At 34.8% G+C, this 281,634-nt stretch overlaps 34 protein-coding genes and 2 long non-coding RNA genes across 84 annotated transcripts in view; 17 read left to right on the top strand and 19 right to left on the bottom strand.

Annotated features, from left to right (window-relative positions):
• The window catches only part of LOC124427754 (muscle calcium channel subunit alpha-1), a 48,890-nt gene extending 38,365 nt beyond the window's left edge, over positions 1-10,525 (bottom strand). For 2 of the 10 annotated variants that reach the window (XR_006943016.1, XR_006943015.1), the window contains exon 1: positions 7,307-9,459. The gene's annotated coding sequence lies outside the window, so the exon portion shown is untranslated. Of the gene's footprint in view, positions 1-7,306 lie in introns of all 10 variants that reach the window. The other 8 variants (XM_046971062.1, XM_046971063.1, XM_046971067.1 and 5 more) reach the window with 7 other exon arrangements.
• A 686-nt stretch (positions 10,526-11,211) lies between these two features.
• LOC124427759 (RNA-binding protein squid-like) lies at positions 11,212-15,454 on the top strand. Its single transcript, XM_046971083.1, has 2 exons — positions 11,212-12,061; positions 12,585-15,454. Exons 1-2 carry the CDS (start codon positions 11,699-11,701, stop codon positions 13,089-13,091), a joined length of 870 nt encoding a protein of 289 aa, XP_046827039.1. The 5' UTR covers positions 11,212-11,698; the 3' UTR covers positions 13,092-15,454.
• A 224-nt stretch (positions 15,455-15,678) lies between these two features.
• LOC124427762 (E3 ubiquitin-protein ligase SIAH1B-like) lies at positions 15,679-21,757 on the top strand. The gene is made up of 5 exons (XM_046971086.1): positions 15,679-16,474; positions 17,610-17,758; positions 18,072-18,311; positions 18,405-18,597; positions 18,703-21,757. The coding sequence occupies exons 1-5, from the start codon at positions 16,221-16,223 to the stop codon at positions 18,878-18,880; spliced, it is 1,014 nt and encodes a 337-aa protein (XP_046827042.1). The 5' UTR covers positions 15,679-16,220; the 3' UTR covers positions 18,881-21,757.
• LOC124427764 lies at positions 17,297-17,724 on the bottom strand. The gene is made up of 2 exons (XR_006943017.1): positions 17,583-17,724; positions 17,297-17,516 (listed from the first exon to the last, which is right to left on the bottom strand). It is a non-coding gene; the product is annotated as an uncharacterized LOC124427764 (long non-coding RNA).
• On the bottom strand, positions 21,752-23,624 carry LOC124427761 (peritrophin-1-like). The gene is made up of 2 exons (XM_046971085.1): positions 23,473-23,624; positions 21,752-23,351 (listed from the first exon to the last, which is right to left on the bottom strand). Exons 1-2 carry the CDS (start codon positions 23,477-23,479, stop codon positions 22,654-22,656), a joined length of 705 nt encoding a protein of 234 aa, XP_046827041.1. The 5' UTR covers positions 23,480-23,624; the 3' UTR covers positions 21,752-22,653.
• Positions 23,625-24,156: 532 nt separating this feature from the next.
• LOC124427763 (dynein light chain Tctex-type protein 2B-like) lies at positions 24,157-48,328 on the bottom strand. Its single transcript, XM_046971087.1, has 3 exons — positions 48,090-48,328; positions 47,752-47,963; positions 24,157-36,261 (listed from the first exon to the last, which is right to left on the bottom strand). The coding sequence occupies exons 1-2, from the start codon at positions 48,326-48,328 to the stop codon at positions 47,798-47,800; spliced, it is 405 nt and encodes a 134-aa protein (XP_046827043.1). The 3' UTR covers positions 24,157-36,261; positions 47,752-47,797.
• On the bottom strand, positions 24,157-54,407 carry LOC124427758 (zwei Ig domain protein zig-8-like). 5 transcript variants are annotated; one of them, XM_046971077.1, is made up of 8 exons: positions 53,775-54,407; positions 53,410-53,630; positions 53,117-53,321; positions 52,874-53,024; positions 52,640-52,788; positions 52,371-52,467; positions 48,374-48,457; positions 48,149-48,286 (listed from the first exon to the last, which is right to left on the bottom strand). In XM_046971077.1, exons 1-7 carry the CDS (start codon positions 53,860-53,862, stop codon positions 48,376-48,378), a joined length of 993 nt encoding a protein of 330 aa, XP_046827033.1. In that variant the 5' UTR covers positions 53,863-54,407; the 3' UTR covers positions 48,149-48,286; positions 48,374-48,375. The 5 variants fall into 5 exon arrangements, with proteins under 5 accessions (XP_046827037.1, XP_046827038.1, XP_046827034.1 ...); XM_046971081.1 differs by lacking the exons at positions 48,149-48,286; positions 48,374-48,457 and adding an exon at positions 24,157-27,936 and having other exon boundaries at positions 53,775-54,406; XM_046971082.1 differs by lacking the exons at positions 48,149-48,286; positions 48,374-48,457 and adding an exon at positions 38,886-39,605 and having other exon boundaries at positions 53,775-54,406.
• A 390-nt stretch (positions 54,408-54,797) lies between these two features.
• Positions 54,798-58,028, bottom strand: LOC124427756 (molybdenum cofactor biosynthesis protein 1). Of its 2 annotated transcripts, none has more exons than XM_046971074.1 (7): positions 57,591-58,028; positions 57,364-57,478; positions 57,114-57,281; positions 56,798-57,024; positions 56,482-56,706; positions 56,173-56,407; positions 54,798-55,838 (listed from the first exon to the last, which is right to left on the bottom strand). In XM_046971074.1, the coding sequence occupies exons 1-7, from the start codon at positions 57,672-57,674 to the stop codon at positions 55,222-55,224; spliced, it is 1,671 nt and encodes a 556-aa protein (XP_046827030.1). In that variant the 5' UTR covers positions 57,675-58,028; the 3' UTR covers positions 54,798-55,221. The 2 variants fall into 2 exon arrangements, with proteins under 2 accessions (XP_046827030.1, XP_046827031.1); XM_046971075.1 differs by lacking the exon at positions 54,798-55,838 and adding an exon at positions 55,968-56,084 and having other exon boundaries at positions 57,591-58,027.
• Positions 58,029-59,675: 1,647 nt separating this feature from the next.
• LOC124427246 (ATP synthase mitochondrial F1 complex assembly factor 1) lies at positions 59,676-60,832 on the top strand. The gene is made up of 2 exons (XM_046969885.1): positions 59,676-59,996; positions 60,184-60,832. The coding sequence occupies exons 1-2, from the start codon at positions 59,759-59,761 to the stop codon at positions 60,789-60,791; spliced, it is 846 nt and encodes a 281-aa protein (XP_046825841.1). The 5' UTR covers positions 59,676-59,758; the 3' UTR covers positions 60,792-60,832.
• A 9,009-nt stretch (positions 60,833-69,841) lies between these two features.
• Positions 69,842-123,227, top strand: LOC124427235 (cGMP-gated cation channel alpha-1). 10 transcript variants are annotated; one of them, XM_046969853.1, is made up of 15 exons: positions 69,870-70,995; positions 73,616-73,649; positions 78,718-79,742; positions 91,617-91,921; positions 92,190-92,428; positions 92,529-92,743; positions 92,884-93,139; positions 93,332-93,586; positions 93,755-93,885; positions 115,782-115,922; positions 117,222-117,374; positions 118,259-118,408; positions 121,399-121,566; positions 122,267-122,665; positions 122,959-123,227. In XM_046969853.1, exons 3-15 carry the CDS (start codon positions 79,343-79,345, stop codon positions 123,225-123,227), a joined length of 3,081 nt encoding a protein of 1,026 aa, XP_046825809.1. In that variant the 5' UTR covers positions 69,870-70,995; positions 73,616-73,649; positions 78,718-79,342. The 10 variants fall into 10 exon arrangements, with proteins under 10 accessions (XP_046825810.1, XP_046825809.1, XP_046825808.1 ...); XM_046969852.1 differs by lacking the exon at positions 73,616-73,649 and adding an exon at positions 71,595-71,780; XM_046969850.1 differs by lacking the exon at positions 73,616-73,649 and adding an exon at positions 71,422-71,780.
• A 36-nt stretch (positions 123,228-123,263) lies between these two features.
• On the top strand, positions 123,264-129,411 carry LOC124427245. 2 transcript variants are annotated; one of them, XR_006942923.1, is made up of 3 exons: positions 123,264-123,418; positions 123,486-124,989; positions 129,273-129,411. XR_006942923.1 is itself a non-coding variant. In XM_046969884.1 (2 exons), exons 1-2 carry the CDS (start codon positions 123,264-123,266, stop codon positions 124,372-124,374), a joined length of 1,044 nt encoding a protein of 347 aa, XP_046825840.1. In that variant the 3' UTR covers positions 124,375-126,173. The 2 variants fall into 2 exon arrangements, 1 of the variants encoding a protein (XP_046825840.1); XM_046969884.1 differs by lacking the exon at positions 129,273-129,411 and having other exon boundaries at positions 123,486-126,173.
• A 4,710-nt stretch (positions 129,412-134,121) lies between these two features.
• LOC124427244 (elongation factor 1-alpha) lies at positions 134,122-139,410 on the top strand. 3 transcript variants are annotated; one of them, XM_046969879.1, is made up of 5 exons: positions 134,122-134,240; positions 136,123-136,302; positions 136,581-137,189; positions 137,426-137,701; positions 137,809-139,410. In XM_046969879.1, the coding sequence occupies exons 2-5, from the start codon at positions 136,159-136,161 to the stop codon at positions 138,166-138,168; spliced, it is 1,389 nt and encodes a 462-aa protein (XP_046825835.1). In that variant the 5' UTR covers positions 134,122-134,240; positions 136,123-136,158; the 3' UTR covers positions 138,169-139,410. The 3 variants fall into 3 exon arrangements, with proteins under 3 accessions (XP_046825835.1, XP_046825837.1, XP_046825836.1); XM_046969881.1 differs by having other exon boundaries at positions 134,139-134,163; XM_046969880.1 differs by lacking the exon at positions 134,122-134,240 and adding an exon at positions 134,762-134,913.
• Positions 139,411-139,544: 134 nt separating this feature from the next.
• Positions 139,545-147,038, top strand: LOC124427239 (gustatory receptor for sugar taste 64f-like). Its single transcript, XM_046969868.1, has 11 exons — positions 139,545-142,649; positions 144,391-144,552; positions 144,637-144,879; positions 144,947-145,181; positions 145,326-145,461; positions 145,543-145,739; positions 145,827-145,918; positions 145,978-146,198; positions 146,304-146,472; positions 146,617-146,706; positions 146,847-147,038. Exons 2-11 carry the CDS (start codon positions 144,523-144,525, stop codon positions 146,910-146,912), a joined length of 1,479 nt encoding a protein of 492 aa, XP_046825824.1. The 5' UTR covers positions 139,545-142,649; positions 144,391-144,522; the 3' UTR covers positions 146,913-147,038.
• On the bottom strand, positions 146,144-150,547 carry LOC124427241 (gustatory receptor 5a for trehalose-like). 4 transcript variants are annotated; one of them, XM_046969869.1, is made up of 12 exons: positions 150,143-150,547; positions 149,280-149,347; positions 149,035-149,182; positions 148,834-148,949; positions 148,559-148,756; positions 148,331-148,440; positions 148,033-148,203; positions 147,816-147,970; positions 147,564-147,726; positions 147,365-147,454; positions 147,172-147,264; positions 146,144-146,459 (listed from the first exon to the last, which is right to left on the bottom strand). In XM_046969869.1, the coding sequence occupies exons 1-12, from the start codon at positions 150,241-150,243 to the stop codon at positions 146,412-146,414; spliced, it is 1,461 nt and encodes a 486-aa protein (XP_046825825.1). In that variant the 5' UTR covers positions 150,244-150,547; the 3' UTR covers positions 146,144-146,411. The 4 variants fall into 4 exon arrangements, with proteins under 4 accessions (XP_046825825.1, XP_046825826.1, XP_046825827.1 ...); XM_046969870.1 differs by having other exon boundaries at positions 149,280-149,590; positions 150,143-150,247; XM_046969871.1 differs by lacking the exon at positions 147,172-147,264.
• A 147-nt stretch (positions 150,548-150,694) lies between these two features.
• On the bottom strand, positions 150,695-163,854 carry LOC124427247 (cAMP-dependent protein kinase inhibitor beta-like). 3 transcript variants are annotated; one of them, XM_046969887.1, is made up of 4 exons: positions 163,758-163,854; positions 156,260-156,383; positions 154,283-154,483; positions 150,695-154,188 (listed from the first exon to the last, which is right to left on the bottom strand). In XM_046969887.1, the coding sequence occupies exons 1-4, from the start codon at positions 163,812-163,814 to the stop codon at positions 154,121-154,123; spliced, it is 450 nt and encodes a 149-aa protein (XP_046825843.1). In that variant the 5' UTR covers positions 163,815-163,854; the 3' UTR covers positions 150,695-154,120. The 3 variants fall into 3 exon arrangements, with proteins under 3 accessions (XP_046825843.1, XP_046825842.1, XP_046825844.1); XM_046969886.1 differs by lacking the exon at positions 163,758-163,854 and adding an exon at positions 159,827-160,090; XM_046969888.1 differs by lacking the exon at positions 163,758-163,854 and adding an exon at positions 159,564-159,820.
• Positions 158,670-170,218, top strand: LOC124427238 (nose resistant to fluoxetine protein 6-like). Of its 4 annotated transcripts, none has more exons than XM_046969866.1 (13): positions 158,670-159,548; positions 166,017-166,146; positions 166,416-166,571; positions 167,038-167,258; positions 167,402-167,610; positions 167,714-167,969; positions 168,226-168,386; positions 168,462-168,630; positions 168,727-168,920; positions 168,999-169,128; positions 169,204-169,396; positions 169,471-169,616; positions 169,746-170,218. In XM_046969866.1, exons 1-13 carry the CDS (start codon positions 159,486-159,488, stop codon positions 169,890-169,892), a joined length of 2,175 nt encoding a protein of 724 aa, XP_046825822.1. In that variant the 5' UTR covers positions 158,670-159,485; the 3' UTR covers positions 169,893-170,218. The 4 variants fall into 4 exon arrangements, with proteins under 4 accessions (XP_046825822.1, XP_046825823.1, XP_046825820.1 ...); XM_046969864.1 differs by lacking the exon at positions 158,670-159,548 and adding an exon at positions 163,785-164,076 and having other exon boundaries at positions 166,033-166,146; XM_046969867.1 differs by lacking the exon at positions 166,017-166,146 and having other exon boundaries at positions 158,674-159,548.
• A 58-nt stretch (positions 170,219-170,276) lies between these two features.
• On the bottom strand, positions 170,277-174,664 carry LOC124427242 (probable serine incorporator). Of its 6 annotated transcripts, none has more exons than XM_046969873.1 (11): positions 174,523-174,664; positions 173,961-174,125; positions 173,708-173,892; positions 173,407-173,616; positions 173,238-173,322; positions 172,960-173,143; positions 172,679-172,876; positions 172,382-172,420; positions 171,725-171,884; positions 171,454-171,638; positions 170,277-170,723 (listed from the first exon to the last, which is right to left on the bottom strand). In XM_046969873.1, the coding sequence occupies exons 1-10, from the start codon at positions 174,547-174,549 to the stop codon at positions 171,500-171,502; spliced, it is 1,392 nt and encodes a 463-aa protein (XP_046825829.1). In that variant the 5' UTR covers positions 174,550-174,664; the 3' UTR covers positions 170,277-170,723; positions 171,454-171,499. The 6 variants fall into 6 exon arrangements, with proteins under 6 accessions (XP_046825829.1, XP_046825830.1, XP_046825831.1 ...); XM_046969874.1 differs by having other exon boundaries at positions 171,725-171,872; XM_046969875.1 differs by having other exon boundaries at positions 171,725-171,869.
• A 31-nt stretch (positions 174,665-174,695) lies between these two features.
• On the top strand, positions 174,696-181,557 carry LOC124427237 (extended synaptotagmin-1). 5 transcript variants are annotated; one of them, XM_046969860.1, is made up of 17 exons: positions 174,696-174,827; positions 175,177-175,574; positions 175,661-175,801; positions 175,912-175,988; positions 176,056-176,122; positions 176,203-176,348; positions 176,467-176,587; positions 176,655-176,825; positions 178,066-178,163; positions 179,341-179,389; positions 179,457-179,546; positions 179,618-179,704; positions 179,848-180,006; positions 180,104-180,256; positions 180,346-180,469; positions 180,565-180,856; positions 180,947-181,557. In XM_046969860.1, exons 2-17 carry the CDS (start codon positions 175,242-175,244, stop codon positions 181,272-181,274), a joined length of 2,436 nt encoding a protein of 811 aa, XP_046825816.1. In that variant the 5' UTR covers positions 174,696-174,827; positions 175,177-175,241; the 3' UTR covers positions 181,275-181,557. The 5 variants fall into 5 exon arrangements, with proteins under 5 accessions (XP_046825816.1, XP_046825818.1, XP_046825814.1 ...); XM_046969862.1 differs by lacking the exon at positions 178,066-178,163 and adding an exon at positions 178,597-178,688 and having other exon boundaries at positions 174,806-174,923; XM_046969858.1 differs by having other exon boundaries at positions 174,806-174,923.
• A 727-nt stretch (positions 181,558-182,284) lies between these two features.
• Positions 182,285-185,608, top strand: LOC124427475 (EF-hand domain-containing family member C2). Of its 2 annotated transcripts, XM_046970438.1 has the most exons (13): positions 182,285-182,390; positions 182,478-182,636; positions 182,715-182,865; positions 182,983-183,206; positions 183,280-183,525; positions 183,609-183,835; positions 183,924-184,115; positions 184,193-184,335; positions 184,406-184,602; positions 184,682-184,938; positions 185,016-185,195; positions 185,262-185,364; positions 185,456-185,608. In XM_046970438.1, the coding sequence occupies exons 1-13, from the start codon at positions 182,337-182,339 to the stop codon at positions 185,606-185,608; spliced, it is 2,286 nt and encodes a 761-aa protein (XP_046826394.1). In that variant the 5' UTR covers positions 182,285-182,336. The 2 variants fall into 2 exon arrangements, with proteins under 2 accessions (XP_046826394.1, XP_046826395.1); XM_046970439.1 differs by lacking the exons at positions 182,285-182,390; positions 182,478-182,636 and having other exon boundaries at positions 182,668-182,873; positions 185,262-185,608.
• A 2-nt stretch (positions 185,609-185,610) lies between these two features.
• Positions 185,611-195,768, bottom strand: LOC124427476 (protein Wnt-11b-2-like). 2 transcript variants are annotated; one of them, XM_046970440.1, is made up of 5 exons: positions 195,283-195,768; positions 189,642-189,883; positions 188,653-189,005; positions 188,260-188,531; positions 185,611-186,232 (listed from the first exon to the last, which is right to left on the bottom strand). In XM_046970440.1, exons 1-5 carry the CDS (start codon positions 195,366-195,368, stop codon positions 186,058-186,060), a joined length of 1,128 nt encoding a protein of 375 aa, XP_046826396.1. In that variant the 5' UTR covers positions 195,369-195,768; the 3' UTR covers positions 185,611-186,057. The 2 variants fall into 2 exon arrangements, with proteins under 2 accessions (XP_046826396.1, XP_046826397.1); XM_046970441.1 differs by lacking the exon at positions 195,283-195,768 and adding an exon at positions 191,426-191,819.
• Positions 195,769-198,545: 2,777 nt separating this feature from the next.
• Positions 198,546-201,354, bottom strand: LOC124427317 (arylsulfatase B-like). The gene is made up of 8 exons (XM_046970085.1): positions 200,974-201,354; positions 200,711-200,870; positions 200,357-200,592; positions 199,932-200,199; positions 199,695-199,852; positions 199,316-199,607; positions 198,962-199,239; positions 198,546-198,812 (listed from the first exon to the last, which is right to left on the bottom strand). Exons 1-8 carry the CDS (start codon positions 201,139-201,141, stop codon positions 198,609-198,611), a joined length of 1,764 nt encoding a protein of 587 aa, XP_046826041.1. The 5' UTR covers positions 201,142-201,354; the 3' UTR covers positions 198,546-198,608.
• Positions 201,355-202,190: 836 nt separating this feature from the next.
• On the bottom strand, positions 202,191-205,598 carry LOC124427294 (arylsulfatase B-like). Its single transcript, XM_046970034.1, has 8 exons — positions 205,145-205,598; positions 204,378-204,537; positions 204,009-204,235; positions 203,624-203,864; positions 203,379-203,536; positions 203,026-203,317; positions 202,630-202,943; positions 202,191-202,539 (listed from the first exon to the last, which is right to left on the bottom strand). The coding sequence occupies exons 1-8, from the start codon at positions 205,265-205,267 to the stop codon at positions 202,285-202,287; spliced, it is 1,770 nt and encodes a 589-aa protein (XP_046825990.1). The 5' UTR covers positions 205,268-205,598; the 3' UTR covers positions 202,191-202,284.
• An 812-nt stretch (positions 205,599-206,410) lies between these two features.
• On the bottom strand, positions 206,411-207,684 carry LOC124427297 (isopentenyl-diphosphate Delta-isomerase 1). The gene is made up of 2 exons (XM_046970037.1): positions 207,078-207,684; positions 206,411-206,950 (listed from the first exon to the last, which is right to left on the bottom strand). The coding sequence occupies exons 1-2, from the start codon at positions 207,342-207,344 to the stop codon at positions 206,489-206,491; spliced, it is 729 nt and encodes a 242-aa protein (XP_046825993.1). The 5' UTR covers positions 207,345-207,684; the 3' UTR covers positions 206,411-206,488.
• A 514-nt stretch (positions 207,685-208,198) lies between these two features.
• On the top strand, positions 208,199-210,255 carry LOC124427296 (protein CLP1 homolog). The gene is made up of 3 exons (XM_046970036.1): positions 208,199-208,693; positions 208,868-209,925; positions 210,009-210,255. The coding sequence occupies exons 1-3, from the start codon at positions 208,595-208,597 to the stop codon at positions 210,118-210,120; spliced, it is 1,269 nt and encodes a 422-aa protein (XP_046825992.1). The 5' UTR covers positions 208,199-208,594; the 3' UTR covers positions 210,121-210,255.
• Positions 210,256-212,100: 1,845 nt separating this feature from the next.
• LOC124427299 (ras-related protein Rab-8A) lies at positions 212,101-215,581 on the bottom strand. Of its 2 annotated transcripts, XM_046970038.1 has the most exons (5): positions 215,128-215,581; positions 214,580-214,640; positions 214,138-214,483; positions 213,407-213,409; positions 212,101-212,952 (listed from the first exon to the last, which is right to left on the bottom strand). In XM_046970038.1, the coding sequence occupies exons 1-5, from the start codon at positions 215,249-215,251 to the stop codon at positions 212,854-212,856; spliced, it is 633 nt and encodes a 210-aa protein (XP_046825994.1). In that variant the 5' UTR covers positions 215,252-215,581; the 3' UTR covers positions 212,101-212,853. The 2 variants fall into 2 exon arrangements, with proteins under 2 accessions (XP_046825994.1, XP_046825995.1); XM_046970039.1 differs by lacking the exon at positions 213,407-213,409.
• A 159-nt stretch (positions 215,582-215,740) lies between these two features.
• On the top strand, positions 215,741-217,646 carry LOC124427300. The gene is made up of 2 exons (XR_006942949.1): positions 215,741-216,002; positions 217,545-217,646. It is a non-coding gene; the product is annotated as an uncharacterized LOC124427300 (long non-coding RNA).
• LOC124427295 (transmembrane protein 181) lies at positions 216,049-220,680 on the bottom strand. Of its 3 annotated transcripts, none has more exons than XR_006942947.1 (14): positions 220,225-220,680; positions 219,696-219,853; positions 219,489-219,592; positions 219,265-219,414; positions 219,056-219,158; positions 218,842-218,995; positions 218,670-218,750; positions 218,506-218,605; positions 218,279-218,406; positions 218,041-218,190; positions 217,856-217,958; positions 217,534-217,764; positions 217,168-217,438; positions 216,049-217,097 (listed from the first exon to the last, which is right to left on the bottom strand). XR_006942947.1 is itself a non-coding variant. In XM_046970035.1 (13 exons), exons 2-13 carry the CDS (start codon positions 219,839-219,841, stop codon positions 217,305-217,307), a joined length of 1,584 nt encoding a protein of 527 aa, XP_046825991.1. In that variant the 5' UTR covers positions 219,842-219,853; positions 220,225-220,680; the 3' UTR covers positions 216,049-217,304. The 3 variants fall into 3 exon arrangements, 1 of the variants encoding a protein (XP_046825991.1); XR_006942948.1 differs by having other exon boundaries at positions 217,179-217,438; XM_046970035.1 differs by having other exon boundaries at positions 216,049-217,438.
• Positions 220,681-220,863: 183 nt separating this feature from the next.
• Positions 220,864-223,607, bottom strand: LOC124427412 (pre-mRNA-processing factor 17). Its single transcript, XM_046970312.1, has 8 exons — positions 223,186-223,607; positions 222,873-223,089; positions 222,460-222,786; positions 222,171-222,385; positions 221,795-222,058; positions 221,585-221,718; positions 221,279-221,500; positions 220,864-221,181 (listed from the first exon to the last, which is right to left on the bottom strand). The coding sequence occupies exons 1-8, from the start codon at positions 223,489-223,491 to the stop codon at positions 221,004-221,006; spliced, it is 1,863 nt and encodes a 620-aa protein (XP_046826268.1). The 5' UTR covers positions 223,492-223,607; the 3' UTR covers positions 220,864-221,003.
• A 3,254-nt stretch (positions 223,608-226,861) lies between these two features.
• On the top strand, positions 226,862-230,044 carry LOC124427413 (endocuticle structural glycoprotein SgAbd-4-like). The gene is made up of 2 exons (XM_046970314.1): positions 226,862-227,177; positions 228,922-230,044. The coding sequence occupies exons 1-2, from the start codon at positions 227,166-227,168 to the stop codon at positions 229,411-229,413; spliced, it is 504 nt and encodes a 167-aa protein (XP_046826270.1). The 5' UTR covers positions 226,862-227,165; the 3' UTR covers positions 229,414-230,044.
• A 423-nt stretch (positions 230,045-230,467) lies between these two features.
• Positions 230,468-232,004, bottom strand: LOC124427415 (endocuticle structural glycoprotein SgAbd-8-like). The gene is made up of 2 exons (XM_046970316.1): positions 231,864-232,004; positions 230,468-231,221 (listed from the first exon to the last, which is right to left on the bottom strand). The coding sequence occupies exons 1-2, from the start codon at positions 231,873-231,875 to the stop codon at positions 230,838-230,840; spliced, it is 396 nt and encodes a 131-aa protein (XP_046826272.1). The 5' UTR covers positions 231,876-232,004; the 3' UTR covers positions 230,468-230,837.
• Positions 232,005-238,570: 6,566 nt separating this feature from the next.
• LOC124427414 (endocuticle structural glycoprotein SgAbd-2-like) lies at positions 238,571-240,335 on the top strand. The gene is made up of 2 exons (XM_046970315.1): positions 238,571-238,698; positions 239,055-240,335. The coding sequence occupies exons 1-2, from the start codon at positions 238,687-238,689 to the stop codon at positions 239,454-239,456; spliced, it is 414 nt and encodes a 137-aa protein (XP_046826271.1). The 5' UTR covers positions 238,571-238,686; the 3' UTR covers positions 239,457-240,335.
• An 8,446-nt stretch (positions 240,336-248,781) lies between these two features.
• On the top strand, positions 248,782-250,929 carry LOC124427477 (endocuticle structural glycoprotein SgAbd-4-like). The gene is made up of 2 exons (XM_046970442.1): positions 248,782-248,955; positions 250,023-250,929. Exons 1-2 carry the CDS (start codon positions 248,797-248,799, stop codon positions 250,407-250,409), a joined length of 546 nt encoding a protein of 181 aa, XP_046826398.1. The 5' UTR covers positions 248,782-248,796; the 3' UTR covers positions 250,410-250,929.
• A 2,768-nt stretch (positions 250,930-253,697) lies between these two features.
• LOC124427359 (endocuticle structural glycoprotein SgAbd-8-like) lies at positions 253,698-254,771 on the bottom strand. The gene is made up of 2 exons (XM_046970195.1): positions 254,642-254,771; positions 253,698-254,175 (listed from the first exon to the last, which is right to left on the bottom strand). Exon 2 carries the CDS (start codon positions 254,166-254,168, stop codon positions 253,770-253,772), a length of 399 nt encoding a protein of 132 aa, XP_046826151.1. The 5' UTR covers positions 254,169-254,175; positions 254,642-254,771; the 3' UTR covers positions 253,698-253,769.
• Positions 254,772-257,361: 2,590 nt separating this feature from the next.
• Positions 257,362-263,762, bottom strand: LOC124427274 (endocuticle structural glycoprotein SgAbd-1-like). The gene is made up of 4 exons (XM_046969955.1): positions 263,608-263,762; positions 259,678-259,811; positions 258,465-258,742; positions 257,362-257,921 (listed from the first exon to the last, which is right to left on the bottom strand). The coding sequence occupies exons 1-4, from the start codon at positions 263,620-263,622 to the stop codon at positions 257,917-257,919; spliced, it is 432 nt and encodes a 143-aa protein (XP_046825911.1). The 5' UTR covers positions 263,623-263,762; the 3' UTR covers positions 257,362-257,916.
• Positions 263,763-272,482: 8,720 nt separating this feature from the next.
• Positions 272,483-274,174, top strand: LOC124427272 (dTTP/UTP pyrophosphatase). The gene is made up of 5 exons (XM_046969953.1): positions 272,483-272,754; positions 272,887-273,128; positions 273,532-273,678; positions 273,755-273,837; positions 274,152-274,174. Exons 1-5 carry the CDS (start codon positions 272,665-272,667, stop codon positions 274,157-274,159), a joined length of 570 nt encoding a protein of 189 aa, XP_046825909.1. The 5' UTR covers positions 272,483-272,664; the 3' UTR covers positions 274,160-274,174.
• A 195-nt stretch (positions 274,175-274,369) lies between these two features.
• LOC124427273 (mitochondrial fission 1 protein) lies at positions 274,370-276,422 on the top strand. The gene is made up of 4 exons (XM_046969954.1): positions 274,370-274,555; positions 275,020-275,229; positions 275,311-275,416; positions 276,115-276,422. Exons 1-4 carry the CDS (start codon positions 274,511-274,513, stop codon positions 276,204-276,206), a joined length of 453 nt encoding a protein of 150 aa, XP_046825910.1. The 5' UTR covers positions 274,370-274,510; the 3' UTR covers positions 276,207-276,422.
• The last annotated feature ends 5,212 nt before the right edge of the window (positions 276,423-281,634 follow it).

Genomic DNA, 281,634 nt, shown 5'->3' with positions numbered 1-281,634 from the left:
ACGGATAGATAGAGATGGAGGGAAAGAGAGAGAGAGAGAGAGAGAGCGGGTATAAGGAGGTGAAAAAAAAAGATGTAAAAATATTTCAAATCCTGGGTCACGAAGACTAATCGAGACCTTTGCAATACTGCAGAATGAGCGTTTTGCTCGTTGAAGAGACACTTGAAGGCGCACGCTTTCATTGTCTCCTATCGTTACGAGTGGAAGATGACCTTAAAAGTTAAAACGATGATGACGATACAATGACAAGGACAATGATCACACTCTTTCCAGATCGAGGAAGACTGACAAAAAAAAAGTTTCAACTCCTTTGACGTTGAATCGTGAGAGTGATTTTAACGATAGCGCGAGTCAAAGAAATTATCGATTCTTTCGAATACGACGGGGACATGTAAATATCTTTTCATTCTCTAAACGAGCCGAGGAGAAGGAGGGAGCGAGGCTTTCTCGAGGATCTGTGTAGTGAAACAAACACCCTCGAAATATCGGTCGTAAAAAAAAGTCAAACAGGGGAAAAGGAGAAACGGTATGAATAAATACGCAAAACTATTAAAGTAAAGGTCGTAAAGATAAATCGCGTCACCTTACGCGTTAGTATATATACATATTACATTGTACAACGTACATGGAGGATTTTACTTCGACTCGATATAAAGACTAGGCACGATGACCTATTTGTGGCCGATGAGATGCGATTGAAAAATCCCCAAAGTATTTGCGTACATGGATAATGTCGTAGATTCGTAGATACACATGTGTGTGTGTGTGTGTGTGTGTGTAGATACATATAGGTGAAAAGTAAAGAAGGGTCTCCGGCTTTTTTCTCCTCCACTTCCGACAGGGATTCGGATAAATTGGCGAAAAACGTCAGCCGCATTATCCGAGTTACGAGTACCGTTGCTCGGCTCTCCGTCACCCCATCGAACATCCCCTAACTTTCTCTTCTATTCTGTTTGTTTCTGTCTTTCGTCTTCTTTTCCGATCTCTTTCTTTCTTCGCTAATCCTTCGACTTTCTTTTCTTTTCTTCCCTCGTGACTCTCAAACAATCTCTCCGTTACCAATGGAGGATGATTCTTCGACCTTTTCGCCTTCCAACCCCTTCTACCCCTCCCATCTACTTTATTTCATCTACCTTATTCCACCATTATCCCTCGGCTTGGAAACGATAACACAGCGCTTGTGGTAGAAAAACCGGTTCACCCTTTTACGAAGCTTCGGAGCTTTTCGAAAGGCCAAACGAAAAGCACAATACCGCTTGGCTCAATCGTTTAACTATTTTAAATCTACCAAGTAGTTATACTTTGGGGAGAGCCACGTGGGACATGTGTGCGAGAATTGTCTGATCTTCTCTCTCTCTCTCTCTCTCTCTCTCTCTCTCTTTTCCTCCCTTTATCCCACACCGCCCTAGTAAGGGCGGTTGTCAACCCTCTCTAACCATCGCGGTCGACCTACTTTCGTACGAGTATCTCGAACGATAAGAAAGCAACTTTCGTCATTCTGCCGCTACGAACGTCGCTGATATCGTAAAGGTCAATTCGTTCGGCGCCTTTTCTCGATTTCCCTTCTTCTTTTTTTTCCCTCTTCTTCTTCTTCTACTTCTTTCACAAATACGACGCACATCACGGTGAGACGATGCAGTAGCGGAGAAAAGGGGAGGCATTTATTCGACAAGTTTTCCAATATATTCGGAAAGCGAGAGTCCAATGGAAAGTTTCGAAAACCGGCTTAGTAGAACGAGACGATGGCAAATTATTATCGGCTCGATCATTTTTGTCTTCTGATAGAGATAGAACGAAAGAAAGAGGGAAAGAGAAAGAACCTGCCTTTCGACTACCGTAGATCGATATCTTTACGATGAAATCTCGAAAGGCTCACGGAAACAGGCTGTCATGGAACCAAAGGAAATGCTATTTCCTTGGTGTTAAAACAGCAAAGCAGATACTCGAGAACGAGTATTGGTATTCGAGGCATTCTGAGATCGGAATATGGACGTTAAATCGATGACAACGTCGGACGGATTCTAATAAACAATAAAGCGATGAGACAGACCGTTAGAATTCTTTCTCTTTTTTTTTTTTTTTGTCTTCTCTATTTTTCTTCCTTCTACTTCTGCTAATAATTCAATAAAGAAGAAACCAAAGTATTGCTTCGTTTTCATGGAAAATGCACCGGCGGAAAGAGGATTTTCTGTAGCAAACGTTGAAAGATTTATCAATCTTTTCAATTTGGGATAAAGATATTCCTCCACGAAGGAAGCGTAGTCCTCGAAAGTGAATCAAAGAAAGAGACATTACGAATCGAGACTACGAATTTAAACGTACTTAAGATAGGATTAAATAAATTACATCGGAAAAAGCGATACGATAATGGGAGGAGTCTTATCGTTTTCCTCTCCTTGTTTCTTTTTTCCTTTTCTTTTTCTTTTTTTTTCTCTATACCTTTCTGAGGCGAGAGAATGCGAGAAAAAAAAAGAGACTTTTATAGAATGCAACGTCGACGAATCGTTTTTTCTTTACTAGCAAACAATTTTCTTTATGAACGTACACCTATCTCTCTATATCTTACGTATATAAATTCAACTTATTCGAAAGAAACAATGGAGATGTATTTCTATGCGAATGTATGCGAGGATAACGTAGGAATAAAAATGATAGAGATAAGAATACTTTTTCCGGAGGAGGATATGGAAAAAGTACGTATGCACTTATGAGAAGACCGGATGTGGAACACCAAGCGAACGGTTAATCCAAAAAACTTTTATTTAGAAAAGATCGTCCGGAAGAAAGGAAAAGATGAAGAAAGAGGGAGCAAAAAGAAAACATAAGAAAGCTCCAACGTTTCTCGCGAAGTTTTCCTTTAGTCCCTAAACCGTTTTAACTCGACTTTTGGTTAAAAGTATCGCTCCTTTCAGCCGATGAATAGTTGCACATTCGCCGCTACTTTTTACGGGATTCTTAACATCAAGAGAAACGATAAATTTTCATTACCTTTTAAAAAGTATTAGTCCCTCGTCCAACCTGAAGCTACAAAACTGACTTTGTTACAAAAGCGCGTATTGACTTACTCTTCGACCTACTCTATCATTTCAAAACTTGACAACGACTCGGAGAAACGATTATCTCGAACGCGGATGTAGAATTCAGTCTAGCGTGTCTCGACTTGTATTGGTTCTACTGCCTGAAAGCTTTCCTCCGATGGCAGTCCCACATATCCATTTTTTTTTCGCAGCTCGAATCGAAACTCGATGCATTGTTTCGCGATGTACCGACTTTTTCCATTATATTCTTGCCGTTTCTTTCTTTTTTTTTCCTCTTTTGTTTCTTTCTTCTCTACATTCGTTTAAAGCTCCCCCCCCCCCTACACACACACACACTATATACGATATATGTATATAGAATAGATTATAGGTAGAGATATTTAACAAAACACAGTATCAGGTTGAGAAACGTCGAGGAATAGCAACGAGTTCTTGCAATTTGGCTTTGCCTTTCTCAAAAGTCACGGCAGTAGAGCGATCCAACGAGGAATCCTATTTGCAAGAGAGCAACGAGAGTTCGCTGGCGCCATGTCTATTATTTTGCTCGAATTCGAGGTCAGCACATTATTTCGCTTTTATCAGAGGCGTGAGAGCTGGCCTGTAACGCCGTAAATCGCATCGTCTCTCATCGAAATCTTCGGCCAAAACGAACGAACGAAGGTATTTAAGTGAATTACAGATTTACGGGATATTTATCGTACAACATTGTACGATATGCGTATGATTCGCATCTTGATTTTGCATGCCGATACTAATATATATTGATTTTAGTCAATTGGTATGATTGACGTTGAAATTACCGAACAGTAAACGAACGTTTTAAACATGTATCGCATTTCGAGCGAATCGTTTGACGAACGAATATTCATTTAGAATATTGGATTAATTGGAGAGATTTTTATATTTAATTAACTAGGATTGCTTTCTAACTGGGACACCTTTTGAAAATATACTTTCGAAACAACCGATAAACGTTATAATCACTTAACTCGAGACCTGTATAAAATAACATGAAATATTTGAAGAGACAACATTTGTATAAACGTGTATGATATAGGTATGTGTTTCTCATCAGCCCCATTGTAACATAACGTTCTGCTACGCTGCAAGATCGAAAATGAAGCCCGAACCCCCGAGGGATGAAATGTCAAAGAGCGCACTTATAAATACACCGAAATCGTGCGCTTATTTATAATACCCTCGAACGAAAGTCAAGAGAATCGATCTATCCTTCCGATCGTCGGCGTGTATATACGAAAAGGAATGAGGCGCGCATAAGATATCGCGATTTTTCATAGATAACGGGGCTCTCCCGGTTTTGCATCTATACATAAATATCTACGTATACAGTACATACCGCGTGTACAAGGGCTAAAGCCGAGAGAGCAAGGATGCACGTTAATTCAACGTGTTTTGTACGATAAAAGATATTGATCGGTAAGTTTCCATCCATGAGGCAGGAGGAGGAGGAGGAGGAGGAGGAGGAGGAGGAGGAGGAGGAGAAGGAGGAGGTGGAGGGAGATGAGTCGAAGTCGGTCGTACGGAGCGCTTGGACATAAAAATCTCTTCTTGCACGGCAATAAGTTTCCTCGGAGTTTGCTCGACGTTCTACTAGCCGATAGAACGACTTTTCGTTTCTTCGAGGTTACCTCGATGACGATAAGAAAAAACGACACCATTTTAAGGCAAATCAAAGTCGATTTGCAACGTGTATCTCCCTCTCTCTCTAGTCTATCCGATCACCGGTCGTTTTACTTCGCACGACTAGTTTCGTCGATATCGAATATCATTAGCCTGAATATCGCGCAAACACGCTCGACCGAACCTAAGCTTTTGTTTCTTGAACGTATGAAGGAGGTAGAAATGGCTCGGATAATGCATATGTGCGAGGGGAAGAGAGAGAAACGAGCAGTTTTTTCGTTGGATCTAACCAAGTGCCAAGCACGGCTGAAAATATTGTATTATTGTGGATTCGACGGGTGGCCAAAGGGAAAGAAATAGGCTGGTTTTTACGAAGCGAACAGTTGCCAGTATCGACCTAAAATTAGCTAGCTATCGCCAGAGTCGACTAGAATGATTTAACGAAATTCGATCAAAAGTTACATTTTCTTTTATTTCTAAAAGAATAGAGAAAGTAATACGTACGAACGTCGTCGGCATCAACGTTTCACGACGTCGAGAGAGGACTTTTGTTAAAGTTCATCGCACGTATTACCCGGTAAATCCCGCGCATTCCGTCCCGCAAATCCTTCGTTCTTGGCAAAGCTGTTGGATGAACGAATACGTTAAGCGACTTTTCGGAGCGGTCGAAAGCCTTACGATGAAATACGGACCAAAGCAGCCTCCTACATAGTTTATCTTTTTACGTTTTTTCTCTCTCTCTCGCACACATATCTATTTATCCGTTCTTTTCTCGATACATACTCTCTCTCTCTCTCTCTCTCTCTCTCTGTCGAAACCCGTTGGCTTTTCTACGAGCTCCCGTATATTTATTTTATCGCGATCCACATTCGCATACGCACGAATAGGAAGAAGCAACGAAGGAAGAAAAAGACGTTCGTTAAATTTATCGTAGAACGTGCACGAGAAGAAAGCCGAACGGGAAGGTAAAGTTGCCAGAAGAGTAACACAGAGTTCGGTTTGGGCCTCGGTATTCATCTTCTTGGGCCGTACGAGGACGGAATTAGGTCGAACACCCACCCTCCGAATCCCTTGTTTCCGTCGAGCTCTTCGCGTTATCTGTTTTATCGCGTTGCACGTGCTCGAATCAATAATTTCGGTCGAGAATCCGTAACGAAGAATAAAATTTTGGATAAAGGCACGCCTTTAATGTCTCACGCATGCAAAAGGAATACGTAGCTGATAAAAAAAAAAAAAAAGAAAAAAAAACAAAAAATGCGGTGTTTGCTTTGTATCACCAAATGTAATCTCCGTATTAACTCTTTGTCGAGCGACTAGATTAATCTGATCGAACGGTAGATACAAATTTGCTTTCATATATTTATAATGAATATTACCAAAATAATCTGCGTACATAAACATTTTACATAAACGATCCCCATCCTACATCCGCGATGCAATAAATAATCATATTTTCCTTTCTCTCTCACTCTCTCTCTCTCTCTCTATTTCTCACCGTCTAAAATTTTGTCTCGAAAGCATTGCACCGTTTACTGGGTCGCGTTTTGCGCGTCGAGTATAGTAAAATGACGTACGTACTATATAAGTACCAGAAGTCGTGCGTTATCCAGGACGGAAAATACGCGCGCCATTTTAATAACTGCCACTTCGAGAGAGACCTATGTGCGTTCGCGAGTAAGCGAGCTTGTGTATGCGTACATGTGTATTAACGAGAATCCGCATAGAAAAGCAAATTTCATATTTTTCTTCTACTCGTTTTCGCGTGAAATCTCGCGAGTCCGGTTGATCGACCTCGATGCTAAAATTACTTTAGTAGCGTTCGGTATTATCATTAAATAGATATCTATCTGGCAATCGGGTTGACCGTCGGCGGCACAGCTGCTCCGCGCTATTACTCGAATTTATTATATCCTACATTTTTTATAACGGTAGCAAGAAAACCGAGAAGAGAATAATGGAAAGTGCAAAGAGTGCAAGTAGGTGCCAATTTATTTACGATATCCCAATGAAAGAGGAAATTGTTCGTACCTATGCTCTCTGACGTGCAAGGCTCTCGTCAATAAAGAGGTTCGTGTTAAAGAGCGACTTTAATATGTAGAGTAAAGTTGAAAGAGTGCTTAAAAAAAGGTCGCCTTGCATCGATACATTAATACTTTGGCTGATACGTTAAGAATATTTGAAAAACGATTTACAATTTCCTGATATACGATGATCCGCGTTCATCTTGTCGAAGACGTCTTCGAGCTCGAACGGAGCGATTCCAAGAAAAGTTGGCAAATGTTCATCGAGGACCGCTCGATGAATCATCTGGATTATAGCCATTGGAATTTCGGGTAGTAAAGTCCGATACTACGAATTTATTATGCGGGGACGAGGGGGAGGGAACGAAACACGCTTGATTCTCCTCACGAGTATCTAGGAGAAAAGTTTTTCTCGCAGGGTTAGTAGAAAGATGAAAAAAAGAAACGGAGAGAGGAGCGACTTTTTTTCTCTCTCTCTCTCTCTCTCTCTCTCGCTCACTCACAGAGTCCGTTGACCGAAGCGTACACGTTCGCTCGCTAGCTTCTTGAAAAAAATAACGTCGTCGTCGTCGTCGTTGCCTCTAGTACCCTCTTAAAAGAACTTACCGCATATCTTTGGAAGAGAGAACCGTCGGTAGTAGAGACGATAGTGTGCGTATCACGTGAGCCGGGCGTATCCGCTCCTCATATCCGTCTTAAACGCGATGTCGTTCGCGCTCGATTCGCGTCCTCTCTTCTAATACTAGGATAGAAGATGACTTTTTATCCTCTTCGTTTTTCTCTCACGAGAAGAAAGAGCGTCGTCGAAGAAAAATAAAGACGTTTCGAGCGTGTAACCGGAACTTGCCTTCTTTTCTACTTTTTCTCGTGTTTCACGTAAGCTCTCGCACCGACGAATTCTTTCTTCTTAAGGACGTACCACCATCGTCATCACCAACACCACCATCATCATCATCATCATCATCATCACAAACGGCACGCCAAAGATAACGTAGCACTAGCACCAGTAGCGAGCAACGTCACGATCGTCGTCGCTACTCTCTATCTATCTCTTGTTCTCGCTCTCTCGTGTAAACTTATAAATAGATATCTGGGTACGTTCGATTATATTTATATATATGTACCAACGTATACGTGAGCAGTACGCGTATACATATATATATATATATATATATATATATATATATATATATATGTATGTATATATATATACACGCGTGAAAAGAGAAACGAGAGAAGAGGTGGCGACGAAGACAGCTTGGAAGTTGGACGTGTTCGCGGCACTACAGGGTAGTTTATCGCACCGTGTTCACTCCTCTTGTTCTTTCGGTCGTTTGGTTTGTCGGTCTGTCGGTCGGTCGGTCTGTCGGTCGGTCGGTCGGTCGATTGGTCGGCCGGTACGATCCTAAATCGGTTGGCGCGCGAGCTCGATCGTTTCCGTGAAGAGAGGCTCGTTAATGGTGCGCGAATTTACCTCTCCCTATTCTTTCCCTTCGAGCGCGCCTCCTTCCGGATCCGCCGTGGACGCGCACGAGGGCGGATTGCAGAACTATGTCGAGGTAGTATTATCGTACGCGGTCCGTGTTTCTTCGTAAATCCATTCTTTTCTTATCTCTATCTCTAGTTCTCTCCGACGCACACGTCAACGTCCCTTTACTTGTCTCTCTGTCGGCCAGTGCACCCTACGAATATGTACGTCTTTTTCTTCCTCTCTCTCTCTCTCTCAGTTTGTCTCTCTCCCTCTCCCTCTCTTTCTCTTTCAAAAGGAAGTACTTTCGGTGGCGGGCAGAGAAAGAAATGCCGCAAAAAGAAAAGAGAGACTTGGAAAGCTTAGCGAGCTTCTCTCTCTCTCTCGCTCGCTCGCTCGCTCGCTCGCTCTCTCTCTCTCTCTCTCTCTCTCTCTCTCTCTTTCTTTCTCTTTCTATCTCGTTTGACGAAAAGATCGTTGTTAGATCTAAAACGAAAGACACGCACTAATCCCGAAGAGACGACGATTAAGACGACGACGACGACGACGACGACGACGACGACGACAACGACAACGACAACGACAACGACAACGACGACGACGACGACGGCGGCACACGACACGCTCGAGTCGACGATACGTCGCCGGCTCGACGCCAGCGACGCCTGGCGTCGCGACGCCCCACCCCCACCACCGAGTCGACGCACCGTCTTTTCTTCCTCCTCCTCCTCCTCCTCCTCCTCCGTCTCTCTTCGGCCAACACCATCCGCGCCTTTCCCTTTTCACGCACGCGCGCGCCTAACAAAGAGACAAAACAGGGTGGAGAAGGTAAATGTCTTTTTACCGATATACCCATCTATCTCACCATGGACGAAGATCCAGTCTCGAAAAAATCAATGGGACCAATTTTTGTCATATTTTTCTTAGTTTTATTTTATCAGCCACTCATCATCGTTATTGATATTATTTAAGAAATACGTAAATACTTGATTTTCTATGGTCCCGTTCACTCGTCGACTACGAGTTTCGAATAATTTTAAAGCTAAGGAAATATCTGTCGCATTATTGCGAGAGAGCTCGTAGCGATCATTAGCGCGAGTACAAAGAACATTGTACCCTGGGGAAATTAAAATAACGTAAGTGGAGACCTTACGAATGTACGCGTACGTTTGTACGGTCGCGCGTAGAAATACGGCCCACTCTCTCTCACCTTCTTCTTTATTACGTACATAAAATATATGTTAATTCGTGAGAATGACATGTCGATATGGAAGCTAGTATAAATAGAAAGTGAAAAATTTGTTGTACAATCGACGTTTATGTTAAAAAAATATTTGCCCTTTCGACCTTGATTAATGATATTATAATAAAAGCGCGAATGCGGTACACGATGATTTTGTACAAAAGTTTAGTATTAAAAGTGTTGTTCCCCGTTGTTCTTCAAGGTTTCTCTCTATTCCAGCGTGTGATCGGCGAAAGAAAAGAAAGAAGAATATACGACTAAATATACGACGCAAAGCGCCATGATCACGAATTGGCAGAGTGAAAATGACCCTTTGGCATAATGCGTAAAGCGTCGTATTTCGCGGGCGTCTGTGTTTTGCGCGTATGTATTATCTACGTCCTATCCTGAGAAAGAAGGCGCTTCTTATGCTCAAATATATAGGTCAGAGTCAGACCGTGCGCGTCACGCGTCACATTTAACCGCACGATGCATTCCCTATCCTTAATTTACGCCCTTATTTTAGATGATCGCATCGTTTTAAATTCACTCGACGCAATCCTCCTTTCTTAGATTCTTAATAGTAGGTTAAACGCTATGCGATTGACTCATGTTCCATCGATTAGACTTTTATTCTAATAATAATATCTTATAAGAATAATCGATATCAAAGGAGAATAGTAGTATACCATATTCCTTTCGATTTAATTTCGAAAAGGAATATAATTCTCCCATGTGAGCGCGTATTATTATCGTCGATTTGAAAAAATTCGAATTGACTCGTCGAGAAGGACTCCTGGCGCCATCGAACGAGTTTCTTCTCGATTAGAGAACGAAGTAATACGACGAAACGTATGGATAAAATAAAAGATAAAAAGAAAGATGAGAAAAAGGTGAAAAGACGTATATAAGAAACGTATGCGCGTATGCAGGTTGATTAATAGGGATATCGCGATTCTACAGATCGTTTTTCGTTATCTGCTTTTAAAATTCTCTTCTCGCGGGCAAGTTTTTCGTCCAAGCAGTCATATGCCTTGCCTATAATTAACGGCACGCCTGTTTACTCGTAGAACCTTATGCTATTCTTAAACTCTTCCACTAAAGAAAGGATAAGCTAGGGTTACCGAAGAGCTGAGTTTTATTTATATAATCTTGGCCTGACTGTATTTATATATTTAACACGTGTACTCTCTCTCTCTCTCTCTCTCTCTCTCTCTCTCTCTCTCTCTCTCTCTCGTGATTTCGCCAAGTACGGACAAATACGTATCTCGATTCTTCGATCGGATATTATCAATGGGCGTGATGTCGTTGTCAAAAGTAATTCGAATAACGGCTCAGCGTAAATTCCCTCTGGTAAATGAGAATATCGTAAATATAAATAAATAAAATGATTCATATATTCTCGAACCTTGTAAGAAAGAACAAGGGATAATGGCGTTAACGTCCAATGTAAGACAACGATATCGTAATAAAGCGAAGGCGAATGATTTTAAACGCGCGTTTTCTCTTTGAAGACGAGATGACAGTAGACGACGCGACGCTAGACGATGCGACGCGACGCGAAGCGAGAATAAAGAGAACTCGATGCGTCCTACGCGAACAAAGGCGCTCGCACATTGGTCGAACCTGCTTGGACCGATGTACGGTTTTCTCTCTCTCTCTCTCTCAAGGTCTTACGAAAATCCATCCTCATTAGTAAGCGCAAAGAGGGTGGATAAAAGAACCGACTCGACGACAACGTCGACGAGAATGGTAATAAGAAGAGCGTTTATTTATTTGTTTATTTATTTATTTATTTATTTAGAGAGAGAGAGAGAGAGAGAGAGAGAGAAAAAGAGAAGAGTCATATGTAGGTGTATGCGTGTGGCTACGCGCGAGCACACATACCTTCGTCCTCCCGCTCGGTCGGGACCACGTTTCCACGAGTGACGCGAAAATTTTCTATAATTAATCCTGAAACGAGGAGCGGAAGCAGTGCTCGGTATTTCCGGCGAGCGTCCGTAGTATTAACCATTGGTAAGAGAGAAGATGGCGGCGACCGAACGGAAGGAGCCAATAAGGTAGCTCGACGATAGCGTAGAAAGGGATCGGAAACTGTCGTTGCTTCTCTTTCTTTCGGTCCGTAAAGCCGGCACCAGCCACCGGTTCACCGTACGAACCGACTGTGACGCGTGCCAAGCCATTCTCTCGAATAATTCGCGTGCTTCATACGTTGCCGATTCGTCTTTCCCCGCTCGAAGGAATATCACGATCGGTTTTACCGCGTATCTCGTGCCAGCAATTTTTCGAGTAAGCTCGCGCGTAGACGATGGCGGCGGTTGAGTGTTACCAAAAGCAAGCTCAGGCCGAGAGCACCGGACAACAGACACAGGGCCAACAGCAGCAGCAACAGCAGCAGCAGAAGCAACAAGAGCAACAGCAACATCAGCCAACCGCAGGAATTCCTGGAAAGGATGACGAGCGTAAACTCTTCATCGGTGGGCTCTCTCGAAATACTACCAACAAGGAATTGCTCGATCATTTTGGAAAATTTGGCGAAATCGAAAGCATTACCATCAAAATCGATTCATACACAGGCCTCTCGCGAGGCTTTGCTTTCATAGTTTTCACCAATCCAAAAACCATCGACAAGCTTCTTGCGTCGGGCGAGCATTACATCAACGAACGTAAGGTCGGTATTTCAATCACCTAGTACCGTCGAATTCTACGTAAAGGTCGCACGATGTAGCGAGCTACGTTTGCGAGATTTTTTTCTTTCCTCTCTCTCTCTCTCTCTCTCTCTCTCTCTCTCCCCTCCCTCTTTCTCTCTCTCTCTCTCTCGCTCTCTCTCTCTCGCTCTCTCTCTCTCTCGCTCTCGCTCTCTCTCGCTCTCTCTCTCTCTCTCTCTCTCTCTCTCTCTCTCTCTCTCTCTCTCTCTCTCTCTCTCTCTCTCTCCTTACCGTGTTTCTCCTTCCAACGCTATATCGCGAATTTTTCTTTACGCGCGTCCGACCTATTTAAAAGTACTACCAAGCCAGTAGTTTCCTTTCACAAGTACAATTCGTTTCTATTTTTATTTCTTTCGAAATAACTCTCCTTGGTTCCTTTGTCGAAATATTGACTGTTCGCGATGCGCGCGTTATCTTTCAAACTATCCTTCGAATAGAAGACGTCTCGTGTCGGTAGATAAAAATGTTCCTTTTATTGTTCCAAAGGTGGATCCAAAACGAGTCAGCAAGAAGCCTCAACATGGGAAAATATTCGTTGGTGGTCTTACGCCTGATATTACAGACGAGGATATTAAATCCTACTTCAGTCAATATGGGACTATCGTCGAATTGCAAGCGCCATTCGACAAGGTAAAGAATCAAAGAAAAGGATTTTGTTTCATAACGTTCGATTCTAAGGAAGTTGTATATAAATTATTGAAAACTCCTAAACAAACGATAAATGGCAAAGAAGTAGACGTGAAGAAGGTCAAAATGAGTCCGGATCCAAGAACGCAAGGATTTTGGGGACCCGGCTATGGTTATGGGTATGCTGGTGGTTACGGTTACATTCCCGAGTATTATAACGGTTATCAAGGTGGATACGATGACATGTATGGGAATTATGACTATTCGGGATATGACGGATATGAAAATATGGGATATTCGGCCCAAGGTAAGCCACGAGGAAACGGACAGGGACCACGTCAATTTCAGAGACATCAACCGTACTAAATGCAGGGTATAAATTCGTTTATACGCTCAAGAATGGTGAAAATACAAGAATATAGTAGGAGGTAGACCAACTTTATCTAATTACAGTCAGAGACTGAAACGAGGGGATTTGGATGGGACAAGGTATTATAAATACCTGACACCGTCTCCCTTAAATTTCCTAAACTTCATACGTCGCGTCTGTATAATACTAGATACCTTTGTGTACATTTGTTAAAAAAAATTCTCCCACTGGTTTGGAGTTATGATGTTACGAATTTAAAAGAATCATGTCAGTTTCTGTATAATGCACATTTTGCCTCCTATTACGAGAAATAATCTTTAAAGTAAAATTAAGTAATGATGTTGTGCATTTTCTTAAACGAGGACAGGGCCATCGACAATGATGTCTATAATATAATTTTACTCGACTTGAATGATATAAACTTTCAAAGGAAATATTTGCAGAAAGACTCGTTTATGATATACGCCCCGAACGATAACGATACTATATAGTATATCGAGTATTGATTGTTATAAAAGGATTTCTTAGATCCCTAATGGAGAAATCTCAAGTGGAGTGAAATTCGTAATTTAATCCTGTCTCCTTGTTACTACTCATTTCTCATACTAACTAACCCGTGTATCTAATAATTTAATGCTAGCTATATTCTATAGCTATTCTTTGGCTATTCTATAGCTATTCTATAGCTATTCTTTAGAATTTTAGGTTGCATTATTCGTGTATTCTTTACTATGTGCTTGGTGTTATTTTCATTTAAAGAAGAAAAACAAGAACAATGTATAGTTTGCATTTGGTTTTTTTTTTTTTCTTCTTCCCCCATCGGTATGCAGTTTTAATTCGGATTAATTTCAATTTACAGCAAATTGCCATTTATGGACCAAAATTTTGCTCCCATTGAAACATACTTCTTCCTTGTAAGATTATATTCTATATGCATTATCTATTATCATATAATTGTTTATAATCTAAAGATAAGTCTTGTAACTTATATGAATCTTAAATATGCTGCACGTATGTGTATACGTATGTGCATATGCAGGTACACATAAGTATATACTGATATAGAGATTAGGATTTAAAAAAAAAAAAAGAAAAAAAAGAAAAAAAAGAAAAAAAACGAGAAAAAAAAAAGAAAAAAAAAAACATTTGAAAAATGTATAATTAAAATATGAACGTCCTGGGTATTATACATAAGGAATACTTGCGCGACGTTAAATTACGAACGATATTTGTGATTCGTATTTAACGAAAATTGTCATTAAAACAATACAAACATTATGAAAGAAAAGAAAAGAAAAGAAACAAAAATACCACTTGCTTTATATATCAACGACCTATTGAAATTTCAATAGATTATTTCTACGAGGATACACTTACACATGCATGTATACATGCATACAACATACATACAACATACGTACATACATACATATATACACACGCATATGTATATATATATATGTATATATATATATATATATGTATACATGTATGTAAATTTGCTTTTCTTCAATTGTAACACAACATTGTAGTATAGTTTAGACGTCGCGTTTGTACTCATTATGGCGTAAATGTCACACGAATACGGCGAAAACATTACATCTAAGCGCGTAACGCAAAAGCAAAATTTGGTTAAGACACTGGAGTAACAGAATGTTTCAAAATACATGAATGACTGGAAGGTACGAAAAAATGTAGGCTACATTGACATTTCTTTCGCATTTGTATCGAGAGTAGCAGTTCCTGTTTGATATTACAAACTATAAAGACTGCTCTTCATATCGCGAAAAGACTGTTAACACGTAGCGTATCGTTCGACGTGATATAATATCTAGAGAATTCGATAACCGGTACTACCCGTGCGATTTTTTGACCGCTAAATTCAAGTCATTAACGATTATTGTAAAAAAGCGTTGCTAATGATACAGTGAGACTACGTTTAGATACATCGAAATTATGTCGTTTACAAGGCTGAAAAAGCTTTATACATTCGAAAGACATTCAAAGGTTACAAAAGTATCAACGGTTTGGCTTAAATGTAACGTAACGATACGGCGATCCGATCAAATTTAATACAAAATTGTTTCCACCAATTCTCTGAGATTTTAAGCCAAACCAATTATGCTTTTGAAATTAAATCTGTATACTATGTATACCATATTTGCTGCGTGTGAAAAAAAAAAGAATATATATATAAAAGGAAAAAAAAAAAAAAAGAAAAAGAAAAAAAAGAAAAAAGTGTGAAATTAAAGGAAATAACATGAATATTTTGTTACGATTAATTAATATTCGCCTGTTTCACCCATGACACAGTGTATATTTTAATTATAGCAAGAAATAAAATGCCTATTACTTAAAAGACTTTTTTTCAATTACTTAAAAGACGTCGGTCGATCATTCGGTACGAGTCAATCGAAATATAACACATTGTCGCTTTCGGTTGTTTAATTTCTCTCTCTTTTTTTTCCTTTTCTCTTTTCTTTTATTTATTTATTTATTTATTTATTTTTTTTTTTTTTTTCTTTTCTTTTTATACCATACCACAACATAGTAGACGTGATAACATATTTCATACTACTTTTAATTCGAAAGAATAATATTCGCGACAATAGACTTTTCAAAATATTATTTCAGCTACCATTTTAGTCTATGCAAAATCGTTAACATACGAAACAACGAAGTTGTTGGACCTGACGCGCGATTGGCCATTTATATCTTTCGAATTTGACCAATCGTCGTGTTCGATAACCGAATGTGTTTTTGATACGAGAAGCGTTCGAAAAAACGATGCCAAATGCTCCACTAGTGATCGCATGAAAGTCGAATGCGCATTCGTCGACGATTGTAAGAAAGAATATATCGGATAGGTTGTGAACTAGGATTAAACGTTAGAATGGCAGCTGCATGGGTGTAATCGCAGACAGCTGCAGTGTCGTCGTATCGCTTCGCATTACATTGTACGGAGGTGCCCGAAGGGAGTACGAATAAAAAGCGAGCTGTTACACTATGTCTCACATAGGACTGGTACAATTAATAGAGCGGATTATGCTGAATCGTCGGCCGCGGGATTTTGTCATGTAGCCTCCCGCGGACGAAATAACCACACGCTTGTTTATACACCATCGATGTACCGGAGGATATCGAAAGCGTTTGTTGCAAAAGCTCCGGAGTTGGGTCGCATGAAGTCGATACCACCGCCGTTACAACAGCAACAACCTTTGTCGTCGCTGTCACCACCGTTGTCGTCTATTTCCTCATCTTCGTCGGCGTCGTCGTCGTCGTCGTCGTCGCCGTCGTCGTCGTCGTCGTCGTCGTCGTCGCCGTCGTCGTCGTCGTCGTCGTCGTCGTCGTCGCCGTCGTCGTCGTCGTCGTCGTCGTCGTCGTCGTCGTCGTCGTCGCCGACATTCTCATCGTTTTTCCAAAGTGCTTTTTATCGTATTTTGATGTCACAATCCTGATCATGCAGTAGCTCTTGTATTTTTTAAAACAACGATTCAAAATTTTTCTACAATCTCTATCTCGGTAAGTTGAACACGTTTTCTTCTAGTTGGCAATCGCGACTACATGTGGAATTTTCCACAAACAGTCATACATGTTCATCATACTGTATCTTGTTTATGTGTTGAGAGTTTTGCCTACATATTACGACACTGCATTGCTCCGTGTATGTATGCTCGTCCGTGACTCTACTCGTGCGTACGAATAATCGGCCGTAAATGGAATTGGCTCGTCGCACGGGAAACATAATACATTAAAATACTCTCACTTCATAGTGAGAAATTGATGGTTATACCGGTGACAATGAATTTACTCGTCACAAATAAGATTAACGAAGGGTCTGTTGTAATTGTTTTGTCTTCATAGCCTAAAACATTTCATTTACAATATTCTTTGTCGTACTTTTAGTGATATAGTGTTATCGTGGATAAAACGCATATTATATAATGAAGTAAATATTGTGTTATACGATTAATGTGTCTATCGGAGATCTATTATGCATTAAACGTCAATCGAAAAAAACATGTTTATTCAAGGCAAATTTACTTTTATTTGATTATATTAGTATGTTGTGTTTTGTTTAGATATGATGAAATAATGTATTTTATCACATTACATTATAATCTTCCTTTATAAACATAAGTTTGTACACACACACATATATATATATATACGTATATGTATATGTATATGTATATGTATATATATATATATATATATATATATATATATATATATATATATATTATCATACACATATATGTACATTAAGAAATTTCTTTAATTTGTATTAAATAATAACTAATTAAGTTCCAGATATGGAGTGGATAAGTGCCAGGAGATTGCACCAAGTCTGAAAGACGCCATTGGTATTGAAAAACTATTGTATTTGTGTTATCAAACTGTTTGCCTTGGTACTTAACCTAGGAGAAAAACATGTCACAGTTAAATATAAGTACAGGAAAAAAAGGGAGGGGTGTTGCCAGTACCTCAGCTTCATCTGTATCGGCGTTAAGCAGTTCGACTGATTTAGCAAGCCTATTTGAATGCCCTGTTTGTTTTGACTATGTGCTACCACCCATCTTGCAGTGTCAAAGTGGACACCTCGTTTGTAGTAACTGTCGACCAAAACTTACCTGTTGCCCTACTTGTAGAGGCCCATTAGGTGTGTAAAATATATATCCCTATTATATACATGATTGCAAATGTTCAACCTATTATCTAACATGATATGGAATTACCAGACTTTAATCTTATCTTGTTTTTTGTTTTCTTATCTAAGGAGAATAAGATTGCATTAAACCTTTGAAAATGTTTTTCATATTATTTCACAATTATTTAGTTGTAAGTGGAGAAACATAAGAACGTTAATTAAGAATTTCGAATAACTGAGAGAAAAATTGACAATATCTATGTCAAAGACTTTTTATATTTATTTATTGTGTATCATTTATCGTATTGGTTTTCTTTTAAATTAGGTAATATTCGCAATCTGGCTATGGAAAAGGTAGCTAGTAATGTAATGTTTCCTTGCAAATACTCTATTAGTGGGTGCACAGTGTCTTTGGTGCATACCGAAAAGCCAGATCACGAGGATGCGTGTGAATTCCGTCCATATAGTTGTCCTTGCCCAGGTGCATCGTGTAAGTGGCAGGGATCTCTTGAACAAGTGATGCCACATCTTGTTACGAGTCATAAAAGCATTACTACTCTTCAAGGTAAGCTTTAAAAAGATTCTCACGCCTACAATTAAATATACATAAACGTATGAATTGCCTTTTTTTTTTTTTTTTTTTTTTTTTCTTTGATAGGAGAAGACATAGTTTTTCTGGCAACTGATATTAATCTTCCCGGAGCTGTGGATTGGGTAATGATGCAATCTTGTTATGGTCATCATTTCATGTTGGTACTTGAGAAGCAAGAAAAATATGACGGGCATCAACAATTTTTTGCGATCGTTCAATTGATTGGTTCGAGAAAGCAAGCAGAAAATTTTGCTTACAGGTAAACACTTCATTTTCATTTTTTTTTCTTTTCTTTTTCTCTCTTTTTTTTTTTTTTTTATAATTTTAAATCATTATATGTCGTTATGTGAATGATTTTCAATAGGCTAGAACTAAATGGACATAAGAGACGCCTTACGTGGGAAGCTATGCCACGTTCTATACATGAAGGTGTCTCGTCTGCTATTTTAAATTCAGATTGCCTTGTATTTGACACATCTGTTGCTAATTTTTTTGCGGATAATGGAAATCTAGGAATTAATGTTACAATTTCTATGGCATGAGGAAAGCCAGAAAAAACAGTTTAAAACCATTCAGACATATCGTGCAGTCTTTAAATTACACTCCTAAACTGACACGAAAGATTGCCTGGTATGCATACATAATTTCTTTCATGTTACCACAGATGAATATTAGCAATATAGATGTTAGAAAATATTGAAAATGGATTGACAAAGTGCTACATTCACACACTTGGTTACAGAACATCCGTTTACATAGAAGCTTTAAAGTATACTTGTATGTGATATTAATAATACATGTGAATATAAGATAAACAACTATTTGGTTGAAGCAGCTAAAAAAAGCCAATTTATAGAAAGTACCTGACATTCATTACACGATGCTTTCTCTTAGTCATTTCTTATCAAATTTTTATTTATATAATATTCCCTAGTGAATTTTATATTAATTTAAATGTTAAGAGCACTTCACGAATATCATCATTTAATACGATTTACCTAACAAACTTGTCTATATCTTTATATCTAATCCATTTAAACATATTTATCCACCCCCTCCCCTCTCTCTCTCTCTCTCTCTCTCTCTCTCTCTCTGCATACATCACGTACTGCTAACGAAAAGTGACGTTAAATTCTTCCGAGATAATCGTTTGTTAGAACTTTAACAGGTTTATTTTTTGCCTTTTGTATTATATTCAATTTTCAATCAACTTTCTTTCCAAAATTTTCAACTTTTTATAAACGTTATCTTGTATTACTTGAGACAATTGTATACATATATTTAGATTTTAGTGTATAAAGACATGGAAAAGTTCAGTCTCACAGGTATCATTTTATATGCTGTAAGTTAATTATAAAATTGTAAATTAGACAATATTTTCGAACATGTGTATATTGTCCATGATATCAAGCAAGATAAATTCACAGGGAATGAATATCTTATTAAATATATTATTTGCAGTTTAAAAGAGGAAAATGTAAAGTTTTGACAATTTCATATAATCAAATCATTTTATATGCAGACATTTTTCCTGAATGTTGTCATGCTTGACGAAAAACTCTGTGGTCATGAAGTGAACCTAGTACTGCATACAAAAACACGTGTTATACCACACGTATATGTATATATATGTACAAGTGTGTAGATATATATATATATGTATGTTTTATATTATTAATTATTGGGAGTCATATATAGTGTCGCGATTGATAAATTTTTGATTTCTATGCATCGTATGATTCACACCCTTACGGTAATGATAAGAAGGAAAACATTATAGCATGTACCAATTGAACGACAATATAAACATTGTTCGTTTCTTGGTACATAATTAAACTAAATAAATTAAAGAATAATGTGAAATCATAGTCAAAGTATAAGAATAAGTTTGGAAAAATCGATAAACATTTTTCATCGGAATAGATTTTGTAATTAGACATCGTAATAATATTTATTCTTTTTCATTTTCTTTATTATTATATTATATCGTAGTGTGATGATGATTTTTTTTTCCTTTTTTTAATTATATGTAAAATTTATGGGAATCGCATAAATCTCAATTTGATATATATATATATATATATATATATATATATATATATATATATATATATATATATGTATATATATATTAGTGTGATCAAATTAATGGTTTGTTTGAATTAAACATCACATTATAGATAATTAGTTTTAATCAGTTTGCAAGAATGGATATTATGATAAATTGAGATTTCAAACGATAGGAATCTTTTTGTTTATAGAGATAATCCAGACTGAAATATGACTACAATGTAAATATTAGGATAAGTAAAATATAATCAACAATTATATATTACTTTATTGTAATTTTGGTTTGCATCTTAAGTGGGTTCGATAAAATATTTCCTAATTTTGAAATTCTTCTAGATCTGTTTGATTAAACGTATGAAAGAAAAAAAATTCTTATTAGAATAACAATTATTATTCATTGAAATTAATTATACATAATTTCATACTCTGTAATATAAGACGATTAAGCAGGAGAAATGTTCCCATTGCTCTATCTGATTGTGTGTGTGTGCGTGCGTGCGTGCGTGCGTGTGTGCGTAATTGTTATATATACATATATATAACAATTATAAATATTTAAATTGTAGGTAAAGAAAAAATGTTACTGTAAATAAAGTAAAACTTCTTATGTGATACAATAATTAATAATGTAAATTATGCTGATACACATATCGACAGTTGAAAAACAATGCCTCTCACGTTCAGCTTTTATCGATTAAAAATTGATTTCAATCCAAAGAAGGCTCGAAAATTCTACGGATTGAAAGGAATGAGTTAATGGAAGAAAAATTGTATATACGAGGTAATATTTTTTAACGGTTGATATCTACGATATTGCAAAAAACGGGAACCAACTGCACATTATGTACACATACGAGATTACGTGCATATATGCTTATATGGTTATATTTACATTTATACATGTACGCATTAGGTAAGCAGTTAATTTTAATAGAGATAAAGAGGAAATACACTTTTGGCGGTTATTCCCAAAATTGATATTGAACTTTCATGTTAATTGTTGCTCTGCCATTGTACATACAAGGAAATACTTATTTTACCTGTAATATTTCAAACAATCGAAAGTAAAAGTTCCATAACATAGGATTGATATAAAACGTCTGTCAATGAATTATTGATCATTTTGGTAATAGCACAAATTGATATAAATATCATGTAAAATTATTAATTACACAATATTATTGATAAATATAAGCGTGACGAACGTAATTCCCTTTCGGTATGGATTAATAAACATGACGCATGTACAGAAACATAACTCGCGTTAAACAAAAATATATTATTAAGGGATATGTATATAAATTATTAAAATACGCTTTAGGGCTAATAAAATAGCGTTTAAATTCTTACTATAATAATTTATTTTTTAGCAAACATTCTTTGCGAATTATAATAGTATCGTTCAGTGAAGGTATCGCAAAAGTTACACGTTCAATTTAATCTTTATTTAATTTGTTTCTTTTCTTTTTCTTTTTGTTTTCCTTTCTTTTATTATTATTATTATTATTATTATCATTATCATCATCATTATTATTATTATTATTATTATTATTATTATTACTATTATTATTATGATCATTATCGTTATTTTTCTTTTTTTCGTATACGCATTTTTCTTACTATCATTTGTGTGCAGTCTTAGCTATAAATGTATATTATTTAATTTTACTAAAAGTATCTGAAGCATTAATAGAACCTTCGGACATTTTAATATAATTTTTATTTAAGATCTTTTCTTTATTTACTCATTTACTTTTGACATACCTTTACTTTATAAGTTATTTAACACTCTAATGCCTTGGAATGTTAGAAATGTGTAATAATTTTTAAATACATGTACCTTCGCAAAATACGTTTATCATCGGTATTCCTTAATAGCGCAGTCCACTTTCCTCCTTCAAAGCGAATCGCTTTATTAAATTAGCGCGTAATTTCATCTCTCTTTTCTTTCTTTTTTTTTTTTTTTTTTTCCATTTGATTATAAATTTCAAATTGATTTCAACAATTAAAATAATCGGCTTTAAGTAAATGTAGAATAGTTCATAGAAGGGAATAGAACGAATTAGTAACTATGATGCCTGTACAATATTTATTCATATCGAAAATATTGTATTAAATCAAACGTTGTAAGAGCGAACGTGGAACATTTAATAAGTTATATGAGAAATAATCGACGAATAAAACATTAAATACAGAATATGCCTTATTCTAAGATGTACAAGTTGGACAAATATGTCGCTTCTAATTACACCTTACAATTTGCCTGATTAGCTGGCAAACACTTCTTTTCTTCTTTGCTCCATTCTGAGCCGTTTCCGCAATACAATTTCACCGTATCCAATTCGTTACAAACATAAACGGATTGGCAGGACACAGGATCGGCGACATATAACTCGTTTACATCTCTGAAATCCTTGCAAATATCTGTGAGTAAGCATACGCCAGACTTATCGCATACATGTTCTATCGGATTGAAACTTTCTCCTATATCGCATCTTTCGAGATGACCTTGTCCTTTACCATCACACCTGTAGTACAAGTGGCAGCGTTTTTCGTGTGGGATCAATGCGTTATTTGGGGCATTAAGGCAGCTTGTAGGGGTCGGAATCGGCGGCGTTTGCGTCGGCGGAAATTGTGTCGGTGGCGTCTGCGTCGATGGAGTTACAGATCCGGCACAACCGGCTCTTGACGGGTAATCGCAAACTTGTAAGACTTTGTTAAAGTGCAATCTTCGTGTTCTGTCCATGAGTGGGCACAACATTTCAATCTTTTCCCCGGCTAAGCATTTGTAAAATTTTTCGCAATTAACATGTGCCAAATGCACCGTTCGATCTACGGGATCCTCATCTGGACAGGTCGTTGGAACCGGCAGTATTGGTGTGTCTCCAGGGTAATAGGCCGTAACCGTGACAGCCGCAAACGCGACTATTATCGCAATCTCTCCTGTTTGAATATTCATATATTAGATCTAACTGAGCCCGTGGTAAACTAATATTTCTATCTATTCTATGCTTCTCTATAGTATTGATAGTAAAATAAGGAAATGTAAATAGCTACAACTTGCCTTTCATGATGAAAAACGAACGTTGATTTACTTCTTCCTATGTATTTGCTCTTGGTGCTTAATTAATCGTTAACTGGTAATATAAAGGGACAAAGCGACTTTTATAATCGTGTGCGAACCCTCTTATCATTTTTGATGTTTTATATCTTATATGTTCTTATCTAATCTGGAGGTAATTTTATCATTACAGACTTTAACATTTTTCTATGGGCCCAAAGGTTACAATTAGAATCTAAATATTGAACTAAAATAATTAGTAGAAAATACGAACGGTAAATATGAACATTTCATCGAAGTTATATCCTTTTACGTCTAAATTATTAATACGAAACTTTTTCTATTCTCATAATGAGTCCTTTTGTTTTACCCTATCTATTTCTGACGAAGGTTTTATGTATAAGACGTTCGCCAAGATATTTCATTTATTCTAATTTTTATAATTACGCACAGTTCATATAATATCGAATTATCTGTTCCGATATTTTTCGATTATTTTTGTTTTTTGTTTCTTTTTTTTTGTTCTTTTTTGTTTCATTTCCATTCCGCGTATTCGTATTATTATCATCGTGTGCACTTTGATAAACGAAGTTTGTCAAATTAATAAAAAAAAATCTATTCTATTAAGAATATTAAACGAAAAAAAAGAGGAAAAGGGAAATTATGCAACTTTGGAAACGTACGAAGTCATGCGATCATCGAGAGCCATGTACTTTGAACACCATTAATGAATACGACAATAATTGATGAATCGTGCTAGCTACGTCATGTTCGTAGCGTAGAGTATGACGAATCACTTAAACTCGTTGGACAAAAGTTGATTTCAGAGATAACGTATATTGTTGGTTCCATAAAAAATTCGATGAGTGGTAGTAATGCGTTCGAAGGAAATCTTTCATCGGATTAGTCGGCATAATAAGCAGGCATTTAAACATACATAAGAATTGATTGCAATATACAATATATAATAATAATTCTATATATATATATATATATATATATATTTATATATGTATATATGTATGTATAAGAAGCTGATCTAGACCATAATGTTTTATGCAATGCTTCGTTGATTAAGGAAAAATTAAATTTTTCAGAGATAAAGAATTGGTTTCGTATATCGTAAATAACAATTTGTTTAAAATCTTTCGGATGTAAGATTTATCGAATTCCTGATAAATCGATCGATTTAGAGTGTTATTTGATCACCACGTGACACGCTTTTTTAAATTCCGCCTTATCATACCGAATATTATTCTCTTGACATATTGGGTTTATACAATTTCTGGAACAATTGATTTCCTTTTCAATATCAATCAATCAGAAATTCTACGAAATAATATCGGCTTCTTTAAAATCAGCTATTTTATCTCGGTTAAGACGAATTATTGTTTTCAAGTCTTTCGAAATGACGTTTATTTCGATTGCGTCGTATTCGAAAATAAAATACTTTTTATTGGTTTGTTGCCAGGTTATCGTTTGATATATTAGGCATTGTTATCGTTCAAAATGATATATCTCTTTAATCGCTTTAATGGTAAAGTATCAATGATTTACAAATCGAAAATAATATACTTAGGGCAATGAAATCATGATTAATAAATTTATAACGAACATTGACAATTTCATTGTAAACAAAATATTTCTCTTCTATATATCATATTTATCGCATAAAATATGAAGAGATCGCTATTAGGATTACTCCTAACTACATCGTATGTGTATGTGCGTAGGTGCGCGCGTAAAAAAGGGCAAAACTTGGGAAAGAAAAAGAAAAAGGTAGAAAGAAGAAAATTTGTGTCGTTCCATGATTACGAAAGATATAAGATATTTGTAAATCGAATATCCATCGATAGTTTTCTTTGTGGCGTTTATAATGATGAATGGATTTGAAGGTAATCTTGGAGACAAATCAACAATCACGCAAAAATCAATTTCCTCCTTATCGATAAATCATCCTTTTTGAAACTTCTCAAGAGATGGGAAGGCCAACATACTCGAGATTGTTCCACCATAAGGAGACTTGGGTTAATCTTCCAGGGCAACTCTTCGAGTTGCGAGCTTATACCATAATCCTTGGATTTTGTCGATACTTTGACCGTGGCTGCCGCTAGAATGTACATCGAAAAGGGACGAACAAAAAAAAAAAAAAAGAACAGATTGTAGTTGAAACTTAAGCCGTATCGTTCTTTCGGCTTCTCCTATTTTTTCCTAATCGAACTTTGACTTCATTATTTGATATTAATCAAGTTTTATCTTTACAGCATAGAAACCAATCTTTCCCGTCTATTTGTTAAACTACCTAAAAAGATTAAATCATATTGAAATATCGAATTTCATAGGTGACTATTTAAGAACAAACTTTGAGAGCTTTTATTATCCTGTTGATGCAAGCCGGTGCTCGAAAATTGCGTTTGGATCGACGAACGCACGCACTCACGCACTCGTATGCGTTGTTGATTACTTATTAATGAGAGAATTCAAAACTGGACCATATGATTTTTCAATGATATATTTGAGTTTAATTTCATCTCTCAATAAGGGAAAGTAATATAACTCGGCAAGATTATATTTTTTTATTCCATCGTATTTTCACGTTTATTACTTTCGATGTATACGTAGAGTGCTCGGACGAAAAATTCACTCGAATTACACATCGAGTATAGCGTGAGCGGACGATTTAATCGACGATTAATTTGGAATGGAAACGAGGAAAACTGGTCCAAGCGGAAATTGAAAAAAATGAATGGCATCGGTTGGTATCTAACAACGTCTGCCAAGTTGTAAAGCCGATTCCTCCCTTTGTTCGCGAACCAGTCACGCAGAAAGAAACGTCGATATTTTACGTATGCGTATATATCGTATATAAGAAAATGTAGAATACCGTCTCTCCGTCTAGGATAAATAGCCTTTTAGTCGATCTTAAAATGATCGATAGGTAAAGTTAATGAAATTCTAGGAAGGAAAGGGGGTTGGCGCGAGAAATGTATTACAAGTCCGTTCGAATTGTAAAGGGAACCTAGAAGAAGAAGAAGAGGAAGAAGGAGGAAAAAAAGAAACGTTATCTTTCCGGTGGGGAGCAGAACGGGGAACAGAACGGACAGCACAACAGAGACGTTGACAATTTCAAGAGAAAACTTCCCCGAAAGCGTAGCTATCTCAGCTCGTTACTTCACGTTTCCGGTGCGAAGGCGGTGCGACGCGGCAAGTTTAAGAAAGCTCGCGCCTCCCGTCTTGTACTCAACTTCCGCGATATAATTTTCTCTTGCTTTAACAGAACTCGGACCGTGCTTCACGAGTTTTGTCAGATAAAGTAGCCGAGATAACCGACTGGGAACGCGTACAAGACAATTCTTGGCAGTAGCCAAGTGCCCATTCCCTTTTCCTATCCTATTTCTTCCCCTTACTTTTTGACTATTTATTTAACGCATTTAACGCGTTATTCTATGTGTCCCGTTGAATATAAGGGAAGAGATAATTCTGTTAAATAGAAGCACGTATATACACACACACACATATATATATATATATATATATATATATATATACATATATACATATACATGTATACATGTACATGTATACATATACATGTATACATATAAGGGGCACTGAGAAACGTGCATCGTGATCGGCATTGTTAAAGCTAATTAACGAATACCTTACGATCAAACAAGGGCCGAGTTTCTCGCGGGAAAGCAAGAAAATTATGCCTTCGACGTAGCTGAAAGTAGTAAGGAGGGGTCTAAGTGGAACCGAGCAAACGAACGAACCTAAGAGAAAGAAATACGAGAATTCTCGCTCTCGATTCTTCTCGTAGATGCTAGATAACTTTTCTCGACTACGCTCCTATCTTCTTTCACGCTGATCCCGACGACGAATGGGGTCGAAGCCGAAGTTTTTCGAGTTCGAACAGGCAACTTGCTACCGAGCCCCGTAACCGTGGTGGATTCCCTTTAGGTCTTCGCGAGAATTCAAAGTAACCGGACCTTTTTCATTCTGCGTTTTAATTAAACCCAGACGATACCAGGGAGCCCCTTGTTCTATTCGTTCAATGACCATTTCACTTCGTAACATGACATTCCCTTTTTTCTCTCAACGTTTAAAAAGAATTTCTTTCGAATTCGACATTTTAAATCGTTAACGCGTTAAACGAGGCTCGTATTATTTCAAATTCCTTGAAAAAAGAATTCTACAATCGTTTTAATTCGCCGATATAAAAGCTAATGATGAAAATTCTAATCCATCTCGAGGAGCTTCGTCGAGTTAAAGATACGTAGAAGAAGAGGAAAGAAGAAAAAAAAATATACACGTATACGTATATAAAAATACTCTTTTCGTTTTCCGTTTTTTCTCTTTCCTATCTACCTATCTATCCGTCTATCTCTCTGTCTTTTCAACCTCGGTCGTTTTCTTTCTTCTTTTGGCTCTTTTCCTTAACCCGGAACGTCGAGAAGTGGCGGCTCGCTAAGTCCAGATGGAAGAAAAATATTATTCGCTTGAATCCTTTTATCGGAAGATCTATTTTTCAGAGTTAATATCCTTCGGTCGGAGGGTTGTGGGTGGGCTCCGAGACGTGAAAGATCGTGAAAAGTGTGGGAAAAGTGAGCGGGGTAGGAGATAGGGGTGGAATCGATGTGGGAGAAAGACATTGCCAAGAGTGCGGAAGAAACGTAATGTCTATCTCTTAGACGTAACCTTCTGTGTCTGTATCTCTCTCTCTCTCTCTCTCTCTCTGTGTATGTGTGTAGACGTGAGCTCGAACGCGCTCAAAGATTATAAGCAATTACGAGGATAAGTCGCTGAGTTTTCGTTTCATTGCTCCTAAGAACGATTAAACGATCAATCATGAACGTTTAAACAAACTTTCGTTTTTTATAAGGCGTATAAGAGAACGCGTTCGTATTTAACCTATTGTTATCCCTCGTGAAAGCTATTTTACAAATCAATAGTTAACTTTAATAGCGTTATCGATCGTGTAATGTTTTTATAAAGAAATACACGTTGAAGAGTAAAAGTCTTTAATTCGTTCGAATAATTAAACAATCGGAGTGATTCTTTGCGAAAAATTTCATCGAAAGGCGTGAATTAAATTAGTAAAACGATAAGAACGATGAGAGAGAGAGAGAGGGGAGGGGGTCGGGGGAAGGAAACTATCGAGAGTGAGAAAGACGAGTAGAGGAAAAGAGAGAAGAGAAAAAGGTAAGGACTTTCAGATATTAAACTTTGGATGGTGTTATTCAACGCCTCTTTACTCGCTGGGGCAACGGCGAGTCTTGATACTTTTTCCCCTTGGCTTTATCCTGGCGCGTTTAAAAGTCAACGAAAAGGAAACGAAAGGGGAGAGATGAAAAAAAGATAGTAAAAGTGAGGAAAATCCTTTTTTGCTGGTAGACATGAATATGTACCGACAACATCGACCTTTGTCGTAAAGTCCATTGCCTACTTTCCCCTAATTTCTTGCTTTTGCGGTTTTTTTTTTTATATATATATATATATATATTATTTTTTCCCTTTTATTCTTTTATTTGTTTCCTTTCTTTTTCCCTCTTCTCTTTTTGTTCTTCTCGTCTGACGATTACTTTCTTCTGTCCCTTGGGAAGAAGGGACGAGGTTTCTGCTTCGAGGTATAACGAAAATCGGAATCCACCGTGTTACTTAAACCTGCACGTCTCTGGTGAAAAAAATAATAATAAAGGAAGGAAAAAAGAAAAAACAGGTTCGCTGATTCATCCCGTTTCGTGAATTAAGAATTTGACGATCTCTGCCCTATCTCGCTAGCCTCTTCGACAAAAGTGAAAGAAAATTGATCAGAGAAAACAGCGGCTGTTTTGTCTCGGCTACGAGCTGTCGCAGTGCCAATGCCGAAAGCTTCCACGAGAAATCCGATAAAGTCCGACCAGTGACAATTCCCATGACCGTCTCTTGAATTTTCCATGTCAATGTTCTGCATTCTGCAACCCCCGGCCAGCCCTGAACTTGCCTCGCGAAAATAGTCATACGATGGATACGAGATATTTTTTTATTCTTTCTATTCCTCTCCCTCTGCTTTTTTTTTTCATTTTTATATATCTCTCTCTCCCTCTCTTTTTTTATCGTCAGTCATGGAATTTTCAGCATACACGGAGACCAACGATTTCCGGAAGAGCGCTCTCTAATAACGAGATTTCCTTTTGCTGAAACCAATAACACCGCGTCCTCTGACCTGTAATTAAAGTTTAATTAGAAATGCGGGTATATCGTCCCGCGCGTTCTACACAAACGATTCCAAAAGCGTTCCTACTCATCCAGGAAACCTACTCCTAGTAGCACCCTTTTAGCGGTCTTCTGAGCACCACCAAGATCCGATTTTCGTCTTCGTTTAATAGTCGCCTAAACGTGCAAATCTGTTCATATTACGTGGTACATGATCGTTAAAGCCTCGAGAGTACTTAACGCGTGGTATAAACTATAGTTTCTCCAAGTTGTTCCGCTAAGGACTTGAAACTGTGACGAAGAGGACGAGAGAGAGAGAGAGAGAGAGAGAGAGAAAGTGGGTGAGCTGGGCTGAGGAGAGTAGGGAGAGAGTGAGAACGAGCGCGGTAAAATCTTATCATCGATATCCTTCGGGATTTCAAGTGCCAGGTAAACAGACTCGTATTTGAGATTTCCCATGCGGGGTTGACAGAGAGAGAGAAAGACGAAACGATAGCGAAAGAGAGCGAGAACGGATAAGAGTTGACGACAAGGAGGAGAGAATATGTGTATATACGTTTGAGAAAGAGAGAAAGCAGAGATGCTTGAGTGAATCGTATTCGTAGCTGGCTGAAAACGAATAAAACCAAACGAATGTCCCTCAAGAGTTCTTCGTTGGTAGAACTTTTGTTCGTAATGTTCAAAGTCCGAATCAAGCTCGAAATTACATCCACCGCGTTTCTTGTTACTACTACTACTTCTTCTTCTTCTTCTTCTTCTTCTTCTTCTTCTTCTTCCTCATCTCTCGCTCGATTCATTTGCTATAGATTAGCCGTCGACGTTATCCGCGCACGATCCGAAGGATAACGAAATAATTTTGGCAATGTTTTCTTTGAAAATGTTCGTTTAAAGCGATGGTGGTTGTACGGGAAGTTAACGAATGAAACGAAACGTGTATACAACTGTGACTAATCTACCAACAGGTTATCGAACATACGCTCGCAAAATATCCGATTTGTTTCGAACGACGATACCATTGATTAAAAGCTCGACGCGTTCTCTCTCTCTCTCTGTCTCGCTCTCCCGCGTTAATTTTCGCCGGAACTCGACTTGTATTTTTTAACAAGCAATATGGGAACCGTAATTCTGAAAAATTGCAGTCCATTTCCAGTCACGCATACCGCTGATTGAAAATAGATTGTTAACGAGTTTAATCGGTAAGCGAATTGTTGAATGTCGCTGCCACTAACTATCGAGTCACTTTTGTTTCATTTTTATTATTGATCATTGTTTTTATCGTAAAAAAAAATCACTATTGTACGTTCGAGCGTGCAAACTATCTACACTTTTTTCCGTTCTTTTGTCTTTTTTTTTTCCCCTTCGCATCAGCATTCCGACGGTTCGTTCTGTCCAAATTAATGGGGTTAATCGGACAAAGTAAAGATCGGTTCGCATGTTTACCGAGTGCATTGAAAATAACGTCGCGATTTATTCGAGTAAAGTCTTTTTAAGGCTATAACCCATCGAATCGACGATAATCTAACGGTATTAGGGAAAGTATTAACCTCGCAAATATGGTGTCCCAGAGAATCAAATACGCGATGGCGCATCTTTCGCGAAAGCAACACACTAGATTATTGGCACGTCCAAATTGGAGAAGACTTCGTAGAACGGACATGAACATAGTGGTAAGCTAAGGTTTGACGAATGTCATCGTTCACGAAACGATTACGAGGATGCAAGAATGTAAAATCGATCGATCAAACAGGTAGATCCAAATGCTATTTCTCGCGCGGCACTAAAGAGTAAGGCCTCGAAGCGCATCAAGATCATGGCCCGGCCAAAATATGTAACTAAGAAATACGACGTTCAGTAAGCGCGAAGCCGTTTAACTCGTCGCTTTTAAAGCCGACCCGGCAGCCTCTTACCTACGGCACTATCTTATAAAATGTATTTTTCATACAGAAGAGACTATCCACCACCGTACCAACGAGTTCATCCAAAGACACTCGCGGCGAAGTGTACCAGTCGTATTCGGGTTCTGGCAGTGCCGAAAATGCGGTGGGTTCGTACTTGGAATTTAAAATGCCGTGGCCCGTGCTCGCGCCCGTTCTATCTCATTATTCTCGCGGAGAATCCTCCTGGCAACGGAGAACGGCCTCGGCGTAATGTATAAATATATACGCATATATATATGTATACGTATGTATGTACGTATATATATATATGTGTGTGTGTGTAAGCGAGCGAGCGGACGCGCGCGTAGAAGTAAACGCTCTTACACAGAAACGCGAAATAAAATCCAATCGCGCTAGGGATCTAAGAACCGTGCAAAATCTCCGGCTTCGTTTTCCCACGAGCCAAGCTGCGCCAAAGCACTTTTCTAAAACTTATATAATCGAGATACGTAATCGAAGTACACGCGTCTAGATATCTATGTATTTATGCACACAATATATCCGAGATAGAAAATATAAAATTCGTATTTACGATATCACGTTGGATATTTCGGGAGAATTCAATCCATTAAACGATAAGTGCTGCTACGAGCGAAAACGTTCGTTTAATTTTATTTTTTTTTTTTTTTTTCTTTTTTTTTTCGATGAGAAAGCTTTCGACGTTCGTTTACTTTCGGTGATTCCTTGAAGCGACTGATGTTCGAGAACGATCGCATCGAACGATCGCTTTCGAATGAACTCATCAACGAAACGAAATTTATTCGTTAGATCGAATAAGAATCTTTTAACGATCGAATGGACCCGGGGACAGTATTCCGTCGCTAGGGAGACGGTAGTAGTAAAAGCCTGCACAAGTTTCCACTTTGCTCTCGTTCGCCCGTGGAAAAAGACTCGGAGTGATCGGACACGTTCCGTAGGAAAGAAGAATCGCACCATCTTTCGATCTCGACGTCGATCTCGATTTCACGAGAGGTCGAACCTAATCGGATTGTCCTCCGAACACTTGCCACTCGCGAGAGAGTAGTCCCGTATAAAGTCGGATTTAGATTCCTGAGTAACCTTTTACTCGACATTCGTACGTACATATACGGTATACGTAAATGTACACTCGCACATTCAGTTTACTCTTTGCAACGGTGTAAAACGAGTTACCCTTTCTTTGGCTTTTACCTTCTCCGTTTTCCTTTTCTCTCCTTTTATCAAAAGGGTTGCGTCATTTCCTTTGAATCTACGGTTCTTTGGATCGCTTGCTTCCGTCAAAGATAAAGGATGGGACCGATGTGATAATGAATCATTGCTCCTTCTCCCTCTCTCCCTCCCTCCCTCCCTCCCTCCCTTCCTCTGTTTCGAAAGATAGAATGAGAATTTGCCGTTTTGCGCGTTTCTACGTCGCTTTGATTTTCTCGACGACTGCCAATAGTTCCCGCGGCATCTTCCAAATTTGGTTCCTCGCAACCTGAATGTACTCGCTAATGACGACCAAAATTGCATCAAATTTTAGAAAGTTGAACGGCTCGTTGAACGACGAATCTCTTTTGTTTTTTGGAATTTCTCATTTTGTCGGCCGACAAAATGACGCACAGACTCGTTTTGAATATGAAATCTCTTTTTCAGCGTTGTAGAGCTTAGGATTCCCAAGCCTAGGAAACCACCTCCGAGGGACCACGATTGGAAACGACACAAAGAGATCATAGAGAAATTGGCGAAACCAAAAGTCATTCACAAGCCGAGACACGTAATGAGCACTTTTAACGAAAGCAATTTTAATCGCGAACAGGCTGTATCGCGATAGCTGACTAATATTATCCGAAATTATGCCAACGTATTGCGATACATCCTGGATAAACGTATCCGGCTAAATGAAATTTCGCTATCGAGATCAAGAGGAAAAGAAACGAAGATAGAGATTCGACACGTAATTGTAGGTCCCGAAGAAGAGATGGCGACCGGTCAGGATGAGGCGAATAAAAAAATTGGCTGTACCGGTGAGCCGTGAGATTCCGTTTGCCAGAGATCCCTTTTCGGTAGCACGACCCGCTCTAAGGTACAAGATCACCGAGCGTATAAAGGAGCTCGCCTATCGAAAAACCGAATTGGAATTTATTACGCCACGGAAACTAGGCGTAGTTTCGCGAGGAGCCTTGAAAGCAATTGGTATATCTATCATATGTATCATATAACCAGTCCGTCCTATTCAAAGAATCTTCTTTAGCTTTCGTCGATTAGGCACAAGAATTTTACTGCTCTATGCGGGAGATAATCACTGTTTCGTTACATTTTTTTCTCTTTTATATTTTTCTCTTTTTTTCTTTCTTTCTAACTTTTTCTTTTTTTTTTTTTTGCCTTCTTTTTCTCCCCCCTTCTATTAGCGCGCAGCCTCGACCGCGGCGAAGTCAAGAATTTTTTTCCTAACCAGTTTCCCGTACAAGCGTCGAAGGCCGCGTTTTCTCGGAACACGGCATGTGGGTCAGCCTTCATTTTCGCTCGGTTCATTCGAACTAAAAGATTGGTTTAAACACTTCTCGTCCGGAGGAAAAACGATTCCATTGACGCAAATACGCCGGTACGCCGTCGGGCTCGTGCCATTTTTTCTGGGCACAAAGACCGGAACGTTATCAAAGCGTTTACGGCTTGTAACTTAACGTATTTTCTGATACGAGATTCTGATCTTCGAGGTATTCGGTACGATAAAATTGAAATCGCATTAGAGGCTTTCGAAGAATAAAACGATAACATCGGCGGAATTCGTTTAATATCGCGATAACGTTTAGCCGTTTGATACTTCATATTTGGCCACGTCATATTACGAAATTCAATTTGAAATAGCCGATATTCGTCACGTACGGAAAACGAGAAATTATTTTACGAGAGAGGGAGAGAGAGAGAGAGAGAGAGAGAGAGCGCGAGACTGGTATTAAGAAGAGTAGCGTTCGCGTACGAAGCAATTTCACAGCTATTAGCTACCTTACACCATCTTCCTTTCCCCAAATACAAGGTGAGCCTGATTAAACGTGTCTTATTCTATTGGCCAAGGAGGATGCCGTCGTTCTATTCGTCGAGCTATTCACAGTACAGCCGGCATTGAATTCATTTTCTTTCGAGTCATTTGTCGGGGATGCTTTAAAAGGGCGCATTAGTGCGACAGAATGCATGCTCCTTAATTTCGCAGCTTCCCCGAGGACGTTAATCCTGGCGAAGCCCGCGGTACGTCCCGCTGGAATGGAAACGGATCTCAGGGAGGACGCCTTCACCGTCTCTCCGGCCGCTTTGAAAGCGAGATGCTCGAGACGATTGAAAAAGCTCGCAAGGCCGAAGAATTACAAGCATAAGGGATATTGATTGCCTCTTATAGTGTACTACTATTTTTACTGTCCCGTCCTGTAACTGTCTCACCAGAGAAACTAGATCCTCTCTTTTTCTCTATTCGCCTTACGTATCAATTTAATGTTTCTGATGTTCGTTAGTCCGACACGCCGAAGAGGTTTAATAATAAATTCATCTAATTACGAGAAGAATCCGTAAATTAATTCGTAATTACTAAGACCTGCGTCTACTCGACTTCATACGATCGGACCCTTTATCGTATACATAGATTCTAATTAGTAGACATCTCTTCTCTTAGAATACTTTTCGGATCTGTGCATAATACTTGGAGAACCTTTACGAAAAAACGGATTATATCGAGCGGATTAAAAATTGCACATTCCTTTTTCTCCAATTCCTTTCATCGTACATACCGCGACTATTCGCTAAACTCGCTTTTCGTACGAACAAACTCAATTAATTAAATTCTCGTACGAGCGATCGCGCGGATCTTGCTTCTTCTTGTTCCATCTCTTAGAAATTCATCCTAAGCAATGACTAACCCCTTCGAGAAGTTTCAGTTTCAATCATTTTAATTTCTAACTGCTAACAAGGCTCCAGTTATCAAAAATATTGAGAGTTCCCGGAGAGTTTGCGAAGAGACAAAAGCCAATTTTAAAGAGTCGAATCTCCGTTGACTTTGCTGTTTCCGAGGCTCGAATCCGAACTGAACTTTATTATTATACAATGAGTTATGAATTCTTCCAACGAGTAAGGCTAAAGTTAGTAACGAAGACGGACGGTAAGTTCTTGATCTTTCTTCTTAGCTCGGTTAAATGATAGAAGTAGTAACAGTATTGGACGAAATAAAATGAGTAGGACGGCAGGACTCTATAGCAACAGACGCTGTTTATAACGGATCAATGTTTCTCAGTATGCCAAGTCTAACGACTTTGCTACGTGTCACGTAACATTGCCGATAGAAATTTCATCGAAAAGAGATTGCGACTTTTATTTTCTATTTACCGAGTAAGAAATATTTAGTGTCTAATTTTGACAAAAAAATTTGCAAAGCTGCCCCTTACATAATTATTCTCTTGTTTGTTTTCTTTAATAGAAACCATTGACCTAGTGACTTGCGGCATCATTGTTAAGCTCGACCAACGATTATTGATCATGCCCTTTCAATCAAATTTACGGTACACAATGAAATATTTTCTATTTAGCGTGGCGCTTGATTAAATGAAATCTTCATTATATACTAGGCGAAATATTCACGAGTTTCTCTTTTTTTAATAAGCGTACGTACGATATTTAAAATATTGACAGAGAGAGAGAGAGAGAGAGAGAGAGAGAGCTGATCGTAAAATTTATATTATCTCGATTCGAATGCACTGGGCATATGTAAAATTACCGAGTGACGCAGTTAGAATTCATTGTGCATTTTATATCGTGTTCATTGATTTTAATTAGCAATTTAACGAAACTCGAAACACAATCATTTTGTAACGACGTCGCGCGAAATAGAAGTCGTTTCAAATTCTATTTACTGAGCGATACTGTCGATATAATTGCATATACTTTTTTTCCCCCCCCCATACCCAAAGATCCTCGAGAGAAAAGGCAAAGTACGAGTGGCGAAAAAGATACATAAATCTTTACCTTGAATTAATTGCCTGAAATATTTGAATTTATGGCGTGCCAATTCCATAATAAATTCTATACGTCAAATGGATTTCTGACGATCATGCCATATGTCGTGCGACGTCATAATACGCGTTAGTACAACTCGGTCGTTGTTTGACGTTGGACTTTGGAGAGATGGAATTGCAAGGAAAACGCATGTATGCGCGCATAAGGATGACAGAATGTGTGTAATACGGAGAGTAGACCAAGCGGGTTAGAGAGAGAGAGAGAGAGAGAGGAAGGATTCGAAGGTAGGAGCACAAGCAGAGCCTTCGCAAATACTCTCTCGCGTAGCGACCTCTCGCCGAATGGAATATAAATGGAAAGGGTCGACTAAGCTTTCGCGAATTCCTCTTGCAATTCCGTCCACGTCCGAACACTCCTACGCTCTGCTGTCGCCGGCGAACAGAGAAATCTACCTACCTATCTCTACCTATGCCTCCTCCCGGATCTTCCCTTTCGTCTTTTGTTCCTTTCTTTCGTTCCATCTTATTTAAACTTTCTCGCTTATATCTCGCTTTGGCCGTATCAATCGCTAATATTATATCATGATAAAATTAAGATAAAGAGCGAAAATTCAACGATATTAGGCCATCGTCATCGTCGTAGCATATTTTCGTTCGATCCCATCTTCTTGTTTGTACAATCGACCTTCAGATAACGTTAAAAGAATCACGTTTATGTATAGAATTATATCGAAATCTCATTGACCTAAATTTCACAGCTACTCGACTACTACAGTTAATCAGTTATCGCGTAAAAAGTAGAAGAATATATGGGCTAGCGATAGTTCTTCTTGCTATTCGCCTCACGAATGAGTTTTTGCTTCGGAAAGCTTTTTAACTAGACGAATCGACGAGCGTAACGAAGCCCCCAAAAGCGAGACGACGATGCCGAGTCTTTTATTTTTTTCTCCGTCCGCCCACCCACCCTCATTCTCTTTGCTCGGTGTTTCAACAACAACAGACCGTCCGACTTTTGCACGTGTTCTATAATTTCGGAATAGCTCGAAAGCATTGTTGTCATTTCGCTTTACGCATGAACGTGCTCGGTGCCGTAGGCTTCTATCGTTTCAAGAAAAGCAACCCATAAATTGTGCAGTCAAATCCAACGATCGAGTTGATGCTTGGAGTCAGTGGGAGATCGATCGCTTCAAAAAACATCTCGATGATTTACAATCGAAATAAATAATCATTTCTTCGAGATTGTTACGTAAACGTGCCGTTTCAATACTGAATTACATTTTATTCGTAACCGAAGACGAAAAGAGTTCCCCTCGGAACACAATTAATTTTGTCGCGAGGAGTTCGTTTAACGGTATATACGCATTACGAGAACAACGTGCAATTTTCGGGAAAGTTACGTCGCTAACGAATACGTGTGCGATGTTCGATCGTACGATCGCGTCTCAACTCCGTTCACCGATGTGTTATAAAGCTCTGAAAGGTTACGGCTCGAAATCCGAGCGAACGAGAGTCGAGTTTCTCGTTATTGGAAATTGGAAAATCGCCTCTGATGCTCCTTCTCCGTTCGATCCTTTGCGGTCTTTGAAATCTTTCGCGCTTGCTTTTCTACGCCTCGTATCTTTTGAAAAGATACCAAAAATAATATGTATTTCCTTATCGTTTCACCTTATCGTTACACGTTTCTACCTTAAAGTTTAATCTACATCTTTTCTTTAAGTGTAATAATTCCGATCGATGTAAACAAGAAGGAATTTAATTAATTCGTAATCGTTAATGAGTATGATTATCGTTTATTATATCGTTCTACCGTCCAATCGACTCGCAACGAGTATATAATAATCAATTGATATGATCGATCGATCGATTGATCGATCGATCGATCTAAAAATAAAAATGTCCTAAATGTCGAAACACGTCGTAAATGCTATATCCCTAACTGGATGACTAAACAAAATAAAAAACAAAAAAAGAAAAACAAAAAAAAAACTAGGAGAAATAGTGAGCGTCGATATAACTCGGATTACTTTCGACGATTAATCGTTCGCGAGAAAAAGCATCGTTATGAAAAATTGCCAGTCGACTAATATAGTTCGTCAGATCGCAAGCTCCTGGATTAAGGAAATCTTCTTCCTTTGCTTTTTTCTTTTTTTTTTCCTTCTTTCCTTTTTTCCTCTCTCTCTCTCTCTCTCTCTCTCTCTCTCCCTTTTTTTCGAAATAAAACTCGAAAGTATAGCTCGTCGGATTATCGCAGGATTAGCCGAACTAAATTCGTAGCATGAAACGCTCGCGATCTTTTTCAAGGAGATTCGTGCTAGAAGGAATCGGAGAAAGATATCGTTTGGCGAGCGCGTTATAGCGATCAGAATAAAGGTGAAAACTTTTTGTTACACGTTTATGGCTTCTAAGGGTTTTCTTCGAATAGCCGAGAAATGCCACGTTGCTCGAACATGCTACTTTCTACTATATAGGGGCTGAGGGATTTAAATGAGAACGTCAAAATATCTTGCTTACTCCTGAAAACTAAGAGAACGTATAAAAGAATCGAACGATTCTCGAAGCGAAGATACTGCATTATTTATTCTCTATGTTGATCTAATCTATCGTTAATATCGTACGCTCCTTTTCTATTTTTCTTTTTCCCCCTTTATTTGCGCGCGTACGTGTTTATAAAGTATTTTGAAGAGATCTTACGAGCTAACGCAATATCTATACAATCTCGAAAACTTATAGTCCAAAGTTGAAGCGCGATTTCATATGAATTCAGCGAAAACGAATCCGAGGTGCTATCTCAACGCTTTCATATTTATTCCAAGTATACGTATGAGCTTTCGCACATTGAAGAGATCCTTGTCACCTTCTTTAACGTCGACGTTTTCTCCACTTCTTTCCTCTCTCTCTCTCTCTCTCTCTCTCCTCTCTTTGTGCGCATCTTCAAAGTTTGCGCCGTTATCGTCGCTCTCTGATGAAACGTGGAACGATGATGTAGTTTACAAGGGCGCACTCGTGCAATACCTATGCCTCGTGCTATATCGTGTCTGTCAGAAATAGGCTAGAACAATGGAGACGATGTAAAGACCAAAGAAAAAAGAAAAAGAAAGAACAAAAATAATGATATGCATCAAAATCAAGCGAAGAGGTCTCTTTGGAATACATACTCTCGTGTACGCGTTACGTATCTAAGAGCAGAAGGTACATAAATATATCAAGGTACTTTACAGAAGCGATCGTTAGATCGGTTTATGTACGTGCAAGATATATACATCGTAGAATATGTTCCGAAACCTAAGTGTCAATCATTTCTATCTTCTCTAATACGTAACCGAACTATAGGGAGCTTTATCAGAGACATGTAGTTCAAAGTTGGCAAGTTTTACAGTCCAACGAACTCAGCTTATAGCTTTTAGAATAGTATAAATCGGACGATAAGAAAAATTCGACCTTAGAGAACCGTAATCAATATTAGAATAATCGATTGCTGCATTTCGCTATCGTCGAATTGCAAAATGCTTTCTATGGAATCGTATGCTTTCGCAAATACGCACATGTGTCGACTTTTTTCGATCGATCTGTCTCGTTTAAAGAAGAAAAAAAAACACACACACAAAAAAAAAAGAAAAAAACAGAAAGAGAGAGAAAGAGAAAGGAAAAAGGATATAGAACTATGCTCACGTTGAAAGATACTATATCGGTCAAAGGTTTCACTTATAAACGACGACACGTAATTTCGCTAATATTATAGATATATAGTGACGCGGGCGAGTTTTCTATCATGCGAAAAGATTCGACGACACATATCAATCGAATTAACGAATAAAACTATAAACGAAAAGTTCAAACCTATGAATTTTCGAGTGAAATTTCGTTTGATAAAGTTTCCATTACAAGTTTTCACGATGAAAAAGGCGTATTAAAATTTATGAAAGTAAGCCGATTATTTCGAATGTTTAAATCGATATTTATATTTTGACGGGTTCGCACCGAGTGGCTTATTTAATCCGAACCATCGTCGGAAATTTCCATGAATCATTAGATACTCTCTCTAGTAATAACTCGTTACTCGAGCTTTCATTACGAAAGCCTGCCAGCCTCCCACGTTGGATCATCCGGCTATCCGTGAAATTAGCTGACCGATATAGCTTTTCTATCCCTTTAATAATCCTTTACGATCGTATGACAGTTTGCCATGAGCCTCTCTTTCTCTTTTTTTACTTTCTTTTCCTTTCGCACTTCTCCGCCGGCCCCCCGCCCCCCCACTCCATTTTCAACTGGCGATTTATGGCGCTGACATTGTTCAGAACTTTTGCCATCAGAACCTTTACTTGTTTCCTCGCGTTATACACCTACGTTCACGAGCTCTACGTACCACGTGTGCTCCCATACATATGCACATAATTTGTCCACGCGATACTGCAACTTTTTCTCTCTCTCTCTCTCTCTGGCGCGCGCACACACACACGCAGAAGATACGCATTTCAGCCCGATTCTCACTTTGTGTACGTATACAGTGTCGTATTTGTGTTGAGAAAAATTTAAGGGACATGATACAGCACAGTAACCCAAGGCAGAATTATTAGAAAACGGCCGACTGCAACGCGGAACGTAATTTTCTATTCGAATGGAGCCGAGAAATAAGAGAGATTTGATCGTTTTCAAAGCGAACACTTGGTTCCACCTCTTTCCTCCCGTCACCATCTCTACTACACTTTATTAGCAGCCTTTTTGTTCCCTCGTCGAGCCGAGCGACACTCCCTCGCGACTTTATGATTCCCATCGATATTCCTTGTCACTTCGTCGTCGATCGTCAATCATGGCTGCCCGTTTCATACCGTCCATTCTCTTTTTCCGTTTTGCTCTAAATACATAGATACATCGTACCCTTTTAATTACCAAAGAGTCAAGATTTTTCTTCTACTCGATGGATTATTATTCACTCGTTACCAATCGAATCGATCGTTGCTAATGATCAATTATTTTGCTAATTTCGAGATAGTACAATTTAGCATGTATACGATCTCGTTGATTCGAATAGGGGATAGACCGAGGAAATTTAACAGAGGGCCAATGTCCCGTGCAAAGGATTAACGACGCACCATTTGACGTGAAAAATATTACGGACACCTAAGGGTGCGCGAGTGAGCCAGCTTAGCCAGCCAACCAGACAGCCTGCTAAATTCCGCGGCTGAAAGTTTCGCGCGATCGCACGGGAACGGCTCTCTAATAACTTTAATATCCAATTTCAGATATTGCGCCGAAAGTTTATTCCAAAGGTACGACGACGAATACTTGAGAGAGGAAAGGAGGAAGAGGAAGCTCGGGTTTAAGAGCCGAGAGAAACGAACGAAGTATAAAAGAAAGTATTAAAGGGCGAGAATGTCGTTTCCAAATCGATAGGCTAAAAATCCGTTGGAAAATGGAGACAAAAACGAGGAGAGGGGGGAGGGGGTAGGAAGAGAAAAAGACGGTAGATTAAGCTCGATAGTGACGTCGAACAGATGGTAAATTATTAACACGACATCGACGTTCCATAAGAGCCGTATCTAATTAATGACGACGAAATATTCATAGAGACGAGTAGTCGTAGCAGTGCGATACGATAATTAATTTCAACACTTTGTGGCGTGACAGTTTGAGCTGAAGCATTTTCCATCGCAGGCAATTATAGCACTCGTCAAGGAGAGTAGGAGATATCCCGAGGTTAATTGGAAAAAATGGCGGAAGCTTTGTAGCGACTTCGAGGCTAGGGAACGAAATCGGACAGCTCGTAGAAAAGGGCGGAAGACGAGTTAAGGACGAAGGACTCGGCCGTACTCCTCGGTTAACCGGACGTGTGTAGTACGTGCCGTAACTCCCACCTCTCTTCGCTTTTCAATTTGTCCCTCACGAAATGCCGCCATTTGTCTTTATTTTCCCTTAAGCCGAGCCTCCTCCGACTTATCGTTATCGGACATGGCACGCGAGCTCGGTTTCCTCAGGAAACCACATTCCCTTCCGCGCGGATTCAATCTCACGAAACAATCTGCTTTCGCTTCCCGACGCTTACGGAGTTAGAAAATGGAGAGGGAGAAAAGGGCGGAATGCATAATTCCTTGTACCGTCTTTCCGTTGTCAAGTTCGCGAGTTCGCTTCATTAAAATATATCCTCAGTTTCGTTGGTCCAAACAAGAGAAGTATCGAGTTTCCTCATCTCGATATGTATTTATCTAATCTCGAATGGAACGTGAAACAATGAGTTCCAAGCGTAACGATCAATGAAAAATTCGTTTCGTTGAGCATACCCGGAAAGCATATTTCGTATTACATTGTTAGCACGTCTTCTAGAATTTCCAGTAAACGCGTATGCAAATCCCTTTTCGTAAGCTTCTTTCGAAAATGTTTGCGCTAACTAGTGCGAGAGTATGAAGGTTTTACTCGATGAAAACGGCCAAATTAGTTGGAATATATGGATAGAAATTGAAGAAGTCGCAGTTGGAAATTTATCGTAGAGAAAACCTCTATCATCGAAGTTCCGAACTCGCCATTTAGCGGCTACCGTAAATACATATCGACGACGACGACGACGATGATGATGATGATGATGATGATGATGATGATGATGGTAGCGAATGCGCGAGAAAGCCGCGACCCTTGAAAAGCAAGCTTGCTACTCCTGTTTGCCGTTCGCTGAAAGGACGCTGCGCTCTCGGTCTGTCTGCTGGCGCGTTTCAGAAACGCCCCCGACTACGCTATCGAGAAAATTTAATCGTGATGCTGGCCGCGGTAATACGAGTTAATGGATAATAATCTAATATAGGCTCGCGCGCGGTACAGACTTTCGCGAACCATGGCTGGTTACGCGATTGGAGTTTCAAGTGCTACCTGCTTTACAGAGAGCTTCGAGTGTGTTTGCCAGCGGAAGAGGAGAGGCTGAAAGAGGAGAGAGGAGAAAGAGGAAGATATATATATATATAGAGAGAGAGAGAGAGAGAGAGAGAACCATCGGTACGACACGCATCGGCTTGGATCCATCCTCCACCGATCGTGCTTTATTTACAAGCTCGCTTACAAATAGAGCACCGTTAAAAGATATCGATCCTCGTTCTGCAGTCTTTCGATCCTCATTCGCTTCTCGCTTCGTCGAGCTTTCTGAGAGCTTTCTATCGATACGATATCGATGCGATCCATAAATTAAAACGTTATTCCTCTCTCGAACTTTGTCGATATCATCGTCGCCACCGCCATCGCTAGAATAGTTTTCTCTTAGATTATGAAATATATAAAAAAGGAGTTTCGACTCTTTGGCCTAGCCTTTAACTTAGTGTAATCTAGTGTGAACGTTACACTACGATTTTTAGTATTCCAACGTAAGATATTAGAGAATTCTTAACATAAGGTATCTTTTTTTTTTCGCGCGAATAAAAACTAGGACAAAATCATAGGAACTCCGTGCAGATTGTACGGAATGCAGTTTTTTTTTCGCGAAAAAGAACGCGAATTTGCGGGTAAAACGGTCGAGCCAGGGAAATGCATAAATCTGAGTGAAAAAAAGGTGGTGGCTTTAAAGTTCCCAATCTGACAAAGACGAATCACGTTGTCTGTACGCGCGAAATCGGAATACACGGGAATACCGCGACAAGGCAGACCGTCATAAGCATGAGTGATCGCCGAGGGACGTGCCGTTCATTCCGGAAGCCCGTCTTATTCTCGACAACTGAAACCATTCTCATCCCCCTTTTCTTGCGTATATTCCCTTGATAGTTTCGCATCGCAAACTAAAACTATTTGTTCTCGCGTAGACGAGCTCATCGCCGACGGAAGAGAACACGCCTTCTCCTCGATCGCGTGTTTCTTAATATATACGTACGAGTTTCGTATCAACCCCTAGTAATCCTAGGTATGGCCAGTTTTAGCCATTTTCACGGTTTTCTTCTTCTAGCCAGCTATAGAAAGAAATATCTATTTACGATAAGCCGACAATATTTTTCGAAAGATCTTTTAACGAATAAAATTTAATTACAATCTCTAGGCCCTAGTTCACGCCCTAGTTCACGCTCGTGTACCGATTATACGGAGGAAAAAGGAAAAACGGGAAAAAGAATAGAAAAAAAGAAAAAAGAAAAAAAGCTTTTTCGGTGTCTGCATCGAAAAATTTCCGTAAAGCTGTGCACGGCCGTATTCCATTTTCAATGCTGCGGTATCAGAGATAATTTACATGGAAATGAGGATCGGCATTGATTTTACGTCGAATCCAGTAACGGAAACTTAGCCGGTGATAGATTGTGCCGTTACCTGACGTCGGTGACGCTTTCTTACGAAGAAGACGAAGAGGATGTTCTTCGATATGCGTTCTCAATCGATTTTGGGTCGCGGCTAGAAACGATTCGAGAATTCTACGAAATGCGGCCAATCTATGTTTCATTTCTTATTCTCTTATCGGATCGCTTGCACTCGCAATCTATAGAGATTAAAAGGGCATTAATAAATTCGATCGTACGATAGATTTTATCCGTAATAATATAATAGATTATATACTTCTATCGTTTACGGATATTATTTTACATCGTAAAACTATCTGTTGTTATTAACGTAATGCAGATCTTACAATAAAACTAATTATGGATTGTCTAAATCTATGATAACGTACGGCTTCTTATTATTTCGTCTTTCAAATGGGTAATATCCTTTTAACTAGAAAAAACTGGGTCTTCATCAAAATAACGATAAAATATCGAATAGATAAAAATCGTTCAAGTACATATTACGGATTTCCTCTTGTTGTCCAATCAGAAACATTGAAAGTGATGCGATAAAACTTTGACGGTGTAAATGATGATACGTAATAAAGATTAACTGAAAACTGGCTCGTGATTTTTAATAAGTCATTCAAAGTACATATAAGTATTTTCGTTAGTTGAGCTTTGTCTTTCTGAGAACTCACGTAGAATAGCAAGGAATTTAATCAACGATACTTAACCTACAACGTCGACGGTAAACGTATTACCGTTTCGGGAAACTCGTACAGATAACGTACGGTAATTGGTAAGAACGTACAGTGATGGGAGAATCAGTTGGGGAAGAGAAAGACGAGGGGAGAGAGAGAGAGAGAGAGAGAGAGAGAGAGAGAGAGAGAGAGAGAGAGAGAGAGAGAGTAAACCATTGTTTCCCAGCCGTTTTCGAAGCTTTGAAGAAAGTTCGAGCGTAGAATCGTAAGCAAAGGAGGAACTTTCTCTATGAACAACTCAACGATCGAGCCCGTAAATATTTGGGTTGGCGGCGTACCCTGCGATTTCCTGGCGGGCATCACGAAGAACATGGCAGATAGTAGGATGGCTTTTGCCCATATTGTCACCGCATGGTACGACGTCGAAATTGCACCATTAATTTTACGAGCGAGCCGCCACGCATTTTCCTCTAATTTTCAGCCGGGTCATTAAGGCGCGGCTTATATTTCTTGTAATCGTATTATCGAAAAATCTATGACCCCGTGTAGAATCAATGATAGTGCTGATATTATCGCCGGCACAATCTCCGTTAATTTGTCTGACCGTTCAAGCGGACTCCCAAGCTTTGCTTTTATCAACGCGATCGAAATGCGTCCAACATTGGTTGCTCTTTCTCTCTCTCTCTCTCTCTCTCTCTCTCTCTCTCTCTCTCTCTCTCTCTTTCTCTGCTCTTTACGAAATGATACACGATTTGATCGTTGTTTCCTACTTTTACAACTTGCACTTCCTATCTATTTTTTTTCCATTGATTTTATTTTTACGTTATAAAAAAGAGAGAAAGAGAGAGAGAGAGAGAGAGAGACAGAGAGAACATGAAACGTTCGCGAAATAACGTCGAGTCGTACGGAGATAGATTAAAATTCAGTTCGACCAGTTTTGATGCATCGTCCATCAAAACGATTGCGTATATATAGTCGGCCGCACGTTCTATCGAGATTATATATTTCGTGCGTTTGACTCGACATCTGATTTCCGTTTCTTATTGACGGCGATTGTTATTTCAAAACATTTTTCCACTCGAATACCCGGCTTATAAATCGCTATATTTTATCGATAAACAATTTTACTTTATTCCGAGAAACTATCGATGTAACTATGCTAAAAGAAGAAACTTGTACTTTTAGAGCTGTTATCGGTATTATCTCGAGATTTCGTACCGTTCTTTTTCGTACTCTTACTCATCTACGAGAGTCGTTTTAAGTAATCTTCAACCGTGCCAAAAAAAAAAGAAAAGAAAAAACAAAAAAATATTATTCGTTCAATGAAGTATAATTTTCTCGTTGCCCGGTCTCATATTCTTTTCATCTCGTATCATCTCTTCTCGTCACTTTTTGTCGAAGAAAGTTAAAAACTCTTAGGTAACTCGAAATAATATTCCAAGATTCTTGGATAAACGTACGTGCGAGGAAAGTAAAGGAAAGGAAAAGAGGTCTCTTTTTTTCTTGGTTTTTCTTTCCTTTTTTTTTTTTTTTTTTTTTTTTTTTTTTTCAATAGCTTTCATCGAATCGTTATCATTTTTAGCGTAATAGAGATCAGCTCGTTTCTCGTCTACCTCATAGCAGCCACGTTTCCATTATTCTTCGGTCTAGCATGTCGTGTCCCGATAACTCCGATGAATATCTATAAAAATATCGGGCGTGTTTCCAAAACTTTAAATCGCCGACTATTATTCCGACGAGGAGAAGACGAGCCAAAGTTGAAAGTTTTTCGATAAATCATTCGTCGAAGAGTCCGAAAGGAAGGTATATGGCTCGGTCACGTCGCCAACGGCGTTTGGTGCTAGTACGGAAAGTTACGAAACTAATAAATATTAATATTAGATAGTTACTTCATAGGTATAATCGATCGGGACTTCAACGGGGGGTTCATTGTATTTCAAACATAAAGGAATAATGTCATATGAAATATCGCAAAGTAAAGAGAGCAACGTACGAAATAGTTTTCGAGAGTAACTTTTAAACGTTCGGACCTCAACGATTTTACGAACACGAATTTCAAGAGTGAAAGTACGTAGCGTCTCTTGTCGATCTTGTTCGCGTAATAACAGGAAAATATGTGTATTAGGGTCGCGCTCGTATGGAGAAGAGGATAAAAGGACACCTGCTCTACGTTGCTCGGTAACACCAGAAGGTCTCTACGGGTCGTCGCTAAGGTTGAAGCTGGAGAAATACGCAGAGAGGAATAGAGGAACAGACACACACACACACACACACACACAGAGAGAGAGAGAGAGAGAGAGAGAGAGAGACAGGGAATTTCGTTTTCATTCGTAGTAAAGACCGAACACGCAGCACCACGCGTATATGTGAGAATTTTCGAAAACGTAGTACGAGTAATTGTCACGTTCCACATCCCAGAGGCACTGAAAGGCGGAATGTACGCTTTGCCCCATACGTTGTATGATAGTCACTTGTACCACTATTTTACATCTGCGAAGAGAGAACGGAGAAACGAAATGTATATATAAGTATACGTAAACTAGAAACTAACGACGTCTTTTCGTCTCCTTTAGAGTCTTTTCGGCTCCTCTATTCATATTTATTCGTATTTTATACCTATCGTAATCTCTCTTGTTGATCGCTTTGAAGACATCGTTGGAAATCTCCATAGATAACTTGGAGGCATTATCCGACTGATAGAACGAGAAGAGTGATAATTTATTTTCCATTACGGTAGAAACGATATTGTCGACCGTCTCGACGCAGAAAGATCTGAAGGGTTCCAGGCGATACGTGTTTTGATATTTTGGTATCTGTTTGTATACAAAACAAGAAACATTTCGATTGCTTCCCATCTTGTTATTTCATTCTCGTTCTCGATGACCTTCGTCGATACTCACCTTTAATCGATTTCCGCGCAAATGAAATAAGAAACGGCTTGTAGTGGGCACGATCGACAATCTTGACAATGTTTTCTTCTTGTCCTGTAGACGTCGTACAAGAGAGCATTTTAGTCAGGTACTAAATCATTGATCGACTAAGAAGAATCGAATGTTATTATTGGCATTTTAGCGAGAGAGAGAGAGAGAGAGAGAGAAAATAGTCAAAAGTCGCAAGCGGTGCCGATGTATCTTTACAAGATGCCTATCTCTTTTAACGTGCGTTCCTCTTTAATTTCATAAGCCTTTATAAGCTTTTATAAGCTTTAGACAAAGATCTCTTGTTACGAAACATTCTATGTTTAAGTACACGTAAATATTTACATTTTATACGTTAAAAGTATAATGTATTTCAATATCTATTATAAAAACCGTATGTACATAACCTAAGCTGACAATATTATTACTGATTTATAATCGTCATGATAAATTCCCAATCCATCCTCAACGTTGACCAAGGATTGCTTCGAAGATAATCGAATGTTTCGTTTGCTGGCGATTGTGGTCATATTAATCGTCAAATTCTAAACGAATTTGCTAAACGTCTAAAAACGATTTTTTATGGGAATAGAGAAGAACGACTTGAAGAGAGCAAGAAAGCAAAATTAGCTCTGAATCGTACGATTTTTTAACGACTCGTTACCGTTTCGTCGTTGGTACAAATTAGAAATTATTCAATTAAAAATTATTCAAACAAGCAAATTCATTTGCTTCATCAAAAAGCATTAGTTTACAATTTTGAAATATTCTCTTTGAATTCAACAGCACAAATTCTCGACTTTTTAATCGCCTTGTCATAACAAGTAGTCGCTTTGAAAAGTTTGTTTCGGTAAGGATAAAGAGAGTAGCGCTAAAAGACTGAGAGTTTGTACTCGCAGCTCATAGTCGACGACGTCGGAAGAAACTTTTTTCAACCATGGATCTCTATAAAGTACTTTACCTGGAAAATGAGATTCTTTATATTACGAAAGAAAATCGTACGGAAATAAAAATTAATCGGTCGTTATAATTCATTTTAAAGATATAAAGAAGTCTTTCATATTGGCAAAGTAAAATCGTTATCGCATTAGAGAAATTCAATGAGTCCAACGAGCGCAAAGAAATCTCGAGACTAGTCGATAAACAATCCATAAGATTTCCCGGGTATTTCTATTTCTACTTCCATAAGTAAGTTGGGCGAACGTGTCGTCGAACTCGTCGACTAACTCGATAAAACTCTCGTTCGGTACAGTCATCTCTAACCAGCCACCATCGGACCCCTTCCTTTTCTTTCCCACGGTTAGAAAATTCGTAAAGTACTTTACAAAAAGTTTTGTCTTTCTCGCACTCGATTGAATTGTACCGACGATGATAACCATTTTCTTTTTTCCTTTCTTTTCCTTTCTCTTCCTTTCTTTTCTTTGCTTAATCCCGAACGCGGATAGTTGTACGTCTCGAGGAAGTTGATAAAAAAATCATTTCGCGATCGACCCTTTTAAGGAAAAGGAGATATATTAAAAGAATATTAAAAGTTTTTAACAATCGCTTTTATACGCACCGAAGTTCGACTTGTCTTTGGCTAATGAAAAGTATTAAGACGAAGAGAAAAAATTGCATCTATCTTGTGCACGTAATTTTTCGGCCATTTTCACGATTATTACATTTATAGCGTACGAGTCTGACATTTTTAAAGCCAGCGAAATGTCACGTACGTGCTTTCCATGTACTTTAGGATAATTCACAGGGTCAGATAAAATGAAAGGATAGACGAGGTTATAGTTTAATTTATCTGCGAAATAGAGTGAATTGCAATCACGTAACGTCGAGAATAAAAATACTTTTTTTTCTCTCTCTCTCTCTCTCTCTCTCACGCTTATAGCCTTTTTGTGTTGTCGGATTTATTATACGAAGATATATAAAGTTCCGAGAGAAAATATCGAGCATTTTTTGCTATTGGGTTAGAGTATTATGTTCATGTTTACATGTAAAAATAAGCAGAAGAAAACGTGTAGTCGAGAAGAAAGCGAAAAAATACCGGACTGTCGGAGCTCGCGCGAATGTAGGGTAACCATGATTTTAAAGTATTGTCGAAAACGTCTCATACCTACTTGGCTCGTGCCATTTCATTCACGTACACACTTTTATTACATCCACGGATCTATTCCCTGTCGTGTCCTTCTCAACCTTTACTGGGTGAAGCTTCGCCAAACGCGCGAAACTCCTCGATAAAGGAGGCATTTGCGTGTATAGTGCATTCCTTGTATAATTCAATTGGATTTTCCTTATTCCATGCGTGATTCCATCCTGCGTTCTCCTTTCTCTCTCTCTCTCTCTCTCTCTCTCTCTCTCTCTCTCTCTCTCTCTCCGTTTGTCAAAACTTTTTATAACGAACATAAAGAGATCGCAGAAAAAAGAAAACGAACAAGTGCTTTGCTTTTTTGTACTTTCGCATAAAAATGTTCCCCATGATAAAGGTGAAGGTGCAGGAGAGTGTGGGCGGTTTTTGCATTCCTTAAAACTGCACGGTCTAATGATTACCGGAGTACAGAAAGAGCAGATATGAATTATGCATCAACGGTTAGGCGAAAGCACGTTGAGAGCCAAAGGCCAAAGTATTAAGCGTTTTTCCATGGGGAATATTTTTAAGCGTCGTACAATGACGTTGATACACTATCGATCATCTAGCTTACACGGTCAACTCCCTCATAGAGAACACAACGTGACCGCATGTCTTTGGTGTTCCGCTAATTATAGGCAGATCGCACAGAATCCATTAATGGAGGGTCAACATGTCATTAACTAAAGAGGAAACTGCAGTAAGCGTTGATAAGTATCATCTCATAACGCTTAAGGTATCTGACGAAAATTCGTAAAATAATAGAATTTGATCGAAGGTATTCGTAGTAAAGTAAATAAAATAGAATAATGATAAAGGATACAAAATATAGTCTGTTAAATTTAAAGAATACTTTGCGTAGCGTCCTCAAAGTTTGACTGATAGAGGAGAAAGTCTCCGATGAGATTCCTTGCACAAGGAACAAGGAGAATCTCATGAATTTACATAGCCGATGTGTCTGAGTTTCCGTTTCGTGGTGAGCATCTAACAGATGCTTCTGTGTGATTTGCATAAAATGAGGCCAGTACTGGGTACATCCGTACCGGCTCTGGTGGGACGTCTGTGGACACAGGAAGGGACAGAAAGAGGGAGCGTGGCGGGAGAGGAGGAGGTAGATGAAGATCGAGAGAAAGAGGAGAGAGGATAGGAGAAAACGAACGCATATTATGACCCCGAGTCTGTCCTTTCCCCTTTCATTATTGAAAACGTGACCCCAATTCGTCGATGATAATGCTATTATCGACAGAAGGAAAGGCCCTTGTAATTAGGTAACTATAAGATGAACTTGCAAATTCATTCAAGTTTCGAGAGACTCGTAAGAATCGTTGAACTCTCTGCGAAATAGACGTGACGTGATGGCACTTTCCTTCTCGATTCGACGACTTTCCAAAATGTATTTTAATATTATAATTTCAAAGAAATTTATTAGGCCGTAGCAATGATACATTCCAGGATCGACATGCAATGATATAGATCGACGTTAATCTACAGCGATGAGTTTTGAGACGATGAACAACACGAAGATCATATGGGATAAGATGATGTATGTGTGTGTGTGTGTGTGTGTGTGTGCGTGCGTGCGTGTGTCAGCTGTGTTCCTATATGGCAGCGGTCAGTGGAGTGGATTACATGGTATTTTCTAAATCGATAGAAAAGTGAATTTTTTACATATTAGGTACACATCGAAGTTCGCGATCACAGTTCCATCCGCGCACCATCCTCTTAGCTATATATATATATATATATACTTATATATATATATATATATATATATATATATATATATATATATATATATATATATATATTACAGGAACACGTCTCGTTCGTTCGATATATAAGATCACTGGAAGCATCGCTCACCGAAATATAACGATCGGTAGTACGATCGTGAGGAATAAGACTATCCTTCTGTTGACACTATCGCTGCCTCCATGCTGCATCGCCGCGGGATGTTCTCCTGCGAACAGATTTCAAGCTAAGCGCTTACCAATATCAGCGACGACATAGAAACGTTTCAAATACGGATATACATCTCTCTCTCTCTCTTTAGAACTACGAATATCGTAACATTTATCTACGTAATCCAAAATAGAGGAAATTCTTTGTACTCAAAGAGAAATCCATCTCACCGTTCAACACGTGAACCACCACGCTAGCTGGAGCAGCCTTATTTGAGAAGCACGTGTAATTGCCGCTGTCGTTGAGTAACGCGCGCGTTATTACCAGCATGCTTTTGGTAAAACTCTTGCCCTTTTCGGTTTCCAAAGAAACGCCACCCCTATCGACCGTAAGAATTTGATATAGTCACTTTGTAATAGCGAGCGTTTCCTCTTGATACAATCTATCTCCTTTGTCTGACGCACCTTGGACTATCAAAGTCGATGACCGAACCCGCGTGATACCAAGTCACGTTACTCGGTGGTACATCCTGCATGTCGACGGTACAAGTCAAACTAATTTTACTTCCCTTCTTCACGTATACCTCTTCGGAGCCAAGGATTTTTGCTTGTACGTCTTGCGCATCGAGAAACGTTATATAGTTATCAATTTATATATACCGATCTAGACAATTTGATAATATTTCATTCAACTAATAAGTTGCTCACCCAAGACCTTCAAATTGACCGCTCTGTCCATCTTTGGCTCGGTATTAACTTGACACTCGTAAATACCAGCGTCCTCGGGTTGCACGGAATCTATACGTAGGTCCCAATTTGGCGATTTACCGATTATCGCGAATCTCTTGTCGGCGGTATAAGTCGTCTCCATGGACGTTAGGATCCTAACGTCCTTCTTTCGCATCCAAGATACCTGAGATAAGAAATTTCACGTTGAAACATTCGTTTCGTTCTTTACTTTATATCCCATATCGTTAAATAAGTTAAAAGGAAGGACTCACGGTCCTGTTTTCTAAATTTTCGACTCGGCACGACAGCACGGCGAATTGACCGACGGCGACCGTCACGTTTTGTGGAAGATCATCGGAAAAATATGTGTGCCTTTTTGTACGATAATGCTTGCGCATCTCGTTGTCAATACGTTCGCCGTAAAAATATTCCAAAACAGGTGAATATCCGTGATCTTCTCTTCGTCTCGATCTAACGTCATCCGCTATTATCCCTGTATGTGGTAGAAACGTTCCGTATTAAAAATCAACGTCACTTTTCACACGACACATGAACAGAGTTGATCGCTTAATCGTCGACATCGATATTACGACGAACGAAAAAAAGAAAGAGTTGAAAGGGAAAACGTTTGGTCTACCTATATCGCGATGACCGAAAGATGGTTCCGCGTGTAACAGGTAACCGATTCCTAGCAACAGTAGGACCATGCCGTGGAATGGTGCCATTTTTTATACTCGACTATCGTTCATCTTTGCTCATAGATCTTCGAGCTTTCTGGAATGCACGGCATTTTTAATTATTATCCTTTGCAACATTTAAAATGAATATTAATCTTCCTCTCCTATCACAAAATAGATAATAATCTTTTAATGGATCACGATCCGTGCCTTCCCCCGTTTCTCTTCACGAAACAAAATCTTTTCGAACTTAAGCCAGACGTCGAGAGATATTTCTTTTTTTTACACATTTCACCGCGATGATATAAGTTTCGCTGACGCGAACTGAACTTTCACCGATCGAGGAATGATCGTTCGATCCTATAAAGTCCGTATCGAATGTAAGATCGTGCGTGCGATTAAAAAAGAAAAAGAAAGAAAAAAAAAGGGAACAAAAATTATCAGTTAAAACGTATAGTGAGAATAATTAGCTCGAGATGATATCGACCAAGGAAATGATTTATATTCCGTAGTGTCGTTTAAAAAAAGAAAAATCGACTTAAGAACGATCTTCCCGGCAATGCGCTCCGGTAGCATCCGAAGTACTAAAGAGTAACTTCTCTTAGTGGAGGACTAAAAGCTCGAATTGTAGGTACATCGCGCCCGCGCTGTACTTTCCGCATCTGCGATTGCGCTCATGAGAACTTATCACGTATGACGATAAGTCTTTTCTTTCTTTTTTTTTTTTTTTCACAAAAAAAAATATTTATATTGCAAGTCGTTCACCAAATCTACCTCCCTCGACACATGGAAATGTGTCGATACTACTTACCATAAATGCATCTTTGCTATATCTTTCTATTACGTTTCTGCATCGATACGCTTTCGACGACGACATAATATCGGAAATTCGGGATACATACGTACGTCGCGAATGGGATATGTACTCGAGTTGGATTTAGATACAAAAGTCTGTCGTATCGCATCATCTTTCCTTTCTATTACTGATAATTTATTTCAATAAATCATCTTACAATTGTTGCTTCTTTCTTCTTTTTTAAAGCTATTCAACATTAATTCAGGAAAAAATAACCAGTTATTTATATATCAACAATAAATGCTATATAAAATCTATTAAAAAATATATACAATTCATAAAAATTTGTAACATCTTGTTCCTTTTTAAATACTGATAAAAATTTATAGAAAATAACAAACCGTATATAATAACTGAACATTGAAAAATCTTATCGTATAAAACTCTACTTATAGATTAATATTAATAATCATTCTTATCAAAAATAACGGCCTAACTTTCTTATACATTATATTACATTGTTACTACATATAAGAATAAAAATGTTCTATAACAATTTGTACTTCAAAAAATATTCAACATCGACATTATCTACAATGTACAGCACCAATTTAATTTTTTAAATAATTACTCTTTGTACCACCCGTTTTTGATACTAATTCTATGTTGGTTATTTTCATCGCGTGTGTAGTAGCTGCGTGTTTACACATGTCGTAAATTGTAAGTCCGGCTACGGATACGGCTGTTAAAGCTTCCATTTCTACTCCAGTTTTTCCAGTACACCTTACCTCAGCTATAATTTCTACCAGATGCGATTCCTCGTTTAAACTTAAGTATACATTTACATATGATATATTTAAAGGATGACACAATGGTATTAATTCTGAAGTACGTTTAGCAGCCATAATACCAGCTAATTGTGCCACAGACAACACATCTCCCTTTTTCACATTATTTTCTGCTATCAATTGACTTATAACCGGTCCTACATGAATCTCTCCTCTGGCTATTGCTACTCGTTTGCTTTCATTTTTACCTCCAACATCAACCATATTAGCTTTTCCAGTTTCATCTATATGAGAAAATGTAGAATACGTTCTACAACTTTTAGCAACTCGATGATTCTGAGAGAAGAGATCCGAACACGGTAAATAATTCCGCCAACAGAAGTTTTCCAATATCTTACGTTGCACTTGCGTTTTATAATAAAAGTTTTCTTTTCGATTAACTGTATGAAATAAATGGAATTAATCATTAATTTGGATTAATGTTCTTACGCTACCTAAGAACTGTCTAATATAGCGATAACGTCTGTACAGATATTAGAAAAATACTCTTTTTACTTATATCATATATATATATATATATATATATATATATATATATATATATAAATCCTCGATTCGAATAATCTACATTTAACCACCGATTAAAATCATTGGTCTGTTTTCCATTTGGGATAAATTGAACATTCCTGAAACATATACGGTATAAACGCTATCGCTTTTTACAAAATAATTAATTTTCTATTTAAGTAAATAAATGGTGCATGCAAACATTACCTGCATGCTGCTTCTTCTTTCCCCATATTGCGTTACGAATTATATTCTTTAAGTCCTCCTCGGATCCTCCACTTCGAAGAACGTCGCGTAACGAAACTTCACTTTTTCCTTCAAATAAACAAACTTTTAAATTTCCATCTGCTGTAATTCTTAATCGATTACAAGAGCTACAAAAGTTATGAGTCATTGATGTAATGAACCCAATTTGTCCTGTAAAACCGGGGACTTGATATGCCTAATAAAATAAAGGAAATGAATTATTAATTATGATATTTTAACTATTGCTTAAAATAAAGCAAAATAAAAAACCTTTGACGTATCATTTGACTTATTTGGAAGTGCATGAAATTCAGGATAAGTTTGCCTAATAATATTTTTCATTTCATCAAATGAAACCATTTTATTTTCTTTCCATTCGTTCCCATAAAATGGCATATATTCTATAAAACGTATATCCAATGGGCGATCTTTGGTCATATTAACAAAATGAACTAGTTCATCGTCATTAAAGCCTCTCATTACTACGCAATTCACCTGTCGAAAACAAGACGTTTTTTTAATTATGCATTGTAATTGTTTGAAAAAAAAAAAAAAAAAAAAAAAAAAAAAAGAAAACATAACTTACTTTTACTGGATTATAACCTAGTTGAACAGCCAAATCTATTGAAGCCATAACTTTTGCCCATCCTTTCCTGCGCGTAAAACGCTCAAAACGGTCTGCTTTAAGAGTATCAAGTGAAATGTTCAAACCATCTAGACCTGCTCTTTGAAGAGCTGGCAATTGACGAGTTAATGTTAAACCATTTGTTGTAATTGCAACTTGTTTCAAATTTTCCAACTTCTTTAATTCAGCTAAATATATTTAATGAATATAAGTATTATACATTATATATATATATGTATATATGTATGTATTCTGTATCCTTATTTATTATAGTTACCAATAATATCAACAATATCTTTGCGAACTGTAGGCTCACCACCTGTCAATCGTATTTTACATATGCCTTCCTTAGTAAACAGATCTGCTAGCCTGATTATTTCTTCGGTCTTTAAGATTCCATCTTTCGCAGTTAATTTTACACCTTCTGCTGGCATGCAATAAGTACCTACGTTTGAAAAAAATCTTATAAATATGATGCAAGATATTTTATTGTTCTAAATATAGATAAAATTCATAAAATTACATACAACGAAGATTACAACGTTCTGTAATTGAAATCCTAAGATATGTATGACGTCTTCCAAATGAATCTGTTAATATGTCATCGTTGTAGGTGTTTAATTTTTCTCGAAATTCTTTTATCTGAAATAGAATTGAGACATTTATAATTTTCATGTCAAACTGTTCAAAAGTGTATTCTATTTATTATTACAATTGTAAACAATAAACTTGCATAAAATGTTTTTAAGCTTACCCTGTTTGAAGGATTGGTAGAAGCTTTACTTGATGCATTTAAAGCATTTAGAAAGTTTCTACCTACGTGAACTTTACGAAACATCTGTGTAATATATAATAAACTCAAGATGTAAACATAACCTATACGATCACTCAAACTATACTGCGTACACTTGTTAATTTATTAAAAAAAAAAGAAAAGATTTTTGTATGGTAAGTAACATATGGATAATTATTCATCGATTTATCTTTATATTGTTATCTGTGGTATACGTTATAAATCTTTCTCAACTCGATACTACGTAGCTTATCTTTCCTACAATGAGGAAAATTAAAGACCTTGAATATGAGAAGTTATATGATTAAATTAATTCTGTTTAACTGATAACGTTTACATCACTACATTCTACCTACGTTTACTCTCCCCCTTTCTCCCTCTCTCTTCTTCTCTCTATACTATTCATTTTGTAAGCATGTATAATATTATTACGTATAGCCACAATTTCCAAGTATTTAAATAATAATTAGAAGTTTGAAGGAGTATATAAATTATACGTTCGTGATCCAAAATGTTTAAAAATATATTATGCATAAATTTTCTAATATTTAGACGTGATTCATTTGAACTTTATATCAAGTTCTAGACTTTTTCAAGAATTTACACGTATGAGTATATGTAAGAATACGTATAGGAGAAAATTATAGATCAAATACATATAAAAGTTTGTTGTGAATGCTTGTCATCAAGCCTGATTCCAGGCATTCATATGACAGGATGTGTGTAACGTCTGTGTAGAAGCAAGCAAGACAGTTTTTTGGTAACATTATAAAAATGGACATTTTTCAAGAAATTATATAGATCAATGTTTGTGCTCTACAGAACTAATGTAGGTCAGCAGTGTACGAATACACAGATCAAAGAATTCTTTTTTTTTTTTTTCGACATATTTCAAGCTTTCCCGCCTATATAGATAATTGTTATATATAAATAAATGTTGCTTTAGCTTCTTCTCCTAGAGAATATTCCCAACAGATTTTCAACTACTTCCAAACTATAATATTTTATTTGAATTGATATTTTTTTCTTTTTAATATTTACAAGCCATCTAAACAAATAATAATAACTATTAGCTTTATTGATTATATATATATATATGTGTATGTATGTACACATTCGTTGGCACGTAGAAAGCGGAGAGAAACTACGTCTATATGACGAGAGCCTTTGTATACACAACGGTTTGTTGACTAATTAATTAGTAGTTAGCTGTTTTCATCATAATTATTATTAAAATTTGTCATGATTCTTGTGTGCTTTTAAATTTAATATTACATGGCACTTTCTGAAAATAAAAAAAGAAAAAAATATATTTATTGACTAGCGATGTACCAAAAGTGGCGCTGTGCGCATGCTCGGCGGGAATTATTCAACCGTTCTGACGTCGTATACGACGCCATATTTATTTTCCGGATATCAGAGGAATTTGTATCGTTCTTCTAATTACTAATAATCAACATATTTTTTTCTAACGTACACCTTCTTACAGTATATTCATCGATTCCTTGAAGCGCGTTTTCTAACATGTGTCGTTAGCAGGTCGTGGTATTGTTGTGTTTAAGAAATATTTGTGAAAAAAAAAAAATCATCAGTCTTCGCTTATATTCCGACGAGTAAACATCGTAATTTTATCATGTGGTATAGATGCATTTAAACAATGAATACTTTTGATAATTTCCCATTTATTTTTAAACAATGTATAGTATATATTAACCACTGTAATACCATTAATTAATATCTAAAGAGTAGTGCATTTGTTCTTGGTGGCCGCATGCACAATGCGGTTGATAGAGTAGTACGTTTTTTATAGTGTCAGTGTTGTTCGTCGTAATTATTGTAGTTAAAGTGTTGTGACGATGACCATTGCAGAACTTCGTAAAAAGTAAGTAATTTTTGTTAAGTTCTTATTATAAATCAATCACATATGCCTGCGGAATTAGTCAAATAAAGCGCGCAAACAATATCTTTGTCTTCCTGGTCGAGACACTGTGTGGCGCCAGGAGTACTGAGAAGTGAACATTTTTAATGGTTTAGTAGCGACGCTAGGAATTAGGTGGCAATGCTTGTATAAACGATGTGTGAATTCTGAAATAGGATTGTGGAAAGAGAGAGGTTAATATTTGTTGATAATGAGGTTATGGTTTTCGTCAATATCTCGTTGTTCTCAATATATCACAGGAAATAAAGTGTCTCTATCGTTTAGAATAATAATGTCTCGAACGAAGACTGATCAGGTTTTAGAGAATTTAAAAAATAATCCATATTTTGACAAGTATGCAAAGAAAATCGCAGAACTTCAACAAATAAATCCAGATTTATTGAAAGAACGCATCGAGGAAGAAGAGAAAAAAGTGCAAAAGAGAAAAGGTATGCGTTTACTATTGCGTAGTTTGCTATTGTCATTATCATTTCTATCTGTTCCGAAAGGTACGATCGATAGATATTTTCTTTTCTTTATCATCGTGACATTTTGCTCCAAACGTATTAGATTAAATATTATTTAGGATTTATTTATATAACAATTAGATCCATTGTATTTTTTTTTGTATTATAGAAAAACGAGAAGAAGAACGTAGTATTTATCGAGCTAAAGCAAAAAGCGAAGTAATAGAGGCATCGCATACCAAAGAAGTACGTTTAAGCGATATAATGAATATGGAGATGATAAAGGAAAAGGCGAAAGAAGAAATTGAACAAATTTGGACTGAATATCATAAACAAAAAGATTACATTTGCGCGACAATGGAACCTGAGCAATACGAAAGGATATTCGATTACGGAAAGAAATATCCTTTGTTTCTATTACCGTTACCAAGAAAACAGGGCTACGAATTTTTTTTAAGTCAATTCCAAGGGAATAAAGTTTATATGACGTCTCTTTTATGGTATCAAACACACAAGGAGAACGCACCTGAATGTTTAACCCTAACTCATTATACAGAGTTTAAAGATAGCAAGGGCGTAGTACTGATGCGCGGTGAATTTGATTTAAATTTTTTAAATTGTCAGGAAGCCCAATGTTTAGCTAATGAACTTCAGTTATATTATACAGGAAAAAGTTCAGAAAGGTTGAAATTAATGGAAACATTTAATAACGCACCTAATGATTTTAAATATAACGATCTTATCAGTCAATTGGAAAAAATATCTTTTGTAACGTAATTATATACCTAGTTAATATATTAACGCAAGAGCAGTAGTAATTTTATGTATTTTTATTTGAGGAAACATATAAAACGTATTAAATGTCGTTTGACAAGTTGACTAAATGGGTCATACTTTAGAACGTAAACGTTTACTATATAAGAGTATAGAATATTTCGTTGGTAAATATCGATGGTTTCGAAGAAGAGACGTGAAATTGGTCGTACGAGCAAACGTATCTTTTCCCTTATATCATCCCAGCTTATATCCTTCAAATTTAAATAGTGATTCGGAAATGAGGGAGAAAAAGGGCGCTTGCCCTTTTCTCATACATCGTTCAACTTTGGATTTCTAAAGAATCGTACGAACGATATCGATTATCTATGTCGATATAGATGTGAAAAATATTAGCTTTCTTTTTTTTCCTTTTTTCTTTTCTCCGTTTTTTTTTTCCTCGATATCCTGGATGGAAAGGAAAGGAAAGGAAAGGAAAGATGACAAGTTTTATGATCGACGAGCCGACATAAGCCGAAAGCCGTAGCATTAAGCGTTATAGAACGAGACGTTGAAAAATAAAAAGAATGAACTATTGCTGTACTAGATGAACCAATTTTGAGGAATGCATATGTTGCATCACAAATTTCATTGCGATCTATGAAGTACGTAAAGTCCAGTTTCGCTCATTAAATGGAATATTTATTTTAATCCACTGAACGGGCCGCTAATTGCGAGTTATCGTTCTCGCTCGGAATGAAGAGAACCAATATTAAATTATACCAATCTATTATCAAATATCTATCATATTTATGTACGGTATATATCATTTCAATTAATAGAGACAAAGCAAAATAGATCGAAAAGGATGGCAGGGATGTAGAGATTAAGCGGGAGGGGTTTCTCTTTATGGAAAATGAATTCTGACGTCAATTTTCGATGCCGCAAAGTCAGGCGAGAAAAAAAAAAAATATATATATATATATATATATATATATATACATACATATAGTCAAGAAAAAAGAAATAAAAACAAGAACGTTCCGTGGCATAATTTTACAAGCATAAAGAAGGTAGGTGCGTGGTCTCCGACAAAATGGTTAGAGAAAAAAAAATGTATCTAGCCGCGTTATCGTGGAGGCAAAAAGCGAACAGCTTAAGGGGTCGTTAAGCGCATTATATGCATCGTTTGTAGGACGTCGCCGTCAAATATCGTTATCGTAGGTGGAAAAAATATGAAGGCACAATATTTTTCATAGGAAGGACAAAGTGGTCAAAGTTCGGCATCCACATGCTTCGGTTTTATTCGGCTTGGCTCGGCTTGGCAGAGGAGTCAAGCAGGTGGTTTGTTTGTACGCCATGCCGGTTCTCACGGTACGATTCGTTTTATTTCCTTTCTATGCTCTTCGGAGGTACTTCTCACTTATGACATTTTGAAAATTGAAAGCTGCCTTTATCGTGGCCGCATTCAAGCTAATAATAGATTTTCGAACGTCGTTCTTACATACCAACGAGAACGACGCGACGTTAAAGGTTGCCAGGCGCATATACATTTAGAGGCGTACACGAGTTAGTTGTATTTTTAGGAAGATCCTAAGAGTCTCAGAGAACGAGGGGGTGAGGGAGAGCGAGAGAGAAAGACTCAGAAGAGCGATCGGAGGAGAGTGGAAAGAGAGCGAGAACGAACGAGAAAGGAAGACGTTATCGGAACGGCTAGTAGCGCGAGACCACAGTGGCTAACATTGATTTTCATGGAGGTTGGGGTTCTCGAAGGCCACATCCAGAATGGAAGCTGCGGCCTTCGATTCTCTCTCCATTCACTACCCTTGCTATTTTCATTCTTACCCTTCTCAAGTCGGTTATTTCTTTTCTCGAACTTTAACTCGCAAACGCAAAAGTTCGTACCTAATAGTTTCGATTAAGAACTAATAAGGGAGGACGATGCCTTCGGATATTTGTCTATTTAGGATATTGTCAAATCCTTTGGAACTAATTGCGATATTAAAAAACGCGCCGAAATCATTCCATTTATCGTCGATATTACTCTTAGCGTTTCGCGATATTTTAGAATGGTTCGCTCGTTCTCGTTATCGTTATTAAAGTTCTACCAATTTCCCTATATTATTCGTATGCTAATCATTTGTAAATCGTTACTCGTTCGACATTTTATTATCCGGCGTTCGCGCTCGGCCTTATGTTCGTTCGTTTTTACATTATTAATCGCACAAAGTGGAAATCAATTGCGGATTATTCACTTCGGACAAAATTTTCTCGGTAAACGCGTACAGACATGCAAAATAAATATGAAGGGAAAAACAAATAGAGATCGACCGATCGACCGATCGACCGATCGACCGATCGATCGAAGGACGAAGTCTTCGTTGGTTCTCGCTAATTTTCCTTTTGTAATTCGGGAACAGAGGCAGCATTACCGGACGTTTTAATGAAGTTTGCTTAGGTATTTATCGACAAAAGGTACGCAAAGCCGAAGCTGTTGGGTACTTTCGGTTCGTTCGTTTTTAAGTAACGGAAATCGTCCAACGAAAGTACTAAAGTGGTATTAATCTTTGTCGGTGCTCACTGAAACTCTTCTCTCTCTCTCTCTCTTTTTTTTTTTTTTTTTTTTTTTTTTTTTTTCTCTATAAGTTCCCTCTTTCTTTCTATATATCTTTTTCGCGCGCGCGAGCTGGCCCTTTAATTATTCCTTTCGCCGCTAGCTATGAGCTTTTTAAACTACGCCTCGTTACTCTCGACGAACTATCTCCTCCTTTTCGTAGTGCGTTACCCTCGTTACCTTAGTCCCTTTCGTCGAGCATCATTTAACTATTTCAAGTCGAATACGAATATCAACGGTAAAGATGGTTAGAGCGTATGGACCAAGATCCAATAACTACCGTCTGCTCGGTCTCCGACTAAAATCGTATCGGATCGAATCATCGGAGTCGCGCTAATAAATTTACTGCGTGCTATACGAAGTAGAAATTATAGGAGATTGAACGAAGATCTAGACGTGATTTTGTCCAGTAAAGTAACGTTATCGTCGAAGTTTTTATATTCTTCTCGAAAAGATTCAACTCGTATTAACACGCTTCCGTTAACATTGTAAAAATAATTCTATCCTAGAGTAATAGGAAATTACAGGTGGTAGTAGATATATATATATATATATATATATATATATATATATATTTATACGCATGGTCGAACCACAAGAGATATCTATAGGCTGCAAAAGCTATTTAGATTTTGTCGAACGAAACCGCACTGTGTCGCATACCGCGCTGATCTCGCCGCTCGTATTCCCGACCATTTGCGTTCAGGCCAAGCATTAACTTAGGAATTAATTTTCTCTCTCTCTCTCTCTCTCTCTCTCTCTCTCTTTAGCGAGCTCACTATCGAATGCCACCGAGACACGAATTATCCTTTCGTTGGAATTTTAGTCCTTCCCACTTTAGTGGGAATTTTCTAAACATTTCTCCGTAACGAAGGGAGTTATATTTCGAGTTTGAGCCATTGGGAAAACTCTCGACGAGACTTCTCTTTCGTCAATACGTTCGCACGAAAGATTTAGATCTAAAGTTAATTTGTTAAATGAAACGAATTACTTGATGATTACAACACGCGTTATAAAGTTGATGGAATGAATTGACTTTGTCGTTATCGTAAAAAAGACCGAGATTCGCGTCTGTTTGGGACAGTTGAATGCGCGCTATGCAGGTCGTTTAAAAGATACAAGGTTAGCGCTAATTTGACTACGTAAACGTATCAACGCGTAAATCATGTAGCGCGCAAGAAATGTAGCGTAAAAATGTTCCGTACACGTACCTCTATTAATTTACTTTTCCCTTAGAAATATTTGTATTTCTTTATGATTACGTAAGATTTTATTAGCGGAGGATTTTGTCCGAGAGAGATTTCCGGTCTTGCCTATTAGTCAATAATGATCTTTTTGTCTTTCTTTTTTTTTCTCTCGTTTCTCATCGTAATTATCGTCCTTATGTATAAAACTCGCGTGCTCGCAATACTTTGGAACTTTTAGGTTAATCGAACCCTCGAACGAGCAACATTCATTGGGTTATCGAGAGCAAATTTGTAATTCAAATCGTTTCTGTCTCTCGTCGTTCTCCGCGTAACGTATGATCTCGATGATACACCATACGGTCCGACCGGTGCGACATTACTTTCGCGTATATCACGTGCAAAATTCTGAATATACTCGTAATATCGATGTTAATACGAAAAATATCGTATACGCATATCGTACAAAAAATATAACCCTATGTACTTTGTTTTCCCTTACGTTACAAATGCAACGAATAATTCGTTCGATATAATAAAGCGATCTCAATATCGTTATTGCCATTGATTCGTATAAAACGATTGTATAAATTGTTAGCTTGTAATAAAAGTGTCGCTTACGTAGAAGAAAATCTCTTTGACAATATTCTCGCTAAGAATTACGCTCTACTTAACCGAATTAAAAGAAACTTTATCTTTGTTACGTTGGTTGGCACCGTGATTCTTTTCAATGAACAAGAGAGATTACCTTTTCGGATAAAGAAACGCTTCGAGAATACAGAATATCGTATAATTTCATTCGACGTTGCAATAAAAATTGAATCGAATCGTTGTACTAGAAATAATTACTTCGTCGATATCTTTGTTTGAAAAATTTTATTTTTTTCTCGCGAAGAAATCGTATTATCGTTGATCGAAATAAAGTAAATAAGTATTGCAACTCGATCAACGATAAACGCTTAAAAATAATTGGAATATAGAAGAGTTAGCTATATTTCGTTTTATAAGCTCGTGACATCGTGAGCTCTTCGATCTCAGATCGTTTCGTTGGTAACGATGAACGGTAATTGGTTTGTCGGAAGGACGTTGATCTAGACACGAATCGTAAAACTTTTATCCGTGGAATCTCTTATCTTTCATTCATTTGTAGAAGGGATAGGAGGAAGATATCAGAAAGATCTCGGAATTGATACTCTTGTTAAGAGAAGCAACCGTTCGTTTATTCCTTCTATCGAATCCTTATAAGAAAAGGAACGTTATGAAGAAACGTTAAATTTAATACAACAACGGTGATACGATTCGACGTAGGAGAATACGAAGGATGCGTTTGAACAAATAGGAAAAGGTGTATTTATTTTCGTTGATGAAGGCGTCGCGAAAACTTTTTACTCCATTTTTTCTTCTTTTTTCGTAAAACAAACGGCGACGCTTCTATTCTTTTCTAATTTAAAACCTTAGTAAACATAATTCCAAAAGGCACGTTTTCTCTCCTTCGTGGACGCATATTTTAATCCTTTTTTTACGATTCGAATCTCTAGAGTTATTTTAAAAAGACTCTGTCATTAGTTTTCCGATAGGTTGTTTTCTTATTCATCGGTATGAAAAATTTGAAAGCATTCGTGGAAGCGGAAAAGCACTTTTATTATAACCTACTGAGTTTTACTATCTTACAATCTTAGTTGCTGATATAAACATATATATATATATATATATATATATATATGTGTGTGTGTGTGTGTGTAGACGTATATCCATGTATGTAACCTCAGAATACGTGCATATTTCAACGCTGAATCTCATTGCGTACCTTTGACAAAGTAAGAATATGTAAGGTTTCCTATTTCTTTTCGACCTACCTTTTCTTTTGCTTTCGCATTACGTTCTTCGATTTTTCAATTATTTTTCTATTTATATATCGCGAAAGAAATGAATGTACATTTTAATTGGTTCGAGTTAAAGAGAGCTTTTTCTTTTCTTCCGATTCTTTTTCTTTTATCGAAGTAATAGACACAACGGAATAACAAAAGCATTCCACTAATATAGCTCTCCTTCAGTCGAGCAATAAAAGGTGACGCGTCCAGAGACCAGCTTTTCTTTTTCTCAAAAGGAAAATTGGTTGAAAATTGCGTCATCCCTTTCTACAAAATCCACCTGGATCAGTTGTGTCCATCAAGAGAAACAAACGAGAAAGGGAAAGAGAGAGAGAGAGAGAGAGAGAGAGAATGTGAAGCACCGTGAGAAAAAAGGCTATTCCGTAATTCCAATTACTGGAACATCGTGAAAATAATTACGAGTGCGTCCTTCCTTGAACAACTTTGAAAACACTATGGTGAAAATCAACGTTTATGGGAAATGGAAAAGTAACGAAAAAAGATAGTGCATAGATAATTTGCGATTAGATAATGAGAGTAATGTTTATCATATGAGTTATATTTTATAAATGATCATCGAATTTCTTCCGAAGTAAGCTATAATAGCGAATAAGAGTTTTATTGTCAAGATAGACAATTATATACCATGGATTCGATTAATTAAATTAATTCGATGAAAAGCTAAAGAATTTGCGAGGTATCGGTATTAAACAACGAAATTGAATATTTTTTTGTCTACGTTGGTTTTGGTTCTCTAACATTGCGTAATATATATATATATTTTACGTTCTCCTTTATTTTATCGAGACGCACACTTTGATATGGAAATAAGGAAATTGAGAATTCGAGAGGAAAATATTGAAGAGCTAACTTTTCAGGCTACGAGTTTTGACATTTTTTAATATTATATAGTATCATCATTCCCGGGGGAAAGAAATGTATTCCTGTTTATCTTTTATCGTAATAATTGGTTTCTATATCTCAGACACACGGAGAGGGAGAGAGAGAGAGAGACAGAGACAAAAAGTTAAGCCGAAAGAATAGTGAAGAATAACGATATTGGTTGTATCGGATACCGAGAATTGGAGTACGGTATCGTCGTAGAATACGCCAGAAGGTATTTCAATGAAGCTATTACGAGAATCGTCCATATAATAGAGATGGTAAGCTAGAGTAAATAGAGATAGAATCTTTGCAATTCTTTTATTTATTATGCTCCTTTAATATAGTTCCACGATTAAAAATATTTCTAACGTTTTGGCCGTTCTCCCTTTTCCTTCCATTTGTTTCTTTGCTTTTAAATCTGTCGCAACACGACTATTATGGTCTATTACTCATGACTTTCGTTCTACAAAATCTATGTTGGATCGATTGATTCAAGTTCGTTGAACTGTATACAGGAAGTCTTGTCTCAGAAATTCCGACTATTTGCTTTGAAGATCGTAAAGCGATAAAGCGTGACACGAGGTACCACCGAAACCTTGATTAATCATCGTCTAAATCGTTATCTGAAAAGAGTTGGAAATATAAGGAGTATATATATATATATATATATATATATATATATACATATATACTTATGTACTTATTTGAATGGCATATAGCTGACTCAAGATAGATACCAACGATCAATGTAAGAAGGGAAGCGTTACTTTGAAACGACAGAAACGAGGGATGGGTCTCTCTCGATGGGCGGGTAGTCGCCAAGGATTATCGATGCGATGGTCACGGTAAAAGTTTCTCCTAACTACTCCTAACGCCTCCTGATGGATAGCCTTGAGAGAGAGAGAGAGAAAGAGAGAGAGCTTTTAAACGCGTCTATACAAAGAAGACCGTGTTGCGCGCGTGGCTATGGAAAACAGATAATATCTACTTTCGTTGCCAAGCGAGAAATAATTTCAAGCACGTATTTGCGATAAACTGACGGATTACGACAAGTTCGAATCAAAAAGAAAAGAGAATCGCAATTTGAGTATATTTTACGATAGTAAGTAGGTACATCCTATAGATGCATTGGGCATTGGTTCGAAATCGAAACAATGAGTTTGGCATATTAAATATAGCGAAAGATCAAGAAGATATATTTTTATTGATATTTTTCTTGAGACCATATGGCGTAAATGGAAAAATATTGTAAATCGTAAAATACCGATATAAATCGTAATCATAAGAAAAGGAAAAGCGTTCGATGCGTCGTTTGAAATCTGTCGGATGAAACGTATGTACTTGGAATTCGTTAGGATAGTTTATAAAGAGAAAATGAAGGTATAAATAGGTGCATTAGTAAACGTTTCGCGATCGTAGAACGTTGCTTCGCATCTCGCAGTTCGACGAACGAAAAGTAACGATCGTTACGGATGAGTCCGATGGCATCGACCCCGCGGCAAGGGAATATACAGAGGAGAACATTTCTAACGACACTTTCATACTCGAGTCAGCTTCTATTCCCACGATTCCCTCGATAGAAGTTATCTCATGAATATTTTATAAGGCCGTACGACCGATACAAGGATCCCTCGATTAGCTATGCATCGTCCGTGCATCATCTCAACGATTTCTCCGTTCGCGAGATGTTTTCGCATTTTTCGACTTTAACGTTCATTAAAAGGTTTGCAACTACGACAGTTGGTACGTTAGCACGTTTATCTATGCTCTTGGATAGGTATATGTCGTTAAAAAGGTTTAAAAAACGTCTAGGACAATTTTTTGCGCCGATCTTTCGCGTTTGATATTTCTAGCACATGCGCGGGGGCGCATTAACCACGTTACGACTTTTAATGTCGTATGTACCTAAGTGCTTAACAATTTTCGTCAAAGAGAAACAGCTGGAGTGTAAACGAATCGTTGGTAAAACGAAATATCGTACTTTGCGGAATAATTGGATAATAATTATCTCTTCTATTAGCTCGGCCAAACGTTATCTTCTTTTTCATCTTGTTTGTTCGTCCGGTTCCATTGATATCACGCGCCATTACTCTCATTAAACTCAATGTTTGACAATGATGATGCAGCGACAAAAGCGAGCATTATTTCATGGTGGTTGCGTAAAAAAATAAAATAAAAAAAAAATAATCTACCAGCTATAAGTAATATCGTTAAATGTTTTGAAGAGAAATGAAGGGACCTGAAAGAAGATTCGAATAGTCGATCCTATTTTTCGCTATTACGATAGATGCAATGTTTTCACGAGGATTGCGTTCGTTTTCGTGATAGTGCACTTTGACGCAGCTTTTGCTCTCTTCTCGTCGTTTATAACGAACGCGGTAGTCCGACGAGCGCGATCTACCCTCGGGCTCGTTCCGCGCGCCACGCGCGCTCCCTCTCGTCGTCAAGCGGCTGTTTCGTGCGGATTGCTCCTGCGCTCTGGGATGCTGCGAGATAAGCAGCCCCGCAGCCCACCCGCAACCGCCCCCCACGTCGAAGGACGACGCGAGAACAGCAGTGAGAGCCAGGCCGCCGCCATAGCCGCTCCCCGGGCAACGAAGGAGGAGAAACCGTCGAATTTTCTCTCTTTTTTCTCTGTCTGTCTGTCTGTCTGTCTGTCTGTCTGTCTGTCTATCTATCTATCTATCTATCTATCTATCTATCTATCTATCTATCTATCTGTCCATCTATCTGTCTTTCCGTCTATCTGTCCGTCTTCTTTCTCTCATTTACTTTTTCTGTCTTTCTCACTCCTTCCAATCTCTCACGTCAAACAGCTCACCGCTCGCTCGTTCACTCGGTTGCTTTCATTTCTCTTCCTCTTCCTCTCTTGTTCACTCTTACTCTGTGTTTCTCTTTTTCTTTTTCTATCTTTCTCTCTCTCTTTTCTCTCTCTCTCTCTCTCTCTCTCTCTCTCTCTTTTACCCCTTCGGTCGTGCGTGCGTGCAGTGCGTGCACGTTCTTTGCCCGTATTTGCGCGTACCGTTTAACGTGTCATCAATCGTACCGATCACGCTCCATTTATGATACGCGTTTTTACCATTGCAAAAGGATTTTCGATTGGAGCAATATAAAGGAAAAGGAAAAAGAGAGAGAAGGGCGAGAGAGAGAGAGAGAGAGAGAGAGAGAGAGGGAGAGAGAGGGAGAGAGAGGGAGAGAGGAGTAGAGAGAGAGAGAGAAAGAGAGAGAAAGAGAGAGAGAGAGGGCTGGCTAGTGCGTCAAAGTGTATTCTGCGAAAATGTGATCGGGAACAAAGACGTGGTGCGAGGAGCTTACGTGTCGACTAGGTGAAGTGTCGAAAGGAAGAGTAACGCCGCGCGCGAGATGGTGCGCGATAAACTCATACGTCGTACATATCCCGTCGATGCGACGAAAACTTGTTAGATATATACGACAATCAATTCATGGATTTTCCTGCTCGAATAAATGTTCGGAAGAAGTAAACGAGCGAGCGAGCGAGCGAATGAACGAACGAACGAACGAACGAACGAACGAACGAACGAACGAAAGAAAGAAGAGGACGTGGAGTTCGGACACGTGTCGAATACCACGAGCCAAGCAACCCCCTATCGAAAGATAAGGGAATCGAGATTAACGGCTGGGCTGAGGGTTGACAGGGCGATCGGTGATGCTTGGTACATCTATCTACGTTTACGATACTTTCTTTTTTTTTCTTTTCTTTTTTTTTTTCTTTTCAGGTCAAAACGCGAAAAGGAAGCGCGCTACGCTCATAAACTTTTTCTTTTATTCTTTTTCAAACCAACTGGCAACTTTGTCGATTTTCTCCCTCTCTTTTTCTCTAACCTGTCGGTAAAGTATTCGCTAGGCTTTTCGCGTGAAGGAGTAGAAAGTTCGGCCCTCTTTAAGGAGGCGTTCCCGAGTTACTTACGAAGAAGACATCCGAGCTTGCGTGCCCCGAGCTACAAAATATTTACCACGTCCGATCGATGAACCAAGTGGGAGAGAGAGAGAGAGAGAGAGAGAGAGAGAAAATGTAAATTTGAATTATAGTTGCGCGCGTATTTCAAAGATCCTTTTTGCTAGTAATCAGCCTCTTCCAGTGGAAGAAACAAGATACGAAGGGAACTATACGTGTCATCGCGATTAAGCTTGAATAGCTTAAGAGGAACGATCGATGTCTTATCCGTTTCTCGACGCTCGAACGCGTGTCTACGATCGACGTATAGAGAAAAAAGAAGAACTAACATTCGAGTTTTCTCTTTGAGCAACATAGGGACGCATGGAACCACCGTCGATTGCAGTCTTTCATCTCTTTCATGATCCTTTAAAAACGACTATGTAATAAAGTGCGCGATGTCTTTTGTTAAAGTAACCGAGCGTATCGCGTTTCGAGAATCGGGCGCCGATTTTTCAGGCACCCGTATCGTCGACTCGTTGACGCGTTTCGAAAGGAGCGTAGGTACGTATATAGCGCGCCAATAGAACCTTCACACATACCAACCTGTCTTAGTATGTATGTAATACGTACATAAACGAGCACGTGTGTGCCACACTTCAAAGCGCTCGTTACGTCCTATCCATCCGTTAGATGCCACTCGAGTTATTCACCCCCTCTCCAACTCTACACATATTTTATATTCCAATCCTTTCGATAACGATATACATATTTACGAATCAATCCTATAAATAAAATCCATGCTTCGACGACACCTATTAATTATTCGTAAGAAAGAAAAAGTGATGCACCATGTAAATTAATATACCACGGAAAAGAACGGCTAGATGGTGAAAGAGAGAGAGAGAGAGACAGAAAATGAGAAGGGGAGAAAGAGAGAGAGAGAGAGAGAGAGAGAGAGAAGCCGCTTGGGTCCGGAAATCCGATTAAATGCATTCGGGATGTCGAAAGTCGGTCGCATTAAAACGATCACACTCAACATCATTGAAGACGTCCTTCCGTACTGAAGCATCTTTGGCGCGAGCTCTTTAAACGCTCTCGCGTTAATAAATTCACTAAAGAATATAAATAGATTTGAGAATATTCATGATATATTTATAGCGAATAAGAATAAAAAAGAAACTTAAAAAAAAAAAAAAAAGAAAAACAAGACGAGTATCACGCTGATATTTCCCATGACCTAACCGAACATACTTTTTTGTATTTGTTTTTCTTTTTTTTTTTTTTTTTTTTTTTGCTATAAACCATATAGATATCGATACATGTATACGGGTATTACGATAATAAACGATAAAAAAATTGAATCGAATAAAATATCGAATATAAACTTATTAACGTTAATCCTATTTCAAATTCGATTTGGTTAAGTTAAAAAGTCATTCGTATAAAAGAAAGGGAAACGAATTTGGAGGGGAGCGATAAGAATCGCTCTTTTTTACCGAATAGGATGTTCGAATATGTTAACCGTTATCAGATCGTGCAAAGTATTAAATATCATTTAACATTTGCCAACCGATATATCGCCGTTCATCTCGATTTTTATTTTACATTTTTATCGAGTCGGAAAAATTATTTCTTCATCGACTTGCGAGTATTATAGTTTCTTCTTAGCCGATCAAGCGTAAAGATCTTAATTTAGCGTAAATTAAAAGAGAAAAAGTTTTACGCGAAAAGAATTGCAATCATTTAAGAAACGATGCCGCAAGATTCGAAAAGAAAGTTGGTCGTCGGGAATTTCTATTTTCTTTTTCTTTTCTTTGGGAAAGCGAGGGGGAGGGGAGGAGGTAGGAAGGGGAAGCGGGCAGCGAGGGAAATTAAAAATCTCTTCCGTTAAGCAATTTAACCGATTAGCCGTGAAATGCGATAGTCTTTTCTATTTTCGTAGATAGCTGAAAGGAATAATTAAGGAGTGCTAGACGGGGTTTGATTAAGTGGATGAGTGCTCTCTAGGGTTGCGTCTAATAGAAGCGAGCTTTGAGAAGGACGGGAAAGGAAGGATTTTCGTTCTTTGGTGTATAAACCGAAAGGGGAAAAGACTATTCATCTTTGCGTCGTTTAGGTAACCCTAATGAAGCGAAACTAAAGATCACACTTGATCGGCAAACGTTAAGATCCTTCGTCGAAGCCTAAAAACAATGACAAAAATTATCATTGAACTTTATCTGTGTATGTGTGCGCGAGATAGAGAGAGAGAGAGAGGAAGGCAACAGAGAAGAAAATAATTTGACTTTCTTCGGTAGCTCAAAGAAAAACTCATAGTTATTATTAACTCGGCGATGAAAGGTTTAATTAAAAGTAGTACAATCATATATTTTTCTTTTTCCTATATCGTCTTTTAGCTGCGGTGCCAACTCAACGCCATGAAAAATCACAGTAGGTATATAACGCTATAAATTGAATTTATAAAATTTTATAGGCCGAAATCTGTGCGGGCAGATTCTTGACCCACCTTGTACTCCATTTCGTTGGATGTCTTCATACGAATAGATATTGACAGATTTTAGCTGTGAAATTTCCTATTGACAATTTCCGTAAAAAAGATATTGCTATGCAAGATGAAAGAGAAAGAGACAGGGATGAAAGTAAGAAAGGGGTAAGGCACGACTCTCGTTCGGTGTCACACTGAAGTTCCGACCCCGATTATTCGATCCAATTTGCAAACTAAATATTCCTTGGAATTGTTGAGTGTTGAAGCGGTCCGTGATGACTCCTTTATCTCTTAACATCTTCTTTATTAAGGATTTCGACACGTCTCTCCCTCTCTCTTTTCCTTTCTTTATATTCATCTTTTAATTTCTGTGCATTTATTAAGCCGGTCGATTTAATCGACGTTTTTCTCCCTTCGTTCAAAAGAAAAAAAAAACAACAAAGTTTTGTCTTTCTTCGATCTTTTTTCTTTTCAAACGATCGCTTTTTTGTCTCCTTTGAAACAAGCAATCTTAATTTATTCTCACCCTTTTAAAATCATTTTTATCGTCGATATCATTCACTCGTAAAAAAGTTTATATATATATATATATATATTCATTCGAAAAGGGTATAGAGGGAAAGCGGAAAGTAGGGGGATTGGGATGCGACCTTAGTGGCTTCACTGGGTCATTGGCACGAACGTTGGCTGACGTTGAACGTACTCGGGCGACTCGCGTGACTTCCGGTGCTTAAGCGTCTAGCAATTGACCCTTCGCACCCCGATGTCGCGTCCTCCGCGTACATAACATCGTTGCGCAACGATGCTTTTTCCTATCCTTTTGTTTTCTTTTCTTTTTTTTTTTCTCCATCAAATTGCAATAACATCGCAATTTCTACATCATTGCGTTTTATTTCATTATTACGGTATCATTATATGTATATATTATTATATTTCTGGTTATACGCGATTTAATGAGTTCGTTTTCAAGAGTCAATTTTCATAATTGAAAATCGGAAAATCGACGTGCTGCATTAAGTCGACTCGAGCATTCGTCCTTACCAATTTAATGATCGTTGTTACCAAACGATTTAATTCCGACTTCATGATCATTACGGTCGTTCGAATCGTTGCATACTCATTTTTTTTTTTTTTTAAGAAAATCGTATTTCAGCTACCTATGTTTATCGTAATCCACGTTTCTTCCTCGGTATACTTACGCTAGAAATACTAAACTTAGTAACAACGGAACGTAGAAAAAACATTGAATTTCAAAGATACTCGACCTCGTACAGAACTTTCTTCTATGAATTCTTATTTCGATTTGCATGAATGTTTAGAAATATCGTATTTTCGGAAAGAATAGAAGAGGAAAGTATCGAGTGATCGAAGAAAAGAAAAAAAGATTTAGATTTTATTTGACAACTTTTTTTCAACTTTACAGACATCTACGTACTTAAGTAAATGCGTACCTAGTTCCATTAACTTCGATCGTGCTATTTTTTTTGTTAAATTCTTTTCCTAATCATCTTATCCGTAGCCTTTTTCGAGTTAGGTCATATAATTCGTTTAGAAGTCGCAAGCGCCAAAATAGCAACGATCTCACGCATCTACGAGTTAAGCGCGAGCGACGGAAAACTTTAATCACTTTTATGATTAAAGCAACGCCGCAACATTTTCCATCTCTTTGTACTACGTCATATCCTTTTAAATGTCTCTTCCGTAAGAATTTTTCATATCCAACGTTTTAACTATTAAGGCCTACAAATAATATTTTCTAATCGCCATAGTAAACATTAACAAATATGATAAGAAAAAGAAAAAAAAAGAAAAGAAAGAAAAATGATAAATATCGAATAATCCGTTTTATCTGTAGGACATTTTGTAGGGTAAAAAGTATAACGGTATTAGGCGATAAAGCGTTTCCTGAAAAATAAAATTACCTGAAAGGATAAAGCTCGGTAGTAAGATGGTTCTTGAAGAATTCCAAGGAGAAAAGACGATAAGAGCGTGCAAGCGCGGAATTCCAGGAAGATCAAGGTGTTTTCACGACGAGAGCTTTCTCCTTATTCAATTTCGGCATTAACCTACGTATCCATGTATGTGGCAGCGAGTAGAAATTCCGCAAGATGTCGAGACTTCATCCTGATTAAATTCTCTGATTTATTATCGGCACTATGAATCTTGGAATCGCGAGAGAGTGCAATCATTTGCATAATGGAACCGTATCCCGTAAAAGAATGCTAATTCGACCGAACGAGAATATAGATTTTTTTTTTGTCTTAATATGAACTATATCTTAATGAGAACTTTAGATATGGAAAATATTTTTTCCTTTTCCTTTCAAAATGCGACGGTTTTTCTTCGATCGACCTAGAGAAGAAATCGAAAGCGTGTACGTAGCGCGAATTTGGCCAATATTGTTTGAAATTTCGAGTTTAGGCGTTATCTCTCTCGACGTATCTTTCGAACGAGGCGCCGGCGAAAGCGTCGATTCTATGCGTAGAAAGGAGTGAGTTAGAGAGAGAGAGCGTATGTGTGTGTTTGTAAGTGTGATAGAGAGAGAGAGAGAGAGAGAGAGAGAGAGAGAAGGACGACGTCCTCGTTGCCATGGCGACTCCCGACGAGTTCCGGACAATCCTGGAAAGGTCCGCGAGCGCTGCTAAATGCCCTAAATAATACAACTTCGTCGTCGACTTGCTCCTTCTGGCGCCTCCGTTTTAACCTTTTCCCCACTATTTTTGGATTATCCTTGACGACCTTTATCCCTCCTCCTCAGGTCCTCCTTCCAGCGATTTGAACTACCCTACAAATATCTTATATGAAACATTTTGCGTGATAATAAAGAGAGTATGTAAGAAACTCGAGTGGTCTTAGAGGAAATGTATTTGAAAGGCGAGAAGTATCGGGTGCTTCTTCTTTTTTATTTTTTTTCTCTCTCTCTCTCTCTCTCTCTCTCTCTCTCGATATTTTTGAAATGTAGGTAAATACTTTAGGAATTCGTAAAGGAACGTCAAAGAGCTTTAGCGCGATTCATTGGATCCGAAATGCGATCGCATTACGATCGTATTGGAAGCTTTACTTGCGCGTTAATCCGTTAAAATTAGGTTGAAGTAGCGCAGTCACTTACAACGTTATCCGCATATTCTGTGATCCTCTCGAAGAGGCTTTGCGCGAACTGAAATGGTCAACGATCGGTCACTCTTTCTCTCTCTCCCTCTTTGTACGATTTATTTTGAATAAATTTCGATGTCGATCTCTATAAGCCATGATGAAAAAAAGAAAAGAAAAAAAAAATATACAGCGTCCAAAGGGAAATAGCCCTTGCGGATCGTGTAGGGCTAACGGAGCGTAATCAATGGGGAACGAATAAATGCGTAATAATCGAGGAAGAAATATTAACGAGGAGTGACATTTTTGGCGAATGATTCGCAGAACCTCGAGAACAAATTCAATTTGTTTGTAATTTCAAGTAGAAAGTTGGAAAACGCCACGCGTGGCATGGAACGACATGGTGGGACGAGAGATGCCGGGCGTCGATAATCTCTTTAGTGCGTGTAAACTCGTGTACGTCCCACACTCAAACGATCCATTAGCGTGTCGGTAGGTGTTCTAATAAATGTATCGCGCGAGAACCAAATAAACAGGCTTCGCGTTTACTCGCGATAACCGCGATCGATCGATAGAGAAATTTCCGAAAGTGTCCAGAATTAATATTACATCTCAGGATATTCTCTCGATGGTCGCATTCGAGAAAAATCTTTTTTCTTACGTATTGTCTTTGGATAATTATATTCAACGTGAATCTTTCAATTTATTTAGACCGTCGAAGAAGTCCAATTCAATTTTGACGCTCGAAATACGTTTGAGATTTTTTTGGAAATTTTGAAAAACCGACCACGAACTAGTATCGTAACGATAGAAAAAATTTAAAAGGCGTGCGCGCTACGAGAAATGGAAGTGGAGTAAAAATGTGAATCGTAATAATAAAAGCGGGTCGTTTCGTTGCCTTCCGACCAAGCATGCACGTTCGTCTTCTGCGATTTGAGAAATATGCTTCTCTGAAAAATGGTTATCTTTTTCTTCCACTATGCCTGTACGTTTCTCGACGACAAGACGCAACGTATCCCGCGATTATTATATCTCTTATTTGGTTTTGTCGCGTAGAACGCCAACCTCTTGCATTTACGAGGATGAGGAGAAGGGGAGAGTCATAAATTTCCTACCGTCCTTTGTCGCATCCTCAGACTTGTAGATCGTCGAGATGAGAACGTTAAGTTGTCCATAATTTCGTAGAAAAGCGACTCTTCCGTTGATTCTTTTGACATTTTTATGCATAAGTCGAATGACATTAGCCATCCGGTATGTTTGACGGATAAATGGGCATAAAGTGGACATAAAGTGGACACGAAGTGGACATAAAGCTGCAAGCAAACAAATTCTTTTATAAAATCTTGATATTTTTTGAACGCTTGTCAGAACGTTTTCGCGAAGGGAAATTTTGATCGATTATTCGCGACGATGTTTTTTCAATGTTATCTCTCTCTTTCTTCCTTCCGATAGGATTTCTTTTTAAAAGATCGTTAAGATGTTTGACAATACGACGAATCGTACAAAGTCAGTATCGACGTTGAATTCCAAGACGATTGCCGAGACGATTGTTAGCGATCATATTCCATACGTTAATCGTATGAAATCGAGAAGCAGGAGAAAGCGAAAACGAAGAGACGCGGTAACAATCGAAGCTCTCGATCCGAGGGAAAACTCGATACTTTGATCTTTCACGCTTTTGACTCACTTTGCACATTCTTCCTTGCGTATTTTCCATTGACCAATATACTTTTCCTATGGAAATATTCCCATTTCTATGAATCTCGTATGCACCTACGAGAAAGAGAGAAAATAGATATTTCGTTTTATTTTTCTATTCAATTTACGTAAACTCTTTCGTATTTAAGATTTATGTCTTCGAAACAAAAGTTTGAAACTCCGTTCGAGTTTCTGCGTTAATCCGCTTTTCTTTTTCTCTTATAGACGTGAAGAGGATCGCGTAGGTCGTCCAAGCACGAAATCTAGCGCGCTTCGTCGAAGGAGCGGTAGATGCGCGAGACACTTGTTGCACGTTGCACGACTGCTAAGAAGAGGGAGGGAGAGTGGCTTGGAGGGTGTTGCGAAAAAAATCCAAAGTCGGTGAGAGAGAGAGAGAGAGAGAGAGAGAGGTAGGGGAGATAGAAAGAGATAGGAAGAGAGAAAACGAGAGAGAGAGAGAGAGGAAGAGATGTCGATCAATCGCTCGAATCCGTTCTTCCGTCGAGCTTCCCTTCTCGAATCGTTGAAGGAGAGATCCTTCGCTTTTGGCCATCCTTGAGGAAGAATCGTATTTTCAAAATCACGTTCCCGAAGAGATCTCTTCGGTGATCTGTTCGGCTAAAGTGGTAGAAGACTATCGAAGGGTTGGTTCTAAGGATGAACGGAGGAAACGCGACAAAACGATACGGCCGGTGACAGCGGTGGTGAGGAGGCATCAGCCGGCAGCCATTCTGGAGACGAAAAATAGGATCTTCGCGTCCTCGTCGGAGCCGTCCTATTTGGCCGGCCGTTTCGTTTGGAGGAATAAGAAGAGAAGAGAAACGAAGAAAAGCTGGATCACCTACGTGGAATGTCTTCGGGCGCCAAGCGACTGGTGCAGTCGCTTAGGGGCCGAACCGGTGGTAGTGGTGGTGGTGGCGGCGGTGGTGGTGGTGGTGGTGGTAGAAGCATCGGCGGAGGAGGAAGCACTCGTTCGGATGGCATCGTCGGTGAAGTTAACGTCGTTGGGTCCGCCGGTTCTAGCACCAGTGCGACCAGATTGTGCCATTATGACAGTGGCCACGAACTCGACGAGATCTCCGTCGTCGGCGGTAGCGTCGCCGTCACCGGCGGCGTTGTCATCGGACCTCTTCCCACCCCCACCACACCTTGCCATTGCACCACTCACAAATATGGCAGCGGACAGACCCTTTACAGCATCGCCGGTCTCCCTCCCGCCCCCGCCGCACCCGCTCACAGAGCTCACTCCGGTAAGTTCATACGATTTTACGAACGGAATATTCTTGTCTCAACGAAAATCTACTTCTTCCATAGAAACCGAATGAGTACGTCGATCGGATTTGATATATTATCGTAGATAACGTTTCTTTGCTCACGTACCCTTTTCATTCGCAAGATCAGCGTTCTAGCAAAGAACACGTACGATAACGTTCCTTCCTTTGTACCTAACGAGAGTACCTAACGAGGGCGTGGTTGAAACGCTTGTAAGCGCGTAAAATTATCTGTCATAGTTGTTCTCGATGCGAAGGACCAAGGGATGGTACATATAAATATATATATATATATATATGCATATAGTATATTTTCTTTGTTCCATTTTTCGAATCCTATATAAAATATTAATTCGATCTAAAATCAAAATGAGAAGATTGAAAGGGATCGTAAAACGTTTGGATTTTTTAAGATGATCTACGAAAGAAATAGAAAAGATGGAAATAAATAAATGACAAGGACACTGAAAGAGATTAGTGTCAATTTCAAAAGGACTCCGGTTTAAAATTCATAAGCGCGCCATTCAAGAGCACGCGCTCATCCGACTAGAAAATATTTCGCTCTCGAAGCTTCTTGCTCCGAGTCAAGTTACCGCGAAATCGAAAAGTGATCGATTGTACATGTAGTATAACTCCGGTCAAATATGACTTGATTTCACGATCGCCGTTAGACAAGAACGGATGTTTGTTCTCTTCGTTGGTACCGCCATGCGTGGCGATTCCACGATCGGAATGCAGAATGACCGGATTAACAACGTTAACAAGGGGCATTAGATAGCCTATAATCGAAATGGGAGAGCTTACTAACGAACCCGTTATCGATTCAGTCCAGTCGTTACGATTAACGACGCATTCGATGCGAGGAATCACCGGAGAGCTAACGCGATCGACAGCCGAACGATCGATCCATCGATCGATCTATATATGTATATATATATATATATATATATATATATATATATATATGTATATATATATATATATATATATATATATGGGATCGATCAATCGATCCTATACAGTTTCGAAGCGAACAAAGTTATTTCCGAGGCATTCCGAAATAGAACAGATTGATCGGTCGAAGGTTTTCACGGTTGAAGATCGAACGCGGGCAGAAAATGTTGCGATCCATCCTTTCAAGATTTATCACGCGTCTAAACCGCAATCGAGCATTCGGTCGAATTCATTTTCGGGTTTGGCTTTAACAAAGCATACTATCTGAACGACCCATCGAATTGCTATCTTTTGGAGAATTTCAAATGTTTCGAAATGCTGGATCAACCAATCGTTTCGATTCGATATCGTTTCGATCGGCCGATAACTTTCTCGATCGTTTTACGTGTGTACACCGAAATTCCGATCGAGTTATGTATATATTTCAAAGGTGTCCGACCGTAACGTCCATTAGAGACGAGTAATAAAGTATTTCGAAGGTTTATTATCGAGGAAAAAAGAAACCTAGTCCGATTAATCTACTTATATATTTTTGATACCATTAGAAAAAGAATTTTGTGAGACCATTGAATATTTTCCTGCCCGTCCGGTATTTTCCTTTGACGTTATTCCGATAGCAAAAGACCTCGTTATCTGCGCATACCTATGTAAATTGTACCTATGTAAATTGACCGCGCCATAATATACTTCATGCGAGAGGAAATTTATCGGACGTTAATTAATGACTTTTACTTGAAAATTGCTCAGTATAATCTCTCAAGAAATTCAAACGTTCCCTCGGTATTTTTCTTCCATCCCTTTTTTTCCTTTCTTACCTTTATCTTTTCTTCTCTCTTTTGATTTTCGTAAATACTTTTCATATTCCTTTTGCGTTGGATATTCGAATAATCCATATTAATTTCTCGGATATTATCCTTCTAATTTATAAGACAAGTCGTGACTAAACATAAATTCTGAGGATCCAATTTTAATACGACACCATATACTTAAAGATGGTGAAAAATGACAATTAATTAATCATTATGTTTTTTTTTCTTTTGAAATCATAAATCCCAATAAAAAAATTGATCGGCACATACGTAGTTCGACTAAATTGATTTTTGGGTTTGGATGATCGCTCATTTGAATCGTCCAAAGGAGAAGTAGAAAATATCATGGGTGGTAAAACAGGCGCCTTTTATGATTGTCAACGATCCGTCGAGTCATGTACTCAATTTTCTACAACGTAAACAGGAATCACTTTCTGTTTTTCGCTCTGTCCTTCACTTTTTTCCCTTTCTTAAAACGGCTTTCTCACTGTGACCTCGTTGATATTGTGGCAGTGTTTGTTGCAAGAAGAGAGGGAAGGAGAAAGAGAGAGAGAGAGAGAGAGAGAGAGAGAGAGAGAGAGAGAAAGAGAGAAAGAAAAAGAAATCAATACACGAGTGCTGCTATTACTTTAGGATATTGAATACAGTTACGAAGATCCCTTCGTTATAAACGCAACTACCTTTAACAGTGGACCCTGTTATCGTCGTCTCGTACGGCTCTGCTTCTGAAAGCCGATTTATTTTCTCTGCGCGCGTACAAACTGCCTTTGAAATTAATATCGAGACATCGAAGATGTAAACGCGCCTTTATATTCCCTTTGCCTTTGTTCGGAAAATCTATTCCCGAAAGATGAGTTTATATATAACGCGATGTATAGACTACCTATCTCGAGCTTAACGTCGTTTGTTCAAAATATCGAATCTAGTTGAAATCGATATCTTAAGGATAGTCTAAAAATAGCTGCAACCTTGCAAAGCGAAATATTCGCGTAAATGTTTATTTCAAAATAATATTATATAGCCACGCTGTGAACTCTCACTCTTAACGAATAACAAGGTTGTCCAATTAATTGGCCTTACGGAAATAGTAAGGACAACTTTTGCGACTATATTAAGGTAAAAAGAGTATAGATATAGAATGCGAGATAAGACTCTAAGAGGGTTAGACTCTTCTTCCTAGGGCTCGTTTGTATAAATTTACCTACGAATATAAAAGAAATTGGCTCGACGCCACATAGCATTCGACATTATCGACATACCTATGTATGTTACATGAGACTTAGTTTGGGATCGAAACTTTCTTTTTCTTTCGTTCCTGTTTCTTTTTTCTATGGAAAATAACAAACGTTAGGAAAAAAAGAATCATACATGTTTCCTTATTAATCTGAGAAGATTGGATAATTTTGGGCAATGGAAAGGGTCCAAATAGTTTCGCGGTTACTTAAGGTCGTTGGTTTAACCTGGATGAAAAGTGAAAATTCGATCCGTCCAATGGAACGAAAAAACAAACAAAGAAAAATTTGCGACGAGGAAGAAACAAAGGCGAAAAAGGGGATTAAAGGAGAATGGCGTTGTACGCGAGGTGCACGGGGACGTGAGGAGGGAGAGTGGGCGGTATTCACGGCGGCATACAACGAGTGTAGAAACTGCTAAAGCTTTAAGCACTCCGGTGACGCTAACGCAACCACAGAGTTTACAAAAGAGTTACAATGTAAAGAGAAGAGACAACATTCGAGGGCGGCAAGTGTATAGTCAGAAACGTAGAATCGGAACTTTAGTGTGTAACATACAAACAAATATCGGTATGTTGTTCGGTTAAAATTATAAATCGGTTGACAGGAGGAAGATTCCAACAATAAGGAGGGTTCGCTAACGCTTTTCTACGAGATGTTTGGAAATTTCTGACGAAATGTCTAATGTTATGTTTCGAGGTTGAAATCGCCGTAAGCATTACACGGTATTAGACCGTAGTTCTAAAAGGATTGGTTTCGTTGACGATCGAAAGAGAAGCGTCAGGGATTTCGTGGAAGAGTCCGGATTAGCCATCCTAATGATAGGGCATATACCTAGACAAAGTTACGATAGAAGTCACGAAGGGATTAAAGTTGTCTCGGTTTTACACACGGATACGCGAAAGGTTCGCGCCCTACTAGGAAACTAAATTAGCGAACGCAAGGGTATTTAGGGAGAGATAGCTCGATATCGCGAATAGCTATGGCTAAGAGGGGATCGAGGTTACGATAGTTTGACGGAGGTTAAATTGCGGCGAATGGCACAAACAGGAATTAACCTCAACAATTACTCGGCCCTTTGCGGCCTGTAAGGTCAATATCCCTCGAGGTCGACTCGTCTATCGGCTCGTATTATCGTTTAGTCGATCCTCTAAAGTACGTACTATAATATCACCTTCGTCGTGGTTATACTTATTGATATACCTATCTCTCTCTCTCTCTCACTAGAAGCCTTATATTTGGTTTTGCGTTGTTATATCGATCAATGTGCCAAAAAATATGAATTCGTCCGAATGAATGAGGATGACAAGGGTAGTGTCTCTGGAAGAGAAAAGTGTACTCTCTGAAAAACGACGAAATATCCAAAACATCTAAACCAATTCTTAGTTGCAAAAGGTTTTATCGTAATACGTGTATTATTCAATTAAAGATATTACATGTTCCTCCTTTACGAGTGTAATCTCTGCAACGGATCGCAGAGAAATGGAGGAAAATTTACGCTTCATAATATTTCTCAATAATGGTTCCCTCCCAGTTTCACGAGCTATCATATGATAGCGTCACCGCAAATCATTCTCGTAATATCGTTATACGATCGACGCTTGCCTACGGCATTTCACAAAGTTCTTTGATAAAAATGATGAAACGCACGAAAAAATAACATCCATGGTATATCGATAAAATCCCATATTTATATTTCTCTATCCCTCAAGCATTTAATATTCCATTCTATTAACAATTACTCCATTGAGGAGTTTCGTCGACGGAACAAAATAATGGTGCAGTTTGCTAATTGCACTTCTTCCCTATTATTAATCACCCGCATTCTGGAAACTTACATACATAAATATGTAGATACCTAGTTGTCGCGTGTTTATTCTGTTATTTTCATGCATTACTTGATAAACAAGGGAAATTTCGATGTAAATACGATCGTAAAGAGATATTAATAAAACGGGAGTATGGAAATAATAACGAAATGAAGTTATTAAGAATGCGAAGCTCGTTAAATTTACAGGGAAACATCCTGTAGTAGTAGTAGAAGGTAAAAAGCATATCTGCGTATCGTACACACACGTGTGTCTCTCTCTGTGTGCGTGCGTGCGTGCGTGCGCTGTGTGTATAGATATATATATATATAGTTTTTCTCTCGATAAAAGCTTCTCGTCTTGTGCTTAATTCTACACAATGCATAAATAAACGTATAAATAAGACGATTTTCATCCAAGTCAACGTTGCGATATTCAAGGAGTAGAGATACGCGAAAAGGAAGAAACATTGCGATAAAACGAGATAAATAGAACGAATCATAGACCTGGTAGGACAATTACAAGCCCTGCTGGGTTGCGCGCCGTGGATGACTCGTCGTTTTATAATCAGATAAGCTATTTCGTTTATGCCATTACGAGTTCTAGCGTGCGAATCGGATCTTTGCCAACGATAACGGTGGTAATTTATGCATTGGCCGCGCCCCAACGAACCTCCAAACGTTTAATCCGAAAATATGTGTGTTCGGAGGTTACCGAGACGACAACGACGATGAGACGCATCCTTTAAACGTATTATTCCAGGGTTACCAAACATACGCTTTCAGCGGTATTCCAAGAGCCTAATCAGAATAAGGACAAACACGCTCAAACAGAGAAACCCGGAAGAATTTTGGGAGGTATCTTTGGATCGTTAAACCTCTTTGTACTAGACGCGAGAGGATCCTCGTAAAGTTTTCTAACGTGTTAATACAAATTTGATCTCCCGAAAAGCAAATTTCTAGTGTCAACGAACCTTTGGCATTTAAGTAAATTAGAACAGTTTCCCTCGAATCCAATTACGAATGCGTTTTGATGTATCGAGAATAGAAGGACACATTCCTACGGAACGTCGACACTGTCACGAATCGTTATGGTTCGACACGAACAAATATTTATATTTGGGAACCTCGACACCGTCAGAGTTTCGGTATTAGTAGAGCCCTGTAACGAGGACCCTTATCTCTTTGCAATTACATATATATATATATATATATATATATCTCATGGGATGTAATCTACGTGTATGGGGCTTTGTTTAAGTGCGTTATGTATGCAGTTTACCGAGAGTACATTTGGTTCATCAACTTGATGCCTTCGAGTTCTCCCCGCTTCGCTCATGACAGTTGTTCATTTATTTCATCTTCCTTCTTTTTTTCATTTTCTTCTATCTCTTTTTCTCCTTTTTTTTTTTTTTTCTTTTTTTTGAACATCTTGGAGCCAATACCGCGCGCTAACGATAAAACACTTTCCCATGAGAATAATTTTATCTTGGTGAAATATTATTCGATGAGATTTTCTTGTTTATGCTTATTGCACCAACTTAAATTACTAAATTACATCGCGGAACGAACGTCGAGAACAATTTAATTTGCGTTCTTTTAAAACAGTTTGAAAAGTTCTTTAATAGAACTAAAAGTAAGCAAAATATTTTTCAAATCGAATGGGGGAAATCCGCTTGTAGTACTTGTAACTACAAGAAAAAGAATTGAAATATTGAAATACGAAAAAGGATTTTAGGCGTCCTAGTGTACGAGCAAACTATTTCGTTAATTATTAATTCACGGAAAGCCTAACTTTGGTTCGTTTCGACACGGTAATTTGAACATAATTCGTTAACGACAAAGTTGAAGCGTTAGCTTAGGTTAGCTTCGTCCTAGTAGAAATTGTTTAGAAGGGCTAACCGTAACGCCAAAACCAACGAGTCAAGAGGAGCAAACTAGGAGTTAACACCTGACGTCGTATAATCGACTACATTCCGTGCGTAATTGCAAATCGTGTTTCCTATGAGAAAGAATTGAGAGATAAAGAAGACCGAGGTTGTTTCTTCAACGTCGAGGGTAAATTAGCAAGTAAGAGCGACGTCATTTTTAGATTATTTTTTTTTTTTTTTTTCTTTTTACTTTCTCTCTCTCTTTTTTTTTACGCCGTTAAGAATTGATTAATCGAAAACGATGAAAAGATCGTCGGTGATCGATTTCTTATTATCGCAGTAACACGATGGGAGTAGCTATGTGAAGTAGCGATGGAGTATCTCGATGGAGACGTCAAGAGTGCGCGACGTTAATAAAAGGAAACCTTGAGACTATCGCTTATGTTGGAAGAAGATTCTACGTAGAAAAGAGGCGAAGACGATCGAGTGGAAAACTCGCGTAATCCCAGCACAAACTGGAGAATCTCTTCGGCATAGTATACGGCACTTGGAAAAACGTATTTCCTTCCTCTACGCGTCTCTTATTTATCGCGTTTTCTCCCTCGTTAAGTTTCGAAGGAAAAATGAAGTTGTGCGTTTCTTGCGAAAATTCGTTGGCGCAGCCGGTTGCCATTGCGAGCCCCCCTTTTGCCGTATAACCATCACCGCAACCTCCCCGTACCTTAAACTTTCTCGTCGAAAGTTTATCCAGAAATTGTTTAGTCTGCTCGATCGCACAGACGACGATCGAGCTTTGTCGTCGTCGTCGTCGTCGTCGTCGTCGTCGTCGTCGTCGTCGTCGTCGTCGTCGTCGTCGTTATCGGCGTCCTCGTCACGAGGAATGGAAGCTCTTGTACGAACTTTCCTGCGTTACCACGACTACCGGGGATAAACTCCTTCGATCGTACGATTTATTCGTTTATACAACTTTTGAGAGATTGTACGAGAGTTGCTTTTCTTCAACTTCTTTAGATCTTAAGATCATGCATCCCAAATACTTTCCGAAAAATTTCACAAAGAAGTGTTACCCGACGATTTCAAGATAATAAAATAATACTTTTACATAGTCGCCGGCCAAGTAATACTCTCCCTCCTATTTGTCCGAGATATATGGGGATAAAGTTTATTTGTTTAAGATATGTGTCTGTGTACATACTTTTTTTCCCTTTTTTCTTTTCTTTTTTTTTTTCTCTCTTTTTCCTTTTTTTCATTCCATCGAGAACAAAAGACCGAAAGCACGTTCAATAGTTGAAATTAAATGAGATGTTTGCGAGAATAGCAAGAGATTGGAAGGTATTTTTCAAGGGCTGCCTGCTGCTGGTGCAAGGTGAAGCGAGGGATGCGAATAAGCTCGGTAATAGTGCAATTATTTTCAGAATAGTCGACATCCGTTATCCATAATAGTACCTTCTTGAACGGCATGAGATATCGATTTGATGAGTAAGTTTCCTCGATAAAAGCTTTACTCCTTTTGCTTTTAACTGCGAAGATAGATGCGAGGAGCTGCACTATGTAACGTTCTCTCTCTCTCTCTCTTTTTCCTCTTCGAGTAAATTTACCTACCTTTGCAATTTAGCGTCACAAGTTTTTTTTATTGACAACCACAAATAATGAGTACGGATAAACGGTCGTATGTATACGAAGAGACGAATGGAATGGTAGAGAGGTCTGTGAGAAGCGATCGGTCCGTAAACCAACATATTGTCGGCTATTCGTGGAAACAATGAAAGAAATAAAAGAAGCTCGTGTTTTTCTAGGATGAGAGACTCACTTGTCCTTCCTTTCTTACTATCTCATACACAAAATTTTGCCGTGATTTTTCTTTTGTTCTTTCTGGGTAAAATGAAAGAACGGTTAGGTAATCTTCCCCAAAAAAATATATTCTTTCTTTGGATCATCCTCGAATCATCGTTTGTTCTCTCTCTCTCTCTCTCTCTCTCTCCATTTTTCTTCAATACGATCGGTAAATCGTTCGAATCTACTTATCTTTAAAAAGGAATAAAAAATAGAGATGAAAGAAGAAAAAGATAAATCGATTCTTACCAAACGTAATTATTCAATGTGCAAATATTATATTTCATGCGTTTTTACATTCATTCTTATTTTACATCAATTCAATCGTGCAATCTTTCGGAGCATACTTCGCATCGAAATATTCGCCATAAGAGCAACAAGAAAATTTAATTTTTAAGCCGATGTGTATGAAAATAGCAGACTTTTATCCCGAATGAAATTGAAAAATAATATTCCTATCCTGTCTAATCTACTTTCTTTCGTGGCTTCTCAAATATCGCGAGATGGAAGTTTTCTACCTTCCTGTCTCATCCGTCTACTTACTTTTGCTTTACAAGATATAATCGATATTTTTTCTCCTTGAATGAAGGAGACAGAGAAAGAGAGAGAGAGTGTACGTATATGCATTGCAATTAAAGTCCTTCTATCGTCATTGTCCATATTTCTGGCAAGAATAAAAGATTCTAATGTATTGACGTACATACATAAACTGTGTTAAAATCAAAGACTCGTAAGGATGTTCCGTGACAGAGACGTCTGACTCATGGACAGAGTTTTTCCCATTAAATGCTAACAATACAAATTCAAAAATAGGTTAGAGAAGACAAAATCGAATTGCATTCGTTTAAAATCTAAATATAGAACTTCCGTTAAAGTTTCATTTTGTCATATATATATATATATATATATATATATATATATGCATTTAGTATGTATGCCGATGTTACGAGGCTATCAATGATTTGCATGACTCGTCACGTTTACAGTTTCATTATACTCGCTGCGAATAAATCCGAGTTATAACGCTTTTAAACGTTTTACGACCTCACCTGTCCACAAATTTTCATTGTTCCACAGTGTATTCGTTTACATTCGTATTACCTTCCTTGACTCACAGTATCATTAACGATTTTAGGTTGTATTCCAACATGAATTTTTCTTTTTTTTTTTTTTTTTTTTTTTTTTTTAATTTTTCGATTCAATAAACCTCAAGCTATGTACGTGCGTTTATTAATAGGTAATGTTAATATCGAATATCATTCATTTTGACGTGCAAATATCTCTATATCATTTTAGCATCAGTCGCCGTTCAACAAGTCGTATATATACTTTAACAATATGCATATATGCATATATATACACACATGCGTATGCTTATTCTAAACGAGCAAATAATTAAAAAGTGCTTGACGACGTTTAAAAGCGCACGACACGTTTCCGATGCGATCGATGAAGTAGGATTAAAAAATGAAAAAAAAAAAAAAAATAAAACAAAAGAAATAGAAAGAAAATAGAGAGCTCCCAATTAGAAAGAGGACGCGAGTCATTTTATTGATGAAAAAATCTCATGGACTTAATACCGCCGTCTTAATACTCTTAAGAAAAAGGTACTGCTTTTAGGAGATAGACTGGATTTCGTTCGAAATAGGAAAGCTTTTTATTCCGTCGAGCGTCTCGCCATTTCGTAAATAGAACGCGAGGATTCTAGTCGAGCTCGTTCCTTTTTTTTCTTTTTTTTTTTTTTTTGTTTTGGAAGCTTCCGAGTAATTGACTTTTTGTTTCTATTTTCTTTTTTTTCTCTCTTCCAAATAACTTATCAATAAGCAATCCGTCGTATTAAAATATTGTCTCGTTCATTGTATTCGCGTAAAGAGATTGAAATAACTTAAGCGAGTCAGAGTATAAATAATGTACGTGCATCGATCTCGAAGCGTTCAACAACGTAACACGATTGCCACGTTAAATGTGCGTCGACGAACCTTTAATCGTTACAAAACGTTTGGCTCGTGCGTCACTCGAGCTTGCGCATCTTGCTAGCGAGCTTTGCGGGTTACAGTTCGTGGTGATATACGAGCTGCAATTTATGCAATGACGTCAGCGTCAATCCCAACCTGTAGCTTTCGATCGGGATTACGTTGCCGATGTTCGATACCAGACAAATTGTGTTTGCGCGCGTCGTTAGATTCGATTTCATTGAATATTTAATTATCGTTAAATGACGGGCATCGTCGTAAGCGAAAATTTTGAATAAAAAGAAAAAAAAAAGGAAAGAAAACGTATCGCCGATTAATCGAATCTACGAGAGACAAAGTGACGGGAGCGTCGCCTTTGAGAAGCTCGCAAAAAATATCGTGGTGAAGCATAAGACTCTAAGCGAACGTGTTTGTCGGTTTAGGTCCTTTCCCACGTTATGAAATTCAAAGCGTTCCTAAGCACCTTTCGCATACTTTCAGAACCCTCCTCTCTTCCGTTTTTCTCTCTCGGCAATTCGCTCGATCTCCGCCTTTGGCATATACATAGCTATATATATGTATATACATATACATATATATTATTAAGGACGATGCATAAGACGTAAGTTACATTCGGATATACTTGCATCCCATGTGAATTCTAGCTAAGTTAAAGCGACTTATCTACCGAGAGAGAAACGAATCGCGACACGTTCATCGTCGCGTTTAAACTCTCTCTTCTAACAAATCCAATTTCAAAGGTGACCGTTTCCTTCGTACCCGTTCGAGAGAAAACGTTTGCCTCGATTCGCAAATCCTACTTGCTATTTACCTATAACCTACTTAAGTATCTGTTACGTATAGATACTTGTCATGGTCAATTTTATCGACGCGAGAACGCGAGAGAGATAGATGAAATTTCAAACGCATCCCGAAGATTTTCCTTTTCTTTTCGACGAAGCTTACACAACTTGGCAAAGTTCCATCGATTCAAAGATATTTCTATTTACGATAAAAAAAAAAAAAAAAAAAAAAAGAAGAAGAAGAAGGAATGAAAAAGAGAAAAAGAGATTTACACTCAACAGATCACGCCAGGATATATCGTGTTTCGAGAGTTGGTTCGAATGGAGTTCCGATGTAAACGTTTTGCATACATAAGAACGTAGTCACGGAATGCACCGTTCAAAAGATAGAACTTTAACGCGTCAAAGATATTCGTCGTAGACTATTTCCGTATTTCTTTTTCAGCCGAGAGTGGTAAATTACATAGGTACGTACATATATATATATATATATATATATATATATCGACTTGTGAGGACGATAGAAATTTGCGAATAGACGTAAGCATCCGAACATAAAATGGCGAGGAGCTTGACGAGTGTGACTTTTCAGGCGGTATCGCATCGACAGCCGGCGGAACGATCGATCGTCTAAGTTGCGGTTCCGTGTCCGCGTTAGGGTACGACATCATCGATAAACACAGGGACGGTGGTATCGTTGAGACGCCCGGAGGAAGAAGAAGAGGAAGATCGGTGCTCGCGAGAGAGAGGGAGGATGACACGAAGAGCGCGAAGAGCGCGGAGAGCGTCTCCAGGGGCGTTCTACACTCGAGACAAAGCCTCCTGGATCTTGTTAGCAGCAAATTCATGAGCCGACACACACCGACTCATCACTACTATCAACAACAGGTTCAGCAGGTTCGTTTGTTTCTCGGTGTTAAATATTTGGCAATTCGCGAATACTTTGCGAGCTCTTGCGCGCGAGAAAACCGAGCTCTACGTGGATTTTCTTTAGCTTACATTTCTTGCAGAATTCTACTTTCTTTTTTGTTTCTTTTTCCGCCGCATAGAAAATGAAATGAAATATTGGATCGGCGCGAGCCGATGATAAATCTGACGAGTTTTCGAGAGATAAACGCGTGCATTGGGCTTGTTCTCGCGAGTAGCATCTTAGTCCTTCGTGCAGGTATACTCTGTGTCGCAGCGATACTTTGGCTCGTCCCGCGACTCGCTTCAGGGAGCCTACGTGAATCGCGGAGCGAGCGAATTGGATCTCAGCCGTAAACCGAGGAGGAGGGACCAGCAGAGGGGTAGGATTAAGTTGCCGTACGCGGTCGGTGCGACCCCGTCGCGCGATCAATCGCATCTTCATACGCCGGCCTCCATCAACCACCTAAGTAACTTCAGCTGCAACGGCACCGAAACGTGAGTCTTTATTTGTCATTAGCTCTCGTCAATTAGCTTTCGTTCTAATCGATTACGTAGAACGCTAATCATTATCCTTATTCGTTGTCCGCTTTGTCAGGAGGTATACGGCCCAGCAGCAACAACAGCAACGCGGTAGCAGAGGTTTTCCCGGTCAAGCTGGAACGAAAGGTTTCCGTACCGGAGCGCCAAATTGGTCCTTCATATTTGATCCCGCGGGACGACTTTGTTATTATTGGTCGATGGTGGTCTCTCTCGCCTTCCTTTACAACTTTTGGGTCATCATCTTTAGGTTTGCCTTCCAGGAAATCAACGGTCAGTGAAATCTACTCTATCTTTAGACTATCTATAGTTTGATCAGAGAAAAGCGATCGTTATTCGACTTATCGCGCTCAACTTATCGATCCGAACTCGTCAGAAGGAATTTGAATCTTTCGCTTCCTTTCTTCGCGTAGGCGAAACGTATTGGATTTGGTTCTGCCTGGACTATTTCTCGGATTTTTTATACGTCCTGGATATAATCTTTCATATTCGAACGGGATATTTGGAGGACGGCGTTTTACAAACCGACGCCACGAAACTTCGGAATCATTACACGAACAGCACTACGTTTTACATAGACATTCTGTGCCTGCTGCCCCTCGACTTTTTATACTTATCTATAGGATTCAACAGTATGCTGCGAAGTTTTAGACTCGTTAAAATTTACCGGTGAGTCTATCTGTGTCTTATTCGTCCCGTTATCGTTCCAATTTTCTTTTTCTTTTCTTTTTTCTTTTTTTATTTTTTCCTTTTTTTTTTCTTACAAAGTCCTCTAACGATAAAATTCCACGCTCGAATTAGGTGTAACCAAAATCGTTCGATCTTGTGATTCGATTTGTCGTTCGATCGGTTGCTGCACAGGTTCTGGGCGTTCATGGATTGGACCGAGCGACACACGAACTATCCAAATTTATTTCGTTCCACATCCTTGATACATTATTTGCTGGTGATCTTTCACTGGAACGGGTGCCTCTTTCACATTATTCATAAGAACAACGGTTTTGGCAGTAAGGATTGGGTCTTCAGCAACTCCGAAACCGCGGACGTTGTAAAGCAGTATCTACAAAGTTACTATTGGTGCACCTTGGCACTGACCACCATCGGTGATTTACCCAGGTAACGAACGATAAACATTCTTCGAGCGAGCGAGCGAGCGAGCGAGAGAGAGAGAGAGAAAGAAAAGACCAATCCAACGCTCTTTTTTCCTTCTTTTTCGTGCGTCGACCTGCCGTCGACCGACCGTCGTAACGAGAGAGACCAGTGTATGTGCGTGACTTTTTCTAGGCCAAGAAGCAAGGGCGAGTATCTCTTCGTAATAGGTCAGCTCCTTTTTGGTCTGCTCCTATTCGCCACGGTACTGGGACACGTGGCGAACATCGTAACTTCGGTCAGCGCGGCACGAAAAGAATTTCAAGGTGAGTCAATGAATATCAAAGTTTATAAGCCATCTCTAGTAAACTTCAACATTTTATCCCCAAGCATGTTTCATTTTCGATATTCTTCTCTTTTACCCTTTTACCCTCTCTCTTCCTTCCTTTCTTCTTTTTTCTCTTTCTTTTTCTTTTCTTTTCTTTTATTTTATGTTTTATTTATCTCTTTTTTTTTTTTGTTTCCCTTGTGAAAAACAGGACTCTCTTTGAACGAATAAAAAAAGGTTCGCACTAGTTACATTATTTTTTGTACGTATACGTAGAGAAAGAGAAGCATTGGTTAGATTTTGAGAGATCGTACAGCAAGAAATTTCGTTCATTTACTTCCGAAAAGAGTATCCTTCTTTCGTGAAACACGTACGATTATAGTTTTCTTGATTAATCCAAGCTCGTTTCAGGTAATTTTTCGCTTTCTTACTCTCTCTCTCTCTCTCTCTCTCTCTTTCCTTCTACAACTGAATGCGGATTCGTTTCTCTTTTGTTCGAAAGGCATTCTTTCGACGATTACTGCGGTACGAACGGCAACGTCAGCTTAAATACCGTAACGTGACCAAATGGAGAGTACTCTTCCAAAGGCTTTCGCAAGTTGGCTATCGCGTGGAAAAAAAGATGATAAATAATTTCATTTTCAATTAAGTCTGAACAACGAATAGAAGCTTAGTTTTAGCACTAAACGGTAGCTTGTTTTAATTTCTTCGCCGCAACTCTACCGCATTCGCGTTCTCCGCAATGTTCCTCCTGCCTGTTCCTCATTTCGTATTTTTTCTCTTTTTTTTTCTTTTTCTCCGTTTTTTTCTCTTTTTTTTTTCCCCCCCCATGTGCTTACATACGAACAAAAAAAAATGTTTGAAACCAATTATGTAAAAGCAAATTTTACAGAATTTTATTTGGAAAATGTACCAATCCAGAGTCATTAACATGCTTGCGAGAAAGATTCCAATTAATTTATTTATTCGTTTACGTTTTGCATTATTAAAGTTAAAATAAACAACGGTACTCTTGCGAGAGAGGAAATTAAACAAGAAAAACAAGATATACCTACGTACACCTACCTATAAAGAATAAAACGAGTTTTATATCGATTTACGCATATTTATAGACCGACGTATGGATTATCTATTTCTGTAACTACCTCTACTTAATCTATAAATTAGAAAAGAAGCGCAAGATTTTTATTTATAACCAATAATTCCTTTATAGTTTGATAATGTATCGCAGATAGGATACGTAATATATCATTGTAATTGGGTTAACGAGATTTTCGCGTTAACGAAACGGAATGAAGTATCATCGATTAAGGGAAGGAAAGTAAGGCTTGATTATCGGCAAAGTACGAATAAGAACAACACGAGTCATTCATTTTCTTAGGTAAATGGAACCGACAGAAAAATACGATTTTCGGTAATTACGATGGAATGGCTCGTTTTCTAGCTACTTCGGAAAGGTCGTTTATGAGATAAGAGTCATTTATAAGGTAACTTCCGACTTGCTCGATAGCGAAAAACGGGCCGACGATTTTCTTCCATCGATGCCAAATGACTCCTTGAATTTGTTCATTACGGGTCTAGGCAAACGTTATCTTGGAAATTCTTTTCTTTTTCTTTTTTTTTTTTTTTTCTTTTTCTTTTTTCTTTCCACAAACATTCCAAATAATCATTCGTGTTTGGAACGTATATTGGTACGTGGTTCGATTTGTTCGTGATTTCCTGCTATTACGTCGATAAATTAAATGTTACTTTAATGCGTTATCAACGATAAAATCGTATTCTCTTTAATGCTCACGTTAGAAACAAGAGAGATTGAATCGAATGATGGAAGGAAAGAAGCAAGGAGAATCGATCGGACGAAGTCGAGAAACGGAAAGAACGAGCCTTAGCGTATCGCTTCGATTTCCTCGTTTTAAATCGTCGAACGGTTTGGGAATAGAGGTGGGAAAGAAGTGTAGCAGCATCGCGTCGTAAAATTAAATCGACGCGGAAACCGCCCCGGTGGTGCGGTAATCGAAACGTAAAACGAAACGATTCTCGTTGTTTCGCAATTTTTTTTTTCCTTGTTCTCTCCTTTTTTTATTTCTTTTTCAACGAAATTAAGCGAGCCTTGACGTAACCGTCGAAACAAAGCATACGATTTTTTGTTTTCCCATCAGTACTCTGGTAGAAAATTCAAACTAATGGAAACAATGAAATGTTATATTTTTTTAAAAAGGCATTCGACCCGAGATACGCGAAATAAAAACAATTCTGACATGCATGTATTCTATATTTCGACATTCGTTTATAGGATTCAGTCGTAAAAAAGGAAAAAGAGGGAGGGAGAGAGAGAGAATAGAGAGAATCAAGATGCGTTCTTCGTATTATGATTTTGACGAAAAAAATGAGATGATCAAAAGTAGGTAAAATTGTAGGAATACCGTGGAAATAGTGGAAATGGTGGAAATAGAAAAGCGAGATTAAAGTGGAATTAATATTGCAGAGATAATGTCTACGAAAAGAAATTCGTAAGGGATATCGTGAAACGCTGGAGGATGTCAGAGTTGTAAGGGTAATCGCGACGCTCTCGTCGTTACTTTTACAATTTTCCCGAGGAAATGAAGCTCCGTTAGGGAAAAAGGTTGATGGGGGGTTGCGTTAGAAGGATCGTCGGACATGGCGTCGGATATCTAGCGTTCTCGGTGCATTTAACTTCGTATCTACGCTGAGCCAGCGGAGCAACGATAAGCCTTTTAGATTATCATCCATCGCATTACGATTACGATGTACGCCTACTCGAGCATCTAGGCGCCAGCTCGGCGCGTCTCTAGTCGATTCGAAAATTCACCTCTCGTTTATGAAAATCGAGTTTGCCGCGCCTCCGCCATCTCGTCCACTTTTATCAACAAACTAATTACGAGAGAAACGAAATAACGATCCGCTCTTTCCCTCTTTTGTTCACGGACAACGCCTCATAATAACTCGTCCGTAAAAGAGCCGTTTGTCTCGACTTTGCTCATTCGTTCGTTCAAGAAATAACGCGTTAGGACGAGATCGCAAAGGTATTACTGGAAAATTACTTGTCCGTCCGTCCATTCCTTTCCCCGCCCGCAAGATTACTTTGAGTAATTGGATGGACGACGCGCCTATTGCGGAACAAAGACGCGAAGAGGTATTAGGACTGGGTTCCGTTGATTTTACGAAATTATCTCAAACAAAGTAAACGGTGCAAAATCGTAAAGCCGGACGTGTATAGGTAACTTTGATAGTTCGTCGAGACTCTCTCTCTCTCTCTCTCTTTCTCTCTCTCTCTCTCTTCCGTGTTTCAGTCGGTGAGCTAACCGCAATGTGTCTGCTCCACGCACCTGCCCGTGGGTTGCGTCTGTCCGATATTAATTACGTTAATTATGTTCTCAACCGTATTAGGACACTAATTATGACGCAACAATTTCTACAGCTTTCCAAACAGTTTTCTATCGGTCTTATCTATTGTTTCTTGATTTACCATAGTGAACTTTATTAATAATTTCTACATTATTTCCCTCGAGGACGAAAATTCGATCGCACTCGAGGAGGAGGATCCTCTTTAGCGAACTTAATATATATAACGTGTTAGAAGTCACCTAAGTATACCAAGCTTCTCCCAACAGGTCAGGATCTTAATTTTACTTGGACGGTAACATACTCTTGCACTCTCTCCTATTCCATTTCCCCGTCCCTCTCCCTCCCTCCCTCCCTCTCTCTCTCTCTCTCTCTCTCTCTCTCTCTCTTGCATTTAATAACAGACGAATCGCTGATGCGTTTCGCGATGCACGAAATATTTGCGCGTATCAGGGATACGCTCGTTTCTCGCTGTGCCGATCGATTACAGTTTGAACGAGCGAGAGCTCGTAGCATAGCCGAGCTTTGCCCGGGCTTCCTTCCATCCTCCATTCTCGACATTACTCCTGAATAGTCTTTTAATGTTCGATGCGCATGCATAATTAGAAGACCCATCCATCTTTGTCGGTAAGATTAGAAGCATTTAAGATAATAAGCTCTCCGAAAGCTTCTCACTCTCTCTCTCTCTCTCTCTCTCTCTCTCTATCTCTTATACAGACGCGCACACATTTCATATACACGTTTTCTTAACTTCTCTTCTCATTGAAGACTTTACGCAACGAATCCATTTATATTTATCTAACCTTTCCTATTCCATTTTCTTACCATTGATAAAAAATCCTATCTATGATTACTACTACAAATATTATACCTAAGTGTAACCTATCAATAAATCATTTATAAATGAGACAGTAACGAAGAGAGGGAGAGAGAGAGAGAGAAAAAAAGAAAGGTTGTTGCGTTCATCACAATGGCCCCTCGTGCAACGTGAATCTTACGTCGGCTAGCAAGCTTAGTGCAAAGCTCTGAATAATATATCGAAGCTGGTGCAGCAGCGACGCCGTTCTGCGACATTTTCTGCGCTCTATCGCAGTATCATTATATCGTATTAACGAAACGAAAATGGTATTTCGGAATCGTTAAAATAATCGTTTATCTCTTATTTCGTTCGGAGAACGAAATTTGTCACGATTTTTCGTCCGTTCGATCATCATATTTTTATACATTATATTTAAATATGAACAAAAGCAAAGCGTTGCCATTCGTGACGTTTATACGAGCTGAGACTGTCATAAACAAATTAACTTTCGATCTAACGTTATCTAAATTCCTTTTGGCTTTATTATGTCAAAATTTATTATAACGTGCCCCGTCGAAAATGCAACGAATTTTCATCGATAATCGGAAAATCACCCTTCCCATTGACGTCGCTAAAGAGAATACAAAGTTCGAGTAAGCATGTCGAGATTAATTGCGGTTCACATCGATACAAAATTTCAATTTTATCGTCTTCAAATATTTACGGACAAGGCGCTACTGAAACTATTTTCGCTTAGATACTTTATTCGATCTCGATTTATAACGCAGATTTTCTTGTAGTCACGTTTCAGAAACACACGATAAACGATGGAAAATTGTGATGTATATATGTGTATATATATATATATATATATATATATATATATATACGCACACACACACACATATGTTTCGTTTAGTCGAAAGGATAGATTAACGCCATAAAATCGCGTAGCTACACATTCGTAGGGCATCGTAAAATAAGGTTATTTAAGTCGTGCACGAAATAGAAAACAAAATCGAAAATCAATAAAGCGAAAAATACGGTGAACAGGCATAACAATTTTTATCTCAAAACCTAGAATATAATCTCTGAGCTGTCGTTTCGCGAAGTTGACGTAGTAACCGAAGAAGATAATTCATTGCTTGCGACAATCCATGACTGATGGTTTTTCGTAACGCTTCGTGATAAACGAGTTCGTTTAGATTCGATTTCGCTCGATAAACAGACAGACATTTGTATATACAATAATGTACGTCGTTGAGTATCAATTTCGATTAAAATATGAATAACTTATTAAAGTAATATATTACGACTCATTTTATTCCTTTTTTCCTCAACGTTTGTAATATATCTCATTTTTCTCTTCATTCGATATTATATTTTTTCAATTGAACGTTCAAACAATTATAAAAATACTTTATAGGAATAAAAGGGTATATTCTTTATTTTTTTTTTCTCCTTTGTTTTTCGAACATCCAACTGTAACGTAAAAAAAAAGAAAAGAAAAGGCAATTTTTCATTTGCTCGTCCAAATGAAATTGTACATTGTAACAGCAATGCACGTTTTGAGTGCCCCAAAGAAATCAAGCACAAAATAATAAGCTAATATTGAGTCACATTAAGGTTTGTTTTTTCGAGATTTTATTAAAAGCTTTTTCCGTTTTAGTTACTTTTAATATTTGTACAAATGGATAAACGAGACCTCTTCTATACGAATCTGATTCTAAGATAATGTTGATTTTAAAGACCACTCGAAAACGTCTTCGAAGGCGTCCTATCATCAAGCTTCCTTTTTCATTTTATTTAGCTTTTAAAAGATAGTCGATACGTCATACTTTTCCAAACTTTTCAGAAAAATTTAGTTTTCTTACGAAATCTAAATGAATATAATCGAAAAATTCGAATATATCATCGATATTCTTGGTGAAATCGAAATGAGAGATAAATGTATGGATGTTTGAAGGAAGCTCATATTATCTTACAGCTTTTCGGGTGTCCATTGCTTGATCGAAAAAGGTATAAATAAGTTGACTTAGGGTAAACCGAAACATGCCTATCTTTGGTTGTACGAAAGAAGACAATTGTAGAAGGAACGCCTTTCTAAGGGCGAGAGAACGTGCAAATCGTGAAAAAGGTTAAACTTATTTATATGGACTTTTGAAAAATCAAAAGTATATTGTTTCTTATGAAAATACTTTTAGAAAGAAAGAAATTGAACGATTTAAACAACTCGAATCGAACACCTGAACTTTCGAAAGTCGAAAACATTGATAAAGATATCATCGAACAAAACGATAAGTTAAATCAAAAAGAAGGGAAAGGAACGTCTGAATCGGAAAGAGGGATCGACAAGTTGGAAGAATTGCCTTCTCTCGTTGAAAATCAAGCTTTTATAGACCAAATGCAGGAGGAATCCTAAAAAAAGAAAGAAAGAAAAGGAATAATCGTAACTCTCTAAAAATAATTGAAATTTTTCCATTCTAATTAGAATATATATTCAAGTAAGAAAAGTTTGTCTTTTTAGAATACACACACACACACACACATATATATATATATATATCTGATTACATATTTTTACTATCTACAGGAGAACCCAATGTTCGAACAGAAAGTTGCAATCGGAACAAAATGTTAAAAAAAGTTTGAAAAGAACAGTGAGTCCGCGTTGAAGTAGAACAAAAGTTTAAATCATATTTTCGACTTCTTCATTTGATTCGCGTTAATCTATTTCTAATTTATTTCATAAGTCAAGAGGTTTTCATTAGAAAGTTTATTTCTCTATGCTAGAGCTTGCGGCATATGCCAAAGCGAGAGGTGAAGATATAAAGGATCGTTTGCATTTCATTCGAAAATTAGTTAGAGATAAAAGGGAAAAGGGTAAAAACTCTCTTTGGCAAATTCGCCTCGTTTTAGGATAATTATGTATGCATGAGACGGAGAAGATCGAGATTAAATTAACGGAAGGGAGAGATCCAAACTGCGGATACGATCATTTTCTCTCCTATAATTTCTTCGGATACAGAAGTCTGCTCTTTCTCGAGAGATATTACGTCGAGCGTATAAAGAAGATAAATAACAATGGAGGGAGAGTACAAAACGCATCGGGGAAGAGGTAAAACTTCATATATTTTATCGCATTTCTCTCTCTCTCTCTCTCTCCCCTCTGAAAGATTCTTTTTCAATCTTCTTTGTTCCGTACACGCGCGCGAAAGTACGTTCCTACTAAATTATGAAATTCCGTGGTAAAGGCATAGCGCGAGTAAAGATTTATAAAGAATGAAAGAATAGTTCCGATTATATCGTCTTATAAAAGAAATTATTCGTCATTTCATTATATATAAATATGATACGCATATTCGTAAAGACAAATCTCTAATGATTATTTTTTCAAAAAGTCCTCCACGTGTAAAATACATACAAGCAGAAAATAGTAAAACTTAATAAAGAAATATATTTGTAATATATATTGAAACGATAAAATATATTATATTCGGACGATAAAAAAATGTCGAAACAATTGCAGAAGAGGATAACAATGAAAATGTTAGAAAGAGCGATATTCCTAGGAACTTGGAAATGGAAGCAACGCATTCGCGAACGGATTCCCCTGCACGATCCGAAACTCACGAGAACGAGGAAAACGAGGGTGAGACGATAGAATTCTGACGACGAGTTAGGAAAATTATTTAACGAATCGTATTCGACAAGACGTAACGAAGCATTTTCTTTGAATTCAATTTATGTTGATATAAAAATACGATAATACATAAATTCTTTTTCGATCCTTTAATATTCCTTTATATTTTTCAGAATACGAAACCGCTATTTTCACTCTGGCTACCTTCGCGGCAGTTTTTGTTCTTTATATATATATCGTCTATAGCCTTAGTAGTCCACCATTAATATTACGCCAATGCTCTTATTCTTTCGATCGCCTAGAATAAATCATTTTCAACGATTTAAGACTTTTTATAAATAAATAAATAAATATATATATATATATATATATATATATATATATATATATATTGATTGATTGTATTTCGGGCATTCGGTTAATCCTTTATTATCTAAACAAATAGAGATGAAAGATAATATGCAACGATCGTATTTTCAAAGAACGGTCAGCTTTAAGCTCGTGCAATGTCCCGCCAGAAATACTGGATGGCTATGAGATTTAAAGCTACGCGCGTTCGTGGACCTTCCTCTACAATGAAACTTCTCTAATCCGACGTCGGCAAACGCAATAATGCGGTTGGTAAACTTGCACCAACTGCCACATCCTCCTTCTGTCCTTTCCTATAGAGTGTTTCGTTATTCTTTCATCTCATTTAATGGAAAGTTGTTCTACGTGCTCGCGGGAAAAGATGGTTTAATTTGCAACTTCCATCCTTAAAAAGATTTGTCATGTACGTGCAAGGAAGAACACTGTTTAAGCGGAAAGTACATTTTTTCAAAGCCCAGAACTCGTTTTCTTCTCCTTCTTCATATTTCCGACTTTGTTTCTTCGAAGTGGTGCATCATATTTCGAGTCAATGCGAATCTCTCCCTTCCTCTCTCCCTCTTCATCTTCTTAAAGCAAGATAAGCGAGTAAGCTTTGCTGTACTTTTTCATAGGTCGGGGGAGAAAAAGAAGAAGAGGGAAAGAGAGAGAAAGAGAGAGAGAGAGTAGTATAATTCATACGTAGTTAACATTTGAGACTTGTTACGCTTGGCGTAAAAGTGAACAAATAAAGTTGAAAAGGAAAGCTTCTTTATAAGTATTTACACGTAATACCCTTCTTCGAAATCATCGTACCTTTTTTATTAAGATAAAGCGATGTTTTACCTCGCGATACGTATCGTAGCATATATATATATATGAATATATATAGAAAAAAAACTAAATCCTGTTTACGAACGAGGGAACGAAATATACGGATTTGAAACTCTGAATATTTTTTGGCCTGGCTCGATTTCAGTGAGATTGAGAACGATAAAATTCTCGGGCGATCTTTTTTCCTTTGCTCAGCATATACACAGATATATACCTTCTGCGGAAAAATTGCTACGTGACAAAAATCCTGCCAGTCACGAATTTCTCATAAATGCGTTTCTGAATTTGATATCTCTCTCTCTCTCTCTCTCTCTCTCTCTCTCTCTCTCTCTCTCTCTCTTTCTCTCTCTCTCTCTCTCTCTCTGAAGAGAGAGAGAATTAATTAAGCGCTCAATGAAATCGGTTCGAATCACTTTTTACATCCGTACTACTTTTATCTTTCTTAGCTTTTTTCCTTGCATCCATGCTCTCTTCGTTCAGCTTCCATGGCATTCAAGACAAAGATACCCGCACAAAGGATCTTCGTCGAATCGTTCAGCGATTTTTCTCGACGTTAACGGCCAACTTTTGTCAAAGAAACATAGAATAGGGGTTTTTAATAGAGCAAAGGCCATTGTCCTTCACTGTGACGAATATTTCCTTCTCCTTTCGCGACCTCCGAAAGATGAAAGGAAAAATGATGAAAAGGCTGATGCGCTGATTAGAAACTTTCATCAGGGTAAGATCAAAGTTTGAAAAGTTTAAAAAGGAGTAGAACGTAGGAAATATTTCCAAGACAAATATATTCGGATAATTGTATTAAAATAGTCAATTTATTCTTTAATCGTGTTCGATAAAACGAGAGTATACGAATAATGATCAAGCGTTTGCGTGAACATCATCCTTGGCTGATCCTCTCGTACATCACGACCCTTCTAAGCGGGGCGACGAACGATGTTGCACGAATCGAAATTACCACCGCCGTGCACATCTCGGCGATTAGGTTAAATTTCAATTTCTGTTAGGGTGCTGCTCGGTATCCGAGACTATTGGATTTTCCAAGCTCTTTAGGAAATCTCTTCAATCTGACAGGACACGAAACGGTGATTAGAAATGTATAGAATCGAATTCATCGATGTTCGTCGTTCCTTGAATATCCGCTTCGATGTGAAATCCGCGAAGATGATATGTCAAAAAAAAAGTAATACCCCCCCCCCTTCTCTCTCTTTCTCTCTCATTCATCAAATTTCAATCGCATACGGTGCAAATGACAGCTCCATTTTCGTCAGTCGGCGAGCTTTCGTTCTGTCTGTCTGTCGCTAATAAATAAACTTAATCAAGTATATTCATAACATATAGGAAAATTTAAGCACGAAATCATTATATTCGATTTGTGCCATTAAAAGTATTTAACTCGTACAAATGAATTCTCGAAATAGTTTATGAGGTGGAAGATTACCGTTTGAATCGTATACGTCTAAAAGGATAACATTTGCTAACTTTATACCGAAATATCCTGAAATATACTAAATAAATTGCAATTAGCGATGCAAGTAGTATTACCACAAGCTGATCAGACGTTGGTATCAGTTGGTACACGTTGGTTAACTTTATGGTTAAAAGATAGAATCACTCCCTTTCCTCCCCTAGCTATCCTTACTAATCTCTTTTCTCTATCATATAAATCGCTTTTCTCTATCATATATGTTCATATTTAGAGTGATTTCTTCTTTCTTTTTCTTTTTTTCTTTTCTTTTCTTTCTTCTTTGAGGACACTTAACCATGAACATCCCTTAATCGGTCTCTACTTAGTGGGTTTTCTCAAAGGATCCCTAATCTCGAAAAATTTTCTATAGACCAGTAATTTCTCCGTAAGCTCGCGGCATCGTAAATTCCCTTTTGATTTATTACTTTTTCAAAGACCTCCCTATCTTTTCTCACGAATTTCTTCAAGCACCATCATTCACTTCAATCGTATAGAAAGCTCGTATCGTACCATGCTACCTCATCCGATCGAGCTTTGATATAGACGATCAAACTTTTATCCATATAAATCAAAAGCATCGTCGATATCGCTATTTTTTTTTTTTTTTGTTCAAATAATAAGGATCATATAATATGTATAAATTAGCAGAAACATTGTCAAAGCAAACGTGAAGCGTGAAATTTAAAATTACGACGACCCGTAGTAGCATTTACGTTGGTCGACGTTATAGGCATTCCTTCACGATCGATTATCGAATTATCGAGCTTTCCCGGTGTACTGAAAAAAAAAAAAAAGAACCTATTTTCACGCATAAAGTTCGTACATTTTATTATCGCATTTATTCGTTTTAGCAAAGAAATACCAAGTATTATTTTAGAACCGAAAGGGTACAAGCGTTTAACGTTTCGTTACGATCGTACTAATGAAATTTCATTTCATTAATAATATCAACACAATAATCACGGATATTCTGAAACGTGGATTTAATTAACGTTTATCCAATCGATTTTCGCATTACTCATTTTATTTATTGGACATGAAGAATCTCGCATCACGATTCGATGTTATTATTTACTATATGCTTTAAATAAAAGCAGAATTACTGTCGTATGTTTAAAACTAGAAGAAAAGAAAAACAAATTTATATTCAATTCGTATTTAATCAAATATCGTCGTATATTTTGCAAAACGTAATTTTTTTTTATATCCTTATTTATATAACGATCAATTATTAAACATTAACGACATTCGCCGCATATACTAATCTATATATATATATATATTTTTTTTTTTTTTTTTTTTTTTTTTAATGAGGACACATAACGTCCGCATCATATAATAAAATGATAAAGCGGAAATGTACGAAGCGAGAGGAGTGAAATAGTCGATGAAGAGAAGGGAAGAGGAATAAAGGGAGGAGAGGGTTGAAGAAGAGATAGTAAAAGAGAGATGACGTCTGAAAGAGATCCTTTTTTCTGAAGGAGGCTGATGCGTTCGAGATATCATTGTCGTAGGATCTCTTCGAGTGACATTTCTCGGAAGCTCTCCATTTATTTCTCAATCATTGAAATTTGCATTCAACGTTTGTCACGACTCTAGTCACATTTAACTGCCGATCACGTTTTCTTTTCTTTTTCTTTTTCTTTTTTTTCTCTTTTTTTTTGTTTTCTTTTTTTTTTCTTCTTCCCCTTTTTCATCATCTCCAAACGATACGTACACTTAAACGTTCGATTAACGCTCGACTCTAAATCAAATTTTCATTTGAAACGTATAACGCAGATTGTTTAACTAAGTTTCCTACGGACAATGTCGAATCAGAAAAATCCACAAAAATTAACCGGAACCGCGATACCGTGCGAGAGCACGATTACAAAAAGCTTGCGTTGATTAGCAAACAAAGAAGGTGATTGCAATTAGTCGTTGGTAGCGACGTCATCGTGAGAGGATCGATTCGTTTAAACAACTTTCGTAAAGTTATCCACGGAGAAACGAAACGTAGGATCCTTGAAAAATATTTCATTTCCAATGCGTTCGTATTTTCAAAATGATCATTTTTTAAATAATCATCGACGTCGATAATTATATGTACCGAATTCACTCGTATCTCTAACTTTTATTCCCTTCAACGAGTTCCACATTATACGAATATCGTATTATACGGAAAAAGTAGTTACGTGCGGGTACCATGATTCTCGAAAGTAACGAGTTTCCTACGAATTTTGATGCAGAATTAAATATAAACTCGTTGTAATTCCTCCGTCCGTTGTGTTTATTATTTTTGTTACATTATACGAATTGTTGGAATGAGCCTCTGTCCGGAGATCTCTTCGCAAAAATAAATTTAAAAATATATTATTAAAAGATATGACGAAAGTATGTCTACCGGTTCAGAAGTTTCCTCATAAACGTAAATGCGTTATGACTAATTATCTATTAATACGAGGCTTGGTTGGAATCGTCGCGACGCAGATATTCCTCTAAAGAGAAAGAAAAAAAGAAAAAGTTGACGCATCAATAAAAGACATCGAAAAAGTGGGTAACACCAGTAGTTCTTTAAAACATACATACGCGGAATGGTAAATTACGCTTGCCTTTTCGGTCGGTTCGTCGATGAATGGCAATGAATGGGGCGACGATATGCATTTAAAAACGATGAAAAAATAAGGTTAGAAACTAATTGTAAGCCAACCTCGAGCGATCTTTGCGAGGAAGCCCGGAGCAAACTAGACTTTTAAAGAGGAAGAAAAAAAGAGGAGCCGTCGCGTCGCTCGTTTGATGCATCGTCGTCGCACGATTCACGATTACAAACTCAAACATGACAGTTTCCCTCGAAACGGGCATTCGGTCGTTGCGAGACATTGAGAGAAACGATGACAATGACCAACCAAAGAATTCTCGGTAGGCAAAGAAGAGGAAAAAGGAACGCCAATAAAGTTGTACTTTTATTTCCATTGAGCGTCTTTGTTTTTGATTTTATATGATCCCTACGGAGCAAGTTTCGAAACGGTCCAACTTCACTCGAGCCAGCTTTATTTTCTTTTTCTCTTCTCTTTCGAATTAAACTTTGATCCTGATTCGATCCTCGTATAATTTATTTCTTTCGTCCGTCTTACAATGCCTTTATAGTTTCTTGGACGTTACCTTTCAAATAAATTTAAACGCCTTATATTATTGATAAGAAAAGAAAAGAAAAGAGAAGAAAAATAGATTTGTAAATATTTGTTAGCTTTATTAATCTCCCTTGTTGAAAGAGAAGGATGCAAGATGGGACAAGATCGGTACAAGAGTCTGTCATAGAGACCCGTATATGTAACTAAGTGTTGGCTACGACGTACACATAATCTTATATACCTACATACATATGTATGACGTATAATGCATAGCCATGTGGTATATACACGAAGAGAGGATGGTCTCGAAGCGGTTTGGGAGGCCGAAAGCGAAACGTATCGAAGCGTTAGGTTTCTCCTCCTTCCTCCTCTTGTCCGTATTATACCGTATCAGTGCGTCGTCGTCGTCGTCGTCGTCGTCGTCGTCATCATCCTCCTCCTCGTCCTCGTCCTCGTCATCGTCCTCGACGTTATGTCGGTACTTGGTACTATCCCGCAAATGGCCGCCTATGCCCGGAGATTCGTGGTATCTGTCGTCGAGAGGCATCGGTGGTCACCCTTCGGCATCGTTCAATTTTCCGTAATGGGTTCTCACGTCAAATGTGCTCCCCGATAGTGTAGTATCAAATCGAACTAACCGGCCGTCCTCTTCCTCTTCATCCGTTTCAAATGTTCTCTCTCTCTCTCTCTCTCTCTCTCTCTCTCTCTCTCTCTCTCTTGGTCTCATTCTCGGTCTTATTCTCACTCCTATTTCACTCACTCTCCAACCTTGGCTCGGCCGGAAACGTCCAAGCTTGTCGAACGGCTATTCCCGATCATCGCATCCAAAGAAACGATTGCAGTAGCAGTCCTGTTACCGGAAACATTTCAACGTTTCCAACTTGACGAATTTCCGAAATGTTTCGCAAACCTAACCGATAGAATTTGACACGTCCAACCCTAATGACAGTCAATAAGACTCAAAGTCAGCAGAGAAATTCTCTGACTCTTACGATCCATCAACGAAAAGTTTTTCTTCCCATTTAATTGGACTTTTAAGAATTACCTACGAGTCTTCCATTTTTACGGTCAGTGGACTAAATGGATTAATCTTTACATCTACCGAAATAGCAACGTGTAAATTTGTAATATAGCTATCTCTTTAGAAATACCTGTATTACAACTTAACGAATTATCGTTAATAGTTTACGTTATAGGCCTATAATAATAACTATTTTTTAGGCGATAATTTAGAAGATTTAATTTTACAATTGACGGACGTACATTTCGTAGAGAATTTTCCTTCCCGGCAGGCCGACAGTTTGATAATCCAACGAAAACACTTCACTGATTGCAACTGACAGTCCCATCGGAATTTCCAGACTACTTCCTCCGATTCAGATCGAAATTGATACTCCGATAGACGAACCTTCAGGAAATGAAAAGGACATTGATATCCGCTCGTACGATCGACGCGAATCAACGAAAACTAGCACGAAGTCGTGATAGGAGTGTCGAATCCTTTTACATGTTACAACAAAAAATTCGAATTTCGATAGATGCATAGAAAAAATCTGAACGAATTCTGATGAAGATACTTCTCTAGTACGTCAGATAATGAAGCATAGAAAGAGAGAGAGAGCGCGCGAAGTTCTATCAACTCTCTTCGTTAGTTTCTCATTCAAGTACGATCGCATCGAACAATTTCTCCAAAGGATACGTCTACGTTAATAACGTAGAAAACTCGAGATGATCGCTCGATCGATCTACTTTCTCACTTCAGCATGGATGCGGAAGGATAATTAATAAATTTAGCGACGACAGCGAGGAAGGAGAAACGACACTAACGAGAAGGTACATAAGTAGCATTCTGGATGGTAGAGGAGAAACGATATATCAAAAATCTGTCTTTCTCTGTAAGTGGTGGTAGTAGCGACGGCGACGGCGACGGCGACAGAGGTGATGGTGGTGGTGGTGGTGGCGAAGGAGGAGGAGGAGGAGGAGGAGGAATCGGCAGTGCGGTCGAACGGCACCGCGGTGCGATGGAAGCGCGCAGACGTAGAGATTCTCTTCTGCTTAGTTGTGATGCGGTGCCGTGCGGCACGGCGCGGTGCGGTGCGCGGCTGCTCCATTCTTTGGGTCAGGAGGATGAATGAGAGGGAGAGAACGCTTGCGAAGGACGCTCGGGGGATGTCAGCGGGTTTCACCCCAGCCAATGCTGCGGACTACTACCGCCCCCCTCGTGGCTAAAAATAGCGTTGCCGCTGACGTCATCGATCCCTTCCTCTTTCTCTCGCTCAGTCTCTATCGGCGTCGCGCCGGATAAAAGCATCGCGACTATGAGTCGCGTAAAATCCGAGCTCGAGTCGAGGACCGACTAAATTTTCCCTTCGAAGTTCCTCTCTCTTTCTCTCTCTCTCCCTCCCTCTCTCTCTCTCTCTCTCTCTCTCTCTCTCTCTCTCTCTCTCTAGTTGAGCAGGATACCACGATTCCGGCGATTGCCTATTGTCCTTCCTTCGGTGAGTCGTTATTCCTCGTTCCTCCTCGTTTCTCATCTGGTACGACGCTAACGAGCCACTAGTTACGAATAACCCGTTATTATTCTTCTAGAAACCAAGATGCCATGCCAACTATATTTCGATCGAAACAGAAAATGTTACCTAGAGTTAGTTCCGTTTCTCTTCGATCGACTCACCGAGAAAGTACGCTCTAGGAGAACAAAGAGGAAACGTTTCGCGTTTATTTAGCTATGCCGTTTGTACCCTCGGTAAATTGCTAATCGGTGGATAAAACGTTGCCACTCGTAAAAAACCTTCTTGCATTATTAACTCGCCATGGAACGCATTTTCGTCCGTTCCGACCAATCATTCTTTTTCATAAACCCATCACATAGAAATATTCCCTTGGAGAGTATTTTCAATTTTGACTAGGGGCAAATGAAAATTTTTTTTTCATTTTCGAAAGATCCTTCTCGGAATAATAATGACTCTCGATTCTCCTCAAAGTAAATCCGTAGGTCGTACGATACGGAACATATCGATCGATATTACACATTGCATCGAGTTCTCGACCGTAATTATTGACTATCTCTCTAAGTACTTGGACTTTACGACTACACGCTTTCGAGTTTAGAGTTCTGGTCTGGTATATCTGCACGTAGTACAGGTTTACGGATACCATGACCGAAGTAATCACCAGTACGAAAGTCGAATGTTTCGTTCGTATGTCCAAGTTTAAATATCATTTGAAAAGATTTAATAGTAGGGTTTAATGTCGTTTCGAGATTCGAAGTATCCTTCTGATGGCCGTTGAACTTTCATAATCTTGCCCGAATGTTGCTTCTCGCGAACTTAACTGCTTTTCTATATTCAGATTGGTTTTTAATGTACTTCAAGTTTCAATCCGGCGTTGTACCTTTTCATGCTTTATCCCAATATATATACGCCTATCGAAAATTTTACATTTGTTTCGAGAGAAAAAGAAATGAGAAAAGAATTTTTTCCGCAAATATTATTGGGCGACATCAACGAAACCCCATATAAATTCTATTATAGTAAAATATAAAGTTAATACTAAAATACCATATAAAATATATAGGAGGCAAAGCGACTGAGAATGCTCGAAAGCATTAAGCTGCAAAATGTTTCGATGGAATGTTTAATACAGTGCGTTGACTGCATCGTGTTCGCGAGAGGAATCGATTTTAACCGAGTGAATTTGTTGCGCTTCAATAAGCATTTAGAAAAATTGAAATAATTTTCAAATATTCTCAACTATGAAATTCTCTAAATAGCTTAACATATAACATTAACGTACGTAATATTATATAGACAAGACAACAAAATAAATTAATACGATAAATATTAATTGTTATTATTAGAAATAATTTACTTCGTAACGACGGTTTTTCTGTGGCTTTCTTGGGTCTCTCTCTCTCTCTCTCTCTCTCTCTCTCTCTCTCTCTCTGCTTAACGTCGAATAAATAAATATAAGCAGTTGAAAAAATATCCGCTTCGGTAAAGGCGAAAGGAAAAATTGCTTACGAGAAAAGTAAAAAAAGAAAAGGTATAAGAGTAGGCGCGAGGCAACAGCGGTCGGGGTACGCTACTTTCTGAAAGATAACGAGTCGCGTACCACCGTGGAGGGCAACGTCGTTAAAACTTTGCCACTCGTCGGCGAAAAACGAGCAAACTGAATATATGTAGTTACCTATTTATGTGTATGTATATTTAAATAACCTTTCCAGACGTCGCGGCAACTCTTCGTGTTTCTTTCGCGAGGCCGGTTTTCTAAGAAAATGGTTATTTCTTGAAAAATATTTTCATCTTCTGCAGCCTGCCATCAAAGTCAAACGATCGTAGTCGTTCAAGTCCAATATTCGAATGCGTTAGCTTCTACGATTTATTTTTTATCTTATATCTTTGAACGTATTCCAATCGTCGTTTTGTATAAAAAGAATTTTAGCAACCTCCTATGTGTACCTACATAGAGAAAAATCGATTCGGTATGCAAAGTAGTGGGCCGCGAGTAACTGATAAGAAATATAACGGTACAGAGAACGTGGAGAGATTAAGGGCTCAAAGGGTAGGGAACAATAGGGAAATGGTTTGATAACCGTTTGTCCGTTGGTAAGCTAATCCTTGGAGAACATTGTGCATCTCAACGTGGGGAGCACGCATACGTAATTTGGTATTAAAGGGTATCGCCGTAACATCGGACGAATAACAATCCTGCATAATATAATCGATATCATCTTATTTTTCTTATCTCTCGTGCGAATAGCGCATTTGGCATATGACATTTGTTCTTCGACATCTTTTGTACGACTCTTTTTATATCGAATTCGAACATATTCCAGGGAATTAATATCATAGGATCGATTTTATTCGATTCGATTCGATCGTTTGAGGATCGTCCAAGGGAAGAAAGTCGGCACTATCGGCGCTCAAAATGAAAACGCGAATGGTCGGTTATGAGAGACGCGAAATCGTTTCGAAAATGGCAAGAAGAAAGTTTCACGGACCGAGGATAAAAGTGGCAGAGGATTTCAATCGGAAATGGACTTGCAACGAACCGAATAAAGAAAAAAGGAGAGAGAGAGAGAGAGAGAGAGAGAGAGAGTCGTACGCTGGCCGACGGCACAATTTTAAACTTTCTCGTTTTCTTCCTTTGGTTTATGCTTCTTTCGGATAAAGAGGAAGCGTGCTGAAAATTTTCGACGACGGAATTCGACGAGAAACCCTGTTAAAGGTTCGACACCCAGAATACCGATTCCGTCGAGTACGTTAAGAGCATTTGGCTACGTTCCAATGTAATAGTATCGATACTTATTCTAATATACAAAAGACGTTTCGACAAATTCTTTATTTCATTCATCTTCACCTCAATCTTATCGTTTGACAAGTATCTATTAAAAAGATATAAAAAAAGAAGAAATACGGGGTAAGACCGTGGCACGATGCAACGTGCATTGTATCGTTGTATCGATTTGTTCGCGAGAGAATTGATAATAAGCAATCCGTATAGTGGTAAGCAAAGACGATACGACAAAGATTAGGATACGCGTGAGTCGGAGAGGAGCGATCAAAGTTGGATCAAAGGGGTTGTTGGTTCGCTCCCTGGCTTCGTTCGCTGGCTTCTCTCGCTGGCTCCGCTCGTTGGCTCCGCGTACGTACTTACTACCTATACATACGTATCTGGCATAGAGCCAATGCAGATTTTCCGTCCTAGCGTAATTCCCATTGCAGTAGCCCACCGGTAGCACGGCGATGGTGCGACGTTAACTCGGCCATTTCCTTCTAAAAGGTGAAAAGAGTGGTGCGCCCGTAAAGAACTGAACCTTGTTCCTTCTCGACTACTTTTTCTCGCCAAAAGAAAATCTACTTCTAAATCGATAAATCTACCAGATGCATTTTTAACGCCATCGCACTACCCACCCGTTATTATTAATAATACCTTTACTCAAAAGGAACATTGCTTTCATTGTTATTCCATCAAGCTTTATGAGAAATATAGTTCCCTTTAATCGATCGAATCGAATGGACGAACGAACGAACGAACGAACGAACGAACGAACGAACGAACGAACAATTTTTCTGATTCAAGTCGAGAACCAACGCAAAAACGATTTACCTTTTTTCTCTTCTTACACGCAAAACGCAAACCAGACACGAGAAATACATTGGTTATTCTCTCGGGTATATCGATCCGTACTGTACTATATGTACTTACTTACTTATACCTCATTAGAAAAATCAAAATATTCCCTTATGGAAAATTACACACGGGTATATCTGTTCGGTGTCATTAGGAAAATTGAACGATCGCAGTCGTACGATCCTTCTCGTCGTAAACGCTCGTCGCCGACGAGGAAATTAATCGCAAATTAATCGTATCTGGCACGGTATCGGCTTTCCTCCATTTTCTATTTTCCTCGAACCTTTCAAACGAGTTAGACGAATCGCGATCAGTGAAAAGCGGCACCTCTAGGCGATGGAAATTAATCTAATCTTTTCGTTCCATCTTCTTCTACTTCTTCTTCTTCTTCTTCTTCTTCTTCTTCTTCTTCTTCTTCTTCTTAGTTCTTCGTTCTTCGTTCTTCTTCGTCCTTCTATCGAATGGTTCAAGATATACAATCGCATCGAGGATCACCTTCGAATTTTAATTTATTTTTAGCCTCCGCTAGCAAGCCTTCTGGCTTTTCTTCGACTTCCCAACCGACATCCGATTCTCTTACCAATTTCCTTCCACTTGACTGTGAGTGGTTTAAACCAAGGTTACCTCGGCGTCGCGATTATTTCGATACTTCTCTACTAGAGTAGAACGAATCGTAAATAAATTTTTCTTTAGTTCTCGTCGACTCGAACAATGTCGAAAATAGTCAACGAAATCTTTAAGTACAATTATTGATTCTTCTATTCTACAAACCACCGTCGTCGCCGATGCCGCCGCCGCCGCCGCTGACCCTTCTCTCTCCCCGTTAAATTTATTATCACATTTATTCGTCCTTGACACTTTCTTATCGCAAATCGATACAGTTTCATATATCCACTTCTAAGGATTCGTTTGCGTTAGAAAAAATTTTATCCAAATAACCGAGCCATCCATCCATTCTCGCTGTCTTAAAAATATCCCTTCGGTAAAGGCTCAAAAGGAATTGTATTAGTCCGGTCGTTGATCGATCACAACCGAACAAACCATTTCTAACAATGGCAATAGATCCATCCGTGTACAATGAACTTTTCGATAGATCGGTTATCCTAAACCGGGACCAATGTATAAAGCATGTATTTCGTCGAATCTGGAATTGAAATTTTATTCCGCTACTCCATCGAATTTCACCGTATTTCTTTGCTATTCGGATATCCTCAGTCGTAATGAAGTTTCGATCGATTTAACCTTATCTAAATGGATGCCTACCCGAAGAATGACTTGAATTATTCTCCTTTTTCAAATCTTTTCCCCGACACTGTGATTATCAATTCTACACTTTTCTCTCACGTCGTCTCTTGAAAATAATCTCTTCGACAAAAGGATATCCGTTTTTATAGTTTCCTCTTTCCCTCTCCCACTTCCCCCTCCCCTCTCCTTCTCTCCCTCTCTCTCTCTCTCTCTCTCTCTCTCTCTCTCTCTCTCTCTCTCTCTCGCAGCAATAAACGAAACCGATAAATTCGTATAGAAGGGTAACCGTATCTTGCTTTTCCGTTTCATTGCATTGTGATCGAGCCGTGACCCGTACAACGATCGCACGCTCGATATACCACAATATCGCGGTATTGTCATTACATGTCGATATTTTTTTCTCTTGTAAAAAAAAGAGAAGAGAAAAAAGAGGGGAAAAAGAAAAAATTTTATCGTAATCTAGTGCAACGTTCCGCAGAAAAAAAAAATGGCTTATCCTATGTTCGAAAGTAAATGCAAAAGCCCGTGGCTGCTTTAATAACGATGAATAATTATTTTAATAACTCAAATTTCCTTTTGGATTAATTAAAAATTCTGTTAGAAAATTTTATATCATTCTATTCGTTATTATTATATATGTCGGATAATCGCATTTAATTAAATTAAAACGTCTAATGGAAATTAATCTTAGAAAGTCATATATCAATGTGGAAACGAAGATATTCGAGAATAGATAATGAAATATGCTTGCAAGGTGCACCCCAAAATTGAAATGTTGCTCGTATTATAATAATTCGATGCATCAAGGTGCAATGTCGCATGGAATATGATATATCTAAGTATGTACTACGTTATGCGACGATGCATTATCCTCGCCATATATTTTCATTACCGATACACGAATCTCGTTGGTTTATTATTTTAGTTTTGACATTTTTCTCTGTTCTCATTTCAGCTAAGTTGGACGGTGTGAAAACTTATATGCGAATGAGACGGGTGCCGAATCATCTGCAACAGAAAGTGATCAAATGGTTCGATTATCTCTGGTTGACGCAAAAATGTTCCGACGAGGAGAAGGCCATTAGCTGTCTTCCCGGTGAGTCATGTTTCTTTTACATTTTCACTAACTAAATCATTAGTTTATACATTTCGTTCATTAAATCCCTCTATTGACAAATATCTCACACGAAAATACATATTATTTTTTCGCACGACTAACTCGTACATATATCTATAATTCGTATATACGATTCGCACGAAAGAATTAATTTCGAGTGGCAGTCAGCTTGAATTTATTCTAGCAGAAGGGAAATATGAAAGCGTATGGGACGAGACTTTGGAACGAAATAAAATGGAACTGCTTTTATTGTTAGGTAGTAAGAAAATAATGATGTGAAATGACAGATGCTGGAAAACGTTGCTGAGAAGCGACGATTGTGTACCTCGACGACGACTGCACCTCAAAACAAACGATCGTTGTCGATATTCAACATGACATGAGTTCTTTGTCATTCACGGCTCTCATCTATATGCGTAATATAAACAGAATTCGAGAATGCATTGCGATTGAAATAGCGTGAAAAATCTCAAAAAAAATTACATTTTTAATTTGACTCGATTCTAACGTAACGTCCTTATTTTTTGACAAAAATCAGAGAATTGGACATTGGAGAGATATAAATTCTTAGGATAACTTGTAAGTGAAACTAAAGGTTTACACTAGATGTCTTTTACGGATTATCGTTAAGCATTTCCCAGAGGTCGGAGTCTATTTTATCACTCACGTAAGAAACTTTGCAACTTGGAAACAACTTTGGGCTTTTGCGTTCTTAACTCTAACACAGTTTTTATTTTATACAATGCAAAACATTAGAAAATTAACATTAACAGTGATTTCATATTTTTCATTTCATGTCACCATTAAAATGCGATATTGTTATATGAATGTCTCTAGGTAATGTGAAAAGGTAAATGAAATTCATGGTAGTAAATTATTATTTTATTGTCAAAGTTAAACGTCTTTCTCAATAATCCTCCGGTAAAAGGAAATAGCATTGAGCGGTATAGGAGACTTAACGAAGGAATAGGAGAGTAGTATTAAAGGGAATCGTTTCGTTTCAAGAACGAGCTGCATTTCTCGATGCAATAACCTTTCCATGAAATGCAGATTCTAAAGTTTCGAACGATAATACCGATATAAAGAGAAAATGTGAATGAAATATTATTACGAGATGAAAAATATTATTCTTTCAGTGCGACGAACAAAAAGATTGGGATTGATACGTTCATCTTCTTCTTTTTTCTCTCTTTTTTCTTCTTGTTCTCTTTTTTTTTTTTTTTTCTTTTTTATCAAAAGTTTATCTTATTACGAGAAATCCCATACGTTATGTTGCAGACAAGTTGAAGGCCGAAATCGCGATAAATGTACATTTGGAAACGCTGAGAAGGGTTGAAATATTTCAGAACACAGAAGCTGGTTTCCTATGCGAATTGGTGCTTAGACTGCGACCCGTTCTTTTCTCACCTGGTGACTACATTTGTCGAAAAGGTATATATGGATCTGTTTACTTCAATTTTTTATCTGTCTTTCTTTTCTTCTTTTTAATTTCTATTTTCTTCCCGTACAATGCTTCCTCGTTAATACGAAAATCTGGAAAAGCGCCAGTCGATGCACCGAAAAAAAAGAGCCAAAAATGAACTCTCTCTCTCTCTCTTCCTCTCTCTCTCTCTCTCTCTCTCTCTCTCTCACTCTCTCTCTCTCTTTCTTTTCTATTTCCTCTACCCAACTTCTTGGCAACAGCCGTAGGTATACCGCGGAAAAATGAATTCGAGGATCTCGATGTACTGCCTGCAATGTCTCTCGACCAAAGAAATACGGTTACTAAGAATAAAATGATAAGATGGAACGGACAGGAACAAAGGATGGTTTCGTATTCGAGCGTGAAGCCGTTAAAGCAAGATCCTTTCAGAGACCAAAGATTGTAGATCCGACAGACAAGACTTTCTCGTTTTCTTTCATAGATGACAACGCTGAGAGAGCAAATAATTTTGTTTCGACAAGAAGAAGATAAAAAAGAAAAAAAGAAAAAGAGAAAAAAGCGTAATCGTCTTACAGTTTATTCTGTGTCTCTCTCTTTCTCTTTCTCTCTCTCCCTCCCTCTCTCTCTCTCTCTCTCTCTCTCTCTCTCTCTCTCTCTCTCATCTATCTATCTTCTCGGTTCAATGACTTGACCGAGTTATAATTATACTATAATAGAAATAACGCTCCAACTCGTATAATATATTAGATTTTCTGAGGTAATCTAAAATTGTTTCTACATTATTGTTAGCTTCATTATCGCAGCGGTAGTTATAGTTATTAGCAGGCAGTTTCGACTCGATGGGAAAATTAGGGAAATGGAGAATTGAGGAAGTTGACGTTTATGTTCACAGGTGAGGTAGGAAAGGAGATGTACATAGTGAACAGTGGTCGGCTCCAAGTTGTGGCCGACGACGGGAAGACGGTCCTCGCCACCCTTAAGGCGGGTTCCTACTTCGGGGAGATCAGCATTCTCAATATGGGGACTGCAGGTAAAGAGTGCGGTAAATATTCCAACCGAAGCAGGGGCCCGTGAGCTGTCCCCCTCGTTTTTCACGATCACGTTATCACGTTTCACGTTCTTACCACGTTCTATGAGAGGGCAAGCCTTCGAGCCGGTATGAGCCGATCTAAACTCGTCTACGTTCATCTACACATATTATATACTTACATTCTCTATCTATCCATATTTTATATACATCTATGGTATGTAGGTATATATATATATATATATATATATACCCATATGTGTGTATATACGTATGTGTGTATATATATATATATATAGAGTGCTCTTTATTATATTATTCTCTTCCTTACATCGACGCCCTATTTGTCGACTTTACCTCATCGAAACGGGATCGACATTCACGCAATGACCCCGGCACCATTTGACGTCATCGCTATCGCTATCGTACAAGCGCGCACACACACCCTGCGTCTTTACTTCCGTACAAGATTCTCAACGTCGATTGCTCTTTCTTCTTTCTTCTACCAAAAGCTAATTCTCTCCAAACTCTTGTTTACGACGTTCGAGAGAAATAGAGAGAAAAATCTCTCTTAAACAATGAACGATCGTTTGGCAAACTCGCGGAAAAAGAAGTTTTCTTTCTAGTCGATTTAATAGACGTCACGAATATCGTTACGTACTCAAAGCTATATATATATATATGTGTGTGTGTGTGTGTGTGTGTGTTCTTTTTTCTTCCTCTTTTTTTCAAAACAAACTATGACGTAATAGCTATAATTGATTCAAAGGAAAAATACCGTATTTGCGTGAACGTCGACAAGTTTCAATTAAGATCCGTGACACGTACTTATGTATCATCATCCTTTTTAGTCTCTTTCCTTATATACTTCTTCTCGATACTCACCTATTTTCACCTTTTTCTCAACTTCGAGCGATACGACAAGCGGCTCCATTTCAAATGCATTGTTCGAATCTTTAAAGTGTACTTTTAATTTTTGAACGCATCAGTGCGAATCGAAGAGTCGACGATTACGTTGAAAATACATAATTAATAGTCGGATTGATTGTATCTTTCTTTATCATTTTCTCTTTGTACGTTTTATCGAAATGCATAAAAATTTGTACATTTGAGAATCGGTCGAAGAAAATTTGACTTCGGAGAAGTAACGAAAATATTTGTCTGGTCTTCTCTTCGCGTTCGAACATCTACATTTTAACTGATTTAAATGCGCATTACATATGCGAACGAAAAAAGAATTGTCCGTTTCAAAATTTCACATACATCGGTGCATTCAAATTGTCCTCCGTTATTTTACTGGAGAATTATTACGTCGTATCGATCGATCGACATCCGTCGCTATCTCTTGGTCATTCGTATAATACACCCTCGTGCTATAATGCTTTTGTAGTATCTAGTAGACGAAATAGCTTATACGTATATACCGTCTCTCCTAAATTTTATACACTCTCCCTAAATTATTATTCGATTTTCTTATCGATCTTCTTGTACTTATTTACTTCTGTATGATCGGTGCTGCAACGACACGCTGCAATTTTATAAACTTTTACTATAGTACGAATATCTCTGACAATACGAGAACTATTGGAAAGCCTTTGCAAATGAAATTTAAATTTGTCTAGTTCTTTAATAAAAATATATATCGCTAAATATTTTCATTTTTTTAAATGCATAAATATGCGAATGAATTAACGATAAATTAAAGATCGATATTATTTGCAAATACTTTCCTCATTTTCTCATACGGATATTTTTCATTGTTTCATATTGCACATATATTGCATACTTTACTTCTTTACTCACAATCTTTTACCATTGTGTCCCAATGATTTACCATTGCTCTACAGATTATTATTGCGATTTATGGCTATGTATTGCGTACCCATTCCCTACGAATGTATAAAATATGCAAGTGAAATTTCCCTTCCGATTACCGTATACGATTTTATTACCGTAGATATTAGCTTTTATCATTTTAGCAAATTATCTAAATATTGATTCTTATAGTGATATACAAATTTATTGCATTTTATCACGCGCGCACGGGAAGGTAATCGCTTTTCGAATGAAAATCAAATTAACGTCATAGTGATATATGATACCGGCATAAAATTAACTATTAATTAATAATATTATGTAGTTTTCATCTAAGCGAATATTTTTCCATGCGACTCAAGTATTTTCGATTTTTATCTCGCACCCTCGAAACTGTTCAAGAAAAAATTTAGGAGAACGTCTCGTAAAATTCAAATGGATCTGAATCATTCAAACTTATCAACTTTGAGCTCATAATTTATGGAGAAAAAAAATTATTGGCTGATGTAATATTTTGTAGTTTGGGAAAAAGTCGATGAAAGAGACAAAATCGAGTCATTGGTTGTTCAAATATTTTTTTTGCAGCAATGTGTGCGATCAAAGTCTCCTTGTTCAAAATTAATACTATGCTTAAATTCGCTCAATTCTCAGGTTTATTATACGAAGCGTTATTACGGAGAAACATGACGCGATTTCCAAATTACTAAGATCAAAGTAATGTTGTACGAAGTACGTTACATGTCGACCAACCGATAACATCCTGTGCAACAGTGAGCCACGAAAGCTTTGTGAGCGAATAAACGAGAGTCAACAATAGTTTATTTACTCGTTCGTGACATGTCTTATCGTTGTTCATACAGATATAAAAAGATCACATTTTTGTATCGATAACGAGGAGTAAAGAAAAAAAAAAAAAATGAGGGATTGAAAAAATCTATCGTACGCTCACGCGCATATTAATCATTCCTATTAAATTGTCCGATATCGATGATTTCCACGCGACTCGATAATATGACCAAGAACGAATCGGCAACATGAAGAGAAGGAGAGAGAGAGAGAGAGAGAGAGAGAGAGAGAGAGAGAGAGAGAGGGAGAGAGAGAGAGAGAGACGATCGAGAAATCGATCGTAGCGAGATAAAAAAGAAAGCTTGATGCATCCTGGTAACCAATAAATGGCTACATCGACGCAGGTAATCGACGAACAGCGAGCGTGCGGTCGGTCGGCTACTCGGGTCTCTTCGTTCTCAGTAAAAAGGACATGTGGGACGTCCTCAAGGAATATCCAGCTGCCAGAGTACGACTGGAATCCATTGCGGTCAAAAGATTGGAAAAGTACAAGAGAGCGCCCCTTAAGAAGGGTGAGTCCTTTAATACATATATTATCGGGATTAAATCGATATCATTGATTATTTCCTCACGTAATTTCATATACTAACGGAATAATACCGAATACGCATATGGTAGGAAATCCGTTCTCAAATATCTAATCAGAGGCAAGTAGACACGTACGAGTAATCATTGGCGCTTGAGTATTTCAACGATGTTCGTTAAACAATGACAAAGGCGAGATTGTTCGAATGAAAAGAGCTCATAGAGATGAAATGAGGCGAAGCGAGAAAAGGACGAGACCGATTTTGCTCGGGGCTTAGAACGCTTTAACGCTGCAAGGATAGACTCCTTTCAATGTGCTACGTGTTCGCTTATGGAAAGCGTATCAAAAACAAGGATATTAATTAGCAATAGGTATCTGTGGTAAAGCGGACTATATATATATATATATATATATAACTACGGACGAACGATCGAATAGACGCCATCTATTCCCGAGGTATTTTTTAATGACAGAGAGCAAAGATCTCGTACGCTTTAATGAAGCTTCGAAAAAGTGCGTAATCTTCTTTTGGCGTCAAAGCGAAATCATAGAGATAGTTAGTTTGACATGTTGTTCGATTCGTCATTAAGTAAACGTCAAACGGTTCGTTAGCGTAAAGGGTTAACATAGAGCCGATTTCTGATTATTACGATATATCGCCAACAAAGTCGTATGAAAATTTTCAGTGGCTATGAGCAGATGCCAGAGTACGCCAGGTTTAGTGGAATCACATGCACGAGTACCGCTAGAGGATATGCTGGTGTCATCGCTAGACGAAAAATTAAGAGGGCAGGGTTATGCCATAGGGGCCGGAACTCGATCGCTATTTACTCCGAGCTCGAGCCCTGTGCTGACGCGAGCTGCCGTCGGTGTTGCCGGCGTCGCTACGAGCATCGCGACAGGCTCTATTCTCCCCGGTAACAACGTAAACGTCAACGTCAACGTCAACAACGTCAACGCCAGCAGAAGTATGGACAGCCCAATGAGTGCCACCAGCAGCGGACAGAGTAGCGAGGATCCAACTGCCAGGATGCCTCGATCGGTTGCGACTCAACCCTCCACCGGAAGGCAATCCACTCATTCCGGTGAGTCAATTATTAAAGATTATCCCTTTGGGAGAAACCGACGCGACCAATTGGAAAAGAAATGTTTCCAACTCGAGTACGAGTAAAGTTTGAAAGGTGTCCCCCCTTTAGTCGTTTTACCTTTACCGTAGAAGCAATGAAAATTCCCCTACCCCCGATCGAAGATAGAAAATGCGACGACTAGCCTTTTAACCTTTCGATAATTTGACCTGGGTGATAATTAAAACTACTACCTTATCTCTTACGTCGGTATATTACGTCGATTAGGAAGAATCGTGTCGTTCTGTTCCCAGGTATGACGTGCAACAGCATGACGCAATTGATGAGCGAGGGCGCGACACCTCTTCTCGACACGCACGAGACTCTTTTGGCGGAGATCAAGCGACTTAAGGAGCGTCAGGTATGCTTGGAAACGGAAAACGCTACGCTGAGCGCTAAATTGAATCAACAACAGTGGGAGGTCGAGCAACGTTTGGCAGAAATCGAGCTACAAATTTGCGGAGCGAGTTCTACGTCGAGCGTCGAAGACAACAACGAACGTAATCGCGAGAGCATCATTTAACGAGAAACAAGGCCGCGAGAGCGCGGCAAAGCTAAGATGGAGCGAATACGTCGTTATCTCGAGCGTGCTGCTGTCGACGTCGGCATACGTTCTTTGGGCAACGTCGAATTCGAGGGAGTAGCACGATTCAGCGACACCAAATCGATTGGCAGCCTAAGTCAGCATTTATTCGAGAGTGACGAGGACGAGAGGTACCCAATCGTTTCTTGAACGATATCTTATCATATTTTCTTCGATCTCCGTCTATTTGTTTGACAGGTATTACGGGACGTGCAATGGTTACGCGTCGCAACCAGGAAGCAAATCGAACCTGTTGCTTTGCAGCGAGTGCGACCAAAAGACCCGTACTTGCACGTACAGGCCCCAAACTCCAGGGTCTTACGTCGGTCGTTACGTCGAGGAACGTCTCGATCCTGGCGAAGAGTTTGCCTTCCTTCGCGCGGACTACAAGACCCCGGTCCGTACCAGCCCTTCGCCCAGATCCTCGCGCGATCCTCAAGAGATCTCTTCCTCGCCGAGACCGCGCGATCACGAACGACTCTTTCAGGATTCATCGTCGCCTCGATCTTTGCGCCAAGAGAAGGAGCTCTTGTCGTCCGAATATCTTGGTCGCGAGGAAACTGTCGAGGAAACGGAAAAGCGCCAAAAACAGGAACCGAAGGAGGAGGAGGAGGAGGAGGAGGATAGCCCAGTTTGCGAGCTCTGTCATGGAAACGGCCTCGTCCTCGTTCATTGCGAACACTGCGACTTTTCAACCGAAGGAGATCTCATATGTTTTCGATGTCAAAGCGACGAAGGCTCCTCGAACGGCAACAACGGGTGTCCCCGTTGCGAGAGAAGCGCCAGGATGGCGGCTGCCGGTGTCACTTCCTCCGACGACGAGAATCATCATCCTCCCGGCAAGTACCCCGTAGACGCGGTCGTCAAGATCAAACTCAACGATCGAACGATCGACGTCGATTCGGACGATACCAACGACAGCGATCCTTCGATCGATCGTCACAGAGGTCAAATAGATCGTCTCGACACGATCGTCGAGACTAAAGGCGACACTGCCAGCGAAAACGACGACGATAACGGCGGTGCCAAGCTAAACGGAACTACGAGCCCGAAATATTTCAATTACATGATCGTCCTCTTCTTGTAAATAAACCCGAATCGCTGCAACATCCATCAATTTCTATCCGTGACGTAGAAGAAGATAAGAATGATCGGTGATAAACTTTGACCGACCTGTCACTGTATATAAACTGCCAGGGGACACGATAGTCAAAATCGGTACTCTCTAGTGCGGCGTAGAATTAATATAGTTAGCTCATAATGGTAATTAAGGTGGCAAAATAAAAAAGAATCAGAGAAAGACGATAAGCGAGAAACGCCGTGCGAATGGATTGAAAAGAAGAAGATAGGAAAAAGTAAGAAATAAAGAAAGAAGATAGTCTCAGGGACGATGGCCGATCTGCCCTGATGACTTTCGTCGTAGAGCGCCGATAATTATCGAGGCGTTTCCGCGCGCAACCATTAGAATGGGTTTGTACAGAGATCGCGATTATACTGTCTCTCACTTATGAAGACCTTCCGTTATTTTCTATCCAAAGATGAGCGACGAAAAATCGAGGGCTCCTCGTCTCGCCGATTGCGAACTGCTTTATAAAGAAGGAAGATTACACGATACGATCGATACGAAGAACTTATACGAAACCGCGAAGTACATGCTGCCAATAATAAATCAAAAATCGAATAGCGCGCGAGGACTTACGATGTAAGATTTTTCATACCTTCGATCGACTTCTTTCTTAGCTTACGTAAAAGCAATAGACGCGAGCCCGCACACACGAACACATGCGCACAAACACGCACTCTCACACATACACGCACGCGCGCGCACACACACACACACACACACACACACACACACACACATCCACGCATGCACGCGTGCACTCGCGTCTCTTATTTATTACGTATATACGCTTTTATCGAGTAGATCCTACGGTATAAACTTCTCGCGTCTTTCTCGCGGATTACTCGCGTATCGTCGAAACAACTAGAATAATTTAACGTTATTATCTAACGCGATCGCAGAGCGTGAGATATGATAAAAATGTCAATTCCTAAAACGCAAATCGATACGATCGAGGCAACGCGTAAACTGCCATCATTTTCACACGTTTTAGCTAAGATTTTTGCACAAACCCATGCTAACTCATGTTCGGGACCAACTTAAATCCATCATCCAAGCGACAAAGCCACTTCCGAGTCTCCACCTTTCGTTCATAGTCGTTAGTCGCTAAATTACGCCGGTTTCTCGACATTTGCGACATCCAAACGATTCAATGTTAACCAACTTTACGAAGATAGAGGCAGTACTCGATATATCGTTTGAATCTATCGTTAAATAATAGAAAGAAAAAGAGAGGAAGAAGAGGAGGCAGAGAAGAAGGAGGAGGGGGAGGAGGAGGAGGAGGAGGAGGAAGAAAAAGAAGATATATATTCGCAGAACCAGGCTACCTCTATTTTCGTACGCGCGGAATACTACGAAAGGACGCGATCATAAGCCAAAATAAAAACGACGAACGTTACGATCAGATTCGATTTCGTAAAACCGTTCGCTTCGAATACTCGCGGTGTCGCACTTCGCCTACGATAGACACCGTGAGAAAATTTCAATGATTCGATGAACTCGAGTTCATTGTCCCGACGCGAACCACATTTCAAAAAAAAGAAAAAGAAGCGTAGAAATTGTGCGCGCACTTCTTCGCCTATTTCATGGGGGCTTTCGTCACGTTGTAAAGATGGCGCGCCAATGAAAAAAGAAACGAAAGGAGATCTATACATAAGAAGAAGAAGGAGAAGAAAAAATGTCGGAGTAGGAGGAGGTGGAAGAAGTGTTTTCCAAAGGAACCAAAAGTTGAAAGAGACGATTCTCGAAAAAGAAAAGTAGAAGAAAAGGAAAAAAAAAGTTGAAAGAAAAAAAAGAAGGGCGCAAACGACGACGGAACAACGGTACGAATGAAAGATATGGATTTTTTAAATATTTTTCAATCATCGAATTATAGAATTTATTAGAAAATGAGACTTTTTTTAACGTCCGTTTCTAAACCTCAATGTAATCGTCTCTCTCAGAGAACGATCGCTACTCGCCGAAGGAAGAAAAGTGAAAAGAATTAGATGGAGATGACTCGATCTGCACACGTACACGACAAGATTCCAAGTTCTTCCGCCGGCATAGAAGAAATTAATTGCCCTTGCTTCCTCCTCCTCCCTTCCTCCGGAATAATATTAATAATAATAATAATAATAATAATAATAATAATAATAATAATAATAATAATAATAATAATAATAATAATAACAATAATAATAATAATAGTAATAATAATTAATAATAATACTAATAATAATACTAATACTAATAATAATAATAATAATAGTAATAATAATAAATAACAACAACAACAACAACAACAACAACAACAACAACAACAACAACAACAACAACAACAACAACAACAACAACAACAACAACAATAATAATAATAATAGGAGGAACAATGGCGAAAAGTTGTCGTCGTCGTCGTCGTCTAAGAGATCGAACATATCGGCATATCCGGCATGTCTGAACGATTTCGTCTTGGAGTGGAAGCCGACTTGGGGATCGAAAAGGGGAAAAACGTAAATGCCTCCTGAGGATGTATGCAGGGTGGCTTGCGTCGAGGGGGAGAAGGACAAAGAACTCGCTTCGCCCGCGAACAGTAGCGATCAAGTGCTCTTACTACAAGATTCTCGCGGGGGATAAAAAAAATTGTAGATCTTAAGAGAAGCAACTGGAAAACGGGTTGGATGGTAGACGAGTCGTTTAATCGTAAGATAATCGTTCTCGATTTCCATCGCATCGAACGAACGAACGAATCTACACGCACGCGTCTACTGCCTTCGTCCTTTATCTCGTAATACATAAGTACTTACATATTTTCATATTAATAAGTACATACTTATGTAAATACGAGAGAAAAGATATACCACGCATGATACGCGTCGTCCATCCGCCTTTGCGCCAAGCTACCACCGAGAATATTAAGTTATACTGCCACCTTATACTTTAAGGAGAAATACAAATGAACTTCCGCGTAAATTCGTTAGATTAGAAACCGTACATCGCGACTTTTGATCCTCTCTATAAAACTTAATACGCATACCAATATACACACTCGCGTATCGCGACGAAGAAAAAGGAAAGAAAAGAAAAGAGAGAACAAAAAAATGAAAATAAGAAATAAGAAAAGGGAGAAAAAGAAAAAAGCGACGATACCGACGATAGAGAACAGCAAACGACTGACATTCCTTTAACATTTCCCGAAAAAAGAAAAAAGAAAAAAAGAGAAAAAAAAGAAAGAAAAAAGAAAAAAGATTTGTATTATTAATTGTTTCCTTCGTTATTCGCATCGATGTAATATATCATATAACTTACATAGTTACATAAATGATATACGACCATGTAAGTAATCATATTCCCTTTAAATAATAATGTTATAAAGACCCGAGAGATAAACGTCTGCGAACTTTATTTACTGCAAGTAAATGAAAGAAATAAGAGATTCGAATCAGCCTTAACGTAGACAATTATTAACTCTCTATTGAATTTATATACGCGTGCAACGGGAGCGATTTACGTCAACGTATCGTACTTTTTAATCGTAACACTTTGAATGAAAGATCGCTGTGAACAACGACTAGCTCAGAGAAACGTGTGAAAAATTAATTCGCTCTTCATCATCGCCGTAATCAACATCTTCTCCTCGTAACATTATCGCAAAACCTTTATTACGCCCATCAGTCCGAGTTTATTGTGTAATAAGGAAAAAAAAGAAAAAGAAAAGGCAACAACACGCAGGAGGCAAAATGAATATCTTCTTCAATTTTTACACCGTTCAGCCGACACTGTGATATTTCTACATTTAATTATATCGTTAGAAACGATACTTTTTTTAATAAAAAGAATAAGGGGGAGGGGGAAGGAAGGCTACGTTTCACAGTATCGTCGGTAAATTTCGGATCGACGTTCAAACTTCGGAGCGTGCTGCATCCAATATAATTTATTTTGACGACCGATCGAGATAATTTTTCATTCATTCCGATAATTAAACATCCATTTCTGATGGTTTTAATTTATTGAAACAAAACATAAAATAATTCGCGACTTTTAATAATCGCGAACGGAAGAAAAGAAAGAACGATCGCATTCCTGTTCGTCTCGTATTTTTCATTACCCCCGTATGAAAGAGGCGGAAAAGAGAAAGAAGAAAAGAAAGCAAAAGCCAAAAAATGAAAAGAAAGGAAAGAAAAAGAAAATGAATGAATAAACAAACAGTAGAAAACTCGTACGTGTATATGTAATTTCCACGTTACCCGGCGGCCATTAATTAATGCTGAATAATAAAAAGGATAGAAAAAGTTTCGTTGGGATTTGCAAACCCTAGGAAAAGAATATACTTCGATCGGCCAATTCTATACAATTATTACGATCGCATGGAGAAAATTTAATTGGAATGTCATATTCTATCTGTCGTTCCATCATTTTCATTACTTTAAATGCGGATTTAACGGATATAAAATAAAATCCCATCTTATCTCTCGATATTATTTAAAAATCGATAGAATAACTATATATCGTGCCTTGGAGGATGTCTACGGATCGATAAAAATTGACACGTGATTCCTTCGTCGCGATTAATCATGCCGCCTACTACCATCGACCAAAGTCATTTTTCGATGATATATGAGATATCCAAACATACATTGCCCAAGAGACCGTTCTCTATCGACCGAATAAAATATGAATAGATCTATTTCCATCGAGCACCACCAACACCGTCCCCTCTGCAACCTTTTTCGTTGCTCTCGAGACAAAGTATTTCGTTAAATTTATATATTTCGCTTGAAACGATACGACATTTCATCTAACGTCGAACTTTCTTGTAACCTCCTTCAGAAACTCGAATTGAATTGCATTCCTTTTATTGAATACCATATATTTGTTTTTAGAATTTTCAATCACGGTGTATCAGAGCTTTGGAAAACATCATACCTTCGATGAATGCGACCCGTTTCCTATCATTTCGTCTACATCGAAGAAACACAGAATTGTATGTATGTACATGTGTGCCAAGGATCGTTAACGTCTTCCTCTTACATTTTTCCATCGAAAATCTTTATCATTCTTCCACCGTACGCATCGAAAAAGAAAGGGAGATAGATAGATAGATAGATAGAGAGAGAGAGAGAGAGAGAGAGAGAGAGAGAGAAATTTGATTTCTAAAGACAATTCTCTAAATAATTTTGCCAATATGAAAACAGTCGTCGTGCATATCAATATTTTTTGTATATCAAATATTTTGCCAAAGATAAAGAAACAGAAGAAATTAAGAAAATAATTCCTCTTACGATGCTTACAATATGTACAAAATATTTATTCCCATAAATGCTTACGTTTGTACTTAATTACTTACTTACTTACTTACTATCTAATTACTCACTTACTTATATAAATATTATTCAAGTGCCAACGTTGTCTGTTGCGCGTGCGCATTATATACATTTATCTCTATGACAGATTCTACGTTATTATGTTAATATTTTCTAGAAAGTAATTTTCACGAAATAAGAAGAGGGGCTAATGTTTCGAGATGTCGCGCAGTACTTTATCCTCGCTCCCGCGACACCGTCTCATTAAATTTTCATTAAATGACAATTTAACGAAAGCATTCCACCATATCAAGAAGGGATTAGCGTCCTGTGCGTTAATCTATAAACGCCACTGGCACTCGCGCGTAACATAGTTTTAATAAAGAATTAAAATAAAATAAAATGAAAAAGACAAAAAAACAAAAAAAACAAAACGAGACAAAAAAAATTACAAAATATATGCTCACGAGCTTGATAATGATTAAGCTCTTGGATTATTCATTGTCGATAATGAAAGATTTTATGCTGGACAAGCGGTCGCATGTCAAGAAGGCATGACAATTCGTGACAATTAATACGATAAGATGCACGTCATAATATCGTCATCGAAGATCACGTAGAAACGTGAGCGAGTTATTATCATTTTAAAAAAAGGACAAGAAAATTACAATTAAAAGAGAAAGTAATCGCCGAGGATGATCGTCCTTCTGCGATATTACGTCAAATCGAAAATTTTTAAATACATATAATATCGAGACGAACGAAAAATTTATTACACATATTATGTATCTATTACGTATATATACATACGTATATATATATATATATGTATGTACATATATATATATATATACACACACACACATAGCTTCAATTACATTCTCGAGAATTTTACCCTCTTCGTTCACTCGCAACGATTCCAACGATCTGATATTAAATTCGCGAATTTTCATGAATTCTCTTTGTTACGATGCTATTGCCGCTGTTATCGCTATCGCTTTTATTCGTAATTTTTGACTTCTCACTATGTACATAACCTTATGAAAGGAAAGGAAATTCATCTTCGTCATTTTGCTACGCCGGTTCCTTATCTTAACATTCAGCGTCATACAAAAAAAAAAAAAAAAGAAAGGAAAAGAAAAGAAAAAAAAATTAAAGAAATAAACAAATAAATAATTACAAAACTAAGAAAGGAACAGGAGCCGAGTCTCTTAATCAGGCTCTTCTATGAATGGTCACTCAGGAATAAAGTTAAAATATAATAACGGTTGCGATATTAAATATTAACATTTAACGAACGACTTTTTGTAAATATTAATATAATATAAATATTAATATAAGTATAGATATACATGCAGATATATATATATATATACAAACATATATATATATATACATACATGTATATATATATATATATATATATATATATATATATATATATATATATATAATATATAAATCATGTACAGGGTAATTTGGAAAAAGCCGTACGATCGGACTTTGTATGAATAAAATGTAAAATGTAGAATAGACATGTATCGATCCTCGAACGAAACTAAAGATAATTAACGTACACATTTGTGTGGCTGGTAAAAGTTAAGAAAAATAAAAAAAAGAAAAAAGGAGAGAGAAAAGAAAAAAGAAAAAAAGAACGAACACTCGTAACGATTTTATATGAGAAAAAAGTCTCGACGACGGATCACCCTTTTTCCGTGAGACAAACGTCAAATTTTTTCCGTAAACATTTCCTTGAAGATATTTAACGATTGTTTTCGTTATCTGCGATTAAGCTCTTTACAATTGAAAATTATTGTCGCGTAAAACCTTTAATCCATCAAGTCCGGTCGTACAGCTGATCAGAATGACCCCGTACAATTTTACGATCGCCCCAATAAGAGATAACAAGCCTGATAGGAAACGTATGAATGTTAAATAATCATGTATGGAAGAGGTAGAATGGAAGAACGTGTTTGTATATGCGTGCGAGAGATAATGAGAGAAAGAGAAAGAGAGAAATGTGAGTAAAAAAAAAAAAAAATGATAGAGCGATAGTATGTTATAGAATTTTCTTCCATTATAAACGATTGACCAAATATCGGTAACAAAAGACTACGATGCATGTCGGCGATTGTTACTTATCGGAAGGGAATCAACACCAACTGAAATAATGAAAATAAAAAAAAAAAGAAAAAAGAAAAAAAAAGAAGGTAAAAAGAACAAAAAAAAAAGCAAAAAAAAAGAATAAAAAGAAGAAAGAAAGAAAGAGATCATTCCGAAAGTTTATCACGATTAAAGGGAATATCTACCCCCTTTTGCAATCCGGGATTTAACGATTTTACTCGTAAAAATCATTAATATGTTTACGTGTACACCGTCGCCATAATTCTTCGAGTATACATTTAAAATACGGCTCCGTGTGTGCTGGTGTGCGTACGTGCATATAAGGTACATGCATTCTTGTCCATTTCTACACGTATATCTGTTTCTTCCTCGACGATAGAAGTTATTTTTAAATTTTCAAGATTTAGAGTCACACCGCTCCCACATGCGAGTGTCTGTACGATCGGATGTCAGTAGGAATCTTGAAATATAAATAGACGATTACAGTGGGCATAGAGTTTTCTTCCTGACATTCCCTTTCCACCCTTTCCACAATTTTATTATCATCATATATTTCATTTGCAAATATTTTATTTACATTATTCTTCGATATTTACTTCTAATTCTAACTAAACACTAAGTTATTTTCATAATGATGCGAGGTATGTATATGTAAATATATATATATATATATATATATATATATATATATATATATATATATACATTTATATATATATATTGTATATTATATATTATAGAAATGAAAGCTGAAGTTTCTCGAGATACGAATAATGAAGATGAAAAATTCGTCCCTTTCCTTTGTTCCTTGGTGGATGGTCGATCAATAGAAACTTTCAAGAAAGAATCGGGAAATATCAATTCATTATAGTCAAACAATACTCAACTTCGATAAGAGATTAATTATCTTAATGACTAAAAATTTATTAGTTCGTTAAAAAATAGTAGACTATTTTCAAATTAATTATCGAACAACGAGTTTTAATAATTGTTGAAGACTTCTTTTTATTTAAATTCTTTGATTATTACGAAGACACAGTATTAATAATTTCAGCGATTCGAAAATTTCGCGAACGCCTGTAATATCGTTTCACTATTCTCAGCTGTACGACGTATTGCCTATAGCTAGGATTAAGATCGTCACTAGAATGCGCCACGAAATGCAATCTAATTTCAATTTTTAATTTCAATATTGTATCAAAAAATAAAGAACAAAAGCAACATTTGATTTATTCAACTCGTAAAATAATATAAAAGACAAAATATAGAATTTCGTACATACGTTGTTTCCAAATTTAATAAAAGTTAATTTTACAATTATTATGTATTCCAATGTCTTCGTTTGTTTTATTTATTCTTTCAACATATACTTTTGCAGAAAAATCAATTACAGCATCGTTGATGAGAATCAAATTTGTTCATCTCTTCTTACTTAATACCTTTTATCGCACTTCTCGGTTACCGTATTATCGATCGTCCTATTATGTTCGTTATAAGAACGTAAATAAGTATAAAAGAGAGACTAAATTTCAAAGCAATTCCATTCAGTCTATCGCCAATTTTAATTCTTACTTTCAATGTAATTTTGCAAATATATACATATATAAATTTTAAAACAATATATATTTTAAAATATTCGCCATGCAACGACAGTTATATATCAAAGAAAAACGTATTGAGGTTAAGTACGAGACAATCGTATTTTATAATTTTACGTTGCATAATTTTCGTTATATCATTCGGGTAATAATTCGACAAATTCAATATCGTATCAGTGAACCCGACGATATATATAGATATATACATCCCTGAATCGCAAGCGAACTCTGTATATATCTCTATTCGAATCATCGGCACGTTATTTTCTTTCTCTTTCTCTTTCCTTTTCTAACGTTCGCTCTCTCACTCACGCGCATACTCTCTGTCTCTCTCGGTCGCTCGCTCGTTGCTTATTGGTCATCTTTTGCCTGTGACACAAACACATTCACAAAGGTATCCTAGGATCGGCTATCCACACGAAGTACGACACGCCTGTCGGTGTTGCCGCGTAACCATAGCCTCGTAACCAAAACTCTTCCCCATCACGAAAGGCACCATGCTCTTCGTAATTTTACAAAAAAATTAAGATATAAATAATTTTTGACATGTTGAAAAATAATATAAGTAAATAGAAGAAAATTTATTCTAAAGGGTTAAAGAAAATCAATAAATCTTTTCCGTTAATACACATTTTTCCTAATACGAATGATCGATAAGTTGGAGGCGCTGGATTCGAGACTATGGCTGGGTAGCCAGTGTGCGCATGTCACTTCGCACGGACGATCTCTTTCTGTCGTGGCATCTGGAGGTGAGTGGTTGTCGTGGTTTATACACGGAAAGATAATCCAACGTTTTGCGAGTGTCGAAAATTGCATCGGTCCTCAGGTATGGGATAAAACAACGCGAGAATATATGGATAATTGTGTTGTGTTTTGATTTTTACGAGTCGATGCCGGTGGTAAGAAAATTTTTCGCGAATATCGCCAAGAAGGAAAAAGCGCGTGGCCCCCGGTTTCGTTGTACGTCTTCTTTATCTCTGTCTCTCTCTTTCTCCATCTTTCTCTCTCTCTCTCTCTCTCTATCTCTCGCTCGCTCGCTCGCTATATCTCTACCGGCTTTATTCTTTTCGCTAAACCTCGTGATTGCAAATGAATCTATGAATTACTTTTCTGTTTTCTTCTTGTTCGAAAAAAAAAGAAAAAAAAAAAAAAGAAATTTTCATCGAGAAATAATCCTTAATGCTCGTTGAGAAAAAGTTTGCGAAGACGAGAAAAAGATTTCAGGAGAAAGAGAGAGAGAGAGAGAGAGAGAGAAAGAAAGAAAGAAAGAGAAAAAAGAATAGGAGAGAGGTAACGCTGGAAAGAAAGAGCGCGAGCAACGAAACCGGATGCGCCATGACTGGTTCTCTTGTGTCAGAGCCTCTCGAGTGTCGATCGTGAAATAAATCGCGTGCGTGCAATATTTTTTTTTATTTTGTTTATCAGAAGCGTGGAATCATTTTTTTGTTCTTTTTTTTTTCAAAGGGATAGAGGAAAATTTTCGTGACGTTGTGAATAAAGTATGAAAAGTTTTTAAGACCGAAGGTCGTATACTATAATCTTGTGTAAAAAATTAGAAAATGATTTGAAATTTGTGCTTGCATGTTCTAATCGTACATTTTTAATTAGTATACTTAACGAAGTGTTACTTTGTGAGGAGATAAAAGTAATGGAGGAATAAAAGAATGAACTAATAATAATATATGCAGGCGCGGATATTAAAATTACATATATATATATATATATATAGGTTATATATGTTATACATATATATATCGGGTTTTACATTCCATATTGTTGTCTTGAAATTATTTTTTTCTTCTTCGTCTCAATCACTGCCCTTTGTTAGTAGTAAGAACATGCAAGATCACAAATTTCATCCTTATTTGTTACTGTTAGCTTAATATTAGAAAAATCTATATTCATATAGACATGTGCCAATATGGCACAACATCGATCCATGTTAATCTTCGTCGTTTTGCGTAGGAGTATTAAAAGATCGATATAAATTAATGAGGCGATGCTCTCCTCCATTTTCTTTCTTTTTTTTTCTTACAATCGTTTCAACATTCGATCATTTTGATAGGAAATAATTTTCGTAGGATTTCGTTCAAAATAATCTGAATTTGATAGAGATATCCATCTGGATAGAGACAGATTATTGTAAATTCATTTCGAAGGGGTGTGTTGTATATCCTATATCTTCATATAGGATATATGAAACGAATAAAATTCAATACTTATTTTAATATGGATAGTGCAATAATAACGTTGAAAAAATTCTAATCATTCTAATTTCCATGAAAAATATGAATGAATCATAACGTGCAGTCTGTGAATCGACGCGAGAATTGCACCGGCAGCGCTTTGCCTTCTACAAAATGGCTGCCGGTTTCTTTCTCGAATATTCATGCTCGCCACGTGGATTCGGAACAAAGAGGATCTATTTGCAAAATTATTCATATAACGATAGCTTCGCGAATTTTAATCGTTCTTTGATAAATTAAATTAAATTGAGACGAATCGTTGACGCGATAAATTAACAAGACGGTATACTTAACCTTCAATTATCATGATTATTGTGAACTACTTGTTATATTTGCTCGTAAATATTCACAATCAAAAGATCCCTTTAAACGATTTCTAGTTTTTATTTAATGTTGACATAAAGGTGTAGGTGTGTATCGATAAAAAAAAAATTTACCAATGTTGTATATCTTTTTGCTTAGGTATAATCCAAAGAGTATCGCAAAAGAAATTTCATCATGGGTAAAGAGAAGGTTCATATCAACATTGTAGTCATTGGACACGTAGATTCTGGCAAATCTACGACCACTGGACATTTGATCTACAAATGCGGTGGTATCGACAAACGTACCATTGAAAAGTTCGAGAAGGAAGCCCAGGAAGTAAGTTCTTAATTTAAATCTTCTTAATTTAGATCTTGAGTTGCAATTTTTTTTTTACATAGTTGCATTAATGTCACTGCTACTGTTCATTATTATGGCACAGTGATGATATAATCTTGGATTCATTCGCGGTTTCCACCGGAAGACTTTGTCTATTGACGGCCAATACGCGTCTGAGTGTCAAAACATTTAATAGTAACAGTTAGAGATAACACTTGTCCTTCATATATATATTATCTTTGGGATTGATTTAATCATATTTCCTTTTTATGTTGTAGATGGGTAAGGGTTCCTTCAAATATGCTTGGGTATTAGACAAATTGAAAGCCGAACGTGAACGTGGTATTACGATTGACATTGCTCTTTGGAAATTTGAAACTTCAAAATACTACGTCACAATTATTGACGCACCTGGACACAGAGATTTCATCAAGAACATGATCACCGGTACCTCGCAAGCTGATTGCGCAGTGCTGATCGTAGCCGCTGGTACAGGAGAATTTGAAGCTGGTATTTCTAAAAATGGACAAACACGTGAACATGCTTTGCTCGCTTTTACTCTTGGTGTAAAGCAGCTTATCGTTGGTGTTAACAAAATGGACTCTACCGAGCCTCCTTATTCCGAGACTCGATTCGAAGAAATTAAGAAGGAGGTCTCTTCGTACATTAAAAAAATTGGTTACAATCCTGCAACTGTTGCATTTGTACCAATCTCTGGTTGGCACGGGGACAACATGTTGGAGGCCTCTAGCAAGATGCCATGGTTCAAGGGATGGGTAGTAGAACGTAAAGAAGGCAAGGCAGAAGGTAAATGCCTTATCGAAGCTCTTGATGCTATCCTTCCACCTACCAGACCTACGGACAAGGCACTCCGTCTTCCACTTCAGGTAACTTTATTGAAAAGGTTATTAAAAAAAAAACGTATAGAGAGAGAGAGAGAGAGAGAGAAATAAAAATGACCATTTGGTATGATGATAATATATTAAACTCATTCGCGGTTTCCACCAGAGGACTTTTTGTCCGTTGATGGCTAGAGATGTCTGATCTTTCTAAGAAATACTATTACAAAACCAAACATCATAGGATGAAGATTATTAAAATAACGTTGATTTCATATTTCTAGGATGTGTACAAGATTGGTGGTATCGGAACGGTACCGGTTGGTCGTGTTGAAACCGGTGTATTGAAACCTGGTATGGTTGTTACATTCGCTCCAGCAGGTCTTACCACTGAAGTTAAATCAGTCGAAATGCATCACGAAGCTTTACCAGAGGCTGTACCTGGTGACAATGTTGGTTTTAACGTAAAGAACGTATCGGTCAAGGAATTGCGTCGTGGTTTCGTCGCTGGAGATTCTAAAAATAATCCACCAAAAGGAGCAGCTGATTTTACCGCTCAGGTATTTTTTTTTCCTTTCTCCCCCCCAAGAGATTTCGGGCAATTAAAATTTTAAATTTGCTTGTGGACGAATAAACGAACGAAAATAATACACGTTGTATTTCACAGGTCATCGTACTGAATCATCCAGGACAAATTAGTAACGGTTATACGCCGGTATTGGATTGCCATACCGCTCACATTGCATGCAAGTTCGCCGAGATAAAAGAAAAATGCGATCGTCGTACCGGCAAGACCACCGAAGAAAATCCAAAATCTATAAAATCGGGAGACGCTGCTATTGTGACTCTTGTGCCGAGCAAGCCAATGTGCGTAGAGGCATTCCAGGAGTTCCCTCCGCTTGGACGTTTCGCTGTCCGTGACATGCGTCAAACGGTTGCGGTCGGTGTTATCAAGGGTGTCACTTTCAAGGACACGACGGGTGGAAAAGTCACCAAGGCCGCCGAGAAGGCCCAGAAAAAGAAATAACTAGTTTCCGTATGCATGTATCGCCGGATGGGCTCCGGCCTCTTGTAGCTGAGGTAGTTTGTCCTCTTTCTTCATGCCTTTCGTATAAGAGGAAGTCGTCGTTATGCTCGCCGTCGTCGAAGACATTTCCTATGAAATTGCATTCCGTTTGGAATAACGAGAGCAGGATCAATAATAAAGGGTCGCGACGTTACGGCTTCAACTCGAACGTCCAGATAATAACATCTTTCTCGCGTTTCTTTGGTATTCGTCTCTTTCGTTTGTCGAAGCGTTCGCTTCGTCACTTCTTCCATCGTAAAGAATTTCGTAGGAAAGGTTACGGGGTATAGGGAGAAAAGAAGAAGAACCATTTATCGACTAATAAACATACTCGCTCCTTTAATTTGTACGATTTACATGAGGTAAGAGGGGTAAACTACGTGAGCTATCTCGCGATAACGATTTCTTTCACGTGAACATCAAAAGAATATCATAATTTAGCTCGGCTTAATTATATTTTCTAATTATTATACGGAATTAATAAATCCTATATCTGCGATATTCGACAAACATATTTCATTATTATTCTTTGTCGTCGTTATTGCTGCTAACCGAGGTATCATCGTCATCCTTTTATCCGATATGCTTCCATTCTTTTACTCGGGGAAGTCGATCGAAACTTTGTGTCTCCTTTATTATTAATATCGTTTCTCTCTTTTCCAAACGGTCTTTTCTTCGTTCGTTTTTTTTGTCCCCTAATTTTTTCCCCTCCCCTTTTCTCTTCTTTTTTCCTTTTTTTCTTTTTCTTTTTCTTTTTTTTTTTTTTTTTTTTTTTTTTTTGAATAACCGCGCGTATAAGCACAAAGGTAAAGCTCTCGGATTCGTTCGAAATTACGCGGGGAATATATAATGCAATAGTAGATTTGAATAGATTTCGTTAGGTGTACGGGACCTGTTCTTTAATATTAATATTTTTCGATTATATCAGATTAAGTAAAAGGTCTGATTGCTCAAGAAGACATACGTACATACATAAATAACTTTTCTACAAAGGTATACACATATTGCTTTTATCGATGACAATTGTCTTTTTACTCGATCCACGCGAATCGTGGTATTGTGCAGGAGGGCGATATCTTTGCAGTAACTCGGCACTTTAACCTGTGACTTTGCATAACAGAATTGGTTGAAAACAGTTTTCTGTACATATGAATAACGATAATAATGAGTAGTAAAGGCGAATAAAGAAGCTACGGAATCCAAGTTTTCTTTAAAATTTATTTTTCGTCCCTCCTTTCTCTATTTACTTAAGCCCTTCGAAATATATTTTATTTTATCCGTATACGTTTAGGTATATGAAAGAAATAAAATATAATTAATGATAATTGCATTCAAATCTTAGTTTTATTTTCGCATTATATACATGCAATCTATAACTTGGTTTGTTTTAAAGATTTCTAATTATTGTGAAGATAGAAGAGTTAAGAAGTATCTATTGTCGGTCAAATTTATGTCGAACTTTACGCGACTAGATGGCGCCGTGAATGACTAATCGATATAAAATTTGACTACACGAAGATCGATAGTTCGTGCGATATACGATTTGAATGTATTTTTGAACGAGAAATAAATTCATTCGGTCTCTTGAGCACGAAACGTTTGTGAGTTCAACAGCGATAGGAATGAACGAAATATGAACTACAAGCTCATTAACAATGTCTTCATCGATACACCTATCGTATTGATTTATACGATAGCTCGTGTAGATTGTGTATCTATCTCTCTTATAATCGGATTACGTAATAATCGAATTAGTATATGACATAGAAAGATTTGTATTAAATAAAAAAATAGTAGTTAATAATACATTTAACGAAAACAATCAACAGATATATGCAAATTATTTCTACTTCTTTGAAAAATAGATTACTTGATAAGTATTTGTTAACTGTACAAACTTTACATTTTTTTTTTTCTTTTTACATTTATACGTATTTAGTTAAATTTGTGTATATAACTAAAGTTTATTTGAGTAGTCATTGACTCCTATGTTACTTACAATGGAATGCATAGCGCGTAAAAATATGATATTCGTTAAAACAAATGTAATATCGTGTATCCAGATTCCACCATGTGGAGGTTGCTGCTTGTGGTAATCCCATTGTACTAACGATGACGCAACCAAGTAAAATCGCTTGAAAATCAAAGTACCAAAATCGTACTTGATTTTTCTCCCTACTGAACGAAGTAGATACCCCTATACTCATAGGAGACTTATAAATAATAATTAATAAGAATAATACGAAAGAAAAGTAACTCTGTAATTCTCAAAATTAATAAAAAGCGCGTTTATGTTTATATTACGCATATAAAGATCAATCAACAATCCTGAGATAAAAATTTTATAGTATCGGAATTAAATTGAATTAAAATTATTTTCAGTTTTTTGCGTGTTACGAATTTTTTAACGATTGAGCAAATGTATTATTGCTTAAATATTACTTCATTGTAGTCCGTGTAAAATAATTGAAAAACTGTCGAAAGTATTAATTTATAAGTTTTCACGTTTGGAAAGAGAGTGAGTGTTGGTTTGCACTCGTCGGAATAGAAGGGAAGACTGATTCAATAACGATCGAAGTCGATCAGAGGTTTGTTTTTCTTGTTATCACACATAGCCACACAAAAAATATATATATATATATATATATATAACTAACTTTTCGTTTAAATATTAGTTGGTTATACTTCGCGCTAAAGGTCTAAAATTGTTTAAATAATTCTAAAATAATCAAAAGTATGAATTATTTAAGCTCGATTCCTGTATGAAAGGAAAGAATTTCAATGTTTACTAAGATTGAAATGCAAAATAATACTGACTTGTCAAAGTTAATCGTGCGGTCATTTTTTTGTCATTAACAACTTCATATTTCAAATTTACGCCTATCGAAATATCAAATTAAATTTATTTTATATTTACGATATATTACGAGTTATATAATCTTTTGATAAATCTACCATCGTTATAAATATTAATTTATCGTAGTACATGTACGTCATATATCGTTTATATAATTATAAAATACTCGATAAAATATTAATCATTTAACCGGACAAATATAAACGTGGAAAATTGACATGTTTACTTGTTGAAATACGAAAGATATCTAACACGAGAACTGTCCAACTTTACATATTTCTTTTATTTATGGTTACTTTACTGAAACGACATATTGTATCAGTGTTAATTTAAACATTAATTATACTTTGTTTCTATATGTACATTTTACATTATTATTATTATTATTATTATTATTATTTATATAATTGAAAATAAATTATATATAATAATTCATAATAAATCATGAATTAAAAAAAAAAAATTCATATTCTTTAAATATAATAGTAATGCATTCTTCTATAAATCTCATTCTTTAAAATATAATTTATTAGATTTTTATTGTAATTTCAAGACATTTACTTTCATATTTGCAAACAGAAGGAACTGCAATTATAGATCCATTTGTGTGTGTGTGTGTGTGTGTGTCAAAGATCAAACTGGATATTAAAAAAGTTTACGTGTACGTAAGAGAATATGACGGTAAACTTGTAGAAATGTTCGAAATAAAAACGAAGTGAAGCGGAACAATTAATTAGATCGCTCCTACTAATTACATAAGTTCTTTACAGAGAATTTAATTTTATCGATAATGGTAAAAGGTGTACATAGAAAAATTCATTAATTTTCTAAATTGCTTAAGAAACTATACGCTTCTTCATATGATTCATAATGTTCCATCCTAGTTGTTTATAAGCTAGTTAGAAATTTCTGAATATTTTATTATCGCATACCTACACGCTCTTTGCATTTAAATATTAGTCATGCAAGAACTGTGTTCAACGATTATTCTCAATGTGCAGGATATGATTAGGAGGAATATGTCAATATTTTGAGCGATTCCAATTTTTCATATCAATATTAATAATAATAACGATAATAAATATTTTTTTCATTAAAAAGGAAAATGGAAGAAATTAAATAAAAATGATCAATTTGATTTTATTACATTAAATATCGCTCGACAATGTTGGAGATTTCTTTATACATACGATGTCAAATAAATTCTAAATAATAGATTAAAGGAGAAAAGAGAAACATTGAAATTATTCATTTGATTTTATTATTAAATAATATCGATATATTGTATTATTCGTTTCTTTACGCGTATCTAACAGGTAACAAATAGTATATTATTGTAAAATCAAATGTAGGTTTTTTCTTTTTTTACTCGCGAGAAGTAGTAGAGATAGTTATTTGTTCGGACGTACGCACATAGCGCAGACTCGAGGGCTCGTTTACTCCTTATTCTAGTTGGCTTTCATTCGTTATTCCACGTTGTTACAGCAACATTCGTAGTCGTGTTCTTCGCTCTTGTTCCATCACTTTGCATCCCTGACCTGTTGCGTGACAGACGAAACTTATGAAATAACAAAAGCATAATTTTGTAAGTAAACGGACGATTGTTAAAAATAAAAGAAATTTTCTTTTTTTCCTTTCGTTTTTTCTTTCGTTTTATCATTTAATGCTTATATCATTTTATAAATGAATAAAAAGAAAATATGCGCCTAAACAAAGTGATTGATAAAAAACACGAAGTTCGCGATTAATATCGTGAAGATAAAAGGGATCATAGCGAGAAGATATAAACGTAGAGCCTGTTGTTTTTAATTATTGTTTGTGATTGATGTATATAGGTAGAATTAAAGTTACGATAGTAACGAATACGTCTACGATTGTTATGAACGAATAAAATTAATAATAAAAAGTTTTTTATTAATAAGGGAAAATACGCATGATATTTATTAAATATTTATCGATGTAACAAGCGAATTTATGACCGTTGAAATCGACCGATATCGATTCGTGCTATCGATTGTACATACTTATTACATCGTTGTGGAATTCTTGAGAAAAACATTTGATTTCTATCGTATTTTATATGTAATATTTTTTTCCCAAATGATTCACAGTTAAGCGATAATTTTGCATATAATTTTGCACTTCTGCACACGTCCTTGTTCCTATAAATGTACATAAATTAAATGATAAAATTATAGTAGAATGTCAACAAGCTAGCTCTATGGCTATGCTAAAGTACTGCATTGCGGAATCGATAGTTCCGATGACGATCAAAGATGAATAATATTTATATCTAAACGATGATCGCGGTGCCGTGTGCCCTAATTGCATCTTCTTTACGGAATGTTATTATTTACCTAACAGATGTTTTCTAGCTCGCTATAATCGTCAAAGGAATATATGATCATATATGTATATAAATTATTAATCACAAAACCATATAATATACGCTTAGAAAGGGTGGATCTCAATTTCACGTATGTGCGTACTACGACAATGATAGGGTTTACATGTCAATTTAAATACATAGATTAATATCTATATATATATATATTTTTTTTTTTCCGGGGTTTATATCGGACTTGATCGAACGATAAACTTTAGCATCAATCAAGTATCTTATCTTCGAATATTTAGAAATGACATAAAATACATTAATTCTAACTAAAAATAATAAATAAGTAATAGCCTTATAAGGTTACCTGATAATCATTCGATATTGATTAAACGAGTATAAAATATTATGTCCTTTTATCGGCTTGACTATTGTTTGCGTACATTGTAGTATTTCCATAAAAAAAAAAAAGAAAAAAAAAAAAGAACATTGCCTATACGTGTGATAAAATTTGGTAGTAAGTCGATAACGTTATTTGTATTAATCGTATGTAGGGTCCTTCGTTACATCGCACTACGATTAAACGTAAAATTGCTATTAAAATTACACGTTTAAACTACGATCGTTATAATATCATTATAACGTTACATTTTAACGATAATCTCCTTCATATCTTTTTATCGATTGTATTGGCGAACGAAATAAACGAACAATGAAATAATGCTTGAGAAACACGAGAAGAAAACTCGTGAAAAATGATCGTATGAAAGACGAAGACACGATCGTTACATTTAGTATACTCGATAAATTATATCCTACGTATATCCTGCTTGTTCTCGGTACTTTCGATAAGAAATATTATCATGGGTAAAGAAATATTATCATAGTTATGACGAGACATTGCGAGAGATAAACGCTCGTATATATTTTGACTGATTAAATGCATGCCGCTTTTGTATGGTGATGTTAAAGGATATAACATTTCTTTCAGCATATAAGATCGCCCATAAAAACGGATCCTCATTCGTACGTACAGGATACTTAATGATATATACGCAATTGTACGATCGCATTGTTACATCTACACACACATATATATATATGTATATATACCTACGAATGTATGGATACTCGCATACCTGTAGATAGGCAGGTAAGAATATACAATACTTACATGAATATACATAAAATATATTATAATCGTTAATAATATACCTCTACGTTGTTTCTTAACAAGGTAATGGTTGGTTTTATACGTTTCTACGTGGAGTCTGGTGACACCATGCTAAAAACGAGGAATATCCTTCATGGAAATTCCGGTAGGACGAATTTCAAAATTTGGTCGGTATTGGGAAATCGAAAAAAGGGAAAGACAAACGGTAGAATAAGATCTAATCAAGAAAATACATTTCCATTAAGGACTCGACAATTTCTTCATAACGAAAACGTTAACACGTTACATCCTATAAACAATGACAAGGTAAGACTTGCTTAAAAATCGTTGTTAATTTTTTCCCCTTTATTTCAGATGTTAATTTTTTTTTCAGGATTCGGAGGAGAGCTTTCATCGGGCGATCAGCCCGATCTTATGGTGGGCACAATTCTTCGGCTTGCTCCCGTTATCCGGAATATCTGCGAATTTACCGTCGAGCTTAAAATTCAAGAAAATCTCTTTTCGAACTGCTTACGCCATCATAGTAGCTGTTTCGATATTCATAATGGCGATACTGTCGATCATTCACATGATAAAGACTCTCAAACCCGAATCTTTCGGTGTGCGTGGTAAGGATAATTGATCGAATAATCTTCTATCTCTTTTAACGAATAATACAAAATATATTATTATATTATTGTCGAAACGTAGACGTTATATAGAAGGTAACATTTTTGACTTATATAAATATGATTCGTCGATGTATTCAATAGGTGGAATAGCTGCGGCAACAGCCGGGGCAATATTCTATGGAAACGGTTTATGCGGAACGATCATGTACCTTTGGTTATCGCCACGTTGGGTGATCCTTCAAAACGATTGGAAGGCAATGGAACAATTCATAGATAGGTTAATTCAAATATTATTTAACAGCTAACTTATTTCTATTTAACGAATTGTCTCTCTTTGTTGTCTTAATATCATTTTCAGCAACAAAAATCAACGACCACGGCTTCGTTGGAAATTCATAATAATAAGTACCATCATACTTTTTTTCGCTCTCTTCGAACATATTGTAAGCGTAATTAACAACAGTACTAACTTTGAATGGGGAACATCAAATTCAACCTTTGCCAATTTTTTACACATTTACACCGTCAACTCTCATAACTTTATTTTGGAAAACGGTACATTCATTTATACTTTCTTACTCGGATCAATGAGAGCACCTTTCAATGTTATTAAATTAATCTTGTTCAATGATCGTTTTACAGTCGATTACAACTTCGCCATTGGTATTTACATATTTATAGTGAGCAAGATAGCGACTTTCGTGTGGAACTTTACAGATTTATTCGTCATGTTGGTATGTTAACGTGAAAAATAAAAACGAATTATAAGCAATCTTAACGAACGAAGTTTCAGATTTCCACCGGTCTGGCTGAAAGATACAAAACATTGAACAAGAGATTATTCGATACGGCCAAAAAGCACGCGAACAACATAGATTGGAGTGAATTTAGAAACGATTACGCTATCCTAAGTTCACTGGTGAAAAAAGTGGACAATGATATATCTCCGATAATACTCCTTTCCTTCGCAAATAATCTCTACTTTATTTGTTTACAATTATTGAATGGAATATCGTAAGTTTACTACGAGAACATAATATACAAGACACATTATACGAAACTACGAATTAGATTTGGACGTAAGGACGTTTAAAATTTCATTTGCTTTTTCATTCGAAGCGGACCTGAAGGCGACGATATTTTGAGTAATCTTTACTTCTTTGGTTCTTTTGCCTTCCTCATTCTTCGAACGTGTGCCGTAACTTTATTGTCCGCCAGAATAAATGATCAAAGTAAAACGGTACTCCCATTGTTGTATAATTGTTCTTCGTCCACCTATAACATCGAGGTATATAATATATATTATTCATCTATATTTAAATCAAAATGTTACATATAAGAAATAATTGAAACACAGAGTTGTCCAAGATTTTCGGACAATTTTTTTATTCGAAGATATATATATATATTTTTTTTTTTCTTTTTTTGATAGACACAAAGATTGCAATATCAGCTTACCACCGACGATATCTCACTGACGGGCTTACGTTTCTTTTCCATCACGAGGAACTTTATGCTAGCGGTAAGTTCTTTTTCTCTTTTTTTTTATTTTTTTTTATTTTTTAATATAGCCAATCCTAGATCGAATCAAACATGACGTATGTATTATGTGTCTTTAATACAGTTTTATGAAAAATATTTACGAAGAATTTAATGCTTTAGCTAACTGGAGCGATCGTAACGTACGAGGTCGTGCTTCTTCAGTTCAACGTTGCTATGATAAATTGAATCAACGGTGGAAGCTACCTTCAAACATTGTCTCTCTCTCTCTCTCTCTCTCTCTCTCTCTCTATGTTTTTAGATTATTTAATGAAGATATAATACTTTGCAAAAAGGAAAATAAAAGAATATAAAAAAGGCTGATCGAAAGCAAAAGTACCCCGATTGAAAATTCTTATACATAAATTGTTTCAACGAATTAAGCACAATTTATATCTAAATAAGAAAAGTTTTAGAAATATTAAAGGATTAGTAATAGAATTGTCACCTCGCAAATGTTCGTAATGTTAGACTGGACCGTTTGTTGTATATTATTTATTTGTACCAATACTAGCTCATAAGTGACGATAGTGCCCGCAATCTAAACAAATGTTCAAATAATTTTCAAATTTTTACGCGATTATAAATTTATTGAATATATTTTTGTATGTATAATAGTCTAATCGTTAGATTACACTTACCGTCAAGACGAGGCCTCTCGTAACAGAGAAAAATTTCATTCCGGTCAGGCTTATATTGTCGGTTGTGACTTGGGTCAAAAATCTCATTACCTGAAAGAAGTTTTTAAAAAAAAGGAAGACAAAAAAAAAAGAAAAAAAAAATTTTCAAAGGAACAAAGAAAACTAAGAAGACTTGAAAAAAATAAAAATATTAGCATACCTCAGTGGAATAGCTGGCACTCGAAACGCTGTAAAGTATCGGTGCCGGCAAACGGGATTCGTCATTAACGGAAGCTGCATACAAGGATACAGCCGTGGTCCTCGTGAGAAGAAATCCAAAGGAAAAACAAAAGTATATCTTCTGTATGTGATTGCGTTGCAAACTTCCCGATCAAAAAGAGAAAGAAAGATATATATATATATATGACAGAAAGGAGAAGAAAAAATGACAAAAAATGTATATTTGATTTACTTGAAAGAGAATAGCAGCTGAATGCAAATGAAGTATAGATCGGTCGCAAACGAGAGAAAAACGATTGTTGAAATATGAGAATCGACTCGTCTGGTCAAACCAGCCAGATGATTGTAATCGTTTCTAGCTTCGGCCCACCACCACTCCGGCATTGCCTTTAAAATGTCATAGTATTAATAACTATGAAAAAGAAATTTGTTCCTTGTTAATTACTTGCCTTTCCTCTAACGGAATTAAGACGACTATTCAATTGTTGAAATTGATCTGCCAGAGCCATGCTTACGAGGATCAAGAAAAGATCGACAAAGTTCCATGAGAAGGTGCTTAGCAAGTTAACTATTTCCACTAATATAGCTTTCCATAGACTGTAGGACATTTGCGAGAATACCTATTTCATCGCGGTAAACACAATTATTGCATTTTAAACGAGCTTCGTCTGAAGCGTACCAACGAAAGATATAAAAAGATTATATCTCTTTGAACATGCGAAAGAATGTGCAGATTGTATACTTTACCTGTGTGTATTGTGATTCAAAATATTCTGCGATAACGTCGGAATCACTTCGATATTTTGCACATGTCATTGCATAAAAGGAACCCTTAAGTATAGATAACGAATGTTCGACTGTAATCATTTATAAAAGAACATTAAAATTACTTTAATCCAAAATTGAACTGAAAACTGCAGCCTAGTTATATAAATATGAATGATTCAAATGTTTCGATAAGAAAAATATACTTACCCAATGCGAGAATCATCACGATGGCGGTAGTTAATTTAAATCTACCGGCAAGACTTATTCGAGAAATTCTCCGATGTCTAAACATGAACTCTCGTTCGACTTTTTCCCACGTTAACGCCAAGCAAGGCCATAATTTGGCGAGTTTTAGGAATAGGAGAGACGCGATGAGAGAGGTGCCATAGAAAACTAAACCAGTTGCTATTGCAACGGTACGTAAGTATAAAGATTATAGAATTTAACGGGATTTTTATTACTTTTTAAATTAAATTACTTACTCATCTTCATGGAATTTATACCCGTAGTGAATTGTAAAGCATTTAATACGGTCATAACAGTTGTGCTTAAAAAGAATACGATGGTGTACAATAATTTTGGGCTATACCAGGTGAATCTGAAAGTATATATGTACATAAACCTCGTGAAATAATTCTACGTTTATCTCGTTATGATATTTAATCGATGATTTTTCAACTTGCTTTAAATAAGATGCATCCGGACTGTTGACACCGGAAACTGGAAGTATCGAAAAGCAATTCGCCAACAAGATGATCGGTCTGATCGACGCGTGAAAACTATCGGTAGCCGGATTAAAATTGTTCACCAAAGATACGTTCGGATCGGATACTGAAAATGAAAAGTTTCCGCGAATCCGATCTCTCTCTCTCTGTTATACATTCATATTTTTACAATTCCCATAGAGAACAAAAATTTGTCGACTTACCTTCTGGATTTTCTACGTCGGTCTTCAATGTATCGAATCTACTTAATTGTAGATTACTTTTAGGAGATCTGGAAACATTATTACGCGTCACAAATATTCTCCTAAAACGTTGGCAAATTGTCCATTTTGATTTCGAATCTCGATTCATATTTTCAATCGATTTACATCACGTTCCTTTCATATCTTAAATGCTATCGTAAAATAACGAACACTTACAAAAACTTAAGACAACGATTTTACCACCGCGATATGAGCGTTGTGCGCGGAACAGAATCGCATGGCGAACAGAAGACGGAATTCTCTCCTCGGAGCTTTATTGGGCCAAGAGAAAACAGGTGGTGGGTGTTTTATAAACAATGGAAACTCGATAAACCTCTGTGGCTTCGATTGAGAACTTGAATAGAGACCTTGTGAAACGATTCGTCGCGAGGTAGAAAAAAGATCAGGGTGGAATGCCACCCCCTCTGAAGCAGACGAATCCTATTTATTTCGAAATTTTCAATTTATTTATATCAAAGGAATCTATCTGTATTAAAGGTATAACATAGACACATTTATTTCCATTATTTTCATATCGACTTGTCTAATTAGCATGAACGTTTCATCCATTCCGTCAATAAATACGCGTTAAAGAATGCAGATACATTCATTTTCCGTCTTCATTAAGTTAATTGTCATATGCAATCGTATTAAATTCGATCAATAAATCGGTGTTCGTCGATGTTAATTTTTCCAATAGTATTTTAGCTAATATACATATTACGTACGTGTAAATACGCTATTACATTTAATAGGTGTATACAGTTTAACGTTAAATAATAATAAAAAGAAATTATAGTAAAGAAAAATATGTTTGGACTTACTTGACATGAATCGTGATGGGTCGATGTAATTTTGCATCGGTCCAAAAAGTTGTTCGCATCTTGTTAGCTTCTTTTATCTCTTTTTTTAGATTGCACTTCATACCATTGTAATTAATATCATATAATCACTGTAATTTTATTGACACTTACATGATCTAAGATGTTCGATAGTAATGTATAAGAGGAATTGGAAAGCGAAAAATTATTTGGAAGGAAAGACGCGCGATCTGCTTACGCCACTCGAAAGGGCCGAAATAATCGTTCTGTTGAAGAACGCGGTAGAATATAGACTAGGAGATTTGCTTGATAGCGCAGAACGTCTATAGAATGTATTGTTTCTATCTAACATACAATCTCGCGATAAGTCGCCTACTATGCATAGAGAAATGACAGATGTTCTCCTCGAATGTATATAAGCATCGCACGACAACAACTTCGTACACTAGCGATATCCAAACTTAATTACAAAACTATGTCTTTATCTTTGACAGGAGGTTTTGTTGTGGAAGAAACCGTGAAAGAAAAATGAGGGGAAAAGTAATCTAACAAACGTACAAGAGTAGAATATGTATTTGTGGTATATTTTTAAATAATTATTCCCGATCATGTATTTGAGTGTGTGTATTTTATCGACATTATCGATCTCTCTCTCTCTCTCTCTCTCTCTCTCTCTTACTTATCATTAAATGTCCGAAAAAAAAACAAAATAGAGTCACAATTTACAGTGACTCTTCATTTTCAAATAACGATAACGAGCGAATGTCTTATAAGCTCGTCAAACGACTTATACTGACATAATATAGCAAGTGTATTTATTTTCAGAAATGCTTAATGATCACGTAAGATACGTCATGCGCATATCAAAATTGGATACATCCATCATCCTTTTGGTGATAGCGCGAATGAACGCTGCTGCGGCTTTCGTTCTCGCATTAGGGGTGTCGACGATCCGATAAGAATCCACCCTAACGGCATAACCAGTACTATGCGCGCATTTATATATCTAGAATATCTATACATATACCGGTTGATGAAAAGAGCAACGCGTAAACGCAAACACCTTACTGACAAGCTGTGCAAACAAAATTTTTCCATCGTCATAGGGTCGCAGCTGCACTGGCTTCCAAGTAAAAGCACGACTCGCTTACACATACATCTCATACATAGTTGCAATACATATGTATTTATGTACTACGTTAACAACACATGCATATTAATGTATATGTAAAGACGCACGAACATATATAGAAATATACGTAAATTTCTTTGTGCGAGCTTGCACCTTGTTCGTTCGCTTAACAATCTATAAACCATCTTTAATGATTATAATCTATCTATATAGTTTTACAAACCTTCGTTATCCTTCTTCTCGTATCCCATAGAAACCGATATAAAGTATGTTGTATCACGGATTTAATGGACCTTTGAAGAAAAACAATATAGGACTTTATTCTTTTTTTCTTTCCCCCCCCCCCCCAAATCACCACCCCCCTCCCTCTTAATATCCTTACGATACGAATGAATCAGATCTTGTATATTACATCTTGATACGTATAACTTACATACATAAACATGCTTTCATCGAACGCGCTTTTCTCTTTGCGAGATGAGATTCCTTAAAATTCTTCAATAATTAATAAACGCACACACTCGCGCAAAGACTAGTTCGTACGATCTCCGATGACTCATCTATATACTTTTACGATGTGTATATCGATCGTCTTTACTAGTAACTGTTTCGTCATATACTGAACTTTTTTCGTACTAAAAGTAAATAATCTCGTCGTTATTCGTATATATACATATTTGTTATGGGGAAAAAAAACTTTGTTAAATTGAAAATTGACATTAAATCGTGATTAATGTGGGCCCACAAATAAACACATGTGATATACGCATTCCTTAAGAACAGGTCAACTTAACTTGTTTACATTCGTTATGTGTATATATTGTACTTACATACGCATATATATATATATATACATATATATGTATGTACGTATGTACACACCAATATAAACACGTTCATTTAATTTCAATGTCAAAAAAAATGTCAATGCTCATTATCCATCAACGAGCGAAGAGAGTCACACGTATTCCTTCTAAATAACAATTCCTTATCGTCAAAGATTCGAAAATCTTTTTAAATTCATTCGCACGAAATCATTACATTATTTAAAAATCGTTACACTTTATCAATATTATATAGGTTTTATACATACTGTTTTATTTTTCAAATGTTAAACTCGCCTTACTTTATTATATGACGATTACTTTATATTACTATCGAATTTCGAGTTTTACAATTATCTTATCATTAATACTATAGTCATTTTATTCCAATCATTATAATAATCTTTACCAATTTGACCTTTCAAATAAAAAAATAAAAAAAAGATGGAAACGACAGAGTAAATTTAATAAATACTTCTGTATTTTTAAAATAATGATTATTTATGAAATTTATAATTATCGTTTTTTTTTCTTTTTTTCTTTTTTTTTCAGAAATACGAAAACGCGATAACGATTGCGATCGAAAGAACGATCACGTGAAAATTATTGCATATAAAGACTTATCTATAAATTACAACGATACCTAACAATAAGTTTTACAATCCAAAAATATTTCTTCCTCGCGTAAAGACTATAGAGATTACACTCGCGTATATATATATATATATATATATATACACACGATAAAATGTAAGTGGAACAGTAGATCATAGGAATATTCGGTCACTTTGTAAAACTAAACAATCGTTCGCTTCCGTACCTACTTATTACTGTATCTACTTCCGTTCATAGTAATTAAAATTTGAAAGAAATGATCGAATATTTCTCTGATCTATCGTATGTACAATTATGTAATACTAAAGGACACATGCGTGCTATCCATGAAATATCTTATCATCCTTTTAATCGTTTTCGCAATAACTCACAAACAAAGGGCATCTATCCGAACAGATAGGACACTCTTTTTATATAGAAAAAGAGATGACGTATTTACACGAAGAATGTGTGTATGTATACATATATGTATATACACACACCATAAGAGTTTCGTCCGTAAGAACTTGAAATATCATCTATTATAAAACCTCCCTCTTTTCTCTCTATTTATATATTAGTCAAAATACTGTAAGAATTGCTTGTTGCGAATTATAAATAACGTATACAACGATAATAAGATAACGTGTTATACCAATAAGTGCGCGATTAAAATCGTTTGTCGTCATAAATAATTTACATCATCAATATCTAACGAAAAATGATATTATTGCCGATAGCGATCTAATCGAGTTCTACTTCCATTTTTAATGAAATAGATCGAAAGAAAATATTCGAGTCCTTTCGTAAAAGAATTTAACAACAACGTAAGTACAAAGATAAAAATGTAATATATATTAATTAATCGCAAAAATAAACAATTAACTCAAAAGAAAAAAGAAAAGAAAGAAAGAAAAGAAAAGAAAGGAAGAAAAAAAAAACAAATAGAGTTTATCGCAGTATTATACTATCTCGTTATACGTTCGTATTAACTTGTTGATGCTTAATCGTTATTTCACAAAAGAAGAATCGTTTATAGAAATATTATTATACGCGTGTCGTAGAGCACCATTGCGGTCTGTAAATTCGATTAGACAACGAACGAAAACAGAAATGAACGAAACTACACAGATAAGTGTGTTAAATAAAGATAGCAATAGTTGGACGGACCATTGCTATTCGAAAGAAAGAGAGATCAAAGAAAAGATTTCGATCCTTTCAACTTTAAAGAGCACGGAAGGCGTCTTATTAATATTTGTATATATGTCTCTATGCGTACTATCGCACTGTGTGTGTGTGTGTGTGTGTGTGTGTATCTGTTATTAGAACGAGCATGATTATATATCGTTCCTTCAATATAAATTTGTATTAGACAGGCTTGCCACCTGAGCAGAACAAGATTTGATCGAATAAATAAGAGTAACGTGTCTGTCAACCAACGTGTTGTTTCGACATACTCGGCTGATTTGATTCACGTCCAGCAACGTTCATGCTACGATCTGAAAGTATGTAAAAAAAAATATCGATCATTGATCAAATAATTTTAATCGAATGATATCGAATAAATTCAATGACAAAGAGAAAAATTCGAACCTGCTTCGGTAGATAACTCTCCGAAACGATCTGGTAGATCGGAGATACCGGTCGCAGCATGTCTTCCATGAATATCTGGTAAAGCGTTCCTTCTTCCTGTTCGTCCTGTCGATAGGAACGCCTTTGCACCGTTTTCGTCGTCTTTGCTGCCCCCGGCTGTACTCTCCGAATCCGATCGTCTCGGCGACAACATCTTTAAAACTGAAAACGATCCTTTTTCCGTTATCTCACCTTCTCTCTCTCTCTCTCTCTCTCTCTTTCCCCCCCCCCCTCTAACATCCGGATTAATTAATTATACGTGTATATGTACGATATAAATGTTCGTTAAAACACAATGTCATTTTTTTTTTTTTACATTATTATCGCAATAAAAGAGAAAAGAAGCAAAAGGGAATATATACAAACTAAAATGACTATTGCGATCATCGTTTAACAAACAAAGATAGTCCATCGATCGTTTCATTATTTTTTATCAGGAAACATTTTTTTACAGACCCAAGATATTTAAGTATATTATTTTTATACATGATAAAAAATACATGAATATATTTTTTGGATTTTCCATTTTATTTAATAATACTATTCCATTATTATATAATATCTTTCTATAATTCCTTAGTTCTCTTGTCATGTACATATAAAAAGAAAAAAAGAAAAAATAAAGTATCATCGTATAAGCTAAATATTAACATATATTGTAAATATACTTAATTGTAAGAAACAACTAAATTTTTCTATCATCGTAAAATATTAAGTGCGTAATGCATCTCATAATTCATGTAAATATCTAACTTGTAAATTTACACGAATGAAAATTCCTCTTGAGTAATCAATGAACGTAATGTTAAATTTTCAATATGCATATATCAATACGATATTATTTTTACTATGATACATACATTTGTACGATAAAAGTCGAGGAATAATTCTAAATAGATGATATATGAAAAGGGAAATTCAAAAAAATCTATTGAAAGTTTGCAGGTGAAATGATACTCCTCCCTTCCAAACGTTTATACTATTGTTTCTGACTGTACTTTCGATCGAAGAATCGATAAACGTATATATATATATATACATACATACATACATACATACATATATATATATATATATATATATATACTTACGCCATATATTACAATGTTTCGGAAGATGATAACGTTTCACGATGGTTTCGACGACGCACGATCACGTAAAAGTCACGATTATTATAGATCGATCTAATAGATCTTTCAAACGAATTATATTACAATTTATACTCACTTTCATAATTTTATAAATAGAAACGATCGCACTGAAACCTACGACTTTACAATTGATATCATTATCAATAAAACGATGTATATGACTATAGATTCAGAGGGCTACTAAACTAAATTTTTAATTTATCGCATGATATCCGATCGCGCGTCTGGCAACGTTTATCTTTTCGGAATACCTTTATCTTAACTTAGATTTATATTGAGAGATGAACGTGTATATATACATATGTACGTGTATATATCTTATTATATATATATATATATATATCTTTGAAGAGGTATACAAGTACATATAGTAGATCTATAAGCAGTAATGTATGATAGAAATAAAATAAGGTCGGTATAAATGTGTAGCTATCTTATGTTACTTGATATTTCTTTGACGCGCGCATTTGTCATAATAATTTCTATAAAAAAAAAGAAGAAAAGGGATTTCTTTACATACGTATCAAATCAATAAGAAGAAAGTTCAGAATGATTCTATTAGGTATAAAAGGTGAATGAAAAAAAGAAAAATAATGCAATTTTTCGACTCGACTTAATTCTCTTCTTAAATCTTTTGCGGGGCATAATGAAATTGATATCTCAAAAAATTAAAAATAAATAAAAAAGATATTTACTTATTTTTTAAAACGTTACAATAATTCAATCTCGATTAAAAAATTTGTTTGATATTAGAAAAAGAAAAGAAAAAAAGAAATTATGGAAATACCTTTGACACGAATGAGGCGTTTTCTTCGATATCCTTTAAATCTCGAGCAACCGGATATAGCAAGGCGATCATCCCCCGTCGTTGAGGTAGTCTCATCATTTTGCGAAGTTCGTCGCAGCTTCACCTGCCCAAGATATTTTTCATATTATTACGTGAAATATTTTTTATATGAAATAATAATTTCTATTTGATGAGCAACACAATATCATGAATTGAACTATTAGAAATAAATAGAAAGAAAATATAATCGATAATGAAAGTTCCTCATTGAAAGGATAATAAAGAATTTCGATTTACTTTTAAGGAATAAAGAAAAAAGAAGAGAAAAAATATCGTTCGCTCGCATAATTCGAAATAAATTCTTGAAGATACATATTTTCCAATGTTAGAACTTTTAGAACTACGATGAGAGAAAATACGATTACGAATAGCGTGAGGATTGAACGTCTGCATTGCCAAAGCTGTTCGGATTTTCAAGTTGAATGATAATGAAAAGAAACGTGTAAATAGAATTGCTATATTTCTATCCTATCGCAAATGAAAGTTTCCACTTTGAAAGTATTATATATTACGTTCATACACGCTTTGGTCAAAGAGATCGATATAAACAGAAAATATATATATCAGTCTGGTATGTATATATATATATATATATTTTTTTTTTTCTCATATCTCGTTTCCGTCAACATTATAACGGTACCAAGCGTAAAATAATGAAAAGAATCAAGTTCTTCGTTCATAGATAGAAGAAAAGCGGTAATATATAGATATCTTTGTTGTCGGCGATTAGTCTCTTTGTAATGACACTGATACATACGTATATCTTTTATTACAAAGAAAAAAAATAATAGTACTATATTCCGCTTTAAGAAGGGAAGAAAAAGAACAAAATCTGAGCATTGTGATTTTATCGTTTAATGGACATACGCGTACTAAAGAGAAAACATTTTTATCTTTATTCTTTGTCGTGAAATAATCGTAACAATCTTTTATTATTTTCGGCTATTATTATTATTGCCATGAAAGAAAATAGTAATGTTATGTTTTAAAAGAGAGAAAAAAAAAAAAAGAAACAACAAAAAGTAAGAAAAGAAAAGAAAAAACATATGTGGATTTTATCATTCAATACACACATACACACACACACACACACACACACATACATACACACATACACGTGTAATTAAGAAACATTTCTATCTTCATTCTTTGCCATTAAATAATCTCAATAATCTCTCGTTATTTTCAGCTGCAATAATTGCAGTTATCTAGTTATCTTATCGACTATAATTACGGTATAATCATTAATACCAAGGAAATCGTCTCGTTGTTCCATTGAAAAATCGTTTCATTTTACGATTGTGACATATATACAAATGAAAAAGGGGAAAATTAACGTGTGACACACAGTGTCGAATAAAAATACATTAGAGTTCTTCCTCTTTTTTTTTCTGTTTTCTTTTCTTTTTTTCTTTTCACGAAAAGGTATAGATAAAGTCTCTCTCATAACCTAGTTTTTTTTTAGCACTGTAGAGAAAACCAATGGAAGTTAAATATATAATACCATTTGTATGTGAATATTACGTGATGAATACAAATGTGTGCCTATAAATTATTATACACACATATTGTGAATGTGTAATACCCGTAATATACATACATACATAACTCTCATTCGTTGATACATATATATATATATATATAATACGAAATTATCATATATGTAAAAAATATTTAAACGTCAGGCGTACATAAATAGTTCGATTGGCGTGTGTGCATATGTATGTATAAGTATACAAATGCATATTTTAAGGAAAGATAAGAATGATTTAGTTCGAGTAAAAACAGTTATATAATAATACGAAATAAAGATAAGAAACAACAGAAAATCTTAATGGATAACTTGTTGAATGACGAATAATCAATTAGATCATTCTTTCCTAATTCCGTAATTTCGTTTTTCTTTTTTTTCTTTTTTTTTTTTGTGAGACGAAGAAAGACAGAGAAAAAAGGGAGAGAGAGAAAGAGAGAGAGAAAGAAAGAGAAAGAAAGGGAAATGAAATATAAAGAAAATTTTACTCGTATGGAATGTATTCCTTACGCTTTACGCACGTGCACTCTTTGACAGAAGCCAAGGAATTTGTTTGTTTAGATCGTACCGAACTTTGCGTCGTTCCTCTCTCGACGCCAACGACGACAACGACGATGACGACGACGACAACGACAACGACGACAACGACGTCGACGACGACAACTACAACGACGATCCCTCCTACTACTTTTTTATTTTCTTTCCTTTTTCGATAATCTTGTAACGTTGTCAATACAACTAACGAACGGTGACAGTATGATATATAAATAAATAAATAATTATTTAAATAAATATATATATATATATATATATATATATATATATATACAAAGAAAGGTAAGAAAAAAATTGAAAAGCGTTCAATAAATTTCGAAATGATAACACACGAAAGTTAAAGGATAAAATGTAGGTTAGGAAAGCGAGCGAAACGTAAGAGAGAAAAATACAAAGGGATATTTTATAAAAATGAAATAAGATTGAGATAAATCGAATGAAGTGAACATCGGAGTCGATTAAATTTCGATAATAAATCGTTAACGATGTATGAAGAGAAGTGAAAGAAAGAAGGAGAAAAAAAATTGCGTAGAAGTAAAGAGAAAAAAGAAAATAAAAAAAAAAAAAAGAAAGAAAGATGTCCGATAATATATGTAAGAGGTAAAAAGACGAGAGAGAGAGAGAGAGAAAGAGAGAAAGTCGAGTGAGCGAGCGAGCGAGCGAGCAAACAAAAAGGCAATCGATTGGACGATATCACGTGTGCAACTGTATAGCACAATTGGTTTTACATGGCTGATCTATTTGAAATATAGAATTCATTTCAATTTCCTAACTTGTTATAAATATAGAAAAGAGAGATAGAACGGTTAATCGCGGCGATGATAAGCGTGAGAAAGAAATACGCGTTCTGTTAAGTGCGTGGCTTGCGTATGACGCGCGACTCGTGACGCGGCTCGTGACGCGTTCTATCGTACATATGTAAGTACATCGTCGTCTTTGTCGTCGTCGTCGCGTCGTCGTGCACGCGAAAGCATTGACGGGATACAGGAGCTCGCGCGTGCGCTTCTACACGCATACACGCGTGGTGATAAAATGCACGGATAGAATGTATATATATATATATATGTGTGTGTGTGTGTTATGTATGTAGAAATGAGAGACAAGAGACTGATAAAAGTGAGATGGACACGCGCACGTATGTATGTACGTAACACTCACCATCGGATCAGCTCAATGTTTCTCTCTCTCTCTCTCTCTCTCTCCCTCTCTCTACACTCTATGCGTGAGATTGACGTCTCGTGCACGCGCCACGTACCTATGCGTATCAAGGAAGAGAAAGAGAGAGAGAGAGAGAGAGAGAGAGAGAAAGAGAGAGAGAGAGAGAGAGAGAGAGTGAAAGAGAGAGTGAAAGAGAAATACGGAGCAGAACAGTTTTCAGAGCGAAACGCGTCCAGAGTGCTTGAGATCGAGCGAATCACTACCGTAGAGCATGGAGAATTTCCACTTCGTGTTCCGTTTATATTCGAGGTCGAATCGATATCCAGAGGCAATGTGCTCTTACTACGAATAATGTCACCGGTGTGAGACAATGCGATCATGCGTCGACTTCCAAATTTTTCTACCTGCTTTCTCTCCCTCGAAAAGAAAAAAAAAAAATGTATCTAGAAAATGAAGAAGAAAGAGAGAGAGTGAGAAAAGGATGGAAAGAAAAAAGCGTTTAAAAGCGTAATCCATAAAACATTTACTTTTTGATCTTAAAGCTAACGCGCAAGATACATTGAACGCGTTCGTAAAATAGAATGAAAGACGTAATCTGCGTGTTCACCAATCACCAATCACGATTCGGGGTTGGAAGTGATCAACGAATGACGGGGACCAATCCAACGAGTTAAATCCAATCGCGTTAGTTTTTCTTCGGTTACCATTGGCAGACTGCGCTTCGTCGTATCCGAATCTTTCCGAACGTCCCCGAACTACGTAACCTTTGTAAAGCCCTCGTCTTAACGCGTTCGTGCATGGCATAGGTTATAAATGTCTCGGTGGATAAAAGTCTCGGTACGATCTCCTACGACGAATTTGGAACGAACGATAAATCAAATGAGCCTCTCAAGTGACTGGTATACTATTCATAATAATAACATCGTACAACGATTGTATTTAATTAGGAACCAATGATATTTCATTAGGACGATGAAGCTTCTACCAAAAACAAATATTTAACGATCGATATGAAATACCCACGGAAATGAGTCATTAGTAACCGAAATCACATATTGTTAAGATAACATTGACATTATTTCTTCGAACTATTCGCTTCACTTATCGGAAACGTTGTCGGCAAAAATGAAGAATTACGTCTTACCTCGAGAAAAAAAAAAGAGAACTATAATAAACATTTGCTGCTGGTGGCTATCGATGTATAATCGATTCTCGAAAATTCCTCGATAGTCTCTGTCCGTATTCGGACAGAATAATGTTATGCATAATATCGTCGTTTGAAATTATGGTAACTTTGGTTACTAAACCCACACATATGTATTAAATAAATACGAATAACTACGACGAGAAAATTCAACACGCACGCGTCCCATTTACTCGCGATCCAATACATTCTACGTTTAATTAAAATAAGCAACATGCCTTGTATAACGTTACGAGACCAGAAGGCCTTCTTCATCTTGCATGCATTGTTGCATCGTACGATTCGCCAATGAATTATTTTCACTTCGTTCTCCAAACGTTCCGATAGTATATGATTGAAACTATATCATTAATTATGTCAGCGAATATTTCGAGGAACGTACGTCTTAGAAATTGATACTTTCTTTTCGAAATATTGTTAAAACAAAATATTATCAGACGCCATGTTCATTTTTCAAAGGATAACTCTACCATACATAAATACATTTATATAGATACTCATGTAATCTTACGTCGAACAGATAGCCTTAAGAAAAAGTATTCTTTCTTACAAGATATATGTATATATATATATATATATTTATTCGTTTTAACTCAAGATCGATATGAAAGAATTTAAAAAATATCATTAAACACACGAGCATGGTGGTTTTAAAGTATAAACATTGATACGTTTCACGAGTTGTTTTGAAAAATAAGCACCTTTATTTTAGTTACGTGCATACATCGTAATATTCAAATATTTTTGAATTACGTCAACATATTTACTACGTATAAATACTCTTTCTAGTTAAACGAAAAATCTACGCCTTGATTTATGAGTTTCTATGTTTTTGTCTTTTTTTTCTTTTTTCTTATTTTTCTGTGTGTTTTTTTTTCTTTTTCTTTTTTCTTTAACGAACTATGAATCTTCCTCGAATGGAATAGTAAATATCTAATATAAATGTTTCATTCGCTTTAAATCAACGTCACGAAGGATTTTACATTGAAATCAACGTCAAGTCGTTTAGAGAATGGCGCATTGAACGGGTGTTTTAATTAACGATTAATTAGGAGTTAAGTGAAATAGGGAAATGGTTATTGCGAAAGATCAAGGACTCTGTTCAGAAATGGGATTCAAAGTTAAAGACGAAAATGTTTTGATAAAATATTTTTTTATTTCTAACGAACGAATAGATACCAAACGAATGTAATATTAAGTAGTATTACAAAGAATATTTCGCAAGTAAACTATCGCGACATATTCGAGTGTCTTCGATGAAGAATGCGGGTACGGCGAGAAGCTCAATGTATCGCGTATCGCAATTTGTTCGTTCTCTTACAATGAAAGTGACCTGAAGTAACTTGAAATGTCCCTCCCAGTTGTTTTTTTTTTTTTTATAAAGCAAATAATTATCTTCGTCGATGCACCGATTGTATTAATGACAATCAATCGATCGCTATCATTTTCGTACTCTATTTGATTATTATTATACATTTGCACGATTTGATTTAATCGTTAATTTTTAATTTATATAATACAGTTTATGCTAATAATTATCCATTTAATCTTTCCAATGACTATGTCATCAATATTAATTAGCACGATTGGAACCGGATATAAATTCGTATTACTTTCGTGGAACCGGACTGGCTTCATTATGCAACATCTTTAAATTAAAATCGTACACTTTTATTTCCGCATTATTAATCTCATAACAAACGTGCTTCGAATATTTTGTTGAAATTTGTTTTGAAAATTCATATCAAAGAGAAAGAAAAAAGGAAAAAAAAAAAACATTTGTGTCCCTTTTTTTTTATTTAGTTCAAGGAGTTGATCCAGGAACGAAAATAAAAGAAATCGTAATAACGTGTAATTAATATTACAATAAATTATAGTCCTTTTTTAGGGACAATAATAGAAAAAGTATATTTCAAGGCTAATATTAGCAGATTCATATCAGTGCGTTACATCACATGTATCTTACTTCATTAAAACGTAATATGAATAACAATAGTTTATATCGATTGTGACGAAATATATCTATTTTTTAATATAATCCAAACGGAGAAAACTCGAAATAGAGGATAACGCTAAAGTATTAACTTTATGCATATGGATTTGATTTGTGATATGTTATAAAAAATGTCGATGAAAAATTCGACATCGATTTGTCAATCTTTCTAAATCCCTTTTCTCTCTCTCTCTCTCTCTCTCTCTCTCTCTTTCGTATGCATAACTCTAAATATGAACGTATTACGAAAGTGATCATAATTTTTACTTTCGTAACATATTTCTTTTTCTTTTCGAGTATTCCATATTAAGTTTGAAAACGTCACATATTCGAAATTTAGTGATAACCAAGAACGTAATTAGCGAGTACACGAGACGTGATTATAGGTAAATACCAAGATAGTGTATTAAAATAAGAATATTTTGCGAAACTAAATGGTAATAAGTCATGAAACCGAGAGAGAGAGGAAAGAAAATTTTGTTCGTAAAATTGTTTAACTTTTTAAGATATCATTATGCATGATGTTAACGTATTTCACATATGAATGTTTCCCGTTGTCGTTGTACAGTTTAAAGTCAGTCGCACGCGTACCGAATATTTTCCCTTATGTATCGCGGGTGCGTATCGCGTTTCCGTTACAAAAAGAGTGGGGCATCTACCCCTCTTCTTCTCGATGTTCTAAGTCGATGTCGACGAGAACAGAGTCTCGAAGGATCGAAACGACCATCCATTCGTCGAGTAAGTCTTCGAACAGTCGTTCGTATCGGTTCGTTTCTTCGTTCGGATATCTTTTTACCAACGATCGATCGATCGATCGATCAATCTATCATTTTTTATCCCGATCGATCAACCCTTTACCAGTTATTGATCTCTCACAGTCTCTCGATGAGAAAAGTTCTCTCGTCGAATTTATCACGAGCGACGAGTGCATACAAGAGAGAAAATCCAATATATTCACGATAACGATAAATAGGATATAGAGAAGAAAAAACCTTACCCAACGTAACAGATATCTTTTGAACGAATGAAGATGAGTACCATGATCCATCGTCATTTATCACGTTTCTTCTTTCTACTTTCCTTGATTCGATTTTCGAACGCTGGAAAACCCGTCGATATTCTCTCTACCAGTGGCTTCAGCGTCTTCAAGGAAGACGAGATTCTTCGAATTTTTTCACCCAACAAGACGGACCCCTCAGATAATTTCACCATTATCGATTTCATCGGTATCTTGGAAAATCACACTGCGGATGGATTGGACAAGGTTGTCTGGAAGTTAATTAATTCCGAAACAATTTTTACCAATCCTTATTACGGTGAGTTAATGCACTTTGATGATAATAAAAAAAAACATGATAAACGAGCTAATATTTCAACGTTCGTTAATATTTTTTTTTTTACGTTTATTGGTTTACCGCAAAATTTTGTGCCACACCATGGTCATAAATAAGTAAGAAATGACCCATAACGAGATACATAAAAACTCTATTCTTCGTTGAGGCGATCTATTTCCTTGTTTATTGAGCGCGCAAATAAAAAAAGAAAATAAAAAATGGAAAAATAAAAAGATAAAAAAGTTAATAGCAATTTTACAATAGACATAACGACGAAAAGTGTCATGCTTGTATATTTTATAAAAAGCGAAAGTCCTTCGTAAGCCATTCATTCTTTGTACACGTGAAATGCCTTTCACATCAATCGATAGGTGTGTATGCAATGAAGACATTACAAGGATCAAGAAAAAATGATCGACCTCAGAAATGGAGAGAGAGAGAGAGAGAGAGATTAATTTGCATATTGAAAGGATTATCGGTTATAATATAATATAGTAAAAACGGATGTTCGATTGGAAATAAATTGCATGGAGGAGGATAGAAGATATTGAAAAAAAAATCTCGGAAAAATAAAAATTAAAAACACCATTATGTGGACGATGATGAATGAAAAAAAAAAAAAAAAACGAGCAACGCGTAAGATATCAAACGATTAAAAATATAACCTTTTCCTATTCACTATTAAACTTTGATTCGTAAACATTTTCCATTTATGTCAATGAGTTCATTGGCTTTCTCTCAGGTACTTGAAATTATTACAACTCGCAAAGAAAGAGGAAGGTTGAGAATAGAAATAAATACAAAATGAATTGTTAGTTATTAATCAAATAAATCGTATCTATATAAAATAATATAAATATGCATATGGTTATTGAAACTATACGATCGACGATCTCGAAATTGTCATTGTATAAAAAATGGAAATCTATTCGTATTATCGATTAACCAATAATTAAATAAACACAATCGCGATCCATAAATAGAACGTCACGATCATTGCGTTACATCCTGTGATCTAGCTTAAAATTGACGAAACTTTGTATTAGATTTTCACGACTTCATTGACCGGTGTAATGCAACGTACTACTGATGAAATAATACCAATTCTAGACGGTCTGTCGATTGAATTGCGAAACTCTAACGGCAAACAGTTTCCAATTTATTAGCACTTACGATTAGTACCTTATGACTAGAATCTCAACGATTTGAGGACGCGAATGGAAAAATGAATAAATACATTCTTGGGCAACATCGTCATTATGTAAACTTTGATTTTTCAGTAAATAAGAAATCCGCAAACAATAATTTCTTAAAGCTTTTCAGTTATCCAATTAGTTTCTTTCAAACACATCAATTTTATCTTCGTAAAGAATTATATCAATATTTAAATAAAACGAAAATGTATGGATCTTGATAAGATTGTTATATTAGATTGATATAACAAATGATCCGTCTGACATAATATATGATGTAAGATAGGATAAATTTTGAATTTATTCTCTTGAATCTTTAGATCGCAAGAATAGATCCAGGCGTACGAGCTAATCGCGTTGCAGCTTTTAGGCGTAATTAATCCTTGACTTGAGAAAAATCTTTACAAATTTCCTCTTCTCTGTAGTTGTCGTTGCTTTGTATAAGATCAATGCGTGTCATTCAAATAGAGATCGATACTTATGATATATCCGGTTCTAATCAATCATTAGATCGATAGATTGTTGTAAGGTTACATCAATGATCATGTCACGACAATGATAAAAAAGGAAACTAGGACAATCGACTGTTCTATCGATAAATCAATTTATACGAGTTCTTGATAGGAAAAATTATCGGCTTTGTAATTTAGAATTAAGTTCGATATCGAAAAAATATATATATATATATATTATAACTGAATTATATTAACATATATACACAAATTATAGAATAATAATAATATAGATTTAAATGATATGAGAGATATACTTACAATGGATCAACCCTGGACTACTTACATCACAATGAATTCGAAGGGAGAATGGAACGATCGAAAGGGAAAAGAAATCAATGAATCATGTTACGTAAAACTTTTTATTAGCAAAAAAAGAAACCAAAGCCGTGATGTTAATTCGTAACATATTTAAATTTATATATACCTATATACATATATATATATATATATATATATATATATACTGTATATGTATATTTATAGTTCTCATTAATTTTTGTAAAGAACGTTTGTTAGAAGAACATTGAGTATCCGTGAGATAATTTGAAAATTATTTTTAATTAATAAAAAGAGAGAAAGTAAAAAGAAATAAAGTGAATATTTATCTTTTCAGATACCTTCACCGAGGAAATCGATCTGGAAGCTAGTAGATTGTTAAAAATTGTACCTGCATATGATCCTGGTGCAGGTAGTGTTAGTACAGAATGCAAAAGGGATGCTGAAAAATTCCATCGGGAGCTCAATAAATTCACTTTGTGGGCTTTGAAAAGTAAGCGTTATTATTTGTCATACATGCATTCTATAAAAAAAAAAAAAAGATAATGACGACACGTTATCATTTTTAACACATTAGAGAAATTTAGAATGAAATAATTTAGCGTAGATGTCGAACTAAAAATATTCGAAATTCAGCAACATTTCGTTCCTTGTTAATCTTTCACAATAAAGAATGGCCGATAGATTATATAAAGGTTTCTGTCAACGAATATCAAGATGCTTTCCTCTTTTGTATGCGCCGGTGTACTTGTACGCAACAATACGAAAACCAGCGTTGCTTTCGTTATTTTTTCTTCGCAGATTTCTCTTGTTGTCACCTATCGATCGTAAACCTTTCGTTTTTTATCAGGATCTCCAAAGTTTTACCAATTCGAAATACTTTCTCCATTGAGAATGTATAAGTAAAAAGTACGCATGTAATTTATGTCATTAGAAATGATTAATTATTCTTTTCTCAGTGTATGATGCAACGGCTAAGATACCTTCTGGTCTTTTAAATGGTAATGTGAATCAACTCGGTGATTTCGATGAATGTATCGAAACCGTGGGAAACGATGGTATTCAGGGACAATATTGTTTGGCTTATTTGCAATTGGACATTGATGAATCTCGACCTGATTTGAAGCATCTTCATCGTCTTCTTCATTCTCATTACATCATCAGAAGCAACGTAACAGATGTAAGTACGTACGTACGCTATGAATGCATATACGTATACTTAAAGAAAAGAATCTATTTCATATGATTGTCAAAATACGATCATTGAGATAAAATATCGATATTAATTTATATTCATTTAATTTATACTTTGTATCTATGTAGCCAGGACATAGAGTACCACGTTTCAGTACAGTAAATTGGGCCGTCTGTACACCAGCATCTTGTTCCTTTCGTGACGTTGAGATCTCCCTTCGCGATACCCTATCCAAATACACATCTCAAAGTGGATTAAAGATTTCGGTTCGTGTCGATCGAGAGATGTGTCAGATGAAAAATAATCAGCCACTTCCAAGAGAAACCATTTTCGTGAGGTAGAAAATAAATGACATATACTATTGTCGTCATTCGGTTGAATTCAATTTCAATTTTGATATGATTAAATAATTTATTTATCGTTATTTTATCTTGTTACAGTATTTTCTTCGTTTCTGCGGCAGTATTAACTCTGATTGCTGCATATTACGATCATCGTAAATTGTCGACAAGCGAAATTCTTTTATCCTTTTCGCTGAAACGCAATTTTCAAAAACTTATCTCATTGGAAAGAATTGAAGGGGATATAACAATAGTGCACGGAGTACGAGCATTTAACGCTTTGATGTTATTATTAGCTCATAAAAGTATGGCACTATTCTACAATCCTTACACCAATAGAACGGGCATGAGCGAGGTAAACGTTAGAAAAATGCATACAAATGTATGTGCCTATATAGATAAGTATATGTACGTAACATAAATACATACATATACACACACACACACACACACACACACACACACACACACATATATATATATATATATATATATATATATATATATATATATATGGTGTAGAAGCGTACATGCAATTACGTCAGCGTTCGCGATTGAACGATTAAATTTTACATGATATTTATCAAGTACAACGTAAGTTATTGGTCCAGTATTTAGGTGAGCCATGGACGGTCGTAGGCAGAGCTGCCAGCCTTTACACCGACCCATTTATCATGCTCTCTGGCCTTCTTACCGCATATTCTTTTCTTGGAAGAATAAAAAAAACTGGCCATTTGGATATTAAAAATGAATATCTCTCGCGATTTTTGAGGTAACGAAAATCAATGAGATTTGTTTACAATTGAAATCATAAAGAACGAATGTTCACTCGCTGACCTTTTTTCAGACTGGTACCAACTTTAGGGGCATTGATATTATTTTGTACTTATATCTTGCCGTATCTGGGTTCCGGACCTCAATGGAATTTAGTTGTTATACAACACGCTAATATTTGTAAACAAACGTGGTGGAGAAATTTCTTATTTATTCATAATTATTTTGGATTTGAGAATATGGTAAGCGTTTAAAATAAATTGTGTAATCCTCTGTTCTTTAATAGTAGAGACAATTAAAACGCAGAGAATAAATTATTAATTGAATTAATTTCTTAGTGTTTGACGCATACGCATCACGTAGGTATAGATACTCAACTTTTTGCACTGTCTCCTCTATTGGTATTGCTCTTGTACAAAAAACCAAAGATCGGTAGTATCATACTTTTTACTTTAGCTACATTCTCGACGATATTAAGATATTACGTTACATATTTTAAACGTCTTAATAATTATGTCTACTTTGGTATTTCGTGAGTATCTCTCATCGTATGGTTTATTTTGATATTAATTAATACTATGTAACTACACACATTTATATTCTCTTGCAGAATAAAACAATTGTTTGATACGGCTAATATGTCGTATATTTTACCAACTCACAGATTGACCGTATATATTATTGGTATATTTGTTGGATACTTGCTACGATCTTTACCTAAAGAATATAAAATGAAAAAAGTAAGAATTATTAGTGTTACGCGTGAAATGTTGAACGTTATCATATATTTAATTTGTTTCTTTTAATCAACCTAGACTACCTATTACATAGGCTGGATTTTATGTACGGTAATGTTCTTTGGCTCCATTTTTGGTCCAGCAAAAATGGGAACTATTGATTATATTTATAATCCAATGCATGCAGCCGCATATAATGCTTTTGCTCCTATCGGATGGTGCGCACTTTTCGCTTGGATAATAGTGGTACATCAAACAGGAAATACAAATGGCAAGTAATACAAACTTCATTTATCTTAGTCAAAGAAAAACGATGTTAATGTTGCATTAATCATTACGTTACAGGATGGTTAAGTAGAATTTTAGCTTGGAGAGGATTTTTAATTACCACGAGACTCGGTTATGCGATTTATTTAACGCAATTCCCTGTATTTTTCTACAATGTCGGACAGACTCGTAGTGCCGAGTATTATGACTTCTTAAAATTGGTGGTACGTATAGCAAACATATGTATATATGACAAATAATATTATATTTTATTGATCGTATGACTAAGTATCATAAAATAATAATGATTACTCACAAATAATCTTTTTCTTTTTTTTTTTTTTTTACTATAGTTTAATATCGTAGAAATGGTATGGATCCTCATCGCATCCGTTATTCTTACTCTACTCTTTGATACGCCCTTTCAAAATATCAAGAATCATTTACTGAAAAAACAAACGCTACGAGAACAAATATCAAAGCCATTGAAATTGGAATAATGTAGATATACCAAATGTATTTTATTTTCCTACCAAAATTATATTTAATTATTGTAAATAGTCCCGACGAATTGTGTATATATATATATATATATATATATATATATATATATATATATATATATATATATATATATATATATATATGTATATGTATATATGTACATACATATACATACATATATTATATTTTCTGGTTATAGAAATTAAGTATAAATTTTGTTACTTGCCATCATATACAATGTATATGCCAGTCAAGAAAAAGTATTTGTATCATACATATATGTTATAATATGTAATGCTATATAAATAATGTTATTATACTATTCTTTTCTACTCACTATCTTTTTATTATCTTTTTATCTTTTCTGATTATAATAAATGTTTTCATGTGACATATTATATAATTAATAGAAAATATTACAAATATGTATATGTATATATAAAATCCTAAACTTTCCAACACTCTTGATTTTACCTTTATACTATCGATATTATCGAGCAATGGCATTTAATTCCAAATAAATGCAATCTTCACAAGTTCGCTCGCTAGTTTTTTATATATATATAAAATTTTAATTTTATATATATATATATAAAATTTTGTTTTTTTAGTACTTACAGAATATTATAATACTTTATAAAACTATGTTCTGCAAGATATCAATCTACATTACTTACATAAAAAATTATTATCGTAGAGATAAAAATTTCATATTATACATATCATGATATTCCAAACAATCTGAGAATGCGTATGTACGATAATACTTGCGTGTAATTCTCATTAGGTAAGTCGTAATATGAACATAATTCAGGATAGATTTTTAACTGAAAATAAAAATAGAAAAGAAAAAATGAAAAAGAAAAAAAAATTGATAAAACAAAAATGTTAACATTAGTGAAATAATAAAAGAAAAAGTATGAACTTGGAAATATAAGCAAAAATCTTTTCAAATCATCTCCCATTGTAATATCGCAAAACAATAATTTTAATGATCAAAGCTCATGTGATAACTATTAAAGCTCATTCATGATTATATATATTATATTTATATTGATAATTATATTTCGTGATAATAACTTTCCATTAAATTATGATCTATCATATAAATGCTTGGGTGGTACATAATATTGTTATTTAATTGTAGATTAGCATAAACGTTGTTACATTAAAGAAGCATATACTACAGATATAATCATGCACATAATATTTAAATTCTTTAACTATTAAACAATGAATTTGAAACAATGAATTGAAAATATTATAAATAATCTTCTATTCAATTTTATGCTTTAATGTTATATATTATATATCTCAGTGACATTATGTATATATATTAAATTATTTTTGGCAGATCATTTAAGGACACATTAATTAGCTTAACAAGCAATATATTAATATATTAATATTTTGTAGTAATATATTATCTGATGGGAATAATATTAATCTTTGCACTTTAGAATCACGAGCAAAGATCAAAAGAACAAGCTATATCGTAAAATTTGTATGTATCATTGATGCATAATTTCTCAAGCTTAAAATAAATACAATGAATACCTGTTTAATAAGATCTTATTTCTTTTTTCTCGAAAAAATCTCCAATTTATGAGAACTCTCTGTTTGGGAAGAGTATTGGTGCTACCAGAGACCAAACATAAAGGGTCATACATAACCACGAAGAAATAATTTTTACCCACATTGATGCAACATTAGAATTCAGGGTGTCCAAGTTTGAATTTGGTCTGTAAAACATTTTTTATTATTTAATTTTAATGAAAAAATATAATAAATTTCATTAGATTTTAGTATATACTTAAAAGATACTTACTCATACCAATTGGTAAGAGTCATCATCACATATAAAGTAGCAAGAGCAAACATTAAGTGGAAGAAGCTCCAATTGTATGCTACAGTCTCTTCTTCATTGTCCCATACTTTAGCTTCACCATTTTCTGAATCACCATTGCGACCTTCTACTGCAGTATAGTCTAATTATGTTCCAGAATTTAAATAGTAACATGTGTGGAAGATATTATAGATTATGCAATTGTTAAAAATATATTTAAATATTTTTTAATATTTCCACAATATAATAATGAATCAATATAAATAATATGTATAAACAACTATTATATATATATAAATTTATTATTAGTTATATTGTAAAATATTTATTGAAATTGAAACTAAACACAAATTAGACAATTTAAGCAGGCACACGATGATTGTAAAGTAAGATTAATTTTCTCCCTCTAATATCTAATATTCGCTAATATTCTTCTAGTTTAAGTTTAATGCAGTGTTTTACACAAGAAAATGAAATCTATTATGTACTTGGAAAATATTTTGTGGAAATGTTAAAGTTCTGAAATACAGAGACTTTTCAATTATATAAGTCAATGATAAACATAAAAGACTAGAGTAAATACTTTAATTAAAAATTGTGTCAACATAACTAACATGTGATAAAGCTATGTGTGCCTACCTTCATTGTCGATAAGATACTGGTCTCCAGCATTCCTGACTGTGTAAAAGAGTTAATTATTAAGATTGTTCTATTTATGGTAATAAACATAGGTAACAAATAAAAATTATCTTAATTATTGAAAATCAATAATTAAGTTAAATCAAAAATTTTGCAAATCAAAATTATTAAAGAAAAATAAAATTATTAGCAATTTATTATTTGCATGCAATATTTGCAGTATTCATCATATAAAATTTGTCAAATATTAATTAACCCTACTAATATAAAAATATTTACTTATTAATTCATACATACCAGCTCCATTATCTCTAACTAAAACGTTGTCAGACATGGTAATCTTAGATGATTTTGATGCTGTACGTAGAGAACTGTACAAAACACAACTGAACCATATTATGAGACCAATTATACTTTCCTTGTCAAAAGCAACACGATTTTTGGCATGTGTATCATTGGAGATTATTCCAAAGAATCCAGGATTACAAATATGATCTGTAAATGTATTTAAGAAAAATGAGCAAAGAGAACTCCATAGATATTTCTAATTAATTTCATGTAGCTTGCGTAATCCATACCTGGGCTATTAGAAACTCCGCTCCATGTTAAATAAACGACATACAATGAAACTATAGATGGCTGAAGTAAACCAGAATGTGGCTGATATTTTTGTACACTTGGAAGAATAGAAATAATGCTGATAATGACGCACAAAATAAGGTTAAAAGAAATAAAGAATTTGTTAAGTGCACAATCATAGGGCTGAAAATATAAAGTACATAATAAATAATTCAGATTTACTTTTCAAAGTAAATATTATTACAAAGAAAATATTACAATTAAAAATTAAACTTACATGAGTGAAATATACATAAAGTAATACTACACCGGTGATAGCAACAGCATAATTAAATAGAGTAACTCCCATAAGTGCTGCATACCTATATAATCAATTTTACAAGTATTATTATTATAAATTCTATACACTGATTATAAGATATGAAAGAAGTATAAAAATTACGTACCAACTTTTTGATTCAGTATCTTCATAATTACCCACCCAGGCATCTGCCCAGGAATGTGCAAAATCAACAATGAGTATTAATTGTATAATAATAAAAAAGAAACCTCCAATCATTCCAAAATACATCCAGGTTGAACCAAATGATTTTTCAGGAATAAAGAAAGCCCCAATTATTCCACCAATTATTAGAAGATATTTAATAGCCCAAAATCTATAATATATGTTATATAACCATGAGTGCACTTTTCAAAACAATAATAATTTTCTCTTTCTTTTTCTTTTTTACTTCAATATAAACTTACCCATTTTGTATAGGTGCCCGTGGATCTTTCGAACTTCTAACTCTTATCATAATGGCTGACATCATGAAAAAGTATAATGCAAGAATAAAGCATATTCTATATACAGCTAAATAACCAACTGCTGATTCACAATCTACAGTAAATGAAGATGGTACATAATTTGTGCTATTAGCACAAAATGGAACCTATTGAAATAACGATACTATCGTTAAATACTGAGCGCAAGAATAAAAATAAATATCATATATATTACCTTTTTAAGAGCATCTTGTAAACCAGGTGCCATAGTAATACATGCAGCTATAGTACCCAGCATTAATAACATAGCATACATAATGCGAGTACTAGTGCTGTTACGGCAAGTGGGACATTGAGAACAACAGAAACTGCAGGCTGTACTGCCACACAGGCAGGCAAGCTGTAATAAAGAATATACATTATTAAAACTTTATAATAATTAATAAGAATTATTAATACAATTTAAAAAGTTATTAATTTATATATTTGACTTTTATTTACTTATTAATAATATCAAATACATCATTACATTTGTTAATTACATGACATAGAAATAAAACGATTATAATGATCCACTTGACATATTTATATTAAATAGTAGCTTTTTGTTATTAAGTACAAACAATGTAAAATTCGTGTGTGCGCGTGTACATATATGGATATATATGTATTCACATAACACATAAATAATTCACAATGACACATAAATAATTTTGAGAAATTACTTAAATATATATATATATATGTATATATATATATATATATACATACATATATTACAGAAAAAAATGATTTACCTGCGCTGTGGAACAAACGAGACCCATGATGAAACTTTCTTACTTTTTTTACACAATAAATAAGAGATTAACAAAGTAAAATATATTATTAAATTAGTATAAAATTGATCATATATATATATACTATGGAAAAAGTTATCGGAGTCGTAACAGTACGTTCATAACAATGGCGTCTTGACAAATATATTGAGGAGACAACTTCAGATAATCAGCTGACTACTGACGTCAGCGTAGAAGTTTACAATTTGTAGAACACTTCAGGGGTATCTTTGAAATATCAGATTTATCTTATCGGCCTTGAAAAGGTAAGAAATGACTAATAGCTAAAAACGATTTACTATCGGCGTCATCTCTTCATTGTTAGTACAATTAAAAGGAATGCTAAGCGTTTTATTATAAGCGTAAGCAACTTGTATTATATTCTTGCAAATGCTAACAACAACCAATTGCTATAAACTATTAATCATGCTTTTTCTTTTTATATCCTGCAAACATTAATTTTCTATTCAATGTGAAAATATACTTAACGTAATATTTATCATACATTATTCTATTCTTTCTCTTCTCTTTTTTTCTTTTTTTTTTTTTCTTTTTTCTTTTTATAATAGAATTAATAATATTTCTTAACATAAAAATAACGCTTTTATTTCCTAGGAAGATTAAAAATATAGACCATTTAAGTAGAGAAAAAATATTGACGTAATTACAAGATCATAATTATGGAAGCTGAACCGAATGAAAATAAAGTATCTAAACCAAATACTTGGCCATACATGAATATATCTTCATTAGTTACATCGTTCTTTATAAAGTTAACAACTGCTGGTATTATATGGGGTTGCGGATACATGAATATAAATTTAGCATGGTTGCTTTGTCCTATTATGGTTTTTGTATGGAAATCAGAACGACAGAAAGATCAACAGCTAAGAGCAATTACTGCACAAGCTAGTATATTGGCTAATGAAAAAGAATTGATTGGAAAAAGAATGGATGAATTACCATCATGGGTTTATTTCCCTGATTTCGATAGAGCTGAATGGCTAAATAGGGTAGGATTTATTTATTTTGAACTTTATTAATATTAATATATATATATATATTATTTTTATCATTTGTATATATTTTCTATTTTTAGATATTGTATAAGGTTTGGCCAAGTATTAATCAGTATGCTCGTGAACTTTGTAAGCAAACAATAGAGCCATCTATTGTCCAAAAGCTAGCCGATTATAAGATAAAGGGGTTTCAATTTGAAAGATTAGTCTTAGGTCGAATTGTAAGTTATATTATACAAACATTTATGTAATCTATAAATATTTATTTTTTCTTTTTTTTTTCTCTCTTTTTTTCTCTCTTTTTTTCTCTTTTGTTTTTCCATTATTTCAGCCTCTCAAAATCTATGGAATAAAAGTATATGATAAAAATACTTCAAGAAATGAAATCATCTTGGATGCAGATGTGATGTTTGTATTTAATTTCTATTAAATGAGCTTCAGTTAAATATTCTTATTTATATGATTACGTTTCTAGGTATGCTGGAGATTGTGATATTACATTTTCTGTTGGGAATATAAAAGGTGGTATCAAAAATTTTCAAGTAAGTCTTTTGAAAAATGTCCATATCTTAAAGCATAAAAATCCTTATGAATTTTTATTATATAATTATTATTATATTAGCTTCGAGGTCTAATGCGTGTTGTCATGAAACCAATAATATCAGTGATACCAATAATTGGAGGAGTACAGGTCTTCTTTTTAAATGTACCAGCAATCAATTTTAATCTAGTAGGAGTAGCTGATGTACTTGATCTTCCTGGTTTTAGGTACAATGCTTAGTATTTCCACATAGAACAAAATAATATTTAATTATGCTATAGCATTATTTGTTTACTTTTTTTTTTTTTTTTTTAATTGCATTAATATGAAATATTATGTGTATAGTGAGACTTTAAGAAAAACAATTATAGAACAAATAGCTGCAATTGTGGTGTTGCCAAATAAAATTGTCATTCCTTTGAGCGAACAAATACCAGTAGAAACATTGAAGATTCCTGAACCTGAGGTAAAATCCAATTAACTATTTCATTTCTAATATATGTAATTTATTTTTAATTATTTTAATTTGATAGGGTATTCTGAGAATTCATGTTATTGAAGCAAAACATCTTATGAAGAAAGATATTGGTATGTTGGGTAAAGGCAAATCTGATCCATATGCTATTATAAATGTTGGTGCTCAACAATTTAGAACCAAAACAATCGACAATACCGTTAATCCACAATGGGACTTTTGGTGTGAGGTATGATCAATTTTTTTCATTAATCAATCATATAGATTATTAACAATATATAAAATGCATGAGCTTCACTGCAATTTATTACATTATAAGATGTTTTTTCATCAAGATCTATTGAATGGTAAGATACATCCTCTATTATTAAAGAAACAATTACGTTCACTCAAATTCATATTTTATAAGCATTTTTTTATTTATTGATTATTTGATAAATAATATATTTAAATCTTATAGAAAAATGATATGAATTTTATTTTAGTTTCATCATAAAGATACAACTATTCTAACACTTCTCATCTCTCTAATATCTACTAATAATTGCTTAAACATAAAATTACTCCTCTTTCATATATGTCATGTTTATGTTACAAGTTTCCTTTGCTTCTAAGAGTTATATCAGCTTTTCTTGAAAGTATAGATCGGGAACATCTTAGTACATGTTACTTTAATTTAATATCACAATTCAGTATGTATGTGTGTATGTGATGTGTGACACATTATGTGGACCAGTGTGCCATCTCATCGGCCATCGCTCAGCAACTGACAGTGCTTGTATGGGACTATGATGATACTAAGGGCGATGAAAGCCTTGGAAGGTATGATAAAATAATATATACTATTTGTTAATTTTAATAAAAAGTTCACGATTATCGTAATTTTCATAATATATAACTACATTCCTTTTATAATGAACTATATATTCTTTTTTATAATTTTTTATAATGAAAAAAAAAAGTTAAAATCCTTGTAAATCTACATATACCTATGTGTACATTAATACAATACCATTTGTACTTTTATTGTATATATATATATATATATATTGATCTTATCATTTACATATTTTTTCATTACCAGCTGCTTTTTTCTTAAATAATTTTTGTCAGCATTTATATTACAGTAAAATACTTGCATGTTCGTGTAAAAAGTGAAATTATAGGTAATGTTTCTGTTTTTAAAAGCATGTTTAACCAGTGCATGAATATATCATTTCTATGTGGTATCAATTGTTTATGTGGTTTTCAATAATGCTTTCTACTAAATATATTTTTGGATAACTAATACATGTGAAGAAACAATTTATTGGGAATTTAGAAAAAAAATATATATATCTATTTATAATATTCAAAATCATATGCGACAATATAACTGTTGGTTTATACAAATACATGCATACATATTTAAATCTATCGAAGTAGTATTTTCAATTTTATATATTTCACTTCATAATATTGACACACAGGCTATGATCAGTTCATGCATTAAACAAGAAGCTGTGGTGTCCCTTTGGGATTGGGATCCAAGTTTTCCTTCTATGCGATTTGATGACTTTCTTGGCAGGTAGTAATGTCTTATTAAATGATAACACCATTTAATAAGAATCAATTAAAATTAAAATGCTTATGCTAATTTCAATTATAATGGTGTGTGCTTTTTGTATGTTAAATTAGTTTTTTAATTAATAATTTCTATAATTGTATCTATATTTTGTATATATAAATTTTTAGCTGTATATTGTGGAATATGAAAAATTAACAATTGTCCATCTAAATAATTTTTTCTTATTATTTTATGATTTTATCGGATTACTTCAATATGTTTTCTTAAACAATATAATGTTTTTTCTTTTTTCTTTTTTCTTCTTTTTTTCCCCTCTTAGTGTTTTCGTTTTTTTTTTTTTTTTTTTTTATTCTAATTTTAAGTTAGAACAGCAGAGTGATTAGGTGACTTAAAGTAGGAAGAAGTAAAACTATAACTATTTATCTGATGCCAGTTTATAGTGGAAGAGGGTTTGGGAGCTTACAACACCGTGGTTACCCAGCTCTTTGACAAAGACAACACTGGTCAGGATGACCCACTTGGCAGGTATTGCTACTTGTACCAAGTATACTATGTGATTCCACTTGAAATTTCTTAGAGAATAGTATGAAAATCTATTCTATTCCCTTATTGTTTGTATTTCTACGGTGTACTAGGGATAGTATCAAACTTTTTTATAATGCATGAGTCATACAAAAGAATTATAATTCTGTATACATACATGACAATTTTTAAATATTATACAATGTTTCATGTAAACATACTATCTAGCTCCGGATAAAAGAAATCTTTATTTTTCAGATTCATGTCACCATATTACTCTTATTCTACTTTACTTATTATAATATTTATTTAAAAAGAAATACTTCTACAGAGTAAAATGTACCATGGCATGTTGCATGTATGATTAATAATTAATGATATAACTGTTGTTATATCATTATTTTTGAAATATTAATAGCAAGATTAAAGTGTAATTATATATATCACAGCTGTATATATTTATTTTTGCTACTATATGTTTATTGCTTTACATGATGTATATAGTGTATAATTATCACATAGGTTTTATTCATATATCATTGAATGCAACATTTATTTTGCTTTTAAAAACAAATACAGATATAAAAAGGAATATTAGCAATCACTAAGCTTTCAAAAAAATTCTATAATTAGTACATATTCTAAATTTATATAGGGCTACCATAGAAGTTAATCGTGTTAAAAAGAAGGGAATTCTAGACACGGTATGTTGATAAATATTTCGAATATTAATATGTTTATCATTTAATGATGATTGACTTTATTGTGCAGTGGGTATCATTGGAACAAGCAAAACATGGTATGATTCATCTACGATTGACATGGCTTCAACTTTCTAAAAATGTAGCTGATTTGCAGGCTGTAAGTATAATGTATTAAAATTTCTTTTTTTTTTTTTTACATAAGATAAATAATACTAATTTTTCTTGTAGGCATTAGTAGAGACCCAAGAACTTCGTGTAACATCAATGAGCACGGCCGTTCTTATAATCTATATAGATTCAGCAAAAAATTTACCTGTAAGATTATACATATATATATATATATATATATATATATATATATATATATATATATAGAGAGAGAGAGAGAGAGAGAGAAGGCTGAGATTATGTTTTTTTACTTTATTATAATGACAATATAAATATGAATTATATTTTAGTATGTTCGAGGGAATAAACAACCCGACGTGTATCTTGAAGCAAGTGTCGGTGGTCAAATCCAACGAACGAATACCATATTAAGATCATGTGATCCAGTATGGGAACAAGGATTTACTTTTCTAGTCAGCAATCCAGAGTCTAGCATAATGCATATTAAGGTTTTTATTTATTCAAATATATTAAACTCGCAATCTTATATGTATTTAAAAAAATATTTCATTAGTGATTTTAATTTTTACATAATCGTTTATTTAGATAATCGATGAGAAGACTATTATGATAATTGGAGAAATGTCTTATAAGATTTCTTTACTTATTGAGAAAGATAATCTTGAGGTTGGTCAACAACCATACGATTTACAAATGGCAGAAACAGATAGTAAACTCGTCTTATCCATGTCATTAAGTGTATGTAATTATATAGATAAGTATATGTTAAAAAACAAAAATAATCTATATAAGTCTAAAAATAATCAAAAATTATCTGTTCATTATAGATCCTCAAATACGAACAACCAGAATCTACGTCAGAAGAAGATGAAGATGATCAAAATGTTAATGAATTCAATAAAAAAATTAATCGTCAAGAATCTAATATCAGTAACATTATTTCAACGAGTGGTACGTTTATTAAAATCCATTATATCTACTTTTCTTCTTGACGTATATAAAAAGCATTCTCTTAAATTAACTCGTCGATTCTATTTCTATTTTAGTACCGCCTAGTCCTCTTAAAAAGCAATCTTCAAAGGAATCAATTAACAGTTTACCTCTTAATACCGAATCTACGTCAACAGCACCAATTGAAGAAATAATTTCACAACCAGAAGAAGAAAATGTTATCTCTAATAGCGCACCTTCGCTTTCTTATTCACCATCCGTAGGACTTATTCATAGAACTCCAAGTACTACATCCTCTGCCGGGGAATCGAAATTAGGAAGGATACAATTAACGTTACGATATAGTATTCAAAGGCAAAAACTTATTATTGATATTCACAGAATTGCGTAAGTATTTTCATTTTTAAAATCGCTCATTCGTATAATATAAGAAAAGTAAATATTTTATTTTCGTTTTTTTTTTCTCTCCTGTTACAGCCATCTGCCACTTCCACAAAATGATCCCACTAACATACCAGATCCGTATGTAAAACTTTATCTTCTTCCGGATAAGCACAAAGAAACTAAGCGTAAAACTGCTATAATTAAAGACAATTGCAATCCAATATTTGATGAGAAGTTTGAATACGTCGTATCGCAAGCAGATTTAAATACACGCGTCTTAGAAATTTCTGTTTGTACACAGAAAGGTTGGCTTTCTACTGGTAGCAATGTTATGGGACAACTTCATTTAAATTTAAGCGAGATCGATGTTACTAAAACAGTAACTACTTGGTACGATTTACAGCCAGAGATAAAAGATTAAAAAAAAAAAAATAAAAAATAAGTAATAATGATGATAAATGAAATTAAAATGCAACCTTATGCGCTGTGCACGTGTCTCAATTTATCGACACTCGTAGCTTTTTATATTATACAAGAAGTGATCTGTGGTGCTATTAATGATATCATTTCAGGAAAGTGATAATGAATCAAACCTTAAATAGTATACTTTACCGTCCAGATTATTATGACGTCATGTTTAATTTCATTCAATTTAAATCAATTTTATTTCAAATCCAATCAATAAAACCAATGTATGACTTCAATACTTTACATTACTTTTTTATATATAATTTTGTCATTTATTAATTTAATTCTGTTTATCATTGATCTTTATTTTATCTTGTACTTAATTATGAATATGTTACTAACTAATTACGCTTAAAAATAACCAAAATGCATTTATAATATAATGGAAAGAATATATGCTGCCTTATCATATACATATTTTCCATTTACAAGATGACATTCTATTTGCTATTATTTATTAGAAATATTTATAATGATCTGTAATTTTGAAAGTATACTAACAAAAAAAAAAAAAACAACGATTTACTAAAAATTCTTATATATTATATTTATAGAAGATTTTTTTCTATATTATAGAAAAATTAATATATATATATATATATTAATAATATATGTATCATCTTTTTCTTATATATAAATATGTAGCAACACATAAAATAAATATGATGTTGGCATAAATCATTGATAACAATAAAAAATAAAACGTAACGCAAAACATAAGGCATTGGATTATTTTTAAAGTAATTAAAAAAAATACGATTTTATATGACAAAAACAAAAATAAAGAAATAAGTATGTATCTGTAAGAGGAAGAGAAATGTATTATCGCTTTTACATATTACCAAGGCAACAACACCAGTAAATAAGTACTCCGTTCATTTGGTTTCCTTATATCCACAATGGTTACGAAGTGCCACAAAGTATCTTCTTTTATTTAATGAACACATTAGATCAATTTATTATAGTTCCAACAAATTTACGTATTTTTAATTATTGAAAAAACGTTAATTGAAAAATGTTACGGGCACCTGTATTACCTTGTCTGCCTGGATTCAGCTTTGATAGGAACGTAAGATCCCTTTTGTGATTTTACACGTAATAATTATAAAATATTCGATAAGAAGAAAAAACAAAAAGATTCATTGTTTTTCTACAGCTCGGCCGTACAAAATTTCATAGAAGTCAATACTTCGACAAAATACATAATGACGTTTATTATCTTACGGAAAAGAAGTCCGATTTCGGTCGTTATCCATCGATTTACCCACGCGGTGAAGTACAGGAGTTACCACCATGGATAGCATACGATGGCCAAGTATATGAACCAATTACCAAATCAATCAAAATGTATCTGAAAATGCCTTAATATGAATTATTTCATTATTAACTTTAGAGATTGATGTTCGAAGCGTATTACCAAGAGACCGTACAAGAAAGATGGAAATCCTCTTTTCAAATTCGCGTGGTTACGATAAGCTTTTTCTTAGAAGACGGGACAATGAAAATATCGGAACCAATCGTAGATAATAGTGGCTTAGAACAAGGTTCAATGGTGCATCACCTTTGGATATTATATTTTTAACATGCGTATTTATAATGTTAAAAAGATATATATATATATATATACATTATACGTATTTATATTTAATACTTATTCTTAGGTGTTCTGGTAAGACGTCAAAGAATTCCAATGCCTGATCCAATAAGATACAAATTTTATGATATTATCGATTTAAATATCGGTAAAGAACCAGAGATATTTGGTAGGGTATACAAAATCGTAAATTGTGATAAATTTACAAGACGATTTTTAAATCGCATGGGAATACCAGTACCGGATCCTATAAAAATCCCGATAGATCCATACATTGAAGCACGAAAAATCGTAAGCTTGGAAACAATGATATATATATAAATCCAGTCTCATTTATCGAACTGACATAATTATTTGTATATAGCCAACATTTCCAAAAAAACCAAAAAGTCACAAACTCGATCATCTTCGTAATTTTCTAAAGTACGATAGACAAGTACTTAGATTTTATGGATATTGGGACGATACAGAAAGTGTTCATGGTATTATACATGATCTTGAAATTCATTATTATCTTGCTGACGGTACGATGGAGATCAAGGAAAATGTAGCAGCCAATTCTGGAAGAGATTCTGGATTTATGCTTGTTAAAAGAATGAAAATACCAAAAGTAAAGTAGCGTTTTGATATATTTGTAAAATCGATTAATTCGTTCGTTCATCGACATATATAAAAATATTCTACGTTTTTTAGTTTTATTCGGGTTTGGATCCAATCGGTGCGGGTGATCCCTATACGATTTTGAATGTAATAGGTGATGATATTAATCAAAGCCATATGATGATAGACGCCTTGAATACGGGAGAAACGAAGAAAGTGTATTATAAGGATAATGAATTATCTATAGGTGCTAAAATGAATATTTTTGGAAGAATTGTCATTATAACGGATATGGATGCGTTCACAAAGGAATATTACAGGTGATATAATTTATAGAATTTGTGGAAAGAGATTTTCATTTTATGAGAGATTTCAATTTTATTGAGATTTATATATAATTTTATTTAGAACCAAATATGGCTTAAACGATTTTACTGCATTGGAAAAACCGCAAAAGAAAGATGAGATATGTCAACCGGTAGAGAGATATATACCACCCTATAATGGCTTCGGTACTTACGAAGATTCACTTGGAAATTGTCTATCAATAATACCGAAAGCACCACAAACAGATTTTATTAAATTTCTATATTACGATAAGTATGTTTTTTATTTTAAAAAATCGTTCTTTTTATATTTCTTTTTTCTTCATTGCATTTCGATTCTTCTACGAAAAGGCAGGGCTTCGACAGTCATGTTTTAAGATTCAGAGCACAAATGATTTCGAAAATACCAGAAAATTTAGAGAGACAATTTATCGTAAGATATTATCTTACAGATGATTCGATATCTATATTTGAATTGACGAAAAGAAATTCAGGTAAAGATTCTAACTAACAAGTTCTTAATCTCCTTTAGAGTATTTGATTTTATGAATCTATTTTTTTTAGGATTTAGAAGGTGTTTATTTTTGAAAAAAATGCCTGTAATGCTTCCTAAACAGAATATATTCTCGAGTAAAAAGCCAGAATATTATAAGCCAAAAGATTTTTATATCGGAGCATGCTTGAATATACATGAGTTTTATTTCTCGATTATATCGGCCGATATTTATGCTCTTCGTTACATGGAATTAAATAGTAAAATGGTAAAGATTTTTTTACGAACGATTCCGACGAATGATTTTATTCAAGACTTATATAAATTGTATTATCACTTATCGATAGTTTCCAAAGGCAAATATCAAATTGATCATGGAAAAACTTAAAGAAACATTAACGCCTGTATACAAGGAATTTATTCAAAATCATTCACCGCCTTCAATCCCGGCTGATCATAAAGTTCAAACGTTGGAGTATGATAAATTTAAAAAGGCATTGTGCATATACTTAGGGGATAAAATAACGGAGCACGAAATAATTACAATTGCCAGGCATTATTCCTCTCACGAAAAGAAAGAATTTCATACGAGAGAATATGTTAGGTAAATTAATTGTTTAATTTCCAAGGGAATCAAATTAAATTGGAAAATGAAATCGAAATTGATGACATTTGATTTAGACAATTGGTTCACACTGAACTTCATCGAAATATATGGAACGAAGCTGTTCGATTAAAGGAGGATCTTTTGCATTGGGATAGAGGAAGAACCGGTTACTTACCTCGAAACACGGTTTATACTGTTTTACGTAGTTGCAGAATACCTCTTGACATCGAACTGATAAATTCGATATTGGATCAGTAAGTATTCAGAGTATTTTGTCATTTTTATAAATGTATTAATAATTATCGTTATAATTTATAAAGCTTACGCAAAGATACGGATGGTAAAATAGATTACAACGATCTAATGGAATTTATCGACGTTAAAATCAATCCTTTGCCTCCTGCGATTCCTATAAATATTAAGGTATTTATTTTATTATTTGTTGAGACGTTATATTTGACACGTTTTTTTTCTTTTTTTTTTTTTTTTTTTTTCATTAATAATCTCTTGTCAGACAGCATTATGGTGGGCGTCAGAGAAAGAACCGGATTGTGGAGCCGGTATAGATTGGCATTGCTTTATAAAGGATCTCAATATAAAAAGCGACGATGACACGTTAGAATTCAACGAAGATAAAGAAAAAGAAAATTGTGAAGCGAAGAAATGAAATATTAGCACACCTAATAAAATGTTATTTATTTTGCAGATTGATATTTCTAACGTAAAACATGAAAATCGCGCGAGCGCGCATGCTCCATTCTATTTACAGTATTTTCGAGCTACGATATTATACTTATCGACATACTAAAATGATACTTATCATTTATCGCATCATTTCGCTACACGATATCTAATTTTATACAGAATATTTAATTATACGGACCAATTAAATCAAATACAAATATACGTATGACAATTCTACGTACACACGAAATACAATCGTTCTCTATACCGTTTCGATTAGAAAAATTAGTCGTGCCTATATTAATATTAACTATATTACGTTTAAGCAACGACATAAAAGACACGGTACGTAATAAATATTGCAGAAAAATGCATAAATAATATTATCTCGTAAAAGAGATTAATCCGTAATCTTTTGTAAGATTCGATAGTTCAATTGCACTCGTAAGTCTCCACGATTCTTCTACATGTCTTGCACTTGACGTAGCAGCAACTTATGTACTTGCAATTGCATCTTTCGAGAATCTCTTCGGTTCTCGTAACGTGACCTCGACCGCAACAAAGATACTCGCAACCCTCGTAACCCGTGCTACTGCCATTACATTGCCTGTAATCAATCATTATAACGTACAAGTAATTATAATTAATATTAAATATTTCGAAGAACATTTTTAACGATAAATATCTTATTCATGTATGTACGTATCCATCTGTGTACGTACATATATTGATCCTTTGAAAGATAGCTATTAACTCTTTACAAAAATGACTATCGCATGACACTTGAACGAATATTACACGTAGTGTAATTAAAAACAAATATTCTAATTATATGGTTCGTTATTTGAAACATAAAGTAAAAGTTGATATTATTGAACGAAACGTTTATAAAAGAAAAAAAAAAAAAAAAAGAAACAAAAAAACAAAAAAAAGAAAAGAAAAACACGATAGTCCATGCACTTTCTGAAATATTTTTTTAATGATTTATTCGAATATTTCCATCACGACGCTAAAATAATACCTTTTCACGTTTTCGTTTTGACGGTAAACTTATTACACATCATCCAAGGCTTCTGCACCATCCAAAAAAAAGATTCGAAAAAGCATACGTCTTACGGGTTCTCTCGTAATAAGCATTCACCACACCCACTTTGTATAATTATACGTAGCCTTTTAATTACTGCCTGTAAGAAGCGAACTGGTTGGAAATGTTTTGAAGTATCTGACTTGGTTGTCCCTTCTCGATTAAGGGAAATGTGAAAGATTATCGAATTTAATCGATTCGTTCTACGAATTGATCGAGGGGAAAAAGTCGTTATATTTCATTAGAAAGATTATACATGTTATAAATCATCTCGTTTGTAGAATCAAAGACTAAAGAAAATCATAAATACACAGATACACGTTATAAAAGTGATCGTCTATGGATCATTCTTCCGTTCGAACATAGCCTCGAGGCTGGAACAATGAGAGATTAATTTGTATGTATCGGTCGTTCACGAGCTGATTCACGAGTCCGTGATGATTTATGAACCGGATACAACTAAACAAAGGATCATCCAAGACGCTTCCATACACGCGTCCCCCTATTTCTTCGATTTCTTCGGAGAGCACACGAGTGTACACGTGAAGAGTTGTTCGCTGTTCCGAGAACGCGTATCGTGGGTGATCTTAATTCACTTCAGAAAGACGGGGAGAAAGAGAGAGAGAGAGAGAGAGAGAGAGAGAGAGAGAGAGAGAGAGAGGGAGAGAAAGGGAAAGAGATGGAGACAAAGAAAGAGACAGTAAGAGGCGTGAATAACTCAGGACGACGAGTACAAGAGCTTCTTTCGGTCGTACCGCCGGAAAATCCGTAACGAATGCAATCACCGTCACAAAGAGCCCTTTTCGAAGGGTCCGAACAATGAATGGGCACGACTTTTGAAATCATTTGGAAACACTTCTCCGCCCATCTTTCTACCATACTCTCGTGCAAATTCCTATACATTATATTTATGAAGAAGCCTGTCGGTCAACAACTTCTTTACGATTCGTCAACATATTTCAAATTATTTTTATCGAAATTTCAAATAATATCATTTTGATTATAAGAAAGTTATCGTGCGTGGTCACGTAAAATAAATCCTAAATGTTTTTAATTTCGATGATAAGAAGCATTCGCGAAAATACAGAGTTAGTGGTGCGCTCGTCTGGTTTTATTGCACGCGCTTTTCGACGTAATTTCCGTTATAGACCATCGTCTGTACGAAAGCACAGTGCGAAGCCATTAGCGCCGCCATAATGTGGCTTTACGACGTACACCTGGACTCGTTCTCGAGTTTACGTGTTTTCTTTTCCCTTTTATCCTATCCATTCCCTACTTGCTTTCTTCTTTCGTTTAAAAATCGTACGAGCTCGATCTTGGTAGATTCTTCCTTGGTTCTCGGTTTCTCTAGCGAGAAACATTTAAACGGCGTTTAAAGTAAGACATTAAACCGATAAGAAAAAAAAAAAAAAAAAAAAAAAAAGACAAAGAAAAGTAACAATAGGATGATGGTCGAAAAAGGTTCGCATTTAATGGACGTTTTTAGTTTAGTTCCGTTTCCTTTCAACTTTGAATACGAATACGATACGAATGGTACGGTCCAGACTCACCTGCCTATGGTTCCAAGGCTACCCCTTTTCTTGTCCGGAAGACAATAATCTGGACTCTTGGTGGTATACAATAGATTATCGTGATGATAGAGAGGTGGCAGCCTACCACCGGATCTAGGTTTAACTTCGGCGGCGGTGGCATACCTTCGAAGAAGACGAGTTCCAGCTACGGAAGGACCGGAAGAACCTAAACCTCTCCAACAAGTACGGACGCTGCAAGAACCGGAAACGCCGTGGCATTTGCACTCCAAAGTTAATGACTGCTCCACTGCCTGTTTGAACGTGGTCGTTGGATGTATTGGCCGTTCAATTGCATAAAAAAGGAAAAAGAAAAGAACCAAAAAAAAATAATCAAGTAGATAAATTGATATATAGATGGATAGAAAAATTTACTCTTCGTCCGGCTCTGTTGTTATGCATATTAACGGCGTGTAAAAATTTGGCTGTTGGTCCGGTACCCGGAGGAGTCGCACCCTGAAGAAATCTTTTGGCCATCCTCGAGGCAGATCTAACGTCGTCACCGCAACCACCCCACTTGAATGTATTCCTACCGGTTAGTCCACCAAATGACATAGTTGCCGTCGCTAGCGAGGAGGAAGATACTAAGGCCGATGGAGAAGGTGGCTCCTTTCTTGGTGGTGTTGCACAGGAGCAAGCCGCTAAGTTGCCTAATGCACAACCCCTTGCCAATCTCCAGACAGCCGCTGCCGCCGACATCGCATAAACGAATGCTTGCTCTCTCGTTCCTTGACAATAAAAGATATCAGCCGATCTCCTCAAACTCTTCTCTTCGATTCCATCTTTTTCTTTTATCGTACGTACGTATGTATATATGCATGTATATATGTATGTACAGGACTGTATATAACATAAATATGTACCGTGAATATCTTTTATCGATGCCAACTCGCGTCAAATCTATATCTTTACATATTTCTCTTCGGATCAAATTGAAATAATTGAAATAAGCCGATTACGAACAATGACTTCGAAATCGAATCGCAAAGAATCGGCTTCCCTAGTAGCTGCATACATACATACATACATACATATATATCGGTGAACTATTACCTACGAGCGAGAGAAAGCAAACGCTCTCTTTGGTTTTTTCTCGTTAGTAAAAGATCCTGCCGTGCTGAGAGCATTTTATATAGGAATGGAGACATAGTCACGCGAAAGGAAGAACATTAAAATGAGAAGGTACGATCGCTAATTTGCTTTCCCGTTTTTCCAGTTTACAATTGGTACGGATTAACCTATCGACTCGAACCAATTGACTCTTAACATTGGCTATTACGTTAATCACACAAATGATTGACGTCGGATGTGAATCAAAGTATATCCATCGTTATGAATGAGAAATTGTATAAATGCAATTGTACCTGTTAGTAATTCGGGAGTATAATTAGGAGCACCCTCGATGCTACTACAATTCCAACGACGATGTCTGAATGCTTGTTGACAAACGATCGAAGTATCCCTCGCGGCTTGGACCAGACTAGGCATTACATCGGGAGTTGCCCTGCAAGCTCGCGCCTGTTTTCTTTCGAGAAGACCAGAGCTCTTGGCGTTGGTGCAAGAGTCCTTTGTCCACGTTCGAGCATCGGCCATGCGACCGAGAGCTCTGAATCAAACAATAAAAGAAGAATTGCATGAGAAATCCAATTTTTGCAATTGAGAGTAAAACAACATTTTTGGAAGAGATTTATTAACCGTAACAATAATGGAATTTTATCTATTTATTTATAAGAGAAATAAAATTTATGCGGCTATTTGAAATTTAACAAAAATTTGTTTCTTTATTGATCTAACGGATCTTCGTACGAAGGAAACGAGTGTAATTTCTTAGACGTATTTGCCGAGAATAGCCGTGACCATCGTTTCTTTCTTTCGAAGAAAGATAAAAGAGAAAAAAGAAGGAAGGAAAAAAGAAAGAGAGAGAGAGAGAGAGAGAGAGAGAGAGAGAGAGAGGAAGAAAGGAAAGCACCAAATTATGAACTCGTTATCGGGAGCGATCCGACTCGTTTGTTTATCGCTTCGATGTAGCATCCATCGGGGGACAAAAAAAAAGAATTCGAAAAAGAAAAAGTATCGAGCATCGAAGAAGAAATACGGCGGATGCTGCCCGTAGCGTGCAAAACTTTCAACGCTTGACGTGTAGAGCGAGGGGGAAGTCGGGGTTCGATGGCTCGTAATTGACGTTTAATGCTTGAACGTGCAATCATGTAAATTAGCCGCCTTAAGTAGTCTCATTCGCAGGCGGTAATTATTATAATACTCGAATGTAATTCACATCGTATTCTACCACTATTACGGTAGCTACATTTTTTTACCTCACCTCGTTTTAATACAAGATTTAAATCTGATCGGATACACACGACGTTTCATTAAGCGACTCGTTATTTCGTCACTTTTCATCTTGTTTTTCACTTCGCGATTCGATCTTTACAAAATCTCATTAAACGTAAAAATGCGGGAGTCCATTTTTGTGTATATTTATTTTTTTTTTTTTTCTTTCTTTTTCTCTTTTTTAATTTCTTTTTTCTCTCTTCCTTTTTTCGTCTTATATTTCTCCAACGTCGAGGGTCATAACATTCGACAATATAAAACACGTAGATCAAACAAAATTTCTTTTATTTCGTCGCGATCGTTATAGAACAGGCTTTCTTTCGAGACCACCTAGTCAACGGGTCTCGTAGGAATAACTATGAATGAACTGTTGATTTATCGTAACTAGACGCGAACGAATACCAGATATTAATAATCTGGTAAGCTCTTGTAAATATCGACACTGACAATTATTATACACGATACATCGTTTAAATCGTTTCCATCCTACATACAAATCGAAACAATCAAGAAAAAAAACTAATCCTTTCATCAATATACATAGATAAACCTGACAGATCAGTTTGGTAGATACGGAAGTCGGACGACGTAATAGCGTGAGATTAAAAATTCTCACTGGGTAAGATTTTTACGAACTTTTTCATTCATATTAAAAGAGAGTATGAATTCCTAAGAGGATGCTTGTAAACAGTTAGATAACTTGACAGGCGGAGAAATGGAGAAATATAAGAAATAATATTTAACGAGCAATAGGAATGTTCGACAGGCAGTCGAACCATACCAGCATGAAAGAGGAACAAAATATATGTATATATACCTTATATATGTATGCGAACAGTCCGGTTACGGACTAGATACGATTTTCGTTCGCCTTATGTATCACCACTACTCGCACTACCTTCGGGGCATACGCACGTTAAATATCGTACTCCGATTTACGAGCAGCATCAAGAAGAAGAATGAGCCTAACCGCTTACTACCGTTGCCTCGTATTAACTAATTTAAATAATCGATTCGTCGAGTGATTTAAAGTGTTGTCATATACGTAGCTACTCCTCCTATTCCTTCTTCCATAAGGAATGTTTTGAAATGAGAGTGTCAATGGATCGTAATCCCAATTGACACGAACCAATATCTAAAATACACTTCCAAGTACAGGGACTACTGCCACGACAAATATTCTATCCGCGATATCGTGAAATTAGTTATAATTTCTTTCCGTCTCGTCTACGTCCACTTTCAATCTCTCTTCCCACTTGTAATCCATTTGGCAAAGATTATACGACATGTATCCTATTTGTATCTACATTTTCCATCTCGTTCTCTTAAAATACATACACCTTAGGGAACGCTTTGTGATCTAATAAATACCTATCTATGCATAAAGATCCCGAGTACTCATACCGACTCACGTTTCGCCTTCGAGCGTGTTCGAGACGCTTCGTTCCTACGATTTCTCTTCTCTTTATTCTTTCTTGTTTCTTTTTTTTTCTTTTTTTCTCTTTTTTCAGTCCGATGAAATCGCCATACAAGATACCTCTTTCCATTCACGGTCACACCTACCGGATAAGTGTGTTCATAAATCGAAGAGAACGCACACGTGCATCCATTATAATACGTTGATAGGTATATCGTTCTCCACGAGTCGATTCGGAGGTTTCATGGACTTTCAAAAATCTTTGCATTCTTATGAAAATGTGCAATGTTAAGCCTCCGTTAAGCTTCATGAATTCTATACCACGAGCCTACAAGTTTCCTACCAATTTGTTGGCAATATCGAAATTCGTTTTGACTCTTGCTATAATAAAGTGTCGTCTTTACGAGGCCAATTACCGCATACAATTCTATATTATCATATTCGAAATACTTGCATTGGAAGCTTCTTGAAAGCTCCTCGATAGCTCGTCGATAATATACAACCAGGTATCTCCAACATATTTTTGTTTTTTCAAAGAACTCGTGTATAAATCGAGTACGTTTAATAAGGAGCTTAAACTATACTTTTGTTATACCTATTAGATTCTAATCGTTAATATAATGATTATACCAATTTTATTTGCATCGCCGGAGGAACTATTCATATTCGTTTACTTCTTTATCACTATGATTCAAAATATCAGTTATCGCGTGTTCTTTTCTCGTACGAGACTTTAAAATTGCTTTCGACGTTTCAATCGTAAAATACGATGTTTATAAGCATGATAATAGGCCAGGTTCCATTGGGATTTGAATTACGCAAAGCGAACATCCTACCTATTCGAATACGTAGGTAGAAATTTTCAAAATATAATCCGCCCTCTGTCTCATCTAAATTCGAAAGAAATTAGAAAAACGACCGCATTAAAGTTAACGCTTCTTTAATGTCAAACGATAGGCAGGGTAGTACATAGGTAGATATATACTTTCCTTGAAAATATTTATAAAAAAAAAGGTTGATAAAATTAGTCATCATGAATGATTCAATGTCGTCGATTTAGTAAACTTTCTTCATGAAATTCAACGGACATTGATAGGTCGCTTTCGCAAGTCAAGTGTGATCGCAAATTATAACAAATCGATCCTCGATCGCGAGAATCAGAATGTAGGTATCCGCGTCTGAAACGAACGTCTGAAAGGTTTCGAGTTGGGAAAGGAGAAGAAGGAGAAGAAGAAGAAGAAGAATGATCTTTGATTTTTTCATCGTGATGATTAACGAAGATAGGTGTTGCAAACGTCGGGCATAACCATCGAACGTTCATTCACCCGTTGTGCGGAAAAGAAACATAAAATAAATATACCTTATTTATATAATTTTCTCTCGAGGATGTGTGGACGATTTTTGCCTTTTTTCTTTTTTCTCTTTTTGTAATCGAATCATTCGATCGAAGAGATTCGATGAATGAACGGACAGCTCGATTCGTTGCGTTCCTTCGAAGATGAGCGAAACGAATCGTGACGTTCGATGTTCGGAGTCACCCTTCGATTATTCGTCATTGTCGGACGCAATGATTATAAACAAAAGAGAGAGGAGATTTCTAGAAGGGAGAGAGGTCCGGCATGGTGTGGCTTGGCGTAACGTGGCATAGCGTGGCGTGGCATAGCGTGGTCTTTATAAATCACGATTCGTGGGCAACCCCTAATCTTCTACCCGCCTTGCCTCCGGCCCGTTCCTCCCCTTCTCCTTCTCTCTTAGAACGAACAACCAAGTCTGGTTCGTCTTTTCCTTTCGTTGTTTTCTCCGTACCTCTCGGATTTTGGTTTTGCACGCAAAACTACCATCGCTTCTCCATTCATCATCCAGCCAGGAAGCGAGCACCCCTACCGGTTCCCCTCCTTTTCTACACCCCGCCTTAACCTCTCCCCCTCTCCTCCTGGCGATCCGCGAACGATGAAATTAAATCGCGCCACGGAACAACACGCGTCGAAAGAGAAGGACCTGTCCGTTTACTTCTTCTTCTTCTTCTTCTTCTTCTCCTTCGTCTTTTTCTCTTTTTCTTACTTTCGTTCATCGTCCACGATAGCGAAGATATCCTCGTGTACGGTTCACAAAGGTAATCGCTTTGAAAAGAAACGGGGGACGAGATTATGATAGATGAGATCTCGTAAAACTTTCGCGCATGCTCTCATCGCGTGGATCTTTCTTAAAAGATTCTCAGATACCTACGTATTTACTTACATATATATGTATTTACTTATCAACTAAATTCACTATTCCTCTAAATGCATGCTTAGATAACACCGATTCGACAATGATACGATTGACATTTGTCATATTGATATTAATGATTAATATTCGAACTAATCTTTTAAGTTTTGTTTGTAAATTGCTATTTAACAATATCTATATTTATTTATATATATATATATATATATATATATATTAATATTATCTTATTTAAATACGTTATATCTGCTACGTAACCTCTTTTTTTTCTTTTTTTTTTACAGCGGTCATAAAATTCCTGAAAGAACGATCGATTAAGACGCGCGCCAAACATTTAAAGAGGTCATAAAGAGTTACTCCATTCTTACGTACTACCTACGTATAAAGTTTATTTCGTTTTTAACGAGCTATATGCGGACCAACGTAAATTGCTAGTCGTTGTTAAAAAGAATAATTAAGTTTTTGAACGTTCGATCGTTTTTCCTTATGGAAAAAAAAGAAGAAAAAAAACACTAAAAAAAAAGAAACATTCTCTATACGATAAGATGGAGACGGCATCGATGACACGTCGATTCTCAACTTTCATTCCTTTTGATATTCTTTTCTGATAATCCAAAGAGATCGTTCGTTCTTAAGGACGCTCTTGGCGCTCCTTAGTTCTTGCCGCTCCCTCCTCCTACACCTACATCGCCACCACCACTACCACCACGATGACCACCCTCCTATCTCCCTCCTTCCCTCTAGCTCCTCTCATAAACGATTTTTCTTTTTTTCCAACGGCAATCTATTTCTTTCTCATTAAAGAACCTACATTAATCTTCGAATTCGTCGGAGAAAAGATTGCTCCGTGATCCAGCCGTGTGAATAAAAAGATACGAAAGGGAAGATGAAAGGAAGATAAAAATAAAAACACAGAAAAAGAACAACAACAGCAATAATAAAAAATCACCCCCTCACCAAAAAAAAAAACAAAAAACAAAAGAAAAAAAAGAAGACAAAGAAAAAAAGAACCATGCAAAAGGTATACTCACAGCCACTTGATGCACCTGCCACCTTGTAGGAAAAAAAGTAGCAACAACAGGCAGACTTTCGGAACGCTTCCCTTCGTTAAGTGCATTTTCGTCGTGCCTTCACATTCTAGAAGAGGAGGCTAATGCGCTACCTGCGAATTCACGAACTTCTTCCCTTTCGGATCGTTTTCGCGTCAGCGAAGAAGAGATCTTCCTCTCGGTGACGATGATGGATATGAACGAAAAGAGGATAGTAACGAAGTAACATTATCGCACGGTCCTTTATCGATTTTTCTTTTCTCGATCTCTCCCTCGAACACTTTTCGTGTCCGCGTACACACCTTCTTCTTCCTTCCTTTATCACTTTTTATCTCTTAATTAATTTTTCCTTTTTTTTATAAATGATAAATGATAAATTCGAAAATGACGAAGGAGAATCTCGGTTAGTCGTTCGTACCGTTCAAAGGGAAGGAACGGACTACTAGTAGCCTGCCTCGTCCTCGTGCGTCGGCCCGCGCGATCCTGAAGGATCTGACACGAGCGCGGCGTTCCTCGAGACGATCTCGAACGAGTTTCCGGTGCACCGCGAGTCTGCGTGCTCGCAGGTGTCCAACAGTGCGCGTGAGAGAGAGAGAGAGAGAGAGAGAGAGAGAGAGAGACCAACAGCGTCAGAGAGAAAGAGAGAGAGAGAGAGAGAGAGAGAGAGAGAGAGAGAGAGAGGGTTTACTACGATACATCGATAGAACCCGCAGGATTCGTCGATCCACTGGAGGTGGAATCCTCTTTTCCTCCGCCTCTTTCTTCCTTCCTTCCTTCCTTTCTTTCTTTCTTTCCTTCCTTCCTTCCTTCCTTCCTTCAATTTCTTCGATGAGTGAAGGACAACGACAAGACGTCGAGGGGATGCAGCCAGTGAAAAATCCCTCAGTCGAGTTCGCGATCTTGACTGAAAAGTCGAAATATCTTCGGGATACTTATTATCTTCGAAACTTTCTTATCAATCTGACATATTCTGTCGGCCATCGTTCTTTATTTTCTTTGATTTCATTTCAATCATCCGTCGAATCAAGTTCGTAAATAACAGAAATAGATAGTTGAAGGATAATCGTTTTAGTATTTAACTGGTTATAGGTATATAGATGATCGAATGATCTCACGACATTTATATCTAACGATAATTATAGATTCCCTAATCTTCTCATTTTCTGATATGTCCAAGCGGAAAGAAGAAGAGAAAGAAAAAAGAAGAGAGGGGAAAAAAAAAGAAAGAAAAAAGAATAAAACGTCGTATTCCCGTTACATTACGAAAGAAGAATGAGTATCGGTACTTCGGACGATGAGAGGACCTCCATGGAAAATGGATTTAACGAGCGTATCCTTTACTTTTTTTTAGAAGGATTTTCCCTCGAGATGAGGAGGCACACTCGAAACAATTTATCACTTTTCCGCTATCGCTTTTCTTCCTAATCCGTAATCCACTCCGTTAATAAAGTATCTCTGGGATAAAGAATAAATCGTGTTTTTCTTTGCACAATATAGATGAAAGACATTTTTTGAGAGAAAGAAAAAATTTATGCAAAGTCATGGAATATGTATAGCTATACTTGTGTATGTCGATCGTCTTATTCCATAGCCCATTTTAGGATATCGAAATGAGGAAAAGCGGAAAAATAGGTATTTATCGGTTCGGTCCAAGTAGTTAATACTACTCGCGGTGGTAGTTAGCGAAGCAGGTAGAAGTACTAGATGGGCTTGGAAAGGCGAAAGAGGGTGGATAAGTTCGAGCCGAAACTTAACGACGTAATGAACGTCTGACAGAGGATTATTTATCGACGAAGGGGGTGGAGCGACGAGGGCAGGAAACGACGGTAGGATGAAAAAAGGGTAAAGAAAAGAAGATGCTCGTTCGGCATTGTGAGGGAGATCGTACTAATTATCGGCATGAATGGTGGTGAGTTTCAGAGTGGGGAACAATTCGGTTCAATCGGTTTTCGTCGAGCCAGTAAGAAGGACACATTGCCTTTTACCGTCGAAGACACGAAAAAGTAAGGAATCGTTTCAAGTCGTCTTCGAATCGGCTACAGGACCATCGACATCAGGAAAATAATTGCACGCTTGAACGTTCGCTTCGAAATGACGTCCCTTTTCCTTCGTATTATTTCTTTTTCTTTTCTTCTTCTTCTTTTTCTTTTTTTTAATCGGCTTAGAGGAATACCAATCGGAAGGAAATTAATTGGAAGCACGTTAATTGACATTATATCGTATAAAATGATATAAATCGTCTAATTTGTTTAGGGAAACATTGATTAGCTATTATTAATAGAGTTCTGCTGTTGGTAGCGAGAAGATCTTGGAAAAAGTAAAGAAGTTGAAAATATTGCTTTTGGCCGGTAAACGACGTCGGTGAACGGAGATTATTTTCCGGCATTATTCGTCGTCGAAGACATCGGCCATAAAAAGGGGGCAAGCGGATCCGGCGACAGCTGCTCGGCTATTAAAAGCGGCTTAGACCTCTCGGAGACCCTCCGCGCATCCTCACGGAGATGACTATGGCAACGACTATGTCGAGGACGATGACGGTGTCTCGATGCGAAACACAGTCCCTCCTCTACTTCGAGATTTTCTTTCCACGCGGCGTATCTACGCAAAGAAAGCGAGAACGCGTCTCTGCTTAAGAGTCTGTGCCTAATTTTCGAGTCTGCCCTCCAAGCTTGATCGCTAAATGAGCCGTGAAACCGACAGAATGCTCCTGGAGGATGCTAAGAAGATGCTAAAAGGATGACAAAGGAACCAAAACAAAGTATCAATGTACGGCGAAATTAGAATTTGGCATATCGTCCCAAACGACGACATTCTCGCATACCACGTGCTGCTACATTATCTCAAAGGCCAGACTTGATATACATAACAAACATTCTTCGCTTACTTTCGAATTTCTTAAAGTCTAAGAAAATCGGAAAATCATTCGCTTCGTAGCACAATTTACCGGTGAAAAGTTTTTATCATGCCTTTCTCTTTCGACAGGAACACTTTATATTTACATAATCTATATATTATGATATCGATAAAAAAAAAAAATGCGACCTTATCCGCGACAAGTTCGAAGGCTTTCTTAATAATAGGACATCGTATTTAGGATCAAGGTAAAAAGTAAAAATTTTAATTATCGAAAGTTCAAGAAACGACGAGTTATTAATAGCATTGAGAAATTATTATAATTATTATATATACGCGCAGACACGCGCGCAATATATCAATATGTAAAAATTGAAAGAAAAGTTTTAGTATTTTATAGAGGAAATATGATTTATTATCGAGATACATCAACTCGAGGAAAATTTTATCGAGAGTCACACTATTAGCGATGGCACGCCACATAGAAATTCTTGACATGAAATATAATTCTGTGGTATTAGATTTAAATTATCTTCTAGCCAAGGCATCCATGTGCCATTAAAGTTTTCAGGAAAAGAAGCTTGATCAAGGGGATAATTCGTTTGCTGCACAAGAACTTTTCTATACCCATCGATGTATTTATGTAATTTGGTCACGATCTGTAAATTTTATTCGTTAAGTATTATTATTAAATATATTAATATATTATATATATATATATATATATATATATATATATATATATATGTAATATTAAATGTATAAATGCAAATGATAAATGTTCTTTTTTCTTTTCTTTTTCTTTTACCTTCGGATAATACTCAGAAATATCCTTAGTTTCGCATGGATCGTCAAAAATGTTGTATAAACAATCCTTCGTACAATTTCTTAAGTCGGTCGGATGTTTGCAAGATATCTTGATACTCTGACGAAGGCTTTTGATTTTATCCTCTGTTAATTTATTATTGGAAATAATTGAAATGGCACGAGCTACGAGCGAAGACATAACATTTGTTACGTTATATCTTGGATATGAATCATCTACGCCATCATCGCCATAATAATTCCCATTATTAATAGTTTTACCTACATATCAAAATTCATCAATAATCAAATTAATCCATCTAATGTATTTTATTTATCTAATAAAAATGTTAATTACGTTTGATCAGCTTGTATTTTCCAATAATAGCAGATTCCTCGCCGATTTTCTCATCGATATTTACCAGAAGAGAATTTCGCTTGCTCCGTTTATCATTCCTAATTGTATTCCATTGATCAATACCATCAAAATCTTTCATATAATAAACATTACCACGGGCAGCCGAATATAATGTTGGTAACCAGTCTGTTATATGAATTAGATGATTATAAATCCTAGAAGGTCTTCTTATTAATGGCGAATAGATACAACCGGGTACTCGAACACCTCCTTCGAACATAGTGAACTTCATCTGATAAAAGATATTAATAAGTTGAGAAACACGTCGAAAACAAGAGAGAGAGAGAGAGAGAGAGAGAAAGCGGTATGTCCGTATTACCCCTCGTAACGGATAATTCGATCCATGATTTTTCAGGAACCCTTCGGTTTGTGCTCCGTTATCACTGGTAAATAAAATTATCGAATTTTCCAACAGTTTAGCCCTTTGTAATGCATCTACTACTCGGCCTACAGACTGATCAAGAGCATTTAGCACACCTGTAAAAGTCAAAAGAAAAAATATTAAACTCATCGATGAATAAAATTAACAAATAAACTCGATTCGTTATTAACTTACCAGCGAATTTTCTTCTATTCATATCTTTGATATAACCAAAATCGGTATTAACTTTGTTCAAATCTGGAACTTGCAATTCATCGCCGTTGTCAAGACCACTGGAATGACAGGCAAGATGAGCTATTTGAAGATACAACGGTTTAGCCGGATTATGCGTGGAAATTATTTTTTCAGCTTCCTCAGTTATAAGATCGGTGAAATAACCGGTTCTAAATTCAGGAGAAAGTTTCTTTGGTTTGTCACAATGTAAATCATTTCCCGTGTGTTTCTAGAAACGAGATTGGTAACGTGTGATATCACCCATTAATTTATAATTGTAATATTAACGAGAATATAAACATATCAGACGAGATACGTCAGAAAATATATCGATCGGTAATCGTGATCCCGGTTTTTCTTTCCATCGTAATAATAAATAAACTTACTTTATATTGCAACTCTGTGACGGTATGGTTGAAATATTCAATGCAACCATTGTAATAGCCAAAAAATGTATCAAAGCCTCGATTAGCTGGTGTATATTTTGGCGCGTAATATCCTACGTGCCATTTTCCAACAAGATGAGTCGCATATCCCAAATCTTTAAGATATCCGGGTAACAGTTTAAACTTTTCTGGTATGGCACGTTGTTCGCCAGCTTTTAATGGATAACCTTGCATACCTGTTTAAGATAAAATTCAAGATCAAAATCTTTATTACTTTTTTAAATCTTTATAACTTCTTTATTACTTTTCCATCTTCTTTTTTTATAAATAAGTATAACTTTATAGGATACTTACCTTGTCTAATGGGATAACGTCCGGTTAAAAAAGCCGTTCTCGAAGGTGTACACGTGGGTAATACGTAATTCCTTTGTAAAATCACACCATTATAAGCCAAAGCATCTATGTTTGGCGTAGGTATTTGATCTGCTCCATGGAAACTTATATCGTTCCATCCCTAAAAAAGAAAAAAAGAAAAGAAAAATAGAAAAGGAAAAGGAGTGACACTTAACCAGTCAACGATGCTAACTATACGACAATAATACATATAATTTTCTTACAAGATCATCGGCTATAATGACGATAATGTTGGGACGACGCGAGAATGAACTGTAATAAATATCTTCAACTTTTGTAGATCTGACCAATAAACAACTGCATATTAAAATGAAGAAAGGAACCATTGGCGAGAAATGAGTCATATGGTTGGACTTTCTTCTTTTCATCATTGAAATTATTAAAAAGATTTTATTAAAAGAAAAAAGACGTTTCTTTTTATACTTTTATATTTTTCACTTTGAATTTGAGAAATTTTCTTAAACGATAAAACGTATTATATGCGAATCCGCGAGCACGTTCCTAATGATATTTCACTAAGCGCTTGTCGAGGACTACTGCCATTCACGCAAGCACACGGGCTACATATACTGTCCATACCATTACTTTTAATAGATAAACGGCTCTGTTGCTCATGAGCACGTAAAACTTTCACCACAATAATTTCCTTAAGAATATTATCTTTGTGTCATATATATTTCATATATTTGCTTATATACCTATAGAATTATATCTTTTTAAAATGTTTCTTTATTTTTTTAATGCTTGCCACTTAATTTTATGTATATATGTGTATATATATATATATATATATATATATATATATATATACACGCGATATCATTGTAAATATACTATGTCAGTTTTTTACATGATTAAGTTTATCATGCTGATTAGTTATCAAAATAACACACAATTATTATGATTTATTTGCAATGAAATTTCGAACGAAAAAAACATTAAGAAGGTTTGAATTTATTTTATTTTATTATAAATATTGAATGTGGTTCAAGATATAACCATTGTGTTCTTAATAGAACAAACTGTTTTGCTGTAATTACAACGATCATTTAATTATTGCATATCGTGTCGTTTAATCGAATACTAATTAAACTATCGTCAAACCACTCTGGATATAATCGATTCGGAAATTAATATTATATCGCGAAAATACGCGATAGAATCTGTATGTTTTAAAATTTCAAACATATATGCTATATTATAGTCGAGTATATAAACTAATGCATCAATACGAATATGTTTGCAAAAAATGTTTATAAAAAAATCACTTAAATTCTATAAATCATAAAATGTATTTGCTAATGCTTGGATTAATCGCATTATTTTCTTACGTAATTCTAATTCAAATTTACGATTGAAATCCTTCGATTAGATTTAAATCGGCTATAAAGTAAAATAATCATAATAAAAGATACAATGGTGTGTTTTATTTGTTTTTATTTTTATGTAATAATAATGAAGCAACAATTCGGTAAAATATTTCTTTACCTTTCTTTTTTAAAGATAATTTTTCCTTATGCTATGTAATACATTATAATCGCTAAAAGCATCATTACGGCACGAAAAAGTAAGGATAAAGAGTCGATCGTAAAAGTAATTGCAGAGTTCGAGTAAAAACCATAACTCAACATTCCAGGTCCGGGAATCATCCATGGTTCCCATGTGTTATTCATTCTCTTTGGATCGGCTCTCCAGTCGAATGGTACCATCGTTTGACTTACCAAAACACGTCCGTACTTTTCCAAGATTAGATCTAACTCTTTAACGATCTGAAAGTAAATTTTGAAAATTCCAACCAATATCGAAATTAATGAGACAAAAAAAAAATGAAAAAGAAAAAATAGTAATATCGTATGTACCCTTGGATATTGACTGGCTATATTATTCATTTCGCAAGAATCACTCTCCAAATCAAAAAGGCATTCGGTAACGTTGCACGTCGTGAAAGAACTTCTAGCGTAATAACTCATATTTGATCGACATCTAATCGTTGCTTCATCACGTAGACGTACTATCATACTAGGCTGAGTAACTGGTCCTCCAAGATGATAGGTGATACTATCGGAAACTGAACTCTTCAATATTGTCTCGGCATAGGATGGAAGTTCGGCCGATTTATCGTAATATCCTGAGTCACCATAATATCCATCGTAATGACCATATTCTACGGATCCTAAAAGAACAATTTTAACATATCTAAATGTATATCGATAGATAGCGACTTAAAATTTATAAAAATAAATTAAAAATTCTACCTCGAAGCAACTTGAAACGTTTGTATATCGCCCCCTCTGTCCTTTCAATTTCGTCGATATTCAGTAAAATATTTTCCCTTTCTTTACCCTTTTCCTCGCTAAGAAGATGCCATTGATCTACACCGTCGATATCACCTAGATCTTTTAAATCGCCACCTGCTGCGGAATACAAGGTTGGTAGCCAATCGGTAATGTGTATCAATTGATTCGACACACGAGCAGGCTTTTGTAATCTTGGAGACCAAAGTACAGCTACTCCTCTTACGCCACCCTCGTAAAGAGTATATTTCATCTACAAATAAACATAGAGATATAAATAATATTTATAATCGTAATTTCATTATTAAACTTACCCCTCGTAATGGATAATTCGAGCCCCAATTACGAAATCTCCCAATGGAGGGTGCTCCGTTATCAGTTAAGAACAATATTAAGGAATTACTTAACATTGCCTTTTCACCTAACGCGTAAACAATTTTCCCTACGGATTCGTCCAATCCAGCTACCATTCCTAAACATAAGAAAATATAAAGAAAATACATAGCTATAATCTAGTTTAATTAAAATTAAAAATCAAGGATATTTTTATTTTTTGTACTTGCGTATTTGCGTCGATTCGGTTCTCGGATATGCATAAATTCTTTATCCTTCCCATAATCTTGCGGACTCTCTAAAGGTGCGTGTACCGCAAGATGCGATAATTGAAGATAAAGTGGTCGCGGAAGTTCGTGATGTTCGATGATTCTTACTGCTTCTTGGGTAAAGAGATCCGTTGCATATTTATCGGAAAGTCCATAAGCTGGATTTTCACCTCTATGCATATCGTATCCACTCATATTCTAATAATATTATATATTGAATTTATAATATTATATATTGAATATTAATTTAAATATGTAATATAAAAGTCGATGATAGTTTCACATTTTTTTTGTTTTTTTTTTTTTTTTGTTTTTTTTTTTTTTTTTGTTTTTTTTTCTTACCTGATACGTATATTTGTAATCGTAATATGTGACGTAACTATTATAAAACCCAAGAAACGAATCGAAACCTCTGTGCAAAGGGGTATGCTGAGCAGTATGGTAACCAACGTGCCATTTACCAATTAATTTTGTAGTATATCCCAAACCTCTTAAACGTTCTGGCAAAATTCGTACGTCCAAAGGAAGACCGCGTGGTTCGCCACCGCGAATACCATCTCCTTGCATTCCTAATATCATGTTAATCATAATAATTTTTATATCTTTTTTACAAACAATATATCCGAATAAATATTTACATAATAATATGATAAAAAAAAAAGTAACAAAAAATGTGACGACGACGATTATAAGAACGTTCCCATTCCTTACCCATACGAATAGGATATTTCCCTGTAAAAAACGCTATTCTTGAGGATGTACTCGAAGGCAATACATAATGTTTATTTAAAATAATTCCATTATATCCAAGAGCATCTATATTCGGTGTTGGTATTTGATTGGAACCATGAAATCCAACATCGTTCCATCCCTACAAATTGTCAAGAAAAATTGATCATTTTCTTGTTACACACACACACACACACACACACACACACACATATATATATATATATATATATATATATATATATATATATATATACATAGAAAAAAAACGAAACAAAAAAATTGACTATATACGAATTCAGATAAAACGCACGCGTACGTCAAAGTGTAAAGTATACTTTTCAATTTATGTGTATCTATTCTAATTTTATCCAATTAACCTTATAATTTGGATTAGACGAAATTTTAGTAGACGAGTCGCACTTTTACACCTACGTGCTATTATCTAATCATCCATCTTTTTCTCCTTCCCTCTCGTTCATAATTACGCTAACGCATACACATAAATTATAATTAAAATAAAATTTTCTTAAAATGATAAATATAAAGAATATTTTAATAATATAATCATATTGAAAATTTTCTTTTCCGATATTATTTTTACTTTAATTTATAATAAGTACATTCTTGTTTTCATACTTCTCAATGATAATTTATATATTTCTTCTTTTAAAATACTGTTTTATTAGTCAAAAATTTCATTATGAAAAGCATGCTTTATATTAAATGAAATATTGCTATTTTCTTACCAAATCATCGGCCATGAAAACAATTATATGTGGTGCCGACTCGTAAAGGCCAACTGTACATTTCGCAAATAATTTGATGATCAAAAGAAGTTGAAACAAGTATCGAAACTTATTGAAAAACATTTTTCACATTAGAAGAATCGATAAGAAAAAACTAAAATACATAATATCGAGAAACCATCGTTTATCCTTTCACCAGATAAAAATTAGCCGTAATATAATGTAAAAATTTATTTTGTGCACGATATTTAACGAGAAGCTCCTGCAATTTATAAAAGAACAGAGAAGAGAAATAAACACGTTTATATAGTCCACCCACGAAAGGAAACATTATGAATGAACCGTATGAAGGGGGAAGGAAAGTCCAACAATGATTCAAGCAATAAAGAAGATACGTGTTTCAACTTAGTTGCTTCTCATCTTTCTTGTGATCTACACTTATTTAATTTTTTAATGACGTAAGATATATACATCTATTTCAATCTCTTTTATTTTTTTTTATTTTTTTTTTTTTTTTTTCTTTTTTTTATAACAAGAAACAAGAGAGAGAGAGAGAGAGAGAGAGAGAGAGAGAGGGAGAGGACTATAAAGTTAATATAAGATAAATTTCTCATAATTTTTATAAATAATTTTTGTCATCAACTAATCTCTTTACTGATTAGAATCAACGAGAATTCAACTTTTGGGTAATATTATCTGAATTGGTATTGATGCCATTTATAAACGTAATTAATGATTTAATTCAAGGTCTTTTGTCAAGATGATTAGCAATAAACCATTATTATAAATCATAAGAGTTTATTTTATTTCGAGGAGAATCTAATAAAATAAATGTTACTGCATATTTTATTAAACAGAATATTATATACAACATATTTAATTAAACAAAATAAACATGAAATATATCATTTAATAAATGCTGCTGTTTATATAATTTTTCATAAAAATTAATGATCTGAATAAAACTAAAGATAATTTTTTTTATGCGAAAATAATATTTCTATAATGCAATTTTCAAAAAATATCCATATTTTATTTGAACTACACTACAATATTCTCAATTGAAGGATTATATAGTAGTCATAATGAAACATTCCTGTTTCAATATTAAGCTATTATAATATATTGACATTATATATTATAACCTGATAAAATAGGAAATTTAAGATTATGACATTTTTTTCAAAGAAGTAACTACATAAATTTCAATAATAAAAATTATATTTAAAAATTCATTATAAGCACAGAAATTAAAAATATTCCATAGACAATGTATATATATATATTATCATTAAATAATACATATATAGATAGTACAGAAATAGAATCAATTATATCAATGTATTACAAATATTTTTGTATTACAGAATAATCTTGTACTTTATCTAATGTCTTTAAATTATCCCACCATAGTTGTAATTTATGCCGAAGCATAAGTTGAAACCAAGGTGTTAATGGTGCTTTTATTATACGTGTCAAATCGTTAATCATCGATTTTGATACCCATTGAATTTCACTGACTTCATCAGGATTAGGATCAATTGTTATATAATCTTTCTGTAGAAATAATACGTAATCTATTTCATGTTCACCCCAAATTCCGTCTCCCAAAGAAAAATAATGAATTCTTGATAAATAAAAGAAATCAGAAAGTTGGATCTCTGATAGAGGAATACCCAATTCATAATTAAGTCTTCTTTGCGCTGCCCTACGAATACCTATTGCATCGTCCTCTAAAGTTTCTTCAGGAATTTCTGCTAAAGGATGACTGCAACATGAATTTGTATAACAATTTGGAAATGTTACCTAAAATGATATGACAAGTTTATTATTAGAGTTTAAAAATACAAAATATATATTGAATATACTTCCATTTATTCTATTAATAATCATAGATCCTCTTAAAGATTAACTCGATAATATAAAGTTATACCTTCCATGGAGAACGTTTTTGCAATAACAAGTCACCATTCCGATTGAATAAAAAGACACTGAATGCTCTATGAAGTGGTATAGTACCATCATCGGTAATTCTGTGACAATCCCTTTTTGATGCATTACCAATCGGTTTATCAAATTCATCCACAAGAATACAACGCTCTTCCAAAGCAGCTTTTTGCAAAGGTGCTATTTGCGCCATACTATAACCTCTCACATTAGATGCTACTCTTTGTATCATAGAAAATATATTTCTATTCATATTATTTATATTTAAACGTCCTAACACTCGTAAAGTCTATATTACACTAAACAGTTTTCCTGCATTTGAGATATAATATAACTGAACTGTGAATAAACATTGTATAAATTTAAACTTGTTATCATATATTTTCACAATATCTTTTCTGCTTAACCATATAAATGGTTTTCTGTGAAAAATGACGCAATACAATACAAAAGCACAACATATTATTCAAACGATAAGACGTTTTTTATAGTTATGTACTTGAGGTTAGAAAATATATATAAATTAACAAGCTTTCTTCTCATGGAATGCGGTCAAGTAGTATCGTCCCCACTAAGTGTTCAATAAATCACTTTCAAAATTTTTTAAATTAATTAAATGAATATACATATACGAATACTTTTTGTTATATAAATTTGTAAAATTAAAAAATTAAAAACGTTCACAATGCATATGACATATACTAATTATACGTTGACGATATATGTAGATAGATAATTAATAATGAATACGAGGAAGCAAATAAAAGAGCGTATTCAAGTGTTTTAATAATAACACATAAATTGTTGAAATCGAATTATCGATATGACGTCACCGTATTGCTTTTTAATTTCCAATGTGGCTTAAGTTTGCATGTCTTTGATTTATATATATCTCACATACATTCAAATATTCGATACCTTGAAAACTTTTATCCTCAATTTCCTTTTTTTTTTATGTAAATTAATTGCTTATATTAAGTACATATGTAAATATGTCCGCATATAATTATAAATATCGACTTTTCGAAGTTATAAATATCGAATTTTTCTAAGTTAATATTTTTTTTCAAAGTTTTCGACATTTTTCGAAATTGAAATTCTCCTCTAATTTCGTATTAATATATAAAAATAAAATTTTCGAATTGTTATATATCACTTATGTTACGTACTGTTCAAAGAAAATACATTAATCAGCATTGTTTTTTCTTGTTTATCTCTTTAAAAGTCTTTAAGTTTAATTAAATTCACAAAAAAAAAAAAAAAAAAAAAGAAAAGAAAAAATCGTACGATTGGTGATTATTTTCTATTTGGAAATTAGTCGAACGTATTTTGAAGGTCAAATAAATATGTAACTAGTAGGACTGCCTTCAAGTATAACGTTATAATGTATTACAGTTCTTAATCTAACCTATAAAAACAAAAAAAGGAAGGTTTCAAAGTTGAACATTGGATAAGCTTATTTAATTTGAAAGATAATTTTTAAATAATATTAAAAGAAATAACATGTCGGACGAAAAATCTACAACGCAAGAATTTAAATTGGATCCCGACTGTGAACTACGTTTCGAAGTAGAAAGTAAAAATGAGAAAGTTACATTAGAGGTAAGATCTCTTCATTTTTACATAGTGCAGTTTATCAAAGGTAACTTTATTTTTATGTGGTTAGTTTTTAAAGAATTACAAAAACACTTTCTTAAATATTTTGTATATATATATATATTTTTTTTTGAATATTTATAAATGCTTTCATTTCAACTGTTTCATGTTACATTCAAGTTAAAAAATGGATTAGGTGAAGTATTTGGGACAGAATTAGTGAAAGGTAAAAAGTATGAATTTAGTGCCGGAGCCAAAGTAGCGGTCTTTACCTGGCAAGGATGTACCGTTGAACTAGTTGGAAAAACGGATGTCACCTACGTAGCCAAAGAAACGCCAATGGGTTTATATCTAAACTGTCATGCAGCTATGGAAAGAATGCGAGAGGCAGCAGAAAAAGGAGATAGAAGAGGTCCCATAACTATGGTTGTAGGACCCTGTGATGTAGGAAAATCAACTCTTTGTAGACTTTTATTAAATTATGCAGTTAGAATGGGAAGAAGGCCAATCTTTGTTGATCTGGACGTTGGACAAGGTGATATAGCTATACCTGGTACTGTAGGTGCTTTATTGGTAGAGAGACCATCTAATGTAATAGAAGATTTTAGCCAACAAGCACCACTCGTTTTCCATTTTGGACATAAGACCCCGTCAGCTAACGTTGCTCTGTACAATCTTCTTGTAACTCGTTTGGCAGAAGTTTGTTCTGACCGACTTCAGGCAAACAAAAAGGCAAGAGTTTCAGGAATTGTAATAAATACTTGCGGTTGGGTAAAAGGAGATGGATATAAATTGCTGACACATGCTGCACAAGCATTCGAAGTTGATGCTATTTTAGTGTTAGATCAAGAAAGACTTTACAATGAACTTGTTAGGGATATGCCAGATTTTGTAAAAGTCGTTTTTCTACCAAAAAGTGGTGGTGTAGTTGAAAGAAGTCAGGCGCAAAGAACTGAAGCTAGGGATCAAGGAGTACGTGCATATTTTTATGGATCAAGAACACCTTTGTACCCTCATAGCTTTGAAGTAAAATGGAATGAAGCAAGATTATATAAAATAGGAGCACCTGTTTTACCTGCATCTTGTATGCCATTAGGAATGAAAGCTGAAGATAATTTAACAAAACTAGTTGCTGTCACGCCAGGTCCTAATTTATTACATCATCTATTATCCGTATCTTTTGCGGATTCTCCTGAAGATGATGTTGTACAAACTAATGTTGCTGGATTCGTTTGTGTGTAAGTTAAAATGAATATATTTGATCAGATTTTAAAAATCTATTTAAATTTAATATTTATCAATTTTATTATTTTTATTACAGCACTAATGTCGACGTAGACAGACAAACTTTTACTGTACTTAGTCCCCAACCAAGACCACTGCCAAATACCGTTCTATTACTTTCAGATATACAATTTATGGATAGCCATTGATTTCTATTATTTTTATTATAAGATTGTATGAACAACATTAAGTAAATTGTAATTTGATAGACTGATCTTATATTAAGATTTATAACTTTTTGTTTTTTTACTGTACAAATAATATAATGTATCTGTTATTTTTAAGACGAAAAGAAATTATTTTCATAAAACAACTATACTCCTCCATAAAAGGATAAAAAACGTAATTTTTAATAAATAGATAGAAAATAAATATTTTTTATTTATTGTCTCCTTAAAATTAATTTTAAATTTCCCACCACAAAGTCGTATGAAATTTCTATTGAAAATTTATCTTTATTGATCTATTAATGATTTAATCTTACAATTCGAAGGATATAAGACATTTTCATTTACATTATAAAATTAATAAATAAATGGAGAATATTCAAGAATTAAATGATTTGGATGTTTTTTGTATCGAGCAACAATTGCGAGAAAGGATATACGAATTGCAAGAAAAATCGGTTGGTATCGTTCCTTCTACTTTAATTTGATACATATCTTGTAATAATTTTAATATATAAAATTTATGGAATTATTAATTAAAAATTAAAAAATTTAGAAATATTTATACAATTGATTATGTAGAATTTAAATAGATGACATACTTTTGTTAACGAGCAGGCTATGTTAGAACAAACGCAGAAAGAACTTTTAGAAACACGTCATTCTTTGTATAATTCAAAATCGACTTTGGAAAACGAAAATCAAATTAATAATGAATTAAAGATGCAATTATCAGCAGCTATTACTATGATCAATCGTTTAGAAGATGAAAAAATGAAAAGTTACATAGAACATGTTCAATTAAAAGTTAATTATGATGCAATGATTAATGAACGGAATTCATTGATTGAACAAACGAAAGCTACGAAATTGGAAATCATAGATAGTAATATAAAATTGCAAACTGCAGAAGACAAAATATCTAATTTGGAAATGTTAAATAAAAATCTTGAGGAATCTCTAACGATGTTAAGGGACAATACTTTACAAATGATAGCTACTGCTGAAAGGTAGGAAAAAATAAATGTGTGTGTGTGTGTGTGTGTGTGTGTGTATATATAATTAGCATTGTAAAAATTATAAAAACGATTACAGTGAGGTTGTGAAACTTAAAAAGGAGCATCAATATTTGCAACAGTCATGTCAAAACATTATAGATCTTAACCAACGTTTACAAATATTTGGATTATGTGCACATAGTATACATCAAAGAGACAAAATCGAAATACAGCAATTGCAATGTAAATTAAATTCTTTGTACAGCGATATTTCAAATCATTCAGATTCAAATACCACGTTGCATCCAGAAATTCAAAAATTGTGCGAAAAGGTAAAGTGCATTTATAAACATAGAATTTATAAACATAGATATAACATAATATGTATTCTTACTTGTCAGTTACAGGCATTGATTCAAGAATTAAAATTATCTCTGTAATAAATATCATTGAAAGGAGCAAGGAGGAAAAGTGAAGTCAATAAATGCTCTTGGGTATACATAGGATTAATATAAAATGTATTATATAATAATTGTCTGTATATTTCAGTATATGCCAAACAAGTTTAATGATTAAAATGCAAATTTGCAAAGATGCAGACTATGACTACAAGCAAATAAAGATATTGCCTGTAGATCCTCCACGTATACAAATCCGCTACTATATGCAATATAAAATATATCTAGAAAATAAGCATTTTCGTACATTTATTGTTTTCTGGAACTAAAAAAAAAAAAAAAAAAAAAAAAAAAAAAAAAAAAAAAAAAAAAAAAAAAAAAGTTCCTTGCCTAATGATTATAACACTTGAATTACCTATTGGATTTTTGTTCAGTCATCACATGATGCAGTTTCCATTTTAGTTGTATTATTAGTAATTGATGAGCTAATAATTATAACATGCTTGTGATGTTTTCTTATTAATTTCGTGAAAAAGCTAATTGCTTAGTAACAATGTAAAAAATGATTGTGATTTTTATACTGGTTAACCTTACTTTATTACTCATTATATGTGGTTTTGCACAGTGATCCTTCCTTCTAAATGTATAGATATATGTTTTTTAATAACAGGAACACAAAAATATTTGATGTAAAAGAATGCGTTTCGTGCGTCTTATAAAAATGATATTCCCCCAATATTAAAGCGAAGTAGTTTATACTTGCATTTCACATTTAGTATTGGTTCTTTAATATTGATTCCATTGTATCCCTTCTTTACATAACAACACCAGAGGAGAAACAATCACAGAAGCACAATGAAATGTTAAAAATAATATGAGACTTGTCACTTTATGAATTTCTTTGCTGTAAATATCACAAACTTCACAACAATATTATTTCACAAATTACTTATCGATAAGATTATAATAAAAGATAATACAAAAATGTAGTTGAAAAAATATTTCCATTTCAAATGTGTACATTACATGTTTTTCTATTTCCTCTTTATAAAAAAATATAATCATTAACGACACAGAAAAACCAACTGAAATAGTTTTGACAATTTCTCCTCTAATGGTTTTCTCAGTAAGAAATTATTTAATGTTAATGATTATAAAAACACAGTCAATGTCCATTATCAAGGTGTAAAATCACAGAGCCCAATTACTGGACAATATGAAGCCTCGTAGAACGTTAAATTTGTTCGACGAAATGTATGTAAGTAATTAATAATAATAGACAAGTTGGCCTCATTCAAAGGTCGTAAATATTTAGGGGGTCAGAGTATAGAACAGCGAGCTAACCAACTTGGTGGTTTCCTTTGTGGTTCCGATGCTTTCAACTGATGACCACCACCTTTAGGTGGATTTGATGCTTCCTAGATAAAATAAAATAAATACACTAATTAGTTATAAAATAGGGCAGATACATGTATTAACACTTTTTATATTATGAAAACAAATTCAAGCATAAATAAAAAATAATTGTTAGTATACTTGTTAAACGAATATATATATATCTAACAATGTAAAAAAAGAAGAGACCTATATATAAGATGCAAATATGCTAGATTAATAAAATATTGAATGTTTAATTTTTTAATTAAAAATTGCAAAATGTGATGTTAATGATGTTAAGTTACTACATATGGCACAAATGCAGGTTTAATATGTTTAATATATTAATAAACATAGTGTTAATAATAGATGCAAATATTATACATAATCTTGCATATATAGTTAATTAGTGGATATGTAACACAATTTGATGGTGTTACATAAGAAAAGAAAAATATACATTCAAGTAAGAACAGTGTCTAAAGAAACAGTTACCTTCTGTCAAGATAGACCCGCACCAAACAGACATAGAGAAACAGACATAGGAAACAAAGAAAATGAAGTTATTCAATATAAAAAATTACAGGCGATTGAGTAAATTACGGCATTTCTGACATTGCTTAGTATAAAGTGTGTTAGAGATATTAATTCTCAAAAAAGTACATTTATATAATACTTATATTTATTACATATAATAAATATATTCCTATAAATAAATATGTTTCGTATGACATAGTTAAAGATTCTATAATATTCAGTTATATACAAATGATATAACCTATACATTATTTGATTTTTTTTTAATTATATTTCTATGAATGTTTTTGAGCACAGAATATAAAAAACATGCAATTTTCGAAAGATAACTATGCCAAGAAATTTAATGATGTTGCATAATGCTAAATATATATATATATACATACATATATATATATATATATATATATATATATATATATATCTGTGTGTGTGTGTGTGTGTGTGTATGTATATATACAAATAGGTATAGACAAAAACATTATTATTTTTATAATTTACTTAGATTACTATTCGTAAGATAAACTTTTTCATTGTTAAACTTTATTCATTGGTAGATATAAAATTTTGTTTTAATAAAAAAAGAAAAAAAAAAAAAAGTCGAAATATAATGTAATGTAAGCAAACATTAAAATCAATATATGCAATCGTTATATGATAAATTATTAATAAATATTACAAATACTTACCAATTTCTTCTCCATTTTAGCTTTAATGTCACGTGCCAAAGTATAAAATGCCTCTTCAACATTGATACTAGATTTTGCGGATGTTTCCATAAATTTAATACCATATTCAACTGCAAGTTGTTCACCTCGTTCCTTTGATACTTGTCTCTTGTCTGTAAGTTCACACTTATTGCCTAATAACATCTTCTCTACCTCAGCAGATGCATTTTCTTCTATATTACGAATCCAATTTTTTATATTTTCAAAGCTTTTTTCATTTGTAACATCATACACTAACATTATTCCCATAGCACCACGATAATATGCCGTTGTTATTGTACGAAACCTTTCTTGTCCAGCGGTATCCCTTTTATAGAAAAAAAATATACTTTTGTTAATATAACAATTTTTTTTTTGGATAACAAGCGAAATATTTTTCAATGAATATATAAAAAGTACTTACCATATTTGCAATTTAATCTTCTTGCCATCTAACTCGATTGTACGAATTTTAAAATCAATTCCTGAAATATCAAATACAACGGCATAATCTAAACAAGATTCGTTGTCATTTTACAATAAATATAAATTAATATTAAAATGAAACAAATAAAATTGTAACGGTAAGATATCCATTAGATTTATAATAATATATTTTCATACATATTGTATTCCTGTCAAACTAATTCTTATGGAATAATCATATTATCCCATGTAATTATATAATACAACCTGTTACGCATTATCAATTTTAAATGACTTTAAAAGCATATATAATAACAGATTTATTTAGAATTATATTTAATAACTTGTGAAAAATTATAAACAGTGACTCTCGTAAGCGTTTAATGAGAATCCATAAACAATAGTTTCTTTGTCTTTCATAATATAGTATTTGTGTAATGATCACATATATTTATAGATATATGTTTGTATCACGCATGTGGCATTTGATAAGTCATCAGAAAAAATGCTATGAATAATCATGATTACAATGGGAGCAGTACCTACCAATAGTAGAGATGAAGGTCGTATTGAATGCATCTTCGGAAAATCTGAATAATACACAAGTTTTGCCGACGCCCGAATCTCCGATCAGTAGTAGTTTAAATAAATAATCATAGGTCTTTGCCATTTTCACAAATATTCGACCTTTATCACGAGTAGTTTAAATATTATTATTCAATCACCACTACACTATCAATACCTCAGCCCGGATGTTTCGTATTCGCGGTCCGTTGTGATGGTGAAGACAGCTGGCTCCGAATTTTTACTTCAAAATATTTTTGGATATTTGACTTTCTTGATCGTTAGTCATTTGATGAAAAATATTCACTTTTAATCAATGATACAATCGCAAGCGTATATATTAATTGTTTATTTCTCAAATAACGCTCACGAAACTATTATTCATACAAATTAACAAAGCAAATTTATCGCGCAAAACATCTGTCATAAAAAGCAATGACAGCCATTCGACACCGCGATTTTTCCCTCGTGTTGTGGCTATCTTGTGGCTAGTTTAATTAACTATCGATTGTTCCTTTAATCATTCTCGAAAATCGATCATTCATTTAATCGAGAAATATCGATGTTAACAAATTCTTATATTGGGCTTCTTATCGTTCTTATCCATTTTAATAGTAGAGAGACTAAGAAGGAGGCAACGTCGTTCGTATCTTTTCTACTTTCATGCGAGAGAAATAATATTTCTACGATTCTACGACGCCATATTTTTTTTTTTTTTTTTTTTTGCTAATACTATCATAAACATTTTTAGCTTCAGATAGATTTATTTAGATTTGATTTATGATTGAACATTTTTCATATAAACGACGATTATCAAGTATTATTGGGCAATGATGCTTTAAGTATAATTCCTATTGGTGAGTTTTACATAAATTTTGCGGAAACTTTAATCGAAAAATCTCATACGATTTAATTATTTTTAATGTAAAATTAAATGAAAAAAAAGTTTCATGCTGTAAACCATCCACGTTGATCGATACATCATTTTAAGTACGTAGAACAGAACATTTTATTTATTTGACTATTAGATTTATTTCGAAACGTTAAATCTCTAATTTAAAATTATAAATTTTACTGTACTTTAAAAGAGAATTTGTTGTACTTATTAATCATATAAAAATATGATTTGCCCTATATATTAATGTCATTAATAAGAATGAACAATATCACTAATACGCATTGTTAACAATTAATCAGTACTATATTGAACTTTAACAATCTTTAATGTTTTAAGTTTAGAAATGAACTATTATTCGAATAATTACAATTAATGAATCTTATAAATTCATAAACATCTAAGTATTAAGTACGTACATATATTAGATATTGATATTAATACAATATTAAGTGATATATAATGATACCTTCCAATATACTTATATTAATTAGCATAATCATATATTATAATTAGTAATTATAATTAGTAATTTTGTAAATAGTATTTTATATTGGTACATGTGAAATTTTCTATACGTTTTCTAATTTGTTATACATAAGTCTTTGTCAAGGTTGCAGAATTAAAACATTTGTATAAATATTATATTAATAATAAATTAAAAGTAAGGAGTGAAAGTTAAAGAAATGATGTTTCTCTATCAATATTGCACTTTGCACTTGATATATATATATATATATATATATTATCAAGGTGCAAATTGTTTCTATATTTTACAAATAAGAGCACAAAAGTATATTAATTAATACTGACATTTCATATAAATAAATTTTACAATATAAATTGCCATTTATAATTGATCTAATGCGCAATGTCATCCAAGAAATTTAAGTTCCTTTGTTAATTATTTATTCATATGTTCTTTCCATCTCGTTCATACCTATCCATTAATACTTATCGAGAATAATAACAGATTAATACGAATAGATTATTGTGATACTTTTTTGAGCTATAATAAATAGATTAATACCAAAATCCAAGAAGGCATATGTACAGTCTGTAAATTGCAATTAATTTCTTATTATTAAAAATACAATATTTCTTTGAAATGAATTATCTTACATTACCTTCTCCATACCTAAAAGGCAGTATTTTTGCAAATCTTTACAAAAATTGTCTGCCAATGCACATTTCGTTTCTTCATTTAATTCAATTATTCTTTTATATAACCATATTGTAAAATAATAATATTGGTCTAAATTATTCAATCACTGTCCACTACATTTTTTGGTAAACGAGTTAACAGCCGTCTGCTGTCTTCATCTGAACCATATATAACTTCTTCATCTGAATCATTCATCATCGAAAAAGCAGGATTATCTTTCATTATGGATGAATCTGTGTCATAAGTACAATAAGAATTGAATTAATTTTCTTTGATAATAATGATAGTGACAATAAATTAATTATTCGTTTTAAATTGTATTATTTACGCTGTCCATAGACTTGTTGTAGTGCTGGAGCATAAACATATGCCATTGTATACAAATAAAAATTGAGAAGACCATATAGAGCCATAAATTGTGCTGATGTGCGATAGTATGTAGAAAGACGCGAAGCAAAACTATCTTCAAGAACTCCTGCACCAAATTGACGAGAAGTAACTAAACTGCAAACACCAGCAACTACTCCAGCAAGTAATGTTAAAAATCTTAAGCGTAAATCTATAAAAAAAAAAAAAAAAAAAGAAAGAAAAAAAATGGTTATATACAGTGAAAAATAAATTGATGTCATTTATTTATGCGCATTATTTACCAAAATATGGCATGGATCTTAATTCACTGTATGCCTTTAATATAAGTAGAAGAAGATATGCAATGTAAAAGCCACCTACTGTAAAGAAGAATACTTTAAAACCCTGTAACACAAAAAAAAATCAAAATTATATTACATATTATTTTATGTTATAAAAACATAATTGGAGCTTATATACTGTTTACATAATAATTTGATGTATCAAGAACATAATTGTATGTTGGATCCTCTAATTCGGTACAACGAAGCCATGTTGCCAATGTTAGAGCTGCCGCCCAAAGAAGACCCACGACCAACATTTTTGGTAAATAAAAAGTAATTAATCTCCTCTCGTTCTATAAAAATAATTTGTATATTAATTGTTATTATTGCAATTCAATATTATTACTATTATAAAAAAAAAAAATTTCCTATTGATAATACCTGTCTAAGACCATGATAAACACAAAGCCAGAACATGAGAATAGCACATAAAAAAGTTGTTTGTAGAATCGCATCTATCATTCCAGGTACCCAAGAATTTATTAAAAATATCATGGGAAATAAAGGATCTGTATAAACAAAAAATACAATCCATAGTAATGTTTCATAAGATCTTAAGTTAACGTGAATAGTATTATTGTGTATATGAATTAGTTCATATAACTTACTATTATATAAAATTAATAATGGAAGAAGAATAGAAATCCATTTTTGTTCTATTGACCAATCATGTAATGGATACTTTCTCAATGAGTGACCAAACCAACACTGAAATAAAATCATTCATTGGAATTATTATTTTAAAACTTAATATTTAATTTGTATTAATTACCATCACTCCAAAGGTAGTCAGTAAGAAGATCAGTCGAAACCATATCTCAATTTGTGTGAATGCAGGATTGTAATTTTTAAACTGTAAATATGATACGAGATCATAAGGTGCAAATAATTTTAATTTTTAAGTTATTGTGTCCGATGCATTATTTTATTTAGTGCTTACTGACGTAGAATGTGAGATCTCGTATTGTATAACGTTGGTGGAAGCTTTCAAGTCCATGAAAACGTACAGTAATCATATAGTAAGTGTAATCTAAAAATCCAAGATGAGCCACGACAAGTTCCTCGCAAGATTGCCTCTCGCATTTTAGATGTCTTGTTCTATAAATTAAAAGGATGATATCTTATTCAAATAAGAAATTATATTAAAATTATATATACCTATTGTGTATAGTTTCCAATGGTAGTATAGGATTAAGTTTATGATCAATACCGATGCCATCTATTGATACGCTTACTTGAAAACCTTTATCGTATCTTTCATCTGTAAAAAATTAGTACGCATTAAGCCAATTTCCTATGTATCCGATATATTTTGCTAAATGATTTCTACTAGGATAAAATTTTATTGAAGTTATCGTTCTTTTTACCATCATTATTTAACGTAGATAATTTAGCAATGACCCATAATTGTTGGCTGTATGGTGACAAAGCTGGTGTCTTCAATACAAATGGTCCAGTAGCTGTTTCACTTTCATTGACATGTGCCTTTTGTTCGGTTGTAGAAGTTATCGGTGGACCTTAAATGAAAAAGACAAAGATTCTTGAGCATGAAAATATATAATATACAATTTAACTAAACGATTATATTTACCAGCAAGTCCAATAAAGACAGACAATCCAAAACAGGCAAAGAAGCCAATAAACACCATGACAAATTCTCTTTTGTGCATAGAATATAAGCGCATTTGCACCGATCTATTTTTAAAATAAATATACACGATATATTAATACTTTATTACATTACATGAAATTTTGCAAAGATTCAAAAAGAAAAGAAATTAATATTATTGCGTAGTACCTTTCGCAACGATCATGATGATACGCTGGCGCGATGTATTTATTAAATTCGCTAAATAGATCACTAAATTGAGATAACATATTTTTGATCCTAAGATTCATACCAGCTGATGGTAGATGATACGAATATCCTAATCCATTATCCATCGTTTAACAATTCTATAATGGGGTTGATTTGATTTATTTATTACATTGTCATTTTTAAACACAATATTATAACTTCATTATAAAACGGTTTCTAAATTTTCTATTATCCAATAAATTGTTTATAATTCATGAAAAACGTAGAAACGAGTATGTATTTCTTGATATATTTCGATATTATTATAATTAATAATTCATAGTACTGACAAACTTTTACAAAGACGAATTATTATTATTATTATTATTATTATTATATAGATATTTCTTCTTTTTTTTCATCATTCGCTTAAAGAATATTATAAATAAATATTTATGTAACACTTGGAAAAGAAATAGAAAAAAGACGATCATGCAAAATCATACACATATGTGCACGTAAATATTACCCCTTCAATAGCACCACTCAAATGTCGATTTTTACAGTCACAATTCAACTTTTACATTCACGTATATTATCAAATTTAAACGATTATTCGTCAAATGGTAATGATCGTATTAATAAATTTAATTATATACCATAAACATCGTAAAAGCGTACAAAAATGCAATACGTATGACACGATAAGTACAGATCACGGTAGACATTGTGACACGTACTATTGATTTTTGCACCCTAGGTATATGTATTAAGGAATTACTGACTTATCCGATGTATGTGTGCGCGCGTGCACGTTTTGTGTACGTGTAGATGTTATAAATAAAATACAAATTTCGGAGAAATTATTCCCTAAAGATTACATTAAAGTATTAATGCTGTCCTGCAAATATTTTATTTTATTTCATATCACATACTTTTATTTTTTTTTTTACATATTTCGCGATTTATTATTCATTTTATAAAAATAATGAAAACTGATTCCAAGACATTTACAAAAAAAAAAAAAAAAAAAAAAAAAAAATAAAAGAAAAAAGATAGAAAGAAAAAAGAAAATAATAAATCAAATTATTTATATTATACTATAAAATCTCAAAATGTATTAATAATTATTAAATACTTTTATCGTTTGGACTTTACTTTATATATGTTTTTAAAGCAAAATTAAGAATTTATTACAAATTCTGTATGTACAATCTTAATGTATGAATGGATGCGTGATTAACGACGCATACGCACGTTAATTAGCATAACGTTAAAGAGGTAGGATTTACATATTAATATAGAATACTAGTCCCAATATTTTATTTTGCCATCCCACCCAGCTGTCGCAAGTTTCGAAGGTTCATGTGGATGCCATAAAACATCAATACACACTCCATCGTGTGCTTTCCATTTTTTATATAATTTCGTAGTTTTCCAATCCCATATATAACATTTCCCGTCAGCATCTCCTGATACAAGATAACTGAAAAGTAATAATTAAATGCATGCATTAACGTAGAGGATATAATAAATTATTAAACATTAATCTTATCATACTATAAATTTATATTTATTTATACCTCATGTCAGGAGAAAAATCTAGGCCACATGCATAGCCAGCAACCATATGACCAGTAAAAGTTTTTTTCCGATTCATTTTGAATCTATTTAAGGCTGAGAATATTACAATTTTGTTATCCATACTTTGACATGCTAACCATTTCTGATTAGGTGATGGTGTCACAGCTGGCATAGAATGCATAGAAGGATCAGCAATGTATTTCATGTCAACGGGAATATCCCTAAAGTATAATATAAATCTTTTAATTTCGAAATGTAAATTCCACTAGGAGGATACTGCTATGCAGAAATAAACAATTATTTACCATTCCCAAACACGAAGGCTTTTGTCATCGGAAGTTGTAACAAATCTACGATTGTCATCTACAAAAGTGATTGTATTAACTGCGCCTAAATGCCTATCATATTCTTGAGTTATCTCCCCAGATCGTATATCCCACTGTAATTTAGAACAATTATGAAAAGTTTTCTTTAATAAAATTACATAAATTATGACAAATTATTGTATAACTTACACAAATAATTTTCTTATCACTTGTTCCTGCTACAAAAAGATGTTGTTTGTCTGGATCTGGATTAAACTTTGCACAATATGGTATTTTTCTACTTGTAAATCTACTTATACAAGCACCGCTTTCTGTATCCCATAATTTTACGTAACGATCATATCCAGCCGAAAGAAATCTTTTTCCGTCATTATCGAAGCTGACGTCGCGTACAGCCTGACGATGTCCATAATAGGTTCTAACACATCGCCTTTCTTTATAAACTTCCCACAACTGTAAATAACATAATCGTCGTATTTAATATTATATCGATAAATAATTATGTAGATAATTGTGTATACATCCTTTTCATTTTTTTTTTTTTTTTTTTTTTTTTATTAAATACCTTAACTCTACAATCCATACTAGACGAAAGAAGTAAGTGGGCGGTTCGTGGAAACCATCTGATTTGAGAAATACCCTTCGTATGACCTTCCCACGTATGTATGTGTGCTTTTGGTAGAAAGCATCGTTCAGGCGGTGAATCTGATCTCAAGTTAACACCAATATCCTGTGGTGCATGTAGAAATGATCGTCCTTGATAATCCACACTATCTTTAACTAAAAGAATTAAGGAAAATTAGAATAATGTCTCGATAATATATGTGTGTGCTTACGCGCGTAAGTGTACGTACTATGCAATACAGTTTTCTCTTCGAGTGGTTTCTCCTCTATTTGTTTTCCTCTTTTATTTCTTTTAGCTAAAATTTCTTCTAATTCCGCAGCCTCTTCTTGAGTAGGTTTGACAACTCGCCTTTCATCTATATAACCACCCCAAGGACCTAAAAATCCTTCAATATCTGCTGGATCATTATTTCTATGTCTTTTTCTTTTATCCGAAGGCCTTAACGTTGTATTTTCAAAAACTGTTTTTCCACCAGACTCTTCAGCAGCTTCCTTTGCACCGATCAAAGTTTTTCCTTCCTCTGCACTACCATCAACGGTTGGATCCAAAGCATATCCTAAAAATATAATTTATCATAGATATTTAATTTTTTTTTGCAATACGACTATAAATAGTGCTATTTCAATGATTAAAATGATTTACCATAACTTGCGAATGTTCTTCTTTGATTTTCAAATTGAAATTCACTGATATATGCTTTCTCGACATAACCAGAGAGCATGTTCTTCACGGCTCGTTGTTGCTGAGTTTTAAAAGGATTTTCTGGACCTAAATCTGGAGCAAATAATTCCTCATACTTTGGATTATGGGTAACTATAGATGCAGTAGAATCTATATGTTTTACACATAATTCTGTTCCCTATGCGTATCAGAAATAATAAATTATTAATATAAAATGAATGAATAAAATTTAGAATAAATAACGTTATGATTATAAAGGTTAGAAATAGCTTACTGTGGAAACAACTTCAGGCGCGGAACATATTTGTAGTCCAAGAGAACTTATAGACTTGCCAGTAAAAACTGACTCTCTTGGAGAATCATCATTTATATTTTTATCATCTTTAATTTTCTCTTCATTATTATCTATAGTACTTTCATTCTCAGATTCACTGTCACCATCACTACTACCATAATCTTTTAAAGCGAGCATACTTTGAATTGTATAAACAAATATACATATATTATTTACATTTATTTTTAGATTTTCATTCCATTCAATTATATCAAAATACAATCTTGTTTTTATTATATACAGCATAAACCAGCATAAACACTAACCAACTTGTGTAAATTTGTATAAACCACATTGAATCAGTTGTCTTATGTAGATATGTTCTATTCGGATACAGTGTTGCCAACATTATCGAAATAAACGACGCCATTTTTCTGTGGACAAAATGCCTAGGGAGAGTGTACTAAGGTAAAGCTTTTTTTGTTGTTTTTATAATTTATACAAACAAGATAATTTATCATTAATAAGATAATTTATAAATATGTACATACGTAAGAGTTAAAAGAAATATCTTGTATATAACGAATTCCACGTATTTTTCTATATCAATTTTGTACAGAAATATTAGGTTAGAAAAAATTGTAAGTTGAATAAAATTTATCGATAGTAATTTTACAAGAAATAAATAAAAAAAAAAAGAAAGGAGAAGAAAAGAGTATGTATTTATATTTATTTTTTGGTCTATATAGACTATCTATATAGACTTTGTTGAATGATCGAAGAATGCTTATGCATCTGTAGGTTAAGATATGCGCCTACATTAGGCAACCAAACATATACGAGTATTCACATGTACATATTCATCATGGGCAGTGTTATTCCCCTTGAAATCAGGCAACCCGATATACATCGGATATTTTAACGATAAATGTAACAATTTAATTATAATTGTACCACGACGTTTTTAACGTTCATTATGAAATGGTAAAAAAATATATATATATTTTTTTAATATCATGCACATTCATGCTCACAATTCTTGATAAAAATTTATTAATTATAATCTTACAAAGTTTACGTCAGGATATCTATAATATATTAATTAACAGTATTAATTCTTTCTAAGAAAACATAGATCACGACGTTCACATAGATCTTATTATTAAGATAAAAATATAAGAGGCGAAGATAGGTATGAATTTATATATGCGCCTGCGTAAATGCAATTTCTTCGTAGCGTAGAACGGTAGGATCGATCATTGGGCCAAGGACTCGCATACGAAGAGTTCAATTCCCACGGAAGATTAGTAACGGGTATTCTAAACGTTGCGGTGTCATTATCCTTTAATAAGTAACAACCACGCTCTAAGGCAACCTTTCGATTAGCGATCGGAATAAAGTTTTAACATGAAACACGAAGAGTATATGTTTATATTTAAAAGTACACAGGATACATACATACGTATCCTAATGAATGATATTGTAAGAGAAACATGTTTCGATCGATTCACACCGCGTATCGCGTGTATTTTTAATTCATAATTTACATATCTCGCATGATAGGACAACATTTCGTGGAAAAGAACAATTTCATTATAGATATCTTACTACTCGATCGATTATTATATTATATGTAATATAAAACAAATTTTTAAAATTGAAAATCATCAATTCAAGAAATTAATTAAATCGTAAATTTTCCATTTAAAAGCGTGTTAATTCGATGTTGGACTTTAATTCATTCGATCTTACAACATTGAACATTATTATTTTAGTTCGATAATAATTTATTGATGTAAGACGAACAATATGAATTATGAGTGCAGTAAAAATTATTGAAGGTTTATAAATGTAAATGACGATTTAAATTGCAAATATGTTAAAGGTCGATCGATAGAAAGGTACAATGAATTATAAATGGCTAACGAAGAGAAAGCGTCATCAATAATGTTAGATTCTTTACAAGGAAGTACAGATATAGACGAGTAAATGTAACTCGTTTTCGATGCGACGTAATATGAAATCATCTTATTTTCTCTCTCTCTCTCTCTCTCTCTCTCTCTTTCTGTCTCAATATATTTCATAAAATTATTGTGAAATTAACATATACTTCGGTTTGTAAAAAGTATTATTAATGTCAATCGTAAGATCATTAGTATCAATCGTATCATATATTTTCGTGACAGTTACAAAACACTATTTCTTTTCGAACGATTTATCTCAGAACTTCACGATTTCGTCGTTCTAGAAATAATTTATATGTAAATTTGTGAGATTATGAAAGAACAAAATGGTAACGAAATTTTCGAAAGTTTAGATCGGTCGATATTTCAAAAGAGAAGAAAAAAGAAAATGAGAAAAAAAATTGAAAGAGAGAGAGAGAGAGAGAGAGAGAGAGAGAGAAAAAGAAAGGAAGCATTCTGCAAACATGTAATATTATTCAATGTTATACATATCTTTAGCCAGAAAAATTAAAATTTATGATTGTCTTTCTTATGATAAGGAATCACGAATAAAGCAATTATTTGATCATATTTAATATCCGTATATATGAACTCGTTTACATTTAACATTAAGAGTCGAGTACATATAATATGTATAATTATTCAGAAATCTTAAGACGATACGGATAATTCAAAATTTTCATTATCTTTCTTAATATGTATATAAATATAAATTAGATAGATCGTATAATGAAATTTCTCTATTTACGAGTTTATGAATCATCGAGATGTTAATACACACGATATACCTGTAAAAATAAAAAATAATCGAAATAATTTATGATTTATCCAATTGTAGATCATTTGGATAAACAATAATTCATATTATACGATATTAAATAATAACTCGTATTAAATATAAATTTTGTCATTTCGATCATTTCTAATGAAACAACATTATATCAAATTTTTGGTTAAAATCCGAGAATCAGTCATTATGTAAGAAAACTGAGAATACTTGACACGTTCTCGAGACATCGTTAAACGAGTAAATTTACTTACTGAAAAGGCAAGACGTCTCGGTCAAAAACTCAGAAGCGAGTTCGTCGATCTACCGTACGGATCGTCTCTCTGGGAAAGATAAGTAAGTAAGGTATGTTGGAAAATAAGAAACATAAGAAAGAAAGAAAGAAAGAAAAAAGGAAAAAGAAGAAAGAAAGAAAGAGAAAAAAAATATGAAGATGATTTTGCGTTCACTCGAGAGTAATCATCGTAGGTTCTTGCGTAAGTAAGAGGAGCGATCGTTGGCCTGCGTTAAGTAATCACGAAAAATCCAAACATATGATTCTTGAACGAAAAAGTTTTCGAATCGAAATGTGACGAAAGTGTCATTATAATTTCTCCAAATTATCCCATATCTTTCTTTTGTCCTCGTATTAAATCTTTCTCCTCTTTATCCCTCCTTTATCCCTGATTAGAATCCTTTCTCTCTTATTCTCAATTATTTATTGAGAAATTCGAAGTGTGAATTTTTTCTTTTCTTTTCTTTTTTTCAATTTCGTTTCCTTTCACTCGAAATAACTATAAGTTTTTCAAGAAGAGTGAAGAGGTAGAAGGGGAAGGGGGGGGGGGGGGGGAGCAGCAGAAGAAAGGGCTTTTCTTTCTTTCTTTTTTTTTCTTTTTTTTTCTTTTTTTCTTTCTTTTTGATACGCTCGTACCTTCTCGAGGGAGGAGAAGCGTTGGCGTCTGCCGAAATAAACTTTCCCGGGTTATGTAAATGCACGATCTCGGCATGTGTTGCCTCCCGCCGGTATAAAGGTCGGCTCTGCCCCCAACAGTCCAAGAGTTGCTCGCGAACTTCACGCCGGCAACCATCGGGAGAGGAATAACGATCTATATGTGACGCTGCCTGCTTGGACTTCTCTTACCTGTTCAATATCCTTTACCTTTACCACCCGAGGCATCTCACTTTCTCGTGACCAGGCCACCTTACCATTCTCGTATTACACAAACGAAACAGACGTCGTGCCGACCAGCATGCGCGCCTTGGTGAGTGAATTTCTTCTTTCATGAATTTTCTATTCCTCCATTTCAATCGTTATCATTTGTCTTTTCTTCCTTTTTTTACTTTTTTTTTTTTTTTTTCTATTTCCTATATATTTTTCTCTCCATATTTATAAATCCAATTAAAGGGCTGATCGCCGAATCAATATCATTGTCATTTCCATCTATTTTTTCTTTTCGTTTTTGTTTTTTTTCTTCTTCTTTTCTGTTTTTTTTTCTTTTTTTTTTTTTTTTTTTTTTTTTTTTTTTTTTTATTATGTTACAGTTTTTGAAAGATCTGCGATCGAACTTCACCGATCCCTTAATTATATACGATGACATATAACGCGTTAAATAATTTTTCGTTATAATAATCTTATTATTGTTATAGATAAATTATATAAAGTTCGATGATTTATTAGGATTTATTTGATATGAAAATCGATGAAATTAATGAGTGACAAAAAAATTGCATTATTTGAGATCGTTCAACTCTTATCTATCGGTTAAATCAATAAATTACTTTAATACAGCCTGCGGATATTTTGAAAGCATAAATTATATTTACGATCTTTGCATAATCGACGTATTATGTGATGATCCATTTAATACAATTCCGTAATATCAAAACAAAATATAAAGATATTTCTTTATTACGAATTCTTTGAATAAAAACGTGAGCAGAAGATCAAAAGGAAATTAATTAGCAATGCACATTTTATTGGTTGATAGAATGAAAACTTTACAAATTGAAAATAATATTTTATGACAATAACAATCATTTGTTTTATTGTCTTGGTAAAAGTGTAGAAAATATTGAAAATTGAATGACAAAGTACATAAGCCTTCTCAACCGTAATCTTGATAGGCGTTATGTGGGATGACTGAAACATTCCATGTGACGTTTAAAGTACCGAGACATTTAAAAAGACAATGCACGTGTAACGCGCAAATATTAACGCTCGATTATCTTCAGTTACCTTTTACCAGTTGGGATTCGTAATGGGTATTGTGACCTACCCACTAATACATTCATTTTGCCCTGACCTTTCGCCAGGGAAAGGTATGTTAGAGGATTTACAGAACATGACGAAGAGTAAAGCTGTAGATGCGTGCGTGTGTATACTGTTTGTCTGTGTGTGTGTCTGTGTGTATGCATACATGTGAATGCCTGTGTACTAGCTTTCGATTTTCTGCTGGGTCTAATCTATGTATGAAATATATGTACATAAATATGTACATAAATGCGTACTATGTATATACGTGTTTATACCTACTATTATCGAGCATGTTCATTGACTTCAATCTCAAATCGTTTCAACCTTTAAGCAAGAATCAAAGAGTACGGTATCGACAATATCGTTTCTATTAATGAAAACTTTGTATCGAACGTTCAGTCGATAGAGACGTCGTATAGCGTTAAATACGAGCGAAAGCTCTTCGCAGTTATTCTCTCGACGTATCGCCGATAGACTTTTACGTTTGCCAAGTCAATAAATTAAGATTTAATGTACTCGTAAATGCATGCCTTTAATGTATTTATCGCGAACATGATAACCTCTTAAATGGAATACATGATTTCAATTTTATTTATAGATGAAGACGAAAGGTATACTATAATGAATAGTTTGTTTTATTCTACATCGTACGATTAGATTGTTGAATTTAATTAATTTAAATGTCTTCCTCGAATATACAAATCTAATAGTTTCTCATACTTCTTTTTTTTGTTTGTTTTCTTTTTTTCTAGCTAGTGATCGCGATCGTTGGTCTTGCCCATGGTCAAGAATACTTTCGAGAACCTGAAAAGGTATTGAGCGAATCTCGTGACCTTGGGGATACACGAGGCCATTACTCGTTTGCATACGAGACCGAGGGTGGAATTCTTCAGAAAGAAAGTGGTAGTAGGAAGTATGCCGGTACACCGGATGAAACTCAGCTGATTCAGGGTTCCGTTCAGTACAATGCTCCCGATGGAACACCGATTGCTATGAGCTGGACCGCCGATGAGTTTGGCACTCAAGTATCGGGTACTCATATCCCAACTCCACCACCAATTCCACCAGCGATTCAACGAGCTCTCGAGTGGATTGCCAAACAACCCTCGACCAGTGAGCAACCGGATCTCCCTCAACCACACCAACAGCAACAGCCGAAGCAACAACCCTCTTACAGTCAAAATGCTGTTATCAATAATAACATTAATCGTCCTAACAGAGTGCTATCGAATAAACGGTTCTGAAAGTAGTATTATTTAAGCTAGCGTAGAGATCCGTCGTCCGATCGTGAATTCGCGTAATGTTAAATAAATTTTTATGGTTTTTTTATTTTTTATACAAAAAGAAAAAAGTATATAAATATAAATATATATATATATATATATTATATATATCGAAAGATATATATAAGAGGAAGATACAAAAGAAAATGAAATTTTATACAAAAATTTAAGGAGAATGATAGTCATTTGTGATCTCATTAAAGGGTTTGAAATCGAAATCGATGAAAAATAAAGGACTTTTCTGTTTTTATTCAATCAAGTTGTAGTATAAATGATCAACAGGAGGAAATCGATGCAACTTTATAAATGTCACAGATTTTTTTTTAACCATTAAATTTGTGTTAATTTTAAGATATAAAACGACGAATTTTGAAAATTTGTTATAATTTTAGGAGTAGATATAAATACTCTCATTTTGTAATTCCTGAATACATTTTTATTTATAATGTATCTCGAATGTGTAACGATTATGCTCGTTGAATTTATCTTTTTTGCTCGAAGCGAGTGTACAATATTATGGAAAGTTTTATTGTTAATTCAAAAAGTTATCGCGATGGTGACTTTTTAAATGAATATCAAATGATATAACGGAGTTACATGTGTTTCAGTTTCTCGTTTGTTAATTGATAATTAAGTTTTGCCTTTTACGAAAAAGAGAGAAAGATTATGCTAATTCAATAACGGTTTCAATCATTTTCACTCACACGTTCGATCGAACGATAATATTTCGATGTTAGTATTAAAAATACCGTTCGATCGATACGTCTCGTCAGATATATTCAAGATTTAACTAGATTTAATTAACGATTCATAAAAGCTCTTTATTTATCGTCAAATTATCTTTTATATATAGGTAGATAATATAAGCTAATTTATAAATGAATTAACGAATCGAAATCATGCTCGGTTATAAACCGAATTGGTTAATTTGATCATAAACGTCATTAGGAAATCCAAGGATATCTTAAGAGAAGAGAGTTTGAATGATGAAAGAATGAAAAGATCGTTGTCAAAATCGCGTATATAAAAATGACTTTATTTACAGTAACAATAACATAGTTTGTCCTACTCCTGGGCTTGACGTGGAATACATCTCGAGATTGTTTACAATAATAAATCGCTTCTTATTAGTACATAAGAAGGATCGCGAGTACAAAGGCATTGATTCTTCTACTCTCGTCGAGGAAGGATCGAAATAAGGTATCGTGTGTTCTTTGTAGAAAACTTCCTATTTTGGATGTATCCATGGAAGATGAACAGGAGTTGGGCAAAGATGTTAATGAAGAAGAGTGGAGAAAGAAAAATAGAAGGGAAGGAGAAGAAGAAGAAGAAGAAGAAGAAGAAGAAAAAGAAAAAAAAGAAGAAAGATCCTTTTGACAGTTCTATTAATTATTAGTATCATTCTCCTCAGGATGAGCAGCGATGTAGTCTAGAGCCTTCTGAATATGAGTTGGTATTTCTGGTGGAACTGGTAAGTGTTCACCTTGAGGGTGGAATCCGTTTTCGTCGGCGGTATAGGTAACATGAATAGGTAAACCTTCAGGTGAAGTATAAGTGAAAGAACCGGTGACATGTTTGAGAAGAACGTCACCACCGACATTAACCTGCGCTTCTTCCGCAACTTGAATACCATTTGCCGTCTCGTATTCGTAGTTATAGCTACCGTCGGGTGCTGGCTCAGCCACCCTCTGTTTCACGATCTGGACCACTTCCTTCTCGTTGATCGGAGCAGTAAAGGCCACCGAGATGAGGGCGAACGAAACGATTGCCTATAAAAATATTTCACTTTGAAATTAGTTTCGATCGAAGAAATTTCGCGACATTTATTTTCAACGGATTCATTAATTAATTTTATATTTTCTTTTCTTTTTCTTTTCATTTTAGCTGTGACTTTTTTCTATCTCCTTTCACGATATACTCCACTTAGCTCGTAAATATCAATTCCCATACGAAAAATTCATCGGACAAGTTGCGTATAAAAATTAAAAGGAACATTCGTACGCGTCTATGAGTTATGAATATTAATGAAGATCGTCAGTTTCTCTTTTTCGTATTTTATTTCGATAAAAGAACGATAAGAAGAAGCTCGAGATATTTTTACGAAAAAGAAAACAAAATTCAAGATTTTGTAACGTTTTTTAAGCCATGCTTGAAAGATGCAGCCAATGATACGGCTAATTGCTTTAAGTGATTGGCTAATCATTGTGTCTCTTTCTTTTTCTTTTTTTTTTTTACATCGAGATTAGATATATAAATCCAGGATAGTTTTTTTTACAAAAAAAAAAAAAAAAAAAAATTTTATTTACTACAACAATATATATTTGTTTCTTGGTCTTTTTTTTTTTTTTTTTTTTTTTAACAAGATCACGACCAAGTATATTTTCATTGTCGGCTCGTCATTATCAACTCACCAGTCGGCTCATGTTGAGATTAATTTTGATAATTTTTGGATTTGAAGATCTCTCGAGGAAGCTTCGAACTGTTCTGGATTGCCATTTCGATGGAATCGTTCGCTTTATATAGGTATCGAGCAAAGCAAAAAATCTTTTATAAAACTTATACGAAATACTAATATCATAATCTGAATCCCCTCTCTAAGCCAAATCCCTTCCTCCAATCATACTGTCAAACGTGTCACCAAAATTTGACGACTGTTGCCGAATAGTAGCGAACGATTTGAGAAAACTCGAAAATCAACTCTTGGATTTCATACTAGCTTGCGAAAAGGAAGGACATTTTATTACTTCAATGGAATTTTGTACGAACGAATTTTATTTATTTATTTATTTATTTATTTATTTCATTCGTTATAACGATTACGCGTTAAGACGAATTACGACGAATTGTTTAAATTAAATGGGCAATGCGTTCGATAGTTTTATTTGCTTTATTTTCTTTTTATTTTTACTTTTTTTTTTTTTTTTTTTTTTTATTATAATTTGTTTTCTTTTTTTAATAAATAGAAACGTAAACGTCGATTATCTTAGACGAATGACATCATTACGAATTAGCATGATCGAGAGACGTAAGAATGGAAGGCATCAAACTAGGACGACGATTGCTTGCTAAATTAGATGCGTACGTCGTGTTTGGATTCGCTAAGCGCTAGACGACAATAACTATGACCAGATGCATAAGAAAATATCTTTTGTCTTTCCTTTTTTTTTGCTTTTTTTCCCCCATTTTATTTTTTATTTTTATTTTTATTTTTATTTTTATTTTTATCTTTTTTCTCCTTTCTTGTTTTATCCTTTCGTTCGAATGAGACAATCGAAAAGAATGATTTCTATTAAAAGCCGATGATATCATGTAAGACGGCTGCTTAAACGCGAAATAAACACGTTCAACTACCGCGAGTAAGATGACGATGAAGATATTTAAAAAACTAAAAGGGAACTTTTCGAATGACGACCTGTAAATACATATTTATAATATGTTAATGGCGCGCGCATACAGCTCTTTTTTTTTTCTTCCTTTTCTTTCCCATCTTCCTCCCCGGCTCCCTCCCTACCTCTCTGCCCTTCCTTTTATTGCATTTTACATAAGAATATATTGTAATAAAAATACTTCATTCGAACGAATCGCTTATAAATATACATTATAACTTATTATAACGATGTTATTATATAATCATTAATTTTCTTTTTTTTGAATCTTCTTTCCTCTTTTCTTCGATTAAAAATCTTATAAATATCTTCTTCTTCTTCTTCTTCTTTTTCCCTTTCCTTTATTCTTGAAACTTTGGATCAACGGTGAAACAGCTGTTTTTTATTTGACAAAAAGATTAAAAAATATAATCATAGTTAAACTCGAATCGTTAATAAATAAATGTTCCCACAATAAAATGTTATCGTCGATCCCGTTAGACGAAATAGGACAAACATAAACGAAGAATCCTCGAAGAATCCTTGAGAAAGAAATTATGTAGCTCGTCTATGGTCTATCAGATTTTCGAAGGAATTTTTAACGTGGCTGGTATCTCATCGATGAGAATTTAAGAAGATTATTTAGCGAAGACTTTCGATTTGAGTAACACTGCTTCGGGCTACGGCGTATAGCCTTCAAGCTTTATGCGTGAGCCTTATTCTTCGTGTGAACACAAGTCGAAAGGATTTAAAGGATACTCTGTAATTATTTTTAATCCTTTATCGTATCGATGTATATCCAATCGAAATTATTTTTATGAAAGAAGTATATATATATATTACTGTATAAGTAGACGTATCTTTCTCTTTCTTACAATTGAAATAGAATAAATATATCGAAAGAAAGTTTCTTTTTTTTTTCTCTGTGATCATTAGAACACGTGCTACATGTTTAAATTCTTTTTTTTTTTTTTTTCTTTTCTAAATTAAAACACATTTCTACCAGTCATATATTTGAAGATTAATTGTCGTACTTGTAATTTGATTCGATTTTGTTACGCTTGAGATTCGCAAAAAAAAAAAACAAGAAAAAAATGAGTTTAATCATCGAGAATTTATGTCGAAACAATTGATCGGGGTAATTGCACAAATTGCAAAGGACCGTCGATGATTGCCGATGGATCGAAGAAAATAAAAGAAAAAGTCTGTTATTTTTTTTTCTATTTCCACTCTTCTTTCTTTTTTCCTTCGTTTGGCTCTAATCTTTCGCGTCATTTTCTATTTTTTCTAAGAGCCCACGTACGAGGTGTAACATTCTCCATAATAATTAATTAATAATTTGTAATTTAAGATTTTTATATTTTGTAATTTTGGACAGGGAGATAATTAAAAATACATGATAGCATAATGCAAAGAGACATACGTTGTGATAAATGGAAATGAAAATGAACTATTATCTATGTTCTAAGGTCAGAATTAGCATAATGTATATCCAACTCGGTTGGAACGTCGCGTCACTTCATAAAAATTATGCTTTGGGTGTTACACAATGTAAAACGTGTGTTAGCGTCGTTCGTATCGTTAATTTATAAATTATTATAAAATAAAAACAGGGTCAAACAGATTTCTTACGAAAAGAGAATATCGTTAATATTAACGTCATTCACGGTTTATTCAACATTATTAGCCCTTTACATTTTCAAATAATTTTTTGTCCGAAGATTTCGAGTTGGCTTAACGGGAAAAAGAAATGAGATAAAAAATAATTATCGAACGAAACGCCGAGGAAGATCGATTCGTTTCGTATTAACGTGTCGTCACGGCCCTTGGCTATCTCCCTGACGCAATAATCGTTTGCGACTGACATACTCGAAGAATTATCGAACGAAGAAGAGTCTTGCGGAGAGGAAGATATTCGATTGGATTCATCTCGTCTCGTAATAATTGTGTAAAAAGAATTTCACCGTTCATTTGTAGCCGTGAAAGAGTAAGGATGATAAACTGATAAAGGGACTTTCGGTGAATTTTAAATATCCTCTTTAAAAGACGATGTTCCTACGATGAAGAATACAAGAAATAAGAAAAAAAAACACACACATATATATATATATATATATATATATATATATGTATACACAAAGAAAAATGGAGAACGATCGCTCGAGATTCTTTTACGATGGCCGGCTTGTTATCCTCGCGAATTTACGATGCCAGTTACGAGGTACTTTCCATCTTCCCCTTTAAAGGGATTGTAGACAAGACGATGCACTTGGCACATGGACCACCGACTTCGTGCAATTCCTTTTTGTATTTCGGATGGTACCAAGCGAGATCACCAGCATCAACAATTTCGAACGAAAGGCAAGTAGGAGGCAAGGAGAGTCTCCCTGTTAAAGTAGGTCCCTCCTTCGAATGGTATAAGCAGCACCATAATTTTTACAACGGAGGTCGTCCGGCTAACCTGAATACGCGGCATTTTTACTTTCACGAGGCAGATGAGTCGAACTCACTTAAGTTGCTTCAACGAGTATTACGCAGTCGGTGATTAAAGATTCTCATACGACAGCTTATGACAATTCATCACTTCTATTTTGTGAAGAAGCTATGGATAGTTTTCGTCGTTATATTTGCACTTTACTACGTTATTTATATTTCTTTCTTTTTATTTTTTTTTTTATTTTTTTTTTTTTATTTTTTTTTTTTTACATTCAATGATCTTACTAAATGAGGGATCATTAATGATTATAATTTATCTCTGAATAATTTCGACGAAATATTTCCTTTTAAACATTTTCGTGTCTCATGCGTGAATCCCTAACGAGGGATAATTAGCTCAGATAATTCGTTTAAATTAGTACAGAGGAAACAAACTAATGCAGCATCTAATTCCTATTGCAATTATTTTCTAACGTGGCGCGATCTATTGCAGTTCTTCATCACTTTTACTCAATGTCTAAGAACGTTCAACCGTTGGTGTTAAAACTTTATGTAATGACATGTTAATTGAGAAGAATCGTAGATTTCTCTATTTTTATGTTCACATACATACATACATACATACATACATACGTACATACATATATACATATACATATACATATGTGTATATCGAGAGAAAAATTATTTCGAAAGATATCTATAATTTGTAGTTATGTCATTCGAAGGAACAGAAATCATTATTATTATTTACTTATTTATTTTCTTTTTAAACAAAATTCACTTTTAACGGATTAATTTAACTTAGGATCAGATTCAACATCAAAGATTACGCTTATAAATTTATCTTCGTTCTTGTCTCGTAATATATAATTTCGATGAAATTTCACGCTAAGTATACTTCTAAGCGAGTTAAGAAGTATCGAGTATTATTGCTCCGTTGGTATATCTATGAATTTTCTGACGTTATCTCGATAACAACTAGATAATCTATTTTATGAAATCCTAAGGATCTACCTTACCGGTGGTAATGTTAAATATTACTAGAGTTCACGCGAGTTAACGGATAGATGACGGATGAATGCTTTTCTAAGAAATGCATTTAATTATATTTCTGTAATAATCAAGAAAAAAAATCTTATCCATGAAATTTCTTTCGAGAGATCAATAGAGGACGATCACCCGACGAACGTGGAAATTTTTCATCGGGAAGGTTTTTAAAGAATAATTGAACTTTCAGCTTTGACTGGAATTGAATGATCCTTCATTTTTTTTCTTTTTTTTTTTTTAATTTTTTCTCTCTCTTCGTTTGTCCGTTTGTTTTTTCTTGTTTTTTGTTGTGTTTTTTTTTACTTCTTTCTTTCTTTCTTTCTCTCTTTTTTTCTTCCCCCCTTTTCAATTCGATATGATATTTCATTCGGATGTCTCCTTTCTTGAATGTCACGGCGCATAGATATATTCATTCAAAGGGAATTATTTATTCACCATTATGGAAAACCCTTTTGTCGAGGCAAGAGAATTCGTGGTACGTCGAAGCAAGTCATTTCTTTGCTCACAGCACAGAGAGAGAGAGAGAGAAAGAGAGAGAGAGCTTCAACTTCATTAATCAAGGCGATGCCTCGAAGGAAGAGACACGAAGCAAACGTTGCAACTGAAATATTGTTTCGCGAGAAGAGCAAGCTTAAACTTTCGTTTCGACTTCGTGCGTCGGCGATAGTTCGCTTTCGTCAAAGACTTTTCCTTATTCTCGTGTACCGTTAATAGAAGAAATTGAGTGGCATCGGGTTAAAAGGACACTTCAACAACACGACACAAGAGTCCTTTTCCTTCTTCTTTTTCTTACGTTATTCTTCTTCGTATCTAATGATTCTTTCTTTAGATGTTGAACGTGTAATTATGATTACGGAGGAGAAGGAGAAGAAGATGAGGAAGAAGGAAGGAAAAAAATGGAAAGGAAAATGTTTAGCAAAATAATAATAATAATAATAATAATAATAATAATAATAATAATAATAATAATAAAAATAATAATAATAATAATAGAAAAAAAATGTAAAAAAGAAACGTTAATGTCGTTCCCGTTAGATGAACGTGATATAACGCGTTGTAGATTCCATAGACATAGATATTTTTTGATTATCAGTTATTATACAACGATTCTCGTTATTTCGCTCACGTTCGAATCTCTTAAAACGTTTTATTTATAAATCTTCTTGCGATAATAGCGTTTGCATAGACAAAGATCTCTCGGTTGGGATTTATAATTCTATTTTTTCATTTTTTATCTCTTTTTTTATCTCTCTCTCTTTTTTTTTTTTCTTTTTTTTTTTTTTTTTTAGAGAGAAAAAGAAAGAGTTCTACATTATGATCCCCGTCGTCAATTTTCGTTTTTTTTACTCATTTATTTGTTTAACTTACAAATTAATACAGAATTATTTGAATCGTCGGAGTAATGTTTCTATTTTTTTTTTCTTTTTTTTCCTTTTTTTTTTTTTATTTAACACGCATTTTCGTTCTTTTTGCCTTACTCTCTAATTATTTTTTTCTCCTTCTTCTTCTTTTTTATCCTTTTTATGCGCCAAAAATCACCGCTAATTTCGTTCTTTTATGAATACTAGACGAAATATATAGCCAAGATAGACTTTCGAGATAAATAAAACTTGATATTCGGCGTTCGTCGGAAACTCCGTCAAGGTTTCACACAAATTTGTTACATGGTTGAATTTATAACGTATGTAAAATAAAAAAAATTCGCGTAAAGAGATGATCTTCGGGTCAACGTATGCATTAAAGACAACACGCATGTATTAATTTACCTATACTTATAATAACGCATATATATATATATATATAAGTATTAGTTTCTCAGTGATTCTAAATGATTTATGTACGCTTAATTCGAAGAAGTTTATTTCTATTTATATTAAAAAAGTTTATTGTAAAATCGATAGGACGGGACGATCTTAATTAATAGATATTATTTATCTAATAATAAAATTGTTTTATTTATAATTTTTTTTTTTTTTTTTTTTTTTTTTTTTTTTTTATATAGAAAATACGTATAAAAAGAAAAGGACAAAAAAAAGTACAGATGTGTAGACGAGCAAACGTATTAAATGTTAAAATTTCGATAAATTAAATAAATTAATATTGATTTAAATAAATTAATTGAACCTTTGGTTACAAAAAACGAAAGGTTACACCAATAAGAGAGAAGAAGACCTGGTATATTGTGGTTGGTCGACGTCACGGTTGCCCCTCTTCATAGATTTTGTCGAAAATGTCGTAACATTGGCCACTGTCAAATCATCAGGCAGAAATCTATCAATGAGAGGGAGAGGTTCTCGGGTCCTGCGAGGTTTCGGCAGGCATATAGTATAAAAGCGCGTCTTCGCAGACGATAGTATAACGAGAGACAACAACCATAGTCAACATGCACGCTTTGGTAAGTCCAAAAATTGGATTGTCCGCGAAGAGGTTTTTTTTCTTTTTTTTTTTTTTTTCTTTTGTTATTTTTTCCTTTCTTTTTTTTCTTCTATCGTCCAGTGATATCTCATCGATAATTATTAGCTCAACATTTTACGATGTTTTGCAATTGTTTCAACGGCAATAAATTTTTGATATTTTTCAATTCAAACATTGAAGACACGAATCAATATATCGCGAAATAATTAATCGATTCAATAAAACATGGGTTATATGGGTATTAAACGTTTCACTTTACGATTATCGTTCGTTGTCATATTTATATTATTAAAACGTCGTTCGATTATCTGTCGTTATCAGAAAATATAATTTCAGCAAGTCAGCGTTTGTGCGATCCTCATCGCGGTAGCCGTAGGTGCACCGTTGAAGGAAGATGAAGTAGTACCAATTCTCTATCACAGTTCAAACGGACCTGATCCAGACGGCTCATACTCTTATAGCTTTGAGACCGGGAATGGTATCCGCGTTAACGAACAAGGCGAACCAAGGAAGACCTCGCAAAAGGATTCCGAAAGCGAATATGCCCTTTACGTGCAAGGATCATTCAATTATCCAGCTCCCGATGGTACTCCAATCTTATTAAACTACGTTGCCGATGAAAATGGATTCCAACCTCAAGGAGAACATCTGCCAACTTCACCACCTGTACCAGAAGCCATCTTGAGGGCTCTCGATTACATCGCCGCTCATCCCGAACAAGACAAACAGAGGAAGTGAAATAACTCAATCCCATTTGAAACAAAATGAGAAAGATATCTCGGACGAATAACTAATCGAACAGTGAACAACATTTTTTTTTTATTTTTTTCTCATACCATCGCTACGTTTATTGTTCGGATAGAAAGAAAGTACGAACGAACGACAAATTATGCTTTCACATAACGGAGACAACGAACTATGGATTAGTTTGAAGATAGACAACGAAGAGTTTTTCTTCTTCTTATTTTTTATTTTATTCTTTTTATATGTCGTTATAAAGGATACCACAAGACGAGAGTGTTCGTCCGGATTAACAATAGTGTAAATTATTCCATTCAAATTCTTTCTATCTTTTTTTATTTTCTCTCTCTCTCTCTCTCTCTCTCTCTCTCTCTTCCTCTCTCTATCTCTTTTTCTCTTACACTAACTCTCTCGTAGTCTAGTATGTACTCCACTACAATATTATCTCGAGACGTTGATTTGTTTTCCGAGTTTCAAGATGATACCGCATGAAATGTGTTTTTCTTCGAGATCAAAACAACGTTCTTTGGATATAACCTGTATATATATATAAAGTCGAAAACTTTCAAGTACTACGGTCATATTATTATTAATACCACTACTACTACTACTACCACAAACCACCGCCAATACTACTACTACTACTACTACTTCTATCACCTCGATGTTCTTACTTTTGAGTTATCTCACGCGTTTATTATATCATGTAAATGAAAGAAATATAGTTAGTTTCGTTTTGACGAGAAACTCGTTAAGAATCCTTTAATTAAAACAGAGTACAGAACGACCTATAGTTTATGTAGAAACGTTTATATTAAACGTTTGATACGAGGGAAATATACAATGACATAATAAATATAATGATTGCTTCGAAAATCTTTTCATCGATTTATCTATTATCCTTAATCGTATATCTACAATAAATCGTTTTTCGTTACGACATCGTACACGATCGAACGTCTTTTTATTTCGAGAAATATCGAGTCGAGTCGTAGAACCAAAATTCTTTGGAGTTGTTCCTGAGATTAATGTAGCGTGTACCAAGTCAACCAAGTATAAAGATAAGAGAGAGGAGAGATATACGTGCGATAAGTTATTTTAATTATCTTAAACACGAAGCGTTTCGTGTAGGCAAAACTCGAGGACAAAAACGCAAAGCTGTCGCGTGTTTCGCGGAGGCGGATGTTGTATATGTGTATTCTAGGTATATAAACATAGCTATATATTTGCAATGTGTATATATATATATATACATCGACGGCCAATTTGTCAGTAAAAAAATGATTCATCTTCAATCTACGTCAGATATCATCCTAATTTATAGATAAAAATTTAATTTTCTATTGGAAATTTGTATATGTCAAAGACATATATCTCTGTAGGCATATATGTATACACGATTAGATTATTAATATTTATACACATATATATATATGTGTATATATATATATATATATATATATATATATATACGTATATAGAAAGATATTAGCATCTCAATTAATTGCTATATTTCATATTCGTAGATATAATATATGAACGTTTTAATAACCAATCATATTTTTTTTTAAGAATATAGGATTGTCGAAGAGAGAATCTTCGACTAAATGCGTTATTATTAACTACGTGTAATTACGTGTATTATTATTATTATTATTATTGTTATTATATGCGAAATAAATATTTAAGCAAGTACATACAATGGATCGACGATTTCTAAACGATCGAACAACGTATAATGGAGACAAAGAAGATCTAGGATAATTTAACAAAGCGATCTTACGCGGTTCTGTATGCGATAGGTATCTTATTCGAAGAGATACAAAACGATACGGGAGATGAGTAATTAAACGATGGTCGGAAGAGCTATTATAAAGCATTCGACGAGAGTAAGCCTTGAAATTAATTTATTCTTACGATGTGTTTTCCATGTTTAACGTATTACCGACACTCAGAAAGGATTATATCACTGGTTTCTGTTAAACTCAACGATCTTCTTCGACGAGTATACGAGGTGATGGACTATTTCGTAAGCTTATTTTGATTTTTATCGAATGAAAGGAGAACGATATATGGATTTCTACGTTTTTAGTTTTCTTTTTGTTTTGTTTTTTCTTTGTTGTTGTTTTTTTTTTCTTTTTAACAAGACCCTCTTCGTCGCGAATGGCGAAGAAAAACACAAAGTGTACTTTTCGATTTCCCCTATTTGTTATCTCTAGTTGTTCTTCTACTTCGTCGAAAAGCATTCTAACGAGAAACATCTTCGTAAACCGATCGTAGATCACGTACTGTTAATTTGAGAAGGGTCTTCTTAACGAAGAAACGACCTTAGTTTCGCACCCACATAATCTCTCGTTTCTTGTTGACACATTGCTAGAAGAGAAATCCATAGTTTTTGTCGGTGTCACCAATAGCTTTTAATTCGAATTCGAAATTGTTCGGAACTACGTAGAGTCATATTCTTTTTTCTTTTGTTTGTTTTTTTTTTCGAAAGAGATTATTAGCGAAAATTTTTGAAAAGCCGTCTCATAGACGAATTAAAATTTTCTCGTAATCGATTACTATTACGACGAGACATCTCGTACTTTCCATTAATATTATTACACGGATTATGAAGATAAAATGTGTGTTTACAGAGAGACCTAGAGAGAGAGAGAGAGAGAGAAAGAGAGAAAAAATAAGGATTTTCCTACGTAATTTCATGCTTATACTTTTGTTTTTGCTTTTATCTTTTTGTCTTTTCGTCCTTTGAATATATCGGCCAAGCAAGAAGAGAGAGGCAGAGAGAGAGAGAGATAGAATCAATGTAATCATCGATTCGATTGTATACTTTTTGTTACAGTATCGCGTGCCGGAGGTCGCGATCATTGTTTGCGGAGTATCAAAGGTCGAACGGTATCTTGAATGGGCTGTGGATCGAATAGGACAACGAGCTAGCGAAGGATTGCATCTAATTGCAGCTATCTTCGCCTGCTATTCGTTACGCTATTCCATTCTCTGGTATTTCGCTTTTATTCCGATACTATTCTACCGTTGCAAAAGGAGAAAGTCCTCTTTACTCCGTTTTTCTTGTCTATGACCTCTATACTCGATGACTCTTCCTTGTCACGACGTCTATACACACATATACTCTTTTTCGTTCTCTCTATCCGTCCATCTATCGAGTTATATTTTCACTCTCGGAGTTTATTCAATCTCTTCAAATTCTTTCTCTCTTTCTCTTTCTCGAGAGCCAATGGCATAACAACATGATGCTCACGAACATAATACAGTACGATGCAATAAATAATACGACGCCCAGGAGAAGCAAAGCAAGCATCGATGTTACTGCTTCGTGATACGCCTCCGTATGTGTGTCAAGAGTGGTTAAATGTCTTTCTTTTTCTTTCTCTTCTTCCTTCTCCTTCTCCTCCTCCTCCTCCTCCTCCTCCTCCTCCTCCTTCTCCTCTTTTTCTCGTTTTCTTGATTCCATCTTTTCATTTTCTTTTTCTTGTTCTTTCTTCTTTTCTTTCTTTCTCTCTCTCTCTCTCTCTCTCTCTCTCTCTCTCGTTCTCGTCTCGTAAGAAGATATGTACGTTTTTCTAAAAGTTTATAAGGTACTTGTTCGTGTTCGAAAGGACGTTGATCCGATCGATAATTCCCTGGAGGGAGCTCGAACGTGTTCTCCTTCTCGTTTCGTGATAAGACGTCCTTCGTATTTCAAAAAGGAAAGATTTCACAAAGGATTATTAACGCTAGGGGCTCTTATTTTCTTTCGTAAAAGAAAAAAAAAGAAAAAAAAAAAGAAAAGAAAAGAAAAAAAAAGGAAAAGGAAAAAGAAAGAAAGAAAAAATTTTACGATAATTAAAGAGGGGAACTTGTTTAAATGCGAGAAAGAGTGAAAGTATCTGTACGAGGATGAAATGCCATACTCGCCGTTCTTGTATGCGTGCAAACGAGAACGTCTAGTCTAGACTAAAAATTAATATAACGGTATTGTCGTCTTAGAATGGAAATCGCCGTGCATAGTTATTGCAAATAAATCATAAACCGGTAGAAGAGATGTAATAAAAGAAGAATAAGAGTAAAAATAAAAATAAGGAGAAGTAGAAGAAGGAGAAGAAGAAGAAGAAGAAGAGGAGGTAATAAAAGAAGGTGCTGGTAGAAGACGACCTTGACATATAAGTACATATGTACGGCAAACATTCTAAGAGAGCGCCTACCCGCAGGCGAGAAGACGCAACGTATGCCGAATTCAATTTTACTTTCATCTTACGGTACGCAGGTGCTTCTCTTTCTCACGATTAAAATATTCCTTTAAAAATTTTCGAACGTATTCTCTCCCTCCCCCCTTTTCTCTCTCTCTCTCTCTCTCTCTCTTTCTTTAAGATTTTCATTCATCCTTTTCTAAAATAGGAGAAAAGTATGGAGATCGTTAAACGACGACATTCTTTAAAAACTTCTCAACGAATCTTAAGCGACCTCGAGGATCACAGAACGTTTCCGGTGTGTTTTTATCTGTTTTCTTTCTTTCTTTCTTTCTTTCTTTCTTTCTTTCTTCCTTTTGCCAATGAGAATCACGAAGCCTTCGGAATCTTTTCTCTCCTATGGATTCTTGAAAGACATACATAAATGGGTATGTACATACAAGCATACGCATTATAGCTTTCGTAGTACTGCGTAATAATAAACGAGAGAAGAATCTATTATCCGTTATATTAGCAGCGTCTTCCAAATTTCAGCCAAGGTCCATGATATTTATGATACCTTGGTTTCTTTTTCTTTCTTTTTTTTTTTTTTTTTCTTTTTATCTTATATTTTATCTCCTCTCATTTATAATTATTACATCTTGCATAATTTCTATTCGTTAACGATACGAACGATGACGACGATATTGTTGATTCGTTGGGTCATAGAAAATATGTCACGTTTTATAAGATATTCAGGAAGAAACGTTTTCATTTCATCGATCGATAAAAGCAAACGGTGCCACTAAGTTGGCTGGTTGGCATAAATTAGGTTCGAAATATCAACGGTAAAGCGGTAGGTTTAACGATTAAAGGTATATATGTAAGTATATGCGTGGCTATATACAGCGACTATTGCGGCAACGAAGATACCTTGTACATCGGCAGTTCCTAAGGCCGTGTCGAAAAGGAAAGGTTAGACGCGGATACGCGCTTACACGAATCCTTCGTTCGCAAGAATGCGTACTTGAATGAAAGACCCCAGTTTATTTATATATGTATTCGTACGCATGTATGTATGTAGATATTTATCCACGTACGTACGTACGTACATACATACGCATTTATGAAGAAGAAAAACATTAGAGGATGAATAAAAATTATAGGGGGTCCAATCGAAATAAGTCGAGGTAGGTCATCAATGTACGCGATATTACGATACGAATTTCGTCGATCGTAAAGTATCATAATCGATAATTTTTCATTTCTAATCGTTCGATGCAATTTTATCTCTCATAACTTTCCTTAATTTAATGTATTTACACGCGTAAATGATATAAAAGAAGAGAGAGAGAGAGAGAGAGAGAGAGAGAGAGAGAGAGAGAGAGACGTGTGTGTATTCGTAAAAGATTCCAAGGAAGTTGCATTAAGGTCGAGAGGTCGTTAAGAGAGAACCATTAGCGGACTAAAAGGATTGCAATAACGTCCGAACGATTAGAATCTATTCTATTTCGTACAGTTGTATCTTTTTTTTTTCTTTCTTTCTTTCTTTTGTTTCTTCCTTTCAATTTCTTTTTTTTTTTTTTTTTCCTTTATTTCTTTTCTTTTAGAGTAATCAAAATCTTATTATTAATCTTCGTTTAAAGTGTCTTAAAACGTTCATAACGATAATGTAAGATAAAGGTATCGAACTGCGTAACCGGTAAGTCCAGTTGAACGTACCCAACTAAGTACACAATATCTATATACATCTAATGTAGATATATGGTAAACGCTTAAAGCCAATATAGTGACGCAATTATATTTGATCATTCTATAGATATTACCTATTCTACGAAGAGAAAAAGAGAAAGAGAGAAGATAATACTTAAAGGATTGCATCAGTGGCCATCGTTGAAGTATTATACCTATACCTTGCGCATATAACCTTTTCGTGTAAGCGAGTTTTAAACGAATGGTAAAGTCTTTATTGCTTTTTTTATATATATATATATATATATTTCCCTTTATGAAATTGCGCAAAACACGAGAATTTTCAATAGTTTTTTTTCTTTTTTCTTTTCTCTTTTCTTTTTTTAACTTTAATTCAGTCGAACGCGATCGATATGGTGAATAATCAAAGGATTCCCAATGTCTTCTTCTTCTTCTTCATTTTTCAGTCTAACCGATTCATAAGGAACGAAAGTAGCAGTCACCTAACGTAGGATCCATCGATCATCATCGAAAGAACGTAATATATTTTCACGTTTCTGAGAACGAGTAGAGTGAGAGAGAGAGAGAGAGATCGGTCAAAAATTGAAGATTTTGTCGACGACGTTCACGTCGTTGAACTCTTGCGACGACGACCTGCATTCGTACGTGCGCATCCTGCGGTTTGGTATTCCGCATGGCGAACCTTATAAGCAGTGAATTCAGATCTCTGGCTGGTGTCTGTGCATTAATCTTACCCGGCGAAGTCAGTTACGGCATAACGGATGCACGATAGCGAATCAAGAACATATCACGATTACCTGAAGGAATACTTCCACCATGATTTTTGGATTGATCATTAATTGAAGAAAACATTTCTATTTTCGTCAATTATATAAAATATTATGTATTAATAATACGTTATTATAACATTTCAAAGTATTATTCATCCGTCATATTTTAAAGCGTCGATTAATTATATAAATTCGCATAAATGAATAAGTATATAGATGAAAAATTATTATGTATATGTCAGCGATCGTATAATTGGTCACGTCGCCGGGGTTAGGCTACCTATGTCTATCTCCAATAACTTTTCTCTACTCGTGCACTATGATGCAGCAAGAATTGAACTCGTCGAGTAATTCGTCGTTATGATTCCTTAATAGTTAGAGATCCACGTGATAAGTTCGTCGGATTAGCATGTAATGACACAGTTGAGGACGTTACCTAGTTAGGTACTTTCACATGTGATATTTATTCGCACATCCTTTGTGTGCATTACCCGTATTACGTAAATCAGCTAATTAAAAGACCAAACATATATATTATTCGCGCTAACTTTTCACGTGCCCATACACTTCGTTGGTACAATTAACTTGAATTTCTATCGAGTGTAAAATATTTTTTTCTTTTCTTTTCTTTTTTTCCTTTTCGTTTCCGTCATCGAGTTTCATCGATCGTTCGAAGGTTCAGAAAATCGATATTTAATAATATACAATATATCCAGATAGGTATTTTATTCCAAGTCAAATGTCATTGCAGAAGAAAATTTTTCAAACTTATCGATGACGCACGTGTTCGTGATTCACGCGGGAACTTCAACCGTTTGCCTTCTAACCGAGAAGAACTGACATTCCTTCGAGAATACAATTTATTACCATTCGATGTATTTCTTTTATTTTCCAGAAAATAATGCGAAAACTAACGCTTGCCGATACATCATTCACCGTTTACAATTTAGTTTATTGTACGATTGTTAAATATTATGTAACTATTATACGCTTTAAATCGTAATCATAATCGATCTGTTAACGAACATTAAAGATACTTCTTTACCTTGTAGGGATAATCTATGATATTAATAAAAATGAAAATAGAAAGAAAAACAATAAATAAGAAGTAAATAATAAGTAAAAAAAAAAAAAGTGAAAAAAAAGAAGAGAAAAATATGAGATTAAATGTGAAACATAAAGGAACACCTTGTTTACTCTAGAAATAAAAATCAATGTGAATACATGAATAACCAGTATATTATCAATGATCTCTGACATTCCAATGGGTCTGCATTGATAGTTAATTATAAGACGAATGCAAGGTATCTACTTAACAACAAGGTCGGTTTAATGTGTTAACGGCGATTAAAACGTGCTCTTTGAGTTAAGTAAAAATGAATGATGTAAAAAAAGGCAGAAAGGGAGAAGAAAAAAGATAAAAAAAAAAAAAAAAAAAAAAGAAAAAAATGAAATAGAAAAAGTCGTAAACTTTCACATTGAATTTGAAATAGGTATCGTCTTAGGTTAAAATCCAATATATAATCTAACGGCGCCGATTAACTATGGAATCTTATTAAAAATCAAAAGTAACGCGCCCATAAATTGTTTAGAGAAGAGATACAGCGCGTGGATAAAAACGAATATTATCGGTAATTACGGCTAATACGTGACTCATTGCGGCGATTATGGCGTAGTATCGGCTAGTAGAAAGACGGCCTTTAATACATTGATTATTCATGCATGGAAAACAAACTGGTGGCAGCTAAGTAAAGTCCTGTTCCCTCCCGTTTAGCGTACGATTATCACCGAATAAGGACGCTTTAAACGTTACAATCGTATGAAAATAATTAAATGAAAATTTGGCCGATAAAATATCGGTAAAAGATTATTCATTGGGTATTTGCAAGAAGAACATTTGGATGATTCGGTTGATTATAGGAGTTCGCATATGTGTGATACAATGAATTAAAATATACCAAAAAAAAAAAAAAAAATCAACAAAAACAAAAATATATATAATCGTTCAGATTTAAGATATCATTTGTATAGGTACACTATTGTTTGTCAGTAAATTTAGAAATATCCTTTTCGATGATTTGAGTTAGCGATGACTTAACGAAAACGATACCAATTTGCTTGGAGAAAATGAAAAGGAGAAGAAATAAAAATAAAGAAGAAGAAAAAAAAAGAGAAAAGAAAAAGAAAGTGAGAGGAGAGGTGGTAAAGAAATTATGACAATTGAGTAAGCATCCTTTAACTGGGACCCGATGACATTTAGCACAGAGTGCGACATAGTGATCCCCGACGATGGTAGTCTTAGTGATATACGGTGTGTCGTTGTCTCCCTCCCCCTCCCCCTCCCCCTCCTGCTCTTCCTCCTCCTCTTTCATCTTCTTCCACCATCTTGGTTAATGTTCAACGTATCGACGACAACGACGACAAAGATGGAACGACGATACAAACGTGTGGAAAAAAGAGATGCATGGATGCAGATGGATGTATGAAAATACAGGCGAGAGAGAAGGAACGAAGATGCACAAGCACGCATGCATTAAGCGCCAAGAACGTTAAACGAGGATCCGTGTGTAACCCTTGTCCGTGGTGTCCATCTTTCCCCTTACCTCCCAGGAATCTCTCTTTCTTCGTCTCTCTCTCTCTCTCTCTCTCTCTCTCTATCTCGATTTCTCTCTTGCTCACTCTTATTGCATGTCCCATGTGTATCTCCTGGTAACATGGTGGCCATCGTTACCGCGGAAACGGTGGTGTATTGGTGATGCCTCCAGGGGTATATATACACCGAGCGCTGCGGGGCTTGATAAACACTTGCCCATCAGCGATTACTGCTGCAGCATGTATACGTCATTGGTAAGCGTTTATAAGTTTCGAGTCGCAAAAGACTTTTAATCGGAAGTATTAGAATGGAGAGAATATCGGGTGAATCGAGCCGCGAGAAAGAGAGATAAGAGGGTTAGGGGGGGGGGGGCGGGATGTGCTTTCGAGGATTTTCCATCGATTCGATTCGATCCAATCGGTGCTTCGGGTTTATTTAACGGTGTCGTGATAAAAGTATTTTGTGCACTTGTCAAAGAATACTCTCAGTGATATTATTTCCCGATATTTGGTTTTATATACTTTAGTATATGAGGGTGGTGATCATGTGGTGGGGTGTCTTGATGACAATTTTCAACGTTTGGGATTTCGATACTTCCAAGGATTTTTCGTTGTATAATTGTCTTCTTTTTTTTTTTATCGTTTTTATTAAGATAGATACCGTTAGATTAGATTTCTATTTCTTTTTTATTTTCTTTTTTATTTACTTTTCTTTTTTTTTACATTGATTATCTATGCGTACATATGTATGTATGTATTTTACAAGTGTATTATAAATTTAGAACTAGATTCGTTTCGAAATATAGGAAGTACATATTGAAACATTGTTCGCGTAAGTACATCTGATGTCAAAACGGATGGTGGTTGGAACGGTTACACGCAACGTTTAATTCGTACATACATAGGCGAAAGGATAGTTAAGCGCGGCGCGTGTATGAAATATGGTCTGACCTAATAACTCGCTCGGATTTACTACTACTGCCGCGGCTGACTCAAAACGGCTTAACCACTGTGAGCAGAGCTCGTCAGACTTTTGAATGACCCTTGAAATAACGTTATTGAGACTGCCCATTCTATCACGTATTTTTCTTTTTTCCTTTCTTTTTTGATAACCTCATTTTAACTTTTATTCCTCTAAAGATTAGTATTTTAAATCAATACCTGCAATTAAATAATTCGATTAAATCGTCAGCGACATGTAAAACAAAAAAAAAAAAAAGAAACAAAAGTATAAGATCGTAAAGATATTATTCGAATTTAATGAAAATATCAAAGACAATTCATATTTATCTCTTTGATTTATTTTTACATGAAACAAACAGGTAGCCATTGTCACGCTGGCAGCATACGCTGCCTCGGCTCCAGCTCCAGCTGATGAGCCAATACCAATTGTCAGCCAAAGTCAGGAGGGTCCAAATCCAGATGGATCATACAAATGGAGTTATGAAAGTGGAAATGGTATCAAGGCCGAGGAACAAGGACAATTAAAGAACGCTGGCTCGGAGAACGAAGCTATGGAGGCACAAGGTGCATTCAGTTATCCAAGCGACGATGGCCAACAAATATCTTTGACTTATACGGCGGATGAGAATGGATTCCAACCAGTTGGTGCTCACCTTCCTGTACCACCGGAAGTTCCGGCTTTAATACAGAAAGCACTCGAGTGGGCAGCAGCACATCCCTCGAAAGACGATGAGAATAATCTGTAACACCGACAATCTATAACGCCAGTGTGATCTCACCAGCTCCTTTTTAAATATTATTACGATCGAGATAAAACGACGATCTTTTTAGCCCGATGATGAGTTTAATCCATTCACGCGACGCCGCCGTCTCGCCGCACTTATGTTCGTTTTTCTATTTTCTCTGTCTCTTTCTTTTTCTTCCTATCTTTCTCTTTCTCTTACTTTTCTCCCAATTATTTCTTATTCCCTTCGCTCTTCTAAACGTCCGACCTCGAACATGGACTACTCTGGTTCAATTTGTTGTAAATATTTATTTGTACGTCTATGCGATACTATATTGATATATATATATATATATATATATATATATATATATATATATGTATATATATATATATACATATTATACGTATATATACACACACAGACACACACAGACATATGAAACACTTATATATCTACTTAAATAGCAAACCGATGTAATTAACTGTTGTTAAGTATATCAAAGTGCGTTTGAGAATAAATGTTGCATCCCAGGAGAAAAGTCACACGATTTTTTGTCACACGACCTTGATTAAAAAACACAACATAGAAAATTATTGTAGATTATTATTATTACCTAATGAATTCGAATAATGATCTAGGAAGTCTCGTAGAAGTCACGAGAGAATATTTAAATCGATGAGATTTATGATTCATTTAGAAGGCGTCGTCCTACGTGCGCTCCACTTTCTACAGTTTGGCTGATTAAAAACGTCTACGTCTACTATCTACATACTACTTGTACGTTCTCTAACGTATCGAACGAAGTTTAAGATGTAACCAGAAAAAGTAGTAAATATCTTGAATTAAAATTTATTATTAAAAGCAAAATCTAGGAGTCGTTGTAAAGGAACAAATTAGAATTTAAAAAACGGACAAATTTGCTACTTTCTTTTTCGTCTTATTTTCTACATTAGAAAGTTAAACGATAGATAGAGGCAATCATCGACGAATCATTTTTTCTTCTTTTTTTTTTTTTTTCTTTTTTTTTCGAAATGGATCTTGCATAATTGTCATTAATCAATCAAACAGACAGATCGTACGATAAGAACTCTCAAGGATTACATAATTTCCAAATTATACACACCATACGGAAAGCGTTTATTCCGTTTTTATCTCTTTTCTCTCTCTCTCTCTCTCTTTTTTTTTTCTTTTTTCTATCTTTTTTCACTTTCATCAAGGATTTTTATTAGTGAACGACGAAAGACGATCGTGTAACCTTTCGAATCGGATCCCGTTGATTGAACTTATAGCGTCGTTTCTCGAAGCTTTCTAACAATAACAGTACCTATGTTTGCACGAGCGAGAGCGTCTACTCAATTTGACATGGCCGATGTCGCGCACGCCTCCAAGGGTTAAGGAACCGGAACTCGAGATGGTATCTTTGCTGAACTTTCACCGATGAAACGAACGATCAACTCGCTTTGAAATTTTACTACGTGAATAATACCGACTTATATCATCTTATGAGTTAGATTTATGCAATCGATTGACATTATACTTTCCATCGTGAAACGCATCGAAAAGTTTTTCTACGAATGCGGGGGTGGAATTCAGATCGATTCAAATTTTACCGATGTCGTTTGATTTCTAATCTCAAGTGATCCAATTCATATATGTACATATTTAAATTTTTTTTATTAATCGTTATACATTATTATTGTAAGGTAGATGAATATAAAAGAGGGATATATTTAGTGATCAAATATGCTCCACTGAATCGATTATTACGTTATTTATCGATAGTTCTCTACAATGAATTTATTACAACATCCATATTGTTTTATGTAATTATTTTCGTATTAATCGCTCTATCCATAACCATATTTCCATAAAAATTTAATAATCATATATGCCTTTCTTTTTTTCATTTCAGTTTTCGAAAAAAAAGAAATATTGATATTACAAAGATAGTAAAAAAAAAAAGAAAAGAAGGAATATTAGTTGGGTAAAATTAGTTATTGTAATAAAGAGTTGTATGCTAAAGAATTCATTTTTGTAACCATTGTATATTAATTATCGAATAGGTGTCTGAGATACGTGCCTTGCATACTTTCGGCATTGCATTTGTACTTGCGAGTCATTTGGTTTTATATGTGTGTGCATGTTTGTGTGTTACGAACAAATATATATAAAAATGTACATGTACAGGTATATTCACTTTCTTACTGACTTCTTCATTTGAGCAAAGCACTTTGTCACTTCTGGCATTCCTAATGATGTTCCATGACATGATCCAAGTTTTGTTTACATACGTGAAGATATTCTTACTTTTTTTTTTTTTTCTTTTCACGAGTGTCATAGACGGATGCAATTCAAACGAACAGAGACGACAACGATGACAGTTAACGATCGTGATGCTTAGAAGAGTTATTTTCTTCTTAAAGTGACGCTTATGTAATATTAATTCATAAAATGCGTACGGATGAGTGTAAATTTTTTTCTATTTTTTTTTTATTTTATTTACAATATAAGGCCGTCCTCAACCTAGATTTTCAAATGCATAAAATGATGAAAATTGGCCTTTATAACGAACAATTGGGATTATTATTATGCAGTTAAGAAATGAATGACAATCAGGTTTGAGCATTGCGACTATCTAAGTGTACAGACGTATTTCATATGCAGACGCATTTGCGATAAAGTGAGAATAACTTCTCTGATAGATAATTATGATGAATTAATCATTTATATTTGCATTATAATATAGGTGTCGTGTATATTTCAAATGAAATTAATTGAAACGAAAGAAAACATATTTATTATCGATGACAAGAGAAGAAAGATTACAAATAATTTACAAATAATTTACAAATAATTTACAAATAATTTACAAATAATTTACAAGATTCAAATATCGATTTTTTGTTGTTGATCATATACACCGCGTGCGTATAGAAACGAATAAAGTCTTGGAATTAAAAAAAAAAAAAAAAAAAAAAAAAAAATCGGGGGAAAGAAATGGAATGATCCTATCTTGAAGAGGGATTAATGGAAAGACGAATTCATTAAAGAGCAAATAATGAAGATTACGCAGTTCTGCTCGACTATTGAAATTCCTTTCTCCTTTGTTTCTACTATTTAATATTGCCCATTAAATATTTCTATAGGTCGGTCGTAAATCTTTGATTAGAACAATTAGAAGATTAGTACAAATATCATCCCAATTAATTATTATCTTACCTTGGTGGAAATTTTTTAATTAAAATAATAATAATCGGAATGAGGAAAGGAATAAAAAATAAAATTAGAACTGATCGAAAGTGTTTCTTTTTGTGTTAATAAAATAAAATATATTTTACAATAATAATAATAATAATATATAAATAAGAGTATGAACGTTTAAAGTTTGTTCTTGTTATCTTCTTTGTATGGATGAGTAGCTATCCAGTCCAGAGCACGTTGAATGGCGGCAGGAATTGGTTGAGTCGGTGGTGGTGTTGGCAAATGGGAACCCTCGAAAACGGCACCATTTTCGTTAGCCAGCCATCCAAGATTGACCTTTGTACCATCGGGAGCTGTCCAAGCAGCTGATCCCTGAACTTCCTCGGCTTCGTCCTTCGAACCGACATTCTTCAGACTACCCTGTTCTTCAACGGTTATACCATTAGCGGTTTCCCATTTCGCGTAAAAACTACCATCCGGGCTGATGTCCTGTGATTGACGTACAATGGCAATCGGTTCGTTTGCCGCCATTACCATTGTCGCTAACAAACTCAAAAGGATAATCTTGCCTGTCATTTTCTATCTGAAAGTGAAAAATTAATGTCTCTAGTTTTTTTTTTCTCTTTTTTTTTCTTTCATTTAATTTAATTTAATTTAATTTAATTTCTTATTCTCTTCTTTTCTTTCGTTTTTTTTTTCTTTTTATCGCGTTTTTCTTCCTTTCCTTTTTTCTTTTTTCCTTCTTTTTTCATCGTCACAAAAAGTTCTCCTCATAATTATATAAGTGATCATAAATTGTTGACAATTCTATTGAAATGGTTGTAATAAAAAGAAAAAAAAAAAAAAAAAAAGATTTTAAATAACTTTTCGATGATTACTGAACGATAATTATTATTCGATATTGTCTTTGAGATTAGCTACATGCAAGTCCAATGCTTTATGTACTAATTCGAATATGAATTAAAAAGTATCTATCTTTGATGCGATTTGAAAATGTCAAAGCTGACGTATCGAATAGTGATCAATTGTCGGTAAAACGCAAGAGATACCTTTATTACTTCACTTCAGTTTCATGTGGACACCACCGGTTGGACGTTACTGACGATGATTTAACCGCAGCGCCCACCTTTTATATACATAGAACCAACCCGCGTCGACATATTGCGCCAAATGTCACTCGATGATACCGGTTCAAGCTTTGCTTGACCAATATCGAACAGATCTTTCTAATCGTAGAAATTTCATATTCATATTAATAAGAGATCCTTGTATTCTTTCGTTCAATCATTCACGTCGAATAAAATTAATTAAACGTGAAAATTTGATTATCCGTTAATAATAATTAATGCATAGATAAAAGAATTACATTTATCTTTCTTTATTATTTTACGTACAAAAGGTGTACGTATAAAAAGCACGTATACGATAATTTCCTTTATCGCGCATAATTATTTGATTTATTCAATCGGTAAGAATTGTTGTGATTTATAGTTGAAAAGAGAAAAAAATAAAAAAAGGATTATTATTGAAATAAACAAGTAGATATCTATATAGAGACAATTATAAATTATTCATAGATTATGCATAGTCATGAATTATTAATTTTGCCAACAGTTTTTTGAAATATATAGATCTTCATTTTTTTACTTAACATTTGTTTTGATAACAGAGTTACAGGTTTCAATGACATGGCTCTGTAAGCACATCGGTTTTAACGTAACGAATAACAGTCGCAATACATAAGTGAGAAATGATGCTAAACAGTACCCTCATGTGAAAGTAATGTATTATATACTTGGTGTGAGATACAGTGTTACGTTAAAGAAAACGTTTGTTGTTATTGAAACTCGTCAATTGTTCATCGTTTTAATTGCTCTTAATTACTGTAACGGATATTATAGCAACGTTGATTTACACAATTGTCTAATATAATATAGCATGATAGACAATGCTTTTTCATTAACTTGATCTCATGAATGGTCTTTGATTCGATTTCATTAGGAAATGAATAGTTAGTAGGTTAAATCATTGATCGTTGATTGGACGATCAAAGCACGATTCGTATTCATTGCTAGATCGACGTTAAGATTTTTGATTATCTCATAACAAAAGTTTTACATAACTTACGTGGGAGTGAATCACAACACGTATTGCGAAAAGTGTCATCGATCATAATAGCATTTTCACATTTGACATTCTTGCGGTAACGTTAATGACAAAAAGAGAAACGTATAGAAGAAAGAAAGGACCATTTCTAGAATCAGTCATGCCAGATTGTGCATAATCAATGGGCATCAAGCCATTCAGGAATTATTTGATCCTACGACTAGAAAGCTCATAATTAAGACGTTTAACGATCTTGCTAATACATGTAACAAAAAGTAAACTTATACACTCATAGGCACATATATATGTCGTTCGTTGCCTTCTAAAAATACTCTTATATTATTCAAATATTCTTATGAAATATAAATCATATTGTATAGTTTTCTCCTTTCATTTTATGTATACGTTTGTAATTTATTTTATCGATCATAAAACAAAATATATATTCTCTTGGTGGTATAGGGTGATCTTATAGGGTGATATTATATATGTTTATTAAGAAACTTTCTTTTTTTTTATTTTTTATTTTTCTTTATAACATTTCTATTATTTCTTTTAATAAAGCAAAAAGTGACTAATAAAGAATTTCTCTTTAAACGACATATCGTGATAACAAAATGAAAATAATTTATGGACTGGACTCTTTTGTAAATTTTATTATTTTCATTTACATAAATTGGGAAGACGAATCAGGAAACAAGTTACTCATCGTAATCATAAGTATCATTTCGTTAATTCACATTATGTAAGACAAGTACTCGTCGATATTTAATAAGTATAACTTACACCAATCATCCATTCTACTTTCACTTGAGTCTTTACAAATAAGATATACGAAATAATAAATTGTAATTACACTTTGCACGAGATCATCGGGTTTTAACCTCCAAGTAAAAAAATTATTGCCTCCTTCGAAGCCATAATCAAAGATCAAAGATTATTTGATAAATTATGAGAACGACGACCTCGAGGACGAGATTTCTACAAGACTATAAATCGATTTACCATTCTTTCTTATAATATTGATCAACGATGAATTAGAGTATCAAACATTGCACTTAAACTAACGTCTAAAGTAATGTCTATCGACTTTGGATTTATATGACCTCGAGTTTAACTCGAACGTATGGTACGAACCAAAATCAATAAATGATAGTCGAGAGTGCTTCCTATAGATTCAAATGAAATTTTTACTAAAAGCAACGCGACGTTTGATCGAACCTTTTTAGAAGTAATCGTAAATAAATTCATGACTTTACGAACGAAATTACGTGGGAAGATGTTTGATATTGTCGTAAGGGAAAAATTTTCAAAATAGTACATCACGATCTTGATACAAAAATACAACCTATTATCGAACATTATAAGAGTCAGGTAATAACAGTTATTACTATACTTTTATTAGGAAAAAAAAAAAAAAAGAAAGAAATATTGTACAATATCGAAATGCAAGAAATTGGGAAGAAGAAGAAGAAAGTCAAGAATAATTACAAAATATATAGGTATTTTTGTTTTTTCTCTTTTTTTTTTGTTTATTTTTTTTTTTTTTTTGATAATCACTAATTCCGCAACATGAATTGCATAAAAACGATATAATTGGAAGGGAATGGGCGAGAAGGGGCAATTTGCATGAACGATTGAAATTCTAATAAACTCATTCGGATTTCGGCAGAATGTATTCTTTTTATTTATATACAAAAATCACAAGTTAAGTATATATATTTATATATATTATATATATATATATAATAATCTATATACTAAGCATGCTCGATACGCGCATCAGGGTGGATCGGTGCACTGCATCAATTATGACACGCGTACGAGGGATTGCTGCTGCGTGGTCGAGAAGCAACTCGGTAACGATCCTTCGTGAATTGCTGAACGGTGCGATATTATTCATAGAACGTGTTATTTTCTTTTCTTTTCTTTTCTTTCTTTTTTTTTTTTTTTTGTTTTTTTTTTTTTGTTGTTTTTTCATTTTAAGTATTTTTTTTTTCTTCTTCATACTTCTCTACAAATAAAATATAAAGAATCTCGCGGAAGTATATAGTTATTATATACCGATTTCAATGCCTTTTTGCTTCGGTTACGTGTATCCTAGATTAATATACCACACTATATTTATTTTTATGGTTTGCATCGGTAGCTCGGGGTCGGTTCTATCCATGGCAAGCTGGCTTGGAATCAGGTCACGTTTGAGGTAAAGTTTGGCTGTTTAACCTATAAAAGAAAACAAAAAAGACGACGAGGGTATTGATCACGTATTAAATTTTTTTGATCAATTATCTTATAGAGACGGAGATTTCGTAGGAAACGTGATAAGCTAAATTTACGATTGCGAAAATATAATCGTGACAAAGTAAGGAAATCACGATTAATGACATCTTTCTGAGATATCGTAAAGCGATCTTTCGATTAGTCGAGCTAAAGAAGAAATCGAAAGCCACAGATTTGGTTTGGCCGGGATCGTGGTCGGCACAATTCCGTAGAAATCGATCGTTCTCAAAAGCTCTCTTGAACAGATAGGTAAGGGAAACAAACGAAATGCCAAGGGTGAGTGGGACAGGAATCGAGGAAAGCCACGGTAAAGTAGTTGGCATCGATCAGACAGTAAAGATTTGGTTGCTTTTAACCAGGACCAATGAAAACCACCAAAGGACAAAGAGGAACGTTACGGTATAGTTCGTATTGCCGAATAGTTTAATTTTAACGAGAAAGAGAGAGAAAGAGGGAGAGAGAGAGAGAAATAGAGATAGAGATTACCTCTCGGGATCGGTCTGGCTTGACCACCATCGTCCTCCTCAGGGTGAGCCGCGTTCCATTCGAGCGCCCTTTGGATTTCTGGAGGGATTGGAGGTGCCGTTGGGATGTGCGAACCTTGAACCTGGAATCCATTTTCATCGGCGACGTACGTGATGCTAACCTGTTGTCCATCCGGCGCCGTATAAGAGTCCGAACCCTGAGAAACTACTGGAGTCTCGTTATCCACTTGTTTAGGTTGACCGGATTCCTGATGACTGATACCGTTGCTCGTTTCGAAGCTAAACATTAGAAAATGCTGAGTAAGCTGGGATGAGAGGGTGAAAGGTAATAGATATATATATATATATATATATATATATATATATATATATGTATGTATAAAGAAGCCGAATGCCGCAACAAGTAGCGCGACCTACTCGCTGCTAACAATACCTCGTCGTTCGGGTAAAAAAAGAAAGGAGTATTAAAAAAAAAAGGAAATAAAAAAAAGAAAGGAAGAAAAGAAAAGAAAGAGAGAGAACAACAGAGAGAAAGAACAACAACGAGGATAGAAGGATCATCGTCGGCAGTAGTGTGGGCGAGAATCGTGCGCGTCCGCGTGTGAACGTAGCGAACGTCATTAGGCAGGTACTTGCCTTCTTGTCTTCTGTCCATTGTAACTTTTCTCTTGTATGCTAATGGAGCCGCATTTAACGTTATGCGTTGCGAATACCGGCCACTGGCAAACTACCGGCATTCGTCCATGCGAAATGGGACTCGGATCTGACGTTATCGTTCGATCGTTCGATCGATCTTTGGGCTCGATCGAAGAAACGTTCTGTCGCCGATTCAATATCTTTACTATTATTTTCTTTTCTTTTTGTTTTCGTTTTTTTTTTTTTTCATTAGCAAAGATCTAACGTATTTTATTTTCGTAAGATCTTCCTCCGATGTATCTGAGGTGTCTCAATTTTGAAAAGTAAAAAGGAAGGGGAGAAAGAAAAAAAAAAAAAAAGAAAAGAAAAGAAACTTCTACGCTCGTCTTTGAAACGACAACACCGACACGAGCGACGCGTGAAACGAATTTTAATTGATGTTAAAAGGGTCTCTTTGAAAAGAGAAAGGCTCGCATTGGCTTATGACATTTTGACAGACACGAACATTGACAGAACATTTCTCTCCTTCGTCGAGGCATTTTGATTTCTACGCTGAACGTTTCGACCAATCGACTTACTTATTTACGTAATTGCCATCGAAATTAACTTCGAGTTGTTGAGACGTAATCACCGCATCCTTGTCAGCGCCACCCGATGGTCGTTGAGGTGCGCCAAAGGTTCCTGCCGTACAGAGTACGAGACCCACCAACACCTGCAACAAGATTCGTGTATACGAATTCTTAGATATTATCTTCTTTTTGGTTTTTTTTTTTTTTTTTTTTTTTTTTTTAATGTACGAACGTTTACCAAACGTTTGCGTCTTATTCTTTTATACATTCAAATGTCTTCTTTGAAATATGCTAATTCGCACGTCACGATGAGTATACGTAAGAAACTTTCGATAATTGACCTTATTAAGAGATGATACGAAGCATCTATTTAACATCGTATAAAATTAAAACGGAAGAAGATACGAACATCGAAAAGAATTAATTGAGATGCTTTTTATTTCTTATTGGAAACAATTATTAGAAAATAATAATTTTCACCCGTAAAATTATAAGACGAGTATACCGAATGAAAAATGAATTCGTGTGGATACGTCGTTATCTCTTTTGGTACCACTTTTGTAAATTTTCCACTTCGATCGAATTAATAGGCTCGTACAAAAGAAAAAAAAAAAAACGAACAAATTGGCCATAGCATTAGAATAAGGTATTCGCGAATAGTGAAAACAAAAGGCCACTGTATCGGGAATACCATTTGTAATGCCTTTTGGGTACGTTCAAATATTCATAGAATTCGTGAAAGTAACAACCGCGCGTGGCATGGCGTGGCTCTGTGGAACGTGTCTGCAAAAGGGCAACTGAAGATGATAATGCTTAGAGAGAGAGAGAGAGAGAGAGAAATAGAGAGAGACTGTACCGAGAGCGCAGTTACGTCAGTTGCAAATGACATTACAAATGCATTATGAAATGCAGCGTAATGGCAACACAAAAGTGGTACCAAGTGTACGCCAAGTAGGTACATATTTTTCTTTTTTTTTTTTTTCTTTTTCTCCCAGACCTAAACGAGCGTGTAATTTCGTTTGCGAATTTTCATCTCTGTGACGAAAGAAATCTTGTTGATCTTGTCGTTTGTCCTCTATCTAATATTAAAATTATCCACTAATTAAACTAGTTTTTAAGCGATATCAATAAAGAGATACGTATTTCAATGAATTTTTAAATCGAATGACGGTAGTAACAATGATGATGTATTTCTCTGCACGGTCCATTATCGTTGTCTTTATCAAAGATGATAACCATTGCCACGTAGCTTATCAGTGGAATCTAAAATGCTAATCGATTCGTATGTCCGTTATTACGCTTGACGAGCGAGAAAATGACAAAGTGAGGAAAATTTCATAAGTGTTGCACGAGTTGGAATAGGAATTACAAACCCGGTAATGACGGCGCATCCACCGGTTCTAGGTAACGTGTAATAAGAGAGAGAGACGGATTATGAAAGAACGAAGAAAAAGAAGAAGAACCGACATTGCAGGAGGATGCTCCTTCATTCATAAGGTCAAACGATCATGCAGGAGACTCGATGATGCAGCGAGAGATGCATCGGGCGTGCCCGAGGCACTAACCACATTTTTACGATTCGAAAGTCACATTTTCCATGATCGTTCAACTAGGATACCGATCGAAGGAATCGATCGTGATTGGTCGTATCTTGCGAAGGCAAATTTCGAACTTTTTTTATTTTGATCTCGCTAGTCATAGCGGAAATAACGTCGAGTGAGATCGACAGGGAGACAGATGTGCAACGGGTTCATATGACAATGATATCGTTCGAGGAAGGATAGAGCCATTGAAAAACATATGTATCTAACTATGTACGTACGTACGTATTTACGTAAAAAAAAAAAAAAAAAAACAAACAAAAGAAAAAAAGAAGAAAAAAAGAAAAAACATCAGGAGGAAATACAATACCACGAGAGCTCGTATATGTTACCGTAGTATTTTTAAATAATTTTTCTGCGTTATGTCCGATAAGTTACATGACGAGGCTATAAAAAACGTAATCATCGAGTAATATTAACCTTTTACATTGAACACGGGCTCGATTTTTTTCGCGGAACGTTCGATTAATATTTTTTCTTTTCTTTTCTTTTCTTTTCTTTTTTCTTTCTCTTCTTTTTTTGTCAAACAAGATACGAAAAGCCGTGCGAGACACGATAAGAGATTTCGAAGGGAGAAAAGAAAGAAGGAAAGAAAAAGATGGAGGATCGAATTCAAGAGTTAACCGGAGAGATCTGCGTGTGCGTAACAAAATATTCCATGCGATTCATTGATGTCGCATATTTTATTGCTTAACGAATGCCATTCCACGGTGAAAACGTGTCATCGTGGTGCTTTCTCGTTTTGTAACCACGAATTACACCGTATTCGTCTTAACAACCATCACGCGAAACCTTATGCCCTTTTATAAAATTTATACTCGCAATTCTTCTTTATCTATACGCAAGCGAAACAACGAAGAAAGCTTTTCCGCTGATGTTCCACTGATGATAAGTTAAGGAAAGTAAATTTAAATGAAAACATTATGATTTAATTCGATTATGTCGGAAGAGAGAAAAACCGAGAAGATCTTTTTAAAGATTTAAAATAAAAAAGAGAGAAAGAGAGGAAGAGAGAGGAAGAAGATAAAACATTTCAACGTTTCTTCCTATCGATGTTATTTTTCTTATGAATCGTTCAATGATCGAATTCGATTATATCTCGCTAAAGCTGCCGTTACTTCCTTTTTCTTTTCTTATATTTTTTACGTTAATTCTTTTTTCTTTTGCATTTATCTCTGGTGAAACTTTACTCCTCAAAGAGAAAGATAGATAGAGAGAGGCTATCACGTGTTCCATGTGCACAAGAGGATATTGCGAAATACTTAAGGAACGCTGCGTAAGATTTGCGGCATTACGTCGTTGCAAATTCTACGTTATAAACAAATTTTATCGTTTGCGTGAGCGAAGTTCGCGGAAACCCACGTAACGTTGGCGATTACGGACGATCCATCGATCGATCGATCGATCGATCGATTATTATATATTTTCTTTTTCCTCTAGTTTTTGTATTATACGCGTCTCATTTTTTTCGAAATCTGGATACACATCCCGATCTATTTTTTTCTTCTTTTTTCTTTTTTTCATTTTGTTCTTTCTATCGAGCCGAGATATATGGTAAAGGCTTCGATGAGTATCGAGCCATAGAACGATCGAATGTACACAGAGAGAAAGAGAGATCCATGGATCAAAGGAGATATGTTCGCAGGAGGAAGCATTTACAATATCGCGAAAAATCCTCGTGACATTTGTAAAGATTTTTTTTTTTTTTATCGAAAAATAAAAACAAAATGAAGTAAAATGAAATCGTAAAAAAAAAAGAAAAAGAAGTAGAGGAAAGAAAAAATAGAGTCAATAGTAACATTTTACCAAGATATTCGAAGAGATTGACAGGAAGAATAGAAGAGACGTAGAAATGAGAAGAAAAGTTGGTTTGGAGCATCCGTGTCAATGTATCTCCGTCTATTCATCCCCCATCTCACGATTGATCGATCCTTAACAAAGGGAACTCGCGAGAAATGGATAGAAATTGTGAGTCGTTAAGAAAACTCGCGTTCGGGATAAATTCGATAGGGAAAATTTATTCACAAATTTGAAAATCTATTGCGGGACATGGTCGCGTTAACGCGTCGTGTTTTCTCGATGTTAACCGGCGTAAGACTTATCATAGGACGTCGTGAGCGAACTTTTTGAAGCTACCGTCTCATCTTCGTGGCGCGTGTGGCCGCACGCGCCGATTTACGAAGATGACTATTAGAGAGAGAGACAGAGAAAGAGAAAGAGAGAGAGAGAGAGAGAGAGAGAGAGAGAAAGAGACAGAGAAATTGATGGATGGATAGATTAATGGATGGATAAATAGAGAAAAAGAGAGAGTGACAGTGAGAAACTCGAATATACCTACCTTAATAGTGTACATAATCTCTCTCGGTCACACAGACACCGGTCGGGGAGCTTGGGATGCAGATGGGTTGGTACTTGTGCTTCTTCGTCAGATGCTTCGGCTCTTTATATACGCGACCGTACCAACGTGCTACAGTGAAAGGGGTCATCCCTGCCCTCTTCACAATGCACTCCTTCTGACCAGTGCATCTTCGGAAAAATGCATCGGATATATCGAGTACTGCGAGAGAGCTTTTTCGCATTGCCACGTGACACGTATCGCGATTATTTACGGCTTAATTTTTTTTTTTTTTTTCTTTTCTTTTCTTTTCTTTCCCTTTATTTTTTCTTCTTCTTTTTCTCCTTTTCCTTTTCCATTTCTTTTCTTTTTTTCCCTTTCTTTTTCTTTTTTTTCTTTTTTTTCATCGTCCTCTTAATCTTCCTTTACCGACCGTTACCCATCGAATTGATAAATTTATTTTTAGCTTTCGGAGAAAAGCTTCGAACTATCTATCTCTCTCTCTCTCTCTCTCTCTCTCTCTCTCTCTCTCTCTCTCTCTCTCTCTCTCTCTCTCTCTTTCTCTTTACGTATGTAACAGCTTCTGTTACGAAACGAATATTCAGAATGATGCGAAGAACGTGTTTTCGGAGAAAGATCTAATCAATATATATAAATATTTATTTTTAATAACGAAATACGTAAATATATATATATATATATATATATATATATATATATATACACGCTTAAACATGCAAAACAAAATAAATACCACGAATTTGATTCACATAAAATAATTGAAAAGACACATCTAAGCTCAATGTCAAGGTCATCTCTCTCGCGAACTTTGTCGTTAATAAATAAGACCTTGAGTTTTATCCATTGATTACTTAAATCCTTCTTTTTAAGTAAATAAATGGTCGTTTAGTTAATTTTTTTTGTTTGTATTGAGATTCGTCTAACGGAACGGCATACGAAGTGCTTGCGTGTGATATTCTTTCGCGTGGATCATGACACGAGATTTCCCGGAAAAAATTCTCGTATAATCATAACTCCGATAAGAATTCGAATTTATTAGAAATTTTCTCTTCATTTCTCTATCTTACGTTTTATGCGAATAACCTTGATTAACGATATCGAGGATGTTTCGAATGTGCTACTTTTTTTTTTTTATTCCTTTTCATTTTTTCCTTTTATTTTTCCTGTTATTTTCTTTTTTTTTCTTTCTTTCTCTTTTTCTTTTATTTTATAGTCAATCAAAATTCCAAGCTACGGTAAAAGATCCATAGAAATTTTACGAGCGAGCTTGTCGATCGAAATCAATTAACGTCATTCATCCGAATAACGTTTTCCAATGTACTTTTTACTATCGAAAGTACGAATCGGTTTTCCATTTATGTGAAAATCAATGAAAATTGAAAAGTTTCATAGCGAGTGAAAAGAAAATTTGACGAACGTAGATATACAATGTTAAATGATAAATCATTTGATTATTATCTATTATTATACCCACTTATCTTCACGATCTGTATCATAATATATTTCCGATAAGATTGATTATTTCTCACTTCATCCTGCTATTTAATGTGCAAATTTACTGTTTTCACGCTCGATCTTGCCCCGGAGGTGTTTGTTTCTTATACCTTTTTATCATGAGTTCATGTTTCATGGCCTTGCGAACAGGAAATTCAACGAGTGGGTAATATTTCCGTTTAGATGTTTTTCTTTTTTTTTTTTTTTTTTCATCTCACATCTCAGCTCGCGAATCAGTTTGCCTGCGCTTCTCGACGAAGACGAAGACGAGACAACGATAACGACGACGACGACGATTCATCGAATTTCAGAAAAATATAAAAGGTAATCAACGAAATTCGATGTCGACCGTCAAGAAAAATCAATTTTAGTAATACCAAGCTATATATAGAGTCAACGAAATGACGTTTTCTAACGTTGCGTGAATTTTTATTGTCCTTAATTAGTATCTCCATCGTTGAAGTCCTTATTAAGAAACTTTCGACGAAAAGAGAAAAAAAAGAGAGAGAGGGAGAGAGAGGGAAAAGAAACGAGGATCGCGTGCGGTTTAAAATCCTTGAAAATGTCAAAAAAATTCATGGCTCGTTGGTCGTTGACGAATTTGAAGATACGCGGTTAAACGAGATTTTAATATTTATGGGTTGCGTACATATAGTTCCAAATACATATAGTTGCGTGTATCGTTTATTACTTATCGCGATTAGATACGTTGAAATATATAATTAGCTCGTTTCGTATGTAACAAGGCGTGTAAGTAGACAAGAAGAATCTTAAAGATAATCTAACTCGAAAGGATAAATTAATAGATTTATCTGTTATACCTGTGTATGTACGACAAAAAAAAAAAAAAAAGGAAAAAATAAAGAAAAAAGGAAAAGAAAGAAGAAAAAAAATAAAAAAAAGGAACATTTAAAGTCGTCTGAATTGCATCTGGATTGTGTTACGTGGAAACGAAGATAGCCATCGTCGGTAATATCCAAATTTCATGAACTTTATCTACCGAAGTATCACGTATCGCCAATTGAAGAAACGAAATGGTCATAAGTTACAATAATGAAGTGGCCAATGAACCTACTACGACGGCATGACTTTCCGAAAATTTTTGACCTTCTTTTCCTCCTTCTTTTTCTTTTTTTTTTCTTTTCTTTTTATTTCTTTTTATTTCTTTTCCATCTTCTTCTTATATGTATCCACCTACAGTTAAATACAGTACTCCGTCTTCACATTTTACGCGTCGTATCTTTTCAGCATCTCCGTATGACTAATTAAAAAGCCGCCATAGTGTTTCGTTACACGCCAGGAACGGGTCGTTAAACCGTAAAACGAACACGTTTGTACATTTTCGAATTCTTTTCCTTTGTTTTTCGACGTAAACAACGAACACAAAACTTTGAAGATGCAAAATTATTCAAATAGAACATTGCGATACCCATTGAAAAGAATATAACGTAAAAATGTGGCGACGAGGTAAAAGAAGTAAAAAAAAAGAAAAAGAAAAAAAGGAAAAGAAGAAAGAAAAAAAAAGAAAGAGAAGAAACAAAACGAACATTTAACTTTCCGTCAAAATAATTTCTTTTGATGGATTTCGATAATATTAACACGTTGGATTTATTAATAATCGATATCAGATACCCTTTGAACACGCGAAAACGTTTGGTTCTCTTTTATATCCACCGACGTCGAGATATTATAGTCAATTACATTACATTATTTCTTTTTTTTTTTTTTTTGTTTCCTCAATGACCCGAAATAAAAAGTTTGTCTGAAAAGGGAAGAAGGAAAAAAAAAAGAGAAGAGAAAAGAAGAAAGAATTCCCAACGATTCCCCTCGACGACGATGACAAAGTGGCAAAGGAGGAACGTTATTCGTGAGACGAAACGACCTCATAAACCGAGGATTCGAGCGTTAGACCGAAATCGAAAGCAAGACACGACTCGATCTCAAGGTGGAAGTCGAGAGATCCTCTCAGGAAATTACAAAATCCGGGTCGAACGAGGGAACGATAAAAGAAAGAAAGAGAAGGAAAATAGGAAAGAAGAAAGAAAGAAAGAAAGAAAGAAAGAAATGAAAATATTCAATCCAAAGTAGTAATAGGGCCACCCCTCTTTTTTTTTTTTTTTCGGCGAAACGAGTCGCGTACGTATCATGAACCGTATCCATGTCGCGAATTTCAATAAGCAACACCCAGCATCGTCCGATATTAATCTTCGTACCGAATGTACGCAACCTTTCTCGCGAAGTTCCACGGCCATATACCGACATTTACATCGTGTCATTCCTGTGACGCGCTATAAAATGTGCAGGATTATTCTCTCTTCGCGATGACGATCCCGTTGGTCTCGACGAGAAATCACGCGAAAAGCTTTACCATTTATATCGAATCGATACACCACGGAACGTAAGACCGAGGGGGCTGCTTGTGTCGTCGCAATGAATTCAATAATTGCGTCCTTCTGACGGAATGAAAAAAAATCAAAAAAAATCGTCATCTCTTCCTCGTCGATTCGAACTAACGAAAAAAAAAAGAAGAAAAAAAGAAAGAATAAAGAAGAAGAAAAGGTGAAAACTATTGATCCGCGCGCGTGCGTAGGATAAATTTTCAAGAAACAATTTTCTTGTCAAGACTGTACGGCGCGGCACGACTATGGGCAAATCATGCGACTCGATCGCGTCAGCTGACGATGAAAAGATGAGATCGTCACGTTGGTGGCGCATGTAGAAAACCGCGAATATACATATATGCATTTATACATAATTATATATATATATATATATATATATATATATATATCATTTTGTATTCGTGCATCTTCTTGTACGTTTCTAAAAAAGTCACGTATAGAAGATTTCGCATAATATAATCTGTACGCAGAGATATACCATACCAGGGATCGATTATAATGCGGAAAAGCACGCGTGTGCATTTGCTAACGTCAAACGGATCGATTGAACATCGACTTTTGGATAGGTCGCGAATCGATGATAAACGATCATTTTATAAATAGAATTTGTATTGGCGATAATAAATATGAATGCATTCCAGTGAATTGAATGGATCTTCGTTTAAGAGGGAATTTAATCGAGAAGCATTTTGTTACTATATTGTCCTCCTTCTTTCTTTATATCATAGAAGTCTCGATAGGTGGTGTTAACTGGTCTCTCTCGATGAGCTAAGATCGTTGAAGTTTATATAATATTACCTGGGCGTTTACGTCTTTTTGCAATGATAAAAATCCGCTTAGTTAAGCAACGATATCGCTTTTGGTTGAGATATCCGTTCATTCATTATATACCTATATACATATATATATATACATAACGATACATGCTTAAGCATTCGATATAAGTCATAAAGGATATCGTTACGAGAAATCGTAGACGATGAAAAGGATGTCTCGTCGAGTGGGTATCTTCTTCGGAAGGAAAAAAACATGTTTGTTCTTTCCTGTTTCTTCATGGTTTTTCTTTTATCTTTTCTTTTTTCTATACTTTTTTTTCGTTCTCCAACAAAAGATGGAAAAAGAGAGAAGGACGAAATTCAAGCTAGTCTGATCCATCCAAAGATGTATCTGCATAATATATATATATATATGTATGTATATATATATATATGTAGTTATAGAAGTTATTCGAGCAAAGGATGGACGAGATCGATCGAGGCGTCTCTGAACGAATGGAGAATAATAATATCTACGTAAGAAGATATCGATCCAGGCTCGTGTACGCCCCTGATCGCAGGCGTATTACCTGCAATACGAGTCTGGTAAAGAGACAGAGACAGAAACAGACAGACAGACAGAGAGAAAGAGAGAGAGAGAGAGAGAGAGAGAGAGAGAGAGAAAGAGAAAGAGAGAGGTATCGTCATACACATCGAGATATGACGCAGTGTGCCCCATAGAAGCGCGACTACATGCCATAGTGTCATAATACGCGTCCTTTGGAGCCGCTTTTCGAGTTGCGCAATCATATTTAATAACGACAGCCTGGCGATTACCAGCACGTCTCGACTTGGCTCTCTCAGCATCGCCGATCTTCTTCTTCTTCTTTTTCTTCTTTCTTCTTCATTCTCATCTTCTTCTTCCTTTTTTTCTTCTTCGGATCATCTTCTTCTTGTTGCGAGCGAGAACACACTCCACTCCTTCTGGATCCTTAAAACGGCTGATACGCGTCTCGGACGATCCTGAAACGAGCATATAACGTTTTGAATCACGTAAACGTTGGATTAATTTATAAGACGAGATATTATGCGAAAATACGATCCAGCAAAATGCCGTGGCGACAACGAGCTCGCTCGCTCGCTCGCCCATTCGCTCATCCTTCGAATCCATTCGGATTCGATGTTATCTCGACGGGAGGATAATGCCGTTAACTTTCCTTTCGTTTCGCTTCTTCACCGAAGTGAGAGTAAAAGAGAGGGAGAGAGAGAGAGAGAGAGAGAGAGAGAGAGAGAATTAGGTGCGAAGAAGGTTTTCGTACGATCGAGGTAAAATTTGTCATTTAATTTTTCATCAAATCTACCGACGAAAATAATAAGGAAATTATGTTAAAAAAGAATCTATCCATTTATTCAAATTAATCTATTGGGAATTACAAAGAAAGCATATATCAGGAATGATGTTGCAATTAATATCGTCGATTAGAATCGTGTATATCTAAAATTCTTACGTAAGGTTCCGTAAGAAGGCGTAGTAAATATAATGTCCTTGTAATTAGTCGGCTACACTTTTATGATAGTCCAGCTTATTTTTCTTCTCCAGTCCATTCTAATACTATTAATTCTGTCATAAATTATACTTTGGACAAAGTTTCATGATTTTATGTAAAAGTTTCGTATATTTTGTTATCTCATTAACGAAGTAAATAAATTCAGTTCTTTCTTTCTTTCTCTCTCTCTCTCTCTCTCTCTCTCTCTCTCTCTCTCTCTCACTCTCTCTCTCTTTCAGATATATATTTCTTCCATACCAATCGTCGTAAAAATAAATTACGATAACTAGAACTTATCAACACTAGACAACGAGTTTATAACGTGAAGCTATGTTTATTTATTTATTTTGTTCCTTTTCATATAAGTCTTAATTGTTTAATAAGTGTTGTCTAGCTGATAAGTAATGCATTTATAAAGTAATTCTAATCGACTCAGTTGTTCCTTTGACGTTCATTTTCGAATATTCCGACGAAAATCAGGAGGAAGGTATCGTTAACCTGATCGCACAACACAAAAAGAGAAGAAACTTTTTTTTTTTATTACGACAATACGAAGGTATGATAATTTATTAAGTTTTAACAGAGTTCAGAGAACCGTGATATTTATTAAAACTTGTAAAGCTCGTCAGAGAGTTACTTCGAAGCCCATTGATCATACTTAAAGCGTATCCTGCTTGAAAGAGCTTGAAAGAGTTATAGGAGGACCAAGAATTTATCTTTGGTGAGTAATTAAGTCGATATCCAACTTACACGAAACTTTCATGGTTAAATTATTATAATTAACTTTTAAATATAATTTCAATAATTATTATCTTTGTTTCTTCTATTTTTCTTTAATGTATTTATTACGTATTAAGAAGAAGTATAAATCGCGAAAGTATACGTCGTAAGAAAAAAAAGAAAAAAAAGAAGAAAGAGAAAAGAAAGAAAATAAATTAATGATCCAATTGTTTTTGTAAATTTATATTACAAATCGATATAAGAAATGGAAATGTAGTAGATATAATTGATGTCAGTGAACTTGACCCTATGACTTAAACGCATAGCTTCTTAATCGAAATAAAACGAGATCGATAGCTAGAGCAAATTACGATTACGTAGTACACGTCCGTTCATTCAATATCCTGAGCTGTACGAGCAGCGATTAACGAAACGGTAATTAACGTTAATTACTTATTTAAAATATGCTTTGGATTTGCATTGAAAGTCAAGGCCGAATAGTAAGAGACTTAGAATAGAAGTACTCGAAAGTATGTAATTACGTTGGATTTATTCGTAAAAGACTTTCGTAATATGTTAACACTTCCGGTGATACTGATTTCATCATTGTGAGATAATTTTCTTAAAAAAAAAAAAAAAAAAACAAAAAAAACAAAAAAAAAAAAAAAAAACAAAAAAAAAGAAAAAGAAAAACGAGCAAAAAGAAATAAGAAAAATAAATTAAATCACTTTTATCGAAATAATTGAGAAAAAAAAAAAATAGAAAGAAAAAAATGCTAAAATCTTTACTCAGTCGGAGGCTGCGGTGTAAAGATGGGTCAACCTTTCGCCTTGCGATTATGTAAGATCTCGGACTGACTGACCTTTAGGTTCGTTCATGGCATGCGGCATTTACGTAATTTACCGATTACGATGTATTAGAGTCTTCTATGCCTAGAAAATAGTTCTTCTTCCCGCTCTAATATTTTTCAGGGCTCCTACACAAAACATACATAATCTTAAATGCGAATGTTAAGTACATCGTTGCTCGATTTCAAATATTTCTGATATTCATTCTCTTTTTTCTTTTTTCTTTATATATATATATATATATATATATGTCTGTTAAAGAAGTTTTTATGAAATTACATGAATCGACGAAAAAATTGATACGAGAGACGAATTAACTTTCTTTTTTTTTTTTTTACTTTTTATGTCTACGAACGAGAGAAACGATTAGAACTCGGATAGGAAACGTTAGTTATATCTTTGAAATTCTTTTTTCTACGCTTTTTCTGGCCTTCAAAGTGAATAGATTATATAAATATAGTTACGTCATTCATATTTCTCTCTATAAAAAAAATTTGTCGTCATAATACTTGAATGATAGGTTTTAATTGAAGATCTATTAAAAATATGAAGAAAATAAATTTAATTGTTCGAAGTAATTTGATTGTCATGAAATTATTATGATTTCGTTCGATTAAATGCGTTTAAACGAGATAACATTTTCTAGCGTGTAATTTTTGATAGGCGTGTAAAAGTACGCGACGAACATAACCACGTATATAGGATGCATACATATACACCGTAAATATACGAGGAATGATCGGATAAATTCTATAGGTGCGGCCTAAGATTATCTATTTGATATTATACGTGCCGTTTAAATACGTACAGTTTCTTCGTTAAATCACATTTACATGTGATTAAAAGTGAAATCATTGAAATATTATTTTGGAACGTTTAATCAATGAGAACGATAGTACTATAAATTCTCGATATAATGAAAGTGTTCATTGATTTCACGGGTACTATTGACAATGAGTATGAATATAATGAAAAGCAGCGACATCTAGGCTGTGCGTTATCAGAAACTACATTATACTACCAACTAGTAATACGACGCACTGCTTTGACATATTCTATGCATACTAGAAACTACATGCGACTGCTTGTAGTACAATAGAACATATAGCCGCATGTGTAAGCTGTGAATTTAATGCGATTGGTTGGCTTTTGTTAAAACCAACCTATAAATTTCTACTTTACTCACGATCCATAGGTGTCGATAACAATTCCCCTGGGAATTAATTAGTTCTATCGTTGTATCTGCGTAATAGAGATAATTCTAAGAGCAAAATGTTGGAACCGACTAAGCAAGCCTTAACAGCGGGCAGATTAATTTTGGCCAGTGGATCACCAAGAAGATATGAAATAATACAAAAATTGGTAGGTTCAATATTCAGTGATCTTCGTTTTAACTTTATTATATATATGTATATGTACATATATTTATATGAACGTGTTCTAATAATTAATGTAATTACTTTAGGTTCGTATAAACAATATTTCATATTTTAGGGCTTAAATTTTGAAGTAGTAATATCAAATTATGATGAAAATTTAGACAGATCCAAATATAAAAGTCATGGAGAATACATTCAAGATTTAGCAAAATTCAAAGTTCATGATGTATATGAACGTTTGAAAAATGATCCTGTTATACCATCTTTAATCATAGGTGCAGATACTTTTGTAACACTAGATGATACTATTTATGGAAAGCCAAAAGATGAATCAGATGCATTTCGTATGTTATCTCAGTAAGAAATATACATAGATCATTTTTCAAATTTTTATATATATATATATATATATATGTATATATGTATATATACAGTAGTTCACAAAAGTATTCGAACGCTTATATTTGTCATCTTTATGAACCAAATATTGAAATAATTTGTGAGCCACTAATGATGACTATTTATAATAAATGTATTGTAACTATGGTTACATTGTTGAAGTATTTTCAAATTTTACTAATATGATCTTGAAACTTCTCCTTCAATATAGATACAAAATTATTCCAAATAAATTATTTTAATAATTCCCCGTTAATAAAAGATGGCAAATGTAACCATTTGAATACTTTTGTAAGCCACTGTATATTGTCAAAATTAACAAGTCAGTTTATATAAATTGTCTTTACGCTACAATTTATAGCTTTGCGAATAAAGAGCATGTTGTTTATACCGGAGTGTGTCTGAAAACGCCAAAGAGAGAAGTAAAATTTTATACATCTACAAAGGTAAAATTTGGTGATTTATCGGTTGATCAAATAAAAGCGTATATAAAAACAGGAGAATGTCTGTGAGTATTTCTTGTAGACTATACATTATTGAAGTAATTAATTAACCGATTGATCTTTGTATAATTTATATTTTAGAGATAAAGCAGGAGGATATGGTGCGCAAGGTGCTGGTGGTTGTTTAATTGAGAGCATAAGCGGTGACTTTTATACTATAATGGGTATGCCATTATATTTTTTAACAAAACATCTCAATGAAATATTTGCTAATAATCAATAAAATACTATTAATTATAATGAATATTTTTTTCAAAGATAAATGTAAATGCAATATATATATATATATATATATATATATATATAGGTAGACACTTATATGTAATATATATGAATACGTATTACGTACAATTTTAAGTACATTAATTTATGTGTTAAAAATTGTATGTATATTAAATTAAATTAAATTAAATTAGATTAAATTAAATTAAAATTATTACTTGGACTTTTTAATTACAATTAAAATACTTTTCACAAGGAATATAAATTTCATTCTTCGAGAGGTTTTGCTTATATTTCTGATGAAAGCTCGAACGTGATTGGTTTAGAATTTTAACATGGCCGATTTTAACCAATGGAAATAAGTGCACGTACGTCAGAGTAACGCGATTGCTCCATGAAACTTGACATCGAAGAAATAACTATGCGCAGCCAATAGGAATCACGGAAAATTTTAGCTTTTATCTGTATTTGTTCGGCTTATCATTGCAATCTATTGCACTTTTTGGTACATTATGTCACTTGCTTAGTCAAAGAGATAAAAAATACAGTGCTCTTAAGTACGCGTTACGATTAAATATTTTTTGTTCGCTGTGTGATTCAACGCACACATTAAAAATGGAAGATGTCCTAGACGAAGTTGTTTCTTCGGAAGATTTGAAGGTATTTTAAAAATAAGCAACAGGCCATTATCAAGGAATACAATGATCTTTTGTTGACTCCAATAACTTTCACATACAAATTTTATACTTTCAAAACAAAAATATAGATCGTTATAAGTATCTGTCATTAAGAGGAATTTAGGTTAACTACATACAGTGCTGACTTATTCATTTCGTTTCATTTTTACTTTGCAGTTGCATCATTTTGTAAAACAACCGATTGACGTCTATAGATATCGGACGAAAGTTTTGCGATTATTTCTTTCTCGTCTCGAAGTTATTATTATGGTTGAAAAAATGTTATTCTCGGACATTTTCTCGCTCAATACAAATATATTTTATTTGTTATCTTATAAAAATATTGTAGCATTTTGTTCAATGTTTATCTTACATGAAATGCCTCATATACGATTGTAATCGTCGAAATTATGGTTTTCTTTCTTTTCTTTTTTTCTTTTTTTCCAGAAATTCGAACGTGTATATCATGAACAATTACACGCATCGGATGTAACTCAAAAAGCACAATTTGAGTATGCATGGTGTCTTGTGAGAAGCAAATATCCAGCCGACATCAGAAAGGGTATAGTATTGTTAGAAGATCTGTACAACGATGATGGCGATAGCGGAAAACGGGATTGCTTATATTATTTAGCTATTGGTAATGCCAGAATAAGGGTATGTGATTTATTAATCTTATTCTTATAATTTACATCAACTTTTATTTTACTCATTAATTAAAGTAATAACAATTTATAGGAATATTCGAAAGCTTTGTCGTATGTCAGAGCTTTTCTCCAGGTCGAACCTGCTAACGAACAAGTGCAACAGCTCGAGACGTTAATTAAGAAAAGGATGGAAAAAGGTTTTTTCTTCATAACTTACAATCGTCTTAGAAAAATAAGGATTGCAACAGATTCTAGTTTAATGTTGTTGCAACATATTTTTAGTATTTTGCCACATTCATATTATGTAATATTACTTTTAATATTTTTCATATTTCTTTGGTTAGCAGGATCATATATTGATTTTCTTTGAAAATTTTGTTAACAATAGATATTTGTGAATCTATTCGGCACCAGGGTGGTATAGATCACATTTCTAAATTTTTTATTTGGCATATATAGAGACGCATAAAATTTTTACGAATTTTAAACAATTTGTATATATTGTAAATAATTTAAGATATACTACAATGATAGTAAGGAGTAATATAAAATTCATGAATCTTATGGTAAAAAGAACATTCCTCAAAGAAAACTTGATTTTCCTTAGATTTTAATGCATTTGAAACTCGTTTTTAGTATTTTTCAATCTTCCATATACTTACCCATGATTGACCAATTTTCAATTGTAATATTTAAATGTCTATAGAGTATTATTATATACCATGTATGTGTCTTTTGACAATGAATTTTATAACTCTTATACATAAACAGTTCGATAATAATTGTATATAAAATGTTGAATAATCGTAAAAAGGGAAGTATTTGAAAAAAAAAAAAAAGTTATTGATTATCTTAATTCAATTAGCGTTAAATTTATATTTTTTTTTTTTTGCAGAAGGTCTTTACGGTATAGCTGTGGCGGGAGGTTTAATTATCGGTGTTGCGAGTGTTCTAGGACTCGGAATCGCAATGGCTAAAAAAAATTAATCCTATAATATTCGTGAATTGCGTGTGACATGAATAGTTCATTTATGGGAAGTGAAATCTTGCAAAGAAATAAGAATTATTGATATTGGGACACCGAATAAGTATTTGAATATGTGCTTGACGTATGATAGATGTACATTCGTTCCCTAATAATTTTATATATATATATACATATATATATATATATATATATATATATATATATATATATATATATATATATAAAGAAAGAAAAAAAATAAATAAATAAAAAAAAACAAAATAAAATAAAAAAAAAGTAAATGAAAGAAAAAAGCGAAATAAAAATTGCAGTATTGTGACAGTAAAAGAAAAAAAGAAAAAAGAAAAAAGCTGCGGTGTCTTAGACTCTTTATCTCTATTAATTATTAGAAATTATGAGGTTAAATTACATATATATATATATATCCATATTAATATGTTATATATGCCTTGTGCACAACAAATAACAAAATTTTTTAACGCAAAGAACATTCCGAAAATTCGACGTCGTTAATTTTCACTTTAATTTATTCAACGTTATAAGCTTTTTTTATATTGTTTTATTAAGTTATACCCGAAAGTCGCCTAACTAGTCGAAAATACGTGGTACGAACCTGATACGAAAGCCACAGTATGTGTAAGCATAGCTTTTGTACATAAGATTGAAAAATATTGTATTGAACTATTTAATTGTATTGTTACACGAACCTTTAATAAATATAAATATTATTGTCTTCTACGTGCTTTATGGTGATCGTCGAGTAAAGATAGAAAAGGATCGTAGGTGTAAAAAAAAAAGGACAGCTTTTTTTTTTTTCTTTTTTTTTTTTTTTCTTTTTTTTTCCTTTTTGTATATAGATTTTATTGATGATTTGTTAATATCCGTTGATAAAGTTATTTATGTACAAAATAACGCTGGAATATCCCTATATAATATTATATTTAATGATCTACGTTTTATGGCCCAGGGGTCTCGAGAAAGCCCACACCATTATATACCCGCTCGAGCTTCTTCGCATTTTTACGAGCCACGACTACGCATTTCCGCCTTTATATATATATATATATATATGTATATATATTTCTTCGCGTTGAAATACGGAGCGCCGCTATTGTTTTATTTGTTTGTTTATTCAATATTTTTTTCTTTTTTTTTTTTTGCGCGCGATCGCATTTCACATCGCCTTCTTTTCCCGTTCTCGCTCGCACTATATACAAATCTCTCGATCGGTCATTTTTATTTTTATTTTTTTGCTTTTGTTACTGAGTTTTTTTTTCTTTTTTTTTTTTTTTTTTTTTTGTTTTCTTTGTTCCAGAGCGTCGCAGGGACAGGAGGGAGAGAGGAAAGTTTGGAAAGGGGCATAGTGCTAATATAATATTGAAGAAGAGCGCGGATCATTTTCCTACGACAAACATTTGCACATATATACATATACATGTATATATACATACGTACAAACGTAAGTACATATATATATATATATATATATAAAGTTTGAAAAGTAAGACCGAGGAAGTGTGATTACGCTCTTTCTTAATTAATTAATTATAGTACACGCGCATCTTTTTTTTTTTTCCTTTTTTTTTCCTTTTTGTTATTTATTATATATACGATTCCTATGGTTCCTCTTATATTTTTTTTTTTTTTCTTTCTTTCTTAATAAAGATCCAATAAGATAAGGGAGAAAATCGAGTATAGGCAGACGTATGATCTCTTATAGGTCATTACCTCGATATACATAATATATTTACATACGGATTAGTTGTTGATTGGCTCGTCGGCTCGTCTAGTTTTGTCGCGCCTACGAGAAAACGCACTGACGTTGGCATACATTATTAATCAATGTCCATTTAAAATAGACAACTACGATTCGTGGAAAATTTACACATGAAATGAATAAATAAAATCGTCTGTGGTCCGACGTTTATCGTGGAATATCATTATCGACGTAATATTTTATTATTACTTGGTTACTTGTTTCGCGTGAAAGAGAAAAATAAAATTCCCCAAAAATAAACAAAAAGAGAAAAACTATTGGGAGTAATTTTCCCTCTATCCAATCTCAATCACGACGTTAATTCAAACACGACCATTAACGAGAAATATTATATTTCGTTTTGGAGCATTACGATAAAGATTTTGAAACGTCGTAACATATTTTTTTTTTAATCGATTAATGCAAACGTTATAACAATGTATGTGATGAACATACGCGTTTACGTAAGAAAGTATTTACATATGTAACGCGAGAGATAAGAATTGAATTAACGAAGGAAAAGCAAAAAGAAAAAAAAAAAAGAAAAAAAAAGAGAAGAAACGTTAATGAGAGTACGTACGTATAAAGGTACGCTTCGTTTTATTTTCTTATTATTTTGTTTTCTTTCTTTTTTTTTTTTTTTGTTTGGTTGACACCTAAATGGAGATTAATCGTAAACACTATTGGAAAGACAAGTTCAGAGGGCGTATCTTGGTTGGTTTAGTCGAAGACGAACGATCGAGTGAAGGTGTCGGAAGGTTTATATATCGTCTAATGCGTAATTAATAACTGCGACGGTGACGCCGACGAAGTTGATTTATCATTTACGGTGTCTATCCGATATAAGTCCGTAAGTATGTACGTATATACTCGATAAAGAAGAGAGAGAGAGAGAAAGAGAGAGACGATAAAATGTAGTGACAGTTACGATCGGACCAAAGAATAAAGAGAAATAATTATTGTGAATAAATAAAACGAATAGCTGGATCAATTTCGACGTTTCGAATGCGTACATGTATGCGTGTAGTACGTTACTCGTTGGCGCGAAAACTTGATTGTTGGGGGTGATGAAAAGAGCGAGAGAAGGCCAATTCCGTCGCCATATTATGGTGCTGTGTGTGATGGTGTCTGTGTGTTTATATATATATAAATATATATATATATATATATATATATATATATATATATATATATATACGTGCATATGTGTACGTGTTTAATTTGGCATGTCGGAATTAGTTTCTCCGCAAATTTTTCTTTTTCTTTCTTTCATTCTTTTTTCCTTTCTTTCCTTTCTTTCTTTCTTTCTTTTTTATTTTTTATTACATTATTATTACTCCTCCTCCTCCTCCTCCTCCTCTTCCTTATACTCTTCCTCGTCTTGTTTTATTTTATTTTATTTTATTTTATTCTTATTTCTTTTTGTTCTGTATACGCGTAGGAATGAACGTAGTTCGCCGCAAGTAGAGATATTTTTAACAGCTTGAAAATATGTACTTTTTTTCTTTTCTTTTTTTTTCTTTTTTTTTTCTTTTTTCTTTTGTTAAAGCGGTTTTTCTTTTTCATTTTTGTTTATTTATTTATTTATTTATTTTACTTTACTTTATTTTTTTTTTTTTCCTTTTTCTTTAAGGGATGTATATTGCTTTCTCAATAAGGCTCTGCTATGCTTTACACGAATATACACAGTGGTGAGAGATATGATGATTATGTGTTGTGTGTGCGTACGCGTCGTGTGATCGATGGCAATGGGTTATATTACGAGTGAGTGTTGTTTATGTGTATGTGTGTGTAGGTAGGGTCGTCCTTCGTGAGAGGCCATCGTTCGGTTCTCAAGAAGAAATTAATCATCATCATCATCGTCGTCATCATCATCATTATCATCATCATCATCATTATCATTATCATCTTCGTCATCATCATATCATCATCATCATTATCATCATCTTCTTCTTCTTCTTCAACTTCTTCGAGCGATGAGATAGAAGGATTTTCAAGTGGACACCATAATCGGCTGCAGCACACTCGCCATTTACATTCGAAGGATGAACAAAAGGCTCACCTCTTTCTCTCTCTCTCTCTCTCTCTCTCTCTCTCTCTCCCTCTCTCTGTTTCTCTCTTCTACGCTGAGAGTACACATACTTTTCTTTACTCGTGTATACGTATATATTATTATGCTTGTAAGGTGATCTCTTAGAAATACGGAACTTAAGTACACTTTGATCGTGCACACGTGTGCGTGTATACAGGCGTGTATGTGTGTTGCGTATTTTTAATACATATGTACGTGCGTCGCGATGTGCGTTATTATCATGAAACGATAGTAGAATTTACTTGATACATTTTTTCCTTTTTTCTGTTTTAATCATTTTTTTTTACTTTTCTCTTTTTTTTTCTTATACAAAGAGAGAGAGTGAGAGAGAGAGAGAGAGAGAGAGAGAGAGAGAGAGAGAGAGAGAGAGAGAGAGAGAGAGAGAGAGAGAGAGAGAGAGGTTTTACATCGAATTATTATTATGTGCGCGTGCGTGTCCGCGTTTGTATGCTTTCTTTTCTTTTTTTTTTTTTTTTTATTTTATTTTCTTTCGTATGGAATGTGTATAGTACGGACGAATAAAAAATTTGATTAACGTTTTCATAATCGTCGAGTTTTCGAGAAGTTGTGTGTTATATCGATCGATGAAGAGAAGAGAATAAAAGAAGAAAAAAGAAAGAAATAGAAAAAGAAGAAAAAGAAAAGACAAAAATCCTCGTCTCTTCTTATTTTTCTATTTGTTTATATGTGTATAAATCTCGATTGTAATAGAATGTAATAATTTATAGAAGAGATTAGCAACTACGTAATACACACACAAAACTTCCTTTCGACGTTTGTAGATCATGCATACATACATACGTACATACATACATACATACATACATACAACATACATACATACGTATAAACATACACGTAAGAAGATGACAGTGTGTGTTGTAGTTCTCGAATCTCGAACGATTTCGGACTTTATGAAAGAGAATGTCCTAGCGTGAGATAAGTCCTATGTATTCGGGATTCGATTGGTAAGTCGCAATACGATTCTTATGGAGAATCTTATGGGAATATTTTGCGACTCGAAATTACGCATAAATTGTGATGGAATATGTTCAGAGGCAAAGCTCTTTTCTCGCTGCTTTTTCTCTCTCTCTCTTTCATTTTTTATTTATTTATTTATCTTTTTCTTTCTTACTTTCTTTCTTTCTTTCATTCTTTCATTCTTTCTTTTGTTCTTTCTCGCAAAGATGCTCGATAAATTTGTAGAATCTACCATGGAGGGAGGCCAGGACTCTTATCTCACCTTCGATATCCGCCAAAGGAACGTGGATAAATCTTCATGTGCATAGATATTACGATATTTCGCGCTAAATCGCGCTTCGCTTTTTATATATATATATATATGTATATATATATATACGTATGAACATAATCGATAGAAAAACAAGGAGAAATATATATATATATATATATATATATATATATATATGTATATGTAGGCCCTTACGTGCTATCGGCATTCAATTTTGTACAATAATTTAATATCTATGACGATTAACTTATCTCAATCGTATTCTACACATTATATTTCTATCCTTTTCTTTCTTTCTTTCTTTCTTTTTTTTCCTTTTTTTTCTTC

Source organism: Vespa crabro, chromosome 10, assembly GCF_910589235.1.
Source record: "Vespa crabro chromosome 10, iyVesCrab1.2, whole genome shotgun sequence".
Classification (NCBI taxonomy): domain Eukaryota; kingdom Metazoa; phylum Arthropoda; class Insecta; order Hymenoptera; family Vespidae; genus Vespa; species Vespa crabro.
This window is presented reverse-complemented; position numbering and strand designations above follow the sequence as displayed.

What these genes read in the sequence shown, in the direction of transcription:
- LOC124427274 (XM_046969955.1), bottom strand. An exon ending in GATGGCAATTACGTAAATAA is followed by an intron (nt 258,743 to 259,677) that starts GTAAGTCGATTG and finishes TCTAATGTTTAG; the next exon opens with CTTCGAAACGAGCAACGGTA.
- LOC124427246 (XM_046969885.1), top strand. Translation starts at nt 59,759, where the DNA reads ATGAGGTTATGGTTTTCGTCAATATCTCGTTGTTCTCAATATATCACA. An exon ending in AAAAGTGCAAAAGAGAAAAG is followed by an intron (nt 59,997 to 60,183) that starts GTATGCGTTTAC and finishes TTTGTATTATAG; the next exon opens with AAAAACGAGAAGAAGAACGT.
- LOC124427477 (XM_046970442.1), top strand. Translation starts at nt 248,797, where the DNA reads ATGTCCCATGTGTATCTCCTGGTAACATGGTGGCCATCGTTACCGCGG. An exon ending in GCAGCATGTATACGTCATTG is followed by an intron (nt 248,956 to 250,022) that starts GTAAGCGTTTAT and finishes TGAAACAAACAG; the next exon opens with GTAGCCATTGTCACGCTGGC.
- LOC124427238 (XM_046969864.1), top strand. Translation starts at nt 163,785, where the DNA reads ATGAAGATGAGTACCATGATCCATCGTCATTTATCACGTTTCTTCTTT. An exon ending in TTTTACCAATCCTTATTACG is followed by an intron (nt 164,077 to 166,032) that starts GTGAGTTAATGC and finishes ATAATAATATAG; the next exon opens with ATTTAAATGATATGAGAGAT. An exon ending in AAAAGAAATCAATGAATCAT is followed by an intron (nt 166,147 to 166,415) that starts GTTACGTAAAAC and finishes TTATCTTTTCAG; the next exon opens with ATACCTTCACCGAGGAAATC.
- LOC124427758 (XM_046971077.1), bottom strand. Translation starts at nt 53,862, where the DNA reads ATGGCACCATTCCACGGCATGGTCCTACTGTTGCTAGGAATCGGTTAC. An exon ending in GGTCAATTTGAAGGTCTTGG is followed by an intron (nt 53,025 to 53,116) that starts GTGAGCAACTTA and finishes TCGATGCGCAAG; the next exon opens with ACGTACAAGCAAAAATCCTT. An exon ending in GGTGGTTCACGTGTTGAACG is followed by an intron (nt 52,468 to 52,639) that starts GTGAGATGGATT and finishes ATCTGTTCGCAG; the next exon opens with GAGAACATCCCGCGGCGATG.
- LOC124427759 (XM_046971083.1), top strand. Translation starts at nt 11,699, where the DNA reads ATGGCGGCGGTTGAGTGTTACCAAAAGCAAGCTCAGGCCGAGAGCACC. An exon ending in ATTACATCAACGAACGTAAG is followed by an intron (nt 12,062 to 12,584) that starts GTCGGTATTTCA and finishes ATTGTTCCAAAG; the next exon opens with GTGGATCCAAAACGAGTCAG.
- LOC124427762 (XM_046971086.1), top strand. Translation starts at nt 16,221, where the DNA reads ATGTACCGGAGGATATCGAAAGCGTTTGTTGCAAAAGCTCCGGAGTTG. An exon ending in TACTTGTAGAGGCCCATTAG is followed by an intron (nt 17,759 to 18,071) that starts GTGTGTAAAATA and finishes CTTTTAAATTAG; the next exon opens with GTAATATTCGCAATCTGGCT. An exon ending in AAGCATTACTACTCTTCAAG is followed by an intron (nt 18,312 to 18,404) that starts GTAAGCTTTAAA and finishes TTTCTTTGATAG; the next exon opens with GAGAAGACATAGTTTTTCTG.
- LOC124427237 (XM_046969860.1), top strand. Translation starts at nt 175,242, where the DNA reads ATGGAAGCTGAACCGAATGAAAATAAAGTATCTAAACCAAATACTTGG. An exon ending in GTGGTATCAAAAATTTTCAA is followed by an intron (nt 176,123 to 176,202) that starts GTAAGTCTTTTG and finishes TTATTATATTAG; the next exon opens with CTTCGAGGTCTAATGCGTGT. An exon ending in ATGTAGCTGATTTGCAGGCT is followed by an intron (nt 179,547 to 179,617) that starts GTAAGTATAATG and finishes TTTTTCTTGTAG; the next exon opens with GCATTAGTAGAGACCCAAGA.
- LOC124427245 (XM_046969884.1), top strand. Translation starts at nt 123,264, where the DNA reads ATGGAGCGAATACGTCGTTATCTCGAGCGTGCTGCTGTCGACGTCGGC. An exon ending in GAGAGTGACGAGGACGAGAG is followed by an intron (nt 123,419 to 123,485) that starts GTACCCAATCGT and finishes TTTGTTTGACAG; the next exon opens with GTATTACGGGACGTGCAATG.
- LOC124427317 (XM_046970085.1), bottom strand. Translation starts at nt 201,141, where the DNA reads ATGATGAAAAGAAGAAAGTCCAACCATATGACTCATTTCTCGCCAATG. An exon ending in TCATTATAGCCGATGATCTT is followed by an intron (nt 200,871 to 200,973) that starts GTAAGAAAATTA and finishes TTTCTTTTTTAG; the next exon opens with GGATGGAACGATATAAGTTT. An exon ending in AAAATACAAGCTGATCAAAC is followed by an intron (nt 199,240 to 199,315) that starts GTAATTAACATT and finishes TTTGATATGTAG; the next exon opens with GTAAAACTATTAATAATGGG.
- LOC124427296 (XM_046970036.1), top strand. Translation starts at nt 208,595, where the DNA reads ATGTCGGACGAAAAATCTACAACGCAAGAATTTAAATTGGATCCCGAC. An exon ending in ATGAGAAAGTTACATTAGAG is followed by an intron (nt 208,694 to 208,867) that starts GTAAGATCTCTT and finishes GTTACATTCAAG; the next exon opens with TTAAAAAATGGATTAGGTGA. An exon ending in GTTGCTGGATTCGTTTGTGT is followed by an intron (nt 209,926 to 210,008) that starts GTAAGTTAAAAT and finishes TTTTTATTACAG; the next exon opens with CACTAATGTCGACGTAGACA.
- LOC124427359 (XM_046970195.1), bottom strand. Translation starts at nt 254,168, where the DNA reads ATGACAGGCAAGATTATCCTTTTGAGTTTGTTAGCGACAATGGTAATG.
- LOC124427273 (XM_046969954.1), top strand. Translation starts at nt 274,511, where the DNA reads ATGGAAGATGTCCTAGACGAAGTTGTTTCTTCGGAAGATTTGAAG. An exon ending in TTTCTTCGGAAGATTTGAAG is followed by an intron (nt 274,556 to 275,019) that starts GTATTTTAAAAA and finishes CTTTTTTTCCAG; the next exon opens with AAATTCGAACGTGTATATCA. An exon ending in TTGGTAATGCCAGAATAAGG is followed by an intron (nt 275,230 to 275,310) that starts GTATGTGATTTA and finishes AACAATTTATAG; the next exon opens with GAATATTCGAAAGCTTTGTC.
- LOC124427756 (XM_046971074.1), bottom strand. Translation starts at nt 57,674, where the DNA reads ATGTTTCGTAAAGTTCACGTAGGTAGAAACTTTCTAAATGCTTTAAAT. An exon ending in AGATATTGTTGATATTATTG is followed by an intron (nt 57,025 to 57,113) that starts GTAACTATAATA and finishes AAATATATTTAG; the next exon opens with CTGAATTAAAGAAGTTGGAA. An exon ending in AAAGAAGAAGCAGCATGCAG is followed by an intron (nt 55,839 to 56,172) that starts GTAATGTTTGCA and finishes TATTTCATACAG; the next exon opens with TTAATCGAAAAGAAAACTTT.
- LOC124427299 (XM_046970038.1), bottom strand. Translation starts at nt 215,251, where the DNA reads ATGGCAAAGACCTATGATTATTTATTTAAACTACTACTGATCGGAGAT. An exon ending in GACCTTCATCTCTACTATTG is followed by an intron (nt 214,641 to 215,127) that starts GTAGGTACTGCT and finishes TTGATATTTCAG; the next exon opens with GAATTGATTTTAAAATTCGT. An exon ending in AAGATTAAATTGCAAATATG is followed by an intron (nt 214,484 to 214,579) that starts GTAAGTACTTTT and finishes TTTCTATAAAAG; the next exon opens with GGATACCGCTGGACAAGAAA.
- LOC124427297 (XM_046970037.1), bottom strand. Translation starts at nt 207,344, where the DNA reads ATGAATAGAAATATATTTTCTATGATACAAAGAGTAGCATCTAATGTG. An exon ending in AAAAACGTTCTCCATGGAAG is followed by an intron (nt 206,951 to 207,077) that starts GTATAACTTTAT and finishes ATATCATTTTAG; the next exon opens with GTAACATTTCCAAATTGTTA.
- LOC124427412 (XM_046970312.1), bottom strand. Translation starts at nt 223,491, where the DNA reads ATGCTGTATATAATAAAAACAAGATTGTATTTTGATATAATTGAATGG. An exon ending in AGAGAAAACTGTATTGCATA is followed by an intron (nt 222,386 to 222,459) that starts GTACGTACACTT and finishes TAATTCTTTTAG; the next exon opens with TTAAAGATAGTGTGGATTAT. An exon ending in GTGATAAGAAAATTATTTGT is followed by an intron (nt 221,719 to 221,794) that starts GTAAGTTATACA and finishes TCTAAATTACAG; the next exon opens with TGGGATATACGATCTGGGGA.
- LOC124427295 (XM_046970035.1), bottom strand. Translation starts at nt 219,841, where the DNA reads ATGGATAATGGATTAGGATATTCGTATCATCTACCATCAGCTGGTATG. An exon ending in ATCTACGTTAAATAATGATG is followed by an intron (nt 219,159 to 219,264) that starts GTAAAAAGAACG and finishes AATTTTTTACAG; the next exon opens with ATGAAAGATACGATAAAGGT. An exon ending in TTTATCATGGTCTTAGACAG is followed by an intron (nt 218,191 to 218,278) that starts GTATTATCAATA and finishes TTATTTTTATAG; the next exon opens with AACGAGAGGAGATTAATTAC.
- LOC124427244 (XM_046969879.1), top strand. Translation starts at nt 136,159, where the DNA reads ATGGGTAAAGAGAAGGTTCATATCAACATTGTAGTCATTGGACACGTA. An exon ending in CACTCCGTCTTCCACTTCAG is followed by an intron (nt 137,190 to 137,425) that starts GTAACTTTATTG and finishes TCATATTTCTAG; the next exon opens with GATGTGTACAAGATTGGTGG. An exon ending in CAGCTGATTTTACCGCTCAG is followed by an intron (nt 137,702 to 137,808) that starts GTATTTTTTTTT and finishes TGTATTTCACAG; the next exon opens with GTCATCGTACTGAATCATCC.
- LOC124427272 (XM_046969953.1), top strand. Translation starts at nt 272,665, where the DNA reads ATGTTGGAACCGACTAAGCAAGCCTTAACAGCGGGCAGATTAATTTTG. An exon ending in ATGAAATAATACAAAAATTG is followed by an intron (nt 272,755 to 272,886) that starts GTAGGTTCAATA and finishes TTCATATTTTAG; the next exon opens with GGCTTAAATTTTGAAGTAGT. An exon ending in ATAAAAACAGGAGAATGTCT is followed by an intron (nt 273,679 to 273,754) that starts GTGAGTATTTCT and finishes TTTATATTTTAG; the next exon opens with AGATAAAGCAGGAGGATATG.
- LOC124427763 (XM_046971087.1), bottom strand. Translation starts at nt 48,328, where the DNA reads ATGGGAAGCAATCGAAATGTTTCTTGTTTTGTATACAAACAGATACCA. An exon ending in AACAAGAGAGATTACGATAG is followed by an intron (nt 47,964 to 48,089) that starts GTATAAAATACG and finishes CTCTCTTCGCAG; the next exon opens with ATGTAAAATAGTGGTACAAG.
- LOC124427241 (XM_046969869.1), bottom strand. Translation starts at nt 150,243, where the DNA reads ATGAAGTGCAATCTAAAAAAAGAGATAAAAGAAGCTAACAAGATGCGA. An exon ending in CGTGATGATTCTCGCATTGG is followed by an intron (nt 148,441 to 148,558) that starts GTAAGTATATTT and finishes AAATGATTACAG; the next exon opens with TCGAACATTCGTTATCTATA. An exon ending in TTAATTCCGTTAGAGGAAAG is followed by an intron (nt 147,971 to 148,032) that starts GCAAGTAATTAA and finishes GACATTTTAAAG; the next exon opens with GCAATGCCGGAGTGGTGGTG.
- LOC124427476 (XM_046970440.1), bottom strand. Translation starts at nt 195,368, where the DNA reads ATGCACTTAACGAAGGGAAGCGTTCCGAAAGTCTGCCTGTTGTTGCTA. An exon ending in GGCAGGTGCATCAAGTGGCT is followed by an intron (nt 189,884 to 195,282) that starts GTGAGTATACCT and finishes TGTTTGATTCAG; the next exon opens with AGCTCTCGGTCGCATGGCCG. An exon ending in TACTCCCGAATTACTAACAG is followed by an intron (nt 189,006 to 189,641) that starts GTACAATTGCAT and finishes TTTATTGTCAAG; the next exon opens with GAACGAGAGAGCAAGCATTC.
- LOC124427242 (XM_046969873.1), bottom strand. Translation starts at nt 174,549, where the DNA reads ATGGGTCTCGTTTGTTCCACAGCGCAG. An exon ending in CGGAGTTTCTAATAGCCCAG is followed by an intron (nt 172,877 to 172,959) that starts GTATGGATTACG and finishes ATACATTTACAG; the next exon opens with ATCATATTTGTAATCCTGGA. An exon ending in ACTCTTACCAATTGGTATGA is followed by an intron (nt 171,639 to 171,724) that starts GTAAGTATCTTT and finishes AATGTTTTACAG; the next exon opens with ACCAAATTCAAACTTGGACA.
- LOC124427475 (XM_046970438.1), top strand. Translation starts at nt 182,337, where the DNA reads ATGTTACGGGCACCTGTATTACCTTGTCTGCCTGGATTCAGCTTTGAT. An exon ending in GATTCAGCTTTGATAGGAAC is followed by an intron (nt 182,391 to 182,477) that starts GTAAGATCCCTT and finishes GTTTTTCTACAG; the next exon opens with CTCGGCCGTACAAAATTTCA. An exon ending in CGATTCCTATAAATATTAAG is followed by an intron (nt 185,365 to 185,455) that starts GTATTTATTTTA and finishes ATCTCTTGTCAG; the next exon opens with ACAGCATTATGGTGGGCGTC.
- LOC124427235 (XM_046969854.1), top strand. Translation starts at nt 79,343, where the DNA reads ATGTCTTCGGGCGCCAAGCGACTGGTGCAGTCGCTTAGGGGCCGAACC. An exon ending in ACCATCGGTGATTTACCCAG is followed by an intron (nt 93,587 to 93,754) that starts GTAACGAACGAT and finishes GACTTTTTCTAG; the next exon opens with GCCAAGAAGCAAGGGCGAGT. An exon ending in TGACTACATTTGTCGAAAAG is followed by an intron (nt 117,375 to 118,258) that starts GTATATATGGAT and finishes TTATGTTCACAG; the next exon opens with GTGAGGTAGGAAAGGAGATG.
- LOC124427239 (XM_046969868.1), top strand. Translation starts at nt 144,523, where the DNA reads ATGGATACTCGCATACCTGTAGATAGGCAG. An exon ending in CAGATTTATTCGTCATGTTG is followed by an intron (nt 145,919 to 145,977) that starts GTATGTTAACGT and finishes ACGAAGTTTCAG; the next exon opens with ATTTCCACCGGTCTGGCTGA. An exon ending in CAATTATTGAATGGAATATC is followed by an intron (nt 146,199 to 146,303) that starts GTAAGTTTACTA and finishes TTTCATTCGAAG; the next exon opens with CGGACCTGAAGGCGACGATA.
- LOC124427247 (XM_046969886.1), bottom strand. Translation starts at nt 159,943, where the DNA reads ATGATCGCATTGTCTCACACCGGTGACATTATTCGTAGTAAGAGCACA. An exon ending in GAAATTCTCCATGCTCTACG is followed by an intron (nt 156,384 to 159,826) that starts GTAGTGATTCGC and finishes TATCTTGGGCAG; the next exon opens with GTGAAGCTGCGACGAACTTC. An exon ending in AGAGTTATCTACCGAAGCAG is followed by an intron (nt 154,189 to 154,282) that starts GTTCGAATTTTT and finishes ACATACTTTCAG; the next exon opens with ATCGTAGCATGAACGTTGCT.
- LOC124427294 (XM_046970034.1), bottom strand. Translation starts at nt 205,267, where the DNA reads ATGTTTTTCAATAAGTTTCGATACTTGTTTCAACTTCTTTTGATCATC. An exon ending in ATTACAAATATACGTATCAG is followed by an intron (nt 203,865 to 204,008) that starts GTAAGAAAAAAA and finishes TAATATTATTAG; the next exon opens with AATATGAGTGGATACGATAT. An exon ending in ACGTTTCAAGTTGCTTCGAG is followed by an intron (nt 202,944 to 203,025) that starts GTAGAATTTTTA and finishes TTGTTCTTTTAG; the next exon opens with GATCCGTAGAATATGGTCAT.